We start from the raw sequence: 234120 nt of genomic DNA, 5'->3' as shown, positions 1-234120 counted from the left end.
ACCGCAGTTGATAGCCCCTTCCAGTGTTGTACCACCATTTTTCCAAATGCTGCTGTTTTGATGTGCAAATTGGTTTACCTCTTCTATGTCCCTACACCATATAGTTTTGGTCACTGGTTGTAAATGGTGGTTAATGGCGTACATAACAGCCCAACAGTTTAACTTCCAAACCATCGATGTTGGGCAAACATCTCCTTTTGTGTAGACTACTTCCTTTTTCTTATGGTCTAACTCGAGTGCCTTTTAGAATTCGTAGTTCATGCTACAACTTGGTCCAGTGGCCCTGACCAACTCTTGGATGGAAGTGCTCTTCGATCAGCAACTTACCTTTAAGGGACATGTTAATCAGGTTGCTGGCACCTGCTTCCGGGCTATTGGGATGTTGAGACGAGTCTTCCCCTACATACCAGACCACCACAGAAAAACGTTGGTGCAGGCTCTGGTCATCAGCAGGGTGGATTACTGCAATGGGCTGCTCCTCGGAGCAAACGAGGAGCAGCTCAGTAAACTGCAAGTAATCCAAAATACAGCAGCAAGGATTGTCCTGAACGCTCCAGCAAGGACCCCTTCTAATCCCCTGCTGCTGAGACTCCACTGGCTCCCAGTGAGGAAGCGAGTCCAATTCAAAACTTTATGCACCATACACAAGAGCATGATAGGAGAGGGCCCTAAATACATGGCCAAGATCTTTCAGTCCTACATCCCTGGGCGACCTCTGCGCTCCAGTCATCAGCAGCTCTTGCAGACACCAAGAGTAAAAAAGGCCAGACAAGGTGGCCGTGCGTTAGCTTATGCCGGACCAGCACTCTGGAATTCTTTGCCGGCAGAACTCAGATCAATCCCCAGTCATCTGAGTTTCCGAAAGACTCTAAAAACGTATTTGTATCCTGACAAATAACTGCCTTCCAGCTTCTGCACCCTATATCAGATACACACTCGGATTTAGCACACTCTCGTGGTACAGCAATAGCGCGGAGATACCCCTTCGGGGGTCTAGTCTGGCGCTTTATAAGAATATAAAATAAATAAATAAATAAAGTGCCAAATATTTTTTTTTATTACATAAAACCTTATTGTATTGAGCTTCTCCTTGCTTCTGCCACATCGGCTGACCAGTAGAGTTTGTAAAACAGCTTTGCCTTGCTCACCCCCCTCAGAGGAACATGTAACAAACAAGGTTGCTCTATATGTTGATGCTGTAGGTTTTTCCAGATTGTGGGTGATACAGAGCATATACGGTGTATTGGTTTTATGTTGAAAAATGCCAATAGACTTAAATAGCCTCTAAAAATGCTTGTTTGGCTTTCCTGTTATCTTGCTGCAGATAACCACGTCCAGGACTTGAGGGCATCCTATTAATGTAATTATTTGATTTTGGGGGGTTGCGAATCAGCCCTTTTCTTTTCGAGAGACTGCAGAAATGTAGTTTGTGCCGTGCCTCGTGCAGGAGCATTTTCCATTGCATTGTTCCTTTAGTGTGCAGGCTTTTCAAGCTTTTGGCTGATACTAATCAAATGTGATGGGAACTTCCTCTGGAACCTGTGTGGTGGTGGGGCTTAGTTTGATACTTTCTTGATGTGCTCTAGACAACTCTGAAATGGTACTAGATCTGAATAAGTAGTTCAGTTTCTTTTGTGCATAATTTATGCATAACCCCTGTGCTCCCCAGACTTGGAGCACATTTTTTTGGGGGGAGAGGGGGAGAGACTGTGTGCTATTCCCTACAGCGCTGATTAAAGTTTAGAGACCAGACCATTCTCATGAGAGAATGTGGGTGATGGCCAGAACATGTGCCCCATCTTTGACTTCCCTGCAAACTTGAGTAAACTAGATTACTGGTTGGCTGGAAACAACCAGCTACAAATATTTCCAAAGGAAGATCTATATTTGGTAGCAAAAAATTTGATTTAAAGACGCTTTCTGAATTTCTGCACCCTCCAAACAAAAACATATGCTACGTTTTGTTCGCATATTATTTTTTACAACCTTTTAAATGACTACTTGATTACACGTACTCAACCCTATCAAACGATACAAGCGTAATTTTGGTAGTTCTTGAGAGTACCCTCAACAGCTAATTTGCATTAGTGCTCTTTCATTTCCCAAATTCAGTGAAAAATATAGACAGCAAGTCCAACATTTAAAATAAGATGACCTGATAGTGGCATATATAATTTTATTAAGTTCAAAAGAATGGTCCTGTTGCTGCTGCCACGCCTATTATCTCCCCCCCCCCCCCCCCCCACAAAAAAAAAACATTCTAGCAACATTAAGTTTCATTATGATCCCAAATTGAAGTGTGGTCTAAAATACCAGGATTTGGCTTCAGATTAATCTTGGCCTAGTATGAACCTATTTGAAATTTCGTAGGCTGCCGTTGTGCTTTCTTACCTTGTGTACACTTGGGAGGATTGCCAACTTGCTGAATAGACCCATCTAACTATAAATATCTATTGTGACCTATCTGAATAGAAGGTTGGTTAGGGGGCTATTTTGACACTTCATTTTGAGCTAGTACCTAAGGCTACCGATTTCCCTAGCCACTCTGTTATTTCTCCAATCGCATGTTTTGGGTGGACTGGAGAGGGATGGTTGACTATTTAATTGCCCCTTCATGTAGTAACCAAACCTGATGCCTGTTTCACCTTGGAATTGCCTTCTGGTGAGATCTCATTTCACCCCTTAAATATTTGATTATGCCACTTGTTTTATGATGAAAGGACCTGGTGCCAAAATGTTTGACTATTGATTGACAAATTTACACATTGGGTCCAAGGTCTGTATGGCATGTCTGTTTGGATTTTTACATTTGTTTTTCTTTTGCCATGCGTCCTCACATAGCATGCATTGAGGGCAGAACCTTAATTTGTCGTTTAGCTCTGTGCTTGATGTTGGAAAGTGATGTTGCATCCAAGATGTATCCAGTTTGTTTCCTTTGAAGTGTTTGATAATACTAGTGGTTTGGTTTACTATTAGGATGGTTGGAATTTCTCTATGACGGCCTTAAGCAAATAAACAGTGTCAATTGTCATAAAGCTATAAATTCAGAAATTCTGTTTAACTAGCTAGCTTGTGTTGGTCCAAGGTCACCTAAAACTAACAAATGTTCTCCAGCTGAGAGCTTTCTGTAGAAGTGCTGGATTGGAACACAGCAATTTTCTCTAGTTCACAGTGCTCCCTTAGGTTTCGCATGCATGCTTGTGAATTCTCCAGTATTAGGGGTGTGTCTTATAGATTCACATGCTTGAATAATTATCCGTCTAAGTGGGAGTCCCACGGTACATAAAATAGTACTAATATACATCTAAAACTATATATATATTAGTCATACATAGTATATACATATAATACATATAAAACATTATTTATATATCTCCTAAAGATTTTTTTTTAAAGTACCATGGCACAACATAGGCCCAAAGGGAAAATTCACATTATTAACCTATCCATGTCATTATGATAGTCCACATTCCAGTCAATCAGGCTGCAGCACCCTCTTGAACCTTCTCATTAGCTCAAGCCCTCAGATTTTCTACCACAAGTCGTGTGAAAAGTCTCCCTGAGCTCTGCTCAGAACTTCTATCTTCAAACCTTTCAACTTCTACAAAATGTCTTCTAATAAAATCTTTATTCAGGCCCTGTTCTTCATGTGGGAAACTACGCCTGTTCCATGAGGACCCCATAAAAAGTGCATCTATTTCCTGTACCCGGACGATGAGGTAAGGGACAGCAAGTTCTGCAGAACTTCTTCTTCAAAGACCCTAAAGATGAGAGAGGCCCATCTCCTGTGGCTACAGAAGTTGAAGACTTCAGATAATCCTATATCTGATGTGGAGTGTGTGTCTTCCTGCCTTTCCAAGACCTCTCAAGCGTGGGTCGGAGACTGAGATGCCTTCTTTCCTAAAAAGGAAGAAGTTTGTGGACGCTCTAAAGTCTGTCTCCCTACGGGGATCTGCCGGCCTCTATGCCTACGGGACCTGGTTCGCTCACGTCGTCCAAACCGAGAGCCAGCTCGTCGACGCGCCTGACGATGACCAGATCCGTCAACTTTGTACCTACGATGACATGCTCTGTCGACGAAGACTACGACAACGTCCACATCGTTGACGGCGTACCAAGAGGTTCGGCCCATAACCTCCATTGTGAAGATCACGTAGATGGCGAAGAAGTCAGTCTCGTCGACTGCCTTGCCTAAAACATTCGTCGACGAAGGCTTCGTCGACGCTTGTCGACTGTACCATCTTGTCGACTGTACCATCTTGTCGACGGTACCATCTTGTCGACGGTACCATCTTGTCGACGGTACCATCTTGTCGACGGTACCATCTTGTCGACGGTACCATCTTTGTCGACGGTACCATCTTTGTCGACGGTACCATCTTTGTTGACGGCCACGCCATCGAAGGGGAAAGTTCTGGCTCCGTCGACTGCTTCCGCTTCATTGTTGACGCCTGGTTCTGCATTGTCGAATCCATCGACGACTGTTTCGACTACGAGCTCGTCGACTGGTCACTATTCTCTAGCGACTGAAGCAGTCACCACAGTAAAGGTTGTTGCAATTGTAAAACATCCGGCTCCGCTGGATAGGAGTCCTCCAAGGTGATTCTCGTCCCCCTGCTCAACTATTTGTGTCTGCATAGGAGGAATCTTCTGATGGTTCCTATGTTGATGACTCCTTTCGTCCTGCAGCAACTCAATCTAAAGTCTCAGGACTATGAGGATGAGGACATTTATGACAGGGGTTCACGATGGCCAGCTGGATGTTGACCACGAGGTGCCTATGGCACAAATACCAGTGTCCTTGATATCGAACCTTCAACACATGTTAGATTATAATCGCAAATTCCCACCTTCTGTGCAGAATTCTCCTGCTCCGCATCCTCCAGTACAAGAGCCACTTCATATTGCTCAGCTGAAATCACAAGTTCGTACAGATACTGATGATGTCCGCCATGATGCGGACCAGGATGACGACGACTATCCTTACAGATTGGGATAACTATCGGGCCCAGACAGTCTCCTCCTCCTCCATCTCCCCTAGCTTCTCCCCCAGTGGACATTGGGGGTTTTCACAACCTGATGGTGAGAGCCGCAAAGTTTTTCCACTTGCCTATGGACGTCAAACAGGACTGCTTCCTTTGAAGCAAGTACATACCTTCCCAATCATTGACTTCATATGGCAGGAGGGGCTTAAACTTATGGAACGTCCTAACTCCATCCCAGTCGTGCCTTGACAAAAAGTACAAGGCCCCTGCAGATTTACCGGCATGCCTTGTGTCACAACCTAAGGCTGACTCAGTCATTACGCAAGCTGCCCAGAAGAGGTCGCGTAACCCGGCAACTCTGTTGACTTCACCACCGGATCAAGAGGGTCGCCGCCTGGATACAATCGGGAAGAAATTCACCACTATGGCTGCCACGACGGTCAGGGCGGTGAACTCGTTGGCCATCCTTGGACGATATGACCGTCAGATGTTGTCAGATTGCGGCTTTGGTTGACCTGCTTTGAGAATCCTCCAAGGCTGAAGCCCATAAGATTGTGCAGGAGGGAGAGAAATCTCCTCAGAAATTGACTGTGCCGTTGACTTTTCCTCGACTGGTTTCAGGCAGCTCGCAGGTGCTGCTGTCTTAAGGAGGCAGGGCTGGCTCAAGGCTATGACTTTTTGACCTGAAGTACAGGCGAGGGTGCCTTTTGATGGAGAATTCCTCTTCGGCAAGCATGTGGACGACACCTTGGAGTCCATCAAGAAGGACACGGACCCTGCTTGCGCTTTGGGATCCCTCCAGTACCGGAAGCCGCCCTTTCGCGGAGCATTTGGCAGAGGTACTTCCTCCAATTTTCGTGGCTCCTCCCAGTACCGTTCATATGGTGAAAACAAACAGCGATACTCCTATCAAACTCCGATTAGGTAATCCGATTCCAGGCCTTATTTTAGGAAGAGCACCTACAGAGGAGGTGCTACCTCTAAAAACAGTGACTTTCCCAGGATCAAGTGTTCTCCTGCTCTGAAGATTGGAGGTCGAATCTCCCAGCACTTCTGCAACTGGTCACAAATAACTTCAGATCGTTGGGTCTTGGATGTCATCTTAAAGGGCCACGCTCTTTAATTTCTCAAATTTCAGCCCGCCCTCCCCCCAGCACATTTGAAGGAACTGTTTACGCAGGTCACAATTATGATACAGAAAGGGGCTGTCGAAGTGCTTCCTCGATTACAACAGGGCAAGGGCTTTTATTCCTGCTTTTCCTTATCAGGAGATTGGCGCCCTATCTTGGACCTCCGAGCCCTCAACAAGTTCATCAAATCACAAACATTTTGGATGCTGTCCTCACTGGAAATGTTACAGTTCCTAAATCCAGGAGAGTTCCTCGCCACCCTCGACCTCCAGGTCTCACCTTCACCTTGAAGACTGGATGTGATGTTGGACCTGCAAGATGCTTATTTCCATATAATTGTTTTTCCAGCCCATTGGCACTACCTGCAGTTCATGGTGGGGTCAGGAGCATTCTCAGATTTGCTCCCCTTTGGTCTCACCAGCACCCCTGGTTTGAACACAGAAGTGATGAGCGGTGGTGGCAGCCCACCTTTGGCGGACAAGGATGCCAGCCAGTAATTTGACGACCATGTTCAACCACCTCCTGTCATCTGGGTTTCAATAATGATGTGCCAAAGTTGCAACGGACTCTGCCTCGGATGCTCTCCTTGAGCCATTCTGGACACTATTTGATACTTTTACCTGGTAGAGTCCAGGACATTCGATCTTGGTCCTGGATTTTAGTGAGGCTAACTCTTAAGGCTGCTGGGGACTGATTGCCGCTTGTATCATGCTAGTTGAGCATACCAGGTGGCATGTGGGTTCTTAAATGGGCCAACATCAAAGGGACTTCTCTGACCACATTCAGATTTTGGAGGAGAGCAAAAGTTTCTGTAGTGGTAGTTAATGACCCATGATGTGTAGCTGGGACCCCCCAGAGGACCTGTTACCAATCCAGGAAGGAATGGTCTGTGACCATGATACTGATAGTGCCTTAGTGACCGGTCTTTTCACAGCACTGAAATGGACCCTGACCAAGACCACCTTTCCCCATTTGTGGACTGAGTACTAGTTGTAGCAAGACACCTGACACTCCCAAATCCCCCCCCCCCAAATTCCCTGCTGAGTGGCATTGTATCAAAGTGTCAAATTCATTGGATTTGCCAGTGTGTATTCGCAGTTTAGTGAAATAATCGGATTTACTAAATCTTGTGAATTCTACAGCTCTGGAACCCCCCCCTGGTGGATACTTTTCTTTCTGGTGTATAAAAAGTCTATTTTTATAAATTGGTTTTGGAATTCTTTGGGGTCTTGTCAATTTTCTCTTCAATTGTTTTGTTGCGGTTAAAGACTTTTCACTGGTTTTCTTGTGTAAGCCTTGCTGGTCTGAGCCACAGCAACCCAGGGTTGAGCTGAAGGTTTGAGAAACTGGACCGAAGGGTCCCAAAGGGGTTGGTAAGTTTATTACACAGTGAGGTTGCACAACAACACCATATAATACACTCCATTTCCTCACTGTCACCACGACTGCTCTGAAATCACATTAGGACCTGACTATTGGGGAAATCTCCTGGGGGGTCGGCGTTAGCTTGTGGAAGTAGTCCTGTGGTGACTGGTGCTTGGAAGGTTAGGCTCCTGCTCTCTGCAAGCAACAGATGCTTTCTCCTGTCATCTCTACCCCAAAACCAAACTCATGTAATTTTGTGTAGGATGCCGCTACACCATCAAGTTTGAAAGGGGCAATCATCTTAGACCAGGATAAACCTGTCCTGGGGCAATAGGAGAACAAGCCCTTATTTCCCCTGCCCCGCATCAAGACAGCTTCTGCCCAATCTGATATTGTACCAGACCAACCAATGTGGGTTGAGCTAAGCACCACTCTGGCATGAATATTAGGTCTCGCCTACACAGTGCGCAAGCTATGATTAGGAGGGACTTCTTGCAATTGCACTGTACTTTTTGGAAACTCATGCTTGTTTTGCACTGTTTCCACTGAGTACTCGTGCATGCAGAGCGTTTGCCTTGCGGTGCCATCTGTTTGTAATTTCGCGCCTCCTGCTGCTTGCTCCCGCAAGGCAAACGCTCTGCATGCATGAGTACTCTTTCACATTCGGGGCCGTGCTTGTTTTTCCTATAGGCAGAGGACGGGGACTGATGGCCTTGACAGTGGCTGCTGGCAGTGTATGTATAATTTGGGGAGCGGTGTTGAAGGTTTAATTAAAATATGTGGGTTATAAATTACGGGTTGGTGATGAGTTTTCTCTTAAACATCTGAGCAATAAATCAATTTTTTTTAAAGAGGACGTAAAAACTGACATATTGGCCACTTTCCATAATTACCTATTGCCCGGAAGACATGCTATCTGAGCAGTAATACCGCCCCCTGCTGGCTGCTTTGCAGAGGCATGTGGCAACACCGGGGATGGGTTCTCCGCTTAAATGGAAGTAAATACTGCACATGTTACGTCTGGCCTAAAGGAAGCAGGGCTCGCTCTCCTCCTACAGCCAATGTTAATCGGCTGATGGCGCGGCGTCCCATGAAGGCGTGGCAGTGGGGGGGGGTCTTTGTCAGTGCACCAGTCTCTGGTAGTGAACTATGAAAAGCGAAAGACTCCAGTGGGATCAGGAAAGAAGTGAGCCAGTCAGAAGCAGGAGCTGTGGATGCACCAATAGGAAGCATTAGATGAGTTGCTCAGAGTTCAATTGCTGGCGAAATGTGCCAGAGGTACTTGGGGGTGGTGTGAGGTGGATAATGCCTTTCCTTTCATCACTCCACGTGGGAGTTCAGTAGGTGGGGATCGTGTACATGTGCGTTGGAAAAAAATAGAGCACCTGTATCTGGTTGGTGTATCTGCGATCTGAGTTTTGATATGACCAAATCTTTCCAGGACATTCAAAGCATCGCCGTTATAGAGCTTTGTGTGCTGGCTTTTCAATAACAAGCATTTGCAATGCACTAGGTCTCGCATTTATGTGAATTTGAGCTATTAGCATTGTAAATGACAATGCCTTTTATTTAGGTTTTGAAAACTAATAAAAGGCATTGTCATTTACAATGCCAGTAGCTTAAACTCACGTAAATGCGAGACCTATTGCATTGCAAATGCTTGTTAGTATTTGTTTGAGTATTTATGTTCTCCAGTATTAGGGGTGTCTTTCATAGATTCACATGCTTGAATATTCCCTGTCGTCGAAGTGGGAGTCCCACGGTACATAAAATAGCAGTAATATATGCATATATAAATAAAAATTACCATAATTATTTATATATATATATATATATATATATATATATATATATATAATACAGTAAAATATCCAAACTTTTAAAGTACCATAGAACAGAATAGGCCCATAGAAAGCCTAAGGGAGAACTCACTTTAGTAACATATCGGTGTCATTATGTATTGGCCCACATTCTAGCCAATCAGGCTGTAGCTCCCTCTAGAACCTTTTCCTCAGAAGCCCAAGTCCTCAGATTTTCTACCGCATGTTGTGTGAAGGGAGTCTCCCTGAGCTCTGCTCAATTTTTCTTCTTGCATAGCTGTTTTTTCTTCTCAGATGTCTTCCTCAAGAAAATCTTTGTTCAAACCATGTCCATCATGTGGAAAATTGCGTCTCTTTCATGAAGATCCACACAGTAAATGTATTTACTGTCTCTACCCAGACCATGAAGTGAAGAACTGGAAGTACTGCCGTACTTTTCCACCTAAAACTTTAAGGGACAGAGAGGCCCGGCTCCTTCTGTGGCTTCAGAAGTTGAAGACAACTGACACTGTGGTCTCTGAGGATGAGAGTCTCTTCTTTCCAGTCAAAGACCTCTCAGAAGCGTGGGTCGGAGACAGATGCCTTCTTTTCTCAAGAAAAGTAGACTTGTAGAAATCTCGAAAGATGTCTCCCCACAGGATTTGCCTCCAATTACGCCTACGACACCTGGTTCTCTGGCGTCACTGTCCAAAGCCATGCCATCATCCTCAAAAACAGGCATTGGTTTGTCGACTGGCATGTCAATGCGCCCGTTGACGACTAAATCCGTGGATGCGGTCTCCACGTCGACTATGACATGTTCTATGTCTTCCAGGACTATGTCGACGACGTCCACCTAGTCTACGGTTACCCATGAGGTGAGACCCATTACCTCTATCTTAAAGATCTTGTCGACAACTATCAAATCAACTCCGTTGACGAAGAAACCACCGTCAACGTGTCATTCGTCGACTCATTCCTCGTTGGTGACCAAGATTACAGCATCGTCGACGGGACCTTCGTCGTTGTCTACTTTGTCTGACTGCCTTACCGTCGACTGTTGCCACCCTGTCGACGGTCCAACCTTCGTCGACGGGACCATCTTAGTCGACGAGCAAGGCTCTACCCTCTTCGATGACGACGTAGACGGCGAAAAAAATCTTCGTCGATGAAGGCTAAATCACATCAGTCTTCAGTTACGGATTCTTTGTCCGTGGACACGGCGCAAATGCCTCAACCGGCTTTTGGAGCATCCACCACCACGTCGACTGGCTCGTTGACGTTTCACCATCCTTTGGCCACGGCTACCACCTTCACAGTGGTCACTGCTTTCATGCTTAAAGGGGTGCCTCTTATACAGTTGAGTCCTATAAAGAGTGGTTCTACTCTTCCTGACCAATTGTTTCAGTCTGCGGAGGAGGACTCCAATGATGGTTCAGAAATGGAGAATGTCTTTGGACAAGCGATTAGCCCATTCGAGCTACACATCAAGTGCCAAGATTATGATGAGGAGGAAGAAGAGAACGCCGAAGATGGGGCAGATCTATTTTCAGTAGACAGGTCAGAGGCACCTATGGCAGAACAAACAACACAGATACCACTGTCTTTGGTAATGAATCTACAGCACATGCTGGACAATTATATCTCAGATTCCCACCGTTTAGGCCTGTTTCTCCAGTGCTGCAACCTCCTCCACAGCCTCAAATTCCTGCACCAGTTCCACCCAGGTCACCAGTGTGTACCCAGCAGGATACGGATCATGAGGATCAAGACCCTCACAACACAGATCAGAATGATAACTGCCTTCAAGAGTGGGACGATCACAGGAGACGAAGCTAATGGCGACGTTGAGCCCTGTAGACATTGGCAGCTTTCATAACTTGATGGTCAGCGCTGCTAAGAGGTTTCAACTCACTTTAGACGTCCAACAGACTGATTGTTTTCTTTACGATTTTAAAGACTTACCTCAAAGGCATACTCACACTATTCCGATAATCGACCACATTTGGAATGAAGGTCTCAAATTGATGGAGCGACCAAATTCGATCCCAGCTGTCTTACCAAGGCTTGATTAAAAAGTATAAAGCGCCAGCAGATTCTCCGACATGCCTAGTGTCGCAGCCTAAGGCAGATTCCGTCATTACTCGGGCAGCTCAAAAAAGGTCCCGCAATCCTGCCACACCTCTCGCGTCTCCCCCAGATCAGGAAGCCCGAAAGCTGGACTCCATAGGAAAAAAGTTTACCACCATGGCAGCCACGACTGTAAGGGCGGCTAATTCCTTGGCTATTCTTAAGTGGTATGCCTCCCAAATGTGGTCCGAGATCGCAGCATTACTTCCGCAGTTACCGGATGCCATCTGTGCGGAAGCACAAGCAATCATTCAGGAGGGAGAAAAGATCTCTTCAGAGATCATTGACTGTGCCATTGATATCTCCTCTACGGGGTTCAGGCAATTGGCTAGGGCTGCTGTTTTGAGGAGTCAAGGCTGGTTAAAATAGACAGCATTTTGCCCGGAGGTTCAAGCCAAAGTACTCGATCTACCATATGACGGTGATTCGCTCTTCGGCAAACATGTCAATTATGTCCTCGAATCAATAAAAAAGGATAGATACGGCCAAGGCATCTGAAAGAAACACGTTAGTATTAGATTCCTTACCTTAGAATATCCTCAGGCGTCAGTCTGGATCCGGAAACTTTTGCGTAGCAGTACCCCTGCGCGTCGGTAGGCGTCGTCTGCAGGTGTCCCCTGCGGCTCCGCGTCCGTCGTTGGCGTCGTGCGCCGTGATGACGTCGCTTGAGTATATAGACGCCGCCTCCGCGCGCTGACGTCAGTTCTTTTTTCCGCGCCAGTTAGCGCAGATCCGAAGACCAGTACTCCGGTCTTTTGACCAAGTTTTTTGATCTTTTTTTGATCTCTTGCATTTTCTACGGTGCCGGTAGGATGCCCGGTTTTAAGAACTGTGACCGGACGATGTCTGTCACGGATTATCACCGACTCTGTATCCGGTGCCTGGGCCCCAACCACGACGTGGACGCCTGCGTCGATTGCCGGGCCTTGACGAATAAAGCTAGGCGGTAGCAGTCCCGCAAGCTGCTCGAGCTCCGGGTGTCGGCCCCGCGTCGAGAGCGGTCGTGGAGCAGTCACGGGCGCTCCGGGAGTCATCACCATTCATCTGGTTCCTCAGGTAGGAAGCACAAAAAGTCGGGGCGTCGTCATCGTACCGCCGACTCTCGCGCGATGCGGCCGGGGGTTCGGGTGGCCCCACCCCGCGGCTCTGCGTGAGTCGCCGACGCGGCCTGCTCCATACCCTGCGGTCCCTGGGCAAGGCGCGTCGCCCGAGGAGATTGAGGCGTTCCTCGTGGCCATGAGGGCTCTTTCTCCTCCGGCGGGTTCTGCGGCGCCTTTGGGCCCTGTGAACCAGTCTGGGGGCCCTAGCCGCTCAGGTGACCCTGCCTCGACGCCATCGGGTGCTTTGGCGCCGCTGACTGCTCCGGCGCCGCAGGGGCCCTCGGGTCGACGCCGGCTGGTCAACCGGCCTCTCCAGCGCCGATTCCATCGGGGCAACCCCTGGCGCCGTCCCCATTCCCTCTCCGAATCCGGACGCGGAGTCGGACTGGCGTCGTTCGATGCCGATGGGGCCTGAGAACCCAGAGGAGCCGGTCTACATTGTTGATTCAGAGTATGGTGAGGATTTAGAATACGGAGATGGGTGGGAGGGGTCTAAGGACCCTCTGACACGCGAGTGTCAGTACAACATGGACTGGACGGGTGACTTGGGTGACGCCAGTGGTCTGGATGACTCCCCCAACCCTGGCTTTGTCTCGCCTCCTGGCTTTGTCTCGCCTCCTACCGTGGCTACGGAGGAGGGGGCTGCCTATTCAGTGGTGTTGATGAGGACTGCCAAGGCCTTAAACCTTGTGCTCCCCATCGCGGCCGTGAGGACTAATATCCTCACTGAGGTACTCAAACCGCAGTCATGCCCACAGGAGCCACTGCTGCCGTTCAACGAGGCATTAACGGACGTTCTTTTGGGCACGTGGTCCAGGCCCGCTTCAGGTTCGCCTGTTGATAGGAACGTGGCCAGATGCCACCGTCCGTGTTCGGACGACCCCAAGTTTCTGTCCACCCACCCCACCGAGTCTGGTGATCCAGGCCTCCACCTCCCATACTGCATTCCCGTCGGCCCTGCCTGACAGGGAATCAAAGAGATATGACCAGTATGGCAAAAAGGTCTTCTCGTCCCTGAGTCTGGGACTGCGGTCTTGCAACACTGCGTGCCTCTTGGGCTGCTACACCCACTCTCTGTGGGATACGGTCGCGGACCTGCTGCCTGAATGCCCCCCAGAGGTACGGGCTAAGCTCGGCAAGGCTATGATTGAAGGCCGAGACGCAGCAAGATACTCCATCAGGTGTGGTCTTGATACGACCGACTTGCTGGGCAGAGCGATGTCCACGACCGTGGCGATTCGTCGCCACGCCTGGCTGAGATCCGCCAACTTCTCGGCTGATGTCCAGAATGCCTTGATGGACATGCCGTTTGATGGCAGTCGCCTGTTTGGCGACAAAGCGGACCACGCGCTGGAGCGCTTCAAGGACTCCAGGGTCACGGCCAAGTCCTTGGGTCTCTCGACCCAGCGCCAGCAAACCGGTTCGTTTCGCTCCTTTCGTGGCCAAGGAAGGGGCGGTCCCACACGTGCTACCAGCCATGCGCCGCAACAGACTTATCAACTCGGTGGCGGCCGTGGAAACCGCCGTGGTGGCGGTCGGGGACAGCGGTGAGGTCAGGCCACACCTCTCCCCGCAGCATCTGCCACTAAATCCTCCTAGTCCGTGCTTTCAGGCCCATGTGACACCGGTGGGAGGCAGGGTTCGCCATCACCTCTCCCACTGGCGCACAATAACATCGGACAGGTGGGTGCTGCAGCTCATCCGAAGGGGCTACTCCCTCCCCTTTGAGACAACTCTTCCAGCCATGCCACCGCAGAACCGCCGTGTGTCGGGGGACCACTTGGCACTTCTGAGGGAGGAAGTTACGGCCCTCTTGGCCAAGTGGGCCATCAAGCGCGTTCCTGGGCCAGAAGTAGGACGTGGTTGCTATTCCCACTACTTTCTGGTACCCAAGAAGGACAAAGGGGGCCTACGTCCTATCTTGGATCTAAGGAACGTCAACGGCTTCCTCCGGAAGGAGAAGTTCAAGATGTTGACTTTAGCTCAGGTCTTGGCTGCTCTCGACCTGCAAGACTGGATGGTAGCGTTGGACTTGCAGGATGCGTATTTTCACATCCCCGTCCTGCCAGCCCACCGGCGTTACCTGGGGTTCACGGTAGGCCTAGAGCATTTTCAGTTTATCGTGCTCCCCTTCGGCCTTACCAGCGCCCCACGGGTGTTCACCAAGGTGATGGCGGTGGTCGCAGCTCATCTGCGCAGATTGGGGGCCTCAGTTTTCCCCTATCTAGACAACTGGTTGTTGAAGGTGGGCTCGCCCCAGACAATCGCCCACCACCTTCAGATGACGGCAGATCTCCTGCATGAGCTGGGGTACTCCATCAATGTGCCGAAATCACACCTGTGTCCCTCTCAGAAACTCCTTTTCATCGGAGCGGTTCTCGACTCGGCGCAGTTTCGGGTCTATCCTCTGGAACGGCGAGTCCAGGATATACAGGCTTTGATTCCCATCTTTCAGCCGTTATCCCGGGTTTCGGTCAGGTTGACGCTGCGGCTGCTGGGGCTGATGGCTTCCTGCATCCTTCTGGTGCATCACGCCCGTTGGCGGATGCGGGCTCTGCAGTTGGACCTGAAGTTTCAGTGGGCCCAGCATCAGGGCAATCTGTCCGACCATGTCTTGATCTCGGAGGGCACTGCAGTGGTGGCTTACGGACCGCGATTGGGTCAGAGGCAGATCCCTCTCCCTTCCCCAACCGGAGCACGTTGTTGTGACGGACGCGTCCCTCCAGGGCTGGGGAGGCCACCTGGGAGAGGCAGAAATCAGAGGCATCTGGTCTCCGGCGGAGTCCCGGCTCCATATAAACTTGTTGGAGCTCAGGGCGATTCGTTTGGCACTGAAAGCATTCCTCCCCTTTGTCAACTGGAGTGTGGTGCAGGTGTTCACGGACAACACCACCGCCATGTGGTACTGCAACAAACAGGGCGGGGTGGGGTCTTGGACGCTCTGCCAGGAGGCTCTGCGCCTCTGGCAATGGCTGGAATGTCAGGGCGTGACTCTGACGGTTCAACACCTGGCAGGTTCTCTGAACACCAGGGCGGACGAACTCAGCCGTCGGTGCTCGATGGATCACGAATGGCGTCTGAACTCGGACGTGGCGCAAGGCCTTTTTCGGCAATGGGGAGAGCCTTGGTTAGATCTATTCACCACAGAAGAGAACGCGCAATGTCATCAGTTCTGCGCGTTGGAGTTTCCAAGACGGCACTCGCACGGCGACACCTTTCGGCGCGAGTGGAGTTGCGGTCTGTTATACGCCTTTCCGCCTATACCACTTCTGCCCAGAGTGCTGAAGAAGATCAGGCGCGACTGGGCCCAAGTCATCCTTGTGGCTCCGGACTGGGCTCGAAGGTACTGGTATTCCGAGCTACTCAGCATGTCAGTCGGTCCCCCGATCCGCCTGCCCGTTCAGGAGGACCTTCTGTCGCAGCAGCAGGGGACGGTCCTCCACCCGAACCTGTCCAGCATCCACCTCCATGCGTGGAGATTGAGTGGCGGCAGTTGAGGCCATTTGACTTGCCTCCTGAAGTCTGTGATGTGATTCTGGCAGCCATGCGTTCCTCCACGAAATCGGCATACGCCTGTTGGTGGAACAAGTTTGTGGCATGGTGCACAGCAAAGGCTGTGGATCCTCTTTCTGCCCCTCTTTCTGAGGTTCTTCTCTTCCTTCTTTCTCTTGCCCAGCAGGGCTCTGCTCTGGGCACTATCAAGGGCTACCTTTCTGCCCTTTCGGCCTTTCTGAGGCTGCCTGATCAACCTTCTTTGTTCAAGTCCCCCATTGTAACAAGATTCTTGAAGGGCATCACACACATGTATCCACCTGTTCCATTTGTGATGCCTCAGTGGGACTTGAACCTGGTTCTGACATTCTTGATGTGTGCTCCCTTTGAGCCCCTTCATTCCTGTCCTCTCCATCTCCTGACTTTAAAGATGGCCTTCCTGGTTGCCATCACCTCTACCAGGAGGGTGAGTGAGCTCCAGGCTCTTTCTGTCAAACCTCCTTTCATGTCCATTCATCCAGACAAGGTGGTTCTGAGAACTAGACCTTCTTTCCTGCCCAAAGTTGTCTCTGCTTTTCACATCGGGCAGTCCATCACCCTCCCTTCCCGCCTCCGCATCCTTCAAAGGATGAAGAATGGCTCCATCGTCTGGACCCAAAACGTGCGCTTTCATTTTATATGGATCGCACACGCCAGTTCCGGGTGGATGACCAACTGTTTGTTGGCTTACTGGGTGCGAAGAAGGGACGGGCGGTACATAAACGGACCATCTCTCGGTGGGTCGTTCTGTGCATCAAAGCGTGCTACTCTTTGGCTCAGAAGGAGCCTCCTGTTGGTCTGAGGGCCCATTCCACTCGGGCCACGGCGGCTACTACTGCCCTGGGGCGGGGAGTCCCCTTGCAGGACATATGCCAGGCGGCTACGTGGGCCTCGCTGCACACCTTTGCGAGGCACTACTGCCTGGATGGTCAAGTCCGGAGGGATGGCTTCTTTGGCCGTTCTGTCCTCCAGGACTTTATGGTGTAGGATTGTATTGGTTCGCAGACCCACCACCGGGGTTGGTATTGCTGGGTATCTATTCTAAGGTAAGGAATCTAATACTAACATGTTTCTTTCAGATGAACAATTTACTTACCTTCGGTAACGATATATCTGTAAGAAACATTAGTTGGTATTAGATTCCTTACTGCCCCACCCATCCTCCCTGTTCTGCGAACTGATACCTAGGGTTAAGGACATCCCTTTCAGGGCCCTAGTTTCAAATGGCACCAGTGTTGGTTCTCACATGGCTCTGCGTGTTCTGGTGCGGAAAAGCTGTGTGCAAAGAACTGACGTCAGCGCGCGGAGGCGGCGCCTATATACTCCAGCGACGTCATCACGACGCCAACGACAGACGCGGAGCCGCAGGGGACGCTTGCAGACGACGCCTACCGACGCGCAGGGGTGCTGCTACGCAAAAGTTTCCGGATCCAGACTGATGCCTGGGGATATTCTAAGGTAAGGAATCTAATACTAACTAATGTTTCTTACAGATATATCGTTACCGAACGTAATTAACTTGTTCGTTAGGAACTCTCCAATATAGAAAACGGCCATTTCGAGGAGCACGTGGTAGAGGCGGCAATTCTTCCACTTTTCGTGGATCAAACCAATATCGCTCCTACAATGATAACCGGCAAAGGAATACTTACCAGTCCCAAAATCGACAGACCTCCTCCAGCCCATACCAGAGGAAAACCACCTACAGAGGTGGTTCAAATGGAAAGAAACAGTGACAGTCCCAGCGTCAATTTTCCACCGACTGTAAAAATTGGAGGATGAATCTCCAATTACATCTTGAATTGGTCCAACATCACCTCCGATCAATGGGTCCTAGATGTGATTTCAAAAGGACATACCCTGGAGTTTACAAAATTTCCTCCCAATTGCCCTCCTACTGGTCCGCCCCCTCCCCATTTCAAAGAACTATGGGCTCAAGTAAAATAAATGATCAGAACGGGTGCTATCGATCGTACCACCAGGCCAGCAAGGCAAGGGGTTTTACTCCTGCTTCTTTTTAGTCCAGAAAAAGTTGGGAGCATGGTGCCCCATTTTGGACTTAAGGGCCCTGAACAAATTCATCACGTCAAAAACATTTCAAATGTTGACCTTGCTCCAAATTTTAAAATTATCTCCATCCCGGAGAGTTCTTTTCCACGATCGACCTCCAGGATGCATACTTTCACGTGCCGATTCACCCCAGGCACAGAAAGTAACTCCGTTTTACAGTCGGACATCTACATTTCCAATTCAGAGTTCTGCCGTTTGGCCTACGTTCAGCACTGAGGGTCTTTACCAAGATCATGGCCCTGGTAGCTGCTTTTCTGCGCCTACAAGGCATTCAATTTTATCCATACCTGGACGACTGTCTTATAAAGGCTCCAAACCTCCAGCTGGCAAACCAGCACACTCCGTTTTGCATCACTCTTTTTCAAAACTTGGGCCTTTCCATCAATTGCCAGAAGTGTCACTTTCGCCAGTCACAGCGGCGAGATTTTCTAGGAGACTCACTAGATTCTCAGCTAGCAAAGGTTTTCGTCTCCCAGGAAAGACAAGACCGCATGCTCAAGATGGTACGATTCCTGCAGTCAAAGCTGTACATTTCAGTCCGGATGTTGAAATCATTCCTAGGCTTGGCTTCCTCGGGCATACAGTTGAACCCCCAATGCAGGCTACATATGAGGGTCGTACAAGAGGAACTAGACAAGCAGTGGAAACAGATTTCAGGATCATTCAACAACAGGATCCTTCTAACGCCCCGCATTCAGGTGGCACTGGAGTGGTGAGCTCACTGTCCGAACATATCCATGGGTCGGTCTTTTCAAGACTCCAATCTGACTTTGACGCTCACAACCGATGCGTCCCTGGAGGGTGGGTGAGCGCATTTCGAAGGAATGTCAGTAAAGGGGAAGTGGACTGCAATCCAATGCACTTGGCATATAAACCGCCTAGAGCTTCTTGTGATCTTCCTTGCTCTGAAATCTTTCCAGAGGATAGTACAGGGCCAATCTCTGCTGGTGAGGACAGACCACACCACCAGCATGCATTACCTAAACAAACAGGGCGGCACAAAGTCCCTTCTGCTTTCCCGACAAGCACAGGAGATATGGGAATGGGCTATTCACCATCAAGTTCATCTTACAGCCATCCATGTGCCGGGTGTTACCAATGTTCTGGCGGATTCACTCAGCTGGTCTCTCTCGGACAATCACGAGTGGGAACTCAACCAACCAACTCTTGAGTTCATTTTCCGTCAGTGGGGCCAGCTGCAGATGGCATTTCCTGTTGGCGGCAGTCGCAAAGAGATCCAACGCTTTGCATGTAGTCATCCCCACAGAGAGTTGAGCGGAAATGCATTTTCGATCAACTGGTTGAACTAATTCATCTACGCTTTCCCTCCGCTTCCTCTGATTCAGTGCCTGTTACACAGGATGAGGCTTCAACCCTGTCATGTCATCCTGATCACACCCAAGTGGCCGTGACGCCCTTCGTTCTCGGACCTGCTTTTGTTGTCCCAGAACGAGCCAATATCGCTTCATCCTCTGCCTCACCTCCTCACGATGAAGCAAGGGCAGATTTGCCACCCAGATCCGGCATACCTCCAGCTCCATGCCTGGAACCTGAACACAAGGAATTTGCACGTCTAACCATCGACTCAGATTGCAGAGAAGTGTTGGCACCCGCTCCTTCCACCATTAAAACTTATCAACTGAAATGGAAGCGTTTCTGTGTCTGGTGCCACACCAAAGCCTTGGATCCAATGACCGCCAAACCGGAACAGATCCTGCCTTTCTTCCTATCCCTTGCAAAGGCAGGACTTTCTCACTCCACTCTCAAGGTGTTTTTGGCAGCACTTTCCCGCTTCCGTCATGATGGGTCCACCTCGCTGTATTCCTCTAGAATCATCCAACAGTTTTTCAAAGGTCTCTTCCGGATGTTTCCACCCATTTGTTGTCCTCCACCTGCTTGGCGCCTCAATCTGGTTTTGTCTCCGCTCCTCCTACCTCCTTTCGAGCCCATCCACTCAGCAGGCTTAAAATTCCTCACGTTGAAAGTTGCTATATTGCTCGCCTTGACATCTAGGCGTGCCAGTGATATTCAGGCATTCACAATTCAGCCTCCTTTTCTCCAGTTCTCCAATGAGGCTGTTACGCTACGTACTAATCCAAGATTTATCCCAAAAGTTCCAAGTGATTTCCATCTCAATAAACCTGTCATTCTAAAGACTTTCTTTCCTAATCCACAAACTCCTGCTGAACGGTCATTGCATTCCTTGGATTTGAAACGCTGTCTCAAGTTTTACATTCAGCGTACTGCATCATTCAGGAAATCGGACCAATTATTTGTGGCCTATGGCCCGATCTGCAAAGGACAGCCTGTTACCAAACCGACTATTACTAGGTGGATTTCTTCTACCATTACTTTTTGTCATCAACGGGCTTCCTGCTCCAGTACGCGCTCATTCAACTAGAGCTGTGTCAACTTCTACTGCCCTCTTTGCGGGGGTAACTCATTTGTAGAGCTGCTATGTGGTCGAGCAGCCATACTTTTACGAAGCACTATTGTCTGCAATCAACAGACGCCGCAGATGCGGCAGTGGGACAAGCGGTGCTGCGGAATCTTTTTCAATAAGGTGAGCCTCTGTTGCTACCTGCCTCCAGTCATAAAGGTTTTGTCTCTTGAATTTTGATATATTAAATGATATGTTCTTGTATGCTTGGAGTTTTGTGTTACCTTTATGACTTATTTACTGATTTCTACTCTTATTCAAGCATGTGAATCTATTAAAGACACCCCTAATACTGGAGAAGAACATAAGTTCCTTATCTGTAAACTGTGGTTCTCCAGTATTGGTGTCTTTCATAGATTCACATGCGACCCTCCCTTCCTCCCCTTAGAGGCTCTTTCCTCCTCAGGCACTTTTGGTTACTTTGTGCTACGAAAATCTGAGGACTTGGGCTTCTGAGGAGAAGGTTCTAGAGGGAGCTACAGCCTGATTGGCTAGAATGTGGACCAATACATAATGTCACTGATATGTTACTAAAGTGAGTGCGCCCTTTGGCTTTCTATGGGCCTATTCTGTTCTACGGTACTTTAAAATTTTGGATATTTTACTGTATTTTATGTATGTGTGTGTGTATATATATATATATATATAATTATGGTAATTTTTTATTTTTATATGCATATATTACTGCTATTTTATGTACTGTGGGACTCCCACTTCGATGACGGGGAATATTCAAGCATGTGAATCTATGAAAGACACCAATACTGGAGGAACACAGTTTACAGGTAAGTAACTTATGTTCGTATGGCTACAGCATGTACAGTAAATACAGATATAATCAGTGCTAGATTCAGCCACTGACATGGCCTTTCCAGAGGGAAACAGAGGAGAGTTTTATATCGAGGGCGAGGCATAAAGCTGATGCTGCTCGCTAATGATGGTCATGGAGACACACAACAGAAGTATCAAAGCCACTTTTGGGAAGCGTTTTATGTCTACTACTGCCAAGTCGATGTTTATGCTGCTTGAGAATAATTCAGTAGAGTTTGAAAATACAATCACAGTGAATGAGTGGTGACTGGGACGATCGCATCTTGGTGGTGCCCCTAGATTAAAGAAGCATTGCGGTGGTTGAAAAGGAAGGAGCATATTTTCGCAGAATGTTTGCTGCTGAACAAATGTGGCAAATTCCCGTTCAATTTGTTGCTGAACAATGTGGGAAATTCCAGTTCAATTTAAGGCGGTCACAACTGTTGTCCAGAGCCATGGAACAAATACTTGACCACAATCTGCTGATGCAGCGGCTTTTCAGCGTGCAGTTCTCTGGTGCAAACTCCAGTACAAGCTGCACTCAAGATGGCCCTTTAGTGTTGGAATGAGATATGACACCACTCAAATACAATTAATTGCAGTGGAGCACATTTGGCTCCACAAGAATAGTGGAGGATGTTATATTTGCAAACCATAAAGGTTAGTGGTAGATTTGCAAACCATAAAGGTTTATTAACAAATTAGCAAAGTTATAAATTCAAATCCTCCAAATAAGTTTCAGCCAAATCACCCAGCCTATCTGAACGGACCACCACTGTGTCAATTCACTTCAACACCACCACCGCACCCAAGCCCGCCCGGAACTGAAGTAAGGTCACAAAGGAAGACCTCAACACTACCCTCAGAGCAACCCCCCCCCCCCGTGCCACGATTGACACCAACTCCGCAGCCAGAGAATTTTACTGCTGGGTCTCCAGCTGCACCAACAAGATGGCACCCCTCTGCCAAACGGCGCCCTCTGAAGGCTGCCTGGTTCACCACGGATCTCCAAGAAGCCAGATGCTCCTGCAGACGTCTAGAGAAAACCTGGCGAAACCAGAAAACCATGGAAACCCGGAACAACCACAAAAGCGCCTTGAAGGAATACCACCAGCGCATCGAAGACACCAAACGGACCTTCATCAGAGACCAAGTCCAGACCAACGTCAAGGAATTATTCAATGTCAAACAGCAGTTTGCTAAACCCACCTGCGAAGCAACAGATGTCCCACACTCGAAGGAACTCTGTAACAAGCGTGAGGTGACCCAGACAGATGCCATGATTGAGACGCTGTATTCGCCCTGTACCCGGCTACCAAGCCGACGGGCTGCCCGCAAAGTGCCATTACGCACTAATGATTGACTCCGAGCCGCATCTAATCGGTTCTCGGCATCAGAGGCTTCCAAATATTAGGCATAAGAATTATGTCCTGATGATGATCTGTGTATCTAGTTAACAGATCGAAACGCCGTCGACTCAAATGACACCTTATTCAAAACTGCACTGCTATAAATTGATGTAAAGGTGTAAACAATGTTGTGATGTACTATTACATTGTGTAAACTCTATTACTTTGAACCTCACGCTTGTGCCTACATGCCCTCTTGTTCCTTTGTCATAAGTGTGTGTCAGTTGCACAATTGTAAGTTTGGTACAGGCTTGTGCCCCACATTGTGTACTGTTGTGTAATATTTTTTTTCTCTCTATTCTTTAGAAGTAAAAATATTGGACCACTGTCCGGCTGGACAAGTCTACAATTCAATATAGTTACGATTGTGTCTTTATTTATTTTTCATGTATTTCCTTGAGATGGGACCACTGTTGTCTGAATAACGTTACCCCAAAGGTCCCCTCTGATCTAATTGGGTCCCTTGTTGTTTCTAAATATATCCTTCGGAGGAGAGACGCTTATCCATCCTTCGTAAGGCTCAAGCTCTCATAGCTGCTCCATCTACAACAGTGAGGACGGTGTCTTCTCTACTGGAATCAATGGCCTCTTGTATCTTCCTCACTCCGCCCGTGCGCCTACATATGAGGCCGCTACAGGAATGTTTGGAGGACCAGTGGGACCAGAGAAAAGGGTGTTGGGACGACCGGATTCAGTTGTCTCTTCACGCCCAACAGTCCCTGAGATGGTGGTGCTCAGCAGAGAATCTCCTCAAAGGGGTTCCTTTCCACAAGGACATCCCGACTCAGACTGTTGTTACGGATGTGTCTCTCCTGGGCTGGGGAGCGCACTCAGACCATCTACAGATCCAGGGAATGTGGTCTCCGGCAGAGTCCACGTATCCCATCAATTTCCTGGAACTCAAAGCTGTTCGCTTGGCACTGAAGGCCTTTCACCCGTCCTTTCAGACAAGCTCCTTGCTTGTACAGACGGACAATACGACCACAATGTATTACCTCAACAAGCAGGGGGGCTCGAGATCGCGCACACTGTCACAGGAAGCGCAGGCGATATGGCACTGGCTGTTAGCCAGAAGACTGACGATAATGGTGACTCATCTGCCAGGTGTGCAGAATGTTCAGGCGGATGCCCTCAGCAGGTTGCTTCACGAAAACCACGAGTGGGTCATATACAACGAGGTGCTCTACGACATCTTCGCCATGTGGGGCACTCCAGAAGTGGATCTGTTCGCCACCGCTGAAAACAGAAAATGCTGCGACTTCGCCTCGAGGTATTACCAGCCGGGGACTCTAGGGAACGAGTTATGGATCAGCTGGTCGAACAGCTTTCTGTACGCTTTTCCACCCATTCCCCTGATTCCGGCGGTGCTTATCAAGCTGGTCCGATCCCGGGCGCGGATGATCCTCGTTGCGCCGGAATGGCCCAGACAGTGGTGGTTCACGGACCTGCTTCACCGGTCGATCCTACCACATCGGCGGCTGCCGTGTCAGCCGGACATTCTCACGAAGTTCAGGGGGCAGATGGTGCACCCCAACCTCTCATCGTTGAGTTTGGCGGCATGGCTCCTGAGATAGTGCAATATGGCCACTTGAATCTTCCTGAGGATTGCATGGACATATTGAAGGAGGCTAAGAGGCCATCTACTAGGACTTCTTATGCTTACAAGTGGAAGAGATTCTGCATCTGGTGCATGTCTAAGAACTATGATCCGACGACCTGCAAGGAGGCTGTTGTCCTTCCATACCTTCTGCATCTAGCTCAGTCCGGCCTTAATTTCTATTCCATTAAGGTACATCTGGCTGCATTGACTGCTAACAGAAAATGCCCTTCGCAGTCATCCTTCTTCCAGATTCCTGTGATTAAGGATTTTTTGGAAGGGTTGAACAAGGTGTTTCCTCCTGTTCGGCTTTCTGCACCTTCATGGGAACTGAACGTGGTGCTGTCCAGGCTGATGAAGGAGCCTTTCGAACCCATTCATAAGGCTTCACTGCAGCACCTGTCTTGGAAGGCGGCGTTCCTCGTGGCCATTACATCGGCCCGCAGGGTGAGTGAAATTCAGGCATTGTGTTGCCAGGAACCTTACACTGTATTTCATACTCCTAAGGTTGTAATGCGTACTCACCCTAAGTTCCTTCCCAAGGTGATTTCTGATTTTCATTTTAATCAGACTATAACTTTACCAACATTTTTCCAGAATCCTTCCAGTCCAGCGGAACGTTCTCTTCATTCCCTGGGTATCAGAAGGGTGTTAAAATTCTATCTGGATAAGACCACGGATATTCGTAGATCTGACCATTTGTTTGTCAACTATGGGTCGGTTAGGACTGGTCTGGCGACTTCGAAACAGTCCATCTCTAGGTGGATTCTGTCATGTATCCAGCTCTGTTATCAGAAAGCGAATAAGACCTTAGGGGTAAGCCTAAGGCTCATTCTACCAGGGGCAAAGCCGCTACAACAGCTTTGCTTCGAAATGTTCCCATTGCAGGGATCTGTAGGGCAGTCACTTGGAAGTCGGTCCACACCTTTGCTAAGCATTACTGTCTAAACTCTTGATGCCAGAGCAGATGCTTAGGTTGGACAGGCTTCGTTGAGAAATCTGTTTGCACAGTAGTGGTGTTTGTCTGTCTCCTCCACTGCCGGGTTGGTTTGTTGGGATGGGCTTGCCATTCTATTCACAAGATTATGACTATACACAGAGATCCCCCTACAACTCCAGTTCTGTAGTAGGGGTGTCTCTGTTATAGTCATAAGCGCCCGCCCTCCTCCCCGGTGGAGAAAATGGTACTGTGATGTATGCTACAGGCCTTGCTTTATGCACCTTCAAAAAGAACTGAAAGTAAAAGGAAAGGGCTGTGCATTCTGGGATACCGAGGGTCTCTAGAATTCCTTAAAGGCACGGTATCCTTTTTCCAGACACATAATGGTAGCTTGTCTGTCCATCCATTTCTCTCTATCACTCCAAGGACTTGGTGAGGGGAGGAAAGTTTCTCTATGAGTGAAAACTGACAAATTGTATTAAATGTGTTATTTGTGTTATATCCTTGGCATTTCTAGTTGAAGTACTGGACAGTGTAGCCTTTCAGGTACAGGCTGCATTATTGTCTTTAATTTTCTCTTAATTGTCTATGCAGGACTGCAATGAAGACAGTTTAAGAGATTATTTTTGATTGCTCCATTGTCCACGCAAATGGGCAGGACTATTCACTAGATTATGACTATAACAGAGATACCCCTACCACAGAACTGGAGTTACAGGTAATAAACTACTCATTTTCTGTAACTGTGGAATGAATATATGTGTTTGTGAACTGTCCAAAGGGTTACAAATAGATCTACCGGTCCTCAACTACTCCTATACCAGTGCCAAGAAACCAATTGGTGTACCTGCGCTCAAAAAATAATTTGAGCATATCATTTAAACATGTGATTTCAGTGAGACTGACCCTGAGGCTGTTGGGTCATGTGGCCTCTTGCCAGTTACTCAAATTCAGCTGGCATATGCAGACTCTGCAGTGGGACCTGAAGTCCCAGTGGGCACAACATCAGGGAAAACTGTCCGACATGGTCCAGATCTTGGAGAGAACTGCAAAAGATCTGGCAATGGTGGCTGGCAAACCACGATTGGGTTAGGGGTAGACCCCCCTCTCTTCCCCAGACACAGATGACTGTAGTGGCAGATTAGTCACTCCTTGGCTGAGGTGGCTATCTGGGAGGTAGAGATCAGAGGACTCTGCTCTCCAGTGGAATCAGGACTCCACAACAATCTGATGAAGTTGCAGGTGATTCGATTTGCATTAAAGGCCTTTCTTCAGTCAGGGGAAGTCTGGTGCAGGTCTTCACAGACTACTCCACTGCCATGTGGTAATGCAGGAAACCGGGCGGGGTGTGGCTGTGGACCCTTGGTCAAGAGCCCCTGCATCTCTTGACATGGCTGAAACATGAGGCCATTTCCTTGGCGGTTCAACACCTGGCGGCCTCTTTGAACACCACGGCAGACAAACTCAGCTTTCCAGCCTCTTCATGGCAGCAAGGACCTGCTCGAACCGAAAAGCTGGCAGAACAAATGGATAACGGCTTTGCTATCAGGTAAGAAACTACTCTTAATAAACCATCTCCCGGCGGGAGGAGCTTCGCGCGGTTCCAAGATGGACGCGTGAGCAAAGGGCTCCTGAAACCCTCTTCGCCTCCTGCATCTATCCTGCCACAAATCCTGGTTTGAACGACGGGTACTTATTGCTCATGCCCTGCTGATCCTGAGAACTTTTTTCGGAAATCAAATCGGATGCCGAGAACCGGACTTGCTGCATCCTGAAGTTTGCAGCCTACATCGTAGACCATCCCCGGACTGGAGTCCCCGCGCTACCCAGGTGGCAACTCAACAACAACGGCCAGTGTGACACGCCCACAGCCCCTGTGGTACTTTCGGTTTCGCTTTCGGTCATTGTTGACAGCGCTCTACGGCCACCCCATTCGACTTCTCGTTCCTGCGACAGATCCTACGCTTGCTTTGGATCTTAGCCCTTTTGCCCTTGAGGACCATCGAGAGCGGGATCATTTTGACCAGATCCCGCTGGCTCCGTGGGAGTTCATCGCCCACTATGGCGGGCAAAGCAGATGCCGAGAAGCGGAACACCAAGGGCACGCGTCGCGGTGGTGTTATTCAAACCCAGACCATAGAGCGCTACACTCGCCCAAAAGGGTCCCCAGGTGGAGCGAGCAAGGCTCTTGAGGGGACCGGAGATGGTACTCCTTCAACGGAGGAGCCGACACTGAAGGACATCATGGGCGCCATCACCAGTGTTCGGACAGCTATGGGCCAACAATATGAAACCCTTGCTGCGAAGATCGACACAGTGGCGATCGAGGTTAACCTCATTAGGGCGGACCTGGGTAAGACGAATGAACGGGTCAAATCCCTGGACATTAAAACTGCAAGCTTGACCACTGATGTCTTGGACCTCCAGGCTGAGGTTCGCACTCGCCGTACCTCCAACGACCAGTTTGCCCGTCGGCTGGAGGATTTCGAGAGCTGGGCCAGGTGCAATAACGTCCGCATCGTGGGGGTTCCAGAGAATTCTGCGGATGTATCCACGGACCTTCTGGTGGAGGATCTGGTCCTGAAACATCTTGTGCCTAAGGGCCTCAGCAATTTTTTTACCGTGGAGCGAGCACATAGAGTTCCCAGTGGGAAGCCCAAGCTGGGGGCCGCACCAAGGCCTATCATCGCCAGGATCTTTAATTTTCGGGACCGGGACGCTATCCTGCAAGCCTCACGTACTACAGGTCCTACTAAATTATTATTATTTTTTTTAATTTTTATTTGGAAAACCTCAACGATACATCACGAGCAAAGGCAAGCAAAGGCCGAAGAGCCACTAAACAATAACATTCAAGGAGTCAAAATCTCGCGCAGCGAGGGGTGACAATACAGTGTTCCTCGGTCCGGCCTATACCAATAAATCAGGATTGACGAGCAAAATTGTCCACAATGTTCCAGGATATGGGAGGATTCCAATTTATAATAAGGTTGAAGGATCGGACAGCATACAATATTACGACGTCGCATACTAAGCAAGTCACATAACAGGATTATAGTCTGCAATAGAGACACACCATTGGGAGAACAATAACAGGATATGAAGCTATAACCGCTTATACTGAACCACAGTGTCCTACTCATGAGAGCAAGAAACGGCAACAAATTTCGTAGTTTTAAAAGGACACAAACCGTGATCCTCCCAAGGAAGCCGAACCCCCATCCCTAACTTAATAAAGAAATATATATGAAAAAGGAAAGATGTACAAAGAAAGAACAAGAAAGGAGAAAGGAGAAAGTAGGGCCATAGAGACAAAGAAGAAACAAAAACACGTCCCATCCCCCAACCCCCACCCTGCTTGCCGCGGAAGGCCACGCACCCCCCCCCCCCCCATAGGCATGCCTGCCGCCCCAGAAAGAACCCCGAAAAGGGAAATACGGAGGAGGGCCCTAGCTCCAGCCCCAAACGCGCCCCCCCCCCCACAAACCCGAAAAGCAGCAGCAGCAGCAATTTACGTTCATCCCAATCCCCCAGAGTCACAAACACAAGCCATGTTACACTTCATCGCCGAGATCATCCACCGAGCACCAGAAACAGTCTAAGTTCAGCCCTGGCCAGTCCGAACCGAGGTCGACAAGTTCCGCATACCATGGACAGGCAAATTTGGTGGACCAGCAATCCCTGTAGGAGCCATCCCGGCCGCAAGTGAAAGCAGAAGCATTGTTGTGATAACGCATCTCCATGATGCACTCGCCGTCGAGAAAACTGGGTGCTGTAGAGCAGGAGAGGAGATAACCGACTGGAGGATAAGAACGGCAGCAGACACACAACCTCGACCGTATTGCTCACTGATTCCACAATCCAGTACTACACACTCCAGGGAGTCCTTAGCGTCAGCAAACTGGGAAAGGTCGGGCACCCAATCAACATTTTGTCCGTCCGTCGTTAAGGACTTGTGGTCGTCTGCGGGTCGTCCACAACCAGCCACCGACATCTCAGGGCTGAGTGCAGGTATGTGAGGGCCAGAAGGATATCCTTCACCGTAGGTTCCATCACCCCTTCGCCGATTAACACAGCACACCTCCCCTCCAGGAATCTTCCAAGCAGGATAGGGAGCAGACTCAACAGGTAGCCGGGAAGTTAATCGCTACTCGCCACATGCGAATGGGTCATAACTCGGCAAACTCGAGTCCACAAACACACACAGCGCCGCACACCGCTTACCAGCCGTAGCCAGAATATCCCACAGGAATCCGCATCACACGGAGTGCGGTCGCTCACCGGCAGCACCCAGAGTAGGTCAAGTTCTGGCCGTGTGTTTCAAAACGCAGCCGAATTTACACGCAGTCACAGGCACCGGCATAAGCATTTGCAGCGATGCTCGGGGGCTCCAGCGCCAAGTCCCGCCCGATTGCCTACGGCCGTGTGCGATGGCAAGTCCCGGTCCGGGTCATCGGACCAGCATGGCCGATCGGGGCCGATGTTGTTCACTTCTGCGTCGGCTGCGGCGCCACTCGAGGTCCCGGCTCGCCCACTGTAAGGGCCGGAAACTTTAGGACGGCCGTTCTCGGTCATCCGGGGTGGATTTCATGCTGGAGTCACATGGCCGTGCGCCGTATGCCTTCATCTGTATGGGGCCACGATTGGGATGCAGGATGGACGCCAGGATGGTGCGGGAGGCGAGGGCGAGCGGCGGAGCCGGGCGTCTATATGGCCATTTTGGCCGCCGTCGTGGCTCCTCCAGGTCCTACTAAATTTGACAATGCCTCAGTTAGTTTCTATCCAGACTACACCCAGGCGGTGCAGAAACAACGCATGGGTTTCACCGGGGTGAAGAGATGGCTTAGAGATATGGGACTGAAGTATGCCATGCTTTTTCCAGCCCGACTGAGGATCGAGTATGAGGAGCGGGTGTTTTTCTTTGATCGCCCCGAAGTGGTCAATGACTGGTTGGACACATTGCCATCAAACCGCACCAGCAGCGAGGGCTCAAGAGGTGCCGAGGGAGGCCTGGCTGAACAGGAGTAGTGAGTCTGCACTGGCGAGCCGGTTACTATGGACTTGTAGCAGTGGCTTTATGATAGACTTGCTTTATAAAGTGGATACCCCGGGGGTGGGGGAATCGGGCCTCTTCTTCCTCCTCTGGGGACTTTCTCTCTCTTCTTGTAGGTTAGTTTAATGGGGCGACAGGCACATTGCAAGTTGGGTGGCTTTCTGGTCTAACGCAGGGGTGCAGGGTGGGGGGTGTTTTTCAGGGTTCCTTGGGGATGGTGGGGAGGTCTTTTCCTTTTTGTTTTGTTCGAGGCTGTGCTATGTTCTGTCGTTTCGTTTCAAAATGCTTTATTCGGTTTGTACAAGTACAACCATATAGCAACATACATCAATACAGTTAGAAATCATAATTATGTAAGTTAGATAATGAAACGTTTAAAATTACATCAATATCCATGCCAATCTTGAAGGTATATCTCGTTTGTGTACAGAGTTAAATTTGGTCACTGTATATTATTTAGCAGCAGTTAAAGGTTTAGTGCAAAAGACGCCAAGTATAATAGTGCAAAATCGAAAGGACCTGTTATAGCCATAAAGTGCAGTTGGCATGTGCAAATATGCAAAGTTATAAGTAAAGTGCAACGTTTGTTTGGTCACTTAGGTATTTTAGCAGCAATTTGTATGAAAGTTTGTACAAACGTTAGTGCAAAAGTGCAAAGCCAGAGGACAATCATTACCATAGATACATTTCAACAGGTAAAAATACAGAGTAAATATAAAATTCATATAAGGGAATGCACATGGCTCAATAGTATCTCACAGTTAGTCATAGGATGTAATAACCTACGGGGGTAACAAAAAGGAAATCATATAATAATTGATTTCCTATGCCAAATACATTTTAAAATATAGGTGGCCACACGGTAACACACATTCGGGGAAGCCAGGTTAAACAACAGTTGCATGGCAGCTCTTGTATTGCACATGTTGTGTTCTAAAAATAATTGCTTCAAATAAAACTTTCTAAAACCAGTATAAAAATTACAAAAAAGTAAAAAGTGCCAGATACTCTGTTTGGATTTCCCATCGCATGGGCACAGACATAACCCGGGTTTTTTTACAGTAGGGAAAGCCACCAAGTGGTGGACTATACCCAACCTCAGGCGTGCTAGAACAAAGCGATGGGAGTTAATGCTAACAAATGTAAGATAGGATGGGAATCCTGTGCTAAGGTTATACTCCAGATACAAATTGAACGTACTTTGCATAGCATATTCCTTCATTCTGGTCCCTTTTGCGTGATCCAAATAGGTAGTTTTAAGGTCACGCTTCGTTAAAACCGATTCTGTTAAAATGTCTTTAAAAATGTCCTGACCAAAAAGGATCTTGTACCAGGAGTAAATGTGTTTTAACCAAGGGATTTTTGAATGCCAATCCAATTTAATACAGTCCAAAATTACTTCCTGGGTGAACCTAGTTTCTTCTTTGGGCCATATGAACCGCCAAAGAGAAAGGGGACGCAATGCGATCAGGTCGGTGACATAATTTATGCCTAGCTCTCTGTGGGTGATCTCATTTGACGCTGAAACAGGGAGGCATAGTAGTCGTTTCAGGTACCTGTTTTCCTCTTGCTGGATGGATAGGGCAATCTGAGAATTATATCCCCATATCCCTGCACCATATAGGGCAGAGGACATGCACCTCGAGTTGTAGATGGAAATCATCTCTTTGATTCTACGACCCCCCAGTTTAGAGGCGAATCTGAAGATGCAATTTGTATTTCTAGTCATCTTCATGCCAACACAGGATTGCTCGTTTACCCATCTCCCATCTCCTGAGAAGGTGATACCTAAATAACAAAAATGTTGAACAGACTCAAGTTTATCCCCATCTAAAAAGAATGACTTATTTTTCTTTAGTTTCTTACCACAGGTCATGGTCATAGTCTTACCCTTATTAATTTTAAGCTTTCTGCCCTTAATAAAAATGTGAAATTTCTCAATTAGCTTTTGCAGCCCATTCGCGGTCCTGGAGATCAGGACCGCGTGGTCCGCATATAAAAGGACGGGTATTTGTTTTCCATTTATAATGGGGGCATCAGCAAAAGATTCTTGTAAAAATTGATCAACCTGGTTTATAAAAAGGGAAAATAAAAGGGGAGCAAGCACACACCCTTGTCGGATCCCTCTGCCAATTTTAAAAAAGGGGGTGCATTTACCATCTGATCCGAATCTGACCTTACTCGATAGACTACTATACATTCTGGCCAGGAGGTGGATAATTTCAGGTGGTGCGCCCATGGCAAGTAGTGTTGGCCAGAGCAGTGCATGTTCCGCTAGATCGAATGCGGAACTTAGATCCGCAAAGCACATGAACAAATTCCCCTCCTTGGCTTTTGTGTACTTGCCGATAATAAGTTCGAGGTTCACGCACTGCTCCATAGTTCCTAGACCTTTCCGAAATCCATTCTGAATAGGTGAAAGGACATTTTTGTCTTCGGCCCAGGACTCTAATCTTACCAGAAGCACGCGACTCAAAATCTTTAATGACGAGTCTAAAAGTGAAATTGGGCGATAATTTCGTGCTTCGGCTCTTGAACCCTTTTTGAAAAGTGGCACCAAGATGGATTGACCCCATGAGGTTGGTAACTTATCCTCGATTGCAGCATTAAAGTAGCGTGTTAGAATAGGGGCCCATAAATCAATCTCGGATTTAAAGAAGTCCACAGGGACCCCGTCTGGGCCCGGGGCTTTCCCCCCCTTACTCTTCTCAATTGCCTCAATCACCTCATTTAAACTCACTGAAAACAATAATTTCTCCCATTTAAAACAGGTTGGTGTATCAGTTAAAACATTAAAATTTGAAACAGAGATAAAATCAGTGGTAAAATCAGAATTAAAAATCCCGGTGAAGTGTGCTATCCAGGCCTGGCAACTGACATGCGAGGTTAGTTCAGGAATGTTATCATTCTTCAAGAACGGACTATTTACAGTGTCCCAAAAAAGTTTGTGATCTTTGGTATCTGCAGCCTGATCTAGTTTTGCCCATGCCTCATCCTGCAATTCCTTCTTCCTGTTCGATAGTGCAGTTTTGTAATTATGACGCTCTTCCCTGATCTTACAGAAGTCTCTTGGTGTGGCATCAAGCGAAATTTTTAACCTTTTTAATGACTGAGCACAATTGTCATCAAACCACACCGCCTTGACTTTTCTTGGTTTCCGGATTTTATGTGTCAGGGATTTCTCAATAGTTTTTGTTATTGTTAGGAATTTAGATAACAGGGTTCGTGCGCATGGATTCGGGGATAAGCAGTACTCAATCTCTCCACAACAGTTTGTGAGCACATTAGTAGCAAATTTAACGGGGTCGACTTTTGTCCATTTCACCCTCATCCCATTCGGTCTTCCTACAGCAATGTCCTGAATTGGTTGACCATAGGTATTCCTTTTGGTTCCCCAACCCAATAGTTCGACAGTTACACTGTTGTGATCACTGACCGTTTGTTCAATCACCCAAACATTGATATAGGCTACAGAACAAGATACCATAATATGATCAATAAATGATTGGCTATTCCTTCCATGGAATGTCGGGCATCTAGCATTGTTAGTGTTCTTATTGCATTCAAGGAGTTCCAGGTCGTATTTAGCCAATAGGTTATTCAGAGCGCTACCAAGGTTGTTGTGCGGGAAATGATTATGTACACATGTTGTTTCCCTTCCCGAGTACTCCTCCCTATGGCCACATGCTCCCTTGAGTGCGTGAGTACATGATTTGATGTTAAAATCTCCTGCCCACAGGATGGCAGCTGGTTTAGGTGTACTTAATAAAATTGCATCAATGGCCCGCTCTATATCGGAAATAAACATTCCCTGTTTGTGCCCCGCAATATTGTTATAAAAATTCACTATTATTAAGTCTCTGTATCCGCTATGGGCCAAACGTAGGACGGAAGCATGTTCTCCTAAGACTACATGATCACTAACACAGAACTCAGTCAGTGCGGTAGATATCAAAGTCACAAGTCCACCCTTGGCTCGACCAGCCTGGGAAGCCACAGCCAGCACATTAAAGGAAGTATAACTCTCAACGTATACTTCAGCCCTATCCCAAGTTTCTTGCAGGCAGATTATATCGTAGCCCTGTTTAATAAAATCGGCCCATATGGGGGTGTTTACCTTAGAAGCTAGCCCCGCTATATTCCATGTAATAGCCCTCAGGATCTCTTCCAAGGCTGCTTGTGGTGGGTCGGTAACTGTTATGGCTGGTGGTATTATTGGGTTTCCCAGACAGTTTTCAGCAATACATGTGGTGACGTCTAACACGGTTAGATCATTAGTGCTTATTACAGGAGTGTCTGTTGGAGGTACCCCAACTGCATTACCGGCCATTAACATAGGGGCCTCACTTGTAGGTGGCTCTTCAACAGGGGTATTCTCAAGTCAGTCATTTTCATCTAAGGAAGTAAATATTTGAAATCTGTTTGATGTTGGGACTGCAAATTGACCACAAATGTTAGTTCCTGGCCCAATGGCATTGTAGTTGTTAAGATAGTTGGGGTTTGGCATTCTGTATAAATTCATGGGATGTTGTAGTGCATGCTGATTATTTGGGTCATGGAAGGTCAAGGGGTACCCAACTGATTGCGCTGGTGCCTGCTGTACTAGTGGATAAGGTGTGTTAATTGCTCTAGGGTGTTTAAAGTTCTGCACAGGAATCTTGAAACCCACCAGATTTCTATAGAAGTAGTCCAATGGGAACAGAGTGGTATTGTAATCGTTGTCTGAAGGGATGGGCGCGTTCAGGATGGAATCTCTTGCCCATTCAGTGGTTTTATAGTTTATGATTACACAGTCCCCGCTAATTTCCTTTTTGCTAGGTCCCACCCACCCTACCCTTTGGGTTGAAAGGATCTGGCCTGCCCCACTTAGGGGGAATCCACAATTATGGCCAAGCCAGTGTAAAATGTTGTTTTTGAGTGTTTCACTGTTTTCAAATTGGGAGGGTTTCAGTTTAGGGACATTGGCAAGGATTGCCACGTATGGCCTACTTTCTGGTGGGAGGTTGATCACAGCAGGAATAATATTATTATAGTAACTGCGTGCTGGTGGATTCCCGCTTACTGAAGAATGACCCCTAGGCATTTCTCCTCTTACCCTGGAAGAAGAGGAAGTTGAAGGTCCATTGATGGTATTGCCTGGGGTATTGGTATGTAGATTTGTAGGCTTACCGGAAGCTGCCATAGGGGTCACATTTCTGGCGGATGGAACCTGTGGTTTGGTTGTGTTAGAGACGGTTTTGTTAGCCTTATTCACGGTCGGTACATTCAAGGCAGTTTGAGTAACTTGTGGGCCCAGATGTTCAAGTATGTCTAATTTAGCTATGCCCAATTTCTCCAGATTTTCCACCTTTTTACATATCTGCTCGAGTTTGTCATTTAGGGGGGCAATAAGGAGCTTCATAGTGTCCATAATGTGACCCATTAACGACTCCCCATTGTCTATGATTCCCAAATTTGACTGTGATGGTTCTCTTCCATTGGTCTGTTCTAATAGTGGTAAAGTTACCTTCTTCCTTCTGCCCCTTTGTTTGGCACACCCCCTACTTGGGGCCGGTAGTTTTCTATTATGCATGCGTCTAGATCTGCGATGGACAGAGCCGCGATTGGTCGTACTATCGACACAGCTGTTATCAGGTGAGTCAATTGTGTGGATAGGATCTTCATTGTCGCAAGAAATCAGGATTGCACTGGTCTCAGGCGCCTTACTAGGCCCTGGTTCCTCAGATGGTGTTGCAGTAATCTGCAAGTTAGGAGTTAGGGACAGCCGGCTATCCCTATCTTGAAATACTGCCGGAAGCGAAAGAGGATCTTCTACAAGGGTTGGCACGGCCCCGGGGAGACCTGTGTAAGATTGCATTAGGATAGAGTCATTTGATAATGCTGTCACATTTATATTATGTTCATTACTGTCAGCAGGTTGTGATATCTGCTGAATTAGACAGGTGCTGGGTGGTAGCGACAATCGTCTCTCAGTATTTTCTATGGCGTTCGCTACCACCACGATTGTCTGTTGGAGCATGCGATCGATTGCAGTTAGCGTTGGTAACGGTGTTTTAGTTTGGGCGGTGTTCCTTGTAACAGAACGTGTATGAATGGGCGTTTTTTTTGCCGTGTTCTTAGCGGTGGATTTGGGCTCCATGGGGGCCATTTACAGTATGCTTATTCAACAAATATGTAAATACCTTAGCGATCGATGGCAGATCGACCAGGGGGTAGTGCCCAGCCCAGACTCCTCAGGCCTCTGAGGGCCACAGAGGGCCCGCCCTTTGCCCGGGCTTAGCCCCGCGCGCGGTCCCGTGACGCGGGAAGGCCAGCCCCTTTAACGGCGCCTCCGGGCGCCAAGCCTCGACGCGACTTCCGGTCCTGTCGCGGAGGCTTCTGGGGACTGTAGTCTCAACTCCCCCGCTCTGCGGCAGTCCCGGTGTTGGAGGGCTGCGGCGGGGGGAGGAGACAGCACGCGCGGTGGTGGACGCTCGAGACCCCTTTCAGGCGAGGCAGGCGGCAGGTCAGGATCCCAGGAGGCGAACAAGCGTGCAGGTAGGCACACGCACTGGACACAGCAGGATTTGGCGCTACACCCCGCTCCACTGCAAGGCCAGCCCCTTTAACGGCGCCTCCGGGCGCCAAGCCTCGACGCGACTTCCGGTCCTGTCGCGGAGGCTTCTGGGGACTGTAGTCTCAACTCCCCCGCTCTGCGGCAGTCCCGGTGTTGGAGGGCTGCGGCGGGGGGAGGAGACAGCAGGCGCGGTGGTGGACGCTCGAGACCCCTTTCAGGCGAGGCAGGCGGCAGGTCAGGATCCCAGGAGGCGAACAAGCGTGCAGGTAGGCACACGCACTGGACACAGCAGGATTCTGTCTTTTATCCTGTGTGCTTGTTCCCGGGCGGGGGGGGGGCTGGGTGCCCAGTGCGGGGAGGGGGGGGGGGAGGGGAAGCTTAGGGTGCTGAGTTGGAATGTTAACGGTCTTGGTGATAGGATAAAGCGGGGAATTGTATTGCAATACTTGAAACGCTGTGCCCCAGACGTGATTTTACTCCAGGAGACGCACTTGGTTGGAAATACATGCCACGCATTGAACAGACGGGGCTACCGTCTGGTGGCCCACTCAGGGTTTACCTCCGGGTCGAGAGGGGTGGGGGTCCTGGTAAGAACTTCCCTCCCCTGGAGATAGATGACGTAGTGTTGGACGACAGGGGCCGCTATGCGGCTATTACGGGTCGGTGGGAAGGGAAAACGATCTCCATTTTGTCTGTGTATGTCCCCCCTGGCCTGCAGGCCACCACATTTGCTGAGTTGGGTGATGTGATCCTGGGGCTTCCTGACGGCATACTGGTAGTGGGTGGCGAGTTTAATTCTTTTGTTAGTGGGGATGAAGACCGTAGCCCCCCAAGAGCCCTGCCTGCGGCACAGCTTTGGCTCTGGAAGCTCCTGGACACGCTTGGCCTAGTCGATTGTTGGAGGCAACTACACCCTGGACAGCTCCAGTATACTTTCTATTCGGGAGCCCATGGGAGTCTCTCGAGATTGGATTATATTTTTGTACCAGCAGCACAGATGGTCTCTGTACGGGAAATTAGGCACTTCGCCAGGGGGATCTCTGACCACTCTCCGCTTTGGCTTACAGTTGACATACAGTTGGGTGCCGAGGGCTGGATCGTTCCGATCAACCCCTGGCACCTTCGTAATCCTAAAATCAGGTCGGAAGTGGTGAAGTGTATGGACTACTACTTCGCTGAGAATGAGGGATCGGTGTCCTCCCCTGTTACATTGTGGGAGGCCTATAAACCAGTAATTCGTGGTCAAGTCTTGTCCCTCATTGCCAGCGAAAGGAGGCGTAAGAATGCTGTGGTGGTGGATCTGGAAAATGAAATCACTGACTTAGAAAGGCAGATGGAGTCCGGGGTCACTCCGGAGGTGGTGCATTCTCTGGCCCTGAAACAATCTGACTACAAGGCGCTGGTCACTGATGCGGCCAAGGCGATGCACCGTGAGCAACAGGGGCATTTGTATGATGTTGGTGATAAGGCGGGAAAGTTGATTGCATGGTTGGACAAAAAGGATAGATTGAACCGGGTGGTGCCTGTTGTTGAAAGGATGGATGGTATGCGTGTCGTGGACCCGATTGATATAGTCCAAGTTTTTGCCCAGCACTTTCAGGCGGTGTATGCGCCGGTGTCTGATAGGCCGGAAGAGGACTCGCATTTATTACTTCGGGATATCGCCTTGCCTAGCCTGTCTGATTCGAACAAGGAGCTTATGGAGGCGGATTTTTCCACCGATGAAGTAGCGCTCGCTATCCGTTCACTTCGCTCCGGGAGGGCCTCGGGCCCGAATGGGATACCAGTGGAATTATACGAACTATGCCCTGACAAAATGGCGCTGTATCTTCGTTGGATGTTCCGGTTATCGCAAGATCTCGGATCTCTTCCTCGAGATCAGAGATTGGCATCTATTGTGATCATCCATAAAGATGGCAAGCCCTGTGATCATTGCTCATCGTAACGGCCGATTTCGCTCTTGAATGTTGAGCCCAAAATTCTCGCAAAACTTTTGGCAAATCGGCTGATTGCGGTGATTGCTGACTTGATCCATCCGGACCAATCTGGATTTATACCCCACCGTAATACCGTGCTCAATCTACGTCGCCTCCATGGCGTCTTAGCAAGGGCGGGGTCTCTTGGAGAACCGGCCATCTTGGTTTCCCTTGATGCCTCGATGGCCTTCGACACGGTGGAGTGGCCATATTTGTGGGCTGCTCTTGCTAAGTTTGGTTTCGACCCTAAATTAATTGGGTGGATTAAGCTTTTGTATGAGCAGCTGCTGGCACAGGTGGTGGTTAATGGCAGGGCTTCGGAGCCCTTCACCCTCGGACGCGGAACGAGACAGGGGTGCCCCTTGTCACCGCTCCTCTTTGCGCTTGCCCTTGAGCCCCTGGCTGCATGGCTACGTTGGGAACTGTCGCTTAAGGGCATCCGATGGTCGCCTGACTTCGAGGACCGGATGTCGCTCTATGCCGATGATCTATTGTTGTATCTTACCTCTCCTCGTAAGTCGTTGGGTGTCCTGTTTGATGTGTTACGCTCCTTTGGGAGGAACTCCGGTTTGGTCATTAACTGGGCCAAGTCCTGTATTTATCCACTCACGGACGATGTGCCTCTTCTTCCCCGCATTTGCCCGATACCGGTTTCTAGAGTTGGCTTTAAATACTTGGGGATCTACATTTCACTGGATCCCAAAGCCCGCTATGAGCGGAATTTGTTGCCTCCGCTCTCCCAGCTTCGGTCGGATGTTGCGGCGTGGTGTGGCTTGCCACTCTCCCCTTTGGGAAGGGCGGCCCTGTTCAAAATGATGTCTCTCCCCCGCTTCCTATATGCCATTCAAAATACACTAGATTTGGTACCAGCTAGCTGTTTTCGAGAGATCGAGGGCTTGCAGAGGAAGTTGATGTGGGGCGGGCGACCGCGTATCGCGTTGGTGAAATTGACTTTGCCATGGTATGATGGAGGTATCACGTTGCCCGACATCAAGCGCTATTACTGGGCCTCCCAGTTGAGTGCTGTGAACCACAGACGGCAACTGCCTGGGGGGGATTACAATCGAGCGCTCTATTCTAGAGCCGACCGGAAACACCTCACAGGCCCTACTGCAGTTGCGGTGCGAGTCTGGGGAGCTGCGACCGCCCCCACGGGATGGACAGATAAACTGATGAAATCGACTCTTTTGTACGCCGCGGAAGCGCTAGGTGGCCTGTGGAGGTCGAAGGGTTTTGACAAGTGGGATCTCATCGGTATCAGCAGGGTGGGTGACCTTTGGGCCAAGGGCAAAGTCAAGACCTTCGAGGTACTCCGGCGGGAATATAAACTGAGCGACAGGGAATATTACCGGTACCTTCAAGTCAGCCATGCACTTAACTCGGTTTTCCTGGCTGGTACTACGATCCCGGAGTCCTCTCCTCTTGAGGATAGAGTGCTTGACGGATACGTCCCCGACAGCACTATATCTCTTATCTATAAGAAACTGATCAACGATCGCTCGGCCCTCCTTCTACTATTGCGGAATGCTTGGGCCAGTGACGGGCTAGAACTGGACGATGAAGACTGGCAGGTTGCGATATCTTCCCCCAAAGAGGTCGCGATTCCGGCACGTCTTAGGCTGGTGCAACTTAAAATATTGCATCGGGTGTATGTTACGGGCCCACGACTGGTACATATGGGTTTCTCTGTGGATGGGTTGTGCAGGCGTGGATGTGGTATGTTGGCTACATTTTTGCATATCCTTTGGGAATGTCCGGAGGTGGCGATGTTCTGGCGCCGAGTGCATGCGGTTATGGGTGAGGTGACGGGTGTTGTGTTATTACCTGAGGCCAGACGCTGTCTGTTGAATGTTTGGGAGCCGAATGACTGTACTGTTGCTCAAACTCAATGGGTCACATTGGGTAATATGGTTGCTTAACGAGATATAGCCCAGTTGTGGGGTTCTCAGAGGCCGCCATCAGTCCTAGCATGGAAAGAAAACATGGACTGGTCCATGTTCAGGGAAAAACCTGTATATGTCTTCAGTGGCAGACCTAAGAAATTGGGGTAGGGTCTGGGGTCAATGGAATGCGTACCGTGGAGAGATTTGCACCCCCCCATTCACTGACATTCCAGATCCGCTTCTTCTCCCTTGACTGTGCGTTCCTAATGCTTAGCTTTTGTCGACTACATTGTATTGTTTTGCCCCTGGGTCCCCCCCTCCCCACCCCAGTATTTCTCTTCCTTTATATTGTAGCATATCTTCCACCAGTCTCCCACTGCCATGAGGGACAGCCAATCTATCGCACAGTAATGCCTCGATCTTCTTTGTGTTTTGTTTGTTGTTTTATTAATATAAAATGCGAAACCTTTCACTAATCCTATTTATACCACATGCTTTTACAAGATCACGAGATATCGCTGCCGGGCCCCCGGGTTGTCGGCTGAAGAGCTGTGTACTTTGATGTTGATATTGTTGTGTGCGACTGACCAGCCTCCGTGGTTGTAGGTCTGTAACTGTCTCTTTCTTTACATAATAAAGGTTTAAAAAAATAATAATAATAAATAAATAAACCATCTCCCTATATTTACTGATATCACTACATTGTCCGGGTTTAAAATAAGAGGGGAGACGTTGTGTTGTAGCGGCCAATCAGGAACCAGGATTACTCAGCTGATCGATTGGTCCCGTGCTTTTCGAGCTCTGTCTCCTCTCTGACTGGCTCTAAACTGGCATCGGGGCCCGAGATTGGGAACTTTTGATTATCACCGGCTAACTATGCTGATTGAACGGTCAACCGCTTTACAACCGAGGTGGTGCTGCCTGCATAATAATAGGAAACGCTGCGCCCCCACAAGAGTGCAAACATGGGGCATGCCCGGAGCGAGCATGGATGTGGAGAGCACTCGATATGGGGGCATTTAAATACTTGTCAACAAATCTTATCGTGCTTTATGTAAAGCCGTCTCCTCTAATGTAATAACTTATTGCATCTCCTGGTCTAATAATCCTAGTGGTTGATTGAATGATGGCCCTTTCTAAAGTGGTGTTAAACGAACGCCATCCTTATCATGCCCTGTCCCCTTTCCAGTGGCTGTACTTCTTACCAGACCTCTGACCTCATTAGCATAAATAAAGAAGTCTAATTCTTCACAGAAAACGTCATTATCCAATATAAAAGTGTCACGCGAATTCCTGCAATTGATTAGGTACGCGTCGGGTGCCCTTTCTCCCATATTAACAAGTTCCAAGTAATTTCCAAAGGTTTTCGTTCTATTATGGTTTGGAAACAACGACAGAAAGATTATTTGACCATGGGAAAAACAGTTCCGTTTCTGCTGAATCAGAGGCCCATCATCTAAAACATTGCTTAACGGTTCGAGCAACCGTCCAGGGGTCCAGAACATACATTTCAAGCTTATCTGGAAAGGCTTCTTAAATCTTAACACCTCTTATTTTGACGCCGGAGCATCTGCCTTCTCTTTGAGTTGGAAACTTCGAAACTCCTGGTATTTCCTGAATTTGCTTTGCAAGTTTACATTTTAATTCACTTACAAATAATATGCTGGGAATGTATTCCAGTTTCTTTTTTTTGTTTTTTTGCTGGTTTATAAAACCATAAGTCATGTATGAAACCCGAACTATATGTGAATACGTCTGGGAAAATATCTAAATTTTGTACACACGTGTGTGTCGTGGCTTTATGTATAACACGAGGAGGTATTGGTAACGTTTTCCACTTGGACTGCAGCACATTTAAACATTTTCACAACTGTCTTGTCAACCTGATTAGCAGAATTGACCACTAAATCCATATATATCATTTTTTCTCTAAATAATCTCAAACTATATGCGTCTCTTCTGCAGTGATGGTTGCATGCTTGTGATTCAGCTCAAAAAGCATGCCTTACGTTGTTCTACAAGTGCTCTAGCGAAATCTCTGCGACCTTCCATGTTAGTGCAGTTAAACCGAAGACACCGTCCGCACGATGAACTCCATCCACTCCGGATCTCCGACCGACCCCTGCCCTCACTACGTCTTCAACAAGGCTGACGCTGTCATCGCACCCCACCTGCGGGACATCATCAACACCTCCTTTGACACCGCTATCTTCCCGGAGAGCTGGAAGCACGCCGGACTCAGCGTCCTACTCAAGAAGCCATCAGCCGACCCCACCGACATCAAGAACTACCGCCCCATCTCGCTGCTCCAGTTTCCTGCAAAAGTCATTGAGAAGACCGTCAACAAGCAGATGGCCGCCTTCCTCGAGACGAACGGATCCCTCGACCCCTCGCAGTCTGGCTTCCGAGCCAACCACAGCACCGAGACCGCCCTGATCGCAGCCACCGATGACATCCGAGCTCTGCTCGACAACGGAGAAACAGCGGCCCTCATCCTCCTAGACCTCTCCGCGGCCTTCGACACTGTCTGCCACCGTACCCTAGTACAGCGCCTCAGCAACGTCGGAGTCCAGGAGAAGGCACTGGAGTGGATCAGCTCCTTCCTCGCCGGAAGGACACCGAGAGTCCACCTCCCTCCGTTCAGATCTGAAGACACCGAAGTCATCTGCGGCGTTCCTCAAGGCTCCTCGCTCAGTCCAACCCTCTTCAACGTCTACATGAGCCCCCTCGCAGACATCGCACACCAGCACTACCTCAACATCATCTCCTACGCCGACGACACCCAGCTGATCCTCTCCCTCACCAACGACCCCGCCACCGCCAGAGCCAACCTTCACGAAGGGATGAAAGAGGTAGCTGAATGGATGAAGAACAGCCGCCTGAAACTGAACTCGGACAAGACGGAAGTCCTCATCCTGGGATCCTCACCCTCCGCTTGGGAAGACTCCTGGTGGCCCCCCGCCCTAGGCAGCGCACCCAAACCAACAGACCACGCACGCAACCTGGGCTTCATCCTGGACTCCTCCCTCTCCATGACCAGACAAGTCAACGCCGTCTCCTCGTCGTGCTTCAACATCCTGCGCATGCTACGCAAGATCTTCCGGTGGATCCCCACCGAGACCAGGAAGACGGTCACCCAGGCCCTCGTCACCAGCCGTCTGGACTACGGCAACTCCCTCTACGCCGGAACCACCGCCAAACTCCAGAAGAGACTCCAGCGGATCCAGAACGCCTCAGCACGACTCATCCTGGACATCCCCCGTCGCAGCCACATCTCCAGACACCTGAGAGATCTGCACTGGCTCCCGGTCAACAAGAGAATCACCTTCCGCCTCCTCACCCACGCACACAAAGCCCTACACAACCAAGGCCCAGGATACCTCAACTTCTACGCTCCCAAACGCCAGCTTCGATCGACCGGCCACGCCCTCGCTGCTGTCCCCCGCATCCGAAGAGCCACCACAGGGGGACGGTCCTTCTCCTACCTCGCCGCCAAGACATGGAACTCCCTCCCGACCCACCTCCGCCTGACCCAGGACCACCTCGCCTTCAGGAAGCAACTCAAGACCTGGCTGTTCGAGCAGTAGCGGACCCCCCTCCCCTAGCGCCTTGAGACCCTCTGGGTGAGTAGTGCGCTATATAAATGCGATGATTGATTGATTGGCTGAAACATTGCACGCATCTCCTATACAATAGTTAGTCGGATTGCATAACTTTTTTTGTCTAAAGGACTAAACCTGTAATTTTAGACAAATATGCTCCTTTAGAAATATTTTTATAAACACTTATCTCTTCAAGTAAGAAAATGATCCTTCAGGATCTCGTATCTGGCTGTTGTTCTGTTTCAAGTTAGTAAAATATTTTGTTTACATAGAACAACTTTCTTATTTGGATTGGACTTGCTTCAGTACACTTTGCATGGTTGCCAGTGAAACTCTCTGCATTTTACCCCGAGTCCCTGACATATCATGTGTCCTTATTGTGTGACATAGTTCATAAGCCATTCTATTCCTAGCTCTGGACAATTGCGATAGGCTGTCCTTATGACGTACACAGGTCTTCTCTAAAACCTTTAATTCACTATCAATCACCACTTGCTGTCAGTTTCACCCAGCTTTGTCCAAATTAACCATTGAGAGAGGAAGAAACTATTCGACGATCCCACAGCACGGGGCCAGACACACGGAGACACTTTTTTTTGTGGGGGGCATGATGAAAATCTGAAAAAAGGTATTATTCGTAGTGTTGTCATGGCCTGCCTATCCTGGCAAGAGCAGGCAGGCAGGCACCCAGCAACAGAATCCTTATGCATTGGCATAGCCGATAGGTCTCGCTTTTGTGACCTTATAAGTAGTTAGTTATGCAGCACAATATCCTTGGTGCAACAACATCAACCGTTGCATGGCTAAACACTTATAAGGTCCCAAAAGTGAGACCTATTGGCTATGCCAATGCTTGTTTTATTTGTATTGGGATGTTCTTATACTTACCTTGCTGCGAAGTTTGATTTATTCTTATCTGCAGCATCACTTGACTCCTTGAGTATACTGTCAGAAAGTTACTCTTCATGCTTTATCCTTGAGAAACAAAGTAATTGCTGCTCCCCGACAGAGCCTTTGTAGTCTGCTATTTATGTTGTGGCTCAGCACTAATTTCTTTCACTGGTGTTTGGCAATGGCAGCTGTGTTCATTTTTGCATCACGCTTTCACTTAAAGTGAAAGCCACTGCGTGGAGTCTACTGCCTCACGAGGCAGTAGACGCCACGCAGTTGCGGTTATCAGAACGCTGAGATTTTTATCAGGTATCCAGTTTATATTTTAACGCTTCCATCATTTCGTCTTCTCCATATGCCATTTAAGACACGTCACCTTTCACGAAGCAACAGACGCCGCTGCATTGGAATAATTATTACGCTAAGCACTTGGCAGGCACTTAATCCGTGTTTTCACGTTCTCATCAGCTCTACCATTCATCAATATATGAGCCATTACATGTGCCACGTCAGCAATTGAAGATTCTTGAAGCCATTGCTTAGCCCAATACCAGTGATTACCTGGCCTCATTCATCTACATAGTGCAGCGCCTATCGGCAGGGGATGCAAGATCTCTCCCACTAAGTTGCTGAGCTCTCGCCAGCTTTCAACTCTATCTGGTACCACATATGCTGCCATGATTATCTGATCTACAAAGTGATATCAATTACCTTACAGATAAAAAGACCTGATGTAAAGACTCTGATTGGATTCCTTTCGAAACGGTTATTCTTCCAACATTCTAAAGAGCTTATGTTTGCTACAAGATGGTAGCGTCCTGAGGAAGACACTTCTCATGTGTTGAAACGCGTAGACGAAAACCATCTTCCCTTCAGATCATTGGGAACATCTGTATACATAACAATTTACATTCACTGATTCTCTAATGAAAGAACTTTTTATTGTTATTTGTATCTATGTCATTGATTATCCTCATGACCATTTTTATCAATTTTAACTAATTAAATCTCCAAATGCTAATTTTGTGCCCGATTATTATTACTTCTTACTAATTTGTTGTTACTTGAACTCTGCCAGTACACTTGCTTTTGCCTGGGTGCGTTATTTTTTCATAAATTGTTTGCCCTAACCCAGGAAATGTACCTTTATCAGGGGGTCCTTGTTTGTTACATATTCACATCAATTGTTAACGCATCCACAATTAACTATTGAAACAATAGCAGTATGGCGCACTTTACTTTTAAACACATTCATTTAAAGCGCAACATGCCACCACAGCTACAAAAATAAAAAATCTTTTGGCCTATAATTTATAGACTTTTGTTGCAATTGGTGTTGCAATATTTAGCAACGTCAATAGCTCAAACTTAATTAATGCGAGACCTATTGCATTGTAAATGCTAGTTATTTCATTTAATCATTGCGGTCACGCGTCTTGTTGTGCGAGAGTCGCCCAAATTGGTTTTATTTAGGTTGAGACATGCGCTGCTCTGCGGGGCATGTTCGTGAACTCCAGTGTCAATGAGAGAAGTCCGGACCGAGTCGCCGTGAGCCCTCAGGGCAGCAATAGAGTCCACCACTCGCATTTCACTGCGGCGGTATTCATCCCACAACTGCGAGAAAGCTTCAAGCTTTCGACGTGCAACATGCCCTCTATTAGCCGGTTGTGAATTCATGGAGTGGAGCCCCCTTTCTGGACTACTTTGTCCTGCGCCGCGTGGGTCATGTGCACATTTGGCCCATTCCACCTTTGGATCCGGGGGACGGCGGCTATTGTAATCATTCAGTCAGGATAGGAGTGTAGCGTGTAATGTCCAGTTGAAATGGTCGGAATGGCTGATTATGTTTTCTTGTATTCTGGTACTTGGAGACTTGTAATGTGAAGGGAGAAACTGCAAGTACCAGAATGCAAAGTGATGAGTTTAAACATCAGACCCATCCAGCACGAGTGACATCATGCAACCTGACCTTTAGAGACGGATCTGTAAAAAGTTAAAGTTCTGTAAGACTATTTAAGGCCAGCAGCCGGGATTACACTGAATTCATCGGTTCCTGTCTTTGGAAAGTCCAACGTGCCTGTAGGTAACAGGAAACAAAGGGGTAAGAGTTTCATTAGACACAGGTAGCCGCTGGCTTTGTTTAATGATGTGAATAAAGGTCGTTTTTCATACATATGTGTCGCACAGAAAACTTTGGGGTAGTCTGGGTGTGGGGGTCAGGAGGGTTATCCATATCACCTTATTCCCTCAACATTCACCTCACAGCCTCTCCAACATGTAATCGTTTGCCAAGGAATACACTGCAGATTCCGTGTGTTGCCTCCAGTGTGTTTTGGGATGTCCTACAAACGGTGCATCATACATAGAGATGGGGGAGCCACTAAAAGTTCGAGCTAGGTTCGAGTGACGAGTCCGCTGTCCGGCTCTGGCTCAGCTCTAGCTCCTCTGGGACCTTCGAGCCCAAAACGAGCTGAGCTTTCATGTTGATTGCGCTTGCCACCCTCTAACCTCATGTAATGTACAATGAATTAAAAACAAAGCCGTGATATTTGATTTAACAAGCATTTGCATTGCAATAGGTGTTGTAGTTACGCGAGTTTAAGCTATTGGCATTGTAAATAGCAATGCCTTTTATTTATGTTTTCAAAAATAAAAGGCATTGTTATATACAATGCTAATAGCTTAAACTCGCGTAACTGCGAGGCCTATTGCATTGCAAATGCTTGTTCTGTGAGCACGGAGGGTTAAAACACGATCAGGTTTTCCTTGCTAATCCCCTGTGGGAAGGACAGAGAACAGGTGCTGGAAGGAGCTGGTGGGGCCGAGATGGGTCACAAGAAATAATAGTTACTATGACAGACCCCTAGATTTGAGGAAACCAAACCGGTCTCGTCCCTTGGAGCCTGATATGATCAGAAGGAAAAGCGGTCATGGCCGTCAGAGGTTCATCCCCTGGAGAACGGAGAGTTGTGCCTCGAGACACACTTGACCTACATTCCTCCCTGGAGTGGTGGAAGGGATGAGGGAATAGGCAGGTAGGAGTCAGGGCATCTACTGTTAGGTTGTGTGCTGTTATGACACTTACACGGTTTCAAATGGTTCATAGAAATGAAAGCCATGGAGAGGTCTTAACCAATTACCCTGAACCGTTCCTTTAGGAACTGCCCTGTAGTGGAGGGGTTTGTTGCTAGTGTTTCCCCCGACTGGTCCCAGTGGGACATGACAGATGTTCAAGGTACCGACGACCTGCATCTCTTGCAGATACTCGATTCATGAAGGCTACCAACAGTGAAACTATTAGCAGTGTCCCATGGTTGGCCATACCCACAGGTGAAGCAATAATACTTCGCTGCTGGTTGGAGGAGACCGGGCTGTGTGCGTTACAGGAGCCACCGTACACCTGAGGTCCAGAAAATAACTGTTCGAAGGAAAGCAATTGGTTTAGAGTTAAGGCGGGGCCTGGGTGTACCCCGGGTGCTCTCCAGTGGCATGAGGCCAGCATAATTAGCAATGTAGTACTATCTCTCCACTACAGCAACAGACAGGGAGGACAGGACCTAATGAGCGGAATTTCTCTACCGGCCAGTTGGAGGTGGTACACCGGTCAACTCATCCGCATTTCATGAGTGCCACCCATTTTTCATTTCTATTCACCAGCCAGATGAACAAAATGCCACTTCATGGAGGAATCCACTCTTCCAACACACATAAATGAATGATCATTAACCTTGGAGGTATCATCAGCGTAAACGCCTGACTTCATCCGCATTTTGAGGCTAAAGGTAGACCGGTATGGGGTAAGTTGGTATCATTCGCATAGGCGTGCAGCCATGTTTCCTTGGGCCTGCTACCACAAAGTGAAGAAAGTCATCAAATTCTTTGTACGATTGCACCCTTTAATTTTCTTACACTTTCAAAAGTAGTGGAACAATATTGCCTCATTTGACATGAATCATCCAATCACTTTGCTTCAGTTGCGAACATGTTGCTTTTCTCATGAGCAGGAAGGGGTGGCAATTCCTTTACCAGCTGTAGAACATGCAGACAATGACAATGCAACGAGAGATGTGCAGCAAAACTTGGTTCAAACTGCATTGTGCAATTGGGAATAGGTACTCTGCACTTTATGAATGAATGGAGCATTTCTAAAGCACACCATCACACACAAAATGAGCATTCTGGTGCTGTACTAAGCAGAAGGTAGACCTTGTCTGGAACCTAAATGGGGCGTTTTAGATGAGGGCATGACAGAGTGCATCAAAGGCTTGGAAGAGCCTCCTCTTCAGAGTCTTTTAAAAATCATCTTCAGTGTTTATAAATCAGGATTGCCATTCCTAGCACTGGCAAAACGTTTACGCAACCCAGCAGAGGTTCAGTTCAAAGGCTCATATGTTTGGGCAATTTCAATGCCAAATCATTACATCAGAGTCAGATCCGCGACAGAGGCAGGCATACTGTCAGATAAGATTCCACAGCAAATCTGGTGTAGAGCATAAGGATCGAAATCAATAATTGGATCCAGAGCAGTTTTACAATGCAATGCTGTTGCTGTTTTCCCTTGACCATGGGCATGCCCCTAATTTCACTTGACCACCAAATACCAAAGTGTGGCTAACTGTACAGGCGGTTTGTTTCCTTTGCAGCACGAAGCAAATACCTTGTTTTGCTCAATCTCCTTTCTACACAGTGAGAGCCTCTATCGTCGCCACACTAATGTCGACAGTAAGACACAATCCCAGCATGGAGGCCTTTAAGGGCTGGGCAAAGTGGGCAACTGCCCAGGGCCCCACCTTCCAAAGGCCCCCCTTGGAACCAACTGCCCAGGACCCCACCTTCCAAAGGCTCCCCTTGGAAAAGTCAACTTTAGCTATGGTTCACTTCTATTACAGTGTGTCAACCTTTTAGGCAGAATTCAATATTATTTGGCATTAGGGGACTTGAATTGGAAGAGACTGAGTAATAAAATGCAGTTGTTGCAAACAGGGGGCCCCAAAAGAAAACGAGCCTAGGGCCCCAAAATCATTAAGTAGACACTGTTCAGGCAGAGCAAAAAAAGCCTCACTTGTAGAGTCAAGTACTGTAGTGTAGTTCCTAGTTTCCCACTAGGCCCTGCGCATTGGAATAACAAACAGTAGTATCGACGTGGAACTGCGGATATTCCAGGCCGCCACTGACTATGCTAAACTTAATTGGGTTGTGTTACCAACTAGCTCAGAGGTCACTGGAAACTTTCTTCTCTGCATAGGAAGTGATCAGCTTCCTTGGCACAGACAAGAAGGGATTCAGTTTTCCAACAACCGTGCAACATGACAACTTTGCTCCTCAGATCAAGAGTCAATCTCTAGGGTCGTGTGAAACAATAGACATGTATTTCACTCAGTCAGTCTAGTGCAGTTTACTTTCACGAGATGTAGAGAATAGAGAGACGGGCGTGTATCAATAAAGGTTAACATTTATTGAACAGTCTTTCTTCTCGTACAAGAGAAATGTATTGCCACAATTGCAATAATTGTTATTATAAAAAGTACGTACAGTAAGATAAGGATTGCGAAATAGAACTGTAAAAGCATTGATATGGTTTCTTAGCCATACAATGGTTTAAAAGTAATAAAACATATATACAGTCATATATACATTAGGCTAACATACTCAACTGGTGCTTCTAACTAAGCCTACCCCAGTGTGCCTGACCTAAGCCTAACACGTGAGAGGGGAGTAAGTAAGTAGCTTTAAGTTAAGTTGGTTTTGCCAAGGTTTGTTTCAAGAATTCTCGTCTAAGGGTTTAGTCAACACCATACCTCTGAATAGAATGATGGAGGATTGGTATCTCCTTCAGGGGTCTCTCTCGATATCCCAGTCACCCGCGAGGGTAAACCGGAAGCGGCGGGACTGGATTTCTCTGCACGAGAAAGGCAGCGGCTTCTCTTCAGCGCGTCGAGGAAGGAGGGGGGACAGCGTCCGCGGGCAGCTGGAATCTGCTGGATGTCTTCGCAGAGGACGGCTGTTCAGCTCCTTAAGCGTACTGCACCATAGTTCGCGCTGTAGCGGCGATAATGGTAATCAGCAGCTTCACCACCACAGGATAGCAGGCTGCAGCGACAGAGTGCTAGATTTACCAACACAGGGTCATGCAGGCAGCTGGCATCAGCAACAGGCAACGAACATTGCTTAAGGCAACGTTGGTAATATTTATACCTGACAGGTGCCGGGTTTGACGCAAGTTTGCTGGACATAAGACGTCAATTAAAGATGTCACTAGGAAGTGATAGTTATCAGTTGCTCATTAGAGTTCCATTACTAATCAAAACATAGCAAGCGGGGATTTCCAGGTTTGCTAAGTTTTTATCTTGTTGAAGAACTCGGAGTGTTATCTAGGAATATCAGATAGGGACTGCTGCACTGTCATTGCACTAATTGGTCGCAAAGGAAGTAGCAGAGAGTCATGCTGGAATGTGGCTCTGTTCGTGTGAGGCCAGAGATGACTTTTCAGAAAATCGCACTTGAACGGTTATGCCAATATAGGGAATAAATGGATTTATAGTCGAATAGGGGCATAAGGTCACAGTATCGATCAGGAACCTAGATAAACACGCAACACCCACTCCACGGGTTAATGTCCATCAAAATTACTAAAACTAAAGCAATTAGATGCATGTGTAACATTGCCCACCCCAAAATACATAAATGCATTCGAAATAGGCGTACTTGTAATACATGGAATTTAGGTACTGTACGTTTTTTAAAGCATAGTAATCATTAAAAAAATTATTGCATATGAAATCAATGAACGATTATGCAAAAGGAATTACACATGAAGTATCTCTGACAGAAGAAAAGGCGAGATAAATCATCACATAAAAATGCATTGTAATAACATGTGTGCTAGAGGCTGGTGTAATGTTGTTATGTCTCTAGATGTGTTTAGAAATAGAAGTGTGAAGCTTCTGTTCTCTAAGAATAGTTTTTACGTTAAGCAAAGAATTGTTCGTGCCAAAAAGGGTCAATATTAAAAAATGTCCAATTCAAAGAAAATAGATTTCCAAAGCTCCTGGCAGTTTTTGTTGATCAAAACTGAAGGCCGAATTCAGAGTTCATGGGAACACTGTGTGTCGGAAAGCTTCTCAAAAAGTTATTGTTTCTCTATGGGTGAGAACATCGTATCAGACAGGCTCTCAAAGAATTGGTCTACAAAATCAGGTGATAGTTCAACCAAATTAGATAGCGCTGTAACTTGGCAGGCGTGAGAATGATTGCAGTCATCGAAGGCAGGACCAGCAATGCTCACAGAACGTTGTACCTGGATGATGTTGCTTGTGTCACTCGCTCCACTGTTACCACTAAGTTGTAGTACAGGTGTCTCCACGAATGCCGTCATCAGGATTGGTAGCCGCTGGGGACAACACAATGCGTGAGCCGTTATTGGACTGAGCAAAGTATCGACGTCCATTGGTACTGCTGATGGAAGTGAAAGACAGATGTCCAACACGCATTCATCGCCGCAAAGCATACACCGTAGCACAGGTAAAATGCAATTTTGCCATATCGGTCTGAATGAAAGGAACCAGGTCATGTTTAGATCTCTCAGCCTGGCCAATCCAAGGACGTCAGTTATCCTGTCCCTGTAGCGCATTGCTAGGATTGTCTCTTCCATTCCCATGGGAGCTATGTCTGAGCCGAGGCTTGCCATAACGTAGCAGGAGGGTCAAAAATAGAATCCCTGCAACGAGTCCCAAAAATAATGGCATGCCGCCAAAAATGGAGTGCACAAAATTAGGAAAGATTCCCAAAATTGCCTGGAAGGGTGTTAGCAGTCCCGTAAAGACTGTCTTAAATATGCCTGGGATGCTTGTTGCACTAGACATGTTAAGGAGTTGGCTGAACATTTCTACGAAATGCACTGGGCAATTTGTTGATAAAAGGTCATGAACTTCAGTAGCTGTCCTTGCAACTAGAAGATCATACGTCTCTTTAGATGACGTTATAGGCACTGTTGTCTGTAAAAGTACAGATTTCATTTTGCTTAATGTATCAATTCGTATAGAATAGAGATTCAGACGAGGCCAGAGGGGAGTCACTATGTCTGGAGGCCCGCTCGGGAACAATGCTTGCATACAACATTTGACCATGGACGTTACTTGTACTAGATAACTTTTCCCTGGCGTCAGGCCACAACATCTGTGATCCGTTCTAAGACTGTAACTCCCGTTTGCGAGTTGCATAAAGAAGGGCTCTATCTGAGTTGCAGGTGTGACTAGCTGGTGGCATGAAAGGTTGTTTGAATTTCCATCGCATGCTCCGTGTAAATTAATACCCTGACACAAAAGTATACCGCTTAGTGAGTGTTTACAATTCTCACCACTAAGAAATACATTTTTGTCACTGTCACTATAGCAAGAATGAGTGTATGGTAATTTCCATATAGATTTTACATATCCTTTACCCAATTGTTCATATTGGCCAGCAGGTATGTATACAAGGCACTTTTTAAATCGGAAAGTTGTTATCGGAATTGTGATAATTCCGTGTATTATCCATTCAATGACAGGACTCTCTGACATTGTCAATGATAATCTCTCGAGTTTTTCGATGCTCAGGATTGTATAGTCTGCTCCTTTCTGTGCCAAACTGATCTGTTTATCAGTAAGGTTAAAACTGGAAAATAATGACGTTGTGTTGATTAAACGCCAAGGCACATAGCCTGAACGAAGATTTTGCAGCGTCCAGCCTAATTCTATAATAGAGCGTAATTGAGACTGGCCATGTTGTAACATTAGCAAATCTCTGTCTATCACATCAAAGGCAGAGGATACAATATTGTCCAACGAATATATTCTGGAAGACAGAGTCGTTAACCCATTGTCTACCACAGAAAGTGATTTCTCCAAATTAATACGATCAACTTCTCGTATTTTTTCAGCAGTTTCAATTTGCTTTACTTTCCAAGCTTCGTTGTAAGCAGCATAGATACTGGTCGCTATGAAACACTTTTGACGCTGTTTGCGTGGTCCAAGAATGAAATCGCGCAAATCAGCACCATCTTTTAATAAAGACAAGTGTTGCTTAATTTCAGCCAGTGTGGATGTAGTTAGCCATTCTAGGCAGAGTTTCCCTACACTGTATGTTGTTATAATCCCTGGATGTTGTCTCTGGGAGTATCTAGGGTCTAATCTGGTCATTTTTAACCCCTGTGTTTTATTCAGGAACCTATCTTGACAGCTATTTGTGTCTGTAGGCCAGATTAACCACTTTTTCCAATCAGGATGTGTTCTGTTGAAATGTAAAATTTGTGACACGTCTAACTCAATATCAGCGGTTGCATTTTCTGGTATTGGCTTTGGTATAGACGGTGTTTTAAGGTCTTTGATCTTAGCTAGGCCAATACAAGATGTTTGGTGTATTGTGTCATTTAAAAACAACATTTGTTCTGGTATCATGCAGGTTCTAAATAGTGCTTCAATGCCTTGCACCTGCCAATCTTTTGTACCCCAAATTGTTTTCGTTTCAATATTATTTTTCCAATAATCAAAACCAAATGTCATCATTTTGTCATAAAATGCTTCTGAATATATCAATTTAGAATTTGTCAGCATTGTTTTCATACCTGTTTTATCTAACAGTTTGTAATAAAACGTTTCTGCATCACTGGTGTTAAACCCTGAGAAGTATTTGAATTTCTCAAAAAATGCTTTAGAACTGCTTTTAGGTGGTGTAGAACAATGTTCCCATTGATTATACATAAAAACATTTCTAGGCTGTGCAGATTTATGCAAGTAATGATCCCCATAGTGGGTGTAACAGAATAACTGCTCATAACTAGATGAACCTTGTAAATAATCATGATCTGTGAATCTAGCTGACATTACTAAATCAGACATCATATCATTAATACTGTTAAAGTCCCAATCATCAGAGAATGTACTAGGTGTCACAAAGTCACTTAAGGAAACCTTTAGTTGATGAGGATACTTCAGGATTTCGACCGGACCATAGATCTCATAGTCTGTTTTCTCCCATACTACCCCACCAGGTATTGGAATTGCTGTGACATTTACTGTTGACAGTTCTCTTTTCTTCACGTGGGATGATCTGTGTGGTTTCAGGACTAGGTTGATCTTCTGACTTGCTGTGTCCATTCAATTGTAATGAACCTCCCTAAAATTAAAACTAAAATTAGGCATAGTAGGAGTATGAATACCCCTGAGATAATCCAATGCTCAATCAACGGTGAATCCAGATATAATTCTTTGATTTGTTGAAGGAGTCCTGTTGTATTTTCTTTAGAATACTTTTTTGTTTTTGGCATCACTTCGGGATCGTTTTGATCTTCAGAGAAGTTGTCGAAGTTGATGAAATAACCAGAGGCAGTTCTGTCAATTGAAGGGATTGTTCTTTCAATCTGTCTCTCGGTAGCACTTTCTGATGCCACATCATTGTAGACTGGTGTTGTTTCTTGACGAACTGTTTCAATCTGTGTTTCAAGAGGCACGAGTTCCATGGCATTATTGCATAGTCCTTCATTGTGCACTGCAGGCTGATCGAATGTGATTAGTCTTTCAGTTTGAACCTCTTGGATTGTTGCAAGTTTGGGTATTCTGTTGTTTCTTGGGAGTCCACTGGGCCTACTGTTGATTATAGGCCACATGCTTGTGGTTTTACCAGATCGATAGACACAACTCTGTTCTCCTTTGTACCAGCAAGGGGCGGTAGCACAACTGATCTTGTTCCGGTGACTGCTAAGACAGGTACTGCTTTTCTGTAAGAAGGCCCAAATTCCTTCTTCACCGCGATCTTTTCTCTGACTAGATCCCCAATCTTTGGAATCCAGACAGGCCTTGCTGGGGCTGTTGCGAGTGGTGCCTCGTCAGTGGTACTTGGCTGTTGCTTTAACTTTATGTTGCTTAATGATTTTCTTGTTTCATTCAGTTCCTGTAAAACAGCCAAACGGTCTTTTACATCAAAGTGCGTTGTTTCTTCTTGTACCACTGACATCTGACTATCGAGGTCCTGAACGCGCATTATAATTCCGAACAATAGTTCGTATGGGCTGAAACCTTTTAGAGAATTTCTTGGCATGTTGTTAAGACTAGTCTGGACACTTATTAAATGTTTGACCCACCCAGCGCCTGAACCTAATACCTTCGTTGTTATAGATTGCTTTATGTCACGTTTTTTTCTTTCTACCACACTATTCCCTTCCGGGGTATGACGGACAAGAATACCGCAACCCAATTCCCATGCTGGCCATGGCCTCCTTATAAGCTCGAGAGCTGAAAGCAGGACCCTGGTCAGAATGGAACGTGGTAATTGCGTATGTGCCGATATTGACTCGCAAATCTTTTATAACCGCTCTAGCGTCAGCCGAGCGCTGGAGGCCTCATTTTTTTAAGTGCTTTTCGTCTTAACTGTTAATAGGACGCAGGATGGGGTGTAGGCAGCGTTACGCTCTTTCTGACTGGTAGCCGGTAGCAAGGTTCCTTACTGCGATCCCTATTACAGTTTTCACAGTTGTTTGCATATATTTGGTGTTCTACACTCATTCCCGGCCACCAGAATACTGATTGTAATTCAGTCAGTGATTCCTTGATCTCTCTGTGCCTTAGACCCAAACCCATGTGTGCGTCTGCTATTAAAAATATTCTCCTGTTCATGTTTGGAATTACTCTGTCCCCCACTCCAGGGATTCGAGCAAAAGGAACGGAGTTTGCATCGATTATGTATGCATAATTGAGTGGATAGTTTACGGGTAGTGCTGCACAGTCGCCTTTTACGGTCGTTCTTACTGCCAGCATGGTTTCCCCGTCTATGTACTTATCTGTACGCTTTTTTGTGGCTACGGAAGCTGGTTTAGTTGCTTCCGCGGTGGCTGTATTAGCCAATGAATTCCCTGCAACGTGAACGCCATCACGTTGAAGACTCTGTGCGTGAATCACGTGAGTCTTTTGTAGTTCTTTGTGTAAAAGAGCTACCTGTTTCCAGAGCAATTTATTGCTTTATTGTGGCACCTGTGTCATCTTTGTAGTCGTTTTCGATCCAACTCTGCAGTTTATTGTTGTAAGAGTTGACGCAAGAATGAGAATCGCACACTATAAGTGTCGGGAATTCACGTTCTGCATTTTCGAGCGCCATCTTTAAAGATCTGATTTCAGTTCTTTGAACCGAACAGTTTCTTACAGATTCGGTTTTTGTTACTTTCGGTGTAATTTTACCGCACAGCCAACGACCTTTAATGATCGCACATGCTGCATCGTAGGATTTTCTCTCTACGTTGAAATGCTGTACAAAGCTATCTGTATAGATTATACAGGCGTATTGTGGGAGAGGCAGAATTTCGATTGGCAGAGGATATTCTTCTTCATATTCTAAATCATTCAGTTCTTCAAATTGCGGGGCGAAAAAGTATTTCACATCTTCCGCTCCTAGAGAATCTATGCACTGTATCCATTTCGGATCCAGTGACACTGTAGGCAGGTTTACTGGGCTGAATAGCGCCTCGAAGGTGGATTCCGCTGTAAGGATATTAATCCGTTTGCCGTGTGCTAGTTCTCGTTCATTTGCTAATGCGATTTGCACTGCGTTCACAGTTCTTTCTGTGCGACTGAATGCTTTTTCTGCTTGTGTGTACAAGTGAGATTTAATTGAAATTGGTACCTTTTCTCCCTCATTAGAGGTTAGGTACGTGAATCCGCATCTTCCTGGGATGACTCGGATTACAAGATCGATCGTGTTGTCACGTGTATCTAATTTAGTTTTTGCTAACATGTCTGTTTGCAGTGATCTCAAAATTTCTGTGTGTTTTTGAGTCCAATTGATTTGTTTTAAATCAGGTTTTATTAGTTCGTAGAGAGGTTTAATCCTCTCTGCGTAATTTAGTATGTAAGTTCTTCAGAAATTCAGAAAACCTAGTATTGATTGTAAATTCTTCAGCGTTTTTGGAGCTTGGAGTACAGCGCACTTCTCTAAGAAGTTGTCCGCTAGGCTTTTCCCTTCACTTGATAATTCGTACCCTAAGAATAGTACTGTCAGATGGGCAATTCGGGACTTTTTAAAGTTGAATTTGTAACCCTCTGCTGCGAACCCAAGTATAATGGTGTTCACTCTTTTCAAGTGAGTATCCAAGTCGTCGTCTGTGAGATAAATATCATCTACGTAAGATAATGCTTCATCATCATAGATTTGTAGTAACTCTGTTACCCTAGCTGAGAATAGTCCTGGGCTGTTCTTGAACCCCTGTGGGAGTCGACAGAATTTTTTCTGCGACCCAAATGCAGAAAAAGCGGTCAAATATCTGCTTTCTGGTGCAATGTTTTGACAAAAGAAACCATTAGATATGTCTAATGTCGTTTTGTATTTTTTCCTAACTATGTTATTCATTAGGGCTGCACTATGCGAGTTTTGTACTGCAAAAGTTTTGCAACATGTATTAAGGTGTCTGTAGTCCAAAACTAGACGATATGAATTGTCTGGCTTGGAGACAGGAAACAAAGGATTGTTCATTTGAGAGGTGCATGTTTCAATCACCCCCTGGTACTCAAGTTGATCTAAGATCTCCCTGACTTGTTTTTTAGCTTCTTGCTTTATGGGATACTGCCGTTGGGCAGTTGGTTCACTTTTTAATTGGATTTTGTGAGGTGGTGAATCCTCATCCCATCCTACATGATTTTTATATAATGCAGGTGCCTGGGCTACTGCCCATTTCCTTGCATATGTGTATTTTTTGTGAATCGGAATGTGATTCGAGAAGGCAGGCATAATCACTTCTTCGCCACGAGGGCACTCCCTGACAAACTCTGGGGGCCAATCTTTTTCAGCTAACAGAATATCATAGCCTTTTGAGAGCTTATCCCAAAATAGACCCTTAATTTTCCTAGTCTTATCACCCTCTATACGCAATGTTATTTCGTATATTTTATGGGGCTCGCTAAGCCTGGCTTCGGCAGTTTCAACTTGAATGTATTCATTCGTGTCCACTGTCTCCAGATGACTCATCAAGATCTTGCGCGCTATACTGATTTCTGCTGTACTGTCCAACATTGTCAATGCCCACTCCCCGTTTTTCAACTGTGTCCTCAGTATTCTCGGCATGGTTGATTACTCTAATACTGGCTACCTTCTTTTTCTGAAATTGAGATTTTTTACTCTGAGCAGGTTCCTTGTCTTTGGACTTGGTGTGCTCTCCTGGGTCTGACCGTCCTCTTCTTTCCGAATTCTGTGGAAGAGATCGAGAGGGACGTGTATCAATACTTTGATATCTATCAGGTTTTTTCAGATTATCCCTATTTCTAAGGTTATATCTTTTCTCAGAGGGCTCCCGTTGGGGAGACTGGCGTTCTCGAGTCGGAGTTCTTTCCCTCCGTCGAGGAGACCTTCCTCTGGACTGGAAAACTTTTTGCTTGGGAGTGGATTGTTTATTTCCATCCCAGCTCTTTTTAGGAGTATTTGAATTATTTTTAATAAATAATTTTTCAGGATTTTCGAGCAGTTGGGGTTTTACCGGTTTCCCACCCAAGCTGTCTCTACCTAATTCTTCATAGCATTTTTCTATGATTTTTGCAAGCTCAACAGGATCTTTTATATCTGTTTCCCTCAACTTCTGGCGGATCGCCACAGATGCTGCTTCTCCCTTTATGTTGGCTAATAATATAGCCGTGACCTGCTTGAAGTCTTTCAGTAATTTCATACCTAGATTTAAAGCGGGCTCTGGACCGAATTAATTTTGAATCTGTTTTAGCACTTCTGGTATTACCGCCATAGACGGAACACCGTGTGTTTTTGTGTAAATGGAAGCAAAGACTGTACCCCAAGTGTCACAGTCCTCCACGTGTGGTGCGATTCCCATAGGAAGGCAGATGGTCAAGATTCTGTGTTTCTCAATAGGGGTAGTATCAGGAAATACTGCCTCCATTTGAGTGATTTTCTGGGCTAACCAGAAAGGAATTTGTTCCAGTTTTGCGGGTGTTTTACCAAGACATGACTGTATGTTCTGTGGTGTAATTTTATTTGTGTTCCCCTGATGAGGGGTCAGCTGTGGTGTATTAACAGCTGGCTGGACTGTTGCAGTCCGCATTACATATTGGACTAATTGCCTATGTATTTTTATTAATGTGTTTAGCTGTGCTAACAGCTCTTCCTTAGACATTTTTGCAATGTCAGGATGTGGTGTGTAGCTGGCTAGAACCGGCCACGTGGCTCCTGGTCTACCTAGTGGACCGAGCCTAGTTATTTGATCAGTGTGTTTTAGGGCGCCATTAAACCAGAGCAGGTGCTCTTGAAATTTAAGTGGAATTTCAATCTCCTCGAAAGGAGCGTACTCTTCCGGAGGTTTCTCTATTTTGTAATAGTGAAACTCTTTTGTTATAGCGTTTACCGCTGGAAAGTTTATCCATGAATAGAATACCTCTGTTTGCCGACATTCGTGAGCCTCTATCACGAAAATTACTGTACCACCTTGAGGTGTCAGTCCGTTCTCTATAAGTTTTAAAGTTATAGATCTTCTTAAGTGGACCGGGATGATAATAGCATCCGGGTCTGTGTATTCGGGACCTTGCTGAGTCGCATCTGCTGCGACCCCAGAGGTTCAGTTTTCTGGCATTGTAAAAATGCGAGGTTTGCAGAGTAGGTCTCCAAGGAGACAAAGATTAGGTGCACAATATTTTGGAACACTGTATCCTTCAACGTTGAATAAACCAGAGCTTTACATAGGAATCTCTTCCTACTGAGTTCGGGCGGATTTTAACCTTTCACCCACTCCAGACGTCTATTGGAGTATTTACGGGAGAAAGGGATCTGTGTGAAATATGCACGACTGAGTTACTCTAACTGTCTTGCGTTAGTTTATCGCCTTACCTAACGTTTGGGCGCCATGTAGTGTAGTTCCTAGTTTCCCACTAGGCCCTGCGCATTGGAATAACATAAACAGTAGTATCGACGTGGAACTGCGGATATTCCAGGCCTCCACTGACTATGCTAAACTTAATTGGGTTGTGTTACCAACTAGCTCAGAGGTCACTGGAAACTTTCTTCTCTGCATAGGAAGTGATCAGCTTCCTTGGCACAGACAAGAAGGGATTCAGTTTTCCAACAACCGTGCAACATGACAACTTTGCTCCTCAGATCAAGAGTCAATCTCTAGGGTCGTGTGAAACAATAGACATGTATTTCACTCAGTCAGTCTAGTGCAGTTTACTTTCACGAGATGTAGAGAATAGAGAGACGGGCGTGTATCAATAAAGGTTAACATTTATTGAACAGTCTTTCTTCTCGTACAAGAGAAATGTATTGCCACAATTGCAATAATTGTTATTATAAAAAGTACGTACAGTAAGATAAGGATTGCGAAATAGAACTGTAAAAGCATTGATATGGTTTCTTAGCCATACAATGGTTTAAAAGTAATAAAACATATATACAGTCATATATACATTAAACTAACATACTCAACTGGTGCTTCTAACTAAGCCTACCCCAGTGTGCCTGACCTAAGCCTAACACGTGAGAGGGGAGTAAGTAAGTAGCTTTAAGTTAAGTTGGTTTTGCCAAGGTTTGTTTCAAGAATTCTCGTCTAAGGGTTTAGTCAACACCATACCTCTGAATAGAATGATGGAGGATTGGTATCTCCTTCAGGGGTCTCTCTCGATATCCCAGTCACCCGCGAGGGTAAACCGGAAGCGGCGGGACTGGATTTCTCTGCACGAGAAAGGCAGCGGCTTCTCTTCAGCGCGTCGAGGAAGGAGGGGGGACAGCGTCCGCGGGCAGCTGGAATCTGCTGGATGTCTTCGCAGAGGACGGCTGTTCAGCTCCTTAAGCGTACTGCACCATAGTTTGCGCTGTAGCGGCGATAATGGTAATCAGCAGCTTCACCACCACAGGATAGCAGGCTGCAGCGACAGAGTGCTAGATTTACCAACACAGGGTCATGCAGGCAGCTGGCATCAGCAACAGGCAACGAACATTGCTTAAGGCAACGTTGGTAATATTTATACCTGACAGGTGCCGGGTTTGACGCAAGTTTGCTGGACATAAGACGTCAATTAAAGATGTCACTAGGAAGTGATAGTTATCAGTTGCTCATTAGAGTTCCATTACTAATCAAAACATAGCAAGCGGGGATTTCCAGGTTTGCTAAGTTTTTATCTTGTTGAAGAACTCGGAGTGTTATCTAGGAATATCAGATAGGGACTGCTGCACTGTCATTGCACTAATTGGTCGCAAAGGAAGTAGCAGAGAGTCATGCTGGAATGTGGCTCTGTTCGTGTGAGGCCAGAGATGACTTTTCAGAAAATCGCACTTGAACGGTTATGCCAATATAGGGAATAAATGGATTTATAGCCGAATAGGGGCATAAGGTCACAGTATCGATCAGGAACCTAGATAAACACGCAACAGTACTGCTTGACTTCAAGGTTATAGCGCAGCTACCATGCATATCAGTACCAACTAATGCCAGCGAGCAACACAAGGGTAACTAACATTCAGTACACGACTGAGATAACTATATAGGCTAAATAGGCCAGTGGTTTAATTAGCATCTAGTGTCTCACGGCTTGTGAGGAAGTAGACCTGTCTCATCCTCCTGCAAACAGCATTCTGACTTTGGCCAGCATGGGCTCTACACTTTGAGAGCAGAAGGCCTTTTGAACACGTGAAGCTTAAATGGCAACAAGTCATACGAGCCCAGGCCCAGCTCTCTCGTGCTGCTGCACCACTATGCTTCCTCCCTGTTTTTCTGAGATCTTTCTCCTGGTTTTCCCTCCTTTTTCAGTGCTTTCACTTTCCTCTCCACCATTTTACTGAGTGCTCTCTCTTGCTTTTGCCATGTTTTTCACAGCTTTTTCCATCCTGCCCCCCCCCCCCCCCCCCTTTTCGGAGTGCTTTCTCCTGCTTTTGCCTCGGTTTTTTTTCTGCTTTCTCCGTCCTTTACCACCGTTTTCTGGGCATGCCTTCTCCTGCTTCTACTTTGTTTTTACTGCTACCGTTATGCGTCGACGGCGCAGAAAACAGGGAACTGACGTCATAACGCCGACGAGTCTCTCTTATGGCTCCAGTGACGTCATGCGGAGTCGCAAGCAGAGCCGTGGCATTGGGACATCCTCGTCGGCATAGATATAGGGAATAAATTTTGCAGAATGCTGGCGCAGGGGATATTCATAAGGTGAGGAATCCACAGACAGACGTATCCATCAGAAAGATGACCTTTCAGATTTAACACAGGCACTGACAAGAAGGTAGTCACCCTAAAGTAGGCAGCCCAGAAATATCTGTTTGGCAGAGTACACCAGCAAACAGCGCCATTCATACAGTGCAGTGTTCGAAAGCAACTGTAAATAGGTTCCTTCAAGAAGGAAGCAGAAATAAAGCAACAAACAGACTGGAGCTCAACGGGCCCACACAAAACCAGGACAAAGTCTACGCAAGTAGGCTTTTGCTGTTTTCTAAAACCCAGCAGGGAAGATTGTTAATGTTTGCACCCACTGTCAAGGTGGGTGTAGTCTTGGGGACTCGTAGGCCCCAAAAGTATTTGGAGTTTGTAAAAATCAGAGAAGAAAGCCACATATTGCAAGAGAGCGAGTAAGCATTTGCCCCCAAACATTGATTGTTCTGTCTTGGATTAATTTACTGTCAACAGATCAATGAAAAGGGTCCCCTTAACCACAAATCTAGTCGGGGCAAGGAATGGCACCTTTTCAAGTGGTTGAACACCACCAGCGATTGACTCAAAGTATTGTCATTTTGCAGTGGTTAAGCAAAGGCCATCCATTGCAAGAGTCCAGATTGTAATCACTGGGAAACAATTAATGCAGTGCTGAAGCACGTCGGGTCGGAGTGTTGTAGTTTCTATCCATGCAGCTTACAACCATAATTTCTGTCAAATGTGAATCTTGTCTGTCCAACCACAACACATAACAAGGTAGTCATTTGTGGCAAGGATCTCTTACCTTGCATCCTTAGTACCAGAGGTGTAACCCCCCCCCCTCCCCACCCCCCCACACTGGTATACACATTGGCTTTTGGATTCAAAACTCCAGAGCGACATCTCTGTCTGTCATTGTTTTCTCAAGGAGATGCACTATTTTGTATATTACCTGGATCAAAGCCTCTTTTTCGAAAGGAGTTCGCCCAGAGGCATAACAGGAATTGCTAAACCCGACATGGGAAGTAGAACCCGAGTGATAAGCACCAAAGATACATAAACTGATAAATAAAAAAACATACTATCATAACGGTAGGGTATGCAGAGTGTTCATCTACGAATCACAATTATTCATACACGCACCGCAGGCCACGCAAGAGCCATGGACGAATGGTCTCCGAAGGAAAGCCATCATTAGCCCTCCATAAATTTAAACATGCTTACGCAGGCAACTGCAGAATTTTATAATTCGGATATTATGACGGGCACATATGGGCACCAGAATATTGAAAAACCTAACAATAAGTTAACAATGGATACTGTGCTAGCCTCTTGAACCTATCATTGAACCTCTTGAGGGCACCATGCTGGTCTGAAGCAGCAAAAACCAGGATATGTCTTCACAGGGTTTTCCTGCCATTAATTGGGGTTCTCAAAAAATAAGTTATCAGTGGGCATCTGCAGCTATACTGTAAATAGCAACACACACAGCAGGTACGCTTGTTTCACACGTAGGGCAGTGACCAGATACAATCACAAAGGATACGATCGCTTGTAAATAAGTTCTTAAAAGTAAAAACTGAGAAAGCAGAGATGATGGTCGAAGGAAGAGTGGCAAAAAAGTAGACAATGAAGACGCTATGAGTAATGAATGTCCCAGCAGGCAGCTGCCTCCAGGGCCCCCCTCATACACTTTGGAATGATTCACATAGGCCAGGGAATAGGGGCATAGTCACAGAGGAGGAAGAACAGAATTACAAGTGTTCAGTCTAGAGCAGCAGGGGGCAGGTGCAAAAAGGGTCAGCACAGAATGATGCCTAGATAAGCCACACAGGAGAGGTCACAGTCATGCAAGATGGTGTCCAATCTGCACACCATGGACCACAATTGCATCTTATAGGTACCCATCATATCATGTCCATACGTGAAGGTCACTATACTTCACACGGCAAGTATAAAAAGTGGAAGTACACAGGTATATGATCAGGAGATTTTCCTAGTGGAAGAAATGCGTTACTTACCTGTAACAGCAGTTATCCAGTATTGGTGTCTTTCATAGATTCACATGCCTGAATCATTCCCCGTCGCCGAGACGGGAGCCTCCGGTACATAAAAAAGTAATGTCCTAAGGACATACATAGAGAATATAGGCCGAAGGGCCTCCCCTTTGGGGCCTTTCCACGTCCTTATGTAAAAAGGACCGAACTCTCATCGTTAGCCAATCAGCTCCGACCTCCCTCTAGAACCTTCCCGGGAGGAGCCTCAGTCCCTCAGATTTTCGTACGCACCCAGATAGGGTGTCGCAATGTAGACATAGAGGTACGTGAGTCCTTACCGGGGAGGCGGGAGGGTTGCATGTGAATCTATGAAAGACACCAATACTGGATAACTGCTGTTACAGGTAAGTAACGCATTTCTTATCCAGTATTTGGGTGTCTTTCATAGATTCACATGCCTGAATCAGAGTAGCCAGCAGTTATACATGCATAGTGGTAAAGCACATTCTCACAACCAGCGGGCCTGCATAAATTACAGACAACGTGAGAAAAAACATGGCAATATACAGTCATGCATATAGCAGAACAAATCCATGAAGAATGTGCATACCTGGATGGCGGGACGAGGTAAGGCTCACCTTATTGGAAGAGATGGCGCAGCACCGCTTGTCCCACTGCAGCGTCCTTCTGCAGTTCGATGTCCAGGCAGTAGTGCCTGGAAAAGGTGTGCGGGGACTTCCAGGTCGCCGCTCGGCAGATGTCCAGGATCGTCACTCCAGCGAAGAGCGCCGCTGACGTTGACATCGCTCTGGTAGAGTGGGCAGCCACTCGGTCTGTCAAAGGCCGTCCGGCCTGATCATGGCAGAAAGCAATCGCTGAAGAAATCCAGCGGGAGATGCTCTGTTTTGTCAAGGGCAAACCCATGCGCGGGTTGCTGTAGGCTACAAAGAGTTGAGAAGACTTCCTGACCTCTTTGGTCCTGTCCAAGTAGAATTTGAGACACCTTTTAAGGTCCAAGGAATGCAGCGCCCTTTCTGCCGCTGTGGAAGGGTTCGCAAAAAATGACTTGAGTACAATTGGTTCGTTCAGATGAAAGTCTGACGGCACTTTAGGAATGAATTTAGGGTTGGGCCTGAGTACCACTCGGTCGTGCCTGAATTGGAGATACGGTTCCTGAATAGACAGCGCTTGAAGTTCGCTGACTCGTCTGGCCGACGTCAGGGCGAGCAGGAGTGCCGTCTTCCATGAGAGATGTTTGAGAGTAGCCCGGTGTATGGGCTCGAAAGGGTGTTTCATTAGTTGGTTGAGCACCAAGTTCAATTGCCAGGTCGGAGGGACTTTCCGAGGCCTCGGAAAGGATCTGTAGAGCCCTTTCAGAAATTGCTTTATCAGTCGACTGGACCATAGGGAAGGTCCAGATGAGGTCCTGGTGAATCTAGAAATCGCAGCCAGATGAACCTTAATGGAGGCGTGAGCCAGCCCCGATTGAGCCAGGTGGAGGAGGTATGGTAGCAACTGTACTGGGGTGACCCGGAGAGGGTGTAAGCCTTGTTCCGAACACCACAAGCAGAACCTCTTCCACTTCAGCGAGTAGGTCTTGTTCGTGCTGCCCGCTCTCGCTTTGGCTAGTACGGCCCTGCAGTCCTGCGGGATCTCTAGGTCTCCGAACTCTCGGTGCTCAGGAGCCAGGCCGATAATTTGAGCGAACGGAGGTTCGGGTGGTGTACCTGGCCTCCGGACATCGTTAAGAGGTTCGGGTGTTGTCGCAGGTGAATCGGGGGCTTGATGGAAAGGCGAAGCAGGTCCGAGAACCAGTGTTGTCTCGGCCAGTACGGAGCAATCAGGATCAGGGTGCACGGCTCCGTCTTCATCTTCCGGAGGAGCCTCGGTATCATCGGGAACGGAGGAAAAGCGTACGCAAACACGCTGAACCAGCCGATGGAAAAAGCATTTCCCAGCGACCCCCGTTGGGGATGCCAGCTTGCGTAGCTTGGGCATTTGGCGTTCCCTACCGTCGCGAAGAGATCGATCTTCGGGGTCCCCCATTGCGAGAAGACGTGGGCTACCGTGTCGCCGTTCAGCTCCCATTCGTGGGAGAGAGAGGTCTGTCTGCTGAGGGCGTCCGCGATGGTGTTGTCCTTCCCGGGAACGTACTCCGCTTTGAGGGAGAGCCCGTGTGCCACCAACCAGTTCCAGATTTTTTGCGATTCTCTTGAGAGAGAGAGAGAGAGATCGCGTTCCCCCCCTGTTTGTTCAGGTAGTGCATCGTCGTGGTGTTGTCCGTTTTCACGAGCACCGGGGAAGTTACGATACGTGGCAGGAATGCCTGCAGAGCCAGATACACTGCCCTCAATTCCAAGAGGTTGATGTGTAGTTGTTTCTCTTGGGCGTCCCATTTGCCGCTGACTCGAAGGTCCAACAGAACCGCGCCCCAGCCTTCCAGTGAGGCATCTGTCGTGATGACCAGAGGTGCCGGCGGCAGGAGGAACTGCAAGCCGGCCGTCAGGTGTGTCCGGTTTCTCCACCACAGAAGGGCCTTTGTGATGGCCGGTGTGATTGTGATAATGTCCTCGAAGGAGCCTGAACTCTGTTTCCATTGTCTCGCCAGCGCCTCCTGCAGGGGACGCATGCGGAGCCTGCAGTGTGGTATGAGGAGAATGCAGGAGGACATCATCCCTAGCAAGGAGGTGAATGTCCGGACTTTGATGCGAGGCTTCTTGGCCACAGCCGCGGCCAGAGACAGTATTTTGTTGGTCCTGTCCTCCGAGGGGAAAGCCTTTGCGCGCTTCGTGTCCAAGGTAGCCCCCAGGAAGGTGATCCTCGTGGATGGAGTAGTGCAGGATTTTTTGAGGTTGATCGTCAGACCCAGCTGTTGAAAGAGAGCGCTGCAGGCGTTGGAGGAAGCAGTCGCGCCCTCCGGGGAAGGCGCCTTCACCAGCCAGTCGTCCAGGTAGGGGAATACCTGGTGACCCCTCTGTCGCAGGAAGGCTGCCACCGGCGCCAAGCACTTCGTGAAGATACGTGGTGCAGATTTGAGGCCGAATGGCAAGACCTTGAACTGGTAATGTCTGCCTGCTATTTCGAACCGTAGGTACCTCCTGTGCCGTATGAGGATCGGGATATGGTAGTAGGCGTCCTGTAAGTCCAGGGAGACCATCGAGTCTCCTCTTTCCAGCGCCCCCAGGATTTCCTGGATTGTGACCATCCGGAAGGATTGACTCCGCAGGAAGGCGTTGAGCGCCCGGAGGTCTAAGATCGGCCTCCATTTGTCCCCTTTCTGTTGGCCTAGGAAGAAGTGGGAATAAAAACCCTTCCCCTTCTGGGACTCTGGGACTTTTTCGATGGCTCCTTTGACCAACATGGCGGATACTTCCTTGAGAAGGAGGTGCAGGTGTTTGTGAGCACGCTTCAGCGGAGGAGTGTTGGGAGGGGTGTTGACCATTTCCAGGGAATGTCCAAATTGAATTATTTGTAGTACCCACCGATCCGTAGTGATTTTTCGCCAATTTTGGAGGAAGTGGGTCAGTTTTCCCCCAATTCGAAAGGATTGAGATGGTGGTGGGACTGGCTGGAGTAAATGGTCACTGGCGGCCGCCAGTGCCCTTCTTGGCGGATTTGCCTCTGAAGGACGACCTCCCATAGGACGACTGTCGGGTCTGTTGTTTGTGCTGGGGCTGGTTCCTGTTGCCGTAGGAGTAGGACGACCGATTTTGGTAGGAACCTCTGTAGGAGTACTGACCTCTGGAGCGGCCCCCCCGAAAGGACTGGTTCCGGGACTGGAGGGAGCCCAGGGCCCTCGCCGTATCGGTATCCTTCTTGATAGCCTGGAGTGCTTCGTCTATCTTCTCCCCAAAGAGAAATTGACCATCGAACGGCATGTCCAGCACCTTAGATTGGACTTCTTGTCGAAATGACGTTGCTTTGAGCCAGCCTTGGCGGCGGAGCACGGCAGCCCCGGCCAACTGGCGGAATCCCGCCATGGCTGCGTCGATGGCGCAGTCGATGATTTCAGCCGCGGAGTTTTGTCCCTCCGCTAGGAGAGCTTTCACTTCGTCCTGGACCGTGGATGGCAGGCCTTGCAGATAGGGGGCTATGTCTTCCCATAGCTGGCGGTTGTAGCGCCCAAGTAGGGCGATGGAATTCGCCACTTTGATGGACATGGCGGACGTGGTAGAGAACCGTTTGCCAATGGTGTCCAGTTTCCTTCCCTCCTTGTCTGGGGGTGCGGACAGCGGCGAGGAGGGGTTGCGGGATTGCTTTTGGGCCGCCTGAGTCACAACCGAGTCCGGTTTGGGGTGGCCGGTCAGGCAGGCTGGTGCGGTGATCGGGGCCTTATATTTTTTGTCTAGGCGCGGAACCACCGCAGGCACCGAGGCAGGCGTCAGCATCAGCTTCTTGCCCTGTTCCCACAGAAAGTCTATAAGTGGAATAGACTTGGCCAATTTCTGGCTGTGCTCCTTGAAATCATGGAGGAAGCATTCCGTCTCCGTGGATTCCACCGCCATGTGAAACCTCTTTGCTGCCCTGTCCACCAGTTTGTGGAAACCCCCAACGTCCGCCGTCTCAGATTGGCGCGGTCGCGGGGATGCCGGTGTAGACGAATGGTGTGATGACGCAGCATCGGCATCGTCGTCTCTGTGGTCCGAGTCAACGTCTTGCACTTCGCCTTCCTCCAAGTCCGTCTCCTCCTCCTCGCCTTCCGAGGAGTCCTCCACTTGAGGCTTGGGCCGAGTGCGAGGCTGGGGTTGGTTCCGAGGACGGGCCTGGAGAGCGGAAGGGCGCGAGGCCGACGGTTGCGTTTGGGTGACCGGCACCTGGGTTCCGCTGTCGGCATCCGGGAACCGTTGTTTATAGTCCTGCACCAGGGAGCGCAAATCGTTGACCAGAGACAGGGGCAAACAGATCATCGGGGTGTTCTCCGTGCTGACGTTCAAGGAGCGTTCCTGATACATAACTTCGTCCTGGTCCTCGTGAACGTCCTGGTTTTCCTCGTCGGACTCCTCACTCTGCAGTGTCACCTGCTCTTGCTCGGGTGCCAACTCTACCGTTGGGGGAACCGAGGAAGTTGGAACCGAGTGAATGGAGACTTCGACCAATCTAGATTCTTTCCAAGATGGCGCCGGGGTCTCTTCCGACGACGTGCGTGAAGATGGCGCGCCCGCCGTGTGTGTTGGTGACTTGAACGCCTCCGTTAGTGTCGATGGCATCACATTTTGCGGGGATAAGGGAATCGCCGACTTACTGGTGGTAGAGCCTTCGACTTGAGATTTCTTGGGTGAAGGCGGACCCTTTGAACTTGACCTCGACCGTTTAGGTGACGATCCTTCGGTATGAGATGTCTTCGGCGAAGGCGTACCTTTAGATTTGGACCTCTTAGGTGACGATGACGCCGATGGTCCGGTATTAGTCTTGGACGAAGGCTTCGGAGGAATGGTCGAGGAGACCGGTGCGCCTGAGGACGCAGTGGTGGTCGTTGTGGCCGTCGCGGAGGGCGATGAGGCCGTAGTGGTCGACACAGTGGTCGAGACCGAGGTGGTCCGCTTAGTAGATGGAGCGGGTTTCTTGAACCTCTGGCCATCCTTAACAGACACGGAGGAGGTGGTGGAACGTGCCTCCGAAGGTTTCCTGTGCGCCTTCTTAGGAGGAGTGTCTGTCTCTCCAGGGGACTGCACCCTGGGTCTCTTCTTGGAGACTTTGGAGGTCACGGAGACACTACCCTCGGAAGATTCCAGAGTGTCTCGGACCTTAAGCCTGTCGAGCCATTCGAGAAGGCGAGCCTCTCTTTCTTTAACAGTCTTCTTTGGGAAGGCTCTACACACCCTACACTTGTCAGGGACGTGGTCAGAGTACAGGCAATATAAGCACAGATCGTGCTTGTCCTCCGCTTGAATCCGCTGCTTGCCGCAGGAGGAACAGGCCCTGAGAAGGGCTTTCTTTTGCGAGTCCGCCATGGATGAAGCCTTCTTATTGGATTCCGACATGGGAGACAGTAGTCGAAGATCGGATATGTATATTGTTTGTACAAGGTGTACTTCCAGCGAAGTTTGAGACTTCGAAGCAAGAAAAAACCTGAAGAGCTCAGGTTGGAGACTCCCTAGCACAACGTGCGGTAGAAAATCTGAGGGACTGAGGCTCCTCCCGGGAAGGTTCTAGAGGGAGGTCGGAGCTGATTGGCTAACGATGAGAGTTCGGTCCTTTTTACATAAGGACGTGGAAAGGCCCCAAAGGGGAGGCCCTTCGGCCTATATTCTCTATGTATGTCCTTAGGACATTACTTTTTTATGTACCGGAGGCTCCCGTCTCGGCGACGGGGAATGATTCAGGCATGTGAATCTATGAAAGACACCCAAATACTGGATAAGTGGTTGTTACTACAGCCAAGGGCAGAGTACACCCAATTCGGAAGCAACAGAGTGGTGCTGGCCCCTGAAAGATCGGAAAGTGCAACAGTAGCAAAAAAGATTGCTCCATAATACAACCAATAATAAGTAAGTCACCCGCTTTAACCCCTTCCACGCTGATGACGAGCTGGGCTCGTCATGGCGTAGCCTCCTCGCACGCTGATGACTAGCCCAGCTCGTCAGGTAACATGCGATTTTAAAAATCTCAGCGCAGGAGCGGAATTCCGCTAGCGCGCATGAGGTTAACTACAATCTGAAGATGACCTAGAGCGTATTTGGAGAAATAGACTAGATTGAACAACAATATCATCGCCGCACCATGGGATACACTAGGTCACACATTTTACCCGCTGTATACATTTAACAACCTGCACGGGAATTGACAGCAGTAGCTTTAGCTGCTTATTGAAGAGCAGATATTTTGGTATTGTAAGAAACTGGTGTGGGAGCACACTGCTTCACCTCCCAGCAGAGTCGCCCCTGGGCATCATGGTAGATGCAGTTCAGATCGACAAGCGAGTACACTTGGAAAGTCTTGAGTGTTTCACCAGGTGGGTGCAGATTAGTGCTGGCCATCTCTGGACACGTGTTTCTGGATTATTATCCGTCATCAGCAGAGATTAGGCAAAATTATTTGGGGTTGCTGAGCAGGCTGCCGTATTCTTGGAACGCAGTATCTCTCCAGGCGCGCAGGTGCCTCTCCACGAGCTCGTCAGCTCAAAGCGGCTCGAGGGAGCCTTTAAGTAAGAAACTGGTGTGGGAGCACACTGCTTCACCTCCCAGCAGAGTCGCCCCTGGGCATCATGGTAGATGCAGTTCAGATCGACAAGCGAGTACACTTGGAAAGTCTTGAGTGTTTCACCAGGTGGGTGCAGATTAGTGCTGGCCATCTCTGGACACGTGTTTCTGGATTATTATCAGTCATCAGCAGAGATTAGGCAAAATTATTTGGGGTTGCTGAGCAGGCTGCCGTATTCTTGGAACGCAGTATCCAAGAATAATAGTTTTTTGCCTAATGTCTACTGATGACGGATAATAATCCAGAAACACGTGTCCAGAGATGGCCAGCACTAATCTGCACCCACCTGGTGAAACACTCAAGACTTTCCAAGTGTACTCGCTTGTCGATCTGAACTGCATCTACCATGATGCCCAGGGGCGACTCTGCTGGGAGGTGAAGCAGTGTGCTCCCACACCAGTTTCTTACTTAAAGGCTCCCTCGAGCCGCTTTGAGCTGACTAGCTCGTGGAGAGGCACCTGCGCACCTGGAGAGATACTGCGTTCCAAGAATACGGCAGCCTGCTCAGCAACCCCAAATAATTTTGTCTAATCTCTGCTGATGACGGATAATAATCCAGAAACACGTGTCCAGAGATGGCCAGCACTAATCTGCACCCACCTGGTGAAACACTCAAGACTTTCCAAGTGTACTCGCTTGTCGATCTGAACTGCATCTACCATGATGCCCAGGGGCGACTCTGCTGGGAGGTGAAGCAGTGTGCTCCCACACCAGTTTCTTACTTAAAGGCTCCCTCGAGCCGCTTTGAGCTGACAAGCTCGTGGAGAGGCACCTGCACGCCTGGAGAGATACTGCGTTCCAAGAATACGGCAGCCTGCTCAGCAGCCCCAAATAATTTTGCCTAATCTCTGCTGATGACGGATAATAATCCAGAAACACGTGTCCAGAGATGGCCAGCACTAATCTGCACCCACCTGGTGAAACACTCAAGACTTTCCAAGTGTACTCGCTTGTCGATCTGAACTGCATCTACCATGATGCCCAGGGGCGACTCTGCTGGGAGGTGAAGCAGTGTGCTCCCACACCAGTTTCTTACCAGTTTCTATTTTGGTATTGTAGTTGCTTCAAGTGGGTTAAACATAGAAACGGCGCTAAGCTATAGTATGGCAGCAATTTAACTGCAGGAATAAAATGGAAGGTGATGGAAAGGATAAGAGTCTATACTGCAAGGTCACTACCCAGTTAGGGGCAATAAAGGTGGGCGAAGGAAGTCTGCAATAGTAGCATGCTATCAACTCACAGATAGTGAGACGCTCAGCTTTGTCATGATGTTCTTTGATTTCTGCTCTACTCGAGGATGGCTGGAAAAACCAGTTGATGGACAGAATGCAGAACAATGTCATACATTCACCCCAGTACAGAGATCTGGGCCTAAATCCATAGCTTTTTTGCACTCCACACCACCCCAGTTCAGACATGGCCATATGCAAATCAGTCTGACCCTGTGCCTCATGGGAACAGTCCAGCCCGAACTGCCAAGCCATGCCTTCCCTGGACCAGAAACAAGCTTCCGAGGACCGGTTTCTGGCATTCCAGCCGTCTTCAGCCCGGCTTGCTTGAATCCAGTGGTGTGGAGAGCATGGGACTCACGTCTGAGCATACCCATCCCACTCGGGGTGACAAATGCAAAAACCACAGTTGGACAGAATGCAGAACAATGTCATACATTCACCCCAGTACAGAGATCTGGGTCTAAATCAATCGTTGGATGGCGACATTTCAGACGCCTAAAGCGGTATCCATCTGTAGACGATAAATTGAAAAGGAAAAAAAAGGGGGGGGGGGTCAGTTATAAAGGTTGCTATCGCATCCTTGCAACTAATTCTAGCAACGTAAAGATGTGCTTAGCTAAAAAAATTATGGGTTGAAGACGAGAATGCAAGCCATGACTGAAGGGTTGACAATGCCAAAGGGACCAAGCCCAGCCTCACCAGAACCTACCTATTTTAAAATTAATGTGAAATTAATGAAGCAGTAGGGTAATGTAAGCAGGGTCAAACAGGTAAGATTATTAGACTAAAGAGCCCATTATACAGCATCACCTCATACAAGTTGTTCTTGAATAAGTTTACCCTCCCACGTGCCACACAGCGATTTCGATAATGGCTGTAGAAAGTCAACTTAAAACCATTACCTCTAACAATTAATACTCAAGTAAGGAACAGTTGACAGGGTAAAGGATCCAATGAATGAGTTCGACATTAGTCTTGCAAGGGTGATAGCTAGCAGCTGCTTACAGCTTACACAACTGGAGGTTGGAGCTTACACAAATGGAGGTGGTTATTAGGCGAAAGTCGGCACATGCTACATAATACGAATTGTTCACGGCAGAGACCAAAATACTTTACGTGGGAATGCAATTGACTAGATACTAAAAGGCACAAGAGAGGGATGGCAGCATAGGATAATAAACAAGTAGTCAAGAACACCTAGACCTAGAGCTGCACAGGTGGGGGGACTTAGGGTAGCAGTATGCCATCCTGAGCCGCGGCGGAGTTACAGGGTGATCCTAATGCAAGAAGTGCAATACGCCCCCAAAAAGGGAGAAGGGGTTGCAAGCGAGATGTCCTCAGGCCAGAGGGAGTGGCCCTGAGAGGAAAGCGATGTGGACCCCTCTATCCACTAAAGGACAGTTGGTATCCTTACAACTGGGGGTTGGCTTTTAGTTGCTCCGTGTCTCGCAGGTGCAGCAACTCAATATTTACAGGGGGGGTGCAGCCCCACATGAGAACAGTGAGCACTAGATGTCAATGTACTATGGAAAGTATCTTATTCCCAGCTGCTCTGGCTTGGTATTCAGGTTGGAGTGTCAGCAATTAAAGTTTTTAACACTGTGCTGAACACTTGGATTGCCGGTAAGCAAACCCTACCTGTGTGGCAATAAAGTTAATAAACTTGTGACAGTTTCTTCCAACCAGAAAACTCTGTGGTCTACTTTTATGTTGCATGTAGAATCATCAATGATTGTTTGCAATAATGAACGACGCTTGGTGTGGAAGCACTAAGACCCTTACACTTGTGCCACTTCCATTTGTTTGGGGTTTACCTCATCGCTGAACAACCCAAATACCTGATAGAGGGCTTTTCCGCCTCCGACCACATCATGGGATTGTGTGCCCACCTTTGTATCCACCCTCACCTTCGGACTCTTGGTAAAGAAATTCTAGGCACGCCTCTCACCCATAAGCGCTGGTAGAATAGGTGTGGGAGGTGTTGCAGCACCCTCAAAACAATTTTGCTGGAATTAAGAAGGTGAATAAGCAATACAGAGGTCTTTAATTTTTCTGATATCTTATCACATTTGCTCTGTTCAAAGACATGGCAAATGTCAGGTAATGTCTACTGACCAATTGTTGCTTCTTTTATCATGAAAATTAATGTTTATACGTTCCTTTCTCTGACTCCATGGTGGGAGGATTTTGTAATGTGAACTATGTGACGATCGTGCAGGGATACAAGAAATGTGAAAGGAAAGGTTGCAGGATGTATTTTTTTCTAACAAAATTTAAATAAATGTAAATGAACTGTATACATATTTCAAAATATATCTGCAGTTGCAAAAGCACAAATTAAGCAAACATTTTTGTCATTTTGAAGTGTGATGGAAACAAAAGATTTTAATAGGAAGAACACTAACAACTTGTGTGATGTACAAATGCTAAATAGTCCTTGAAACCTGATTTCCACAAAGTTTCGGCATGCTGTATAGTACAATTTAACTGCATGACTGTGCAAATTTAGGGGCCATTTCAATGGAAAATGTGCTGTCTGTAAAAAACAGTGCACTACCACACCTTGCTTGAGAAATATATGTGCAGCAGTGTGCTCCAAAATGCACCACCAGATACATACTAAATCCATGACCACGCCATTGCTGAATGGGCATGGCTCATTTGCTATAATTGTTCTTTGGGTGACATATGGATTTTTCACAATCCGTAGGACTTAAGTGATGTAATATTGATTGCAGCACCCCTAATCTGCTCACACCCTTCAGACTTTGGGACCTACTGCAGGCAAAAATGATAGACTTTGCAACTGTACTTCTGTGTTTGTAGAGGCACTTCTGGCAAAATCTAAGGGGGCTATTTTCCATCCCTCCCAAAGACTCCCAACAAGCCGCACATTCTCTGACCCACATAATTGAAGTCTCACATAAAAACCAGAGATTTCAGTCTTTCCCTATGGTTTTTGGCCTACTGGCATTTGCCAGCATCTCCTGAGAAATGCCAGTGTTTCTGTTCTCTTTTCTCGTTCTTCCTCCGCTGTTCTTCAGCGTTGTCTCCCACTTTACTGAACTGTGGCGTGGAGCTTTGGATCATGCTTCCAAAACCAACGGCGGAAATTGGAATGTGAAGATATCAACCACTTATGGGGACTTCAGGGGCATAAATCGAATATCACAATGGAAATTCACATACCTGGCAGATGGTAGACACCCAAGGTGAGAAGGAATTATAAGAAAGACAATTAAAGACCCAACAACTGGATGGCAGAATAATGCATAGCATGGGAACCTAGAACATATTCATGTTGCAAAAAGAAATGAGTGCATACTGGAGAAGAATAGGTTATGTACCTGTACTACTGATCCATGTGAATCCTCTCCCTATGTACAATTGCTTTCCTTGGTAAGAAGATTCACCAAACGAAGGAAGCCGGGTGGGCTTTCATTGGTGAGAACCTCAAGGGGGTGCCTGGTCCCAATGTAATGTGTTTCTAGGGGTATATTTGTGTTGCTATCGTTAAAAGTACTGGATGCGTTGTATTCCCATTCTTTAGAGCCTGTGCCGAAGGAAATATCAAATCAGTCCAAATGGCATGATATTAAACAGGACTGCAACTTGCTGTCTATTTAATTACTTGCTGACATTAAAGATTTCAAAAATGCAAGCACGGCAAGTATAAAGAAAAAAGAAGACAAAAATTCAATGCTAACATGTGAAAGGATTTGGTCTGATAAAGTGCACACAAAAAAATGATTTTAAAATGCCATACACTCGTATGGTTCCCAATTCCCTCTGCAGTGTGCACATAAAAGCTGGAACAAAGTCCAAAACCTTTTTAAGTGTTGTCTATTTATTTGTATTAACAACATTCCTCCCAAACCACTCATTCCACTCTTCTCCTCCTTCCTTCGGACGGCAGGATTGCAGATGTCCTGCCATGGTATCAACAGTGATTCTGGTTTACACTGCCTGATGCTTTGAAAGAGAATCGGTTTTACATTGCCTGATGTCAGGGGCCCCTTTTCCCCCCAGCCCTGGTGATAAGTCTCTCTTACACGTCAGCTTCAAAAATTAATGTACGCACAAATGGTAAATTAGATTGAAAAAAGCTCTTGTAGCGTGTAATAAACAATATCGATAGTATTTTGTCCAAAAGTAATGCAACCTGTAGGAAGGCACCATAAGATTTACATTTATTTTCAAAATCTCTAGCATTTTCTTTTATACAAAACTATACATGTAGACTTTTAGAAGGTGAGCCCCAGTGATTCACGAGACACTGTAAAAATGGAAGGCGCTTTGAGAAGTGGGTGAGATCCAGGATTCATCATTGCAGCTGTTGCAAGAAAGGTCTTCAGCTGTTTTGCGTGACCTGTTGCATGATAACAGCACAGAGGCTGATGAGCTGCAAGTACTCATCGGCACCATCGGCCAAGCATTTATCAACTTCCTGAAAAACACAAAATGAACTGTTTCAATAAACCATACTTAAAAGCAACCTAAAACACTCATCATTAGTCAAGACAGCCTATCACCAGTGTAAAGATCACCAGTTTTAAGTGGTCAGTAGTGCAGAAATGCATACAGCATATTTTAATTATTCCTGATTTTATGTCCAGATATGAGCCGAATATCTGGGTGCATATTTTATTTCTACTCTGCCATACATCACAGAACTGTCTTAGAGATACTGTTCTAGAACAAACTTGCTGAAATATATATGCCAGAAATACAAAAGCACAGTAGTATTCTGTTACTCTTCGTCAAGAGAAGTGGAATGCTGTTCAAGGGACGTTGAAGAAGGAGCTTTGTGTCCTGACCAGTCATGCAAAAAGGGATCTCCCAATTAGTGTGCAGGCTCTGATAAGTCTACAGCTGCACAAATAAGCAACATTCCTTTGTAAACAGTGAATGGTCAGATGGCAAAGGAAGTCGTCTAGAAATTCATCAGTCACCAGGACTTCAATGGGATGAGCAAAAAGTCATCAAAGGGCTAACACACTGTTCTGAAACGAGTTGACGCTGCTACCAGGTCAAGCCAGTTTGGTACCTCTATAGAATCAGACAGTGCTAGTCCAGATAAGGTGAAAGGCACTTTTGTGAGATAGGAAGGGCTCTTGTCGGAAGACCTGAATTAAACAGTGGGAGGAAGAACTCAAGTATGAAAATAGCCCAGATGCAAGAGCATACTCAAAATATTTAATCAGCAGGAAGGGTCACAAAGGCAATAAAGGGAGCAAGCAGGTGCCCCCTATATAGGTAGCTAGGCATGGAGCAAACAAACTAGATTTTTAAATATATATGTTACCACTGGTTCTACTCTAATTTCTTGTACAGCTTCTCACATGGAAGACTAAGTCAGCGTCACGCAAAAGAACATCTGGAAAAGAGTTTGTTTTTTAATATGAAAATCTATAATCCAGTAATGGGAGCCTGATTGACATTTGCAAATTCATTTTAAGTTTGGTTCAGTATGGAATACGTCATGATTGTCTTTGATTACTAAACAGAACTGAAAGGGTGACAAACCAAATAATTTAGATGGCAGTCACTAGTCTAGTGCAATCAAGGGCTTGGCAGGAATGCCTTAAATGTTCCTCGTCACTATAAAAGACCGGGGACAGATTACATAAATGTTTGCAACTGAGTTTTGTTTTGCTAAAATGACTTATAAAGACATTTAAGGAAGAAAGCATAACGTTATCTTTGTGGTGGGTGTTAATCCTATTCAGTTGTTTCATTGCCATTACTTCAGGAACTGCAGGTCTTTTGCAGTTCCATCCGAGATCTAGACCATGTTGGGTAAATTCCCCCGACGCCATGCCCACTGGGACTTCAGGTCCCGCTGCAGAGCCCGCATATGTCAACGGGCATGTGTCACTAGCAGGATGCAGGAAGCCATGAGGCCCAACAACTTCAGTCAGTCTCACTGAAATCCAGGATAGGGGCTGAAACATCAGAATCATAACCGCAATATCCTAGGCACGCTACTCAGGAGGATATGCCAGAAACTGCACTATGTCCAGAATGGCTCTGATGAAAGGGAGCATCTGAGAGGGAGTCAGGTGTGACTTCAGCATGTTGATAGTGAACCCCAGCAAGCGCCTTTAACCAGCCAATTGTAGTGGTAGGGGAAAACTGGACCCCGGACCTCCGCAGATGAGATGCAATCACTGCCATCACTTTCGTGAACACCAAAGAGGCACTAGTAAGGCTAAAGGGGAGCACAGCAAACTCAAAATGCTCTCGGCCCCCAGTGAACCGCAGGTAACATCTGCAGGCTGGGTGGATATGTGGAAATATGCGTTCAAGGATACCATCCAGTCTCCTGGGTCGAGAGCAGAGAGAACGTGGGAGAGTAGGAGCATTTTTAATTTCTCTTTCCTTAAGAAGAGGTTGAGAAGGTGCAGACCTAATATAGGATGGAGTCCTCCATCCTTCTTTGGCTCCAGAAAGTAGTGGGATTACCAAAATTGACCTACTTCTAAGGCAGGCACCCTTTCTACGGCTTCCCTTGGCCAAGAGGGCGTGCACTTCTTGACAGAGCAAGGAGAGATGGTCCTCTGTTAGCCGATTGTAAGGGGGTGGCATGGTTGGTGGTGTGTTCACAAAGGGTGGGAGTAGATCCTTTGGATGATTTGGAGAACCCAGCAGTTTGATGCCATTGACAGATAGTGGGGCAGGTGATGGCGTATCTTGCCTCCTACTGTATGACCAGGATGGTAGGAGGGCACACTAAAGATGCTTGGAGACAGCGGCTGCCGGCGCAGTAGTGGACTGACAACTGGCCTCCTGCCCCACGTGGTCTGTGGGACCCGCGCCTTTTGCCACGAAAAGGCAAGGACGCCTGTTGGCTGGTCGGCTGGGAGGGTAAGGGCACGGTTGGAGACCTCTTCCTTGGCCACAAAAGGGGTATAACATAGATTGGGGTTGATGATGGGTCTTAGCCAAGGACCTGGCTGTAGCCCAGCTGTGCCTGAAGCGCTCCAGCGTTGAATCAACCTTCTCTCCGAAGAGGTGAGAGCTATCAAAGACATTGTCCATGAGGGAAGACAGGACATCCCCCTGAAAAAAACAGTTGATCTCAGCCAGGAGTGGCGTCGCAAGGCCACTGACGAAGAAATCACTCTGCCCACACCTTATGGTGAACTTTGCTGCATCTCGCCCACCAGCAATAGCCTGGGTGAGTATGGTTCGGGCCTCCCTTGAGATCATAAGCAGTACTTGCGCAACAGAATCCCATATTGTATGGGCATAACGGCCAAAGAGGCACGTAGTATACACCGACTGCAGAGCTAGGACGGCGGAAGAGAACATTCCCTTACCAAAGTTCTACAGCCTCTTGGATTCGCTAGCCCGTGGAGTGGTAGGATACGTGCCAGGGTTAATCCTGGATGCGGAGGCTTTGACCACCAAACTCTCCAGAGTGGGGTACTGGGTGAGGAAACTGGGATCCCTAGGAGCAGGGCCATGGTGGCGGACAACTGTCCGATGCACAGGTGCCCCTGTGCAGGGTTTGGACCAGACCTCAAGTAAGACATCTGTAAGGGCTTCATTGAATGGGACAAGGAGTTCTGAAGGGGAAACTCACAGCTAAAGCACCTTTGTCAAGATGTTCATCTTGATTGCTGCTGTGGGCGACTGATGGTCCAAAACCTCAGCTTCCCTACATACCCACCAGAGCAAAAAAGGCCAATGTCGGGTGAGGTGTTTAACCCACTGGCCCCCGCCAGTTCTTCATATCAGTTGTCATGTTCCTGTTCTTCTTTAGGGAACTGGTAACCATAAGGGTCCATAGATAAGTCACTGGCTCCGCTCCGCAAAGCATGGACCCGGTCGGCACCAGAGTCTGTGTCGAACACCGTAGTTAAGTGTAGGAGTTGGGAATAATGATGGGGTGGTGCCTGGCCCGTCGGCACTGGAGCGGGCATCGAGGAATGTCTCTGTCTTGCTGACTGCTCTGCTCTGGATCCAGCCAGGAAACTATAGGACCTGACTGCCGCCAAGGGCAAACCTGATGGCGTGAATCTAGTAGGGGCCCTTCCGCACCCATGGGGGCCGTAGGAGCTCTTCAAGCTAGGCCTGGGTTATACTGGCTCCAGGAAAATCAGGGAAGAGTGAAGCGACCAGGATTCAGGTTCCACCGACTCACGGGGCCTGGAGTGCTGATGCTCCCGCATCTGGTCATAAGACTTAGACTGACTCAGTGAAGTCAAAGATCGCTTCAGCTTCTTGGCCTCCTTGTGTTTGTGCCACTTACCTGACTTCCCCAATGAATTTGAGTGCAACAACGACCGCCAGGGCAGGCTTCACGAAAAGTTGTGAACCTTCCACACGGACAGGATCTTGAGAGTCACAGAACTGACCGACGAGGAGCTTGAGGGAGCATTCCCTTAGCGCCTTTGGGTTGCATTACATGGTAGACCTTGCCGGCATTGGAGTCCTGGTCCTGCTCCACACACCAAGTGGGGTCTGTCACCGACATCTGCCAGTGTCAGACCCCACGTGGCTTGAAACCAGCAGGTATCTTAGCTGACATACCTGAACACCAGTAGAGATCCAAAATACAAAATTTGGCAAAAAGTTGCAAAAAGCCAGTCAAACAGTGACTGAGGAGTAGCTCAGATCGGGTCAACGCTCTCCGACGCGGATAGGAAAGAACTGACATCAGCGCTCCGAGGTGGCACCTATGTAGGTACAGTGCACGTCACTTCCGGCGTGGATGACGCCACCCGGGGCCGAACTACGCCACCTACGGGCATGGTATTATTCCAAGGTAAGGAATCTACAGCTAGAAGTCCCTATCAGATATGATAATATACACAATTCTTGAATTTAGGGTACTTTAGACCATGGTGGAGCGGGATGGGAGGTTGTCAAAGCAAGGGAGTTCGAGGATAGCGTTTTTTCACACTAGTGAATATGTATGACCCCAATGTTGATTTCGTGTTCATTTCAGTCACTGTAGCAAAAGTCTTGGCACACACTTTATTTGTGGTGGGGACTTTAATGCCATTTTGGACTCAGTCTTGAATAGACCTGTGAGTGCTCAAAGAAACTGTACAGGGTATGCAAACTAAGATCAATAAGCAGAAAATACATGAAGTCTTACTGCAAGTTTTTCGGTTATTACGGATTTCTGCTTGTCAGTCAAAGCTTCATCTTCAATGATGACATCATGGAGTTGGTTGACTAGTTGAGTGGCTGCATGTCCTTCGTTTATCAGATTCTATAAGAATTGAAAAAAAGAAAATGTTGTTATGAACTCCAGTGATAGTAAGCACTCACATCTTATATTTAGAGGGCAGCATGCAGAACCTAAAAATCAGGATTACCTACAAAGTACCAGTACAATATTTCGGTGCAAACGAAATGAGCCAGGTAAATATGTAATAAACACAGTTCTGTAGTGGGTTTCAGGGGAGTGGACACAAACGGGCATGGTTAGAACAAGAGGAGAACAAATCTTGTATGCCCAGACTATAATCCTGTTACAATATCCAAATCAGGCAAGAAAAAAAAGAGGACTTTTTTCGGTTTGTGAGATTAGAGGGCAATTGTTAAGCTTGTGACCAAACAGTCTTAAGGTGGGAGCAAATCTCCTTACAGGGGCACAAAAGAGCTGAAGAAAACAGATGATTAACTATGCACAGAAGCCGCAGTTAAGCATGACTATGGTTATGCCCTTCTTAATCTTAGGTACTGCCTGCTGAAGTGAAGACCTTGGGTCAGTGAGTGGGGAAAATGTTCCAGGTCATAGAACGGATCTATATGGGAGTCTTCTAAACCAGTGGCCGAAGTCTCATGGTCAAAGCACAGTACCTTCCCAGTGGGAATCAAAGAACACCTGTAGAAGTATATGCACAGCTGCCTGTGCAAACTGTACTCTGTGTTCTTGTAAGCAAGGTTATAGAGGTGAGCGTAGGAGAAGGCAGAAACATTAGCAACTACCATAAGGCACCTCCCAAGGCTCCTAATTCGATATCTCCATTCCTCAATTAATTGGTAGAGGCTACACAACTGGGGAGTAGATGGGGGTGGGGTGGGTATAAGAACTACAATGTTTAGTGGCTCCTCTGAACTGCCCTGCCACTGCTTGGCCTTGTGATCTCAAAGGTACTTTGCAGTGTCCTACTATTGCTTACTATTAGTATAATGTTAGTATAATTGTTATACATTTTGAAGGATGCTAAAGTCGATAATAAACATGTAAAGAACTTTACCTTCACTACAACTTCCAGCTTTTCAAATGAACCACTGTGGCAGGCCGATAGTACGCCATCAATTGTTTTTTTAGGAACAACCTAAAAAAGATAACAAAAGTTAATAAACACTGTGCAGTCTATGAACCTCAGCATGGCGGGGAAAAACTGATTGAGTGAGATTTTTCTAATTCCATGACATGGAAATCAATTAGGGATAGCAGATACCACCATAGGTTTTGGTACCCTTGTCTCTTCATTTGCTAGTCCTGGACTCAAGGTGGCTAGAAGCACAGTGATAGTCCCACTTGTTCCCTTCTTCCAGCCTAGCAGCAACACTTAGGGACATATTGAGAAAGGGGAGACGAAGGATCAACCGTGGGATGCCGAGAGGGAGGGGGTGGGGGAGTCAAAGTGGGCAAGGTAGTACTTGCAGAACAGAATGTCATGTTTATTGTTTTACAGAACTTCAGATTTTAATAAATAACATACCATTAGTAGATAAAGTATAGAGTCTTACTCCACAGAATCTGGGGATAGAACAGATAAAAAGAGACAGGGCTTTCTGAGGTAAGGCACTTGAAGCATTCTGCGTAGCTTCAAGCTTTTGCAATCTGAGCATATGCAGGATGCCTATGGCCAATGTCATCTACAGCCTTGTGGACAGAGGACCATGATCCAATTCTAATTGTGTACCCAATGAAGCGACCCGATTCATTGTATTGAGCTCTGGTCTTGGTTCCAACTCTCATTGGAAGACAGACAGCCTAATTAGGATCTTCTATAACTTCTTAATCAGTAAAACGGCTAGAACCCAGATAAAAGGTCCAGAAGCAATGGTTCTGTAGTGAGCTCATTGAAGAATCCCTATTGTAGGAATGTAGAAAGCTTGTGATAATACCCCTTTGCTCCACTGCCTTTAAATGAGTATCCAATATTTTGGCAAACTCCTGCTTTAATACCACTATAAAAGAAAGTGTAGTAATCCCTATCCACACCTTGAAGATTAAGTTTAATAAGTACAGTTCCAGGTACAAAGTTCTTATGTACAAAACCCCCATCATAAGCCAGATATTATCCAACCTGGTGCTTTAGGTTAATGCAGCTCAGCCATTTATTTTAATGAGCTCCTTAACTGATTCCAGGCAGAATACTCTCACTCTGGAAACCCTCTGCAGCACAAATTCCATTTGAACAAGAGTGGCAACCAAAAGAAGAGGCACGTTGTTCTAGTCATTCACCCTTATATATTCACTACTAAAAACTCTAACCGTCACTACATTCCAAACCACTCACCACAGAAAAAGAATCATTCTTGCACATTCAACAGAATCACATTGAACAAATCCATCCAGCAACCACATATGAATACACGAAAAAAAATACAACACAGGCACCGCAAAGGTTCCCTCTCCTTGATATATACGAGCCAGAACAGGGGGCTCCACACCTTACCCCTTGACACTGAACACTAGTCCTACATGGCTCTCAAGCTTTACAGTCTCAAACAGACTGGGGGTTCCATTACACAACCAAATACTGCACCAGTCTGGAACACCAAACCCCAAGCTACACCCAGGACACTAGAGGCACAAATGCAGGATTAAAGAATCCCCAATCATGCAGTCTTTTAAGGCTCTTGTCAATCACCAGTTGATTTGGGGGGGGGGGGGGGGGGGGGGGTCCATCCTACAGTCAAACACTACAACTGTCTCTAGGCTCTATACCCCGCCTGCCATAAACACAAGACTCCCCAGTCTTGTGTTTGACAATCGACTAGTGGCTTCCCTACCGTAAACAGACAATGAATTCCACACACATGCATCTACACGACTGTATGACTGCATGGCCCGACTTTCAATCCAACCACACACGACTCCCCTTTCTTGTGTTTGACCAATAGACTAAAGACTCCATTCCCTCACCTGACCACGAAATATAACTAGAAAATGAAAATAGATGCAATAGGAAAGACACTGACTATACACAAAGAACATTTAACAAATGTAACACTAACAACTTGCATCTCAAAACAATAGTCGAAAATCACCCCTAAATTTGTAAGGCTTGTTCCTTGAGAAACACCTTTGATTCCCTCTTTTCAAATTTCTTCTCGCAAAAATAATGCAAACATTCGACAAACCACGATTTAACCACAAAACCACTGCACAATCCTGTCAATCTCGCAGAGGTCTAGAACACAATGTACTCACCTTAATAACGTACTAAAGCAAATTTAGTGCATACACTCAAAATGTGACCAACACAAAACAGAACTTTCGTTAACCCCACATATGTAGTCGAATCTACATATATAGTGTAAATCAAGTTTACAATGTGAAAATTCAATCGGCAACGAAAAAAATAATCTGCAACATAAGTTCACTCTGACATCAGAATTGATGCACTTATAGGAAAGGCATCCAAGTAGGAAAGCCAGCATGAACATAAACATTAACATATTTAATATTTAATCTATTTGTGCTTCTATGAACAAACTAAATACACTGGACAAGCTGAAAACAGTCTAAAATAAAGAGATCAGGTCCCATGTTCTAAATGTCAGCAGTGTTTGATTCAGTTGTCAGTGAAAATAAACTAAACACAGTCTGCCCTTCCATATTCGTTTCACAAGTCCTGCAAGATGAAGACTTGCAATGTAGCGAGTGGCCTGCTCGACCACGCAGTATCTTGCATACGGTTGTGAAAACGAGTGAAACAGTGGCATAGGACGAAGTACTTTATTCCACCCATAACAATGCCCTTGCCCAAAGAAAGATGTACAAACTGTAACAGCACAACCAGTAAGTTAGTGCTCTCAATAAATGCACTACCAGAATAGAACTGCTAATAAATTCATTATTTGTGCCACGAGGAACTGCATAACTTGTGCTATGTGTAAATGCACAACTAGTGCTCATGTAACTGCTCTTCTAGTGCACTGTGTCTCTATATCCCCCAATACACTACATATACCCTCATTGAGAATCTTTCACTCACTGCATTCTGTACATACAAAGGGTGATAGAAGGACGCTAAATTACTTTTTCTTAACTCACTAACGTTTCTTCTTTTACGGTAATCACAGGAATGCTATTTCATTCTTGTTCCTATTTTCTGGACTGCAAATGTTACTATAAATAAATCATCTAATATCAAAAGTGCAACACTTCTTACTGTGTGTGATGCTGAGGAGAGCCACAGAAGTTGTGTGGCTCACCAAAGGTGGAAAAGGTAGGGAGCGAATCACTTACTAAGAATCAGCATTTGCTGAAACCTGGAAACACTTGCTTTAAATGTAAATAACACAGTGAACCTTACATTTAAAAAGGAATTGTTAGACCTGGCACCTTGGCGTGGGTCTCCCTTCCATTGCTGCTGTTGCCTCATGTTTTTGCTGGTGTTAGATGCTTTGGGCACTGGTCCACTGCTGTCCAGTGCCACAGTGCCAGTGTTGCCTGTTGTAAATTAATGTATGGATTAGTGATTCCATGATTGGCTGGTTTGGTTTACTTGTCAGACCCTAGTACAGTGCACTGAGTGTGCTCAGGGCTTGTAAACCAAATGCGCTGGTGGGATTGCAGCACTGCTTGTGCCACCCACAGAAGCAGCCTGTAAAAGTGTGTCTCAGGTCTGCCATTGCAGAGCTTGTAAGCAGTCTAGTACTGCCATGGCGACTGGGCAAGTGTCCCAATTGCCAGTCCCTAAACCTCCCCTTTTCTTCATATCAGACACCCCTATGGTAGGCCAAAGGGCAGGGCACATTGTAAGTATAAGGTAGGACAAGTCCTGATGTGTGTGGCATGTCCTAATAGTGAATTGCGGCCATTTCTGTTTTTCACTATTGCAAGGCTACCTATTCCCCACAGGCTAGAATGGGCAGTTAGTTTATTACATCTTATAATCCAAACTGACTCAGGGAACTAGGTAGAAATTCGAGTGTAGTATGCCTGAACTCAGAATGATAAAATACATCTTTTAGTGAAGTTTCTTTTTTTTAACATTCTGTGTTTGAAAATACAGCTTTTAGAAAGTATGTATTTTCTTGTCTAACTATCCAAGCCTGCCTCTGCTAGGTTGTGTATTCCTTGTCTGGAGTTTGAGTGACAGGGGCTGAGGGATTCCAGGAGACAGGGTAAGTCAGCCCAGTGCTGAATAGAACGATTTGCATCTCAATGCACCTGGGACCTAAATAGGGCTGTGCCTTCCTTCCATAATGCTGGCTACTCCTCCTGTGATGCGTCTGATGTCTCTGCCCTACACTCTGGAAGGAAAGAAGGAGCCATATAAACAGAGTGCTCCAGGACTGGCCAGAACTGGTTTAGACTAGTTAAAGGCCTCTCTGACTTCAGAGAACAAAGTGAAACTGTGTATAAAAGAGGGGACCCAAACCCCAGAATTTTAGATCACTTTTGGACAACAAGAAGAAACCTTTGCTGAGGAGTGGAACCAGAGAGACTGAGGAGAGACTATGCCTAAGCTGAAGAGCTGCTTGGGGGATTGGCCTGCAGTGGTTGCCTGACTGCCAAAGAAAGGAGAGAGGAACTTTGTGTGTACTTTCATCAACTTGTAAGGATCTCCAAGGGCTTCAGAAAAGAGCTTGCCTTCTGCTGAAGTCTCAGGGACAACAGACTTCACCCACCAGCTCCCCAGGAGTTCTTTTGAAGTGCCTGCAGTTGTGCGGGACTTTTTGAGGAACTGCGCATCGCAAGGTGCTGGAAGCGCGACTCGCGAGCAAGAAGCGTGACGCCGAACTGCAGCTGCAGTTTCACAACACGAGAGCGCCTCGCCGGAGAAGAGGATCGATGTCACAGCATACGCCGCCGCATCACCAGGAAGCGTGGCGCAGGGCCTGTCGCGGCTCCCAAAAACCGCTGAGTCATCGCAGGGCCCCCGAAGCGCCCCGCATTGCCGTTGAAGAGGATCAACGTCGCAGCAGACGCGGCCGCATCACTGGGAAGCGTGTCGCAGCTCGCATCTTTGTCAAAGCACCTCGCATCGTTGAAGAGGATCGACCTCGCATCAGATGTCGCTGCATCACAGAGAAGCGCGTCGCAGGGCCTGTCGCGGTCCGCATCAAAAGGAAGACACCATCTTGGTTTCATCGCACCGGATTGTCATCGCATCACGGTGTTGCGAGCCGCATCGCCACGGAAGCGCATTAAGAAACCGGCGCATCATCGTCCCTTACGCAGCAGTAGGGAACCGACGCATCACCTTCCCTGCAACACTTTTGTTGTCTTGCGTTACGCATCCTAAGGTACATTGACTCAAAGTGTCGCATTTTAACATCACTCACAAATCTCTGGCCGGTATCGGCCCTTCCTTCATCTCTTCCCTCCTACATCGCTATGTCCCTTCCAGGCACCTCCGATCCTCTGACCATGCACTCCTCCAGGCACCCAGATTCAGGCGCAAAAAATATGGAGGTCTCAGATTTTCTTTTCTGGCCCCCTCATTTTGGAACTCTCTCCCACTGGAACTCAGACTCTCTTCCTCTTATTCTCAATTTAGGTCTCTCCTCAAAACCCATCTTTTCCGTAGTGTTTACACTTAAGCTTTTCCCACTTCCCCCTCTGCCTCTCACCAAATAATTGAACAGCGCCAAGAAACCGTCCGGTGTATGCTGCGCTTTATAAGTAATTTTTACATTACATTACAATAACATCTAAAGAGAACTAAGCTAATTCTACCACTTTAAGTACAGTATTGTGGCTTTTTGAAGTTTGTGGTCTTGTGTTAAGTCTATATAAAGAGTACTTATTTTTAATATACAACTTGTGTGGTGTCCATCTGTAGTGTTGTCACTGAGTTACTGTAGGTCTTCACAAATGCTTTATGCACTGCCTCTGAGATAAGCCTGCCTGCTCGTACCAAGCTACCAAGGGGGTGAGCAGGGGTTATTTTAGGAGTGTACCCCCTTACCCTGACTAGACGCAAGGGTACTATTTTTTCAAAGGTACCTACCTCTGCCAACTAGAGACCCCCAAATCTAACAGGAATATGTTAAACACCGACCGGGATTTGAGAGCTATACTCCTAAGCGGTCAGCTTTTCTGCTAGAACGCACAACACAACAGCATAAATGTGCCTTCCACTGACAACATGTGGAGGCAGAACGACATTAAGCAAAAACCACAATGGTTATGAGCTCTCCTTAGAAGACCAATAATGGCCGCTTGAGAAGACCTTTCCATCTGGGGTTACTACTGATTGCACAAAGAGAATGCAGAAACTACTGCTGTCTTTTCTGTCATCACGCTGGGCTGTCTGACGTTTTCTTTTTTTAAATTCCCAGTGTTGCAGCACCTCTCAGCCATAGAGAGTTCTCTAGCAAGTGGCTCAAAAAGCTCTCAGCAGATTTAACTAGGGGAAAAGAAAGAGTAACTCTTACATGCTACCTGCAATTTCAGGCCCACTGGATAACCCAATGAGTTGGTCGAGCCTTTTGACACCAGTTTTTTGAGTCACCCTACTAGGCATTGCAACCAGTCTTGCCATAAACACCTATAAAACAGCTTACCAAGTACTTACAGCAGGTCTAAAGCCCGGCTGTTGGTTACCAATGGTTGGCTTTATTGTCACTCTCATTTGCTTGCTTCTTATTCGATAGGTTGCCTTGTACATCTTGTGCTTTTCCCTCCCCATGGGCACATCCTCTTTACTTGCCTCCTTCCCTACTCACTTTTAGGGACCAATTTTTTTATTTTTCTTAAGCACTCCACAAGAGCATATGTGTTTTTGCACCCAGGCTTCCTCTATGTTTCTCTCCCCCCTTTGCTCTATGTTGCTCGCTCTCTTATGTGCTTCGCTTCCCTGTCCTCTGCCATTTCTAATGCATGCTTCTCAGTGTGTTCCGATTAATGTCTGGGAAGAACAGGAGGCAGCACAACCGAAGCGCACCACCTCTGCTTTAATTGCTGCTCTTAGAATCTGGCCCTCCATTCTGCCAATCCAAGTGCAACCATTAACAAAAAAAATATCACGCACTGTAGATTTACCGGCTTGTTTTTTTTTTTTGGAGGACAGATGATAAACAGTGCAAACGACCTGTTGCACATCCCCCATCCTCAGATTTAGCAAGTCTGTCAAAAAGCGAGAAATCTCTGCAGGTAATGACTGATAGAAGCCTTATGATATACCTAGAAGGTTGCATTGACTCAATGTCGGCAAGCATCCTTTCAACCAGGTTTCAGCAGTCACATTGACCGCTGTTTGTGGCACCCCTTTTAGGAGTAAAAACAAAAATAAAAATAAAACTGTTTCAGTCTGTCATCTTTTTAAAATTGTCAGGAGTGTCTCAACAAAGGCTTAGGAAATCTGCTGCAATGGTACTGGTGTGTACCAGGGAATGTAAGCCAGGTCTCTGCTTTCCAAGACACCACGTTCAGGGGCAGGCCAAACTTGGCTCCAAAGAGCCTTTGACTGAAGGCTCCGACGGGGAACACGAGCTGATTTTCAAACAACAGAAAGCAGCTTCAGGTCTCCAAAGTGAAACTCTCTGCATACATTTGTAACCTCAGTGCCAGCATACTACCACAATGGCCCAGATTCAGCCTCGGCCCTCCAGATCAGTATTGCCTTGCAGTGCCTTGTGGTCCAGACAACAGAGCAGTGCCTCAGCTGATGCATCCTCGGACACAGAGAAAGGGACTTCCACCGATGAGTGCTACAATGTGCAGGCTGAGCACCTCAGAGTCTGGGTGGGCTGGAGAAAAGAGCAGTATGGTTGCACTCTTCCTGCTGGAGTGGTCCCCAGGTTTAAATAATGGGGAGGCCCTCTACTGCCCCTTCCATGTCTTGCATCAGCAATCACCAAGCGGAGTTAAGACTAAGGGAAACGACATATCTTGGTAGCTCCAAAAAAGCACAGCCCACCTTTGACCAGAGCCAGCTCAGTCTCCAAATGTACTTTTTAATGCAAAAATTACAATAGGCTAACAGAGATAATGTCTGGTCCAAATAAACACAGACACTCTGATGCAGGGAGTCTGCCCACTATGAGAAATGCACAATATCCTGCACTTTTTATATGTCATGAGATGACCTCCACCGTCTTCAGCCAGAAAGAGGCTTGCAGTAGAAGAATTCCAAAGACCTTGTTAAATGCGGTGGCTAATTGTAGATATCCCCAATAAATTATTGCCTTGGGTCGTGGCCAAAGCAGCCAAGATGGCAAATGCATCTTAAAGACTCTCCTCGGATCTCCTCCGCCATCCGTTTCTTATTCGGCAGCCTGGGTACTCCAAAACCATAGACAGCTCGTCCCCAGATTCCCTAGGGGACCTACGCTCCTGCTGGGTGACGGGCCTCCCCAAGATAGTAGTCGCACGGGGATAGGAAGTGGTGCACGATCCACCCATATTTACACAAGGGTGCCTGCCCACCGATGCTGCGATGGAGCCGTTTTCAGCCCGAACAAGCGGCAGACCTCCTGCTAGAGGCATGGCCGTACCGCAGAAGACTAAGGTGCGGGACCCCATGGGAAATTGGCCGGCCCTGGAGCTCTCCCAGGACAACTCGTGTTGCGCCTGACCCAGCCCTGGATTGCTGTGCAGGCCACTAGGTGAGGTCACAGCTCAAGCCCTGTGCACTGACTGGGGCGGCGGCCTCGCCCTACTCTTGCCTCCCCGGGTGGTGCCTGTGCCCACAGCGGGCCCTGGGGCGGAACAGAAGCGGCTGAAGGATTGAGAGGTCCCCGAAGGCCTGCACGCTCGACGTTGGCTTGGTCTCTTCTCAGCCCAATATTTGGCCTTAGAGTTAAACGCACCTCGCGGTTGCTACCCTGAGTACAACCGCGAGGGGGACCCTCCAATTTACATTTGGCCTTTCGCTCTTCGCTGCCCGATGTTTGTTGAAATGGCAGAGGATTTTACTCCTATTAAGTCCTTGCAGCATCGGTGACTTGGGTTACCCTAATGGAATTTTGCCATACATACTGGGGACCCGCTCCGGCTGCTTGGGCTACCTTCCCGGGAATTACAAGGTAAGTGGGCCGAGGGAACCTTCCTGCAACCCCTTCTCCTGCCTACTTGGGACCCTGTAGACTGGGACTGCCTCCGTCTGAATGGAAACCAAGGGGGAATAACATCTGCAGTGGTAAGAGGGGTTCCCCTGCCTCTAATACACCTTCCTGGTGTTGCATTACCTCTCTGGGGGGCCCTCCCTGTGGTGGCTGATTTCTAACTCAGCTGCTTGTGCTGCCCCTGCTGGACCTCTGTGCAAGCTGGCAGAGACTCGGTACCCAGTGCTCGACCGGTGGTGCACCTTTCTGGGTGCTGCTGCTGCTGCTAACTCTGGTTTTATCGTACCCTCTCAACAGCAGGAGGTCCTGCACCACTATACTCATGTCAAAAATGGGGAAAGACCCAACTTGCGGGAGCCCAATAGAAGATTGACAAATATTCGACATGCCCCTCCGATTCTGCCAGGCAACAACTGACTGGTGGCCAATGCCCAAAACCCCCTGTAGTCACAGATGTGCCTCAATTCCTTCAGGCCATCCAAGCTTCCAGAGAGGCCCTTGAGTCAAACATTTGTGAGATGGGGACTGACGTTGCACTCTATCAAGACCTTCGTAACGTGGCTGGGATAATCATTGCATGAGTGTCCACCCTTAAAGACGATTCAATAGGCCTAATGGCAAAGGTAAATGCACTACTGTTCACTGTTTGCATCCTTGAGACCAGGGCAGCAGATGCTGAAAATCACTCTCAGTGTAGTAACCTGCAGTATGTGGGCTTTCCCGAAGGGGTTGAAACCTCTCACCCAGAGACTTTAGCTGAAAACTAGATTACGCCCCGATACCCTAGTTTGAGGTTGAGCTGGCATACCGGACTCTGGTACGGAAGCCCCCTCCTAGAGCACCATTGCGCCCAGTCATCTCCAAAATACTGAACTTCTTAGATTGGGATATCATTGTTCAACAGGCACATATCAAAATCCATTTTCAGTCAAGCCACATAATGGTCTTTAAGGACTACACAAAATCTACCCAGAAACAATGTAAATCATTTGATGCCATCAAGCAGAAACTTAAAGCCATGTCTCTTCAAAACATGCTGCTTTTGCCAGCATGGTTAAAGGTCCTCCATGGGCCCGCTTCCACATTTCCCGACACTACAGAGGTGGCATGTGAGTGTGCGACACAGCAAGAAACCCTTAGACCAATGGTCTTCAAATCTTTTAATGCTGTGCCCCCTTCCCATGTTAAAAAATAAATAAACAAATAAATAACAAATCGCCCCTCACATCACAATTTTTCTATTAAATTGACAATGTTTAAATATGTCTGGACTTCTTTAAACATTGCAGTTAAGTTCTGTTGCCGTTAAAAAATGTAATCAAATACATGATTGCCACATACTCTGGTCTGACAGGCCTTACTAATGAGTAAAAGTATCCACAGTGTGATTAGTAGAAATGGGGTAGGGGTTTTGTAGGATATTTAGAGTTCCTTCCCTTTTGACATATACTCCCAGCTTGGATGTATATGACAAAAGACGTTAGTGATGACCCATTACAGAGCGTCTTACTGCCGCTTTCTTTTTCTGATTAAAACAAAGCAGTTATCAGAATAATGCTTCTTGTGGGCAGAACCTGGTGCCCCACTGGGATCAATTGAGGCACTCCTAGGGGGGCCCGCCCCCCAGTTTGAAGACCCCTGCCTTAGATGCTATGAGCCCCCACATCATGCTACCAAGCTGGGTCGAGGCCAGTCAGTCCCGGCTGTTACCCGTCCCAGAGTAGTCTATGCCCTAAATCTACAGGAAGACTAAGTAAACATAAACGTGCCCCCCTCCCCCAGTCCTCTGACAAAGAGCCTCGACATTCCCCACCTGTTGACAAGCTGCTTCCCGTCCATCCAGCACCAGACAGAGCTTCGGAGTCCATATGAGCAGATACTACTGAAGACGGAGGCTCTACTGGTGGTCCATTGCGAAGGTTTAAAACTTTAATATTGTGTTGTGTTTCCATGCGATGGCCGAGGGCCCAAGCAGTGTTCTAATTATTACCAGGTAGACTCTGCCTTGGAGGAGGTCCACTTCGAATACCCAGTTAAGTTGTATACTTACCTTGTTGAGGGAGTTCGGCGACAGATGCTTCTGGGCTGAAAGTGTGGGGTGGGGGTTGCTGTTGTTGAGGGGTCTTTTCAGTTTTCTTTTTCGATTGGTCATGTTTCTTTTTGTAAAGGTTGCTCACTTAAATGGCTCGCACTATCACTATCTGCTGCAGCGCTTGCAGTGGAGCCATCTCTCAACCCCCAAATGCTTCCTTCATGGCTGAATTTAGTCATCTTTCATGGAAAGTCAACAACCTCCTAGACCATATTAAAATACAGCGGTCCTCAGATTTCGTAAGTGCCACTGATTGGGTATTGCACTGTTGCAGGAAACTCCCCATTTGGGTACTCTATGTGCAGATTGTGGAGAAGTGTGGCTCACTGGTTAGAGGAGGCATACCCTGAAGCAGAGGTCAGACCCGGGACCAGGGTTCAATTTCCGACGCGGCAGGGTCTTGAGCCCAATTGTCCACGGACTTAATAATTCTCGCTTCGGTGCCCACTCTAAGCACGGGTTCACACTATGCAGCTCTGGGCATTAAGCTTGCTTAATCTCCCTAACGGCCCCCCCGCGGCGGGATGCCTGGCTTTCACCTTGTGGATGCCCAGTACGGGTTATCTCACAGGGAAAAGCCAGGACGGGTTCCCAAGGCAAGCGCCGAGATGCCCTAGGGTAAGTCGAGCGCTATATAAGAACACACATACATACATACATACATACAGATTCGGTTATGACTGTGCTTATCACTCAGGGGTTACAGAGACACTACAATACTACTCCATAAACATTCCCCGTTGGTGATTACCACAGTCATACACGACTCTCAGGGCAGTTTTGTTGGGAGTGGTCGGGACACTAGAGGGAACCCCTACAATATTCAAAGTGTTTATATCTCCCCCCACACCCCTATCTGCACAAACGATTCTTTAAGGAACTAACCAAAGTAATTGCTGTACGCCATATGGGGTACTATTCATTGGGAGAGACTTCAATGCTGCCCCAGACCCAGATATGGATGTCTCTGCCCCTCCCCCTCGTGCAACTGTCGAGGTCATTCCCAAGACGGACCATCCAACTCTTATCGTCCTATTTCCCTAATCATTACTGATATTAAGATCTATGCCAAGATCTTAGCATACAGACTACAACCAGTACTTACTACTTTGATCCATCCAGATCAATGTGGCTTTATGCCCAACCGGAGCATGAGACACTGCATTTGTCGCGTCCAAACAGTCATGGCTAATGTCCACAGCATCATGGGAGCAGTAGCTCTGCTGCTCATGGTCTTCGAAAAAGTCTTTGATACTGTGGACTGGGAAATCTAAGTTCGGTACTAAAGTACAAGGGTATTGGTGCAGTGCTTCGTAAAGTGGTTGGCCTCCTTTACTCACGACCCCCAGTGCAAGTTCTTATCAACGATGTGCTATCCTGTCAGTTTCCAATTAAGACACAGGACTAGGTAGGCGCGCCCCTCTTTCCCTGCTCCTCTTCGCTCTGGCTATAGAAACCTTGGCCTGTATCACTGGTCGTGATGCTCAGCTGTGAGGATGGAGTGAGGCATTGGAGGACAGAATAGCTCTTTACGCACAAGCCGTTTTTCTCACTGACCCTCCGACATCAAGCTCAAGCACATTAGAAATTCCGCAGATGTTAAAGGACACTTCGGGCGAACTGAGGTAAATCATTCTTTGTTCCTCTGCTAAGTGACAATGCCATGCTCAATTTGCAGATCGATATTCTAATATGTTGTCTCAGTTTCAGGTACTTGGGGGTCCATATAGAAAGGATACTGGACCTCACGAGTAGTCTTAATCCTGCCCCTCTTCTCTGGGCGACTAAAACCAGTCTCACTACCTGGTCCACCTTTCCTCTTAACATTCTGAGCCGGGTCGCATTTATAAAAAATTATGGGACTCCCACGTTTCTTATAAACCCTGCAGAATTTTCCTCTCCTTATCCCCAATGCCTAGTTTGTCAAAATCTCGGCAAAACTGAGGTCCTTTCTTTGGTAGGAGGCGACCCCCACCTGATTGGTTGACGGCAGGTTGGAGAGACCTGGCTTACCAACTTCAATTGGCTCGTCTAGGACCAGATTGGAGCCACAGTACTTTGAGACGTATGGCAAGGATCTCACATGCACTCCTTTACAGACCTGCAGACCCACTTTACACGTTCCTGCATCCAGTTTCATACATATCTTCAATTGAGACATGCACTTGGATGTTATCAGACACACTTAGGTGAACTGCCTGAATTTTGTACACTGGAGGCTAGGTTATTGATGGGCAACTTGGGTCGTGCTGTGAATTTCCTAGCTTTATCACTCCCTGGTTTGTAACTCCCCCAAAACCCTGGATCAACTATGGCAGAGATGGGAGGGGTGGGTTCATAGTCCTAGAAGATGTGCAGTTGCGGGAGGTATTCATGGCCCCCCCGGGAGCTTGTCATTTTAGCGCGCCTCAAGTTAGGTCACCTAAACTATCTGTACCTCACTTACATGACACCCCAAATGCTCTGACATGCAGTCCTTCTCCTTGAACCTAACTGCACCCAGTGCTCCTCCCCAAGGGCAAATTTCTTTCATATGGTGTGGCAGTGTCCTGTAATCACCCGATATTGGAAACAGATTGGTCAATCCCTCCCTAAAATCCTAGATAGGCCTAGTCACGCCGATGCTGAATTTAGACATTCCCGGTCTTCTGTAAGAGTTCGGGTGTGTGAGGTGTGATAGAACACTGATTGGTCTGGCAATACTAGTGGCCAAAACAGACATTGGAAGCTGGTGCAACCACCTAGTCTGGCACTGTGGAAATCTGGAATGGACAGGTGTGTCAAACAGGAAAAGCTGATTTATATTGCTAGAAGCTGTCGCAGACAGGAAACAACCATCACTTTTACAACGCACTACCATTACAACGAAAGTTTTGCAACACAAGATCCATTACAACGCATGCTATTGCAACGCATGCCATTACAACGCAGATGCTATTACAACGCATGCCATTACAACGCAAGTATGGGTAAGTATTTAATTTATTATTATTTTAATTTTAATTTAATTTTCTTAAATTAATTTCATTATTTTTAATTTAAAATATAATCTAAACCAATTTTAATATTTTAATGAAATTTTATTTTATTTTTTATTTAATTTACTAAAAATAATTATAAAATTCTAATTAAATTTAATATTTTTAAATTTAATTTACATAAATATATTTTAATATCTTAATTACATTTAATTTATTTTAATTAAACCCCCTGGAGTTAGAATAGTAATTTTAACCCCTACACTATCCAACACTTACATTACTATTACACTCCCCTGGAGTTAGAATAGTAATTTTACCCCTACACTATCCAACACTTACCCTACTATTACACCCTCCCCAGGAGTTAGAATAGTATATTAAAATACATTTTTTTAAATTAAAAAAATCATTTAAATAAATTAACAATCTTTTTTGAAATTATATTAAAATTAAATTAATATTAATAAAATTAAATACTTACCTATACTTACATTGTAATGGTATGCATTGTAATAGCATCTACGTTGCAATGGCATGCGTTGTAATAGCATGCGTTGTAATGGATTCTGCGTTGTAAAAGTTGCGTTGCGATGGTATGCGTTGTGAACCTATGCGTTGTAACGTCATACATTCTCCCAGACAATGCACAAAATATCGGGTAAATGGTGGGAGCATCACAAGTGATCTTCTACACCATAGATTGTGCCTGTAGGTGCTCCGGTTTCTTCGAGATAACTGGAGATTAAAGGCAGGTGGGATGGTGTGGTTTTGACTGGGAAGCAATATTTTTATTTTGCTGTTATACCCACTCTTTAAAATCAATAACAAATAGTTTATAAAAAAAAATGATTGCCATATTTGTCTGTCTGCTCTATCCTCTCTCTAGTCATTCGAATTCTGCTTTTCGGCTCAACTCTTGCTCCAATATGATCATTGTCTTTTTGGAGTCCCACGGGCCTTGATCACATGACACACACACAGTGTACTAAGGTACATGTAATGGCACATATTTTATATTCTTTTGATTTGACCGAAGAATGATGAATGTGCAGTCCCTTTCTAAAATAGCAGAAAATATACATAAGAGACACAATTCAACCGTTTCTTTAATCTAGAACTCGTATGCATGGCTCAATTTACAGAGATTAGTTCTGTGACAAGACTACATTTGTTTCGACATAAAAAACCACTGGCCAACTTACCCCTGAGATTTCTGTAATAATTTTATCTGTGATTTCCTTCCCTCCCGTTAGACGAGTTGCACTTTGGAGGAATGTGATCGCTTTTCGAAGATCTCCTTCTGCCACATCAACAAGCGAAGCTAATGCCTGCAAAAAGTATAATAATGTGACACCCAAGTCACCTATGGATCAAGGCGACTGCATCAATAACATTGCATTCTCCAACAGAATAGAGTATTAGCAAGTGTGTAACAAATGTATAAAGTCATAAGCACAGACACTGAAAAACAAGGCATTAACTAATGTATTACAGTTCTGTTGATGGCATGGTGTAATAGAATTTTACCCTTTTTTTTTCTTTTACAACACATTTTATTAATTTTTCGTTGTGTTTCACATGAATTAAACCACCCCATCCCTGCCTCCCTACCCCAGTTTCGTCTGGTCCTACCCACTTTAACGTATTTGTCGAAGAGAATTTTACCCTTTCGGATGCACGTTTTAATTCTCTGCGGGAGACGTGGGGCAGGGTACGAGCGCGTAGTAGGCTGTGTAAGGAATGTTTCCAATTCTGCTGCTGTACTTTTTTTTAATGAATCTTTTTATTGAGCGTTATACAGAACACAACAAGCTTGAAAGAGCAAAACACCGTTAGGATGCAATTGAAGGCAGCAGACATCTTAGCAACCGCCGACAGATACCACCTCCCCATCACCCATTCCCCATTCTTCCAAACATTCCTATAGTGACATTTGATTCTGAGTAGTTAACATGCATGACTTCCAAACCAACTCCATGGAGGGGAGTGCAGGGATTTCCCCCATGTTAATTCCATTTCCCCCATATTCTGGTCCATTTTGGAGGACAACCACAGAGGACGCCAGTATGCACCAATGCAATCCATGTCCCGCTTCCAGACCCAAAAACATGGAGCTTGTTCACCCTCCCATAAACATGCAATGTTTCGTTTAGCCATTGTCATTCTCAGGGTCATCCAGGTTTATTCCATAAGGTCTAGACGCGTTGCGCTCCAGATGTTTAAGAGACACTACTTTGCAAAGGGACTTGTATTGCTCCCACAGAGGTTGTTCATACAAGTCCCCACGATACCCAGTAGTGTTGTATCTCAGGGCAGCTCCATAAGGTGTGAATGTTGCTGTCTGGACACAGTGAGTCGGTTACTCTACCTATTTTGTGTAAGGTGGTACATGCATAGTAGGATCTATGTACAACTTAATTGTACAAGATGGAATTTCGACCTAATGGCCACTTCTCTTGAGGATGCCAGGGCCTCAAACCACTTGTCATCCTGAAGATCGCTCAGGTCCTGCACCCACTGACCAGTAAGTGTATTAGAGTGCCTGGCGAGTTTTTAATGAATTTGCTGCTGCTGTACTTGCTATTTCCAACATCTGGGAAAAAGAAGGCACCGAGGGCCCGATAAATGTTATTTTATTTTACCACTTCTTAAATACCGAATGATACTGAATCTGTATTTAAGAAGTGGTAAAATAAAGGGGGGGGGGGATGTAGGTAATACAGACTCGGTAAATACCGAATCGTTAAGATTCGGTATTTACCGATTCTGTAAATACCGATTCGGTAATGCCCATTGATTCCAATGGGCATTGAAGCCCATAGGAATCAATGGGCATTACCGAATCAGTATTTACTGAATCAGTAAATACCGATTCCAGCAAGGGTGCAGGGGGTGTAACTTTGACACCCTCTAGCACCCCAAATACAGGCATGTGTGCCATGTGGCACACAGACAGTCACATGGCAAAGGTGTGCATGCACACATGTACATGCACACCTGGATTCGGTATTTTACCACCCAATTGGATTGGGTGGTTAAATACCGAATTTGAAAGGCCTGTAGCACTGGACACAGTGCTACCTACATCAGGAATTTTCCGAATCGGTAAAATTACCGATTCTGTAAAATATAGCCCCCTACATCTCAATCACCAAATACCGGTCGGTAACGGGCGAATTCGGCCGCACCAAATACCGGTCGGTAACTGCCGAATTCAGCCGTTACCGACCGGTATTTGGTGAACTACATCGGGCCCCAAGTGTCAGAGCAATGCACACAGATCCTTGAAAAACGTGCTTACAACAGAAACAAAATGCTCAAACGTAACTTCTAGTTACCAAACTGTGAAAGTGCTGTGTGAGAGGAAGTGGAGTTAAGGATTATTCCAGGAAGTGATGCTAGGTATCAAACAGTAAGAAATTCTGTACTTGATAAGATTTACATAGCAGGAATTTTCTGGGTGGAGCAAGGAGTATTTAACATATAAAACAATCAAATCCATACAACGCCAGCAAAACATTTTTTGACATCCTGTAGATATACAATGAAATTAGAGTGAAAGAAAGTGCTCTGGTCAAACAGCAACAACCATCAACCTCATGGAATTGTGAAACAAAACATGCTGTTTTTGTTACCCCATGCCCTCATTTTTCAAAACAGAAATTGTAAACCTTAAATAATTTTGTAACATTTTTAATATTAAGCTGGTACAACACATTTCTTTTGGTCACAGAGTTGTAGAATATTGGCACAAGATTTAACCAGGCATACTTAGGATACGCCTGCGTAGAACACGCTTATCACATATAATGGTGACCATCAGTAAAGAGACGACACCTATATCTACGAGTCCAGTGCCACTCAAATAGCAGTGCATACAGACCACTAAAATACACGTCCAATCAGTCAACTATTGACAAAGTTTTACACTTGTAAAGGAAGGCTCAGCTGAGGCTGTGTAGCACTTCTCCACTAACACGGAGGTGGTTCCTAGGTCCAGGAGGGCCCGGTGAATTCATTGTCTTCCGACCTGTATGCTTGGGCCATGCTGACCACTCCTCTCTATCCTCCACCTTCCTAGACCATGTTAAATGTTTGCAATTAAGTCTAGTATCTGTGAGATATTACCTCTAACCACATCCCATATCAACAGTTTAGTCGCAAGCATCACCTATGTAATTATGGCTGTGAACCATTCTGTAAAGTAGGTGTTAACTTCTACCTGATCCATTGCCTGGCTATCAATTGTTTATATAAAAACAAAACCAGCCAGCTTGTGCAATAAAACGGTCAAATGAGCTTCACTGCTCGTCACAACACCGAACTGCTAAAATTCTTCAACTGGCACCCATATGCACAAGTGTCCGCACTGGGTGCTTTTTTTTCTACACGGCTGACCATATAAGATGAACTATGCATTTCCTCATTCATAATCAGGATACCAAGAATAATACCCAGCGGCAGAAGGTCTTATTGGCCTTGACAATCCACTTTCAGGCAACCAAGGCATGGAGTACGGCTCTTTCCGAATTACCTTCCCCAGTGTTCGTGTTTCAGCCGAATGGACTCTTGCAGGCATGTTTTTCTTTCAAACACACTACTTTCTTCTTGCAAAGCTACCTTCTTGTTGTGGTAACTAGTATGTGAAAGGTAGTGCAAATCGATTCCAATATATATAATGCACATTGTGGACTTTCTCCCCACATGGAAGAGGGTAAAGCACAAAGATTACTTCAGCAGGAAAAAATCCCTCTGGGACTCCTGTAAGGGAGACATCTTTTGAATGTGGACTCCTTACAGTCTGTTCTGCAATATCTATCCATGCTTCTTTACAGAGTATAGACTTCGGGCTTAGAGTTTGGCAGATGGGTACTAAAAAATATGGGAGATGTCGCATAGGCCGAAGGAGTGGTTCCCCGTACTATTCAGAGCTTGGAGAAGAGCCAGGTTTCTGATAACGGAGACTCTTGGCGGAAACCTTCAATCAACAGCCCGCTGGATATTGGGACATCAGTAACAGTATCTCAGATACCTAGGGGTGTTGGTGGGAGGAGACCTCTTTACTTCAGGTTTACAACTCAAGCTTAAAACACATGACACAAGGACAAACAATACACTCCACAGTCACATTTTGTAAAAGGACTATAGCCTCTGGCTTTGGTTAGAACAGCAACATTACAGGTGGAAATATAGTCACCATACAGGCAAATGAGGTGGCTGAGGATTGACCGCAACAATGATTGCTGCTCCGTCTTAATGCTCCTAGCTACATCGAAGGCTGCCTTAAAAAAACCCGATGCTGCGGCTACCCCCACCGAAATGACCAGGGAGAATGTGGAGACAGCAAGGACTCCCCAGAGAGATCATAAGAGGTGCACACATTGAGCCCAAATGTGTCATTTACTGCAGCAGTTATGCCCTACTGTAGGTCAGCCCGTTCCTCTTCATGGCCAATCCCTAATGGCCAGAATACAGAGCCATACAGGGTGGTGGAGGACAGCACTCATGACAGGGCGAGAGGCAGAGGATTCTTGGACTGCTTTGTTAGGGGAGATTGGAGGGTAGGCTGGGTGATGGAGCGGCCATAGGGCGGAGAATCTTTGGGACTGTGGTGGTACTACTACCCTCCCCTTCCAAAAGGCCAAAGCATTAGGCATCATCTTACAGAACACAACCTGCCATGACCCGTGCCGGGAAGAAGAATAACAGCCCCCATTGGGGAGTCGGCACTGTGTGCCAGGGGACACGACCCCGGGTCCTCACACTAGTGGAGGCCACATGAATGAACACCTTTCCCTTCGGTCCACCGACCTTCGCTCTGTGCAGAAGCATGAGTAGGCCCATGCCTGGATAGCTGGGCCTGGATGCAGTTGCATTAATACAGATAATATAGATCCCAAAAAAGAAGAGGCAACCAGGCCACATTTACTGTGAACTGGGGGAAGTGAAAAATGCTACAGAACTCCCTTTTTTGACTAACCAATTATAACGACAAACATAGACTATTTCTGACACTGTATCACTGGCCTTTTCCTAGAGCGACCCACCCTCATACACTGAGTGTGCAAGTTGCTTGGAGCGCCTCCATTGGAACAACTTTGGTATGATCACACCAACTGTAGTTCCATGAAGTAGACTGAACCAGCTGTATTTAAACACCTTGAAGTACACTGTTGTGGATTCTCACCTCATGCCTAAACCTAAATCCTCCAGACAGTTTCTTTTCTCAGAGGGAGTGACCAGATCGCAGAAGGCTAATCAACCAGAGGTGACATCTGCATTCACAAGCACTGGGTTAGAGTTTACATTACAGTGAAAACGTTGGAGAAATTGTATTCAACCGCATAACCCCCACAAACAAGTATAAGGAAAATTATGGTATTTCTTTTGTCTCCTTGAAGTAGCAGCATAGCAGTTTGTTTGTCTGTAGCATTGTTGCTTCAAACATTGGGGGTGGGGGGTTTACACAGCAGTATTCCTGACCAGTTTGCGAAAGAGAAAAATTACACTGCCCAGTGTTTCATCACCTAACAAAATGTGCTATCTAGTGTATTCTAATCCCCATATCAGGCCTATGGATACGGTGTTGAAGATATAAAGGCATAAGTTATGCTTTTACCACACACGTCTCGGATACCTGTGGCACAGTAAGTACATGGTTACATTCTACAAGAACATATAAATTTGACAAAGTTTTGACTTCTGTTCATATCTGCGATACTCCAACTACAATTTTATTAGTTATCTGTCCTCTTCTTAACTGTTTTTCACCTCCAAGCTCACTGCTCTCACACGCCCGATCTCCATCGTCCTCCACCCCTAGAAAAAAATACTGCTTTGTCCTCCCCACAAAGCGTTTCCGGCTTTTTATTTTTTATTTGTTTTTATTGATTTTACACAGTAATCCACTATACATTGTAGAGCACATCAAATCATATTGGTACATAACTTAGTTATACAAATAGTTATAGCCAGACAAGAAAGATACACCCCTGTAGTGCCGGCAGCCCATGAGAGTTCCTGTATAATTATGCACAGAAGCCCGAAACCGTTTTAAGAATCATAACCGTTTTAAGAATCATAACCGTTTTAAGAATCATAAACAGCAATCAAGTACAGTTAGGTTTCAGCATTTTCGTCTGCCCTATCAGGTCAGCATAGTCCGTCATGATCAAGTAGCTCTATCAATATCCGATGCATCTACATCGACCGAACAAAACTTACACCCCCCCGTCCCTCCCCCTGCACACTCGGTAATAAACAATTATGGTAGCATTGACACATATCTGTATGTAATTTGTGCATATCTCGGTTCCACATTCTGTATGGGGTGTACTATGCAGTCTCATTGAGTAAATAATAATATAGCCCACTGGTGTTATGAGGATCCCATTTGCCCAGCCGTAGTGTGCCAAAGCCCCTCGTCCTAGTGACATCACTCCCTAGTAGGATAATCTGTCTAGCGCATCATATTCCTCTAACATGGTATTCCAGTTCAAAGCGATCTGTGGATTTCGCAGGACCCTATATTCCTCTCTTAGAAGCTCAGCCCCCTCTGCTATACCCCATCTCACTATTTCCGTATGTCAGTCCTGTAGGGACGGGGCCCTAGTTGCTTTCCATCGTGTGGTTATGGCTCTTTTGGCTAGAAGGAGCGCAAGATTAGCAAATCGACAAAAGCGTTTCCTGCTTCCACTTACTGCTCCATTCCCTATTTCACCATAACTTTCATGACCCCTGATGATTTTGAAAGCAACTGTCATGCATTCTTCAGGTTGGCCTTGCCTTTTCTGTATACGTCCCTTGCTTCAGCCCACATTGTAGATGTCTTCACCTAAAAACATTCTGCTAACTTTCCTTTTGAAAGAGTACTGTGAAAATATTTTTCAGTTGTTAAGTTCTTGATTAGAATTAAAGTGATATTTTCAGGAATAAACACTTTTTAGATGTTTATATATTCACTAACTGCCGCTATGCAAGGGCACCCGGGAATTATCGCTTATCCGTGCAAATGTATTCATAGATCCTTTAGGGTACTCTTAGCCTTTGTATCCTGCAGGAGTCCTATTTAAGAGGCATCGCATGTCTTTATTTTTCATAATTGTATCTGTACTTCCATTTTTTCACAGTTCAAGTTCTGCCTTGTTTTTTTAATTCCATGTGTCCATCATCTCACATCACCAAGACTCATCAGGATAACACTAAATTTCATGGATGTCCAAAGTATCAGTTACAAGAATACCTGTATAAAACACACAGGCTATCAAACTTATAAACCTTTTGGAATCAGTTGAGATTTTTGTGATTAGACATCAGGCTCTACAGTGTGAAAAGGGCTACCAGACTGTGCAAGGAAGAGTATTCTTTTAGTCTAACATGAGACCGGCCAGTTAAGGAAATGGAGCCATCAACTTCTGTAAACCTATCTCACTTGACAACCAGTAGTAATCTTTTTATCTATGCAAGAATCTTTTTCCATGAACCACAGAAATCAAAACAAAAGAAAGCCTAGCTTTGATTTGCATACCAATTCACCAATATATCAATTCTCCAATACATTTATCCCTTAATCTTCACGTAAGCCACCATATTACAGACTTGTTTGCCTTCCTCACTTCAATGCTTTAATGAACATATTCCAATCCCAACACAGGCAGTTATACTTGTGCCCAATGAAATTAGCTTTAAAAGATTTTTTTTTAAATATATATATTTTTTAAGCAAAGAAAGAAAAAATCTTATGGACTTCTTCCCTTAAAGGTGTGTAGACACTCATTTTGACCACAACACATACAGTATGTCAAATATCAGCAATCTATATCAAAAAGGGAGGGAGTTAAGGTAGTTGATCAATGGATCAACGGACACGGTTTACCACACAGGGTGGTGGAAGGTCCAGTTACAGCTTGTGTCCGTATCTTGCACTAGGAAAACAAAAGGAAGGTTGCTGCACTGTTCCTATGAAGAGTGAGGGAAGAGTTAACTGGCATGACCACAGATGTTAGAGTAACATCCTGGGGCATCCATTTTGTTGGATGTAATTGCCTCACACACCCCGAAGGATGTCATGCTTCATCATCGGCGGTTGCTCCTCGTCGGGGAGGCGGTGCAATCCCCGACGGGCTCACCTCAAAGAGGGGCTCTTTGGCGGAGATCTTTTTTCCAACAGCCTTATGGTGAGGTGGGGGTGTGTGGGCTGGGCTGGGTGTAATGGTGTGAGGGATATTAAAATGTAGCAAGGGGTACCGGAATTCAGTTTATTCTGGGGGTCCCCTGGCTGCAGTTAAAAAAGTGGGGTTAGCTCACTAGGTGTCAGCAGGTTAGGTCAGGTGACCCTAGATGAGACTAAAGGTGATGCTGGTCGACATGTTTCTCGCTGTGGGTCTAGTCACCCGCGATTCATCAGGACCTTAATAAAGTGCAAAGGAAAACATGCTAGTGTCATGTGTTTCAATCGTTTCCTCTGTGGGTACTCCTATGCCTAGACATAGAACAAAAAAGAGGAGGACAATCGTTAATTACAAATCTGCATGTCAACAACTCAAGTCAATGCCAGGGTGTGTACACAGTGTGGCATGCTATTGGTGCTTGGGAGTAACGTATAACAACCAATGCATGCCTTGCAACTTGTGTGTGCAAAGTGCGCTGTGAGGAGCACACACAACTGTTGAGTCCGTGAGGAGGTTAGTGGTAGAGTGCTGGCTAAAACCAAAGGATTTTAGCTTTTAAGAAAGATTTAAAAATGCAGCAGTTTAAGAGGACTACTCATTTGGTGTAGAATTCGAGCAGGTATAGTGTTAGTGGCACCGTTTGTAACTACATGAACAACACTCACACACTGTGACCCAAAGGGGTATATATAGATTGAGAAGTCTCACGTGCCCCACTTACCTAATGGTTAAGGATTAAATGCCACATGAGGGGTCGGCGGGACTGAACATCAGGGATGAGCCCAGGGTTTTAGCTGGAGGTAGAATATAACATAGCGCCTGTAGTTGGGTAGTTGCTAAAGCTAATGTTAATATATCTCCATGCAGAGTTGGGCTGGAAGGTCTAAGACCTCCACGCTGTCTACCTCCGTTAAATCCCTGTCTGGTAGACTCACCTCCATACTCCTGTGTCCGCGCAGTCAGACCTACCCTTCTCCGCCGAGCTCGAGTAGATGTGGGAGCTCGGCGGCCGGGGCAATTTAAACCACGTTGACAGGTCGGCGTGTGTCACGTGGTGAGTCTACCAGACAGGGATTTAACGGAGGTAGACAGCGTGGAGGTCTTAGACCTTCCAGCCCAACTCTGCATGGAGATATATTAACATTAGCTTTAGCAACTACCCAACTACAGGCGCTATGTTATATTCTACCTCCAGCTAAAACCCTGGGCTCATCCCTGATGTTCAGTCCCGCCGACCCCTCATGTGGCATTTAATCCTTAACCATTAGGTAAGTGGGGCATGTGAGACTTCTCAATCTATATATACCCCTTTGGGTCACAGTGTGTGAGTGTTGTTCATGTAGTTACAAACGGTGCCACTAACACTATACCTGCTCGAATTCTACACCAAATGAGTAGTCCTCTTAAACTGCTGCATTTTTAAATCTTTCTTAAAAGCTAAAATCCTTTGGTTTTAGCCAGCACTCTACCACTAACCTCCTCACGGACTCAACAGTTGTGTGTGCTCCTCACAGCGCACTTTGCACACACAAGTTGCAAGGCATGCATTGGTTGTTGTACGTTACTCCCAAGCACCAATAGCATGCCACACTGTGTACACACCCTGGCATTGACTTGAGTTGTTGACATGCAGATTTGTAATTAACGATTGTCCTCCTCTTTTTTGTTCTATGTCTAGGCATAGGAGTACCCACAGAGGTAAAGATTGAAACACATGACACTAGCATGTTTTCCTTTGCACTTTATTAAGGTCCTGATGAATCGCGGGTGACTAGACCCACAGCGAGAAACATGTCGACCAGCATCACCTTTAGTCTCATCTAGGGTCACCTGACCTAACCTGCTGACACCTAGTGAGCTAACCCCACTTTTTTAACTGCAGCCAGGGGACCCCCAGAATAAACTGAATTCCGGTACCCCTTGCTACATTTTAATATCCCTCACACCATTACACCTAGCCCAGCCCACACACCCCCACCTCACCATAAGGCTGTTGGAAAAAAGATCTCCGCCAAAGAGCCCCTCTTTGAGGTGAGCCTGTCGGGGATTGCACCGCCTCCCCGACGAGGAGCAACCGCCGATGATGAAGCATGACATCCTTCGGGGTGTGTGAGGCAATTACATCCAACAAAATGGATGCCCCAGGATGTTACTCTAACATCTGTGGTCATGCCAGTTAACTCTTCCCTCACTCTTCATAGGAACAGTGCAGCAACCTCCCTTTTGTTTTCCTAGTGCAAGATACGGACACAAGCTGTAACTGGACCTTCCACCACCCTGTGTGGTAAACCGTGTCCGTTGATCCATTGATCAACTACCTTAACTCCCTCCCTTTTTGATATAGATTTGAGCACGGTTTCGACCGTGGGAGTACCCTCTTGGCGGGTAAGTTTGTTCATATCCCCCATTTAACCGACTCCACCAAATCGGATTGGGTCGCACTGGGTCCATAACCAACTTTTGGCCTTGGAACCTTCCCCCTTTTTTGGTATTCTCCTACCACCTTTCTCTAAAACTTTTCCACCCCTTGTGGAGAACTCCACCCCACCGAGACCGGCCCCCCTTGACTTCACCATTATGGAGGGTCAAGGACTGAGTTTTGGCGAGGAGGAGGCTGCAGCAATTATGAGGACACCATCCCTCTTTGGCATTGATAGTGAACCAGCAACAGGGAGCAACACCACTGAGTGGCAATCCCTGTCGGACTTGAAACGGGAATGGATAAGGATTACGATCCATGGGACTATGATGGCCCAGTACTTCAAGGCCAAAATAGCACCGAATGGATTGATCGTTAAGAACTTCCCCAGAATTTTCTGGGAGGATGGCCAATTCAAAGTGGAGTGGTCACAAGTATCATGGAAGTGTACCCATGATCTTCTTATTCTCATTGTAAACACAGCGAAAAGACTAGCAGACGCTCTTCTAGTGAAAATCCAAGCAGCCGAGGCCGCCCTGAAAAGCGCGGTACAAAACCCAGGCTTTAAAACGAAACTGGCTGAGATTAATAAAGAAATGACTGAACACAAAGAATATCTCTTGAACGAGAAGATAGCCAAGCTGCAAAAGGACATTAAAAAATTCTCTAAGGAGAAAGTCTATCCGTACTTAAGGGACGACTATGTCCCCGCAGGCACCAACTACAATTCAGATTCGAGCACGAATTCCTCTAGAAGGGGTTCCAACAGCGGCTCCGACAGCAGTGGGGATAATACTCCTGCACAGATGCCCCTGAGGGCAAAAAGAGGAAGAGGACGCGGACAAAACAATTTCAACGGTTACCCTAATCAGGGACAACCAGCAGGTACCCCGTTTTGGCAGTATCCTCAATTTCCCAATTTCCAGCCCCCGTTTGGTCCACAATACCCTCCATTCTATCCCCCAACAAACCCTACACACCCTCCTTTTTTAGGCAGAGGTTGGGGCAGAGGGCGCGGGCGAAAAAGAGGGAACGCACCAGAAAAGAGAGTACAATGGGAGGATACACGCCCCCAAGGGATGGACACGAGGAGCACGAGCCGGTCAGGACCACAGTAAGCTTGGTGGTTAATCTATCAGACCGTCTCCTCACACAAGGTGAGGAAGATGTCCTACAGAAAGGTCTGCGGTTTGTCCCCACACCTAAGATTGACCCATTCGAACAAACTAGGGAACTGAAGTCCTTTTTCAGGAAAATAAGATTGAAAACCTTCTTTGAAGGGAGGCCCTGTGAACCCATTGATGACTCTGGATTACATAATCCTTCAACCTTCACACCACACAACGGATTGGTTCCGAATGAAGTACTCACTTTTGAACAAGCTGTGCTCAAAGACATCTCCAAACTGAACTTGAGAACACCACACTGTAACATCTCTGGGAATGAGATGGCCATATTGAAATCTTTGGCGGATGACCCGCTCATAACCATCAAACAGGCAGACAAAGGGGGTGCCACAGTGCTTATGAATACTAAAGACTACGAGTTGGAATGTATCAGACAACTGAGTGACAATAGATACTACACGCCCATTGCCAGTGACCCTACCACGCGCCTACAAACCACGATTACAAGCTTGGTCACAAGCGCAGAGTGCGAACAGTGGATCACTAGAAAAGAGGCAGACTTCCTGGTTAAAAAAGACCCAAGGGTACCATATTTTTATATCTTACCCAAGATACATAAAGCAACAAGACCAGTACCAGGGAGACCCATTGTGTCAGGGATAGACTCAGTCTTGGAGCCCCTTTCGCAATTTTGCGATCACTTCCTCCAACCCCTTGTCAAAAGCATTCCCTCTTACGTCCAGGACACCACAGACGTACTACGCATTCTGGACAACATCCAGAACACAGGAGAGATCGATCTCCTGGTCACCCTAGATGTAGAGGCCCTCTACACAAACATTCCTCAGAGGGCCACTCTAGAGGTGATTGAGGAAAGACTTAGCCAGGAAACTTGGAACTCAAACACTCCACAGACCTTTATTATGGAGTGTGCCACTCTAGCCCTGACTGAAAATTACTTCGAATACAGAGGCAAATACTACCACCAGACCCAAGGGACATCCATGGGCAGCACCTTTGCCCCTTCGGTGGCCTGTCTGTACATGGCTAAGTTCGAAGGGCTGCATATACATCACGAGATCAATCCTTTCAAGGACAACATCAAGATGTGGAAGCGCTTCATTGATGACATTCTGATTTTGTGGAAAGGCCCACCCATGTCACATGAAGCCTTCCTAATATGGGTCAACTCTTTAAACCCTCACTTACATTTCACGATGGCCTCCTCACCCAAGGAAATTGCCTTCCTGGATCTAACTATAAGACTAGAAGATGGGTCCATCAGCACCACCATGTACCGCAAACCCACTGACCGCAATAGTCTTTTACACTTTAAGAGTCACCATCCGAGGGCCTTACGTACCAATCTGCACTTCGGACAATTTCTACGAATAAGACGCAACTGTAGTAAGGTATCTGACTATAAAAAGGAGTCCGAAATCCTCTCAAGGAATCTACTTGATAGGGGCTACCCCAGACGCGATGTCCTAAAGGCCAGGAAACGCGCTAGGAACAATAACAGAGAAGCGCTTCTAGAGAGGCAAGAAAGAATCCCGGTTGAGAATCAACCAATCACATGTGTAACATACACCCCTCTGTCCACCAAGATTAGGGGCACCATCAGACGCCATTGGGGGATCCTCAACACTGGGGACTTATCCCTAGAAGAACCAAGGTTCGCCTTCAAGAGATCCCAAAACCTGAAGGACATCCTTATCAGTACTAGACCTAAGTGTACCAGGAAAGAAACCCAACAAACTTTATGGCACCTACCCCCAGTAACGGGCCACTATCCTTGCGGAATGTGTGGTGTTTGTAGGTACACCATGACACATAAGTCCATCCAGCTCTCTGAGGCCTTCAAATGGGAGATCAGACACCACACTAATTGCAATACATCACATTGTATATATATGCTCAAGTGCCCTTGTGACCTACTTTACATCGGGATGACCACCCGTCCCGTTAAAACGAGAATTATTGAACACCGTAGCAACTTCCGTTGCAAAAAGACCCATACCAAGATGTGCAAACATTTTGTTGAACAAAACCACGATGAAGACTCCATGAGATGGGTGGTGCTAGAAGCCAGCCCTAACTGCCCAAGCAATGCCCTGTTCCGGAAAGAGCAGAGATGGATCCATCGATTGTCCACAGACAAACAGGGTCTTAACGAGGACATTCCGTGGCACTCACTTTAGGATATCCAGTTCCTTTTCCAATCCCTCGTGTAACCAATTGCCCTATACACTGGTCACATCTTAGACAGTGATCGACCCTAATAATTGTAACATCAGTCCCCGTTGCTGACACTACACACTATGTAACGCGACACAACACACTATGTAACGTGTTCCAAATGCCATTCACGATTCTTAGTTAGTAGACTCACCTAACTACAGCATTCCGCTACGTTCTCATAACCATACTTGACCAGTGTATGCCCTGGACATATTCTGTGCCCAACACAACATGGCCGCTATATTTCATACATGAGAGCGAGTGACTTCCGAACTAACTGCTCCTCACACATACCAGCGGTGATTAATCATCGGTAATAGGGGGCGATTTCCAACAACCCCCCCCCTTTATTTCCCTAACTGGCACAATAATATGTTCATGAGTAGACACTAAGAATGAAGTCCATTCAGCGTTATGCGCCCCAGCACACCGCTGTAAGATGGCCGCCACAAAAAGCTCCCATACCACGTGACCTGACAGAGGAGGCGGAGACGCGCCGTCACACGCCGACCTGTCAACGTGGTTTAAATTGCCCCGGCCGCCGAGCTCCCACATCTACTCGAGCTCGGCGGAGAAGGGTAGGTCTGACTGCGCGGACACAGGAGTATGGAGGTGAGTCTACCAGACAGGGATTTAACGGAGGTAGACAGCGTGGAGGTCTTAGACCCTCCAGCCCAACTCTGCATGGAGATATATTAACATTAGCTTTAGCAACTACCCAACTACAGGCGCTATGTTATATTCTACCTCCAGCTAAAACCCTGGGCTCATCCCTGATGTTCAGTCCCGCCGACCCCTCATGTGGCATTTAATCCTTAACCATTAGGTAAGTGGGGCACGTGAGACTTCTCAATCTATATATACCCCTTTGGGTCACAGTGTGCGAGTGTTGTTCATGTAGTTACAAACGGTGCCACTAACACTATACCTGCTCGAATTCTACACCAAATGAGTAGTCCTCTTAAACTGCTGCATTTTTAAATCTTTCTTAAAAGCTATTTTTAAACCTTTGGTTTTAGCCAGCACTCTACCACTAACCTCCTCACGGACTCAACAGTTGTGTGTGCTCCTCACAGCGCACTTTGCACACACAAGTTGCAAGGCATGCATTGGTTGTTGTATGTTACTCCCAAGCACCAATAGCATGCCACACTGTGTACACACCCTGGCATTGACTTGAGTTGTTGACATGCAGATTTGTAATTAACGATTGTCCTCCTCTTTTTTGTTCTATGTCTAGGCATAGGAGTACCCACAGAGGTAACGATTGAAACACATGACACTAGCATGTTTTCCTTTGCACTTTATTAAGGTCCTGATGAATCGCGGGTGACTAGACCCACAGCGAGAAACATGTCGACCAGCATCACCTTTAGTCTCATCTAGGGTCACCTGACCTAACCTGCTGACACCTAGTGAGCTAACCCCACTTTTTTAACTGCAGCCAGGGGACCCCCAGAATAAACTGAATTCCGGTACCCCTTGCTACATTTTAATATCCCTCACACCATTACACCCAGCCCAGCCCACACACCCCCACCTCACCATAAGGCTGTTGGAAAAAAGATCTCCGCCAAAGAGCCCCTCTTTGAGGTGAGCCAGTCGGGGATTGCACCGCCTCCCCGACGAGGAGCAACCGCCGATGATGAAGCATGACATCCTTCGGGGTGTGTGAGGCAATTACATCCAACAAAATGGATGCCCCAGGATGTTACTCTAACATCTGTGGTCATGCCAGTTAACTCTTCCCTCACTCTTCATAGGAACAGTGCAGCAACCTCCCTTTTGTTTTCCAAGTATCAGCAATGACATATGAGTAAGTATATGCCAGGATGAATGTAACTCAAGACTGTGATGCAGAAGAATCAAACTTGATTAATAATATCTGTAAGTAAGCAATCAGGCATGTTCTCGAGGCTTGGGTGAAATTTAAATCACACCAGCGCATCTGCAAAATTCCCAAAAATACGCCATTATTACGCCTCTGTTCCCGGTAAAAATATCGCACGGAAACAACCCCTTCTCTTACACACCAACTTTGCAATACATTTCTTTGGCCGCCCACCTTGTTTTCGGCAGCTCTACTTCGAAAATAGTTAAACAGCAGTTAGTGTACACTACCTCATTTGTGATGGTTACATTTTCCTTTTCACAAATGTCTTGAATCCGTTGTGTCTGTATTCTATCAGCTAGTGGTTTAAAACGGAATTTGGAGCATCTCGATGTTAAAGGCTCAATTATCCTGAGGGACAGGAGAAAACACAAGAGGGCCCCATTAGCATTGCATTTGTAACTGGACTGCTAAGGAAAATACAATATTGTAAGAATTTTATGTAGCTGAAAGCAGGCCATAATATTTGTAAGCTGAATTTAACATACAATTCATGGATGTGTAGCTACAGCCGAAAAAACAAAAGTTGCAATTAAAGCTTGGAAAACCGGTGATCACCTTCTACTTCCCTTCGGTTCCCTGCCCCTTACCACACTGCTTACCATCTATCGCCGATCGGCTTATTTACTTAGATCTGCACAGCACTCTGCCGCTCCATAGCTGGGTTCATACCATACAAAGATACAATGACAAATTTCTATTCTTGATGCCAACCCCATCAGAAATGTGTTTTGTTTGGTATCTCTATGTCAATGGAAGAGGAAACTTGCTGCTTCTCTCCAAAAGCATACTGGAGCGGACCACTGGGAATTACCTGCTAACATAGTTGCAGATGAGGCAGAAGCGGGTAGTTTTGGATTCTTTTTCCATGGTGCGCCTCAAAGCGGCTTGGGCTGCAGAGGTCATCGAGTCGGCTTCATCCAGAATGATGATCTTAAAAGGAGGACAAGGCTTGCCACTAAAATACAGAGAAAGTCCAGATTACAAAGCAGGCAATACCAGAGGGAGCAGGAAACGGCCACACGGTTAATTACTGGCTGAACGAGTTCTTAATTGTTCCACACCTCAACTGCATCTCAGATGAGCTTTGCATACTTTATTCCTTTATTCCTACACCAGCTTTGCAAACCATCCTCAGCTGAAAGGATGATCCCGCCTGACTTTGATTCGGTCAATCTCATTCATAAGATAGCTTCTAAAATTCTTTAAGTGGTATATGTCATGATCTCATGACATCACAATGATTGAGGACCACGCAGGAAATTCCTCTTCGGCTGAAAGAAAACTCAAGGCCCTAAAATACTGCAGAGGATGTGGGGGCCAGATGTGATAAACCAATCAATGCACAGGAAACATTTCACTTATTTTTTCATCCAGGATGGGCCTATCCAAACGGTAGACTCACTGATGTTTATGTAAGAGAGTCATATTAATTTGCTCTTAATTTTTTTTTTTTACCATAGCTTAATTTTTTGGTCAAGTTAGTAAGAAACACGCCTCGGTCCAAATGAGAAGCAGCCTGTTAATCTGTTTCTTGGCTAGATATTCCTTGTGTTGGGCACACACAGGTTAACTTAGTCTTACGGTATGGTTGCAACAATGACAGAAGATGTAGAAAGTATTTTTGTAGAAAAGCTGAACATTAACTCATTGGGACTCCTGGCTGTACAACACAAACACAATGGTTCATCTAACCAACACTTTATGTAGTCATGTCAATTTACTACCAGAATGGTGAGGGCTTCTTGAATAGAAGACCTTCAACAAGGTGTTTGTACAGCAACGTTCAAACATATTTACTAAATGTGCACAAAATACGGTTATTCCTTCAGATGTGCTTTGTTTCATATCTCAAACTAAACAATGAAGCTTTTCCGGACCTGAATTTTTTTTAAATCTGTCAATGTAATGAATGCAGTTCACTTTCTCCCCGAAGCTGGCTATTGACATAAACATTTGGTTCATATGATTAATGTGTCAACTAGAAAATGCATCACCCGATGAGAAAGTCTGGCTTGCAGCCTTCTTACATTTAATAATATCCAATAGCTGCTCATAAACCAAATGTGAACAGATAAATCGAAGGCAATATCACACATTTAGGGAACATATCTGCATGTGCGTCTTGAATGGAAGCGAAGAAGACAAGGTGTGGGGTTTTGGAGTCCACCAAAAAGCAAATCTATCTTAGAGTTACCATATAGGAGGACACAAATTTTAGTTAAACAGTGAGCCATGGCAGTGTGGGCGAGTAGGTCATATGCTGGAGAGCTTTGAAAGTGATATAACCAAAATAAAAAATAAGGCTTGCTAGTGAAGCCTTAAAGGGAGTACTGTCTTTGAAAAACAAATGCGTAGAAAGTTTAGTACAAAGACACGCTGCAGAGCGACTACTAAACAATGCATTCTTAAAATCATAGGCACAGTCAATAACTAGAGATCCCCAAACATGTACAAATTGCAGTAAATAGGTGGACATGGTCCCCATCATGTCCTCGTCCCGAACCCCCAGCAAACATTTTTAGGCTCTGAAAGAGAAAAAACAAGCATTTGCAATGCAATAGGTCTCGCATTCAGGCGAGTTTGAGCGATTGCCATTGTAAATGAGAATGCCTTTTACATTTTCTTTATGGTCAAATGACAGACCAATTGCGTTGCAATAAAGGGCCTTCTCGACTGCTTGTTAGTTAGCAAATATCAGAGGAAGAGACCGGCCTGCGACGTCTTCAAAGTAGTGATAAATAGTGCAGTGAAGAAGATGTGTAAGTGTTGTAAATTACACAGACACAAAGTGTGAAGTGAGTTACATATGATCAGAGCTATAAACATTACCAAAGTGCTTCAACACCTTTCGCTCTGTGATTATACTGTCACGGCTCAGGAGGAAGAGCGGGAGGGGGATTCCCTGCCCTCGCCGTGATTTGAGTGTGCAGTGTGTCAAAGCTATCTTTGGCCTAATAAAAAATACTCTGGTTGTAGTAGGACCCTGGCTTCACCACTTCGTGCAGGGCGGGCTGTGCTTTATGGCAGGCATGGAGGGAGAGAGGGATGGTCTCGGCTGCAGCTCCAGTGCCCCTGCTATTACTAGTGAGCGAGAGACGTGGAGGTGGTGGTGCTGTGGCATTGGTGGAGGTGGTGGTCACCATTGGTAGTGGTACTGGTATTGGTTGTGGTACTGGTGGTGGCGGTATTGGTGGTGGCGGTATTGGTGGTGGCGGCATTGGTGGTGGCGGCATTGGTGGTGGCGGCATTGGTGGTGGCGGCATTGGTGGTGGCGGCATTGGTGGTGGCGGCGGCATTGGTGGTGCTGGCATTGGTGGTGCTGGCATTGGTGGTGCTGGTATTGGTGGTGGTGGTATCGATGGTGGTATTGGTGGTGGTGGTTTTGTTGATATTGGTGGTGGTGGTAATGATGGAATTGGTGATGGTGGTAGTATTGGTGGTGGTTGTGGTATTGGTGGTGGTATTGGTGTTGTTGGTGTGGTATTGGTGGAGGTGGTATTGGTGGTGGTAGTGTTGTTGTTAATAAAACAGGCTTTTGAAAACAGCCAGTCAGGTGGCTTTAGTACAGATGACATGTAACAGATGTGGTGTCGTCAGCTTCAGCCCATTAGCACCGGATAATGTGCTACCTGGAATTCACATGACTTAATTCGCTAACCATTTCTGAATCCATTTTACTGGGGGGGGTGAAACAGACACCAGATAATTCAGAGTTAAAGTGATTGAAAGCAGGACCAGAGTTATGGAGGCAGCCGTGCTGCTTAAAAAACACAAGCGGTTTCAGCTGAAGCATTGCATTTCCGGCCTGCAGTAAGAGAAACTCAATAAATTAAATAGTGCTTGCAGTCTAAATAACAGATCCCTTGTAACAACTGAGTAAAAGGTCCAGTCGCCATGGGAGGGTACAAATGAAGACATGGCCCTACTAAGAAGGGACGAACAAGCCAATTAACGAATTTGAAGGCAGCCTTTAAGAAAGACAATGATACAAGCCAATGAAAAATATGGGAGGAGAGTGGGTGCGGCTTCTCTCCCATACTCTACTACAGCAGTCTCGCAGAGTGTACAGGTGCGCAGTGCCGCTAGGCTAGACCTAAAAACGACACATCTCAGACTGGATGCAGCCAAGCTCAATATGAGTATTATACAAAAATATTTTTTCATTTAAAGGATAGTGAATGCACAAAAAACTTCGGTTGGAGACACAGTAATTGAACTTAAGAAATCTTGTTACAGAGGAAAGCAATAATGTACAAGTTTACATTGAAGAAATTACAGAACAGGCAGAAAAAGGAGTATCCCAGATGGGCTTTACTTTCTTACTTATGTGAGAACTGAGCTTTTATGCTAGTGATAGCAAAAAGGATAACTGCTTACTCTGGTCTGGTACCGCCCACTGTCAGCTGAGCAAAAGTCTTTACTTTCTCTCGAATCACTTGTATTCCTCGTTCATCAGAAGCATTTAACTCAAGAACTCTCTGGCGGTATATATCAGGCCTGCGAAGCAATGAAAACAGCGTATTATTGATAACATGCATACATTTACTATTCTCAGTCTAACAATACATTTTCTCCACGCATAGTTTCCAAGTCAAGGCGTCATACAATTTCCAAATGGGTTATACAAAGCTTCTAACTGCCCCTTCGAAATAACACCTTGGGCCCAACGGATGGACATTAAAAGGAGCATGGTTAAGTAATGTGAAACATATTTACTGCGCTCAAGTGATACTTCACCAAGTTATGGTAGGCTTTTTTTTTTAAACTTTACCAGTTACAGAAAGAAACCAAAATATCGTTCCAGCTCCAGTTCTGTGACAAGTAATAAAAGCCAATGCGTGTTACATAGAATGTATAATGCATGACATTCAGTACCATAGAGAGATTGATAGTATATTCAAATAAAACTACATTTGCACATTATGCTAACTCACTCACCATACCTCCAATGCTTGTACCTGCGATTCAAGCAAGACACAATGTGGGAAAAATCCTATTGTTAATATTATAGAGCACATGCCTGTGTCCGTTGTGTAGGTAGACCTGGATTAACCAATGCCCGCAGGTACCAAGCCGGCATCAAGCCGTGCGTCAGGTTGAGAATGTGTTGTCGCCGTGTATTGTTTGAGAGGGCCCCAATTGGCACGTGGGTGGGATGTGCTGGGCAGTGTGGAGGCGTACAAGTCGTAACTTAGGTTACAATATGCCATACTGTTCAGCCAGTCTTTACTCGTCAGAGCCACCCTCCTTCCCCATTTCAACGCGATTTCCCTTCTCGCTAGGAGTAGCCCCAAGGCGGTAAATTTCCGGACTGATTTTGCGATACTGTTCACATATCCTACTAGGGCCACTTTCTGAGTGGGGGAAAGGGCTAAGCCCGTCATTGTCCCAAGTATGTCAGACCAGTATGCGCTGATTTTGCTACAGGTCCAAGTAAGGTGTGCAAAATCGGAATGTGGGGATTTGCATTTTAGGCAGCAGTGGGATCTGTCAGGGTCTAGTTTATGGGACATCGCAGGAGTGATGTAAATTCGGCACAGGAATTTGAAGTGGATAAGTATGTGGCGGAAATTCATAGATACCGCCTTGGTTTGTAGACAGCACGCAGCCTATTGGTCATCAGTAATTGGGTGACCCAGATCTGCCTCCCAGGCAGCCCGTACCTTAGCATCGTGGACTGGTATAATCACTATACAGGATCTATATAGTTTCCATTTTCAGGACAAAATCCCTCACTCACCCGAAGGTGACATGCTTCATCATTTGGGATTCTCCTCCCAGAGGAAAAGCCTAGTTCCTCTGGGGGCTACAACCTCCTTTCTGAAAGGGACGAGCTCAGCGATGTTTTGAAATGGAGTAGGATATACTAAATCCACAAATGATGAGCTAGTAGTGCGATTGAGGGTGCAGCGCAAAATAATAGAATAGTGAGGAAGTGTGAGTAAAACTCTCTCAAGAACACCCAAAGAACACTTTGTGAGGTGTTCTTCGCAGTGCACCAGCGGTAAAAATTACCAACCGCAATGGTGGAAAAGAACTAATTGGTCCAGAGGAACTAGGTTTTTCCTCTGGGAGGAGAATCCCAAATGATGAAGCATGTCACCTTCGGGTGAGTGAGGGATTTCGTCCTGAAAAGGGAAATGCCCAAAAGTTAGGTCTTTTGGGCTTAGTCACAAAATCTGTTTCACCTTTTTATCTTTGTTTACTGGTCGGATTAGTTGGTAGTGGTCTTTCCACACTCTTTAAATAATGTTGTAGACCTCCGGATTTCTTGTTGTTATTATTGCTTCACAGGCATCCAGTAATACCTGCAGCGCCTGGGGCTTGGAGGCCGCTGCGCTGGATGAGCTATCAATGGTGCTGTCTAGGAGCAGTTTAAAGTCCCCACCCAGCAACAAACCGCCCGTGCTCCCTCGCACCAGCTTGGCATCAAGCTCATGGAAGAAGACGTGGCTGTCAACATTTGGGGCGCACACGCACACCAGAGTGACCATGTGGCCCATCAGCTTACCGACCACTTGGTCAGGTTGGCAGCAAGTCAAGGAAAAAGGGAGATGTTTGTGAACGAGAATCGCAATACACCGGGCATAATTACTATAGTTAGAGAAAAAGTGGTGAGCTCCTCACCCAACGCAAAATGTGCAGTGCCCGCCCTGGGTAAATGCGTCTCCTGCAAGAAGGCTATGTCAACGTTGTGTCGCTGCAGTTAGTGTATCACATGTTTACATTTTTTAGGGTTATTAAGTCCAGGCATGATCCAGATGATTAGCGAGAGGTCAACTATGTCAGGGGCAGCACCATGTGTGTCATGCGACAGACTAAGGAAGAAAATTGTAGCGGCTGGTATTAGAAGAGTCTCATGCGTGGAGCCGGAATTGGAATAACATTGAACGTTTCGGGAACTTCACCTCCCCCCACCCAACCTCGTGACCCAATTCGCAAGGCAAATAACCAAGCATCTGATGCATCCTGTAAACAACCTGTTTGGAAATTCGAAGTCCAAGACTGAAGCATTGTAATCCATGAGAACAACAATGTGCTATGCACCAAGGGGGGAGGCAACACTTTGATGGTGCCCAGCAAATGCAGAATAATAGAGATGAACTACTTATACAGTGCCAATTATTATGGTAACAAAATAAGAGCCAAATAAAAAACAGCAGGCATAGATTATGGACAATTACTGCAACAGTGCCAGCCTGGCGGTCATTCACTTGAAAAGACCTCGACACTGGCGACATAGCCGCTATGTGGTGGGGAAGAGACTTGTCCAACCTCCCTCCGTTGGCCAGCCGAGTTCTTCTAGACCTTGCAAAAAGCTTGTGCGTCAGCCTGTTGACGTCGACCGACAGTCGGGCCGGATAAAGCATTCCATATCGAAGTCCCAGGTTTCGCAGGGTTGCCTTGAGACCTGTAAACATGCGACGGGCCTCCTGAACCATGAGTGTGAAGTCCAGGTATAATGATACCGTGGACCCCTGCCAAATCAGCGCACCCCGCTCCCTGGCAAACCTGGCAGTGTCTCTGTGCCGAAAATTCATGACGCCAGCTATTAGAGGCCTAGGAGGACAGCCGGGGTTGGGCTGAAGACCCAAGGATCGATGTGCCCTCTCCACCACAAATCCAGGAATGAACTCCTCCTTCCCAAATAAGTCTACCAGCAAGATTTCCACAAACGTGTCCATTCTTCCTGTGTTAGTCGACTCCTGAACCCAATAATACGGAGGTTCTTGCGGCGGCCGCGTGCTTCCAAGTCTTCGCTTTTAATTGCAATGTCTTTTAGGATTTTTTCCACAGGCTCCATTCTTTTCGTCGATTGAGCGGCGCTGTCCTCCAGATCAGAGATCCAGCCTTCAGCTGTGCTCCTCCCTCCCACTTGGCCTTAAATGGAGACCGCGCGGCGCAGGTGAGTGTGATCTGTCCTCAGGACACCCCCACGCCGCACGGCCCTCCAGCTGTGTCTGTGCCCCCTCGCTGCTGCTCGTTTGCCCATTTGCCGTTTTTCCCTCCTGTGCCGTTTATTGCTCTGCTGTTTGCAGTTTACCCTTTTGTATTTTGTTATATCTGTACCTCTGTGTCTTGGTTCGTTGCCTCCCCTGGTGTAACCCCCGCTCCCCGTATCCCGCTGCCGTGACATCGCGGCCCCGCCCCCTTTTCTTCTGTGTCCTCCCCGCTCCCGCCTGCTCCTCCCTCCCACTTGGCCTTAAATGGAGACCGCGCGGCGCAGGTGAGTGTGACCTGTCCTCCGGACACCCCCGCGCCGCACAGCCCTCCAGCTGTGTCTGTGCCCCCTCGCTGCTGCTCGTTGTGCCGATTTACCGTTTTTTCCTCCTGTGCCCTGTTTATTGCTCTGCTGTTGTTTGCAGTTTACCCTGTTGTATTTTGTTATATCTGTACCTCTGTGTCTTGGTTCGTTTCCTCCCCTGGTGTAACCCCCGCTCCCCGCTTCCCGCCGCCGTGACATTGCGGCCCGCCCCCTTTTCTTCTGTGTCCTCCCCGCTCCCGCCTCCCAGCTGCTCCTCCCTCCCACTTTGCCTTAAATGGAGAACGCGCAGCGGTCACGCGCAGCGGGCGCGCCATAGGCAAGCCCGTCTGCGCCTGGACCGCGCCCAGCGCCAGGACCCCTGGTCCCCGCCGACGCCAGACCACACGACGGACCTACGACGCCGCCACCCTCCACGCACTCAACGACGGCCGGTACCCCGCCTGCTACCAAGCCACCCCGAAACGCACAAACGGACCCTTCGCCTGCCAAGCCTGCTGATGCACCTGCCTCCGGACCTGCACCACACCTGCCAAGCCGATCACCAGCAGCAACCACCTCAAGTGCATCCTGCTCAACACCCGCTCCATCCACAGACACGCCGTGGAACTCTGGAACCTGCTCGACACAACATCACCAGACGTCGCCTTCCTCACGGAAACCTGGATGAGCGCCTCCTCAGCGCCCGACTTTGCCATCGCCATCCGGACGGATACAAGATCACCCGGAGGGACCGCGTCAACCAGACTGGAGGAGGCATCGCCATCGTACACAAGAACACCATCCGCATCCCGTCCAACTCCGACGACACCCTCACCGCCGCCGAACACCTCCACTTCCAGATACACACCGACCCCAAGACGACCCTCAGAGGCACCCTCATCTACAGACCCCAGGGCCCACGCACACATTCAGCAAAAACATCACAGACTTCATCAGCCCGCACACCCTCACCTCCTCCGACTACATCCTCCTAGGGGACCTCAACTTCCACCTGGAGAACAATGACAGCAACACCATTACCCTGCTGGACAACCTCGGACTCAAGCAACTGGTGAACACCCCCACCCACTACGCCGGCCACACGCTTGAACCCAGTCTTCTCCTCCAGCAAATACATCTCCTTCAGCCACTCCACCGGACTTCATTGGACTGACCACAGCTGCGTCCACTTCAGCTTCAGAAGGACCACGACCCACAACCACCACCAACAGGCTCCTCACGGGAGGTGGAACAAGATCACCGCCGACCAGCTCACTACCTCCCTCAGCCAGAACCCGCCTGCCAGCACAACGGACCCCAACGAAGCAGCCATCAACCTCACACAGTGGATCACCAACTGCGCAGACGACCTCGCACCACTGAAGACCCATCCCAGCAGACCCGGCAGCAAGAAAGCCTCTTGGTTCACCGACGAACTTAAGAACTCCAAGAAGAACTGCCGCACCCTCGAGAAAGCCTGGCGCAACAACCAGACCACAGACAACAGGACTGCCCTCAAGCACGCCACCCGCAAACACCACCAGCTGATCCGCACCACCAAGAAGACAGCATTCAAAGAACGACTGAACAACAACGCCCACAACAGCAAGGAACTCATCAGCATCGTCAAAGTGCTCTCCAGCGCCAGAAACAACTACATCACTCCCTCGCAAGACCTCTGCGACTCACTCGCCTCATTCTTCCACAGCAAGATCGCCGACATACACAACAGATACACAAAACCAAGGAGTATCATATATTCAGAAATGTATTTTCAAAAGGCCCAATGTAGACACAGTTCTTTCTCAAAGAAAAAAAATTCTTCAAAGCAGGCTTTGCTTCTTCTTGTTTGATTTTTATTTGTTCTCTTTTTCTTAAATCCAAAAACAGTCACTTCCAAGGTTGGTCAAGCATATTATTTTACAGCATACAGCCTACGCGTTTCGTCCTCACAGGGACATCATCAGGGCTTGAAATCAAGTGAGAATATGTTATTCATGAGACTCTTCCTTATAAATTAAGAAGTTGAAAATGGATGCGTCTTTCAGGATTTCCAGTACCTATAACTGGTCAATATCTCATATCAAAAAATCAATCAAAGTTAAATCCACGAGGTCCATTCTTTGTTTAAGCAGCGTCCCAAATGTTTTAAATCAATCTCCGTTTCTGAATATCAAGTTTCACTCGCATCCGTACTCCATGACGACCCGCCTGGTAAAGAGTCGACTCGAACGAACGGACGAACGGATCCCTCGACCACTCGCAGTCCGTTTTCCGAGCCAACCACAGCACCGAGACCGCCCTCATCGCAGCCACTGACTACATCAGATCCCTGCTCGACAACGGGGAAACAGCGGCCCTCATCCTCCTGGACCTCTCTGCAGCGTTCGACACTGTCACCGCACCCTAGTGCAGCGCCTCAGCAACATTGGAATCCAAGACAGGGCACTGGAGTGGATCATCTCGTTCCTCACCGGAGGAACCCAGAGAGTCCGCCTCCCCCCATTCAGATCCGAGGCAACCGAAGTCATCTGCGGCGTACCACAAGGATCATCACTCAGCCCAACCCTCTTCAACGTCTACATGAGCCCCCTCGCAGCCATTGCACGCCAACACAACCTCAACATCATCTCCTACGCCGACGACACCCAGCTGATCCTCTCCCTCAACAACGACCATGCCACCGCCAGAACCAGCCTACATGAAGGGATGAAAGACGTCGCTGAGTGGATGAAGAACAGCCGCCTGAAACTGAACTCAGACAAGACGGAAGTCCTCATCCTGGGATCATCGCCCTCCGCCTGGGACGACTCCTGGTGGCCCCCTGCCCTGGGCACCACTCCCAAGCCAACGGACCACGCACGTAACCTGGGATCTATCCTGGACTCCTCCCTCTCGATGACCAGACAAGTCAACGCCGTCTCATCATCGTGCTTCAACACCCTGCGCGTGCTCCGAAAGATCTTCCAGTGGATCCCCACCGAAACCAGGAAGACGGTCACCCAGGCACTAGTCACCAGCCGACTGGACTACGGAAACACCCCCTACGCCGGAACCACAGCCAAACTTCAGAAAAGACTCCAACGCATCCAGAACGCCTCCGCACAAATCATCCTGGACATCCCCCGACACAGCCACATCTCCGGCCACCTGAGAGACCTACACTGGCTCCCCGTCAGCAAGAGGATCACGTTCAGACTCCTCACCCACGCACACAAGGTCCTCCACGACCTGGGCCCCAAGTACCTCAACAACCGCCTGACCTTCTACACTCCCACCCGCCAGCTACGATCAACCAGCCTCGCCCTCGCCGCCGTTCCACGCATCCGCAGAGCCACCACCGGAGGAAGATCCTTCTCCTACCTGGCAGCCAAGACATGGAACTCCCTCCCCATCCACCTCCGGCTAACCCAGGACCATCTCTCCTTCAGGAAGCAACTCAAGACCTGGCTTTTCGAGCAGTAAAGTACCCCTCTCCCCCAGCGCCTTGAGACCCCTCCGGGTGAGTAGCACGCCATGATTGATTGATTGTCTAATCATCGGTCGTGGATATCTAATTTGGCTCCAAGTGTATCAAAACGTTTCTCCAGCATGTCAAACCTGTTGTCCAAAGATTTGAACCCAGCCCTGAGTTCAGCAAGTAGATCTGGGTTGGATTATGTTGTTTCAGAAGCAGCAGTCGATACCTGGCCACCCTCCGCCATGTCAGTGCCGCGATCATGTGCTCCTTCTGTGGCCACAGGGAACAAGAGTATTCTCTGCTTGGGATCCTTCCTGCTCATATCCGAGTGCCCCAAATTTGGTGAATTACGCAGCACCAACGACTACAGCAGGTGCAACGCAGGGCGAGGGCGCTGCGTGGTGGCGCCAAAGGGTAGTTAGTAGGCGCACTGCAATCAGCCACGAAGCAGAAGAGGGGCAGTGGCAAAGGGTCGTTGGGATATCTACGGCGGCACTCGACTGCCTCTGCAGTTATCAATGGCTGGCCCAGTCGTCAAGTGGCTAAGGTTCGGAGGGTGCGCCGCTCTGTTGTGTTCTGGCCTGGGCGTAGGCAGGAGAAGCAGGCAGGCTGGCCCCCAGGTACAGTGGACTGGGGTTCTGAAGATTAGTTGGGCTGTGTGGCAATCCCAGGCCATAGTCGCAGGGCAAAAATTAGTTGGTTCGCCAAAGCAGCAAATCTTCAGGGCCGGTGGCGGGGTTGCGCACGGTCGCACCCAAGCAGGCCGCCGTGCATGTAAAGGCGTATTCTTGGTGCTCCAAATTGCTCACCACCCCCTCCACCACCGAGCGTGGCTGGACAGCCGCCTTCCTGGCACTCCTAAATACCCTGTCACCTTAGAGGCCTACGGGTGCCCTGCCGATGGAGTAGATGGCCCCCGCGAGGGCTGGAAATAGGGCGGGGGGACACGGCGGCCGCTGTGAGTGGGGAGGCGAGAGGGGGGAGCAGTCGGTGCACTCACCGATGTCAGGGCCGCAACCAGGGAATCGCCCACAGCCCTCGCCACAGGACACGGGCGCACCCCAGGGTCGTCAGCTCCGGAGTTCCAGGAGGCCGTGCCGGAGGCCGCTGCTGACTCTGCCTCCCCAAATCTCAAAGTGGTTTCAAACTGGTTGCGGGTGATTTATGCAGCTGGAAACAGTTCCACCGTGGCACCATCTGAAGTGAAACTCGAGCCAGGCCCTGCTGAGGCTCAATGGGCCATAAGTGCGGAGGCAGCCATGGTCTTGCTGGGACACCAAACGGAGCTTCAACGTCGCACGGCCATCTTGGTCCGTGGCTTGGCCACGCCCCATGGTAGGCTCTTTCTTAACAGCAACGGGGAACTTCATGTCATAAGCAAACGTGCAATTAAAGAAAGAAAAAGAATGCCTAACCTGAAACAACGGTGCTCCGGTAAGGCTGTTCATATAAGATGCAATGGTGGAGGACATATTTGTACCACAGCATTTTGGTCTTGCACATACCTCTTATTTAATCGCCCCCTACCCTACGTACCTGGAATGATATTTATATTGGCTTAGGTTTGTAGTGAGGCCCTTTCATAGAAAGCAGATTGCCATATGGGAACATCTGAACAATAGAAATCATTATCCAAAAGAGGGAAAATCCCGACTTTGGTGGTAAGAACAGCTTTGCTTTGAAGATCACAGACAAATACTACAAGTGGCAAAACAAGAAAACGGTACATGTGCAGGGCACCGTGATCAGATACTGGTTCCTACAATGTCAAAAGACTACTATGTCTTGGTGCATTAAAAGCATAATTTGCAAAAAGCGAAAATGACCCTTCGCAGTTGTTTCACTACTGCTACCTTATGGGAAATCTACCAGGAAAAGCTGATGCCAGATAGTGGAATGAAAACCTAGGATATTTGTGATTCTAACCCATTCCCGTTATATAAAGCCTACAGGTAGCGCCTCATATTTTTATGCTCTTGAGCTCAGATTTAAATTCTCTGCTACGCCTAGTGTTGTACATGCTTTCCTCAAATCCTTGCAAATGTTCAGATTTATGTAAATAGGATCTTGCGATGAGAGACTGTATTTGATACAAGCAATCTGTGAGAATCTAATGTAAACCATACAAATATATAAAAAGATGTGAAAGACAAAGATCCTTGGTGAAAAATGGACTATTGATGTAGGAGATGTAACCGGATTCCTCAATCGATATTGGGTTGTCTAATATACTGTGTGTGAAGAACATTACAGCATTTTCAGAGAATTGCAGAGCTGCTGCTCTACTCACTAGTAAGATTCAGGGGTAATTCCCAACAACTTGTACCTCTGTGTATTACTAGTCACCGCTGGAGCAAGGCAAAGCATCTTCAAAGTGATCATTCCCATTCCTTGCTTCCAATGTTGACCCAAAACAAGCACAGTCTTCCCAAACCGAATGATCTGTTGAGTTTCAGCCTGAGAAAATGTTGCTTCTTTTCAAAATTAAACAAAAAATAAGCTTTATCCATCAGTGTAAGAAGACGAGGAGCTACAAGAAGGAAGGAACTGCCTGTGCGTACATGACCTGTGGCAAAGATGAAGGAGTTGGGGAGAGTAAATTACTACAGTTACACTCTTGCTCCTGCGGTTCTCAGTGGAATGAATGATGGCTCTCTGGTGCTAGAAAAACACTTATCTGTTCCCTTCCTCACAAACCCGCACTCTCCACCAGAGAGAGGTATATCTAAATTGCATGATTTCTGCATGCTTTGTTCACAACCTACTATTCAGTGAGAGAGACAGAGCGCCTATGTGCATACTATAGATCTCTTTGTGTAGACCTCCAGGTCTCAGCTTCAAAACCAGCAAAGCTAGCTCAGGAATTAATTCCAATGTTTTGTGGTGAGTAAGTTAAACATTCTTTGGGAACTTAACCAACTATGACGCATGTAATGATTTCCATTATGAATCTTTGCAAAAAAATAAAAATAAATTAAAAGTGGACATATCAAATTTAACTCGTTACTTTATACCCCTGCATCTTTTTATTCCATGGGGCTAGATAACTGGTGTTTGAAACTGGTCGGCTAGGTACTTACAAAGCTCCGCTCAACTGGCTTACCACCGCTACAGCAGTCACCGTTAGCAATACTATTTGGAAATTCCAACCCTCTGGTAAGTTGGTAATTAATGTGCACAGCATGTGTTCAAGTCAAATACCAGAAGTGAGAAGTAATGAGGCTTTCATCAGTTTCATGGGTGGCAAGATGACATGAGCAGATATATCACTCTCCAGATTATGCTCGACAGTGAAAAAAGGAAATGGGAAACAGCTTTTTTTAAAAGTAGGATGATACATTTTGCAACTAGGGAAGTCAGCTGTCCATGCGCCACGTAAACTTGAAGTCCAGCTACATAATGTTAAAATTTACAACTGTTTAAGTTTAGCCATCTAAATATTTACAAGGATAACATAGGCAAAAGTTCCATGCTGAAGGTTCAGCGGTGCACGCTTTGAACTAATGGAGACTCAGAGGCATATTTCTTTCCATCTATTCTTCAGAAAGAGATCAAAAGATCATTCTCATGGCACACGATTAATTAGGATTTTTATCTTGAATGCCACAACAGTGGAGTTTCATAAAGTGGTCATATTCCTGTCTTCAGGAAAACCAGTTTATCCAGTTGACATTAATTACCTAAATGTGTCCCGGGTTTCATGAAAATGACAAGTAATTAATTTATTTTAAAACCTACTCGCAGCCCAATAGGTGTGCAACACTTCACTAGATCGGAGCATTTCAAAGAACAAAAGGTTTCTTGAGCTCCACACCCAAACTCCTGTTACACAAAAATTTGTAAAAGTGAGCTTGCTATTGGTGAGAGGGAAAAACATAGACACTGCCCAATTTGTTGACCTGGGTAAGCAGGAAAGAAGGTCTTGTTATGTTATGTTAACTTTATGTTAACTTTATTTTTGTATAGCGCACGGCTACTCCAACGGAGTGTCCCGGCGCTTTATGATGGCAGCTCATGAAAACATAACAAGCAAAGAAATCCAGAAAACAGCTAGACAGCACAACTAAAGAGTAAAAAGCCAAGTTTTTAGGCCTTTCCTAAAGGACAGCAGATTGGAGGTGCATTGTAAGACCAATGGCAGAGTGTTCCAGAGCTGGGGCGCTCTCAAACCAAAGGAACACCCCCCAATCCGAGCCTTCCTGACTCGAGGCACCACAGCAAGAGACACAGAGTTAGAACGCAATGCTCTGGTAGGACGATAAAAAGCAAGCCTACGTTGGAGATATTTAGCTCCCAGACCGAAGAGTGCTTTATGGGCCAGGGTCAGTGCCTTGAAAATTATCCGCTTACGGATAGGCAGTCAGTGGAGCGACTGTAAGAGTCCGGCCGCACTGGCTCGCCTGTGAAGGCCAAAAATGGCACGTGCCGCGGAATTCTGCACGACCTGTAGTCGTTGCAGTAAATAATCCGGAAGACCTAAATAAAGCACATTGGCATAATCCAATCTGGAGCCAATCAGAGCTTGCACCGTTATCTTCCTGTGCTCTTCAGAGAGCAGAGGAAGAAACTTCCGGAGCATCCTAAGGATGCCAAAACATGAGCCCGTGAGGCCGAGAATCTGTGATCTCATAGTCAGATTGTTGTCGATCTTAACTCCCAGGTTTTTAGCCACCTGAGATACCTGGGCTGGGGGAAACATATCTGCCGGCCACAATGCCTGCCAATCAGGATCCGCGGCGCAGCCAAAAAACAGCACCTCCGACTTGTCAGAGTTACATTTAAGGCTGCACCGCTGTAACCAATTGAACACCGCCCCGAGACAGTCCCGAATGCTCTCTCATCCAAATCCTCCCCTTTCCTACATGTGAAGAGAAGCTGGGTGTCATCGGCGTAAGAGACGATCTGGGCCCCATAAGACTCCGCCAGTGCCGCCACGGGGGTCATAAAGATGTTAAAGAGAGTCGGGCTCAACACAGAACCCTGCGGAACTCCGACTCCCAGTGGCGGCATCTCAGCAGAACCCGGGGGGACCCAGACCGTTTGTCGACGGCCAGCTAAGAATGATGTAAACCAGCTGAGCACCGTCCCCCTCAGACCGATGTTATATAGTCTGGCGAGGAGCCCCTCATGGGGGACGGTGTCGAAAGCCGCCGACAAATCAAGCATGACAAGCATGGCTTTGCCTCCGGAATCAAGAACATCCCTAATAGCCTCAGACACTTCTAACAACGCCGTCTCGGTACTCAAATTGGGCCGGAAGCCAGATTGAGACGGGTGCAGCAGATTGTTGGACTCCAAAAAAACAGAGAGCACACTATGAATGTGCTTTTCCGTAATTTTTGCCAATGCTGGAAGCAACGATATAGGCCTATAATTGGCCGGCGTCTCAGGGTCTAACCCCGGCTTTTTGAGCAGGGGGATCACCATGGCCCGCTTCCAGGCCTGCGGGACCATCCCTTCCCTCAAAGAGCGGTTCAGAAGTGGGTTGATCAGTGGGTTAACCACATCGGCCAATCCTCGCCAGACATTTAGCCGGACAAGGGTCTAACGGTGACCCTGATTTAAGGTTCACTAAGAGTGCCAGAGATGTAGAGAGAGAAATGGGTGGAAAGACTGACAAGACCGAGTCAGGAGTAGATACAGAATTTAACTCAACCCCACTGCTGAGATGAGCTTTCTCTGACTTCCCCAAAAAGGAGTCCTGGATCGATTTGATCTTCTCAGTAAAAAACTGAGCAAGGTCATAAGCCCAAGACTCAGAGGAAGAGGCTTGAGAGAGATTGGATCTAGGGGTTATAAACTCCCTAACCACAGTGAAGATCTCCTTACAGGAATTAGAAGCTGCCTCAATCCTCCTTGCAAAAAAACCCTTTTTCTCGCGAAGGATATCGCGGTGATAGGCTTTAATAGCAGTCCTATAGGCAAGTCTCGCCGCCGGGTCATACTGGGAGCGCCAAACTCTCTCGGCCACCTTACACTGGCGGCGGGCAGAAAATAGCGCTTCCGTGAGCCACGAGCAGAGACCCGTTTAGAAATAGCCCTAGGCGCCCGCACCGGGGCAAGGTCATTCAACCTATCAATCAGCCACAACTGCAAGGAGTCCACATCCCAGTCTAAGTCACCTGTGAAGGGACACGGATGCTCAAGAAAAGCCTGGGCCAAGGTCTCGGGAGTCACAAGATGGAGAGCCCTAGAAGCAGACCCCTGTGGTCTGGACGAAGTACTAGACAACTTCTCTCTACCATGAATACAGAACCTGGCAAGCATATGGTCGGACCAAAGCACCGGAACAAGCTCTATGTCCTCCAGCGGCACAGTGGAGAAGACCTGATCCAGAGTGTGACCCTTGTCATGTGCTTTGGCCATAGTTGGTGCTGAGAACTGGATCACACCATCAAGAAATGACAAAGAAGAATATAAGTTAATTCTGACCGGATTTTTTTGTGTATTTTTGCCAATTGGTACTGGCTTAACTTGTAACACTCTCATAAATCTTGCTCAAGAAGACAAGACTGTCTGCTTGTGAGAGTTTATGTCTGCCTGGAGAAGAATGGAGGGCTTTCTCGCTTGTGGATCCACTTGAATTATGCCATTAAAAAAGTACCCTGGAGGTCAAAAGAGCTGCCCTCTTGTAGACCCACAAGACTAAGAGGATCTAGGATCTCACTGGGAGAAGAATTAGCAAGGCCACTAGGAACTGGACTTAAGTCTGTGGTCCTCACTGCAAATGGGGGAAATTGATTCTCTCTGCTGAAACCTGTGGTATAGCGTCCAGTGAGTAGTTACTGAAAATCTGGGGCCAACTGGAGTACTAGGACAGAAGATATAATATGATTGAAGTAAAAAATAAAAGGAGCTTCAAGGTAACCTTGTGCACACTTCACTGCCCACGGCTCCCAGCCCTGCAGGGCTGACTTACTGGCCTTCAAAATTTTTACTAAGTGCTCAGGATAACCCAGAGAGTGGAGCAGACCCCAAGCATTTGGTGTGCTTCAGTGTTTTTGTTGGACATAGTTCTAGGCTGGTTTCAGCCCTAGTGGATTTAAACCCTGGTGGGTGGGTATTGTGACACTATGAGAGCACTCTAATATATTGTGGTTTCAAGGACACGGGTGAGACACATTGAACACTGATGAAAATAGATGTGCAGGTCGTGGAGCATACCCATAACCTTTGGAAACATCTGTGAAGCCCACCTCAGACGCGGCTTCCTTTGCTGTTCTGCTGGCACATTTTGACTTCCAGAAATATGACAATGCAAAGGCAAAACTCTTACCTGGAGAGATCCACTAGGCTGCGCCTTCCCTCGAATCATTGCTAGTTGGTAATGCAGAGAGCTTAGGATTTATAGACTAATGGACCCCTTAGGATAATAATGACTTTCTTGATGGTAATGCTTTTCTTTGGATGCGTTAAAAAATTGTCACGTTCTGGATTCATTTCATTTCTATTTGTCGTTTTTTTTTTTATCATTAATATTCACTCGTCAACAAAATGATTTTAGGACTTTTAACTTTTAATTTTTTTTTTATTATAACATTGTTCTGTTGCTGCTTACATACACAGCTTGCACTTTTCTCAGAAAAATGCCTGGCTGTTAGCAACAATCAGCGGGCTCGCACATGATTACTCGTTGAAAAAGGCTTTTTACTATTAGGTGCTGGGAGGTTCGGATTGTGAGAAAGCTCACTCATAGCTCATGTCAAGACTGCAGACTGTCTCTCTCTCTCTCTCTCATAGAACAATCTCATTTCCCACAGCTTGGTAGTAATACCCACTATTTAAGCACTAAAAGGGTTCTGTTTGTGAAATTTTATACTGGATTCTTGAAAAGGATATAGAAGAAAAGCTGGATAATTGGAATACGCACAACAGACCTGGTATTTGAGGTCTTTCCCAACAAAACCACTGCCATGTGCATGGCTAAAACCTGAAATAAAACTCCAGCTGTGTGCTGTATTCAACACAGTCCCTTGGTAGCCACTGCATTTCCTTCAGTACATGGAGAGCCTGGTTTTGCACCAATTTGTACTTTCCAAGGGATTTGTAAATGTAAATGTAAATGTAGTTGAGCTTATATAGCGCACAGCTACCCGCAGTGGGTGTCCCGGCGCTTGCTTAGGGAACCCGTCCTGATATTCCCCTGTGTGATAGCCCCAGCAGGTATCCACAAGGTGAAAGTCAGGCATCCCGCCGCGAGGGGCCGTTGTGGAGATTAAGCAAGCTATTGACCAGAGTCGCAGAGTGTGAACCCGTGAGTCGAGAAGGCACCGGAGCGAGAATTATCGAGTCCGTGGAATTTTTAGCCCAAGACCTGCCGAGGCGGGGAATTGAACCCTGGTCCAGGACCGATCTCAGCTTCCGGGTCTGCCGCCTCTAACCCCTGAGCCACACTTCTCCATTTCAAGTGGCTCTAATCAGAGTCCCTTGTTTTTCAGTGCAACAGAGCGCACACACATTCTCACTCACACTTTCTGCTTTCCTCCACACCCCTCGCATTCTCCTTAGCTGGTGGAATCCTAGCTTAAAAAAAGAAACCCTCAGAAGCTGGGAGCAGAAATGCGTGAGAAAAGAGGCTGAATTCCAACAGCATCATCCCGCCTGCTGAGTCAGAGACTTCTCTGCTCACTGCTACCTACCTTAGTAATATTGTATTTCAATTGTATTTATATAGTGCTTACGACCCCTGACGAGGCGCCGAAGCGCGCTATTCAGAAACTCATTAAGGATTAGTGGTGAATTTGTATAGTGAAATATGAAAGTAATTTGAGTGGTGGCTATGTTAGTCAGTTATTTGGATGGAGAAGGATAGTGAAGGGATAGAAGAGGGGAAAAAGGTTTGCATTTATATAGCGCTTGATACCCCTGATGAGGTGTTGAAGCGCTCTTTCTGAGAGTAGCAGGCTACTCCGGAACCCATTTAAGATTAGGGGTGAATTAGTATAGTGAAATATGAAACGTGAATAGTCATTCAGATATTCCCATTGAATAGCTGTGTACAGCAATTAGAACCTAGTTAATTTGCCTTTGCAAAAAACCCTGACCAAACGCTTAGATAACTTTAAACCAAGGAAGTGCTGGGATGGGCCACAGGTACATAAAATACTGGTGCTGTCATTTCATTCACATCAGTATTTTCTACGGACTACTATAGATGCTGCTGGAAGGACACACTTCCGAATCGTTGCAGGAGGTGCAAGATGCAGGGAACGAGTTAGCCTGACCCCTTTTTCATAGCGACCGAGTCAATAATGTACTAGGACCCGTGCCTAGATCGGTACGCTACGACACAGAGTGCCAATTAATTGAGGATCCTCTGCCAAATGACAAGTTAAATCCAGAGTGCCAATATCGGTAATATAGTGGGACTATCCGCACCACAGCGAACCTGAAACCATTTAACTGAGGACACCCTGCCCATCCATAAGGAATGTGTCTGCCAATGAAGTAACACGTCTAATTGCAGAGCATTAGAGGAACTTGCATACAAGGAACTGCCCACCCCCCTCACTGTCCTGAAGAAGACCCGCCATGTAAGGGGTAGTATCCCTACAACGAGGGTTGAAACGTCGACCACCAACTGTAACACTTAATCGGAGTGTGACCTTGTACACCTGTTATTGATGATGTTACACTAATGTTATACCTGATTTTGGATTAATTCCGGCAAGGCTCCCCTGAGAAGCGATCTTCAATTGTTGAAAGCAATTTACAATTGAATTGTCACTTTACCCACCCACACCATTCCTCAACACTGCACTACCCTCCCCCTTCCCTGTACAGTGGGAACTGTTAAGATGTGAATTATTTATTTATATGTACATACACCTAAAAATGAAAAAATACAGTGAAAAACGTATCAACACTATTTGAATAAACAATAGTGTTCCACAAATATACTGGTCAATGAATGTTTATCCTTAAATTGTAAGTTACTCCCAATTGGTCTGGGACCACTCTTTCTATACCACGTAACTACCCAGGTCCCTTTGACAACCGGGTTGACCCTCTAACTGTAATCCAGAAGGACTGTGGCAGTCTACAATTCCAAAGTGTTAAATTATATCCAGTGTCTCAGGAAAGACACTCAAATGTGTTGGTGTTTAATTAGATTTCTGTGTGCATAGGGTAATTGCTCCAGTCTCAGGGTGTGGAGTGCACATGCATGGCAGGTTACCAGAGTTTAAGTACCCAACTATGGGGTTGAGGGGGGATGTTATTACATGTAATATGAAAGCTCCCAGAGTTCTGGGAGGGTGCAAGGAAGGCGAACACTGCTGCTTCAGGGACCAATATTGCTGCAGAGACCGTACTAGGACCATTTACCTGGGCCCCAGCTCTGGGTTTTTATTGGGTAGGTTTAACAGGAGTACCCCAGCACAACTCAACACAGAAGCCTGGGGCCAGGTGACGTCAATAGAGTTTAGACACCACTGCACAGCGCGTTATTTTGGAGGTTTTCAGGTTTGAACAAAGAAATCTAGTCACTGCATCTTTTATGACACCTTTTCTCCAGTATGTGCAAGTGGCTGCGAAATGTCAGTTAGACCAGGTGTCCAACGTAACCCTGCTCACAGCAAGAGCAGGAAGCACCAGGTATTGAACGAATGATGGACCACTGGGACAGCACTGAGATTATCTGATTATGTGACCCTGCTCTCATAACTATCTGCCTGGGAGGCTATGATCCTGTCCCAACAAAAGCTGGCAGGGGCCCAGCGGTGAGAGTGTACAGCGATGGAATGCTACAATGCCATCTTTCGATTCATTTAGCAGCTGCTCTGACAGAAATGCCTGCATGTGGCAGGCACTGTGCTCCCAAGATTGGAGGATCAGGTATAAGGGAGGAGCCTCTGCATGTGAACTAAGGGTCTCCATTCACTAGTGAATGGAACAACTGCGTGCAGTCAGAGGCGTCACCAAACTGCATCACGTTCTGAAATGGCTGCTAGCTAGCATGGAGAAGCGCCAACTTCAGGGGCGGGTCTTTTTCCAGAACCAATGCAGGATTGCGGGCTGTCGGCGACTATATTTAGTCTACCAATGTACCCCGTAGCCTGCAAGCCAAAAAGCTCTTCATTAGCGGCTTTGCCTGCCTCCAGGATAAAAGGATGAAACAACGCCTTTTTATGAACTTCAACTGGGAGACCGAAATCTGTGCTGTATTTGGGAGCATTCCCTCTAAATGTGAAAGGCTGCTATGCGTGATATCCCCTTTTGGCTTTTTCAAGTGCCTACGCAATGAGGCAGATATGCAACTTTAATAAGCTTAAGAAATGCACATCTTTAATACTGGCATGCTAGAGACACTTATTCCTCGTCTGGCGAGATTGAAGACTTGAAAACATACAACTCAGAGATCCAATGTTGCAAAAACGACTATTAGAGCAACTCCAACTCTGGTCAAGGGAGCATTGTGGGAGGTTTGAGAACACACAAGGATTGGAGAAAGCTCGGCCAGCAGATACCTATGGACTCCAAATGAAATGAAAGCAAAACATAGTGCGCCATACAACCCTCTCTCATATTAACACACATCAAGATATAAATATTACACGCTTGAGTGCTTGTATTGCACAAAATGCAGTAGCTTAAAAACCCATGTTTCAGTTAAATATGTAATATATTTCACGTTTTATTGTAAAATAAGGGGTTCACTATTATAAGGATAGACCACAAGCCACTCTGCAGAGATTTACCACAATCATAGCTTCTAGGGTTATACAGCACATGCATTTAACCTATGTGGCAAAATAATCAAGTTATGCAGCACATTCCATGGCAGGACTACTTCACCCATATGAGCTAAAAATACTTTTTGTGCAATCTGAAACTTAGGTGGCAAATTATTTAGCAAAGGAGTTAAATCCAGAATCGAGCAGTAAACGCTGCAGCAACTGAATCACAAATACACTGCCCCTCACATTTGTCCAGGACTTATCAATAATGTATTAATGAAAGGTAAACACACCCTAAACATTCCAATTCCAAATCAGTGCACATTGGTAACTATACTGTGAAGCAAACGTCGTTTTCAAGGCAAATCCCACAAAACAAACATGCAATATAAAAAATATATAATGGGTAATGTGTAATATGGCGCTGTACTGCCATCTCAGGGTTCAGACGACCTTCACAAACCACTCTGTTTTGTGGTTTTAGAGGTCAGCAGAACTCCTTGAGAGCAACAGAGAGCCACATCACACTTTTAATTGCAAGAGCTCATTACAGCCCGATGGTACAAGCGGTGACCCCCACCCTCCTGTTGGCTGCACTGGTACCAACATTAAGAAATCAAATTCCCTGCGAAGGGTACAGCACTCAAGCATGAGCTAAGGACCATTCTTACTGGTGTGTGCAGGACTACACAGACATCCTTCACATACAAACCTAAAGGCACTCCTAATAGGCAAAAGTAGTAGTCTCACTCCAAAAAGTTGCATTACATTATTTATTGTCACACCACACACTTACTTTTACATTTACAATGAACTTTCAGTAGGGAAGTGCTCGCCAGAACTGTGATTCTACTATACGAGATTTAATATCAAAAGTTTGTGTTTTCATTGAAATCCTTATAGAGACACATACAAAATTACTAAGATACTGATCACGGAGGCCATCCCTTGAAAATATAGAAGTTACTTAGCCGTTAGACGCATATTGCACGACTACTGAGGTCAATGAGAATGCATTAGCGTGCTCTATACCAGTAACAGAGGTAAGGGTTACAGCACATAGTGCACTAATGCAATAAGGTAACACCCATAACTTTATCAATAGGGAACGTTAGTCTGACTTGTACCAACTCAATCACAATCTCACATAGGGACTAGTCCAATATTATGGGAACATTAGCGCTCACCCTACATAAATGTGAGAGACACATCATGAGTATATATATATATATATATATATATATATATATATATATATATATATATATATATATATATATATATATATGTGCCTTAATTTACTGTTATTTTAAGTTGTGTGTCAAATCGATTTTCATTGCAATTTTTAAAATATACACGAGATGTTCCAGAATGCTCAAATATTAACAGGACAAGCTTGTATATAAAAAGGGAAATGAAGGACTCCCTAACCGTGATAAAGACTGTGGTTGAAACACGTCTGCCTGATGATCTGATTAAAAGATTCTGAAAATTTGGAGTTCCTGGATTTCAGTGCTTTCCTCTTGTTGCAAAGATATGGGAAGGCTTTCTACATTCCACTCAACACTAGGAGCCAAGAAGCACTGCCATTATTAAGAGAATAAATATATATATATTCCCTGTTTCTGCTAGCTACAGTTCACCTTCTAACGGTGTCGGTGCCTGCTACAGCGGCAGCCACCGGTTAACTTTAATTAACCAAGCTAAGTCCTCCAGAATTCCGGGAGGAAATACGAAGCAGCACACTCGGAGATTTATGCACAAACCTTTATTGAGCACAACAAGCAAGACGACACGTTTCGGCGTTAAGCCTTTTTCGAGAACCATGCATGCGCAAATTCCCATGGAAATAGATTTCCAAACTCATAGAAAGTGAAAAAACACTACATTCAATGCTTGTTTTGATTTCATGCCGTGCTGCTCGATAAATTCACAATTCTCAACTACACCCTCAGTCATCATATAGTGGCAAGACATTAATATACAGCAATTATCATATTCATTTTACCACTTAATACTCAATTACAGCCTTATTTCATTGATTGTGGCAGCATTTGGTTTTAAATAAAGGTTTGGGATAAAGTCTTGCTTGTTGTGCACAATAAAGGTTTGTGCAAAAATTTCCTGGTGCGCCGCTTCGTATTTCCTTCTGGAATTCTGGAGGACATCGCTATACATATATATATATTTAGATCAGTTTCTGTAAATTGACGGGGCCAAAAGGGAGAGGACACTTTAGAAGCCACAATGCAGATTGAGAAAGGCTGTGAAAGTCACAATGCAACCAAGAGTAACTTGCAGAAGTTAAAGGCGATTGACACAGAGTTTAGAATTTTAGTTCATGGGCACCAGAGGGGGGTGCCTGGAGGACCACCTCTATGAATAGCCAAGTCATTCACCAAAATGGTGTTCAAATATCCCCTTCATCCACCCTAAAAAGAGTGAATGGAGAACCAGTGTTAGCGGTAAAATTAACTCAACCAAACCCATCCCCAGCCAACCTTCCTTCAATGAAGACCGGATCCACTAGCTCAAAGCCCAAACCACAATCTTCTGAATGTCAAAAGGCAATCTCATGAGAAAACTCTTATTCTGTGGTCTAAATTTACAAGTACATGATTTGTGCACACTTTAGCCATCTAGCAAAAACTAAACTATATTTAAAGTTTAATAAGTTCACCATTTCCGGTTCGTGCCCAAGACAAACCGAGCAACTGCAAATTGTATATGCTATTCAAGCTAGCCCCTATGAAACGTTTATCTCCTGCCTGAAACAGTGCATTTTATTGTTTAATCACTAGCACAGAATAGTTAAACTCATAGGTTACATCTAGTGTATACATTTTAGCCGGACATAGCAGTGCTTGCTTCATGGCATAAGGAGATGTGCTGAGCAAGTTTCCATTGCAAGTGCCTCTGGAGTGAGCTTCCACAAGTCAAGGGCCAAGTGGTAAAACAAAGAAGATCAAAGCAGACAAATCAGCTGACAATATTATGCTAAAAAAAGGAGAATGGTGGATTCACACAAAGATTCTAAATGGCATGCACTTAGCCAACAGTAGGCACTTGAGCATTACCCAACAAACCTTGGTTCACACTTACCCATAGAGCTCCCTTGAGGCTGCCAAAATAGTAGATGTTTTTCCAGTTCCAGGTGGCCCATAAAACAAAAGGTTTGGGAGCTGCAAAACCAAAAAATGGGACATCAGAAACTCTGCAGTGAATGGTGTACTTCAAATCAATTTACATTGAGGAAAGAATACAAGATGCGCAAATGCACCAGCATTGGCTGGTTTTGTAGGATCCACCCATGGAGTAGATATTTCACATGGCTCACAGAAACCGATGAGCAACCTTTTGTACCATTTATCCTTTTCGAATACTATAGGAATATCGGTAAATGAGAAACTGCAGTGCTTAGGAAAGTTGAAATGCATAAAGTGAGAAATTAAGGAACTGTTACCCCTTTCTCACATGAGTGCTCTCCCTATCACTTAACTGTCCAGGGCGCTGTGGCAAAGCACTGGGGGATTTCTCCTTATAGACTGGGGTTAGTCAGTGTTAAGGGAAAGGCCTCCGACGGACAGTCGCGGCTGCTGAACAACCATGTAGCCCACATTATCTTTCCACTGGAATAATAAATACAGCCCCCCTCCGAGTTTTATTTTTTTTTTTAATCTCTTTTCTATAAGGGTTTTCTCTTTTGCTAAAATGGCATCCAAACGTGCATGGGACAGAAAATTGTCACACTAACCAACAGGATGCACCAAGTGCATAAAAATACCCTTCCCTTCCACCCAAAAAAGAAAGAAAAATGTACAGCCCCAGCACACTGTAGCTCTTCAGTCATGGATCCAGGCAAATCCAACTAGCTGGTAGCAGATCAACATCCATTTGTACAAAATCTAGTGGCCATTTACTCTGAAATCGGCCCTCATTCCTGAACTATCACACCACCTTTTTTATGGTCTGGCTTGACCGCACAGCTGTCGCCTGACAATTATGTGAGCATCACTAGAGAGGGGATTTGGCTCCGCCTACATGTTGGGAGCCAGGAGTATATGTTTTGATTGTTGAGAAGTTCTGTGTCTCAACAAAAATTTGCTTGCCCTCCACGCAACTTTGATAATTTGGATTATTCGATTGTACTGTTATCCAGTTTCTTAAGCTTGAACTTTCAGGGGCGCACACAACATTGGAATGCAATTAAAATGTATTTGATAAGTAGGTCATTTCCGTAGATTTTTTTCCCCCTGGCAGCTGCACAGATGGGAGGAGGGTATTCACTAACCCTCATGGATTTTTAGGTCTGGCTCAGTGCAACTTTCACCCGGCCTTTTAACCTAAACTAATAGAATTTTACAGTGCTTTACTTCTACATCAATACATATGTATTCCCATGCTATGTACTTCCAATGTGCCACATTACCATACAACATTCCTTTAAGGACAGATCTAGTGGTATCGCCAATGCTTGTTCAAAATTGCTTTACGCACTGTTACTATGACATGGGTTATGCTCCAAATTCTCGCGTTTTGTGTACTTTCCCTAGCGTTATTTGAAAAAATATGATTTCCCTATGGTCGCCGGCTCTTATTTAACGCATCTTCTTCTGTAAAACATGCAAGACACCAGAAGCATGAAATACACATCTGGGAAACTGTTTAACAGATGTAAAATGTACGTTGCTTGCAGAATTGTTTCTTCAGAGTTCTTATATCCGGCCCTATACTTCAAACCAGGGGTCTCCAACCTTTTCTGTAATTAAGAGCTTCTTATGTTCAAATGAAAATTATACCGATCTACTAATATAGCTTAGTCTGTCGGACAAGATTGCATTAGTGGCCAACCCAGACAAGATTACCAGCAGTGATCACCTCAGTGCATCAGGCAGGGTTACCAGCAGTAATGGGAAAAGGCTTTAATGATTTGCAATGAGTCTTCATGGTTAATAAATGGCGGTCATAGCTGCAACGCCCCTGGCACCAAGGTAATAAATAATATTAAGAATAAATCTCCCCAGTGCAGCATGATTTATCACTTAGACATCAGCTTTAAGTATATTCAATAGAATTTGGAAATCCAACAGTTTTTTCTACAAACATCAGGTTATGTGTTGGGAAAATGCACATGGTTGTCTCGAGTAAACGCTTTTTAATTTTGTAAAACATGCATTATTCAACCTAGGAAAAGCTTCTAAGTTAGAAAACTGGGCTGCACACAAAAGAAAGCTACTCTATGGAGATGCCTGCTTTAAACAAATTACCAGTTCGCAGGAATTCCCAATATTTACATCTGTGTCTACGTTAAAAAACTAAAGGTGGCACACGCCGTGACCCACCACTAGCCTTCAAAGTGCTGATGAGCCAACGGCGTGTACTTTAAATACCATCTTCAGATCTTCTGTGGGCTAAAAGCAGCGCTGTCCTTTACAGTAACCCCATACGAAGCAGGTTGTGACCCACAGAATACCTTTGCAGCAGTATTTTTAGATGACCGTAAACACTATATCTAGACCGTATGAAACGCTTTCCAAACGTAACCAAAATACAGCACGGACCAAGTATCAACCTGGCACGGATATATTAGTGCTAATGGTATTAAATATACATAGATCCCCGGAAAAGGCAGTAGGAAAGGTTGTAGCAAAAGAGCGTGGGAGTTTGCAAACACGTTTCCAGAGTGAAAGATTAGCTGCACAAGAATCAGAAGTCAAACCCTCAGAAGCAGCATATGGGATCATCAGGTTTAATTGGACAATTAATGTGCACACTTAACAGCGTGGCCATATAATTGCTATCTTTAATTATTTGGAAAATGCATAAAGTGAGACCAATGGGCAACTCAGAACTACGAGGGAACGAGCAAAGAACAGAAACAGTGCCATGTACAAAGCAGGGGCGGTGGTATCAATAGGGCAGTAGGTGCAGTAGCACCGGGGCTCAGGGCAGTGAGGGGCCTATGGAACTCACTTATGGCGGTCGTTTCCTATCAAACTGTGGGTCAAGGGGCCCACTATTAACGAGTGCGCGAGGGCTCCTGGTATCCTTTTAAGCCCCGCTAAAGGGTAGGTAAACTGGCAGAAATACAAGCCGTGAGCAGATACTAAACTCACTGCATTCACAGAGTTTCAGATTACCTAAGGAACCAAATTCCACACTTCTGACTTGCAAAATCAAAGGGCAACCAACCTCCCCGCTTTGCTCTCTCTTTGAGCTTTCACTACACCTACAGAGACATCTCACTGATTATGAAGGTACATACTTAAAGCAGGTTCGAAGAACAGAGTCAATTCAAAAGTGCAGTCTGAGATAAGCTCAATGCTGTTCTTGTATGAGGACTCTGGTTGCTTTTATCCTTAAAGAAGTGGTTGATTAAAAACTGGAAGTTATTTCTCCAACTCTGGGATACTGGAGGTACCATCCCTTCACATGGGCTTCAAAGATTCAAAATGAACACAGCACAAGCCACATTAGTGTTAACCCAATGGAAACCTCATTGAATCATTCCCTGTAGATCTTCCCAAGAACTAAATCTAAAAGAGGAGCTTTATTCCATATGACACCCTACATGACGAACTATTACCTCTTTCTACCTTGATAAAAGCACTACAGCAAGGAAACAATACGAGTCGGCTCCCACTGCTCTGCCCAAGCTGAAAATCCTCCATCGTGCCACTCCCACCCCACCTCGGTGTGAAAATTGATCTTCAAATAAAATTGAGACTATTCAACATCAACTGAGGCCTGGAGCAGGATATTACGTCCCACTGTCTGAAAAGAAGTGCTGCAAAATTGGTCTAAATGGGACATGACTCATTCACGATCATTCTCCCTTCACACTTTTGGAAAGAACCAAAACACAACTAGTACATCATTCAAGTGTGCAGTCGCGTTCTGCTCAACACAAATAGCCATTTCAGAAGCGACCTTCCAAGATACATCTCTAAATTCTTCGATGATGACGTTATTTTTACCCCAACTTTGCCGACCATGGCTAGGAAAATGAAGCTCATGGCCATGGTCAACACATGGGCTGGCAAATCCAATGCAAATCCGGAAACAGAATTTCAAAGAATCATGCAGTCACAATCTAGGCGTCAAATTGGGAGTAAACAGCTTAACATACACCTGGGCTCATGCTCGACTTTATGCTCATACACAGTAGTCTAAATGCTGCCACTGTTGCAGTGCAACAACAGATCATCAGGCCTCATTATTATTGACCTCATTAAACTCATGCACTAACACAATACCTGTTTGCACTGAAGAGTGTGAGGAAGCCTCTTAAGCACTCAAATGAATTCCATGCAAAATGACACACCTTGATTGAAATGTTCCACTATGGTGGATCCACCATACTGGTCATGCTGGCCTCAGCTACCACCAGAAAACTAAAGCAGAGCATACAATCCACCATCAAGTCCTAAAACAAAGGGTTGGCCATGCTTAGAAGAGCCATACGAAACACGGAAAGCCAATGGCTCAAGTCAATAATCAAAGAGAACAAAATACACTCACAACAAAGTCTAACACACTGCAGTAAAAAAAGTTAAACAAGCATTTACAATGCAATGGTCTCGGCATTATTAAATCATAAATAAATGGCATTTTCATTTACATTGCCAATAGCTTAATCGTTAAATAAATGGCATTGTCATTTACAATGCCAATATCTTAATCGCTCGCAAATGCATGACCTATTGCATTTACACCCACACAGAGCCATACACACAAAGCCACCCCCACACACATACAGAGCCACCCACACAGAGCCACCCACAGAGTCATTCACATAGAGCCACCTACACAGAGCCACCCTCACACAGACAGAGCCACCCACACTTAGAGCCACCTACAAAAAAAGTATCCACAGAGCTACACACACACACAGAGCCCCCCCACACACACACAGAGCCCCCCCACACACAGAGTCCCCCCACACACACAGAGCCCCCCCCACACACACAGAGCCCCCCCACACAGAGCCCCCCACACACACACACAGAGCCCCCCACACACACACAGAGCCCCCCACACACACACAGAGCCTCCCCACACACACAGAGCCTCCCCCCCCCACACACACACACAGACCCCCCACACTACAAATCCCATGACAATCGCTACCACCACTCAGAGCCTGCTGGTATGACCCACACCTCCAGGATTCCCAATCTGCATACAGCTCCTTGGTGCAACAGTAATCCCTGCTCCGCCACACTGCAACGCGCCTTCAGGCCTCAACAAGAGGTACCTGGACCACAACAGCATCAGGAGTTAAAAATCAAAGCTACACCCATATAGAAAATGTTGTGGTGAGGGATACAGTTAAGAAAGAGAAAATTTGTTATGATACAGCTGCTGGCCTGGTAAGTGAAGTTGGGTTGCCAGACTAGGGGTGAAGATGGCTACTGTGCAAAACCTTGGACTTTTGTCCTTGTGTCTCCCTCTGCACAGTCTCTTTTGTGATGAAATGGTGCCATACAGAAAGGCATGCACATGGGATGAAGTTTACAAACCTCACACAGACACACGGTCCAGCCCGAGCTGCAGGTCTGCTATCATGTTGACCACCTGCAGGGCAGACATCACCTTCACCACAGCAGGCAGGTCCACGCTTTACCTAGAAGAGAGCCGTGCCACCCAGCGCTTCTGCACACCTCACTCTCCAGGCCTCTTGAACACACTCTTTGCGATGCAGACAGTCCTTGCAATGTGAAAGTGTCAAAAATTAGGACAGTAGAAGAAAGCCCACGGCCGGGGGTTGCTCACGGGTGTCGTGCCAATGCCACGCGCTGGACTCTCACTTATAGGGATACGTGTAAAGTTACCAAGCACGATAGACAGTCTCACGTCACCTGCTCAGCGAGGGGCTTCCTGTCTTCAAGAGTTGCCCACGTGAGCACTTTTATTTTCCTCCGATGATACATGTACATGGCTGGAGGTGTTATGCACGGAGTACCGCCAGCATGCACACAAGCTGGCTCAGCGAACATAACCCGCAGGCCTTCATCATAAATGAAATAAGCATCTCTAAGTGCCTTGTATGCCAGAGGATACCAAAAATAAGCTGTTTTTGAACCCCCATCTAACAATGAAAATAGTGCGAAAACATTCTGTAGTTTAAATCCCGTGTTTGATAAGTTAATAACGCTATAATGACACTATCTATACAGGCATTAATTATTGTTCCATAAATTCAACGCCAGTGGCAGACAAAATCAGGTGTTACAAATGGGTACGGTGGACTTTTTCCAAACAAATACTGTTCCCTGGATTTCACTTTTAATCATTATATGAGTGTCTATAACCTCTCCCGAGCCCTGGCAGTAAGGCCGAAGCCTTTATATGATATTTCAGCCAGGGACGTTTTTTGTGGCACCCTGGTGCAGAATTAAGCAACTGTGAGGTTGATACAACTAGACTGGATCGGAAAAAACCCAAGGAAATCGAAGTCAACCAGTAAAGGAGAGAGAAGGGTGGATAGAGCCGTGAAAGGTGTGCCTAAGGTCCTGGGAAAACTGCACCCAGTGCGGACCCATCCCGGTGTAAGCACAATCTTAGCAGCCCTCCAAGAACCCAGCTGAGAATTCAGACACTGTGGCAGCGGAGTCCCCTCGGACTGTGTACATTATGTATGCGCATCACACAGGGACACGCCACAGGGTCCCTGCTCGGGGATGCCGCCTGCAGAGCTTCCAGAGAGAGCTACGAACACTCCCCCCCCCCCCCGCCCGAGATGTGGGGTCCCAGATGCCGGACTGGTACCGTTCCCCCACTCCAGTACTCCAGTCCAGTGGCACTAGTTTGCATATTGCAGCCGGGAGATTGGGCTCTGGCTGCAGGAGAAAAGCAGGACTTGCACCCCCGTGTCCCTCCCCGGCACCCCGCTTCCGCTCCGGGAGCGCGGATCTGGAGAGCCCTCAGCGGACCCGAGGTGGAGCCGCCTCCTGCCCCGCTCACTTTTTCGGGCTTTCAGCAGCACCGTGTTGGCCACAATGTTTTCAATCTCCATGAGGGCGGCTGAGCGGGCACCGCATCGCTCAGGCTGTGGCAGGGCTGGCGGAGGCCCGGCGCGCGCCGTGCCATCTCCTGGCGGAAGGACCCTTCATGGGGGTGCCTCTGAGGGTTACAGCGGCTGGTGCCAGCGCCGAGTCTTGCAGCGGAGCGGGGCTCGCTCCCGGCCCCCGACAGCCTCGGATCGCTGTGGGCCCGCCCTACTCTGGGCATCCTCTCTGCCCTCTAGTGGCTGAGGACAGAGGGCCGAGCGGCGGCCGCCGCCACAGAGGCCGGTCACTTCAGAAAGCATCCCTGAGTGCCCATGTCACAGAACCCTCAGATAAATGTACTTACTACACTGCTTTTTGAAAGCACCGCAAAAGGGAAACACGAAAAAAATAAAAACTTACCTGGAATGGCAGCGGGGCTGTTCCTGACAACAACAACAAAAAAAGAAAAATGGCTGCCGCAAAGGTCCGAAATTTTCGGAATCGGGGCCGTGTTTTTTGCGGAGTGACGGACGACGTCACAGATAGAAAGAACGCAAAAAACATGCCCCCGAATCTGAAAAAGACGGGGCTTGAACCGAGTGACGCCCCTCTCCTCCAATGGCTGGCCTCCGTTTAGGAAGCCAGCCAATGGAGAAGAGGGGCGGGTTCCAACCCCCTCTAAGAAACATAAAATCTTCGGCTCCGCCCACTGCTACGCAGTGCGATGGTCCTCGACCTAAAAATGAATAACTTTTAGAAGCCATCAGTCAGGCCTTTAACTAAACAATAGACAATTGTCATTAATAAATAACTGGCACTATCCAACCGGGATACACTAAATAAGACTACTTTTGTGCATTCGTAAAACAGTGAAACATAGAATTGCCACCTTAAGCAAATTGAGGCAGGCAGATATAGCCACATGCATGCAACGTGTATTCTGCTTGTTGAAGGACAACGTCTGTTACCGAAACAATCACTTGACAACAGTATGATATTAGTGCTGGAAGTAACACAGCCAGGCTTACAAAACGTTTAGTGGTCTTGAAATTTAAGACCACTTGTCTCACTAAAAGTAAGAAATCTAGGAGCTCTCTGCACCATTGAACTCTCGTTCACCCTCAAGCCAATGCAGCTATTGAGGAAGAGCTCCCTAACGGTGTCCTTGCTTCAATGACTCCAGTCCGGCTTTGAACTGATAATAAGGCTGTGTGGACAACGGAACATTATCTACAACAGACTATAAAAAAAAAACACAACTCATCCATATGTTGCCAAGATTACAAAGTTAGGAAACAAAAAATTGCATGAACATATTTATACAAGCTGCCAAAACTGTCAACGCTCTCTGAGCAGTCTAGGTAACTGGAACTGCATGCATAATCACAAGACAAGTTTTCATGTGACGGAAACACGCAGGTGGGTCCCCAGCTGTAGCATGCCTTTCAACTCTAGCTAGAAGGTAAACTCAGCATTGGATCACTTTGGAATTACACCTGAAAATAAGCCAGCTCAGAATTTGGTTTAATTGAACTCAAGGCGTGCAGCAATTTGTGAATAAAGAACTTGAGGAACGCATTCCTAACAATCCACAGTTAGACTCCATCAGCTTATACGTGTGAATAGGAGTACGGGAAATGTATTCAATCCCACGGATATGTGACAGGATCTGAAGGTGATGTGCAGCAGTATACAAACACTTCAATAAATGTTCAGGAAATGGATGGACATTGGTTTTAAAATACACGTTGCTCCCGGTGCCTTTCGTTTAGGGAACAATGCCCCACCCTGTCGTCGGAAGTATCACTCAATCACTCCAAAGACAATTTTCGCATAATTAACCAGTTACATGTATGCTCTTTTGGAATACTTAACCACATGTCTGCAACAAAACACAGCAAATATAGATTTCCAGATTTTGCACAGCTCATGAAATCTATAAAAAGATACTGAGATCACATTTTTGTCATTTAATGTTGATAACACTATATGAAAAAAGATTATTCGATTTTCAACAGTTACCTAGAACATTTTTTTACAAATTGTTAATTTCCCATAATGTTAATACAAATAAGTCATAAGCTTGGAATTAAGGAAACTAACTTGCAGTGAACCTTTCCTTCCCGTAAAGTTCCTCTGATTCTCTCATACAAGTTACACAGTAGTAGTTTATGCCTTTTAAGACTTCAAGGGGCCGTTAATGCACAAATTGCATCACATCAAAATAAAATAAAAAAATTAAAAATAGGAACCATAAGTCTGGAAAATAATATGAAAAGAACAGGTTTGAAAACGGCTGAGTGTTTTTGATATCCTCTGTCAAATTCCCATACATGGGCTCAAAAGCGCCTTTTTATCAAGACCTGGGTTGTCACAGATCCAGATTAAATGGTCATGTGTTTACCTAATGTTTAATTGCGCCCATCAAATCACTGATGGGTTTGCCACAAAGAACCAATGGACGTCCTTAAGTTGGAGATCACTTTTCTTGACTCCATTTGGACAGTTCTAGGAAAATTTGAAGATTTCTTGGTCACATTCTCTGGCAAGCAACTGCTTGCCCCCATTCTGTGATGTGATCTTCTTTATTACCCTCTCTTCTGGAGGTCTCAATTAACCTTGGTTACTTTTTTGTCACGATTATGCAAACACTCTTGCTCAATGTGCCTTTTGGTTAATTTCTCATGGATGCATTCAAATGAATGACTATGTTGTAAAGTCATGACAAGTCTGTCATCATCCAACCCTGCTTTTCTCCCAGAATAACCACGTTAGAGCTGAGTCGGTCCTCTATAAACGACCGAAGTGAAACGGAGCTGTGTCTTCTTTGTACATATTTTCAGAGTCCCTTCGTTCAGTACCATGACACCCTATGAATGCACAAAAATTCTCATATTGATACATGTCACAAATAATTACATTCATTAGATGTAAGTGCAGTTCTTCTTTTGTAAAAAGACACTGCTCCCCTGGATTATGTAAACAGAAGAGCCTGGCGCCTACGGCTCAAGAGAATATGTGAACGATTCATCTCTTTGTGGGGAAATGTTGGGCTCTACGTTACACGAACATGACAGACCATCCAAGGAGAGTCTGAATGGACAACTCCTATGGCCTAGATTATCTGGGTGGAATTTCAGAGAAACACATTTTGCTAGGAGATAAAGATCTTCATAATATTTGGATTTCAGTTTATCCTTCCTTTTATTTGTGTAAGTGATGATATTTGAGGAATATTAATCATGGATTAGAATCCTTGCTTTATTGCTATGTTTGGGCGTGAGCCGTCTGTTTTTTAAAGCAAATGCTAGGCTATGGATGTCCTAATATAAGTCAGATTTGACAGTGTAAATTGTCCCTAACTAACAACTCTTTAGGTAGATTTGCGAATCTCTGCTATTCTCAACCACCCTTTCATTCAGTTTTTGCTCTGCTTAATTTTAGTCAGGTTCCCATCATATAAGACTCTCAGTTGGCAATAAATACACACAAAAAAAAAATCAACCTTTGCAAATTAGGCCCTTTAGCATGTTAAAAACAAACTACCAGCGCAGTCTCAAACATATCATCTTCATATTAAACAACACCATATATCATCAGCTCAGCAGAATGCTGTTGGAAAATTATTTTACCCCCAGCTTGCAAACTTCACCATAAGCTAGCGGTAAGCATGTGCAACTTGGGAAGATAATAACCAAGCCTTCGTGAGATGGGTCATACTGGGCTAAGATGCATCATTTATAATATCCATCGTCCCTGTATCTTTTTTAAAATTATTTATTGTAATCATACTGTCAAACATATTCTGCAATTCACAAGTAAACTGGATCCTCTTGAAGTTGAAAAACTGGCTGTTGGGGTACAAGTTGTCAACAACATAATCAAAACCGCATCCTTCCGCAAAGTGCTAGCTGGCAACGCTGCTCTCTAGTTATTGAGCTAACACCCCAAGCCATTCATTGAAGAGAGTATTAACCATAGAAATTTGCTCAGAATACACCATAAGTGTGCGGATGAAACTGAGATTGTGGATAATGGTATAAAAAGTATGCTATAAACGTAGCTGGTACCCTGCAGCAGTTCTTCTGGAATGGCAAAATAAAAAATAGAGAATCTTGGGATAGTTAAAAGACGAGAAAGGGATAGCTAGACATTAAGATACAACCCATCAGATCCTTGAAAAACAATCAATAATGTAATACTATTAACACAAGGTATGTTGCAATGGTACTGATAAAACACACTACACAAAAAGGAGCACCAATAAACCAGCTATAATATATTTTTAAAAAACGAAACTAAAATTATATTTGAAGTATTTGTGTTGGAATAACAATACAAGATGAAATATCAGAACCACTAACTTTAAATTAATAGATATGAGCACATTCAACAGTGATCAAATACAATGATCCGAGTTACTTACCATGTGCTAGAAAAAACTAGCAACCCAGATTCAAAGGAGGGGCGGGACGACAAACCAAAATATTTGCTACGAAAAGCCAATGGGCAGGAGAAAATGGCCACGCTGTGTCACTGAATGTGGATGAATGCAAACTTCAACCAAGGAAAGGGACTTAAACCAACTTGTTTTACAGTATGTTAAACTGGCATTCTACCGCCGACCTGTAGAGGATCTATATTGGTGCCCCTATGTAAGAAAGATATGTTGAGGCCCCATGTAATGCTACGTCTATTTAGTAGGTGTCCATTAAAACCCTATGTACTCATCTTAAGAGGTGGTCTAATGCAAAAAAAAAAAAACGAACATGCTACTTAAAGTTCAGATGAATTGTAGGGCATTTCAAACCACAGAATATAAAAGCATTGTGTGCACTACTTTGGATACTGGATAAGGTCACCTCGAATAACAAAATCTAATCTCTGCACACTTAAAGTACTAAAGCAAGACAATCCTCAAAACATCTCATCTCTTTAAAAGTTATTTGTGAAGCACACAATCAAAATAGCAAAGGACAATTAGTATCCGCAAACTCTATCTGGATTCCAGACAACAAGTACAGGACTCTTCCAAACCTCAAAAGACTGCATTAACACTCACCCATGCATTAATTATACACCAAAGACAGAAATCCATTGCCATCAGTTGCTCCAAAATCAAAATCAGACCCAATATCAACACGACTACCAACCTTCCAGGCCACCAATTTCCATATAACATACCCATTTTACACACCTTTGCCCCACTCATATTTGAGGAGTTTTTCCAACAATCTACCTTCAAAGCTATCTCCTACGGTGAAAACTACTAATGGCCCGATTATGATCTTGGCAGATGGGATATTACGTGACGGATATCCTGTTTGCCGTATTGCAATTTCCATTACATCCTAAGGCACTTAAATGCCCATACCTCGCCGTAGTCTTGATAAGCTGATAAACCATTCCATCACCAGCAAAAGCTAATAAATAACCATCAGAATTTCAATTGCATCCCACACTCTCATGTCAATATTACCTGTAGTACCAATCTTGCATCCACCCAGTATCACAAAAAAAGCCTCCATGTAGCCGACAACTACACATAACTAAGAGGATCTACGCCCATCTGCCCTACTGGACGTACTTTGTCTTTTGACACAGTGGACCCACAATGTCCTATTCAACACCCTGTACTTCCACATGAGCATCTCAATGACAGTCATCCAATATTTACCCTAACCAACTCCCACTATCAATACTAGGCCGTGTGGCACTCATTTGTATGTCTATTCTGCTTCGATTCAATTTTTTATTTTCAGCTGCTCCGCTCGCATTACAAACGTCTTTTTTTTTTTTTTAAGAGATAGTATGTTCTCATCCTTTTTATGGGCTAATAAAACACCTAGGTTGGCATTTAGCGCTTTAAATGACTATTGCAGAGGGAGGGTTGTCCCTTCCAAATATAAGGAATTATTACCATGCAAGTTTTGCACACAACAGTTATACATTTTCCTGTCAGTCAGACACCCCGGAGTTAGATCATTTCTTCATGAACAAGATGCTAATGGAGTATAAAATTGTAGATCCAACAGAATAGTTAAGTACCCTAAGAAAGTAAGATATTAGACTTTCCAATGGATTTTTAAACAAAAACTCAACTGTTAGCATTTTATAGCATCCCTCAAATAAATGTCTTTAAGAGGCTGTCTCATCTTTACACAGGGGAGAAAAGTTTATTAGAATCGGGATTTTGCCAATTGCAACTCCTGGCCAGAGATAGAAATTGGGCTCATACACTCTAAAAACTTGCTTAAATGGTCATTTATTATTATAAGGCACTTTTTGGCAAATGTTGATGCTAGGAGTAGAACATCAAGTATAGGCATAAGTAATGCTTTTGAAGCCCCGATACAACGGTCAGTTAGTGCAAGGGTGAAAATATTTGAAGATAATAAACCTCTCCCCATTTATGAAAAAATTAGAGATAGATGGAGGAAAAAAGAAGAGTTACAGCTTCCAAGAATAACCTGGAATAGAATCAACAAACTAAATGCTACAGTAATAAGAGGCGCTAATTTTAATCGCATGCAATACTATACAAAATGGCTAATTTATAGGACACCTTTCTTTTTGCATAATATTTATCCACAAATTGAAGATAGGTGTTTCCGCTGCGCTAAAGAGGGAGGTGGCACTTGGGTCACCTATTGTTTGGGATTGTACTAAAATTGGCAATTTATGGGAAGAAATCAAAAATTATCTTAAAGCCGCTGCGCTAAAGAGGGAGGTGGCACTTGGTTCACCTATTGTTTGGGATTGTACTAAAATTGGCAATTTATGGGAAGAAATCAAAAATTATCTTAAAGCCACCATTGATTTCTCTATTTCTATTGATAAATGTATTGCAGTATTGGGCTGTTCACCTAATATGATGTTAAGCAATACACAAGAAGAATGCTTATACATATCGGCATTAGGAGAGAGATCCTTAATCCTCCAGAACTGGCGCAGCAATAAGATATCTTCCTTTCATGCATGGAGAGCAAAACTTAGTATATCAAAGAATGCGAGAGAAGACACATTAAGATCAGGGACATCTAAGAAGTTCGAGAAACGTTGGAGCTCCACAGGTAAGTATTCCGGGTTCTAGGGAGAAAGACTGTTACCAGACAGTATAAAATTGAGGAGGGGGTTTGGGATTTCAAGCAGAATAGCTAAACCCTTTACAGAGTTATGCATTTTCAGGTCAAACTTGGGGACCAATGCTATTCTGTACTAAGCACTTGTGCACTTTAATATTCGTATTTTGTATGCCTCTTGCATTCAGGCAATTTATCACTCTTTATGGATTTTTTCTGCTAAGATTCATAGCAATTGAATGCTTTTAACATTTTTAATGTTTGTTTATAATGCTGTTGTTAATTGTAAGATACTTTGGAGTACCTATACTGTTAATGATTTGCACTATGCACTTTACCCTGTAGTACTGTGCTGTATTTTATATTGAACTCTCAATAAAAAAAATGTTTTAAAGTAACTACTGATGACTGTAAAGAACCACAGTGAATTTCCTATATCGTTTTTTGTAATTTGATAACTATTTTAGCAACAAACTTTTTTGTTGCCTATATAAACAATATAGGGCATATAAAAGATTTTGAATAAGTATGCACGTAGGGGTAAGTGTAGTGCAATCCTATGTGGGAAGCAAAAGAGCAAGTAACGACTAAACTGTAAACCGCACAAAACAACTTAAAAATTACACTGACATTTATAAGAAACAAATAAATTAAGGTACATGCATGCTAATTTGCCTTGTGGGGTTTTCATAAAGTTGTGCTGCAGAACAGTTTGAAAGCCATAACTAGGTTACCTTCTAATCAAATACTAAAACAGAACGTGCTCAGTTGATGGTTATACTCACATCTGCCCCCTGCAATGATTTCTTCAGCACCGCAACAACTTCTTCCTGGAAAGCTACTTCATCAATACATTTTGGGCGACTGGTAGAAAAATAAGTGAAAAGCAGGTTTTGGTTATTGTGGTAAGTAGAGCTACTTCAGAAGACAAAATAATATATTTTTTAAAACTCTATTTAAGAGTTTGTATTAGTACAATACAGAAGGAAAGGAAAAAGGAATAAGAAGAAAGTGAGGTCCAAGACATTACGGCTTTTAAATAAGAGTACAGCTTGACACAGATGCATCATGTAGCATTGTCATGCACCAATAAAAGGTAAATAGGCATTGATATTTATTCAGGGGAACAAACAAATGCACATTTAAAGGAAAGGTAGATTGGAAAGCCAATGTAGAGTCATAAATTGGTGTGTTGACTGGCGTGGTGTGAGGATGGTGTGGTGATGGGTGTTTGGGGGGACAGCAATGGAGAGTCTGCGTCTAGGGACAGCAGATAAGCTAATTTTGGTCGAGCTAAGGGGGGCTGAGGTGTGGAGCAGACCTCGCTCGTTAAGTCGCAATACGTCATGCTTCAGAGCCGACCTTTAGTGGTGCGGCGTATACCATTATCCCAGTGAATTGTAATCTTGATTTTTGCCAGTAATAATGCAATGGCAGTAAATCTGTGGTAGCTCCCTGGGATAGTTGAAAAATTGCCCAGTAATGCTAAAATTGTTGAGGGGACTATGGCTAGGAAGGTCATCTGTGAAAGGATGCAGAACATTTCCATCCAGTATGTAGCAATAACTGGGCAGGTCCAAGTCAAAAGGGTTAGTCTGCTTCTGGGAGACGACACTTAGGGCAAAAGGATGACCTAGTAGGGTCGATCTTTGCCAGTCAGAGAGGAGTAGTATAAAATCTATGTAGAAAGCGAAAATGCAGTACACAAAATAATATTTAAATGACATCTGCACATTTCTTAATTTTACTGGTGATTTGCATATTGTCAATGGCTGTATACTAAGCATCATGAACTACCACAGTCTACTACTTACAATCATTTGAAATTCCCTGTACTAAAATACTTATGCAAATTATTTATATTTGTCTGGCAATCAGTGTAAAAAACAGGGCATTAAATAGTTACACATAATTGCACCGGAGAAAAACTTGTTAGCTCCAGAAAGGTCGCTAGATTAGTAGCATGCCTATGATATGCTGCTGTTTCCACATCAGGCAGACAGTTCCAAAATAAATCTGATCATCAATATAGTCTAGCATGCGATTGTTATGGAGGATCAAAAATGCAAAGAGTGGAGTTGTTCTCACATTAGTGGGGGACAAAGTGAGAATGGCAATCTGAAACATGAAGGGTCTAAATTACATAGGAACTACAGGAGGACAGCCTACCTTAAAGAAATCAGGGGGAAACAGTTTTTTTTCTTTTACATGAGATACTTTTTACCCCTATAAAACAGTTCATAAGAGGTGGAACGAGCAAAGTGCACAAGTCATCCTATTCTTTAGGGAAGGAGGTTTGAATGGTGAACAAACCTTCTCTAGCAGTGGATCAGCAAATATTTTACAGCACCAGTCAATATGCAACATCGGCTGGGCAACCAGCCTGGAAAAGGAACGTCTCACCCATTTGTATGCACTCCATCTGGAGGATGTCATTTTTCACAAATGCTACAGGATTGCGCAGTGTTTTGTGGATATGTAATTATTAGATTTGGGATTGAGAATTGGGAGGGTGGGGTGCTGACGGGGGAAGGCATTCCATTGCTAAATGAACAGTACAAAAGTAAGATCTATGGTAATGGTTAAGCACAGCCATGCCACAATTCCTTCTAGAGTGAAGGGAAACATGACACATGTAGGACAGGAATGCTCTGATATTCTCCCTTCATGCAGCAGTTCATTAAAAGCTTCTGCCACCTAGCCTCTACGTTTTCTGTCGACAACAGAACCCACGCTCAATCTTGCCGAACTGACATATTTAATGAGAACATATTCATACCACTCACCACGACATGGGGACGACACATAGGGCTTCAACCTAGCAGTTATGGGCAGAGTTGCTTCTAAATATGGGATTCACTTAAGACAGGGAGAATGTAAGATTAAAGGAAAGCTTTTGGATGCTCCAGAAAAACATGGAAATAATGTTTGTGGCAGATTATCTCTCAGGGATTTTTCATAAGTACTCAGCCATTTTAGTTCAACAATATTAAGTGGATTAAGAGGAAGATACTGAAAGAATACTGTGGCAGGATTGAGTGGTCACCTCATAGTTAGGCAGTCTGATTTTAACTTGGCGATCTGGATGTGAAACCCAGTCTCTGAACCTCACAGAAAAATCTTGTGTATCTGAATCTTTCTGCATAAAAGCTATGTAAATACATGAAATGTAAACATGTGAAAAGTAACAGGAAAATGTAATTATGTACAGCACTTTTTTGCTCCCCAGCTAGGTTTGTGCTCGATATATGCATGCAAACAATGCCTACAAACGGCCATGAAGATATTACTGCTAACACGTTTCTTGTATGAGGATAGCACCAACAGGACTCCATAATTGTTTAACATTAACCTTATGTTCCTGAAGAGGGTCAGTCAACAAGGCTACAAAAACATCACATGGCAAAAGAATGCAGATCCACCAGAATTCATGCTCCTCTGGAAGGTATGCAGCATTGGGAGCCTGCAGCATGGACTACATGAAACTCACAGAGACCCACACTGTCACACAGCAGCATCGGTGAACTCTGAAACAGCATTTGGGCAACTGGTAGGAAGCTTATATTTCAGGCATCGAGGAACAAGCATTTTAGATCAAAGTTTAATACAACTGAACATTAAACCTATTGCAAGGAACAGAACTGAGATATATTGTAGTTATCAGACATTGAACTGATGGCAGGGCATGGATGCCTACTATCCCTTACTTTACTTTGACTGGGACACTGAACTAAAACTAAGGGTGACACTAGAGCATAAGCATCGGTAGAGTAACTGAAGTGATCCAGCTGCCTCAATAATACAGAAAAGACAGAAAATAAATTGGAACAAATCTACTCTATACCCATTAGGTGCTCTGATGGACAAGGATCAAACTGATCATTAAAAACTCTAGTCACCAAGCAATGTCGTCACCAATTTGTGGATCAGCATACATTGCTTATTGAAATATTGCTTCCTTAAAATAAAGACAGTGCTAGCCAAGAACTCAGTAAATTGTGGATTACTGGAGCGGAGTAGCTTAATGCTATGTAGTAATCCTCTCTAGCCTGAGTTGAGAAGAAAAATAGCAAACCAATTGATAATATTAGTGCCCTTGTTACAACCTCATTTTACATATTCATTACATTGACATTAATAATTCGCTTAGACAGTAACGTATGAAAAATATATGATTATTTTATTTTTCTTATTGTTTGTTTCATTTTTATGACTTTTTTTCCATTTTGAACAACAAGGTTTGATATTTATTCTTTAAAACGTAAATTCATTTAGTTCATAGAGTAACAATTATAGTTCATACCCATGACAATAAATAACATGCAATACCTATTGTAAACAAAAACACACAACAATATACACTTAAATACAAAAAAGGTGCTGTACGATATGTTCGGTCGATGGAAAATTATATGAAGGCAAATGCGGTAGAATAGAGCACAACGCGTTTCGGCCTGAGGCCTTCATCAGGTGACCGTCATTTCGTTTTTTACACAGAGATAGGTGTACAACAAGTTCTTTACTTAGTTACCCTGTAGAGTAGGTTCCAGTTATTTCATAAAACGGAGATTCTGTTGTTTTTAATATTAAGGAGGTTTCAGCAGGAAATATGTAGCACTGATATTTGCTGTTTCCACTTCTTATTTTCAATCAAGGTTACTCATAGGATATATTTTTTTAGTTGAGTAATGATTCACAGGCACAACTTATTTCACTCCAAATTGGTTCCACAGTTATGATCTTAACAATAATTACGTTGAAGGAAGGATATTTTTCTAATGATTATGCCATCGTTATTTATATTTTCACACACACCATTCCTTATTGTAAATTGTAGAGAGGACTGGTCTCACTAGATAGCTTCTTCCAAATTTTGGTATCTCGTAGATGTGCGCGTTTCTCCGTAGTCAGGGGGGTCTGCTGGAGTGCACTTCCAGACGTGCCGGCGTGAAAATATAAATAACGATGGCATAATCATTAGAAAAATATCCTTCCTTCAACGTAATTATTGTTAAGATCATAACTGTGGAACCAATTTGGAGTGAAATAAGTTGTGCCTGTGAATCATTACTCAACTAAAAAAATATATCCTATGAGTAACCTTGATTGAAAATAAGAAGTGGAAACAGCAAATATCAGTGCTACATATTTCCTGCTGAAACCTCCTTAATATTAAAAACAACAGAATCTCCGTTTTATGAAATAACTGGAACCTACTCTACAGGATAACTAAGTAAAGAACTTGTTGTACACCTGTCTCTGTGTAAAAAACGAAATGACGGTCACCTGATGAAGGCCTCAGGCCGAAACGCGTTGTGCTCTATTCTACCGCATTTGCCTTCATATAATTTTCCATCGACCGAACATATCGTACAGCACCTTTTTTGTATTTAAGTGTATATTGTTGTGTGTTTTTGTTTACAATAGGTATTGCATGTTATTTATTGTCACTGGTATGAACTATAATTGTTACTCTATGAACTAAATGAATTTACGTTTTAAAGAATAAATATAAAACCTTGTTGTTCAAAATGGAAAAAAAGTCATAAAAATGAAACAAACAATAACAAAAATAAAATAATCATATATTTTTCATACGTTACTGTCTAAGCGAATTATTAATGTCAATGTAATGAATATGTAAAATGAGGTTGTAACAAGGGCACTAATATTATCAATTGGTTTGCTATTTTTCTTCTCAACTCATGTTTGTGCATTCCCTACGATTAGCAAGCTAGTTTGTAGGGGTCCCCTCTCTTTCCAAATTGTGTAATCCTCTCTAGCCTACTTTGCGATTCTGAGAGTCACACATGCTCCAAATGCATACTTTTCTCATATTTTGGGTAAGCTTCTTCTGCACATTATGGTAGTGAATATCCAATTTCACATATGAACAAAGTGCACTAAATGTGCCAGATCTTGAAATGGCAGCCAAGTTGTAGTTCAAACATCACGGTTTGAGGAATGGTCTTTACTACAGTATACCCTGCGGCAGGGACTTGTACCTCACATGGAGGTTAGAAGGTTTAATGTATAAAAGCTAACCATTGTGGTGTTGTGAGACACTTCTTTGACTTTTGATCTACTTGTTCTGTTACATTTGTGGAACATGTATTGATAACTGTTCCACAGTTGCTACAATGTAATAAGTGACTTAATCATGCTAGATTTTGTGTGAAATGTTTAGCTCTATGGAAACTGTAAGAATTCATTTTTTTGGGAGGGGTGACTACCCAGTTCGAAGAATAACAACAACCTTCTTCACGAAGTACCCGCAAAGTAACTAAATTTACCTGAGCTCACCCCATGGTAGCTGTGGCGCAGAACTGATAGTATTATCTTAAGTCAAAGTGTCATTTATTTATGCAGTATCAAATCAGTAAAAAAGTCAAAAGACATAACAATAAAAATCCCAAACTAAATTAAAAAAATAGAGTAAAATTTAATAAAACTAAATGACAAAAATTCAATAAGGGAGGACCAGAGATTTAATTTTTTTTTAAGTCTTAACTAATTGCACAAAAAAGCCCAAAGCAGCAATCATAGTCAATGGTCACGGTCGAATGGGTCATTTGGTGCAATTTTAGGCTGAATGTAAGGATGTGTGGGTTGGATACACAGATTTCATCCTCTGACTTAGTCCCTTTTGTCGCAATCCACCTGAAAAGTGTACGTCCAAAACCCCGAGGTACTCAATGGAGGAAATTGGAGACTCAGTGGGTGTTAAGCAGAGGCCAACAGCAGGGTCCAGTCTAGGACTAGCTGCCACTGGTTAGCCAGATACTTCCAGGAAAAGGCCTCTTGTAGCTTGCTGTATCCCTGTAGCTTGAACAGAAAGTCACCCTTAGAACCCATGGTGTCACCTTCCTTGTCCTGTGTACACAAGGGAGCAGGTCCAGTTACCTCCCACGGTGGAGGGTTTCCACCACTGGATCAATGAGGCCCTTGACAATACTATCCCTATTAAAACCTGCATCTTCAGAAGCTCTAAACTAGCAGCCCCATGGTTCTCAGAAGAACTTAGATCCCTCAGAAAGGAAAGCTGTAGACAAGAACGTAGATGGCGCATGGACCCTTGAGCAATGGAAAAAGCCAAGAAGAAATCTTTGCTGCAGAAGTACAAACTGGCCGTCGTTCAAGCCAAATCCCACTTCTTTACCAAAAAGATCCTTGCAGCAGACAATTCCTCTAACCTGTATTCAAGATCATTAAGGAGATCTCTGAGCCACCAGGGACAGTTGTTGTCGCCCTCCCAAGATTTCTGTAACAGAATAGTCGCTTACTTCCATGACAAGGTCCTTAAAATCTTTCAGGAGTTCAGTCATACGGAAATCAAAGAACCTGATGTTGAGGAGGTCATTCAGGACCGGGAGAAGTAAGCTCCTTATGCTCTTAATGCCTTCCCACAAAATACTGTTCAGCAAACCCCGGATCTCCTAATGGGCAATAAATCCAGTTCACCTTCGGACCCCTGTACACCTCTCACACTCAAGCTGATTCCCTACCCGGTTGCAGACTTCCTGTGCAGGGTGTTTAACAACATTCTCCTATCCGGTAACTGCCCGGACACCTGAAAGGAGGCTATTGTCACATCACTCCTTAAACAAGCATTTGCAATGCAATAGGTCTCGCATTAGGAAAGTTTGAGCTATTGGTATTGTAAATGACTTTTTTTATGTTTTGTTTTTGAAAATAACAAAATTAACACCTTAGCTGCGTGTAAATATCCCTCCCCAGTGCTGCGCTGTCCATTGGAAGTAGTGCTGAATGGACGTCCAATGGACGTGCGCAGCACTGGGGAGGTAGCGCTGCTGACGACCGTTGGCCGTCAGCAGCACTTAAGAGGTTAATAGCTTTGTCATTTACAATGCCAATAGTTATAACTTCGCAAATGTGACACCTCTAGCATTTGTAATGCAATATGTGTTGTATTTACGTGACTCACATGTATTGATATTACAAATAACAATGGTTTTTAATTTTTGTAAATAATTAATACCTAAATAAAAGTTATTGTAATTTATAATGGCAATAGCTTAAACTTTTGTAAATAACTTTTGTGAAGATTATGTTCAGTGTATTTTATTGTGACGAAAATCCAATAACAGAAGTGAAATATTAACATCTTTTTGTTACATTTGTAATAAAGCTTGAAACATTGAGAGAACATATTTGAACCAGTTGTTGTTGAATGGTTGCACAGATTGATGCTGTGGTGGAGCTGAGTGATGCTGTGATGGCTAACGAGTGATGCTGTGGTAGCGTTCAGTGATGCTGTGGTGCCCCTGAGTGATGCTGTGGTGGTGCTGAGTGATGCTGTATGCTATGTTTTGTTTTGCTATCCTATGTTTTGTTTTGTTATGCTATGCTATGATTTGTTATGCTATGCTGTGTTTTGTTATGCTATGCTATGTTTTGTTATGCTATGCTATGTTTTGTTATGCTATGCTATGTTTTGTTATGCTATGCTATGTTTTGCTATGCTATGCTTTGCTATGCTAGGTTTTGCTATGCTAGGTTTTGCTATGCTAGGTTTTGCTATGCTAGGTTTTGTTGTGTTTGGTATGCTATGTTTTTGCTATGCTATTATATGTTTTGTTTTGTTGTGTTTAGTTTTGTTAACCCCTTCGGTGCTCATGACGAGCTCAGCTCGTCATGGCATATACCTCTCAGGTGCTCATGACGAGCTGAGCTCGTCATGACCACACCCGTTTTTATTACGGCCCAGCACTGCAGGGGAATCGCTCCAGCAGCCATGAGGTTACGCTATGCTATGATTTGTTGTGTTTTGCTATGTTTTGTTATGAGATGCTATGTTTAGTTTTGCTACCCTATGATTTGTTTTGTTTTGTTATGCTATGCTATGTTTAGTTTTGCTATCCTATGCTTTGTTTTGTTATGCTATGCTATGTTTTGTTGTGTTTTGTTATGCTATGTTGTGTATTGCTATGCTATGCTTTGTTATGCTATGCTATGTTTTGTTGTGTTTTATTATGCTATGCTTTTCTATGCTATGTTCTGTTATGCTATGTTTTGTTATGCTATGCTTTGTTATGCTATGTTTTGTTATGCTATGCTAAGCTTTGTTTTGTTATGCTATGTTGTGTTTTGTTATGCTATGTTATGTTTTGCTATGCTATGTTTTGATATGTATGCTGTGTTTGTTATGCTTTGTTGTGTTTTGCTATGTTTTGGTATGCTATGCTTTGGTATGCTATGTTTTGTTATCTTATGCTATGTTTTGCTGTGTTTTGTTATGCTATGTTTTTGAAAATAACAAAATTATTAGCTTTGTCATTTACAATGCCAATAGTTATAGCTTTCGCAAATGTGACACCTACAGCATTTGTAATGCAATATGTGTTGTATTTACGTGACGTACATGTATTGATATTACAAATAACAATGGTTTTTAATTTTTGTAAATAATTAATACTTAAATAAAAGATATTGTAATTTATAATGGCAATAGCTTAAACTTTTGTAAATAACTTTTGTGAAGATTATGTTCAGTGTATTTTATTGTGACGAAAATCTAATAACAGAAGTGAAATATTAACATCTTTTTGTTACATTTGTAAAAGCTTGAAACATTGAGAGAACATATTTGAACCAGTTGTTGTTGAATGGTTGCACAGATTGATGCTGTGGCGTTGAGTGATGCTGTGGTAGCCCATAGTGATGTTGTGGTGCCCCTGAGTGATGCTGTTTGCTATGCTATGTTTTGTTTTGTTATGCTATGCTATGTTTTGCTATCCTATACTTTGATTTGTTATGCTATGCTGTGTTGTGTTTTGTTATGCTATGCTATGTTTTGTTATGCTATGCTATGTTTTGCTATGCTATGCTATGTTTTCCTATGCTAGATTTTGTTGTGTTCGGTATGCCATGTTTTGCTATGCTATTATATGTTTTGTTTTGCTATGCTATGTTTTGCTATGTTTTGTTATGCTATGCTGTGTTTTGTTATGCTATGCTAGGTTTAGTTTTGCTATTCTATGCTATGTTTTGTTGTGTCTTGTTATGCTATGCTATGTTTTGTTTTGCTATGCTATGCTTTGTTATGCATGCTATGTTTTGTTGTGTTTTATTATGCTATGCTTTGTTTTGCTATGCTATGCTTTGTTATGCTATGTTTTGTTATGATATGCTAAGCTTTGTTTTGTTATGCTATGTTATGTTTTGTTGTGTTGTGTTGTGTTATGCTATGTTATGTTTTGCTATGCTATGTTATGATATGTATGCTGTGTTTTGTTATGCTATGCTGATGAGGGTGGGTGAGGGTGAAGGGTTGTGAGGGTGAAGGGTTGTGAGGGTGAAGGGTTGTGAGGGTGTTAGGGTGAGAAGGGTGAGGGGGTGTGAGTGTGAGGGGGTGAGGGGGTGTGGGGTTGAGGGGGTGTGAGTGTGAGGGGGTGAGGGGGAGAGTGTGAGGGGGTGAGGGGGGGTGAGGGGGAGAGTGTGAGGGGGTGAGGGGGGTGAGGGGGAGAGTGTGAGGGGGTGAGGGGGGGTGAGGGGGAGAGGGGTGTGAGGGTGAGGTGTGAGGGTGAGGAGTGAGGGTGAGGGGGGTGAGGGGGTGTGAGGGTCAGGGTGTGCGAGTGTGAGGGGGTGTGAGGGTGCGGGTGTGAGGGTGAGTGAGGGTATGTGAGGGTGAGTGAGGGTGTGAGGGTGAGTGAGGGTATGTGAGGGTGAGTGAGGGGGTGGGAGGGCGAGGTGTGTGAGGGGGGGGTGAGGGTGTGTGAGGGGGTGAGGGTGTGTGAGGGGGTGAGGGGGTGTGAGGGGGTGACGGTGTGTGAGGGGGGTGAGGGTGGGTGAGGGTGTGTGAGGGGGTGAGGGGGTGTGAGAGGGTGAGGGTGGGTGAGGGTGTGTGAGGGGGTGTGAGAGTGAGGGGGGTGTGAGGGTGAGGGGGTGTGAGGGTGAGGGGGTGTGAGGGTGAGGGGGTGTGAGGGTGAGGGGGTGTGGGAGGGGGTGTGTGAGGGGGAGGGGGAGGGGGTGAGGGTGAGAGGGGGTGAGGTGGTGAGGGGGTGGTGAGGGTGTGGCGTCGTGAGGGGGTGGTGAGGGTGTGGGGTCATGAGGAGGTGTGAGGGTGGGTGAGGGTGAGGAGGTGTGAGGGTGAGGGTGTGTGAGGGTGGGTGAGGGTGAGGGTGGGTGAGGGTGAGGGTGGGTGAGGGTGGGTGAGGGTGTGTGAGGGTGGGTGAGGGTGAGGGTGGGTGAGGGTGAGGGTGGGTGAGGGTGAGGGTGTGTGAGGGTGAGGGTGGGTGAGGGTGGGTGAGGGTGGGTGAGGGTGGGTGAGGGTGAGTGAGTGAGGGTGAGTGAGGGTGAGTGAGGGTGAGTGAGGGTGAGGGTGGGTGAGGGTGGGTGAGGGTGGGTGAGGGTGGGTGAGGGTGTGTGAGTGTGTGTGAGGGTGTGTGAGGGTGAGGGTGTGTGAGGGTGAGGGTGTGTGAGGGTGTGTGAGGGTGAGGGTGTGTGAGGGTGAGGGTGTGAGGGTGAGGGCGACAGGGGGAGGGCGACAGGGGGAGGGCGACAGGGGGAGGGCGACAGGGGGAGGGCGACAGGGGGAGGGCGACAGGGGGAGGGCGACAGGGGGAGGGCGACAGGGGGAGGGCGACAGGGGGAGGGCGACAAGGGGGAGGGCGACAAGGGGGAGGGCGACAAGGGGGAGGGCGACAAGGGGGAGGGCGACAAGGGGGAGGGCGACAAGGGGGAGGGCGACAAGGGTGAGGGCGACGGGGGTGAGGGCGACGGGGGTGAGGGTGACGGGGGTGAGGGTGACAGGGGTGAGGGTGACAGGGGTGAGGGTGACAGGGGTGAGGGTGACAGGGGTGAGGGTGACAGGGGTGAGGGTGAGGGTGACGGGGGTGAAGGTGGGTGCCTTTCTGCTGAGCTCCGAGGGCATCAGAAGAGAGCGTCTCCTTCCCACTGTGATTAACCTTTCACTTTTGCGCATGAGCGAAGCATTTCCGACCCATGCATGTTTTAAAGTTTGGTGTGTGTGCATTTTTTTCTTCAGCCGGACTTGGTCTTTTTGTTTCTGAAAACTACTATTTTGAGCGGCTTAAACAAACATATGCCCCTTTTTTTGTTGACGTACTTTGGATGGAAGCCCTGGAGCGATGGCGCTTGAGGCCGCGCGGGGAGGACGATGCTCGGGGACGGGCAGGAGGCTGAAGCTTTTCACAATAAAACATGGCCACTAGATGGCAGTGAGTATCCACTACATTAAACAAGCATGCAGTCAGGTTGATACAAATAAGCCTCTCGGAGCAGTGAAAAACAAGCTCTCGGCATTGAGTGGAGGGGGGCGGGGGAGCGGAGCGGATTCCTTTGAAGTCTGATGGGGGGGAGCGGATCCTTTGAAGTCTGATGCTGAGGCTCACAAGCTGATAACAAATGGTGTGTGATGTGATGTGCACGCGCCTGGCACACATGAACTGTACGCGATCCGCAGTGGGTAGACTTTTAGGTCTGCTTACTATAAATCTCGCCTATCATCCCTTCAGGATGGAATAGGCGAGACCTAAAAACACAACACTGACCCTTCAGAACTGTGGAACTTTCACCCCTTCTCCCCTCTCCCAGCTCCCGCAAAAATCTTAGAGAAATTCATCAACACTGAGCCGATGACCGGACCTTAACTGTGCGTCGGAAACCTTCAGATACCTGGGTGTCCAGATCTTCCATTCATTGGAGGATCTGAGAGAGGGGAATCTGGGTAAAGCACTGCAATCCCTTAGATCTAGTGTCCAGTTTTGGGGTACGTTACATCTCCCCATAATGCCAGGATATCCATAGTAAAAATGGTTAATGTCCCCCCGGGTGTTATATTACTTTGCCAATATGCTAGTGCTACTGCCTGCAGCTTGGTTTCGCAACTTTGACTCCCTGGTAAGAGACTTAGTATGGGGAGACGACAAGTGTAGAGTGTCACTTACAATATTAAAACGCCCTATAGATGCGGGAGGTTTGGGAGTCCCTGACTTCGAGTTATATCAGCTTGCGGCCCAGATGCAATGGCTGGAGGGAGTGAATGTAGACAGGACTTTTTTAGCGGAACCTGGTCAGAGCCCTAGTCTATTGTTGGAGAAGCTCCTGATACACATAACAAAAGTTCCCTACACTACCCTATTGCAGACCACGGTACTGCAATGGTGGAGGCGTAGCATCAAGGGAACACCGGACACTCCGAAATACTCCCCAGAGCTGCCTTTGGTGGGACTGCCCCATGGCGAGCCGCAACAGGTTATGACCATGGAGCAGTTGGCTCCTTGTATGGCAGTGGGCCTCGAAATCACAGGGGACTGTTACCAAGAGAAGATTTTGCTTCCCTTTGCAGAATTGGTGGAGGGGTGTGGTTTGCCCGCAGGCCAGTTCCTAGTGTATGAGGCGCTGCAGGGGGCATTCGCTAAGTTATGGGGCCGGATTAAAGAGGAGCCGGAGACACAAGCTGTGCTGTATTCATTGATTACCTTGGGCACAGTGAGGCACCAAAATAAACGGTTTTACGCGTCCTTGCGCAAGCCCTCACTGACCCCCCCAGGCCGATTGCGTGAGAAATGGGAAAGTAATTTGGGGGGAGACCTCTAGGATGCAAAATGGGGCAGGGTCATGGAATCCCCTAAGAAAATAGTGCGGAGCACAAGGTTGAAATATGTAGAAATTTAATTATGTGCACAGGACTTATTTAACACCACACAGGATTTTTGTTATTTTTGGGAGAGAGCGGAGGCGCTGCCCGAGATGTAATTGTGAAGATGCAGATTTCTTCCATATGACTTGGGAATGCAGGGTCACATCAATATTTTTGCACATAGTACTACCGATGCTCAAAACTGCACTAGGCTGCACGCTTCCCTGCACTGCGGCGGTCTGTCTGTTGGGACTCTAAAACGTAAAGCGAGAAATAAGTTCCTTGACCCGACTCTGGCGTTGGCTAGAAGGCGTATAGCAAGCACATGGAAAGTACCTGTGTGACCACAGGTGTCTGTGTAGCAGAGGTAGGTAACAACGTGGGCTGGGGCAGAGGAGAGAGCACTGCGTTGGGAAGAGCTGAGAGGGCTGTGACTGTGCCAGATAGCAGAACAACGCCTGCCTGGGAATACCAGAGTTGCCCAAGTACCACAGGTGGAGAAGGCGAAACCCTCATAAGTCCGAAGTGACTGCTCGAGATGGTCTTTTTCCCCCCTCCAGAGGATTTGGCTTGATCCGCGAAATTGGCTGTGCGAATGAATACCCCTTTGCCCTCTCCGCCCCCGGGCATTTACCGAGACTTATGATGCCCTATGTATGTATGGTGCTTTACCGGACACCGACAGGCAGCTAGTATCCCAGTTCTCAATTCCCTGTTTGACATGTTTTATGAATATACCATCCCGGAATAGTGGAGATGCCGCATACCCAGACATAAACACCTTGCAGACCACAGAGAACATGCACTCCTATTGGGCCATGTGGGCAAGGGAGCAGGCATTTTAGACCAAGGTCCTGTAATGATAGAACAGAGTAATTTAAGTCACTGGTAAACAGGCCTACTGGACCTCTCTTTAATGATCTGACTGAATACTGGAGCGCTTGGCAACCATACTGAACTCTGTAATATTTTGTCTCCAGGATTGATTGTTCAATGTATGTTTTGGAAACTGAAACATGGAGTGAAAAACAAAATGTATGTGGATTAATGTATGATAAAATGTCAATAAAAACATTTTGAAAAAAAAAGCACTGAGCTGATGAATCACATTTAATTCCATGAGATCTTCGACCAGTCTCAAAATTGTGTCTGCGCCGGTCACAGCACAGAGTCTGCACGCATTGCTGGTGATTTCTTATGCAGACGACACGCAAATCATTGTTTCCATTTCTAACAATCGGCAACTGGTCGCAGAAAAATTTAACCACTGCATGACAAGCACTATCGGCTGGATGAAGAACAACTCGCTTAAGATTAATGCCGAAAAAACCAAGATTCTAGTTTTTGGGCTGCAGAATTCTATCTGGTCGAATGCTGGTGGACGCAGATTGGGGTCATCTTTCCGTCCCAGTTAGGACAGCTAAAAACCTGGGGATCACTTTTTACGAGGGTCTGACCTTTGACGCTCAGGTCAGCCGCACTGTTAGCACCAGTTTCTTGATCTTGAAAATCCTTACAAAGGTACTTCCATATATTGCAACCAAACTGCATCGGCCCACCATCATTGCACTAGTCACTTCCTGGCTTGATTAGTACAATGAGCTGTACCTCAACATCAATGTGGCCTCCCTGAACAAGCTTCAGGTCGTTCAGAACGCGGAGGCCAGCTGATCCTTAATATTCCAAAGCATCACTCAGCCTGGGGGGTGAGGGTGGGGGTGTACGTGCTCTGCATTGGCTCCCCATTAGGAAGCACATCTCTCTCAAGGTCCTTAGTACAGTTTTGCACAGTAAAGGCTTGCCGCAGCTGAAAACCATGTTTCAATGGTACACCCCCGGGAGGACCTCCTCCCAGATAAAACTGATCTCTCCTAAATTCCGCAGGGTCAGATGGGGCGGGCGCTCCTTCTGTGGCGGCCGCCAAGCTCTGGAAAACACTGCCCCTCTCTAGCTCCAATGCAGAATCTTTTCTGGTGTTTAGAAAGCAGCGGAAAACATGGCTTTTCTCAACATAGTTGGCTGTTGTGTGCCTTTCTCCTCCTCTCGCCTAGCACCTTGACACCTGCCGGTATTAGTACACTTTTTAAATTGGTATCCTATCCTTCGTGACACCACTCAGGTCCCTGACAGTAGGTCCAGTTCAATTCTAATCTTCTGCAGCTCCAGGAGGTTTTTTTGGACAGGGTACTTGGAGTTCCAACACTTTGGGATTGACTCATGGGCACGCTCATCATATGGGGTAAAAGTTCTCAGAGATAACCCTACCCACTTTTGGCATTTTTAAGATTTAGAAAATCTTAGGCCACAATAAACTTGGGCTCTAAAGACTGTGTTTGAGTAGGGTGAGTTTACTTTAGTACTCATAGTGTTCTCCCATGTCGAACACTAAACACCAGTTTAAGGGAGCCACTGCACCCACACCAAACCCAGAAACAGACGTTTGGTAGGACAAAAGCAGTACTCTTCAGCAGCCTAACAGTGGATGCAAAAAAATTGGCTTGGCATTCAGTTTCCTCCCTTTCAAGTGCTATATGAAGTTCAGCAGAACTGTCAAGCAGGATTTGGCACATAATGTCTAAAAAGATGCTCAAAGCCCCACCCTTCTGCCGAACCCATTCAGGTCAGCCTGTTAATCACAGTGATCTGTTGTGTGTGCCCGGGAAGAATTTCACACCTTATTCAGTATAGACTTGGGAAAGTTGGAGAAATTATTCAAATTAGCATCTAGGAGTTCAGGCAGGAAAAAGGTAACTTTCTAAAAGTTACTTTCCATTAATATGTATTTAAAAATTAATTTGACCATTAAATCGGCATTTGAGGAAATATTAAAAACTGTTTCTTAAATATTTTCCTAGCTAAACCCAATGCAGAGATCCATCATTAGGATTTTACTCTGTTTTGTTACATTTCTACATGATCTACTTTAAATACCATGAACCTTGCCTTGTGGGCTGAAAGGCTTACACAAGGGTGACATATTAATATCTGAAAGTAATTTTACCTGTCAAATGGGTTGATGTTGACAGGCTCAACTGCAATTTTAAATGCTACAGTCAGGTTACACAGGGTAGACCTGAAGCCATGTTTGTACAACCACTGTAGCGGAAGGCCCTATAGATGCTACAGTCCACTAGTACATTTAACTTCCAGACTCTGGGCACTCTATGTACCATACACTGGGGACTAATAGGCAAGTTAAATATTACAATTAAGTGTATGCCAATTCTACCATGTTTAAAGGGGAGCACAGGCACTTGACTATTGGTTAGCAGGGGTAAAGTACAATGAGTTCTAAAGCCAGCAATAATAGAAGGTTCATCAAAAGACAACGATTCTGGTGGGACCTCGCAGAAATTGCGGATTTCCTACAGAAATACTGTAATGTTTTTTAGAAATATATATTTAAATGAAGCAGTCTGCATCTAAAATTTTATTCATTGAGATGCAATGGTTTAAAATTCCTATCCAATACATGAATTCATTAATTCCATCAATTTTTATGTTTTTTGCTATTCCGAATTCAAAAATACTATAATGATTTTTACCTCTGTTGTAGCTTGGGGTCTAATAAACCAAATTTATCGGTGTCATTTCGCAGCACCGAGTGGCGCCTCTGTATTTCTATTGGGGTTAAATCCAATATGACAACGTAATCAGCACAGAGTCGTCAACCAACATTCATTAATCCCAATTCTGGTGGATTCCATTTTGTCTGTCCAACTCTACATGGTAAGTAATAGGTGTAGAGAGAGTAAAGAAGGGGCACAAGTAAGCACCCTTTCTTCAAACCGTTATGTGTCTCCACCTTATTAAACAAAACCTGATTACCTCCCATCAGGACCGGGGTCCAAGTGGAAGAGAACAGGGCAATAATTAGCCTTAGGAGGTGAGCAGGGATCCCCAATGCAGACTGTTTCCTCCACAACGATCCACGGTCAACCCTATTAAATATTGTGGAGAAATAAATAAAGGCAGAGATTAGAGGCATGCCCTTACCCACATGGTACTTTTCAATCAGCGTTTGGAGAGCCATAATATTTAGGGTTCCACTGTTCTTAGGAAAACCGTCCTGCTCAACAGGAATAATATTACCAAATGTCCACTCCTGAAGATGAAGAAGAATATTCTTGACAAACAATTTACCTATCGCATCCAATAAGGCAATCTGCCTATAACTGCAGAAGAGGTTTTGGGACCTTTTTATATAAGGGTACTACAACATTTCCCTTTCAGCGGGACGGTAAGAACCCAATAACAGTATTCGAACAGAGGACACAAAAAAGCCCATGCAGAAACTTCTGGTTTATTAATGGATATCGGAAATTCTTCAGGGCCCTTCGCGCCTGAGGACCCTGCACCCTTAATAAAACGCTCTATCTCCTCACAAGTGGAAGGACAATATATGTCCAATGAGTCTGCTTCAACATTAAGCTCTATCTGGACACTGCAGCTAGAATCAGATGCATATAATTGCAAAACATACTGGGTCCACTCTTCATCAGATATAGAAATGGCCTCAGCCTTAACTCTAGAGTCACAATATTGGGTTATTAATTTCCAATATCTACGCAAATCACAAGAACAGGTAGCTTCTCTAAAATCAATCCATTTCTGATCCTCCTCTTTCCTACTACGTTCTGACGTTCTTATGTGCTTAATGAGTTAATTTCCCTTTGCCTCGATATTGTTGGCAGCTTAAATTGCTTCCTTACCAAGGTGTTTATATCCCAGTTCATCCCCCAAGAGATATTCACTAGAGACTTAGATCTAATACTTCTATCTTTACTCTCAAAGGTTTGAAAAAGGGATAGTTGCTTTTCGAACCAGTGGTAGGACTATCTGACGAGGTATCAAAAGGGATAAACGCTCTGTTTTAATACAAGAGGCCAAATTCATTATATTATTACTTGCCCAAAAAGCGCACCTATTTATTTTGTTAAAACTACGGTACCTTTCTTGGAGTTCTAGGAATTAAACTCTAAAGCAATGATCACTGAAAGAATGCTACGATCACTTGAATCTGTCCTTGTTACCTCAAATTGAGTACACACTCCAAACATGTAGCAAGATACCACAATGTAATCAATTAAGCATTGCCCCCTGCTGTGCAGGAATAATCAAAGTAACTCTCATACTTAAAATCAGAAAATATCCAAGTTTCCTGCAAGAAAACTATCAATGGACTAACAATACATCATAAAATTGAATTTAGAATTAGACTCTCCCAGCCTGGTATATTCCAAGAAATAATTTTACCCAAAGGGCTGACTTGCAACATTGAAAGGGTTGATTACTTTTTGCAGCATTCAAAACACCGGCTACCCAACCCCAGGGTGATCACTCTTCACTATTCCCGGTCTCCTTAGCCCATGGGTCCTCATGTCCCACAATATTTATCACTCTGGTACCTGTAACTCTGCCAATAGAGATTGTGATATCCTTCAAACGTACAGCCCCCTTCCACTGTCTAAATCCTGAGTAACCTCCTGAGAGTCCAAACTTAGGCTATTAAGCTTAGTATCAGCAATCCTCTCCAACATAGAAACATCAACACCACTTTTCCGAAAATTATCCACATGCCCTAGATCAACACTGCAACTATCCTGGAACACTTGCTAGCAAAATGTAGGATGAAAACTCCTATGATGCCTGGATTAGTGGCTATATTTGGACCTCAGTCTCTATAAAAGGGAGACCCAGTCATTTCAGAATCACATGAGGGTCTCTTACCTATGGAAATGTATCAAACAGGTCCTTATTACATTTAACTGTAACCCTGAATTTCAAACAAATTCTTATGGTCAGTTTATTTTGCCCAAAAAATAATCTAAGTTAATAAACATCCCTAAGAAACCTCTCTTAAACAAGGGTGTTCGGGCGGGATGACCCTTATTGTAAATGGCGTTTGCTTTACCGGTTGAACCTCTGGCGAGGAGTGCTCACCTTGATTTAAGGTCCAGTAATAAATGGACAAGAAAGCAGAACCTTACATATGGATGATGTTTTTTGCTTTATGACAAACACTCAACCACAGTGTTACCAATAATAGCAAAGGAGAGTGATATTTTTCAAATAAATTTAGATTTTTTAATTAGGTACTTCAGATCCCACTAGACTCAATATTGCTTGTATATCTCAAATGATCAGAATACATTCCAAGGGCACAAGGTAAGAGCAGCGACCTGTGAGTGTACATTACAAATTTCATAGACCATCCTTAAAGAGAAACAACTTCCAATGTTACTTCAATCAGTCTTCTCCTGTCTGAGGAGAATGACTGCATCAGAAATCTCGTGGCTTGTTAGGATAAACATGATAAAACTTACTTACTTCCGGAATCAGGTCCAGGAAAGACATGGCTTGGCATGGGGCACAGGGTCAAGGCTGATTTGCATATGGCCATGTCTGAACTTGGGTGGTGTGGAGTGCAAAAAAACGATGGATTTAGGTCCAGATCTCTGTACTGGGGTGAATGTATGACATTGTTCTGCATTCTGTCCATCAACTGTGGGTTTTCCGATTTATCCTGGACAGAATATGGCGTGTTAGGGACAAGCCAGCACATGTGATGGATTCTACGAATAATTCAAATTCATTGGAAATAAGTGCTCTCATTTAATAAGGACATCACTGGGTTTTCAGTCCAGTAAGGCAAGCTGATCTGTCTTTTTGGAAACGATTACCAAGTTAATGCAGGTTCTTTTCACTGAGGCAGTGCTGTGCCCAGAGCTTCATTGCTGGTAGCCACAAATTAGGCTGTATTCCACTTATGGAAAAGCCAGATGCCACCTCTCATCATTGGTGGGATCAGAGCTGAAACGTATGCATTATTGAAAATATGCATTTTCAAGTTCAAATAACAAAATTATTGTAGACACTATAGGTGGCTCCTTTCTGGATTTTTCTAAATAGCACCACCTGGATTTCATCAAAGTCAACAAACCCCACAATATGCACTCTTTGAAACTTATAACTAACTTTTGTCCCAGTGTGATGAGGGGTCCCTATAGAAACAAAAGGACTGATTGCTAATTGAAGTAACTGGTGAGGGAACCCAGAGAGGAGGACTGCATTTCTGTGCTTTCCAATGCTCCTGTTCATTGCCTCTCTCACCTTTCTAACACGAATGTAACATAACATAAATGCAATTTATACTATGTTAATGTCGGTCTTTAACTGAACTATACAAAAACATGTATGTTTGCTCAGCTGAAACCGCCAACTCAAAGCTACAGCAGCAACCGTCCATGCAGCCAGACATGCTCTTTGTGTTACAGCCTTGACAGCCTGACGTCCGACCTGCTCTTCGCTCTACAGCTACAACCGTCCATGAAGCCAAACCAGATTCTCGCAGATCCCCCTCCAATGCAGAGTAAGCCTTTATGCTGGACTTGAGGAAGGGAACTCTTCAGCTGGAATTAACCTGGTCTCTGTATCCAACACAGTCGGCCTGAACTTGTGACTTTCCGCCGGTCAGGTGTGACCAGATAACTGCAAATGCCGCTTTATGCTGTTAGGCCTATTTTTAGGATTTTGTTAGCTTTGATGTCATTTTATTGATTGAAAAGGACTATTTTTCTAAATCAGTTTCTAATTTTTCCGGTTATATTTTTATCCAATTACTGTTTGAGTGCTGCATAAATATTTTCCACTTTGCCTCTAAGTTAAGCCTGACTGCTTTGTGCCAAGCTACCAGAGGATTAATTTAAAGACTTTTGTGATTCACCATGACAAGGATCGTGGTTGTTGCCCAATTTCTTAAACTGGCCTACAGACTCCCAACCACATGTTTTCTGAACAAATAATATTAAACATGAATACACATGAACATTTAAACAATGGCTTTGTAAGCCCTCTTCATTCCTTGATATGTTCAAGTGTCATGCACGTTTTCTTCCACCAACCACAGCATTCAGCATAAGCGGATGGGTCAGCCCATCTCATTAACGGTCTTGTAACGTGAGTGTCGACATTTTGCTTGTTCGCCTATGCTTCTTGAAAAGTTGTGCATGCACATTAGTGCCAAGGCTGGAATACCAAGCCTTCTGGGCCACTCATTTATTTTTAATATATACATAATATTTTTGCCAATTTCTTCTCGTATTGCATATATTTGAAAAAATAAAATGTTATTTTTAAATCCACTGCAGGGTTGCCAAGACCAAACATCTTTGCTTTTCAATGTGTGTTATAAAATGTACAATTGCCTTTTGCCTTGAACCTTTTCTTACAATCTTTTGAAGACTCTTGCTTAGTAATGTCTTTGGCAGTGTGGGCACCAATCAATGGGCACCAATCAATCACATACATTGCGAAACACCGTTGTGGACTATAACTCGATGCATAATGGATATTGACATCTCTAATGGTTGAGTTTATTTCAATAGTTTGTGCACATAAGCCAAATATGTATTACTGTCCGGTGCAAACTTATACAATTCGATATACTACACCACACATACATTAAAAATACAAATAAAGAAGATTTATGTTAAATGTTTCAGATGTTTTATTCTAAGCCAATACTTTTTCACATGTTATGGAAGGATCTTGAAGTAAAGGAAGCTTTAAAGGCAGAGGCTCACCTAGGAAGTGCAGAGTTGCATGGCTAACATGAAACACTGCAGATAGGGTCGCAAGCCTACGGGCGGGTAGGGCAATGGGTTGCAATGGCAGTTTACAATATTTACCCAAGTTGCACATTAAAACAGAGTCATTATTCCTAGGTCTCTCCCAATGGCGCTTGCCTTCCAAGAACTCTCTCTCCCCAGCATTTTAAGGCGGGCTTGATTATGGAAAACTATTGCGTGTTGTAGTTGGTATTTCAAAATTTGATACACACGTCAAACTGTTTTGTTTTTAAAAGAGCTTCATAGATTACAAATACAATCTCTACAAAAAGTAATAATCAGCAAGCAGTGCCACTTAAGCAAAGGGTTAGAGAAAGACATATGTTCTTAGCCGTGACAAACATAAGACCGCTGTCTTTGATAGCCAGGTTACATTTACAGAGAAACTAGCAGTTACAGTACAAGAAAATATCAATGAACATGATTACCAAGAGTCCAATCACTTATGTCACTGCGTTGGACATACAGAGGGTATGCAGTGTTCTTCTGGCTGAGCAGAGGCTGGTAGAACTAGATCTGCTGTCAGTGGCTTAGGGTCACAAGACTGCCTCTTCTATAATATTTAGGATAAAGGCCATGCAGTGCTCTTGGGTAACCCTTGCAAGTTGTCTGCAACATATGAAAATGTGCTGCATGCGAAAAAATGGAACAAATGAAAGTACTTTGCACAGACCCAATACTTAGAGGCTCAAGGGTTTTCATTGAAGTTTTTCAGGAAGAGGTAATTTAAGACTTTTGCTAGTAAGCATTTGGGAGATTAGCATATCTGGGATGCTCATCAAATCAAATAAACGGCAAGTAGGATGGGATGTTCATGTTGTAAAAAAAAATTTTTTTTTAACTCTGCTAACTGGATGACCACAAAATTCCATTATACAGGTTCGTGTTTCGAGCTTTGGGATATCATTTCAAACATTAGCACTCCCGCAGGGGTATATTCTTATTCTCGCTTCTCTTGAATATTATCAGTAAAAGGAAAGCTCACAACTAGAAATACTGGTAACCCTATCTTCTGTTATTAGTGGGCTGAATATATGTTTTGTATTTGTGGGACAAAAATCCAAACAGTTATGAAGCAGCTTAAATATTCTATATAAGAATTTGGGTGCGCATGTTGCCCCATCAAATGCATCCACCAGAGAGTGGTGGGTTATTAGTTAAGATGGGTGTCTGAAAGCCTCTTACGATTAGGAACAGAAGCACTGAATCTTTATCTGCTGGATGAGAATGTTTTTTAAACAGATGACCTTTCCCCAATGAAGTACATATTTTAAAAGCTGCAAGGCGCTTCACTTATCGTACATCATCCCAGGGTTTCTTCCTACTGCATTGGAGAACATGTCATTTTGAAAGAGAGGCTAGGGGAGGCTATATTGAATATATTAAAATATCTGCCAAAGAAAGGTATTCCTGCTTAAACAAGGAGTCACTAAAAAATTATATAAAAGCACTTAAGAATGGTCGCGTTGGGAGGAGGAGCCAAGATGGCGACCGGAGCGGACGTGTAGGCTCCCGGCTCCGCCAGCCCTTGAGCCCCGCATTGCTCTCCTGCCTGAAATCCTGCTCTGTTTTATCGGCTGTCAGACCGGGAATTTGTGCTGACTTCGCTCATGTTCCTCCGGAATCTCTGCTCGTTCAGAGCTCGGAGATACTTTGGTAACCGTCCCGATACCCTGGACCCCGGTGTGAACCGCCGCTCGCTGCCGGACCTCGCTGGAGCGGAGACGGCCGACCTGCCTGCATGACACCTGGAGCCTGGGTAGTGTTGCCTTCTCTATGAGACGCAGATTGTAGTGAACTGGTTGCCGTGGATTGCTGCGTACCGAGACTACCTCGCGCTTGGAGGGTAGATCGTACTGCACGAACAGTTCCTTTGTTCGGAGCTGGACGAGCGCTGCTTAGACCCCATTGCGGGGCTTGCCTGGAATCGGCGGATTGACCACTCGCCCTGACTATCAGTCTGAGCTGATGGCGGCTCCTTGCTGACGACGCTGACTGCAGCTGGCAGCAATAGAGGCTGGGTGGTTGCTTATTTGTGCCGCACCCGCCCCTGCTTTCACCATTGGATCATCGGCATCATGGACATACCCGCTGGATCGCGGTATGGGGAAGATCGCCCACCCTCGCCCTGGGACTGCGGCACCATTGCTAGGGACCGAATTGAATACACCCTCTTGTGATCTTAATACAGGTGGACCGCAGCCTGCATTGTCCTGTGGTGATATCATGGCAGCCCTTTGTGATTTGCGATCGACGCTGTGTCATGGCACCCGCAGGCTGGGCGAAAAGCTCGATGGTATTGCTTTCGATTTGGGGCGGGAGCGGAGGAACTGTTCCCAGCAACGACTGCACACTCCCTTGTTGGTGCCTGAGTGTGCTACTGTGTTTCCAAGTATCCCCAGCGGTGGTGAGATCGAGGATGACTGGATTGCCGCCTGTGGACGGCCGTTCACCAGTTCTGCCCGTGATACTTTGTTTCCCCCCCCAGAGGCTGCCTCTATGTATCTGCTACCATTGTCATCGGCAGGACTGCCTGCTACGCGACTTCTGGCCCCCTTGAAAGCTCTTGCACTATGGCCTCCGGTTTCTCCTCTGTGGAGCTTGTACTACCAGAAAACCTCGGAGGCTCCTTTTGCTGAGGACAACGAACTTTTGGGTATTTGGCAACGTCCATTTTGTTTCTACGAGTCTCCCCCTCCCTTTTGGCGTCCATCTTGTCTCTTTGTTTCAGAGGGGGTTGGCTCTCTTCGAGGGGTGGGTTCAGGGGGGCATCCGAGATCGGGCCAGGGTTAGGCGGTTTTCTCTGTGGTACTGATTACTTGACTGGCGGGGACTGGGTTGGGACTGCTACGTATAACGACAGTATGAACCAGACGCACACTGAGAGTTGAATTTCCTCATCTGTACTTGTATTTGCTATTAGCTGCTCTGCTGGTGATAGTTGGGGCGGGGATGTATGGGTGGCTGGGCTGACCGGGAGCATTCCGAACTGGCCCTCCTCTCAGTTCTTATGTGATTCTCTTTTTCTTTTCCTCCTTTCTTTCTAGCTGAATTTCGGATACTCTTTTGTGGGCGACAGACACACTGCAAGGTGGGTGGGGGGGTAGGCCGTAGCCTCTGCATGCGTGTTGGGTGGGGGGATGGGGGGGGGGGCTTTTGTTTGTCTTTGGTTCTATGGGCCTTATTTTTCTTCTCCTCCTATGTTCTTGCTTTTACTTTTCTTTTTCTTTGGATCGGCGGGGTGGTGAGGTGGAGGGGGGGGGGTGACAATCGGCACGTGACATGTTTAATGGTTGCTTGTCCTTTTGGATTGCTTTGTGCCGCTATATTGCTTACGTTATTGCTTGCTTACTTACTGCTGACGGTGTTGCCCGCTCCTGCTTCTTGAAAGTCATCTGGTCCCTGATCCTACTTAGGTACTATTCTTTATATGAAAAAACTTTTAAAATAAACCTTCATGTCTCCTGTTTCCCGGCAGTCCCCTTGGGTACAGTGTAACTTGAACTGTTTGCTATTTTGTACTGTGATATTGCAGGGATCCGTCTATTTGCACCTTTGCATTGAATGTTTTGCGAGGCCGGCCGGAAGGTTGTAGGCCCGTATTTGTTTTGCCCTTTTTGACAATAAAGGTTTTCAAAAATTTAAAAAAAAAAAAGTAATTATATAAAAACTTAGCTAGTCTGGTCTTCTTACACTGGCTTCCCAATATTTACTGTTCACAAACCTTTTTTTTCTTCTTAAAGTTACCTTTAATGTTTTAAATTAGGGCTTTATCATTTTAGGCTAATTTTGTTATTTTTTTTTTACTGTTTAGCTTGTGTGCCTACCTCCAAACCACACTGCAAAAACCAAGTTTCCTCTAAGTACTCATGATCATTACTACCTTCTCTAAGTGGGTCATTTCGTTGGATACACTCTGGAGTTCATTTATAGGAAGCATGGACAGTATATTGCGAGAATAAAATTGACATTAGGCCCGATTTACCTAGGAGCATTACATTTGGTGTAAAGTTTCTGTTCAGATGTGAAAACTGTAAGCGGAGTTCTGAAGGTGAAGAGTTGTGGCAAAATCGGTACCACATTCGATGTGGATTTTATAAAGTTGCTAAGGATGCAGTTTTGCATTCAGTCAGTGTGAATATTTTTGAGATACTCTATATTTCTATTTACTGAAATAACCAGGGATCTGTATGAACTCTAGTCATAAAGGTTCAATGGGGGTATAGGAAGAGGCTGACGTCATCTAAAATGAGGTTACTTTGAGAAGGCTAAAACAGCAAGGAAGTGGTCTTTGAATAGGGTGCAAACTTTTGGCATGAAGAGGTAAAGAGCAGAATTTCAGAACTGTGATAAAGAGAAAAGGGGCATTCGATCTACCATCTACTTTTCATTAAATTAGTGCCACTCAGATCTTCTGAGAATAGTAAATAGGCCGCAACAATTGAATGGCTGGATCATCTTGCTAGAATAAAGAAAATGCATGTTGGGACTAAGCCTACGACCACAAAGGGGGCAGGGGAGGTGGGGGGGGGGGGGATTAAGCACAAAATTGCAATCCTTGGTTGTCATTAGTAAAGAGGAGAATAGCACACCACTGGCTTAGCTACAGAGACACATACTGGAGGTTACACAGGAAAAGACTCTGGCAGTAGAACTGTACATGAAGACCAAATCAGGTTAGACGTCAGCAGAAGACCTGACAGACTGAAGCAGGGTTCCCCAGACACTGGTGTAAGTGCCATAAAACAGACCATCTTGATTAAATATAAGGCAGTCACAGCAGAGGGAGAAACACACTGATGACCTCTTATGTGATGTGGATGCAACATGGAGAACTGTTGTCGGGAGTCAGAGACGGCAATCAATGATGGGTTCTGTTGACTGTACCGAAAAGATGGGTGGTGACCAGAAAAAGGTACTGGGACTTGAAACATTTTATTAAATAACTGTGCCCGACAAAGTAACAAATTATCAATATTAGTGCTACAAATGCTTTGTGACAATTTGCTTGAACATTTCGGCCAGTCTCTTCTGAAGTTACATTCCCTGGGCCTAATGTCCACACCAGGGATTGATATACACAATTACAACTTTTGGGGGGAAAAAGTGCCACCCCTACATGAGTAAAGGTACAGTCAGAGGGATGAGGCTGGATAGGAAAAATGAAAGATAGCATGGCTGTGCAACACCAAGGACATGGTGAGGCAGGTGGAGACACACCTTTAAGCTTGGTTTTACTAATATGGAAAAGAGATTAGGCCCTAAATGTACTGCGAGGTCTCAAACGTTGTTACCACTTTCTGATTTTGATGCAAGGGTACCAAAAAAAGCACTTGCTTATGTCTGCCAACATCACAGGCAGCTGCTTCCAAATTCAAACAGAAGTTTGTAAGTAGGAATCCTGGAAGGGCTTTCTTTGTGTGGTTGAAAAAATGTTCACACTTGTTAAAGTAGCCCACAGGTTGTTAATTGAAGCAAGACCTATAGCAGTAGTGTGGTTAGGCTAGGCGACACTTTTCATTATGGCATACAGGCCATTGAGCTTTAGCAAAGGTGTTACATCCTAGTAAGGAATTCCAGAAGACTTGGATAGGTTACACATGATAAGTTTATTCTTCTTAGATGGTTAGATAGGTTTTCCAGTGTATATGTAATCAAAGCCCCACCAGAGCATCCTCTCTGCTGCTCAGCCCAGGATCCAATAGTCATAGACAGTCCACTCACAGCATACCAAACACTCCAATTACATCACACTCACACTAACATTCCACTCACACTGGCTGAACAGCAGAGGCAGAGAAACAGGGAAGATGTAAGGTAAAAACCTTAGATATAACAAAAGGGTAGTGTAAAAACGGTTCAGTAGGACACAGTAACAGGTAAAGGGATTCAAGATCTGTATGCAGTGCACAGCCATACTGTTGGAGATGCAGTATGGAGTTGCAAGATGACATCTTCCCACCCATCACAACACAAAATGCCCATTTGAAAACCCAGTCAGCAGACACAATACTCTCCTTTAATCAAAGAGCTACTAATAGCTGGAGACCAACGCAGCCCGATCGCCCATCACATGCACTTATTTCTAATGATTCTAGATCAGTAACAGGCTGCTGAGCATACCTCCTCCAACATAGAGAATAACTACATGGCTGGCAACCACAATCCGATACAAATTGTTTAACTAGAATTAAATCTTACTATTTCTCCACCCATGGCACCAGTTTTGGTTTCTTGCTTTCACCACTGGTTCCTGCTGTTCCTTTCTCTTTGGGGGGTTTGGTGCTGATGGAGGAACCTCCTTTGAGAAAAGCCTGCATCTTCAACTCTACAGTGAACAAACCAGAAATCACATAAAATCATCAACACACGAGGTGATGCATTATATGTACCTTTATAATAGATGTATACTTCTTCCAAACAATATAGCTGTGATAGACACGTCATTTCACAAATAAACAACACATCAAGTTTATTTACATTTGGAGACCCCTACAAAATAATTTAATTTTAAATACCAGTCCACATGAATTTGGTTATAACATGAATTAAAAATCATTCTGATGCATTAAAAAAAATCTAATTCTTAAAACATTGCAGTCTTCTTCATTCATACAGACATTTTGTATACTAGTGTTTTAAAATACAAAGGATTTTTGACATCTATTTTACCATTACAATATTTTTTTTGCTATTTTAGGAACCTACTTGTATCAACCACAAATTATATGCATAAAATGGTGCTGTATTTTACTTTTAGATTCAGTAACCAACAACCATATTGTTAACAGACCAATATTCGACGTATTCCGTAAGCTTTGTAAACATAGTTATGTCCTAACAATAACATAGGTACATATTTCCAGTTTACATACAAAGAGGTCATCTACGCCAGGGTGCATATCATAACTATATAAATACCAATAAAACAAAAAGTATGAATTTGAAACAAGGAGGTTTGATTTTTTACTTTTCATAGCACAATGGCTGGAAAAATCAAGTTTTTTCCGTAAATGCGGCATGGGGACCTTCTAAACTCCCTTCGCAAACTGCCACAACCATTGGTAACAGTTTATGCCATTCACCTTATACAGACTCTAATAATTGTCTGCAAAAATTAGGTAACAAATACGGTAATCGTATGGTACAAGGCAGTGGCATATATGTGCAATAATCAGACACCCTGTAATTCTGTGATTTAGACTCACATTATAGGGTCAACTCTTGTGGACAGGAATGTGAAAAACAGATAGTACAATAGCGCAGTCAGATATGGCCAAAAAGCAGAGATATCTGTTTAAAGAACAAGTGACAAGTCTGAATCAAGACTGGGTCGATAAATCCTTAGTATCTATTTGAGGTTGAAACAACGAGTACCGTTGGTTTAGTTAATAACTTGGGTTGTCAGATCCCCCCCCCTTGTCGAACAGACACCACTTTTTTAGTGCTGGGCTTTCATGTAAAGAAACTGTGCCTTCTGGGAGTTGTAGTTCTGGTTGACTTCAATTAAACTAACACTCATGAAAACAATCGCTGTTAATTTGTTGTGGTAATTGTATTTGTACAGCACACTTATATCAATGTTTTATAGCACTAAAGCTGCACAGAAGCTCGAAGACAGTGGTCAGAACTATTATAGTTGCTTACAAAATAAGCAATGCAAAAAGAACAATTGATAGTCTGAATGCTGAACAACGTCAAACACTCACTCTGGAGTCAGAGATCTGGGCCTAAATCCATCGTTTTTTTTGGTCACCACGCCATTCCTGTCTAAAACGTAGCAAAGATGACTCAGTGCATAGAGATAGTAGGGGAAGTTTTGAGGCAACAGAAAAGGAGCAATCCCTGAATCCGACTGTTCTAGTTCTGGGAATGCACTGAAAGGAAATGGTCATTAGATCTCAAGTTACAAGTGCTAGTAGCTCTAATAAATGTTACTGCCATGAAATCAGGAGACTAGAAAAAGACGGCACAGTGGACTATACTCATGGCCTTGAAGACAGTCTCCTGGTGTACAGAAGTCAGTATAGTTGTCCGAGTACTGGTTGGATTTGCTGCAATTTAGTTAGCTATGTTACCAACTTGTTGTGCAGCTGCATTTTAAACCAACTGGGGGAAATGTATAGTTCTTTCGGGACAGCAAACAGAATGGAATCCCTGTAATATATGCAGCAATGAATCGGGGCATTTATTGCAGTAATGTTGTGGCACCAATCCAAAAAGGTAGGATGTCGCAAATAGTTTTTAGATGGTAGAAACAAGTGATGGCTCAATTCCTCACATGTGGGCCAAAGGGCATTTTAGAGTCCAAGGTGATCCAGAGGTTGTCAAATGGAAGAAAGAAACTCCCTGGTGGGGAATCATAACAGGTGGCCAGTAGGGACACTGTAGGGTAATGCCCATCTGCTAATATGAGTAGTTCAGTCTTTGAGAGGTTCAATCTGAGGACGTTCATGGCAATTCACCAACGCACCAAACGGAGAGCTTGGGACAAAGTCAAAGGAGATGAACATTGCTCAAAGCCAAAGATCAACTTGGTATCATATGCATAGAGAAGAAAAATGTAACCATCATTTTGGATAACAACTGGGCCAAAGAATGCATGTAAATATCAAAGAACAGCAGTGAAAGAATGGAACTCTGTGGGACACCACAGGTGAGAGATTTGATTGTTACCATTTGATCCCGGTTGGTAAGATAAGAGGAGAGTCAGGTGACGGTGGAGTGTGAACTTCTTGTAGTCTAGAAAGGAGTATGAATGATAAATGGTGTTGAAGGCAGCCGACAGGTCCAGGAGCACAAGGTTGCAGACATCACTATCCACTAACTGGCGGGCATCATCCACTACTGACAAGACCTCAAGCTAATTGCCCCATGCCTGGTGGAAAGTCACACTGAAGGGACTCCAAAAGGTTGTGTGATTCAAAGTAGTGCTATAATTATTTTAATACAAACTTTTCTAACTTTAACCAGCAGGGTAAAAGTGATGTCAGTCAAAAGTTGTTTTGATCAGAATGGTCCAATCCAGGTTTTTTTTCTTTAAAGAGTGACATTACTTGTGCGGTTTCCCAGCTTTTATGGACAACTCTGGGGTGAGTTGCAAATTGAACAACATAGATAAGTCTTCTGTTCTGATAGGAGGAGACAGAGGTCTCAAAGCCAAAAGGCTAGATCCAGAGTCCGAGGGCCTGCTAAGAAATATTAGCACACAAGATGTTGGTTGAGACTGGGGCGAAAATACTGAAGGCAGGAATGGGAAAGATTGGAGGATGTGAAAGCTTGATATCATTAGGTGTAGAAATGTGCTAGTTAACAATGCTTGCCCTGATGAGATCAATTATATAACAAAGGAATGGTGCTTGTTTTTCAAAACATTAATCAAAACCAGGAATTTCGTTTGTTTTCTAGATGAAGACTGCAACTCCTTGAATTTATGAAAAAGTTCTGAAGCTGTATTGGGGGTTTGGGTAATGTACATATTATATTAACAGGACTTTGTCGCTTTTATTACTGTGCCTGTATTTTATAGTTTTTGCAACATACGTGGCTTTTAAGTCTGGGTCATAGTTATTTCTCCAATGTCTTTCTGTCGGTCTTGACTCCAGTTTGGAGTTTAGCAACTTCTGGAGTAACCATGGATTTTTCTTAGGTTTATTCTGTTCTTTTTTCAGAGCAAGAGAAAATAAAGATGGTCTGGTATGATTTAGGAGACTGTTGCCAAGATCTCATTTAAGTTAGAGTTTTCATCTGTAATACTGGTATGAAAAGGCTTGGGGTTTTCCTCCGATTGCGCGCCTTTTACTGTGGTAGCTTTTTTCAAATTCCTTTTGGGGTGATAATGCAACCATAGTGGTGGAATGTACAGTTTGGTCAAAAGAAATAGTTCAGTTTGTGGCATATACTACAAAAACTAAATATATTATTGGACACTGCAATAAGAGTGTCCTCCCTGGTTGGTTCTTACTTAGAAAAGGGAATTCTGCACCCAGGACTGCCTTGAATGTCATAGGAGGAAGTGTTCCTGGCATCTGCTTGGCATAGAGTTAGAAAGCAAAAAATAACTGAAGGCAGAGCTGCTGACCAAATATTAATATTAGAAAAAAGGGACCCCTTTTCGTGTTAGGATGTACTAAAAAACTAGGCATGTGGATACTTCTTCAGGGTATTAGGACATGTTCACTGGTCCATCTTCAACTTCCCATAGGAGCATGGCTTAAGCGTCTGTGTTGTACTAAAATACTGATCCACCTTCTGCTTCCTATTTGATGGTGGTCCAACCACAGCTTCTCATTGGGATGCAGGCCCTTTCTTAGCACCCCTAAAATAATAATATAAAAACAGATGCAAAAATGGATGCCGATCCAGTCAAAGCTCTCAAATGGAATGCTGCATTGGCCTTGGCTTCAATTGGAATGCTTGACCACCTTCAGCATCCTACTAAAAGGCCAATCTAGGCCTGGTTTCTTAAAGTTATGTAGTGCATGTGAAAGCCCTCTTATAACAGTCATTGGCAAAGCCAATAGGTTTCGCCTTTGCAAGAGCTATTGGCTTTGCCAGTATGTTTAAGCACTGATGTACACCAGAGAAGCTGCTGTTCAGCATAGCTAAAAATTAGTAAGGTAAAGGAGAGTGGCGTGGAGTTAAGGGTCATAAAGTGGAGTGGAGTGTTATGGAGTGGTGTACAGTAGATTTGAGTAGCATACAGTGCTGTGGAGTGTCGTGAAGTGAGTAGAGTAGAAGGGCGCACAGTTGAGTGGAGCACAGTGTCAGCGGAGTAGAGTGTCGCAGAGTGGGGTGGCATAGACTGTCATGGAGTGGCATAGAGGATGTTGAGTAGAGTGTTGTGGAGTAGAGTGGCGTACAGCGGAGTAGATTGTCTGAGTAGAGTAGTGTGTCATAGAATAGAGTGGAGTAAAGTGCATGGAGTGGCATAGAGGGAGTAGTCTACAATTTCGTAGAGTGGAGTAGTACCACAGAATGGCACAGGGTGGAGCAGAGTACTGTAGAGTGGAATAGCATAGAGTGGAGTAGGGTGTCACTGGAGCAGAGGTTAATGGATAGATCATCATAGAGTGGAGTTTCGTGGAGTGGGGTGTAGTAGAGTAGCCTAGAGTGAAGTGACGTAAAGTACAGTGGTGCAGAGTAGATTGGTGCAGAGTACATTGGTTTTGAGTAACGTGGTGCAGAGTGCATTGGCGTGGAGTGCAGTGACGAAGAGTAGCTTAGTGTGCAGTTGCATAGAGTAGAGAGATGCAGAGTAGATTGTAGTGCTGTAGAGTGCAATGGCGTAGAGTGGAGTGGTGCAGAGCGCAGTAGAGTACCGCAGAGTGGAGGGGTAAAGGATAGAGTGCAGAGGTGTAGAGTGAGCGGCATAGAGTGTTGTATAGTAGTGAAGTAGAGTGCAATACAATGGTGTAGAGTTGAGTGATGAACAGGAGAGTACAGTCATGCAGAGTATCAGAGTGCAGGGTCATAGAGTGGTGCAGAGTAGAGTGGTGCAGAGAGAAGTGACGGAAAGTACAGTGATGCAGAGTAGAACAGTGGTGTGGAGTAACTTAGCATGCCGTGGCATAGAGAGCAGTAGCATTGAGTAGAAAGTTGTAGAGTATAGTGGGATGAAGAGCAGTGGTACAAAGTAGTTGGCATAGGGTACACTGGCTTTGGGTAAAACGGTGTAGAGTGACTTGGCTTAGAGTGCAGTGATTTAAAGTAGAGTGGCATAGCGTGGAGTGCAATGCATAGAGTGTAGTGGCACAGAGTACATTGTTTTACAGTACAGTGGAGTAGTGTGTCATAGAATAGAGTGGAGCAAGGTGGCATAGATGGAGTTGCCTATACAGTCGTAGAGCGAAGTAGTGCCGTAGAATGGCGTAGAGTGGAGTGGCATAGAGTGGAGTAAAGTGTCATTGGAGCAAATGTTTATGGAGTAGAGCATCGCGGAGTGTCGTAGAGTGGAGTAACAGAGTGGAGCGTCGTACAGTGGAGTGGTGCATAGTAGATTGGCGCAGTGCATTGGTTTTGAGTAAAGTGGTGCAGAGTGCATTGGCATAGAGTGCAGTGACAAAGCGTAGCTTAGAGTGCAGCGGAATAGAGTAGTGCAGAGTAGACTGTAGTGCTGTAGTCCAGTGGCCTGGAGTGGCGCAAAATAGGGTGGCATGGAGTGGTGCAGGGTAGAGTACAAAGGTGAAGAGTAGAGTGGCATTGTGTGGGTGGTGTTGAGTGTGGCAGAGTGCAGTGGTGTAGAGTGCAGTACAGAAGTGTTGAGTGGTACATAGTGCAGTGGCATAGAGTGCAATCATGCAGAGTATCAGAGAGCAGGGTCATAGAGTGGTGCAGAGAGCAGTGACAAAGTAAAGTGGGGCAGAGTAGAATAGAGTGGAGTAGAGTGTAGTGATGTAGAGCGCAGTAGTGTGGAGTGACGTTGCGTGCAGTGGCATAGAGTTGAATGTTGTAGAGTATAGCAGCATAAAGAGCAGTGGTGCAAAGTACATGGCATACGGACTGTGGTATAGGGTGCAGAGGCTTTGTGCAAAGTGGTGTAGGGCGAATTGGCATAGAGTGCAATGGCATACAGTAGAGTATAGTGGCGTACAGTGCAGTTGTGGAGGCTAGATTGGCAAAGTAAAGTGGCATAGAGCGATTGGTTTTGAGTAAAATGGCATAGAGTGCATTGGCACAGAGTGCAATAGAGTGGCGTAGACTGCAGTGGCAGAGTAGACAGTTTCAGAGTAGGGTGAAGTGGCGTAAAGTGCAGTGATATAGAGTTAGAGTGTCGTTGAGTGCAGTGGTGCAGAGTAAATTAGAGTGGCTTATAGTGGATTGTCAGGGTTCAGTGGCGTAGAGTGGCATAAAGTATAGTGACAGAGAGAGCAATGTTGCAGAGTATACTGTCGTAGAGTGAAGTGTTCTATAGTAGAGGGGCTTACATTGTCGTAGGGTGCAGTGGCGCAGAGCGGTGACGTAGAGTGCAGTGGCATAGAGTACAGTGGTAGAGAGTGGAGGGACGCAGAGTTGAATAGAGTGGCGTGACGCAGAGTGGAATAGGGTGAAGTGACGCAGAGTGGAATAGAGTGGAGTGACGCAGAGTAAAATAGAGTGGAGTGACGCAGAGTAAAATAGAGTGGAGTGACGCAGAGTAAAATAGAGTGGAGTGACGCAGTGTAAAATAGAGTATCGTGACGCAGAGTAAAATAGAGTGAAGTGACGCAGAGTAAAATAGAGTGGAGTGACGCAGACTAAAATAGAGTGGAGTGACGCAGAGAAAAATAAAGTGGAGTGACGCAGAGAAAAATAAAGTGGAGTGACGCAGAGTAAAATAGAGTGACAAGAGTGATTTAGTGCAAAGTAGATTGCTGTAAGTGCATTGGTTTTGAGTAAAGTGGGGCAGAGTGCATTGGCGTAGAGTGCAGTGGTGCTTAGTAGTGTGGGGTACAGTTTCGTGGTATAGAGTAGAGTGGTGTACAGTAGAGAGGTGTAGAGTGGAGTAGTGCAGAGAAGAGCAGAGTGGAGTAGTGTGGCGTGGTGCAGAGTTGGGTGCACAGGGGTGGAGTAGTGCAGAGTAGAGTTGTATGGTAGCGTACTGCCATTACAGACAACACATCTGAAATTGAAATGACCATTACATTTGCACTCACATACAGTTTTACTGATAAATGTATACACCGCACAAACGATAATGTGTGGAAATGTATTCACCCACTGTATTGATTTGATCAGTACAGTTCATTTACCGACTTTGAAATTTTATTGTGTGCTAGAAAACAAAAATAACATCTGTACGGCCTGCATCAAGCAGCCCCCCCTCCCCCCCCCCCAACTAGGCAGCAAGATTGTCACATAAATCCTCTCACGATGAAGGCAGCAAAAGAAAAATAAACACCAACCTCCCTGGAAGACATAATCTGACATTTGACCTCTGCGTTTGAATGAGACAAGATAAAAACAAAATGTAAAGGCCTCCTTACAGAAAGCGAGTTCATGGAAGAATACAGTATACAAGGTTTGGGCAATAGGAGGGACAAACTCGAGCTGGACAGCCTAAAGCATATAAAGCCAGAAAATGTGAGTTACAAACCACAAACCAAATGGTAAGCAAAAGGATGGAATGCATTCCTAGGGCAACTTTCTGAATGTCCCCAAGATATCTTTAGCAAACCAGACAGCGCAGCGAGACCTAAAAATGCCAATCCAACATTAGTTTCATTGTATTGTCAATTCACTGGCAACTTCTATTCGCAAAACCAATTTAAACTGAGCTTTCATATTAAACACAATTTCAGCCTCAGCTCTTCGTTGGAATGCCAGCCCTTTCTCAGTATTCCATTGTCCAACAATCAAAGCTTGATAAAATGACTTAAGGGAACATGTGACTGAGAAGGGGATTAATAGACTCTCATCATGCATTCCTCCCAAAATGAACGTCTCGTACTTGATGCGGACAATTCTGAGAAATTTCTTACAGTTTTTAGTAATTACTGAGTAATTTCAGTACGTTTTTACATTCTATAAAATCTACACTATATATTTTATCTGTGTGATGCATATAGTTTACATAAGGTGAACACATGCAGATACATGCAATTCAGGACGATAATCCTTACAATAAAAACAATAATTTGCGGCACCAGAAAAATTAACTTGGCTTGGGGAAGTGATCCTTTAAGGCCAAAAGGATTCTCTTCCCCTATGTTTGGATATTTTGTTTTCTCACACACAAAATGGACTCAATGTACCAAGGAATGAGAACGCATGGGTGGGTAATTGATCTCATAACTCCTTCACCATGCCGATATTAATTGGTTATCAGTTTTCACTTTTTAATTTCATCACCGCTACTACATCTCCAAGTGTACTCTATATCAGGGTGTCAGATCATCATAAGTAATTTTTCATTGTACTACTTGTTAAAGTTTGTGCACAAAGTAATCCTATAAATATTTCTCTCTGTGTACCTGAAAGTAATATCTAATGTGATTAGTGTGCTATACAAATCATCATAACATAACAAACAGGCACATCTCAAGGAACTGCAATAGCTACGAATTCGGGAGAGAGTGAAGTTCATGCTAATACCATCACATGGGCAAGAGCATGCTTTCTTCACTATTCCGTCACTTATCCGCATCGAATGTGCCAACTCTCGCTGCAATTGGCATTCTTCATATACTCAGACAGTAAGGTACAGTCTCACCAAGGGAATATGAGGCGCATTGGAAAACCTTCAATTGATGTTTTGTATAATTAAGCTCTGGGAGTGGAGGTATTGATTACAGGACAATTAACAGGAGAAATTGTGATAAAAATGATTGTTGGCTGGCCCTATAATGTTTTTGCAGATCTTCCTTCAACAAACGTAAAATTACGTTCTTTCTACCCCAAAGTTGGAGTTTTTATTTTGGATCCAACTTTTTGTCGACAATTCAGCCTTACTTTAACAAACTTAAATTGGTTTGCAAAGGAAACTTACTGCTTTAAACTTCTATTGTTGTATCAACAAATGAAGAATAAATACAGACAAAACAAAAATTAATTGGTTTCGGCATAAAATAAATCTACCCTCATGGTGGCTAACAGGAATCAAAGTAGAGGTGTGTTGGGATGCCTACCAGGCATTCGTTCTAATTAAACAATGCAAAAACAAATGGGTTTTCTAGGTGCCTTCAAATCCATTTGTTTTTACATTGTTTATTTAAAAACACTGCAAGTAGGAACGTGGTCAGCAGGTCCCCAGCAACAAAACTGGCCCTCGCCCTGTCAGCCCAACAAAACGTCCGGTAGCAAATCCGGGACTGGTAAGGAGTACCAACACCTGCGTCTGACCGACCCCTTCTATACACCTTTGAACTCTTGCTGGAAGACAACAAAGGCAAAGATCTCCAGTATTATGACAGCTTTGTTTCACTTTAATATAATGTAAAGGGGGATTTTCAATTAGTCCGCTTTTAAAAGCAATTAAAGTGAAAGATTACCAATGTTGCTATATGGTTGTAAAGTTTTAATGTTGGATGGGAATTATCAATATTCTGAATTTACCAGTGCTTCAAGCTATTAAGCTTGCCATGAGGTTATGCTCTTGGGATCTTGCCACGAAAACTTGAGCGCCTAATTTTCTATTAAATATGAAAGACTGCAACCGGATTAAACTTTAAACAATGTATTTCCAGGGTAAACTGCAGCACCTTCGTAGGAATTAAGTTCCTGCGTTTAAAACAGTAATATAATGTTAATGGTTTTTAATCAATACCCTTGGGTTTAACCCAATTCTCTAGAAAAAAAGTCTGGTTTATTGGAGAGTTTGCACCTGGATTGTACTTATTTGAATGTAAACTTCACAAGCGATAATTTGAGATCACATACTACCATTAAATGATGCTGTTTTCCAAAACAATCTATGAGAAATACTATCTTTAGATAAAGATTTGGTGTCAATATAGGATGGCATTTGGCGAATTTTATGAGAATTCTTAAGGCTAAAGATAGGTGCAGTACATGTTTTTAAACCCATTTTACATCGTCTTATATTTACTGGCTATTTCAAAATATAAGTTCTGTTTTAGTTATTTTTATATCGCCTTCATTAGCTATGGAACTAGTGGGAGAAATTAAATGCACTAACATGTGCAGTACATTTTATTTGTAAAGCGAAAACGTTTCTTGAAGCAACTTTTGAGTTATTTTAAGGAGCATGCTCTATGAAATAATAATAATAAAGTTGTCATGGGATTAGGCTCCACACTCGCAATCAAATTTTCAGTTTTACATTTTCCCTGGAAAATGAGAGGACAACCAAATGCCTTTGCGCTGCTATGGGCAGATTGAGTTTTACACACTGGACGAGAAACAATCATCGATTGAAAATCCTGCAAGCAGAAGCTGTGCATCTTTTACCTGTCTATGTACAGTGTGACCTTAGCACTAGATCATTTCACTTTGCAGACAGAGTACTGCCCTGCTATGCTAAACTAGCAACACATCTAATTTCCAGTCCTTCTACAAATAATCCACTCTCTCAAGAGTTAAGCACAGACTGTAAAATCTCTCCTATGTCAATACCCTTCTGACAAATAAGATAGAAGGTTCACAGGGTGCAACATTTCCCGAGGTTGGCAAGTCTGGCCATGTGTAACCAAAGGCAATTCGCATGTTGTCACCGGTCTACATGTCCTTGTAGTACATTTAGTGTCTAAATATGATTCATATCCTGGGCTAAGCTTAAACTCGACTTGAATACAATTCCCAATGCTATTCTAATCTAGCCTACACTTCCTGCTGAGATCTTATTCTCTGCCCCGTTTCCTGTTGGAGTACCAGCTCAAACTTCTTCCTCTGTTTTCTGCTGATTCCCATGCAGCCTAGGCTTTTCTTGGATCCAGAGACACTAGATTTTGAAACGCTTGTCTGGCACTATGGTGGCAAGAATAAAAATCGTGAATTTGTAAACTGAAGTTATACATTTGTTCAATCAGCTCCTGGGCTGACTTGCCATCGTCGACTTTTAGAGTTAAGGCTCTCGTGTGAAGGGAGTCAGGAAACAGAATCCTGTCTGGTGGCACACTGTAAGCGGTCTTCATGGATTTGGTCTGGTGGAGAGCATGGACACTGCTTGTGGCACAAAGCACAGCTGGAGAAGAAATGTATACTGTACCATTTATACTGTAACCTGCCCTCCTTAAAAAGGCAGATGCATAAGGAAACTTGAAGTAGGTAACAAGAAAAGGAGATATTTACATATTAAAAAATATTTTAAGCATGTGAAATGTCTGCTACTTAAAACGAATAAAAACAGTATTGGCTGCTGTAATGTCACTGTGTGCTCCATAACTATACCAAACATTCTAACCAAAAGATAACTTGCCTTTTTGAGCTATATGCAGTGCAAACCAATGTAACAAGCAGCATTTTATGTAAACAAATCTGCCGCTAGATTCTTTATAATCGGCGACTTGCAGCGCACTCAATCGTCTATTATATAGAAATTATGTCAGAACTCAACTGTATTGACTTATTACAGTTGAGTTCTGATGTCACAATGCCTGCTGCCAGTAGCAGATGGGAGAGGCAGGTCAGGACACAAACATAATTAAAGCAGCTGTTTAAACAACGAAAACAAAACATGGCTTTTCTCTCTTCTGCTGTTTTTCTTGCTATATAGTGATAAGGAGCTATTTATGGTATTATGCTTATTTTATGCACTCCATACGTAATTATAAAAAGTTAGAATCTTTATGCATGATTTTACACATTCCGAGCTACTGCACTTTAAAAAAAAATTAAACGACTTGTCTTAAAGAGATTTTAGTTCCAGATATTTTTCCAACAAATGTCTAACACATTTTTTATTGTTTAAAATTTTGCACAAGAGGTTCTCTTCTTATTATGTATGGCTCACACAGAGAGCCTCTATCTTTCATTTCAGTTTATGAATCTCATAACACACTGCTATGACACAGCATCATTTGCTAACAAAACTGGTTAGATGTCACATAAAGGACAGACCTCCCTGAGAGACTGTCAGCTCAGCTTCGCTTGCCTGCTTAGACTGTAAGCAGAAAGCACAGCTGCGAGTGGGGGGGAAGGAAGGCAGTGAAGGTGGCGGGGTTGGTCAAGAATGGAAGGTAAGGGTTTTTTTATCTTTGGGTCAGGGATACATAGCAGAAGCCATATTACGCATGGCTCCCCCATTACTCCTCTTTGCATTGAGTAGCCATTGAAAGCAGAAGCAGGTGATTTTGGGGTTTATGTATAAAATTATAGGATGGGTAAAAAGTGAAATACAGAGGTGTTTTTCACCTTGCCGTTCATCTTAGACAACAAGAGCCAAGATCCTGTTGTCTATCTGATGTCACTCAGAACCCCTCAGTGAAATACATCCCCGTAATTCACTGCCATTCATCTATAATTCTGTAGACTCTTCTTGTTTGGAAGCATGTTCTTTCATATGAAGGAGCTAAACACCAAAGATTAAAGTGGTTTGGTGAAAAGGATATGTGTGACCATGTATTTATTATAAGGAATAAAGTACCCCCGCCGTACAGAAGGATATTGCAAGTCACCTTGGAGTTCCATAACCTTATAAAGGAACTTGGCCTTCAGTCTCTTTACTCTATATGGTCACGGACCTGGGACCTCCCTGGCTTGCCAAATCTTCATCACGTACAGCAGGGTATACTTTATCCCATATATGATGCTTGTTCATTGATTGTTTTGGACGGGGTGCTGAATCTTATGGATGGTTCGCCTGTCGCACCTTATTGGGAAATTATTGAGGTTGCCCAGGCGTATCCTATTGGAATGCTAGTCTATATTTGTGTCTTAGTGTTTCCCTCCCCACTGACAGCACACTGGATATGGCTTGACAGCAGCTACGGATGCCGTTGCAGTTTGGCGGGAGATTATCACTTGGAGGTAACCCTGCTCTCTGCCACTGGAGGCCTCGCCAGGTCCCGGAGTTGCTTACCTTGTCTGTGTGAGAAGCGGAACAGAATTCGTAAAATTATTCCTGCTGAGCGGCGGTTCCTCGGGGGCTCCCTACAAATACAAAACTCTCGGATTTACCGCCATCGGGAGAAAAGGGGTTCTGATGTGCATGTCACGTGACGAGGCATCGTCTCTGTAGGGTCTTTCCTCTAACAAGCCAACTAGCCAATTGCTAGGTCTCCTTAGAGGAGTGACCATTAGCAACGACGTACCATGACGTGAGACACACGTCCTATCTTCATTCTAATCAAGTTTAGCGGGTACCCGAGGGCACGTTCTAAGTAACTGCAACGTTGGAAGTGGGCGTACAGAACTCCGTTCTCGGTGCCTTCGCCCGTTCGAAGAACTTGACCCCGGATGTGTTTTCCGTTGCATTCTGTGATTTGTAGTTCTGTATTATCCCCTTCTTAAATCAGGGCAGTAACTCTGAATGCAAAGAAGCAACCTGGACTGAAATTTCAACTCTCGCATAGACCTGGGAATCTTGAAATGTATTTTGCATAACAGTGACAATTTTGTGTTTGAATGAAATTAGTATGCCTTATGTGAGAAGCTTTGAGGGAATCTGTACATATGAAAAGAAAAGGCACAACGCGGAGATAACCTTAGTGTTTCCACCCTTAGCACACATACTTCTGTCTGTGACAAGATGCAGGTGCATCACCAACAAAAAACAGACGCTGTTAATGGGAAAACGGTTGCAAGTTTATTCATATTCTGTTATGCAGTACACGGGTAGGGTTAACTTACGGGTGATCATACAAGTGTAGCGCAGTTTAGGACTGACCACTGACACCGATCCTGAAACAATCTCCAGCCACCGAGCATCACATTGCTGTCTTATCCATCCGTTGATGTATATTTTGCATTGGGGGTGCGGCCCAATACCTTTTAATGGTTGCAACACCCCCCTCCACCCTGGAGCGAGGTATGGCCACCCCTCAGCTGTCAGGATACAACTGTCCCTTATGGGATGAAGGGGTCACTGTTGCGTTCTTCTGATGGCCCCCTATGGCATGAGGATCTCCTATTTAGCGGCCCCATCTCCACCTGATGGGGTAATAAGCAGGGCTCGAGTCGGGGTACCACGCGGGTGGCCGGCGTCCCCCCACTTATTTTACCAGGTGCTCGATAACTGGAGCAAATGGAGCCACACATTCACTCTTTGGCCTCTCTGGGGCGAGATCGGAGCTCATTGAGAACGCTGCTCACGCGCTGGCTTCTCTGATGCAATCGCATCTAAGGGGTGAGCAAGGGGAGGCTATGAGTCTGATGGTGCAAGCCACCTTTCGTGACGTCGCTTCCTGTTGTGACGTCAGCGTCCCCCCCACTTCTTTTTTTAGGACTTGTGCCCTGATAATAAGCAAAGAAGCGGTCCAATGGTGCAATAACCTTGCCTTTTTTATGGTTGCACTTCCAGACGTGGTATTGTGTTTATGAAGTACTTTTACTTTCAAAACAACGTCTATTACTTTCTTCCAAAATACAGTTGAAAACTTGAGGACCATTTGCAGGCAGTGGTTTGTTTTGATTTATTTGGAAAGCCTCTAAATAGAGGGTTTTGTGATGACTATTATCTGTGGCTTGGTCTTTGAGGTTTTGCCTTGGAAGTATTAACTTGCTTGTGAACTGCTGAAGATTTGAGTAGACATGAAAGACAAGTACATTGTCAGAAAAGGCAGCTGTAGGATATTTCCTAAAAGGCACCCACACCATTACCCAACCAGTGCTTTAAACTGGCAGGTACTCAGGACCTGCATTTCTTTAATTTGACATGGAGTACTCACACATCATAGCCGGGATGCAATACTTTTAATAGGAGAGTACTTTCCCTTCTCTGTAGTGAACAGGTATTCTGGGATTTTTAGTATCTACACTTTTACATTTCATTTCCAGCACTGCATCCAACATATTAATTGGTTCCTGCACGTGTCCGCTCTGACCCAAGTCTCAGGAAAAGGAGTAAGCCTATAACAATATGAAAAATAGGGACAGGTAAAACACTACTTCACGAGGTAGTGTTGATAACACTCATTAGTGTTGTGTCGCACGTAATGTGTAACACTCAGCAGGCCTATGACTGGGTGTCTCATAGAATGTGAAAGCTGGGAAGGTCGCTCTGGGTGCTAGTGGTGGACGTCTGCAAGGATCCGAAGGCCGTTGAGGAGAGACATTTATTGAGAATGTTTGAGGGCTCAATGGACGCTATTTATGGATAGGGCCTACTCTCTGAAATGACTGTGACCAGGATCAAGATGAAGATCGTAGTATAGTCAAATTCCTGCTGATAGCCTCAATCAGGTTTGTAAAACCAACTCTGATCCTCGGATTGTTTGTGACATGTTTCATCTTAGAGTCCCTCGTCCTGACTGAATATGCATCTGGATGGGCTCATCTTTTCTGAGGGAGCTCTTCATATTGGTAGGGATTAAACACAAGTGAATTAACCCTTCCCACCAACACCCCCCATCTCATGCTAATTAATCCCCACACGTTTTCTCCACTTAGCATGACTGAGACTACACCCACACCTCCAACAGGATTTGAACCCCCTCCTAGCACGATCAGAGCTCTCCCCCCTACCGCCACCACCTCCCCCTTATTTGTTTCTCCCACCACGCCACCCATACCTCAATGCCACCCCTAACACAGAACCCACACATCCCAGCCAACCCCTTACACCTCACACACGATCACATATCTCACTGGTTAGAGGCGGCAGACCCGAGAGCAGAGGACGGCCCGGGACCAGGGTTCGATTCCCGGCGCGGCAGGTTTCTGGACCAGGGTCAGCGGACTCGATAATTCTCTCGCCTCGGTGCCCACTCTGATCAGCGTTCACACTCGGCAACTCTGGGCATTAGCTTGCCTCATCTTCACTAACGGCCCCACCAGACCGCCGGGGATGCCTGGTCTCACCCTGGAGATACCCATTAAGGGACCATCTCTCAGGGAAGCCAGGAAGGGTTTCGCAGCGGTCGAAGCGCCTTGGGACCCTCCGGGTAAGTAGTGCGCTATATAAATGCCTATACATACATACATACATACATACCACCACCACACAGATCAAATGCTGGCACATTTGAAGGATCCCCTCCACTCCCATCCCCAACACGCTCCCCCCAGCACACACTCCGTTCCCATCTACACCCACCACTCCCACTCACCAGCAATCCACCCTAACACCTCAGTTACCCGTATTAACAGATCCCCCATCCACATATACATCACCACCTACAACTTGATATTTGCCCGCGACAGATCGTACACTTATCCAGTCTGCGGCACAACCCCCTACGCGCATATTTCAGCCACCCTCCCTACTCTCATTCGCCCCCGATACCAGGCTGCATGAGTTATCACTTCCACCCACCCCACTCATAATAGCGCCAGATACCAGTCTGGATAGAAGCACAAAGAATCTCCTCCTGAAACCTCGCAGATTCCGGAAGGAAAAAACATACAAACGCTCCTTCTCAGGAATGGCACCCAGGATCTGGAATGCACTCCCGCCAGAAACTAGGCTTATCCCCTCCTCTGTACTTTTCAAGAAAGAGGTAAAAGCCATCCTTATGGCTAAGTTCACCTGAACCCTATTGCTACTGGATCAATGACAGTACAGGGATCCTAGTCTACCGGCTACCTGATTGCTTATCTATATTAGACTCTTATACGACTGCTACTGGACTAAAATCATAGCACAGATGCCTTAATATTTGTTTCCAGAGTGTTTACTAGGGATGTACACTGTGACCTGAGTGCCCTACTAACTTGCAATCCATTCACTACTGCCTATTATTCCGTTCTCAACAGTGTGTTTACTCACCCTCTGGGGTGCTATAATCTTACTCGAATCGTCATTGCACGGCTTCAATATTATTGCTTCTAGATTGTTATTAGTGTGCATACTCTTGTGCAAGTACTACCCTACTTTGCAACTCACTCCCTACCGTATATTACACTGTTTTCAAAAGTTTGTTTTCCTACCTACTGTTTCTGTAAAGCGCTCTGATATCTGCAAAGATCTTGTTCGCGCTATATAAAACTCTAAATAAATAAATAAATAAATAAATAAATAAATGTCCGCACTCCACCAAATCAAAGTCTCCACACTGTCAAAGAGATGATATCTAGACAAACAATGCACATTAGATCTGCAAACACGTCTAGATCAAACAACCCCCCAACTCGCCTTTCACGCACCCCCAATCATATTCTCCCCATTTGGAATTCCATTCCATCCCCCAATATCCATTCCCGCCCAATCCGAAGCACTAACCCATTTTCGGAGAGTGATATACGCTCCCTTCTCCTTTCCTACAAACCCACTCTCATCACCCCCATCGCTTCCGCATACTCGGCCATTCCTACTAATACTCCCAACCCACACAGGTCCTCCACACACAACCAAACTATGACATCATCAGACTGGATAGAAGTGATAAGCTTGGGGGAGGAATAGCATGCATACATCGGAGCAGCATCTCAGTAAACAGAGCCTTATCCCCCATATTCTCCTCTTGTGAATACATGTGCATTGACATCACCAGCAATGGCACTCCAGTATGCTCACTACACATCATATATCATCCACCTGGTGACAACCTCACCTTCACTGAACACTTCATGGACATGGTCACAACGACCACCGGACGTCAAAACACTCAAATATTCCTAGGCGACTTCAATCTCCATTGGAACAACCTCAATGACTCAATGGTCAACAGTCTCAAAAACTTCTTCGTCGCGCTCGACCTCACCCAAATTTGCAACAGCCCCACACACAACAAAGGTGCAACCCTTGATTTTAATAATCTCCAAAAATAACTCCACTCAGCTTGACTTAATCCTACCCTGTGATTGGTCAGACCACCATATCATCACCTTCTTTATCAGGGAAACAGTGAAACTCAACGCAGCCCAATCCACTAAACCGAAGATATGGAAAAGAGACTTGAAAAAACTCAACCCCAACACTTTACCCGCCTACAGCCATAAACTACTCCAGCCTCCGGCCGGCCTCTCCAACGTACATGACCTCACCAACCACTACCTTAACTCTATGACCTCGGTTATCAATGAGGTTGCTCCTCTGCAACTAACGAGAGTTTCCTCGAAAGACTCCAAACCTTGGTACGATGACATGCTGAACGATGATAGACGCGCTCTTAGAACTTCTGAACGCAATTGGAGATCAGTCCCATCTACCAAGCACCTCAAAATTCTAAGGAATAAGAGAAATGCTTACTATAGAAAGATCAAACGCACTAAAGCAGACTTTTTCACCCACCAACTAGACCAAGCAAGAAATCGTCCCAAAAAACTTTCGAATTAATCAAATCCCAATCTAAGGATGAACCTCAATGACTACAAGACATCGCTCGTACTCAACCCACGTGTGATGAATTCTCTATCTTCTTTAATCTAAAGACCGAAAATATCAAGAAAGATCTCCTCAATGACCGGCTTACAGTCTTACAGTCAAGCTCTCACACCAAAACACCTCCCACTCTTCCAACGTCGCCACAACAAGCCACCCCAAAACTTGAACTAAAAAACAACGCAGCCTGGTCTTCCTTCTATTCCTACACTGAAGAAGCAATAGGTAAGATTCTTAACACCCTCAAGCCGGCCAATCACACCACCAATCTTCTCCCCGCTAAGGCAGTAAAAGATCTAACCCCTTTGATTCTGCCGCTCTGCACCAAGATAATCAATAGTTCACTTCATCAAGGCTGCATCCCTGACATCCTCAAAGTTGGACAAGTTCCACCTATCCCCAAAAACCCACAGCTGACCCTATGGACCTTAACAACTATCGCCCTATTTCCAATAGCCCTACCCTAGCCAAACTCTTGGAAAAATGTGTTCTCCACCAACTGACAAAACACATTGACCACTTCGACCTTCTTGACAATCACCAATATGGCTTCAGAGCAGGGGACAGCACCAAATCAGCTATGACACACATTAATGACGACGCTTTACAAATACTCGATCGGAATGGATCATGCCTACTCATCCTATTAGACCTCTCCTCAGCCTTTGATACGGTCAAACCTGAGAATCTGACAGATCTGCTGAATCTCAGAATTGTCCTATCAGGGTTAGTGCTCAATTGGTTTACCTTCTTTCTTCAAAACCGGACTCAAAAATTCAAGGTCAACAACTCCCTGTCCAAATCTGTGCCAGTAACTTTGGGAGTACCACAAGGGTCCGCATTATCCCCAACACTGTTTAATTTATTTAAGGAACCACTTACTGTCCTGTTGCAAGCATCCAACGTCCAATTTCACATGTACGCAGTTGATACACACTCCAGAAGACATCAAATTACTCGACAAAACGCTTTCGAACACCCAGTCATGGTTAGCTGAGAACCATCTCAAGCTAAACGCACTAAAAACTGAATTCCTACTAATTGCTCCACCTGCCAAAATACCCCTCTTGCATGACTGGCTCAAACACCTACTTCATTCAATGTTCAACCAACTATCATGGACTCAGCAAAATCATTGGGTATAACCCTTGACTGCAACCTCAACATGCATAAACATATTAGCAATGCAACAAAGAGAGCAAACCCTTCCTTCCAATCAATGATTTCAAGACGGCAGTTCAAGCTCTAGTTATCCCCAGGGTGGATTATGGAAGTGTCTCTCTTTGTGGCCTCCCCAAAGCGACAACAGCACTACTAAGAGCCTCCATCAATGCTGCAGCCAGACTCATCACAGGCTTGAAAAAAGGTCCCACATCTCCCCTGACTTAAAAGCCTTGAACTGGCTACCATGGGAACCAGAATTCACCTAAAAATTGCCTGCATGATTCACAAAGCCATTCACCATAAGACACCCAGCTATCTCACTCGGAAACTGACTATCTCTGGGGGTAATAGATCCATAAGAAATACAGAAAACCTATTACTGAAGCCACACAGATTCAATAAGATGAAAACTTATAAACGTTCATTCTCAGGGATAGCTCCTAGGATCTGGAACGCACTACCCCCAGAAACCAGACTTATCACATCTACTTCATTTTTCAAAAAGGAAGTAAAGGCGATTCTCATGTAAAAATTCACATGATCATTACATAAGGAAACAATGACCTCACTAGTACCTCTACTGGTAGTTTTTTTTAAAACACGGTTTCAAACAGACAATCTAGGCTGCGCAGTTGCTTTCTTGTTCCACACCCTTTTCTTTGTTTTACTTTTCACAACTTGTTACTTATATTTGACCTACCTCCTTTGTTTGATTTACTTTTCACATTATGTCATGTATACTTGCTCGACTTGTCTCTATTTTGTTGTATAATTTTTCATCACTGTTTGTAAAACGCTCTGATATCCGCAAGGGTCTGGTTCTCGCTGGATGTATGGCGGTACGACGTGTACCGTCACAACGCGTGCTTTAACAACGCGTCCCTTATAACGCAAGTCGTTACTACGACTTGCGTTGGGGGCGCGGATTGAGAATAGTATACTTTAGTATTCTAACACCAGTCCCTGTGGACACTAGGGAAGGTGTTAGAATAGTAAATATACTATTCTTAATCCTCTAGCGCCCTCCAGCGCAAGTCGGGGTTACGACTTGCGTTTTAATGGACGCGTTGATAAAGCCTTGCGGAGTAAAATCCGCGTGGTAAAGGATGTTTCCCGTTCTCGCTCTATACAACTTTCAAAATAAATAAATATACTATCAGATAATGTATTTGTGGATTCCCGTGGCAAGAATAAAATAAGTGCTGAGTGTACAAAAAGACACAAACAGCGGATTAGTCCTCAGGTGTTGTGGGGTCTACAAGTTATGGCCGTTCATTACCACTAAAAAGAGAGAAAAGAAGAAGAGAGAATGATAGACGGAAAGAGAGAGCGAGAGGGTGAGCGCACAAGAAAAGAGTTGAGCATTTTTGCCAGGGCTGCTTTTGGTTTCTCATTCCAGCCCTAGAGCTGCCGGAAGACTAGTTTTTCCAATATTTTTCTAAAGATTGAGAGAAGGGAAATGGGTGTAAGATTATTAAGATACCGAGGGTTAGTGGGTATTTTTTGGAAAGAGCTTTGTAATCGAGTTTTTCAAGGCCATAGCGTCACACCTCAGTTAGCAGTTAAGCAGCTCAAGCAGCTCAAGCAGCAAGGATTTGTAAGATAGAGAAGCTACATAATTTTAGTGGAGAGACACCGAGTGGAGAGCCATTGGGGTGTTAGCTATCAACAATGATGTCATGGTTGGCTGCATTAGGGGGTTTAAAGGCAATAAAAGTAAATTTAGCTTTCATAAGGTGAGCTTCAGAAGGATTATTGTCAAGTGTGGAAACATTTCTTTCTGAATATTTGCTCAAATTAGGTTGATTTTACTGTGGAAGAAGACTGCAATATCACCACAAAATTATTGGTAGTGTTGAAGAACTGGTTGAGAAAATGGGGGAAAATGCAATCCAGCTGCTATGTGCAACAATTCTTTGGCAAAGGTTAGGGCTAGAGAGACATGGCGCAAAAAGTAGTTTTCTTGGTCTTTCTGATTATAATGTCATAGGTAACCTTAAAGAGTTGGTTTTCTTATTAGAATGACTTAGAGTCTCTTTTTGGAGGCTCAGTGAGTATTTCAGAGTTATCAGAATGTGTCTGCGGTCCTGGTGAGTTTCTCTGGGATCCAGATGAGAGGGTTCTGTGCAGCGGGGGTTCCTCCATTAGGGCAGAGGAGCATCTTCCACCCTGCTGCCAGCACAACAAATATCAAAAATAAAATTCTTTTATTGCAGTTTTATTTTTCAGCGTGGCCAACCTAAGCCAAATGTCAGAGCGGGCCCCTGTTGCTGATTGCCAGCAGGGAGTAGTAGTGGCTAGTACTCCACTTTGTTATGTTATGTTATGTTAAAATCTCTTGTAAAGCGCATGTGCACCGATTGGTTTCTTGGCGCTGATTCTGGGATCTGTTGAAGCCCTGTTAGTTTATCATGTGCTTAAGTTTCCGTCATAGGCTTGGGTAAATAACCATGTCTTGAAGGCCTTCTGAATCTCAAAGGGTTCGTGCAGGCTCTGATGTCAGCTGGAAGGGAGTTCCAGAATCTGGGTGCCAGCACTGCAAATCTTCATCCACCTTGGTGCTTCAGTTTGTAAGAGGGTGTGGCAAAAGGTTCATATAGGAGGAGCCCAGGTTGCGAGTAGATACATACCTTTGAATAAAGCTGGAGATGAATTTTGGGCTTGTGCCGTGCAAGGACATAAAGATAAGGCAGCCTACTTTGAATGCTGATCGTTGTGGGATGGGGAGCCAATGTAACTTCCTTGTGAGAGGGGAGACGTGTTGCCATCTAGGCTGCTGGAAGATCAATCTTGCAGTCTTTTAGTGAGATATAATGGAATGCCAAAATATAGAGAGTTGGCATAATCTATATGTGATATGACCATGGCTAGCAGTGTAAACAAATTGGCTAATAGTCAACATAAATCAGGGAAGAAAAGTAAAAAAGACACCAAACTAGTAATTAAAAAAGTGCGAAATTTCATTTAATTAATCCACCAAAAATCCATGTTTAAAAGCAATTAATAAAATACAGAAATAATACACAATAAATTTGTTAAAAAGACAACTAACTAATGCAGTATTCAATATATCCCATACAAATTTTTATAACATAACATATATTTTGTGGCAAACAGGTAGTATTGTTCGACGCGCGTTTCGGCGTTGTTTAGAACGCCTTCTTCGAGAACCACAATGTTATCAACAAAATAGGAAGTAGTGAATGCAGTGGATATAGCCCATATCGATCAAAGTCTTGAAGAAACAGTATAAGTTTCAAGGACGGTCAGAGAATGACTTTTGTAATGTGGATGGCTTCTTATGTAAATAGCCTGGATAGATGATGTGTCTATCTAGCATGTAATGCCTCCATTTTCAGTTTCGGAAAAAACTGCTAACTGTATTCTCGTAGCGTGAGTGATAAGGCCGGTAAATTAGGTGTTCATAGATAAAATGGTGTATCCGTCAGGCGAAATTAAAAATGCAGGCTTCCTTCAGAACGGTTCGTAATTCTCTCACGGAAAAAGGAATGCCGCTTTCGGTATGTCAGAGGTGCCGTTAGCACTCGAGATAGGAAGGGTAATTCCTGTTCTCTCTTAACGGTATTGGTATGTCCGTTAACTGCAACCTGCGGGACCCGCGCTGAAACAGACTGCTGGCGTCCCGCAGCACACACAACGGCTGCGGGACGCCAGCAGTCTGTTTCAGTGCGGGTCCCGCAGGTTGCAGTTAACGGACATACCAATACCGTTAAGAGAGAACAGGAATTACCCTTCCTATCTCGAGTGCTAACGGCACCTCTGACATACCGAAAGCGGCATTCCTTTTTCCGTGAGAGAATTACGAACCGTTCTGAAGGAAGCCTGCATTTTTAATTTCGCCTGACGGATACACCATTTTATCTATGAACACCTAATTTACCGGCCTTATCACTCACGCTACGAGAATACAGTTAGCAGTTTTTTCCGAAACTGAAAATGGAGGCATTACATGCTAGATAGACACATCATCTATCCAGGCTATTTACATAAGAAGCCATCCACATTACAAAAGTCATTCTCTGACCGTCCTTGAAACTTATACTGTTTCTTCAAGACTTTGATCGATATGGGCTATATCCACTGCATTCACTACTTCCTATTTTGTTGATAACATTGTGGTTCCTGAAGAAGGCGTTCTAAACAACGCCGAAACGCGCGTCGAACAATACTACCTGTTTGCCACAAAATATATGTTATGTTATAAAAAAAATTGTATGGGATATATTGAATACTGCATTAGTTAGTTGTCTTTTTAACAAATGTATTGTGTATTATTTCTGTATTTTATTAATTGCTTTTAAACATGGATTTTTGGTGGATTAATTAAATGAAATTTCACACTTTTTTAATTACTAGTTTGGTGTCTTTTTTACTTTTCTTCCCTGATTTATGTTGACTATTAGCCAATTTGTTTACACTGTTTATTTCCCTGTACTGTGAATTAAGTTTCTGAACAGGGGGTCCTTGTTATTTACATTGATATGACCATGGCTAGGACAGCCTGTATCAATGAATCTCTAGTAAGGAGTCTACCAATATTCCTTATCTTTCTCAACAGAAGGAAGCAGGTCGAGGTAACTGATCCAATCTGGGTTTTCATGGTCAGGTCGCTGTTAATTATCACCCCAATGCTCTTGGCTGAGGGGGATGGAATGAGGGAGTAGGGGGAGTAGCCCAACTCAGTTGGCCAAAAAATGGGAGCTCCATGGGCTCTGAGTGCTCCCAATCAAGATGAGTCCGATCTTGTCCGGATTGAGTTTTAAATGGTTGCTGTTCATACAATCCCAGATGTACAGCATAGTAGTTTGAAATCCGGACACAGAATCGGGTGTGTTGTTGAATGTAAACATGAATTGTAGATCTTCAGCATAATTATACGCCTTGGAGAGTGCCCTGGCTGATATCATAGAGGGTTCAAATGTTATTTTTGAATGTATTTTGGCGTGGGATTTTAACATTGCAGTATGTCCCCTCTCCCACCAAAGTACGTGTGGGGTCACCAATCGTTTCGGCGATGCCGATCTTCATTTCCACCCATAACAAGTATGGGGAATCCTTGAACAACTTCTTAGCGGCATATGATATGGAAATATTGGTGAACGAGAAGAACGATTTAGGTCAGAGTATCCCCACTTTTTCAGGTAGGGGGGCAAATACTGTTATTGATTTTATATGTATGTCTTCTAATCTTATCCCCTGGAGTTTGGCCCCTAGGGTCGGGATATCATGCTTAGCGACCATAACTGTATTACTATTGAGGTCACACTCTGGAAAGAAAAACCTGTACATGATTCGGGTGTAATCGTTAACATTGAACCCCATAGACCTAACGGTACCAGGTTAAGATGGAAAGGGGATAAAGCTGAAATGACGTCTGATTCAATCATAAATAGCTGCTTATTAGAAATCACTGCGATCCTTGAGCAAGATGACGTCACTGTTGATCCTATTGGATATTTTATCAGAATTAATTCCATTATTGACATAAAGTTTACTAAAACAGCTGGGCGTAAGTCCGACCAACGAAGGGGATGGTTCGACCACGCATGTACTATTGCGCTTAAAGAGCTTAAAGAGGCTCTGGCAGCCAAACCTAGAGATAGGAGCCAGGTGTCCCAGCATAGAATAAACTATAAGACAATAGTAAAGCGAAGGAAGACGGAGTCACAGCTTGAGGCCTGGGATAAACTGACATTGGCCGCTGAGTCAAAAAATTGTACATTATTCTGGGCTACTGTTAATTGCCCGTTTCTTAAAGATGAGAAGGTACCAGAATTAACATCTATGGTTAATATGGAAACATGGATCTCCCACTTCTCTAATATCTTTGACTCAGACAAAGCCCTGGGTAATCGTAAGGACGGTTGGCCCATTGTCCCTTTGGACATTACCATTACTGAGGTTCTAGACAGTATTAGCGCTAGTAAAGGGGGAAAGGCTCAGGGCCCTGATGGGGTGCCCATCGACGTTTATAAGACTGTCCCCGAGGTATGGGGTCCACTGCTGGTTAAAGTTTTTAACGCAGCGGTTTGTCATGGGATACCCCCAACCTGGGAAGAATCAATTATCATTCCCATATTCAAGAAAGGCGATCGGGGGATGTGAAAAACTACAGTCCAATTTCCTTGTTGGATTCCTCAGTAAAAATTATGAGCCGGGTACTTCTGGTTAGACTGGAAGAATGGGCAGAAACCAACGGGATCCTGGCTAACCGCCAGTTTGGGTTCAGAAAAGGGCGTGGGACGATTGAGCAATGCTTAAATCTCGAACTTTTGATCGGGAAATACACGCAGGACAAAAAGGGCTCTATCTATCTCTGCTTCGCAGATTTGAGCAGCGCTTTCGATATGGTGGACCACGCAAATCTCTGGGCAAAATTGATTGAAATGGGGGCACCTGAGGGTATTGTCTTTTTTTTTGGCCTGACTCTATGTTAAATTACGTACTAGCGTTCGATATGGCTCTAATGGGGAGTGTACCACCAAATTTAAGATCGGGAGGGGTATAAGGCGGGGTGTGTTTTAACCCCCTTGCTTTTTACACTTTTCATTAATGAAGTGGACACGGTCCTACAGACAGTAGTGGCAGATGCCCCTAGAGTTAATGATTTTAACATCCCGGTATTACTCTATGCGGACGACGCCGTGCTGCTGTCCAGGACCCCAATAGGCCTTCAACGCTTGATGGACGGGTTTTCCCAGTTCATCAAGAGTAGAAAACTTGTGATTAATAAAACCAAAACCTATGTTATGGAGTGTGGGCCAGGGCTGAGTAAGCCCCAATCTTATTATGTAGAAGATCAAAGAGTCCAAAAAGTTGACAATTTCTGCTACCTCTGCATTACATTTTCCAAGAATTGCAGCTGGGCCAGTGAGCATAAGAATGTTAGGACTAAGATGATGAGGAGCGCCAATGGGGTGTTCACTTTAGCCACCAAATTAGGGGACAAACGGATAAAAGACATGCGGAGATTTTTCAGTCTAGATGTCTCTCCGTTGCCCTCTATGGGGCAGGGGTTGGGGGTCTGGCCCCGGCTGGGAGCCTCCAGGTGTAGGGGAACGTCTTCTTAAAAAGACTTTTGTGTCTCCCAAGATCTGCCTCTAACGATTTAGTCCATAGAAAACTCGGAATCCAATATCTAAATGACTTGATTCTCCTTAGACCTCTACTGTTGTGGCGTTCTATCTGGCTGAAAGAAGAGACATCTTTAAATAGAGCTATTATTAACGATTGTCTCACTGTTGATAACCATTTAAAGATCCCATGGATTAAATATACCATCAACAGCTTTCAGGAGTTCTATGGCCTTAATATAATTACTGATAGATATGGGGCCTCAGACATATCTAAGTCTGAAATGAAGAATATCTTTTTGAATTGCAAATCAGAGAGGCGGACCTGTAACGAAGACAAGTTATCCACCTGTGTGTTTTACAGCAGTATGAACGAAATAGCGGGCTATCAATCATATTTGACCCAAGTGACCAGAGTTTCCCATCAGTTTGTTTTAACAAGGTTAAGGATGGGGATTGTGCATAACCTGGTTGCTTTCCCTTCCCTGAATAAATACCCTGCAGGCCCTTGCCCGTGTGACAATATTTCTGCACAAAGCACTATGCACTTTCTTATGCTGTGTCAATTGTATGGGAATTCCCGCAAATCTTTTTTAAAACCTATTTATGTCAAGTTTGGTGTCAGGACAGTTCATGAGTCTATGAAATTGCTTTTTAACTTGCACCATCCTGATGTTTGTTTTTTACAGCTACCTTCCTGCTTAAAGCAATTAGTGTCAGGAAAAGTATGAGTTTTTAAATATTTATTTTGTCCTCGCCTGTAAATTATGTTCCTTTTTTTAACATTGGCTGTCTAATTGTAAATGTGATTGTATCGTAACTGATATTTGAATTTTAATTATTATCTGTGTGCTTTTATGGACATGTTTTTTTGCTCCGAAAAAAGCCTTATGAAATGAATGACTCACACAAGTTGTGTGAGGATGGCTGAGGGTGGATGCAGATTTACATAGGATTGGCTGAGTGCAAGAATGGATCTCTTTGGATCCAACAGAGCCAACTAGGGGTATGTGAAGCCATCTAAGGGCCCCTGAATGTCAGCAGATGATATTTGGGGGCATTTTCACAGATGACAAATGATGACAGAGCAATCCAAGAAACTACAGTGGGTAGCTCTACAGGCCAGTGGGAGGAGCCAGAAAGAGGATGGCCTGCTGAGGATCTCTCAGGAATTACAGATGGTCCTTATTTAAAAACACAAGCACCCTGATTCTCTAAACATTAGCAGGGGGATTTCTCAGAGATAAAACAAGATGGCTTAGGGATGCCAGGTGGTATTAAGAAAGATGGAGGGGGATCTGTGGGCCAAAGATTCATGATTTGCCTTGGAAGGAGCGTGGGGTATGGGAGGGTTGGCTGCATCACAGAAGGCTCACTTGTGTCTAACAGGACCATGTTAGGATGCCGGTGGTCTCATACTGCTGGGGCCTTGCAGCTGTCATATAGAGTCTCCTGGCAGCTGAATTGCTCAGTTAGAGTCAGCGATGGTGCTTGAGGTCAAGTGCCGAAGTAGTAGGATCTCTGAGGTACCTGTCAGTCAGTTATGCAAAGCTCTGAGGCTTAAGTGAGACATTCTGACAGCTGACAAAAGTGCTTAAAAAGAAGCAGGCCTCCCTCATTGACCGAGGAACAGTTAAGTGCAGCTGTGTAGGGTCATGGCGTCTGTAGGAGCGCAAAAGACTTTTGGGAAACATCAGAGGCTGTCTGAGGGACAGTAGATAAGATTTTACAGGCTCGGAGGGGCGGCATAATGGATCTGACATTTGGGTGGTGGTTGCTTAGGGCATACAAAGGAACTAGGTGAGAATCAGACCAGTCTGTCTCTGTTCCAGCTAAAGTGCTGACTGATGGTTTGTGAGGACTGGCTGAGAAAAGTAGTGGGCTTTTGAGGCACCTGGGATCTAGGAGTGAGTTTATGTGATGGTCATAGGTGTATATGGGCAGGATAAGGGTGTCTGAGAGCAGCTATGCTGTCTGAGAGCAGGCTGAGTATCTGTGGTGGTCCCAGAGAGCCAAGTGATCATTTCTGATGGCCAACTAAGAGTGTCTTGTGGTCATAGGGTCATAGGGGTATCTGAGGCCGAAGACTCAGTTTACGCAGAATTGACTGAGAAAAATAATTAACTATGGCTGCATTTCTCCGGTGCATGCCTGTTGGTTATCCTTTGTTACTTCTGAGCTGAGTATTTAGATCCCTTATGGTGGCTGCCTTTATCTACTACATGCTGTTGGCTCTTCATTTGCTGCTCCATAGCGGGCTCTATAAGGCATTTATGCTTGCAATGGTAACCAGGGTGAGTTTCTCCTCTATTGATGCTGGATGAACCCCACAGGGCATTTATTCTGGCTGTCTGTATGCAGTTCTTGCCAGTCCTTCACTCCTCCTACTGCAATAACATATCTAGGTGTCGTGACCTCACACAGCCGTAAGAGCACCACTCTGGGCGCAGCAATTCAGCACCAAAACACTTCCCACATAGACCACACTGCAATTCAGCACTCTTCCAATCAGTTCCACTACTGTGTGGCAGCATGCTGTCGGTCTGATAATACGTTTCGTAGGATGTAGGAAACATGATATAGATGCAAATAAAACAAGATGCATTACAATATATTTCATTAAAATTGGCAGTGCTTCTTTCATGCAAACAGTACAGCAGTCTTCAGATCTTTTCAGTCCTTAAGGAATGCACTATAATTAAATCCCACTGTTCTCAAATGGCTTTAAATGGGCTAAGGGGCAGAGCACTGGCAAATACCTGCTCAAATTAAGCACTGTGTAGAACCCGGGCATAATGAGAACAGTCATAATAGTGCAGATAGCGCATTGACATAAAGTGCTGGATTTTATTGGTAGAACCATAATAATGATGTGAACGCCAGTACCCTGAACTCACCGCCAGGAACCTGATGTAACTGATCCCATGACAATGATGGTTACACAGAAGAATAAATAAATGTGTGCAGTACCCATGAACCATTTGCCAGGACTCAGCCTTCTGGGAGGACGGTGATTAGGGTCTGAGGAAAAGCCCTCTATTTGATGCTGAAGACTAGGTGCCAGATGTAGGTAGCCCTTTACCGGTCGGAAACGGCCGAAAATACCGATTTTCGGCCGTTTCCGACTGGTAAAGAGCTATGGAGATGTAGGGGCAAAAAAAACGTACATTTTCGGTAATTTTACAGAATCGGTCATTTTACCGAATTGGTAAAATTACAGAATCAGTAAATTTACCGATTCTGTACATTTTACCGATTCGGTAAATTTACCATTCGGTAAAAATACCGAAAATGTATTTTGTGATGTAGGTAGCACTTCTAACAGTGCTAAAGGGCCTTTAGAATTCGGTATTTACCATGCAATACAATTGCATGGTAAATTACGAATTCTCGTGTACATGCACTGCATGTACACCTGTGCCATGTGGCACACAGACATGCCCTAAGGGCATGTATGTGTGCCACATGGTGCAAAAGCCAGTTACAGGGGTGCAACAGGGTGTCAAAGTGACACCCTGTCCCCCTTAGCAATTCGGTATTTTTACCGATTCGGTAAATACCGAATCGGTATTGCTATTGAATCCTATGGGCTTCAAGGCCCATAGGATTCAATAGCAAATACTGATTCGGTATTTACTGAATCGGTAAATACCGAATCTTACCGTTTCGGAATTCTCGTGTACATGCACATCTGTGCATGTACACCTGTGCCATGTGGCACACAGACATGCCCTAAGGGCATGTATGTGTGCCACATGGCGCAAAAGCCAGTTACAGGGGTGCAACAGGGTGTCAAAGTGACACCCTGTCCCCCTTAGCAATTCGGTATTTTTACCGATTCGGTAAATACAGAATCGGTATTTGCTATTGAATCCTATGGGCTTCAAGGCCCATAGGATTCAATAGCAAATACTGATTCGGTATTTACCGATTCGGTAAATACCGAATCTTACCGTTTCGGTAAAAAATACCGAATTTTTACCTACATCTCATTTACCGATTCATAAATACCGAATCAGTAAAATTCTGTATTTATGAATCGGTAAATGAGATTTACCTACATCTGGCCCTAGGTCTCTGCACAACGGGCATACAGTTGCCAGATTACAGGGCTCAAAAAATCTTTAAAAATGTTACTAGACCTGCAGGTTTAGTACCTTGAATAATCTACTCGACGTAACTGTAATGTACTTCACCCATGAACTGGTTTCAACTCCATTGTCACACAGTTAACTTCACAAAATCATGTTAACTTCAGTCACAGAAAGAAAAGTAAATGTAGGAAGACAAAAACTGACTTTTGACCTCTGTCTTTGAAAGCCAGCAAATGTGACAAGATTTAAAGGCATCTTTATGGCTCATTCACTTTGTGAGCAAATAGAACACCTTTTGCCAGGTCACCAGAATGGGAGATTAGGCCCCAAACATAGCTCATCCTGATTAAATCTGGCTTGCCATAGCGAGTGGACGAGTGGATTTTTCAAGCCCTGGATTGGTTTACTTGTTTCGACCGCACATGCTAGTGGGATGGTCATGTTAGCTATAGGGCCAGGTCGTAATGGTTGCAACCAAGAACCTGCCTGCCGTTTTGGAAGAGGTGCTTATTGAGAGAGACATATATTGGAGGAAATAGTTGGGAGTTTTGCGTGAATGTGAGTGATGCTCAAATTGTGTCACTGTGAACAGGGCAAAGCAGGTGATCTTGAAGGAGATTAACAAAGTTTGCACCAAATATGTAGTTCCACTATGTCAAATGTTGCAGTGATTCGACAGCTGTGGAGAATATTCTTCCATCTCTTGGAACCATGCAGAGAACCACTGTAGTACTTCATGGGCATGGACAAATTAACTCCCAGTCTGGATTGAGCATGGTATTGGTCTAGTGAATGGAGCAGAAATAGTTTTTAGCTCCTAGGGGGAAAGAAAAAGACTGGGGTAGAGGCTGGAGGCAGCAAAGATGATGGCAGGCTGCAGGTGTGATGGCACTGTGGAGCTCTCATAAAATTATCATTCTGCATTCTTAGAAACTTGGTTGAGCCTTGAAGGCTGGTGGTAGCTCTGGAGAGCAGTTGTTGAGGTCTCCCAGAAAACATAGCTTCGAAATGGCTGAAGTTGAGGGTTCAGAAGGCGCCCGCGCAGGCTTATCCTAAGGCTGTGTTCTCCTTGGAGGTCCACAAAGTAGAAATTAGTTGGACTGAGTTTTCAGAGCTCAAAAACCTCGCCCTGGTTACCAAGGTCACTTGCTTTAGTGTCTCCAGTTGTATGATTCCCTCTGTCGACGTGCTTGTAATTATCGAACACTAGGGGGCCGATTCTGATCCGGGTCGGAAGGGCATCAAACGCGATCTGGTCAGAAAAAATATGAGCCGTACCCGTACGCAAGTACGATGCGAGATACGTGATATTCACCGACCGAGTCGTTCCCGGGTCCAAACCGCTCCGTACGTCTTGGCCGTGAGCTCACCGTGGCGTGCAATGGATGCGATTTACGACAGAGCCAGTATGATGTACGCGTCGGACAGCCTGTGCGAGCCGGACAGTCCGGCTCTCAAAAAGTCCGGGACTTTGCCTTTGGGGGTCCGCGTCGGACCCCCTGTCACCCGCAGCTCTACGACTCGGACACAGGGGGAGACTAATGGGTCTCCCCAACACATGCATGTACAGTGCGGATGGCACCAACGCGTACCCACTGTAGGGGGCGCACTTGTCCGCGACGTACCCATTCAGTCAATGGGAGCTCATGTACGTGTTGTACGACCGGCTCCCATTGACTTCTATGGGAGTCCGACCAAACCGAGTTCAACAGCATAGGGCCGCATCGTACTCACTCGGTCGGTCTGCAGGACTCCGACTCGGTCGGAAAACACTCCGGATCTGGTTCGGTTGGAGAGCTTTCCGACTCGGATCGGAATCGGCCCCAAAGTGTCTCACCACAATTAAGGCAAAAGTTTAAGTTTTAGCTGATTCAGCAACAAATAATGATTATCAGCTTTTTGTCATAAAATTATCCATCGCCCCATGGATTTAAAATATAATTACAAGCCCCAAAATGCAGAGGAGGAGCTACGATCGCGACCACAATGGGCGCGCGAGTCTTAGGCTCCCGAGACCCCCGGCGCCCCGGAGATTATCCTGCTGTTATCTTGAGCTCAGGCCATGGGCATCGACAGAGGCAGTGAAGCGGTGTCGGGCGCTTCCATCGGCGCTCGGATCAGCCGTGGGGAGTAGAAAAGAGAGGCCATTAAAGTTTGCTGCAGTGGATGAACAACGGGGCCGACACCGGAAATTTCCGGCTCGGTCCCGTGAAAATTGCGGCCGCGCTCCGCGCGACCCCCCCCCCCCTGGATTATCGACAACTACTGCCCACCCCTGAAGCGTGAGGAGAACGGATGCAGGGCAGTTGCTGGGCTAGCGCAGTAGCGCGCTCCGGCTGAGAAAGCCCCCCCCCTTTCCTCCTGTCTGAGATTGTCGCCCGGGGGGGACAAGACTCACCGGGAACTTGGCTGGTTCTGCCTTCGGTGCGCTGGGGCCAGGAGAACCTGGCTTTGGTCTTTGCAGCAGCTGGCTCATGTGTACACGCGCCTTTCCTGTGTGACTGTATGGTGTCAGCCCACCGGGCAGAATATATTGGCTCCCCCAAGGATACTCGCTGATGTGGCTGTGCGCTGGGCACCTGGAGTACGGTGGTGCCTGTTTTTGATTGCTGCGGCGAGCCCTGGTGTGGGGCAATAATTAAGCAAGAGGCAGACCCTGAATGAACATTGGTGACACTGCACATTTAATTTGATCGCTCTTCCGATACTTGTTTGGCCAGTATCGGCTCCCGTGGGGTCCGGACTGGCACCGACGAAGGCCTGATTGTCCTTGGATTTGCCGTGCATTAGATTGCGCTTGGAGCTGGGCACACTATCCCTAGGAACGAGTTGACCTATGGTATTGGTCACGCAGGTGTGAATACCCTGACACTAGTTCCGAGATCTCGTCCTCGGTAGAAGGAGGAGGGCTGCAGAGGCTTGATTCACTGTCCACGGTGTACGAAATGGCATCGAAACCTGAGACGGAAAAACAACAATCAAAGGCGCTCAGGGGAACAAGTTTCACCCAAACCAAAAAGCTGGATCGCTGCACGCAACCTAAGGGATCGCCATCTGGTTCTGGAAAGTCTCAAGATGTAGGTGCAGAGACGTTGACTACCGTGACGAAGCCTACACTGTAGGATGTGATGGTGGCGATTGAGGGAGTACGTACATCCCTAGATAAGAAGATGGAGTCCTTGGATCATAAATTGGACACAGTGACGATAGAAGGTAATTTGATCCGTGCGGACCTCACTAAAACCAGCGAAAAGGCAAAATCCCTGGACATTAAAACAACCAGTCTCACAGATGATGTGGCCTCATTGCAGCAGGAAGTTTGTGATCTCAAAACCGCCAGTGATGTCGCAAGTCGTAAGTTGGACGAATACGAAGGGAGAGCCCGTAGAAACAACGTGCAAATTATTGGTGTGCCTGAAAAGGCTGAGGGACAGTCCGCAGGTATTTTTGTAGAAGACATCATCCTCAATCACTTGAAGCCCGAGGCCTTGGAATTTTTTTTACGGTGGAAAGAGCACATAGAGTTCCGGGCGGGAGGCTGCGCCCTGGGGCACCACCCCGGCCGATGATTGCGAGGGTGCTTAACTTTCGAAACAGAGATGCTATCCTGCAGGCCTCCAGGAACGGAGGTCCTCTTCAGTATGAAAACTCTGCTCTCAGTTTTTTCCCGGACTTCATGCAGGCAGTACAAAAACAACGGCAGACCTTCATGGGCATCAAGTGGAGACTCCGGGACAAAGGATTGAAATATGCCATGCTGTATCCTGCCAAGTTGCGAGTTGAACAAGTGTGGAGGGCTTTTTTCTTTGACATTCCTGAGGCGGCGGCGGACTGGTTGGACACGGTTTATCCTCGGGATGAGCGACGGCGGCGGAGCGGAGATGAAGAGGAAGGCATTCAAGAAAAAGAATAAGAACTGCTCATGCTGCAGGTGTGATCGGGGTGGGTTGGCGTGGTATGCGTGCGGGTGAGTGCAGTCATTAGTTGATTGTCTAACACTGTCAAGATGGGCCTGATAGTATTGTTGGGGCTCGGCGGGCAACTGGGGGCTGTACTCCTCCTCACAGTTACTCTTTGATAGTTTAGTAGTTAGATGATGGGGCGACAGGCACACTGCGAGTTGGGGGCGGATGGATACCGTGAACAGGGGTGCAGGGTGGGGGGTGGTGAACGGGGTGTGTTTTGGGGTGGACTTTTTTGTTATCTTTTAGTATTGTTTGTTGTAGGCGTTGCATTCAAAGGCTTTATTCAGAATTATAGCATGTTTACGGTGCAAGAACGGGAGAGGAGACTGACCCATTTCATGTTTTATGATGGGGGGTAGGGGTCTGAAGGTGTTAAGTTGGAATGTTAATGGGTTGGGGACAAAATTAAGCGTAGTGTGGTTCTTCAGTATCTTAGACGTCACGTCCGGAGGTAGTCCTACTGCAGGAAATGCATTTAGTGGGTAACTCATGTAGGGCAATGAACAGAATGGGGTACCGATTGGTTGCACATGCGGGATTCACTTCGGGGTCCAGAGGGGTGGGGATTCTGATTAAGAAAACTCTTCCGATGGTAATTGATTCTGTTATTGAGGATGATAGGGGCAGATATGTAGGAATATCGGGCCGTTGGGAGGGGCATACCCTATCCATGATGTCGGCATACGTCCCCCCAGGTATGCAGGCAACCACATTTGTAGATTTAAGGAAAGCCCTACTAGACCTCCCGAGGGGTCTTTTGCTTTTGGGAGGTGACTTTAATGCTGTGGTCTAAGGCACTATGGACAGACATCCGCCTAGAGATACGGGGCGAGCGCAAAGATGGCTTCCCGAGTTTATGGATGCGTTGGGTTTGATTGATAGTTGGAAATTGCTGCATCCGGACCAGCGACAGTTCACTTTTCACTCTGGCGCAAATGGTAGTCTCACACGTATAGATCACTGTTTAGTGCCGGCGGCTCAGGCATATTGCATCACGAGGCTACACACCTAGCTAGAGGCATATCAGATTATTCGCCACTCTGGGTCAGGTTTGACATCAATTTGGACTCGAGCGGCAGGATAGCTCCCATTAATCCCTGGTAAATATGTAATTCTAAAATCCGTAGGAACTTGCTAAAAGCGTTAGAGCATTATTTTCCGGAGAATGAGGGATCGGTATTGTCTCCACTTTCACTGTGGGAGGCTTTTAAGGTGGTCATAAGGGGCCAGGCTTTGTCACTAATCACAGGGGCAAACAAGGATCGGAATGAAGAAGTGGTGAACATAGAATCTGAAATTGCTAGGATTGAGGTGGACTTGGAGCAGGAGGTAACCCAGGCCAAACTACATGTCCTGCATCTCAAGCAACTTGAGTATAAAGCGTTAGTCACTGATAGTGCCAGAACCTTAAGTAGAGAGCAGCAGGGCCGGCTATACGATGTTGGATATAAGGCTGGGAAGCTTATTGCCTGGCTAGATAAAAAAGACAGGGCTGATCGGGTGGTTCCGGAACTGGAGACGACAGAGGGCGCAAGAATATCAGACTCATGGGGTATAGTGGACAATTTTGTAGACTATTTTTGTACAGTGTACACTTCGGTTGTGGGCGGCCAGAGGAGGACTCTCACATGCTATTGCGAGATAAACAACTCCGGGCCTAACTAAGGAAGATCATGACTTTATGGACAGTGCCCTCACTGCGGATGAAGTGGCCCTGGCAGTGCGCTCCTTGAATTCGGGTAAGGCACTAGGCCCTAATGGACTCCCGATTGAGTTATATAAGCTTAGATATGTTTGTAGCAGCGCGAGAGCAGGGGATGTCTATAGTGGTTATCCATAAGGAAGGGAAACCAAAAACCGAGTGTGCCTCTTATAGGCCTATTTCTTTATTAAACGCGGAGCCCAAGATTCTTGCTAAATTATTTTTTTACTAATAGGCTTGTCAAGGTTATCAGTGGTCTGATACACGCCGATCAATCTGGTTTTCTTCCCCATAGAAATACGGCATTGAACCTTCGTAGATTACACAGAGTTTTGGCCTGAGCTCATACCCTGGGAGAACAAGCTATAATAGCGTCGCTTGACGCGACAATGGCCTTTGATACGATAGAATGGCCTTATTTATGGGCGGTCTTGGCTAAGTTTGGATTCGGACCGGAGTTTATTAGTTGGGTAAGACTGTTATATACTGAACCTCTTACAAGTGGTAGTTAATAACCGAATTTGGCCAGCATTTTGTTTGGGAAGAGGCACCCGACAGGGGTGTCCACTCTCCCCCCTCCTGTTCTCGCTGGCACTTGAGCCTTTGGCAGCCTGGATCCACTAGGAGCCTTCCATTCGAGGTATTCGATGGTCCCCTGAAATAGAAGACCGGATCTCTTTATATGCGGATGACATTTTACTCTATTTAACGTCACCCAGAAAGTCCTTAATTGTCGTCTGTGATGTTTTGGCCTCCTACGGTAGAAATTTAGGGCTCATTTGTATGTTCTGAGTGGCGATATCCCGATCCCCCCACGAAACTGCCCGATTCAAGTTGCTACGGATGGATTTAAGTATTTGGGGATTTTTATTTCATTGAATCCCAAAATTCGGTATGAGAGGAATCTTATTCCCCCGTTGGTTAGATTAAAGAATGACGTAGACAACTGGAGGAAGCTGCCTCTCTCCCTGTTGGGAAGGGCAACACTCTTTAAGATGATGTCCCTTCCTCGCTTTCTTTATGCCCTTCAGAATACATTAGATATAGTTCCAGCCAGTTATTTCCGAGAGGTGGAGGGGGTGCAACGTAGATTGTTATGGGAGGGTAGACCACGTATTGCGCGGACTAAATTGACATTACCATGGTATGACGGTGGTATCGTCCTTCCAGACATTAGGCGATATTATTGGGCTTCTCAATTGGCAGCTATAAACCTGGGTACGTATGGGCCTGGTTCAACCCCAGGTACGCAATGGATAGATGGCTACTCCCAGGTGGTAATTACAATAGAGCTTTGTATGCCAAGTCGGCAAGGAAAAGTTTGACGGGACCCACCAGTGTGGCAGTCAGGATATGGCACGACGCCACTAATTTTTTGGGATGGAAAGGCCGTCTCACGTTGGCCACTCCATTATTTGACTCGTAGAGACTGGGCAAACTTTGGAACACGAAAGGGTTCGATAAGTGGAATCTAATAGGGATTGCTAGGATTGGTGATATTTGGGTTAAGGACAGGATTAAGACATTTGCTGAACTACAAACCGAGTTTGAGTTGAATGGGGTGGAATATTTCTACTACGCGAAGGTCCGACATGCGCTGCGATCAGCGGTACAGGTAGAGGAGGGCATACCTGAGGCCTCGCCACTGGAAGATTGGACGGGCATTTGCCAGAGAAGACTATTTCCCTCATTAATAGGAAGTTGATCAATCATAGAGCAGACCCCCTGTTGGAATTGAGAGATAAATGGATGAGGGACGGTATTGAACTAGACGACGAGGACTGGCAATCGTCTGTGTCCTCCCCGAAGGAGGTTGCGATCCCAGCACGATTGGGACTAGTCCAGTTGAAAATACTACATAGGTTGAATGTCACAGGCCCACGCTTGGTCCGGATGGGGCTGTCTGAGGATGGTTTGTGCAGGCGAGGATGTGGGCAGGTGGGCATGTTCCTCCATATCCTCTGGGAATGTCACTATATGGTGGATTATTGGAGTTCGATACATGATGTTATGCAAGAGGTATTGGGGGTAACAGTGTCACCAGAGGCAAGGAGATGCCTCCTTAATATTTGGGAACCTACTGATCTGAACACAGCACAGACTAGGTGGGCCACTCTAGGGGCTATGATCGCAAAACGAAATATAGCAAAGCAGTGGGGATCCGAGAGACCACCCACGCTTGAGCAATGGAAAGAAAGTATGGCCTGGTGCATGTTTCGGGAAAAAACTGTTTACCTGGCCAGGGGCCGACCGCGCAAATGGATGACTGTATGGGGCCAGTGGAACCGATATAGGGGGTGATTTGTGTACCTCCAGTCGACTCAATGCCGGATGTACCTGCATCCCTGTGACCCTAGTATGGAAGGTATCCCGATTCCCCTCCTTTCTTCTCATATCCCCCAAAGTACTCTTGTTATGTTGTAATGATGTGTGGGAATGTTTAATCTCTGTTCTGTGCACTTATTGAAATGCCTGTGTTAATAAAAAGAATTTTTTTAAAAAATGCAAAAATTATGATCAACAAGCACTGGCAAAGCCAATAAATCTGATGTTGCCTCTCAGCCTTTTGGCTATCTAAATGCTTGTTTTGTTTTGTCATGGTTTTTGGAACCAAAACTATTGGTGGGGAAGCTGCCAGGCCCTTGACTATCTAAAACAAGCACTGGCAAAGCCAAAAGGTCTCTCCTATGTGATAGCTTTTGACTTTGACGGTCTATTGTATTGCAGCTTGGCTGCTGTTCAGCATGGCTAAAAGTTAATGGCATAGCGTAGAGGAGAGTGGAGTGCTGTAGGGTGGTATAGAGTGGAGTGGGTCAGAGTGAGTCGTGCAGAGTGACGTAGAGCCGCCCTGCTGGACAACCTCGGCAACCTCAGACTCAAGCAACTGGTAAACACCCCCACCCACTACTCCGGCCACACGCTTGACCCCATCTTCTCCTCCAGCAAGGACATCTCCTTCAGCCACTCCACCAGACTACACTGGACCGATCACAGCTGCGTCCACTTCAACTTCAGGAGAACCACGACCCACCACCACCCGGAACAGGTTCCCCGCCGAAGCTGGAGCAAGATCACCGCCGACCAGCTCACCACCACCCTTAGCCATAAACAGCCCACCAACACAACAGACCCCAACGAAGCAGCCCGCAACCTCACACAGTGGCTCACCAACTGCGCCGACGAACTCGCACTACTGAAGAATCCTCCCAGCAGACCCGGCAGCAGGAAAGCCTCGTGGTTTACCAACGACCTCAAAACTCCAAGAAAACCTGCCTCACCCTCGAGAAAGCCTGGCGCCACGACCAGACAGCAGAACACATGACAGCCTTCAAGAACGCCACCCGCAAACACCACCAGCTGATCCGCACCACCAAGAAGACAACATTCAAGGAACGACTGCACAACAACACCCACAACAGCAAGGAACTCTTCAGCCTCGTTAAAGAGCTCTCCAACCCCAGCGCCTGCAACAACGACATCACACCCTCGCAAGACCTCTGTGACTCACTCGCCTCGTTCTTTCACCGCAAGATCGCCGACATACACAACAGCTTCGGCGCACCGGCCACGCACCCAACCACCGAACCAGCGCCCCCCACCACCACCCTCTGCACCTGGACCCCCGTCAACACCAAAGACACCACTCGCCTGATGAACACCATCCACTCCAGCTCCCCTACCGACCCGTGCCCACACCACATCTTCCCAGAGAGCTGGAAACATGCCGAGCTGAGCGCCCTCCTGAAGAAACCCACCGCTGACCCCACGGACCTCAAGAACTTCCGCCCCATCTCGCTCCTCCCCTTTCCAGCCAAAGTCATCGAGAAGACCGTCAACAGACAACTCTCTGCCTTCCTCGAGACCAACGGATCCCTCGATCCCTCACAGTCCGGTTTCCGAGCAAACCACAGCACCGAGACTGCCCTCATCGCAGCCACCGACGACATCAGCTCCCTGCTCGACAACGGGGAAACTGCTGCCCTCATCCTCCTGGACCTCTCAGCAGCCTTCGACACTGTATGAAACCGCACCCTGATACAGCGCCTCAGCAACACCGGAATCCAAGGAGCGGCACTGGAGTGGATCATCTCGTTCCTCACCTGAAGAACCCAGAGAGTCCGCCTCCCCCCGTTCAGATCCGCAGCCACCGAAGTCCTCTGCGGCGTTCTGCAAGGAACCTCACTCAGCCCCACCCTCTTCAGCGTCTACATGAGCCCTCTCGCAGCCATCGCTCGCCAACACAACCTCAACATCATCTCCTACGCCGACGACACCCAGCTGATACTCTCCCTCACCAACGACCCCGCCACCGCCAAAGCCAACCTCCAGGAAGGAATGAAAGACGTCGCAGAATGGATGAAGATCAGCCATCTGAAACTGAACTCAGACAAGACGGAAGTCCTCATCCTCGGACCATCTCCCTCTTGCATGGAATGACTCCTGGTGGCCCCCTGCCCTGGGCACCGCACCCAAGCCAACGGACCACGCACGCAACCTGGGCTTCATCCTGGACTCCTCCCTCACGATGACCAAGCAAGTCAACGCCATCTCGTCCTCCTGCTTCAACACCCTGCACATGCTCCGAAAGATCTTCCGATGGATCCCCACCGAAACCAGGAAGACGGTCACCCAGGCCCTCGTCACCAGCCGTCTGGACTACGGGAAAACCCTCTACGCTGGAACGACAGCCAAACTCCAGAAAAGACTCCAGCGCATTCAGAACGCCTCAGCACGACTCATCGTGGACATCCCTCACCACAGCCACATCTCTGCCCACCTGAAAGACCTGCACTGGCTCCCCGTCAGCAAGAGGATCACGTTCAGACTCCTCACCCACGCACACAAGGCTCTCCACGACATGGGCCCGAAGTACCTCAACAGCCGCCTCACATTCTACACTCCCACCCGCCAGCTCCGATCCGCCAGCCTCGCCCTCGCCTCCGACCCTCGAATTCGCAAATCCACTGTCGGAGGAAGATCCTTCTCCTACCTGGCAGCCAAGACATGGAATCCCTCCCCACTCACATATGACTGAACCTGGACCATCTCTCCTTCAGGAAACAACTCAAGACCTGGCTGTTCGAGCAGTAGCGACACCCCCCCTCCCCCCCCCCCACCCAGCGCCTTGAGACCCTTACAGGTGAGTAGCGCGCTATACAAATTCTTTATTGTATTGTATTGTATTGTAGAGTGAAATACAGTGGCCTAGTGGAGAGTGGCATAGTGTGGTGCTGAGTGGAGTGGGGTAGACTGGAGTGGATTGTTGTAGAGTAGAGTGGCATAGAATAGAGTGGGGTGAAGTAGAGTGGCGTAGAGTAGAATGGAGTGGTGTAGAGTAGAGTGCCAGAGAGTGGCATTCTTTGGGATACAGTTGCATCGAGTAGTGTAGAGTAGTCAGTTTTGGGGTAAAGCGTCAAAAGAGACGGCTGATAGGGTGAAAGCATCATAAATAAGAAGCTGAATGCCTGTGTTAAAAGTAGGCAAACACATTGCACGTCCAGAAATAATATACAAACTGGTATAAAATAAAATAAATGTGTGCATTGCAAACAGACAAGGAAGAGCACATGTACTTGGTCAATTCTCCAGGAAGGAGCTAACACAAGAAAAAAGGAAGGGAAGCCTATGGGACCTAAGCAAGTGGGAGTGAGAAGGAGAACAACTAATAATATGCTGTGAGCAGGTTGTAAACCCACTGAATTATAAACAATACGTCTTGCAGCACAGATCTTGCGCCTTGTAAGCAAGACCTAAAAACATTGGCTAAAGTCAAAAGTATATTTTTTGGTACGAAAACCAGATATTGCCATTATAGTCCTTAGTACTGAATGGAACTACTTTCTGTGTGGATGTGCCTCTTATGGAAGGGCAGAAATCCGTCACTTACAGTGAAGGCAACCAATTGGCCAATTGGCTGTAGTGGGCTGGCCCTTTGCCTCCTAAAATGGGCAGAAGAATAATTTAAATGACTTTGCGGTAGACGAATGGGCAGAGAGGGCTAGCTGAGATGCATATTATTTTAATTAAATCAAAAGGTCTCTAGACCTAAAAAACGCCATATCTAATTAAGGCAGCAAACCGACAGCAAGGCCTGAAACGTTTCAAGTATCTTCCCAGGTCTTTTCCAAAGGAGTTTGTAGTTCTGTCAAAGAATCTAGATACAAGTATCTCCGCATATGTATATTTAGATGTCCACACTAAATGATTTTTCTGCTTTATGCGTGTATAGTGTGCAGAGCTGTGAGCTGCTGACCGGGCTATTCATTTATCTGTTGCTTCTTTGTCACTGAGGTGCTTAGCTATCACTGGTGCATCAGGTGCATTGGCACCGTGTCCCAGGCTCTACGGAGCCCTGTGCCCTCCAGTTGTGGTTTTTTTAGCTACCCATCTTGCATTGCGTCTCAGGCAGCCCTTTGCAATGCCACTGCAGTCACTGTCTTTTTTTACACTACTTACAGCATAGACAATCCAACGCAGTGAGAAAGCGCAGTCCTCTTGTCACTCCAGACTGCGCCCAGGACTAATGCCAAACAGCCTCTCCTGCAGGGCTTAATTTGAGCCGGTGGTTTCCGGTACTCTGCACCGGCACTTAATTTTGAACACCTGCACTTATGACAGTCCACCACATGGTGGCGCTGCCTGTCTGATTTTAACATGAGCACCACGCCATTTGTATAGGCTTGAGTAGCTTGGAATAGACTGAATTATCACATTTGTAGTCCTGAGATGGTTAGTAGTTTGTGTTGGTACTGCCATTGGCAGCGCTGCCAGTAATGGGTGGCACACACATTAGTGGCCTCCTGAGAAGGACCCTGGCACTTAACTCTTTTTACAAATTAAGCATTGCTGAAAGTAGTTAGTCAGTGGCTCATGTAGAAACTGCTGTGCGCATTATGGAGGCTGTAACTAATCTGCATGTAAGCAAAGTGCCCCAGAAAATGAAACGGTCTCCATAGTTACAAGAAATTACTTTGCAGAGGAAAATCGCATGGGAAGAGTTCTGATCACACATCACATTTGGAGAGGCAGGGGGAAATTAAAATCAGATCATTTTTATATGCTGCTGTGCACACCGTGCCACATCCGCATTACTAGAAGATTCTACCCACTTCACTGTATCATTCGTGCAAGACCACCAGCTCATTAGCATATAACGTTAATAGTAGTAATAAAAGTAATGTGATGCTCTCACGCTGCGTTTGCTAATTGGAGAAATCCGTCCAAGGAGTTTAGTGAAGCTGGGTCGCGATATTGAGGGTCTGTGCGAAGAAAATCCTCGAATGCACATTTAGTTTCAAGACGTGTTCATTACAAGGCCGACAACTGATTGTAATGGGTTTTATTGGCAGGCACCATGATTAAAAAAATCTCATTGTGTTACGGAGCGTGTACGGTGTACTGTTAGCAGACTTACAGAATCAGTTCTTTAGGACCATGACGGGCATAAAACTGACCAAGACTCGTCGGTGATAGCTGAAGATCTTTGAGAGGTGCCTGCAATTACCCAGTGAAAGTGCTTTGTGTTTTGGTGGCATGGAGGAGTGACGTTTTGCTTCTCACTTATAGCATAAAGGTCCATATTTAGGTCTCTACTACAGACAGGTTTAGCTATTGTTGAAGGCCTATTGTATACTGTGCAGTAGTACATAGAGTGGGCGGGGATCAGACACTAGCTCATGATTGGATAGCGTCAATGTCTATTTCACTTCAATATTTCTGATTTGTTGGCTGTGCTCTCTGTTCTTGTTCTTGCCCTGCCTCTGGAGCATCTCTTCTTTACCATTGTTTTGATTGGATGCGTTAAATCCTTCTACAGCTAGCATCAGGGAACTCTATGTTTACATTTGTCTTACAGCACTTAATGATATTGCAAGGCCTTCCATTCTCCTTCTTATTTGCTACTACCACACAACAGCTTCTTAACTTGTCTCTTGCTTCGCTGCCCCACCCTTCTTAATTTTTTCATATACATATTTGTATTTTCCTTCATAATTGTACAGTAGCCCAGCAGTTTCACACCACTGCTGTGGTGCTCACTTCTTGGCTTGTCTGTTGCTCCTAGCCCCTCTCTTTCCCACCTACATATTTTCTAAAATGTTTAAAAAAATATATTCTAGGCAAAGCAGCTGCACATTTCTACTGGACTATTTGCTTTTATTTCGTTTTACAGTATTGCATGCTTATTTTATTTTACTTTATCCCACTAAAATTGCATCTTGGAATGGTTTGTTAAAGGTTAAAAAATATGCCAAAAATGGGTATTGGTGCATCACAGTTATGTGGCTGCATGTGCACACATGGACGGCCATATTGGAATGCTTTTTCTTTATTAGAAAAAGAATTCCAAAATGGCCACCTGTGCTTGCACGTGTGCTGTGATACGTAAATGGCTAGTCTATTTTTTTTTTCTTTCTGCCTATACCAATGTAAACAGGCACTGGCAAGGTTGGTTACTCCACAATAGCCTTTTAAGGGGCATTTAACTGTGGTTGTTGATGTTTAGAGGAGCAATCCAGCTCTGCATTACTTTTTAATCCATAGAATTGCATTTCTGTGAAGCCAGTTATGCATATGCCTAAGCAAAATCATGGCTAGGGGCAACCCAGGTGGAAAATATATATGCAAGTGTGAGTGCATATTTGAGAATTTCTGCTGGACATTGACATAAAGATGGTGAAAAAGCATACTATTGTTTCTTAGATCAATACTAAAAATAACAGGAAAAGAGTATGATATTACTTCAGTATATTTTTAACCTTCCTCAATATTTAGGATGTAATTTAATTCCAATATCTAGTGTCTCTGTGCCTCTTGCCCATGTGTCTCTTCAGCTACAATTTGGGAGTTCTGATGTCAAGGTCTCTTCCCTGCTCACTCACCTCTCCCTGCATGTATCTATCAGAAGCCTTGCTGTATCCTGATGCTGGAGTATCTGCAACCTCAGAGACCTTCCCGCAGCTGCCTCTTTGCATGCTTGTACACAGGGCCGGCTTCAGGGCAGTGCAAATGGTGCTACTGCACCGGACGCTGGGCCTGGGGGTCACTGAGCTTTGGAATATTTTATTAGTTTACTAGCACCTGCTGTAGAGATCATTGTGTGTCCAGCAATTTTCAGACAACAATAAAAATTGTGATAAGTCTGGCGATTGATGTACCATCTGGAGAGAGATGAGACTTTTGTCTAGTGGCAGTTTTGACTCATAACAAAGTAGCACATAGGGTTAAAATGCCTGCTGCAAAAAAATGTGTAGCATGTAGATTATATAATTGAATTTTATGTAGCTAGCTCAGTGGGTTATTGCTTTGGTCAATGAGAACATTTTTTTACTTGCAGTTCGTAAATTACAATCCTAATATAGCACAGTGAACTACAAACTGTACATTAAAGAGTTGTTTGCAAACTACAATGTTCAAGTTAGAAAGTGGTGTTTTCCCCCAGCCTTTCATTAGCCTTATATTGTTGAAAAGGGTTTGTCTGGGCAAAAATAATATCTCATTAGTAAATCCAACCCCAACCACTGGGCCATGAGTTTGTGTTTCTCCAGACAAAGCGCTCTTTAAAAATAATGGCTACCAGTATGGATGACATGTGACTCCTTGTAGTCCTCTTTGTCTTGTATGACCTTTCCTATACACTGATATACACACATATGATTCATTGTCTCTGGATGATATGCTTGTGATGTAAAGTGCTCTGACACCATACATTGGGATGAGTAGCGCCATAAAACAAATGAAATATATGTGAGAGAGAGAGATATGGGCACTGTTGGAGGGTAGTAGTGAGGGAATCCGTGGAGACTGGGGTCATTGTTGGAGCCAACAAAGTCTGTTGCACCGGAAGCCACTAGTGCTACAGCTGGCCCTGCTGGTACAACTAACAGAGCACATAAGCTTGCTGATTTTAGAAAGAAGGGGCAGAAATAACCAGGTTACAGAGTGGCTTGGGATAGTCCACTTCCCCATAACACTCTTTTGCTGTTCCAACAGCCCAGCTGGCTACTTGGTTGAGCTTTTAAAATCAATGAAGACCTTAGGCCTGCAGGTTAACTATTCTACTTTAACAGCTGCAACCTCCTTGGCCCCAATCTTTCCTCCTTTTGCTGCTGAACCTGCTGTGATCGGCACATGGTTAAGTTAAGGGTCATGCTTGCTCCATGCAAAGACAGAGCCATTCAGGAGGAAGGGATTAGCATACACAAGGGAGCACCTGAAAGCTGGGTTGGAAAACAGGATAGAAGATGAGGCCTGGAGCAGGTTAGAATAGACAGGGATTAGGAAACAATACTGGGAAAGCCTGCAAAAGAGAACCTAAGACAACAAAATACAAATTACAAAAGCAGGAAGGAACAAGCAGGAAAACAATAGACAAACTTTCAAAAGAAAGCCTGCAAAAGAGAACCTAAGACAACAAAATACAAGTTACAAAAGCAGGTAGGAACACTCTGGACAACAATAGACAAACTTTCAAAAATCATAATGTATGCTCCTTGGAAAGTGATCTATCTGTGAGGTAAGATGATATTACAATAACAGAAATAGCTGTTGATGTAACACTGTCGTGGAAGACACACAGAATCCTTTTATGAAAGAAGACTACTGGGCGAGTCTTTGTGCCAAAGGCAACAAGATTCAGAATTTTAATGGCTGGCTTGGTAACAATGATCAAGGTTGGTAACAGTGATCAAGGTTTTAACCAGACACAAAGGACAAAGAAGAGTAGAGCAGCAAACATTGAAAACAGAACTTGGCTCGGGCATAAGCAGACCTGGAATCTAAGAACAGGAATAAGACTGGATTCGAAATAAGCACCCAGAACAATGAACGCTGGAAACAGAAGTATGCACCCAGCAAGGGCAGGTCAGAAAGTGTGCACACTGAGCTTGAAATCATGGGCAACAACAGAGAGTCTGAAATGCCAACAAACAGAAACAGATAGAGACTAGCATAAAAAAACAGGAAAATGGGAACAAGCAATAATGGAAACAGAATCCTGGCCTGGAAGTAGAACAGCAGGAATGCATAAGAGCACAAGGTACCTCATCAGTAAGGACTGTTGTCTGCCACTGCAAACTGAGCTCATGGGGCTGAAATATCTTAAAGCTCAAGGGAGGAGCACAAATGCAGGGAGATAGGTATCAGGACTAAAACTAGGTGTTAGAAGTCCAGGAACCCTCAATGTAGGGAATGTGGAACTGGAATTACGAACGGGAATACCAGGCAAAGCAAAAGGCACAAGAAGGGAAACAGAAAAGCCTGGAACAGAGTGCAGCTCATAGACAAGAGTGGGAAAAGCCCAGTCTGCCATTGTGAAGGTGGGGGAATAACAGTATGATTGAGGAGCTAAAATAATAAAAAGCCCTCCATTACAAAGGTGAGATCTAGGCCGGGTGTGGAAACCAAAAGGCCTTCCAAGGACCAGGATGCACCAGCATGGTGGTGAGGGAACCTGGACTAGAGTGTGGTATGTAGCTAGGTATGCAAGGCATAGGAGAGTGTTCTGTTACATTCTGGTGTAAAAGCAGAACCCCACAGGGCTCTTGTGAGCCCACTGAGTGGATGGATGGCAGAATCCTGACACCTTCCTTTCTGATGATTCTTTATGCTTTCTCTCAACCTGCAAATTTAGGCAGAACTAGAAGATATGATGTTGATTTCCAAAGTTTCAAAAATCCAAAGCAATTTGGTCAAGTACTGGCAACGCCAAGTGGTCTGGCTTATAAATGAGTGTGCCGCTTCTGTCACTGATGTGTTTCGGCACTCAAGGCCTCTTCTTGCACTCATCCTTGCACTCATGGATCCATTCCACTGTCCTCGTAGAGGAACAATAAAGTTTACTTTGCATCCTGTTCAACCAGATAGGGATTCGCACTTGTCACCGGGTGCTCATTCAATGTTTAAATAAAGATAATACTCAATTAAATATAAGATTTATAAAGTTTATGGCACAAGTAAAAAAGAAAGTGAATTAGGATTTTCACTTTATTGAGGATTTGATAGCCAGGTAAAAACTGTGCCTGCACTATCACTTTACTCTCAGGAACGTGGACCAGGACATTTGTGGCATGTTCGTTTTCCAACAAGTCCTCAATCTCTTTTTGAGGAGAACTATAGTTAAAGGTGGGAACTTAATTCTCATTGGACATTGGGCCAAAACATTGAAAAGCTTGATAACAGCTGGAGTCACATCTGCGCTCGACTCCATTTATCCTAATATTGGTCAGCATGTTTTTATTGGTGCAAATGTTGAACTGGAGATGACATGACATAACAAATGTCTACCTTTTTATTAGATATTTTGTATGCATGATAATGTTGGTAGTTGTAGTTTTTTTTAATTAACTATTCAATTAAGTATGATCATGTGTCCATTCTTCCACCCTCTGGCTCCTTTTTCAATTCACCCAAAGGCTCAACCACAGTAAAATGAACACACAAACCCAACAATGTATGCAAGATAATTTAAAAGAATACAAGTAGAAAAAAGAAAACATGCTGCCTCCTAAATATAGCAGACTAAAGCTTAGAATAACATACAATTAAACATACCATTGTATGGCTGTCTTGCAACGATAGTGTACACAGTGCATTGTTTGAAAGTCCCAGCATGTTTATAACAACTAGTTGGGCTTCCTGGCTGGCAAAATAGTGATACACTATGGAAAGTACCATTCCATGATGGTCAACTCGCTTAGAGACAGTGGCCATGAGGGATGGAGCGGGATGTAGATAAAATTACAGACAAGAGGAAGCCCTTCAGCACTATCTGGTGAGTTGTTGTATGTGTATGTAATAAACATGGAAAAAAAGAGGCGAAGTAAAGACTTGAAAGGGTATACATAAAAGGAGAAAATGTAAAACAAAAGGATTGTCCTAGCATGTCCTGGCACTGAAGCGCACTCATTGTCAGGCAGGTGTGCACATGTTATCATTCAAATACCATCACTCACGGGGCCATTTGGCCAAACAATCAATCAGGAAATTGTAGCGTGCTGCTCACCAATGAAGGTCTCAAGGCACGGGGGGGGGGGTGGGGGTGGTAAGCAGTTTCGTTCAACCAAAGAGCCAGGTCTTGAGAGTCTACCTGAAGGTGTTCAGAGAGGGGGCATGTCTGATGTTGATCGGTAGCTCGTTCCAGGTCTTTGCTGTGATGTAGGAGAAGGATCTTCGCCCTGCTTTGGCTCTGCGGATGCGTGGAGTTTCGGCGAGGATGAGGTTGCCTGAGCGTAGGTTTCTTTTCGGTACGTGGAGGGTGATTCTGTCATTGAGGTATTGGGGGCCGGTGTTGTGTGGCATTTGTAGGTGTGGGTGAGAATCTTGACAGTGACTCTCTTCTCAACAGGGAGCGAGTGGAGCTTCTATAGATGTTGGCTGATGTGCTTGTGTCGGGGGAAACAGATGATTAGTCTGGTGGCGGTGTTCTGTATGGTTTGAAGTTTGCGGAGTAGAGACCTGTTTATGCCAGCATAGAGGGCGTTTCTGTATTCTAGCCTGTTGGTGATGAGTGCATGGGTGACTGTCTTCCTTGACTCGGGAGGGATCCATTTGAAAGTCTTACGGAGG

At 45.5% G+C, this 234120-nt stretch overlaps 1 protein-coding gene across 1 annotated transcript; it reads right to left on the bottom strand.

The window, feature by feature from the left end:
* Positions 1-77945: 77945 nt before the first annotated feature.
* RFC4 (replication factor C subunit 4) lies at positions 77946-197295 on the bottom strand. Its single transcript, XM_086944350.1, has 11 exons — positions 197139-197295; positions 183884-184010; positions 156214-156292; positions 141457-141536; positions 119349-119468; positions 115783-115926; positions 115199-115319; positions 99323-99448; positions 84044-84124; positions 82933-83049; positions 77946-78270 (listed from the first exon to the last, which is right to left on the bottom strand). Exons 2-11 carry the CDS (start codon positions 184000-184002, stop codon positions 78175-78177), a joined length of 1083 nt encoding a protein of 360 aa, XP_086800476.1. The 5' UTR covers positions 184003-184010; positions 197139-197295; the 3' UTR covers positions 77946-78174.
* Positions 197296-234120: the final 36825 nt, after the last annotated feature.

The sequence above is a fragment of the Lissotriton vulgaris genome, chromosome 11 (assembly GCF_964263255.1).
Source record: "Lissotriton vulgaris chromosome 11, aLisVul1.2, whole genome shotgun sequence".
Lineage (NCBI taxonomy): Eukaryota > Metazoa > Chordata > Amphibia > Caudata > Salamandridae > Lissotriton > Lissotriton vulgaris.
This window is presented reverse-complemented; position numbering and strand designations above follow the sequence as displayed.

What these genes read in the sequence shown, in the direction of transcription:
- RFC4 (XM_086944350.1), bottom strand. Translation starts at nt 184,002, where the DNA reads ATGCAGGCTTTTCTCAAAGGAGGTTCCTCCATCAGCACCAAACCCCCC. An exon ending in GTGCCATGGGTGGAGAAATA is followed by an intron (nt 156,293 to 183,883) that starts GTAAGATTTAAT and finishes TTTTTCTACCAG; the next exon opens with TCGCCCAAAATGTATTGATG. An exon ending in GCCTCAAGGGAGCTCTATGG is followed by an intron (nt 119,469 to 141,456) that starts GTAAGTGTGAAC and finishes ATTGCTTCGCAG; the next exon opens with GCCTGATATATACCGCCAGA.